Genomic DNA, 249,275 nt, shown 5'->3' with positions numbered 1-249,275 from the left:
CAGCTGTGCTGGGTGAGAGCATGTGGTGCCTGTGCTGGGGCCAGGCTGCCATTTGGCAGCTGATTATTCACCTTCGTAGTAGAGTGTGAGCAAATTAAAAAGGTACATTAAATGTCCACCTGCTGGTGAACCAATTGTTAGCCTGCGATGAGCTGATTGCTGAGCAGGACTGGGAGGAGGGAAATTCTGAGCATTGACATTGGCTTATTTTTTTAATGTATTAATGTAGACTTCTCTAAACATCACACTGCTATTGACTAGTTCACCTGCAAAGTAGTTAGCTGGCTAGATTTCTTTTTCAGGCAGGAAAAAAAAGTGTTCAGGGAGGCTTGTTTTCACAGATCTAGTAAAAGAATGGGAAAATACAGTTGGATGGAGATCAGGTTCCACTCTCTATACACCTCCCCAAAGGCTGGGGGAAAGGTGTTGGGGTATGAGTAGCAACTGTCAGAAGTGCTCATCTGCTGTGCTTTTTGGAGCTGCAGAAAGAAATAAAGAATGTAATCCCTTTAATTGAGGCAGTCAGCAGTATTGTGCCAAGATAAAGTGCTAACAGTTGCTGCTCACTTGTGGTCTGATGCAGAAACATGGCAATGCTTCACTGGGCTTCCTTGGTTCAGTGAGACAGCAAATTTCTGCAGTTTTATCACAGCTGTGTTGGTTTCTTTATTTTTTTTGTTGCTGCCAAGATACTGAGAATAAATACAAAGTGAACAAAATTAATTTTTGAAAAAGTAGGAAGAAAGAAAAGGTAGTTAAAGCTTCAGTGTCTGTTAAAATTAGTTTATAAGTAGTTTATTCTCAGTGCATTCAGGTGGGGAATAGAAGGTGAAAATACACAGTTTGTGGCACTAGAAAGCCATGATAGAGTAGAAGTAAATGCCAAATGTAATAGGAGTTTGCTTCCTAAATACTATATTTGCATTCTGTGCTAAATAATAAGGGAAAAGAGAGCACCAGTGGCTATGCATTTGTTCATGTTTACTCGAAAAGCCTTTAGGAGTTGGTTAAAGTTCTCATGTGAGTGTGACATGACTTTTCCCAAAGCAGTTGTGCTCCTGTTAGAAAGGTGTTGCTGGCTGCAGCACCTGTCTGTGTTTGAAAGAAGACCTCTCTAATTAATGAGGTGAAGCTACCACATAGTTGTCTCTAAGGCCAAGAAAATAGGGCTTAATTAGGTGGTGCTAAAAATATAATCATCTGTATGGTGATTATATGCCAGAGCTTGCAGCTGGGCACTTGCAGCTCTGTGAGCTGATTAATGTCAGTGGCCATGGAACCAGCCGTGCCAGTGTGCTCCACTTCAGTTTGATGAAAGCAGCTCTGTGGGCTGAGATGGAAGTCAGGTGGTGAAACATTGTTATGTATTTACTAATTCATAGTGTTAGAAAGGATGAATATAAACATAGAATTTAGATCGGTACAAAACCAGGTCTTCAGGGTATTTCTGTGTGTAAAGGAGTGGGAGGAGGGACAGTTCCTGCTTTTTATCTCCTGGGACTCCAGTGTGGGCTTTAGCCCAGGTAAGCTGCCTCCCATGCTGACAACATAGGCTTTTCATGCCCAGAGAACAGGAGCACACATTTCTTTCTCTAACAAGTGCTGACTTCCAATATTCCCAAAAACAAGAGGGTTTTGCATTCCAACTGAAATTCAGCTAGCTAGTTGTGATAAGTATTCTTGCTTTCTAGAATATTATCCTGTGTCCTATCACAGTTTCCTCTAGAGAGCTCCCTGCCCTGGAGCACATTTCTGCTTTGTGCATGGAAGTGTAAGGTGGAACAGGGAAGTAAGTCAGGAAACATAATTGAATTTTCTCTCCCTGTGTTCCCTCCTGAAATAAAGATGTATGTCTTTTCACCCAGCTTGGTCCAATTTCACATCTCCAATTTTAGGGATTCCAGAGCAGTCCTATAAAATTTGATTTTGGGCATCTGTTCAGAATGTTTTTAAACACTCTTATTTCTCTGAGAAGGAAAGGCTGTGTACAGTTTGTAAATGGTGTGCCTTCCCCTCATGCTTTTCTTTAATCAGAGATTTGTTTTCCTTTTCACCATCTACCTCTGCATAATGATGTTTGATGGTGAGATTGGCCTGCGCCTGAAATCAATTAGCTCTGATGAGGAATCTGACACAGACCTAAAACACTGCTAATTGAGTGCATTGGAAATGCTGATTTCTGTTTAGCAGGGAGCAGAGGATGTCACCGACTGCTCCACTCTGATCCCCCGTATTTTATCAAAGCAGGAAGAAAAAAGGTAACAGAGACCTTGTTGTTAATGAATAGCAGTTGGTCTATTTTTTCTCTGAGTCAATTGCGATATAACTTTATTCAGTCAATTGCTGTGGGGTTTTCTACTGCATCAAGTGGGCAGCCTTTCCACTGTCTTGCAATGTACTTATGAATGTGCACACACAAAGAATACTAATTACTTTAAAATGAGAAGATGGAAAAGCAGCAGGAGCCTGTATCTTTGAGTTCCCTGTCCATGAGCTCTGCTAATGAGCAGCTAGATTTACTCAAACCATGAAAACTCCAACGAAGTTTTCTTATACAGTGGTCCAGCTGATGAAACATACAGGCATAGTAGTTGAGCAGTGGGACATTTAAGTTATTCGTTTTTCACTCAGTGACTAAGAGTAATGTTGCTGTGCACATTAAAATGTGGTTTTATGGCTGCTTTATTATTGTTACATTGATGCTCATCAAGCTGCTTGCGTAGTTGTCATCTGAGGAGTTGACTCAAACTCAGTAGTTGTGAAGTTCTCTACTGCTAATGACATTCAGAATATGGAAAATGGTGGATCAACAAAGCAATTACAGAGACTTGGAAGAGTGTGTGGTAAGAAGAAATTTAATTTTCACTGCATAAACCAACAGGGAGGCAATCTTGTTCTTCCTGGGACATGAATATTTTGCCACCTAATTTTCAAATGTGAATTTGAAGGCTATGCTTGTTTATTGTCTCAGTAGAGTGCAGAAAATCACTTATGCAAGTGGATGCATTTATGTAGAGGAGCAGCTATAAGAAATAGAATTGAAGTAGATGGCAATTACATGTCACTCCTTTTTTTCCCCTTCCATAGGTACACATTTTAAGAATTAATGAAAACCACATACCTTTCAAATATGGAGGTTTTTAAATTTATTAATTCTTATTGAAAGAAACCAAATGGTTACATGGTTCTTTTTCATCCATGTAGGAATTCAGATTCATTAAGGGAAGATGCTACTCCTGCATAGAAGTGCTGGGGTTCTTTAGATTTACTTGGAGCAAGAGGCTTTCCTAGTTTTGTCATGTTTATTCTGCATCTGTAGACCCCATCAGTCTAGCTTTTCTTTGAGGATGATCAAGGTATGACATCTCAAAAGGTAAAAGGAATTTAAGGTTATTTGGTAATACAACTATCTCTTCACATAAAAAGCAGTGCAAGTAGCTGTCATCAGCAGGCAATTACAAAAAACGAAGCAGAGGAACCAGTGAGTGTCCAGTGGTTTTGAGTAGTGAGTGGGGCTGTGTGCTACTCATGCCATACAAAAATAAATAAATAGGCAAAAAGATTTTATCTCCCAGAAGATGCACTGTGTGGTGCTAAACTGCCTCTTTCAGTGGGGGAGTCCTGCATTTCTGCCCACATCTCTGTTTTTGAAAGCTTGGAATTGGTTTTAGGAAGTATGCTGGTATTGGGTGAAACAAACCTCACCCATACCTGTGGTGTTTTGTAATGTAAAGGGTAAGGAAAGTTTTTAAAGACTATTACTTTCACCTACTTGTATTATAAAGGTTGTTAAAAGTTTGGTTGTTTTGCTGTGGCAAATGAATACCTTTTGCCAATGCTGTACGTTGTGCTAGTACTCTATTACTTACCCAGAAAAAGCTAAATACTAAATTACAGAACAAAGTATAAAATCAAATGGTCAGCAAACACAACCTTGTTGTGATCCAGGGACGTGTGGGTGTCAATACTTGCTCTTGTCCCAAGCTTCCCCGTGGTTTAGGCAGTCCTGCTTCCCAGGGCTCCCTTCCCACCCTGCCTGGAGTGGGGAGGCTGCTCATCCCTCCCACTCTGAGCCGGGGCCTTTGGCCCTCAACATGCCCAGGCAAGAAGTGAGCAGTGCTCCATTCTGATATAAAAAGTACCTTCGTAAGTGTAAACTTGCTATGCCTTTTTTTCGCAGGGCTTTGTACTTGCACCAAGAAATATATTTTATGGTTGCTTCAGTGGCAGAGTTTTTTTAACATAAACTGAAAGCTACAGCTTTCTGACAGTGCAGGATGTGCAATTTGTGAAATTAAATATTTGTGAAATTAACCTAACCAATTTTTTCAGCTCTATGGAAAGGGTTTTGTGAAGTGTTTACATTGAGGAAAAGTGCAATAGATACCTGATTGAGATTGTTAATCTGGAACTATTCCCAGTATCTCTTATAATCAACTGAGAATTCTGTTCAATTTAGGACCTTTTATTCTTTTCTCTCTCTCTCTCTCCCCCCCCCCCCCCCCCCCCCCCCCATTAGAGCACCACTGATTAAAACAAACTTTAACTTTACTGAAGCATTTAGCTATATTATGAGAACTAGGAAAAGGGTGGAGAAATCCACCTTAAATTAGAACAGAGACTCCAGAGGGAAGGACTATTATTGAAATCTCTGCCCCATTAATTAATAATGCTTCACAATAGCTTCAGTGGAACTCAAATTTTGCTCCCAATCTGTGTTGATTATGAGCTTCTCAGTTTACTCCTGGGGCTATAAAATGGAAAAGGATCCAATCATGGTTAAAGTGTAGGTGTGATTTGAATGGAAGGTGATTACTAAAATCTCCCTAAAGTCTTCCACTCTGCTTGTGCTGTGAGCTTTTCCTATTTATAACAGCATAGCAGAGCTATCCAAGCAGAAAATGACACCAGAGAGAAGGAGTTTTCTGATTGTTTCTGATTAGGTTCAGTACTCACCTTGTAAATCTGCCTGTCAGATGGGGCACTGGTAAATCATCCATAAGGCTGATGCTTTACAAAAGATAGAAAGGGTGAGGAAAGTCCTGCGTTTGTGCTGCTTGATACTTTCTTTTTTTTCCCTTGTTTTAAATCCAGAAGGATTTTTGAAAAGATAAATCTAGACTCTTGGAGGAGAGCTACTGAGCTAAAGTTTAGTGTTATATAAATTGCTCATTTAAACTGCTTTGTGTTCATGGATTTGTGTTTATTTATTTATGTGTGTGGATTCATAAGGCCAGCAAAGGTGTGAATCTCTGAGGCTTGTCCTATTTGAAGGCAGTGTAGCATGGACTGGTCTGTGGAAATCAATGCAGGGCTGTGTTTAGGTGAATGAATCAGTGTTACTCCTTCCCCTTTATCATCTTCATATTCTGTTGTCAGCACAGCTGAGCTTTTTCACAGCCAAAGTTTTAACACAGTAATTGCAGATAAAGTCTTACAGTTAGGCTATATGTATTTAAATCCAAAGATAACTAGGGCTGTTACATTTGCATATGCCCTATAAATTGTTTTAGGCAACATAAGACATTATGCCAAAAATAACAGAACTGAAGTAAACTTTATATTCTTCCCCTTGTCTGGTATAAGCCAAAGGCCTAAAAATCCTGTTTGGAGGAGTACTCCAGTGACCTTGTGACAAACCAAATTGATGTCAGTTTAAACTGAAGACAGCTGTTGGATGCAAAAAGCTACAATAAAGTGAATCAAACATGCTGTTTCAGTCCAGGAAAGTAAACAGATTTTTTTCCAGCTTAGGACGTGTTTTCAGTGTTATGGTAAAGTGACAGTGTTTTACTTGAGGTGAAATCGGCGTCCTGAAAAGCTTTGGTACTGTTTTAGTTTAGTGATGGATATACTTTGATATACTGGAAATTGCAGATAATATGTTCTCAAATTCCTTTGAGGCAAAATATATTCTTTAACCTAAGATAAATTCTGAGTGGTTAATAATTGCAAAAGGTCTGTTTTCTTGCATATACCAGGTATCCATGGGGCTGCCACTTATCAAGTATACCTTGTTATGTATTTATTTATGCTAATTACTACTGAGGCAATGCACAGAAAATATTATTTATGCCATAATATTTTGTAACTCTGTATGTCCCCATATGTTTATCTGTCATAGATTTTTTTCTATGTGGAACTGTCATTATCGTTCACGTTCACCTGGAAGTAAATTTGTATTAATTTATGTTAGCTTACATTAACCTATACTTACCAGAACAATCTCATCTGAAAGAGAGGCTCCAAATGCTATTGCAAGACAGCATGGTTTTGTAGAAGCTTTAATAGCTTAGGATGCTGCTGTGCCCCTTGCCCATGTTAAGCAGGTATAAGCTAACTGGCTGAAACATGGGCAAAGCTGCACAGAGGCTCCCCTGGACAGGGGTGTTGGGGCTGCCGAGGGCTGGGGATGGCCATGCGCTTCTGTAACGCTCTGCTTCTGCTGCTGGAGCTGGAATTATGCTGTCCCTGTACTGGTGTTACTGGAAGAACAAAGCAACTTTTGCAAAAATACTCTATGAATACAACATTTTAAAAAAAATAAATTTTTGAGCCATGCTTCTCCTGCCCTGCTGTGTTTGGGATGCAGTGGACTTGGCCAATTCCCCTTCCAAGGCAGCACACAGGCCACGGCTCTCAGCCAGGGTGACTGTCAGTGCAGGTGCCCAGAATGGTCACAGAGCAGTGTATAAAAGCCACGGACTAAGGGAGCAGACAGTGACATAATAAGCAGTTCTGCTGCTGTGATGTGTTGTCCTTGTGGCTGGAAATGTTTTTTCCTATGAAGACTGTGTCAGTTATGGTACTAATATACTACAATCATTGGCTTTAAAATTGAAATAATGCAGCTCAGGAAACTTGTTTTTCTTGTGCTCTTCGTCGTGCAACTTCCTTCATGCTTTGTCCTCACTGAGACAGTCAGTCCTTTCCTAATGCAGCCCTCCACGTTGCCTCCCTGCTCTCTCTTGCATCTCTCCTCCCAGAGTCGTTCTGCAGAGCTGCTTCAGCTAGGTTTGCTGTTTTCTGGAGGTGGTTGAGCTCTTGCCCTCAAGGTAGCCCCTAGGCCACCCAGCAGGGCCGCTCCTCCTGCCTGTCTGTGCCGCGGAGCGCGGAGGCAGCGAGCCCTGCTTGGCCACGTAGTGCAGGCGCGGCAAGCGCAGAGGGACCTGCACTGCCTGTCTGTAGCCTTGGTGCTCAGCCTGTGTTCACTGTTTATTCAAAGTGGAGAGGAGAAAGTTTGGTGGAGCAGGACGGCAAACACAGTGTTGCCAGTAGACACAGCGTATTTTATGTCCTAACTTACATGTAGATTGTAGGTACCTGAAACCGAGTCCCTTGGCTCTGTTGTCTCGCCCTGCGCCAGCACAACTCTCTTCTAAATTCTGTTATTCTCACTTGGTGGTTTTAGTGCTTGCTTTGAACTGAGGCACATGCCTATAAAAACTTCAGGATGAGGACAGTTCCTGAAAAGTAGGCAATACATCCTAGAGGTTTACACACCCTTTTTTGCTGCTCTTGCTTGATTATAGGCTGTCCTTGCTTCCTATTTAAGAGTACATGGTAGCATTTTCCTTAACAAACAAAATTCTATTTCTTCACATACCAATTTATTTTTATTAGTGGCATTTGATTTTTAAAAGAAAATAATTGTTCAGCTCGGCACAGGATTTCTTTTCTCAATTTACAGATACAATTATATAAAACTTCAGTGAAACTTGCAGTTCATAAAATGCTTTATTTTCCTTTTCCTCTCTGTTCTGAAAGTTTATTTTTTACAAGTGGAGTTATCTTTTTGTGTGGGTCCCAGCATCACAGCACTTCACTTGACATGGGAGAAATGTGATGTGTTGGGTCTCTTGTTCTGTCTTCCTACTCCTCTCTCTCCTTTGTCCTTTCCATGGACAGCTTGCTGTCTAATGAGGAAATCTCTGGGACCCACGGATGTCATATTCTGGTTTATGCAGAGGTATATGTGGAGACTCTTCCCAAGTTATAACTGCTGTTGCTTGGCAAGTGCCTCTTCTAGGAAACCATTTTAGAACTTGCTCACAGCTTTTACATGATTTAGGTTTGATAGTCAGTGCTGGAGACCTAGATGCAGGGCACTAACTGTTGAGCAATTCCTGGATGTTCTGTATTACTCCCCAGGTATGACTTACTCCAGCAGCCATTTATGAATTTTAAAGCTATCACTATAACTGTGAGCAAAATCATACAGAGCTTTGATATTTGCAGGTTCAAACCTGTTGTGTAGCTGGTACTTCAGTTGTATACCTAACTGGTTCTTTCTTACAATATTGACCTTTTGGTATGGCCATGCCATGTTTTTCATTGACTGTCACCTCTGAACTTGCATTTTTCATCCTGGACCTGAGTTCTGTTTGTCTATCAACACAAATTAAGCTAATGGACCATTACTAATGCTGGACAAAATAAATCTGTGCACTTTGATAATTTGTTACTACTTTTAAAGGCATTTGGAAAACAAACTGAAACCATTTCAGTCACTTACATGTTCAGATCTCAATGAGAACCCTTTAAAGGCTTCTGTTGGAGACAAATATGCTTGCATTTCAACACTAGCTTATATAAATACGTAACAAACTATATTACAGCTCCTACTGCTTATCTAACAAAGATCATAATCCTTGTCTTAGTAGTAAGCTTTAGTAATTTTACCTACTGGTGACATATTATGTAGAGAATATGTAATGTGGTTTAGTTTTAAATTACATCTACATTGTAATTTAAATTTCAGGTATCAAACATGTACTTTTGGCTTAAATGCACTGTTGAAACTGAGTTTATTGGTTAGCACATTAGAATGAGTTGTGGGAAGAAGACAGAGTACGTACTACTCCTCTTGAAAATGCTGTTTTTCGTCATGATGAGGGGCCCAATACTATGAAAACTTCAGTTTCACAAATATGTACTTTATGAATTGTTAAGATAAATCACTTGTCAATTGTCTGATGTGTTCCAGGCAGCTGCAAATCCCATAGATGATATTGCCTCACCCATTGTGAATTATTGCTTAAAGCAAATGTGTCTTGGCATTATAGCAAGCTGAGAATAAACATGTGGATTGGAGGCAGTGGTGTACATGAAATTTCACAACATGTTTATTTTTCTAAACATAGGCTTCAAAGAAAAAAGTATTTTTGTCATCCGTAATGTATCATTTCCACTAAAATTTCTGCAGCTCCCAAGTTTTTAGTGTCCAGTCCTTGGATGTAAGGCTCCTTTCTTCCTTCTCCCTGTTCCAGAGTGCTTCCCTGTGGGCAATGATGCTTCGCTTCCTTTTGTAGGATCTGGGTTGGAAGGGACCTTTAAAAGGTCATCTACTCCAACCCTCCTGCAACAAGCAGGGACACAGAATCATAGAATAGTTTGGATTGGAAGGGACCCTTAAAGGTTTTCTAATCCAACACTCAGTCATGATTAGATCAGTTTTCTTGCTCTCAAACAATAGCATGATTAGTAAAAGTAAAACCCAGGAAAGGGCAGTGCTGTTTTCTCCAATATTTCCTCATGAGCAATCACCCATCTTCACAGTACATGTTAAGGAACAACAAAATGTTTCTCATTTTGTTTCTGTATTTCATATCTGTCTTGGAAGCCAGCATGTTCATGCAAGTACAATTTTCCAGATGCAATTTTTCCTGTTTTGTTTTTTTTTCTTTTTTTGCAAAGTATGCACTACATTTACCTTTTTTTTTTCCTTACAAAATGCAGCTTTACAGAAATTGTGACACATGAAAAAATAATAGACTGTTTGGTACTATTGAAAAGAAGGACACGGAAAAGAAGAGAATAAAATGATTGATGATCAGAGCTGGAAAGAGAAAACATGGTCAAGGGGTAGTATTAACACGGATAGTTCATATGATTTCAGTTTATTGCTGATGTGTCTGTCCCAGCATTCAAATCAAATGTAATATACTCCTTTGAAGTGACATTTCTTTAGATTTAGCAGAAGATAAAAGTGAAGGCTTGTTCTCAATGGCATTTCCAGCACAGCAATGTCAAAACCATGAACAATTTTAGAACATTTAATTTTAGATGTTCAGGAAATGGATGATTTGTCACAAATGAAGTAACTTTAAGGGTTCACTCTCATTACTCTCCTTAGATCCTAGAAATCCTAAAATGTAACATTTTGGGGTACCATGTTTTTTTTTTTTCCTCCAAGATAGAATGAGCTCTTCCCCAGTGCAAGCATTGCACCAGTGTGACCAAGGATCCTGCAAGGTTTCTGCCTGGTTGTGTGAGAAAGCTTTTCTAATATTGCTATTGCAAGGCTTGAGAACCATTCTTACCCTACAGATTTTGTCTGGCTATCTACTATTGGTGTACTCTTTTGTGGTGCTTAATAGATTAGCCATTTTTCTACTTGTTGACTTAGTAGTTTTAGGATATTCCTGGAGTTTAAGACAAGAAGCAACATCTGGAGCTTAAACCTTAAATTGACTAGAGTAGAGGTCTAGATAGGTTATTACATGTTCTTGTGGACCTCTCATGTTTTAGTAAGTGACTTCACCCTAAACAAGGACAACACTAATCATCCCACACTAGTTACCTCCATTTTACACTTAACAAGTGGGTTTTGGGGGGGAAAGTAAGGGTAGTTGTTTACATTTAGTTAGTCTGGTCATTCCTTTTGGCCTATGGCTGGATGTATTGCCTCCAACATTCACCTGACTCTGAGATACAATTATACAGCAATATCTGTCACTACACACATTTGTCTTGGGTGACTGGTGGACTTTTTTGATCTTGTTTATGTGTATTTACTTACATAAAGCAAACGGCCAATAACTGTTTTGTCAAATACTGACTTGCAAGGTTCAGTTTGTTTTCCTATAGCAACAACATGTTCAAAGTCCCTTTTAAAGGAATCTGTGAACCACTGTATAATTTATTGCACCAATTAACACAAGCCAATACTTTTACAAGTAATTAAGTCAGTTTAAAAATGTTGCACAGCTCACCCATCTGTTTGAAGTAACAGCTAAATTGCAGTATAATACAAATTAAAATGTATACTTCCATAACCTCTACTTCTATGACAGCACCTGCAATGTGTGCATGTATGTTCCCCTATTAAAAATGTAATTTTAATTACCTGCTGTATATATTCTTTATTCTAGCCCATTAGTTTTATCCCCATGTGTAGAAGTGCTGAATCCAAGAAACAAGGCAGTAAATAATACTGCCTTTTAATGACTAATTAAAGCAGCCTATCATCAACCTTTACATCAGCTGAATCACTAATTGAAGGTACAGATATGGTTAGAATAAAATAGTGCTTGGGAAGTAGAGAGTCAGCCTCATCCATACAGGTTACCACTCTCCAGAGGTAGCAATACTTCATTTAATAAAGGGTTCTGCAACCAAAGCTTGTTAAAACTGGAAGCTAAATAAGTGATTCCAAAGTGATGGCAAACATAATACAAAGCCTCAGTGCACCTTGATGGCTTTATCCTGAATGATCTGGACCTTTTTATGGCCTTTGTGAGGGGCATGGTGTTGTATATAAAATTCATTAGCTACATACTTTTAAAAATAGTGTAGGTTTATGACACCTGTTGAGGAACACATTTTGTGCAGGTAGCTTGGTTTGCAAGATGCAGTGAGAGATGCACATTGAGCTCTGGGTGGGAGCCCATAGAGACAAGAGGCTGTGAACTGCCAACCTTCTGCCAGGTGAATGGAGCTGGGAGACACACCTGGAGTGGAGGACACTGGAGGAAGAGTGAGACTTTCCTGCACTTGGAATGTGAGGGTACAAAAGCCCAGCGGTCCCTTTGTTGGGGGTCCCCCTTGGAGGCACCAGCTCAAGCTGTTTCTGTGTTACTGCACAGTGAATAAATGGCTTCATGGAAGAAGAGATCTGAGACACTGTCATGGGAAACCTGTGGTTGAACTGGGAAGGAAATTGGTCTGTGAGTGGAGTGTGCTGAGATTCAAGTGAGGATCTGCTGCGTCTGGGGCCGCCAGCTGTGGAGGGGCTTCGCTCCCAGCAGTGAAAGTCCCTGGTGCTGGGAGTGTGACTGCCAGAGAGTCGTGAATGGTCAGACTGGGAAGTTTCCTGTATAACACCTACCATATCTATGTAGCCCTGTAGACTTGTTGTCTGTTCCAGATACTAGCGGAAGTTCATTTTCTGCTTTAAATGTGATAATATAAAATAAGCAGTCCTGTCTGGTGAAACTAATCCAATAATGCAATTGTTGATACCACAAAAACAGGGACAGAGAAAAGTACTGCTGTGCTCAGCCTTCATGCAAATACTTTTTAATAAGTTCACTGCCAGATGTCTGACTATTAGAAAGATATGAGGAAAGTTGAGGCAACACAGGGAGCAGAAGCAGACAAAAAGGTTAAAACATTGAAATTAAGGGGTAAAGTATACTGGATTAAATGGAAGTTCAAATGAAATATGAAAAAATGCTATTTTGAATTCTGAAGAACTAATCAAGGTTATGTGAGGACAGGTAAAAGGTTCAAGGAAAAAAATTACTTAGGAAGTGTGTGGTAGTGAGATATGTTAGGCCATGCAGTGATCTCTGCAGGCACAGGCAAGATGAAAGATGATAGACCTGGGTTTTTTCCATATACCTGTAACTATACCAGGCAATATGAAAAGGTTCTTGAAGAAACTATTATCAAGTGCTACTTGTCCCCTGAAAGTTGCTGAATTCACTTTACCAGGTATTGGATAATGTAGGACTCTCAACCCTTCACGTAGGGATCATCTCTTCATAAAACCCCAGTGTTCTTATTTTTGTGGCTGGTTTGAATGGACACATTTAGATGGGAGAATGCTGAGCCATGTAAAAAGCACATAAGGAAAATGGAAAGAGTAATGGAAACTACAGGCAAATGTATCAGATTGAAGCAGGTTAAAAGTACAAATGAACAGAGGCAGACTAAAGAGATTTTTGTAAATCAAGCAAAATGCTGGAGTGGGAAGAGAAAAGAAGGAAGATGTGTGGGAAAGACAAGGTGTCTGTCCTGTGTTATGGTAATGAGTTTAAGTTGGGACTGGCAAAACGTGTGCAACTCTCAGTTTTGTAAGAAACTAATAATGGAAAGAAGTAAATGTTCTTGCAAGGAGAAGAAAGAATAGTAGGAAAGCAGACAAGTGAAAGCTTTCCAGGGCATGCTGGCAGATGGAGGAGATACAGAGAAGAGCAATGTGTTGAGGGCTAAGCCACAGCTGCAGGATCTGCTGATGCTTGGAGTTGGCTGTGGTGACGGTGAGGACATGTGAGTGTGGAGAGGGAGCTCTGTGGGTGCTGGAACTGCACTGAATGAAGAGCTAGCTGCACACACAGGAAAGGGAGCAGGGTTAGTGCTGCTTTAAGGTAAGAGACTAGAGCCAAATGGAATCCACGCTGAAAGCTCTGGGGGGAGTGACTGGGCAGATGAATGGAGGAGAAAGAATTGGAGGGACACCAGCAAGTCCTGATGCCAGCTTCAAAAGACCATCTATACTTGTTGCATTGTCAATGGGGAAGAAAATAATCTTAAATTAGATTGTTAGGATTCTTCCAGATGAATGAGTTTTAAGAAAGGCACCACTTTTTTTCTCCAGTGCAATGCCTGCAGAAATAAAAGCTGTGAGGGAAATTAAACAAACGATTGCAAGCTGTAGGCATGGCCTTGTGAGGTGCTTTCTCTCACCAGTGGCATGGGTTTAGTGCTACCAAATAGACAGAGGGAAGAATGTAATGTGTTTGCCAACTGGCAGAGAGCCAGGTGACAGATAACTCAGCACAAAGCCCTGTCCTCTCAAGAGTTAGTGCTATGTGCCTGCTTTCATTGCACAGTTTACAAATGCCTTGGTCTCATGTTCCATCTACTTTATGTTCATGAGGAGCAACTTAATGGAAAATTGGAGGGATTGCTACTTCCTTTGCCTTCCTGCTCATGTTTGGTAAGAGGTGAAGCTTCTGCTGAGTCAAGTTCTGCATGGGAGACAGTGTTCTTTCCCAGAAACCTAGATGATACCCCAGTTGATTTCCCAGTGAGTCAGACTTGAGCTGGACACAGAAAATAAAATTTAGCCCTTTGAAAAAAAGCATGAATCCCATAGAAACTTCTGCCATTTGTGACTTTAATCAAATCTGATTTGCCTCACACAGCTCAATCCAAACAAAGTCCTTAGTACAGCGGATAATGGAGACCTGAGTTACATTGCATTGTCCTTAAACATGTTTGAGCACAAGATGTGACAGATAATGGACAACTGTTAAAACTTCCTGCAATAGAAGATGGTTTTTGAGGAGAGATTCTAATGAAAATGAATAAATAAAACATTTTGAAACCTTATACATTTTATTATCCCTTTCTGCTCTTGCTATACTCTGGCACCAGTTTTCTTTTAAGATGTTCCTAAACAATGTCTGGTGCTAAGAAAGAACCACTGCATGATCTGAGCATGATGCACTTGCAGCCCAGTAGCTCATGTATCAAACTGCATGAGCCCCGGTGCTGGTTGTAGCTTATCTCACTTCTGTGGCTGCTGTCTTCATTGCCAAAAGAGGATGGACGTCCTGCTAAATAATTTTGTATGCTGGGCCTGCTAGCACTTCCATAATGATACTGTAGGGAGTCCTCTGCTTCCCCCTTGCTTTTACTGCTGTACTAAGATGCCTAGACATCCCATTTCTCTTTGAGGAAAGACGTCATGTTAGAAAACAGGCCAGAAAAAGGAACTCCTAAAGGAAAAAGGGATTGTAGGGATTGGAATTTTGTTGATACTTTTCATTTAGCTTCAGATAAGATAGGTATTAGCCAGAACACTTCAACTTTGGGATATTTGCTTCCCCCAAATAAAAGTTGTCTGCATTATGAAACCACTGCATGTAATTCTGCCTGGCTTGATATGTAATGCTGTCTTTGCAGAATAAATGCTCAAGGATAAATCTTGCATGACAAATAAATCGTCTCTTGCTCTCCTTGGCTCTTTCAGGTGAAGCAGAGATATAATGCAGAGTCAGCTAATGTACAGACTTAGCGGAAAAATGGATCTTTTTTCTATGTTAGGCATGTCATGAGAGGAGGTACTTGAAATAAGTCAGACAACAGGCACAGCTGAATCAATAAGGGGAATTTTTTTTTTTCCCCAGATGACTCCTTCCATTTCATAAATTCTTATTTTTAACAAGAGAAAAGGAAGCAGATGTTATTCAGTACAATGTTTCATGTCATATGGATCTCCTTTTTGGCACATTGCTGCTTGACTAGGCCAGCTTCAGCATTTTTAAGAAGGTTTTTTACATACTGTTTTCACTTAGGGCAGTGCAAATTTCTTTGGAAATCTATGACAATCAATTAAGTAAATTAGAAAATAGAATGCTTGTAATTAAGATAATCAAGCTACATGAAATCCACTCTACTAGTGCTAATATCTGTATATCTCCAAGCTGTCTATTAATTAAAAACCATGTAAGTGTTGCAATTAGACTTGGGCTGCTTTCGTGCAAACGAGAGAGAGATGAAAATGATTGGAGGGGTTTTACTGTATATGAAACTCTGAGTTGTTTTAAGACATCTTGTTATGTTTTGTAAGGTTGCTGTGCTGCTGCAGACACTCCTGGGATGCCTGAGGACTCCACTGCAGGCTTGTGCTGCTTCTGCAACAGGTCACCCAAAGCAAATACACTTTGGTTTGCAAAAGCGACCTTTCTTCTCAGGCATAGCTCTTATTTTCTCATCCATTTCATGAATGAGTTTTGGATATTGAGCTCTGAAGCCAGTGGTCAAGAGTTTAGATATGTCATTCTACGTAGGAAACTGCAAAGGGAAGAATGGAAAGAGAGAGAGGAATTTTTATGACTAGTTCTTATAATGAGTTTTTCCTATTTTTTGTGTTATTTTCTTTTGGGTTTTTATTTTGTTCTGAGGAGCTTGAAGTCACCTAGATCTTCCTGCTAGACAAAACAGCATCTTCATATATTTCTTTCAGGAGACAAACAGTACATGAGACTAACTGGGTATATTCACATTGTGATTCTTCATTTATTTTCTGGTGGTTTTGAGGGGTTTGGGGAAGCAAAAGGCTCTGTCAGAGTCAATATGTATCTCTGAGAGACCAGGGGAGAACACTTTCCCTCTGTTTAGGTATCTTCCTGGTGGTCACAAACTTCAAAGGAAGTTTATTGCGGTTTTATGACATGTAGGTTATGGGGCATTCGTGCTTTCTCTTTCTGTGGTGTGTAGCTTTTGATGGCTGCAAGCACCCATGTTAAGATGCCATGGAGGTAGCAGGAGAACCATGTGTAGGGCCAAGGGAGTCAAAGAGCTTCAGCACCTTGGAGCAGCCAAACTTTGGCTCTCATTGGCTGAGGATGCCAAAGCAACTAAACAGGGCAAAGCAGAGGATGAGCTGTCTGCTACTTTGTCAGACACTGCCATGGCTACTTTAATATTATGTCTTTGTCTTGGTATGACTTACTACATCTGATTTATGTGGAAATCAGCTTGATGAAGTTGTTTGACAAATGATGAATAAAAGTAGTATTTTGTTTTGTTTATTTTTCAATTATTATTTTAAAATCTGCTTTTACAGCACAATATTCTTTCTTATGACAAATGAGCATCATTGATACTGTGTTTTCAGATAAGACCATTTACATTTCTAGAAAGAAGCAAAGAAGAAAACTTACAGGACATCTTTAATTTTTCACTTGATTTTGTTTTTTTTGTTTTTGGGGACTTTTTATTATTTGACATTGATACAAAAAATAGTATCTTGATTAGCAGCTTTGCTGGCAATCCCACAAAACTGTAAATAATACATTAATCTAAAAGAATACACTCCTACAGACACTATAGATAAAACAATATGTACAATTTAGACAAATAAATACATAAGTACAGCCAGTCATATATAATGGTACACCTAAATTTCGGTTACTGTTGACAAGCTTTTCTAGTTAATTACACTCTTCATTTATGAGTTGCCATTGCCATCTACATCTTAAAGACAAAAAAATCCCAATAAAGAATCAAAATTGATACTTAACATTATTATTAGGAAAGATGGAAAATGAAACTTGAGACTTCTGTTCAAATACTCTCATGGTTTTAGTAAAAAAAAAAAAAAAGAAACATTTTTGTGGAAAAATTCCTGCTAAAGAGAGGCACTTCCCCCTCAACCTGCTTTGCTCAATGTCCTTTGTTCACATGCATTTTGGAATCAAAATGTGATTATAGTCACACTTTTGATGTGACTAGAAGCTAGCATGTTTAACCAAGCTGTCATTTGTCCCATGCCCAGTGAAACAAATTGACCTTTAAGGTAATGTAAATATTTCTTTGATTAAAAGAAATCTATTGCAAATATTTGTTTGTTAACAGTATTGCATGTGGCACAAATACTACTGAGTGGTAAGGACAACTGTGCCTGTGAGTAGATGTATTGTTCCCTTTAGGTATCCAGGTTGCAATACTGAACTTTCTGAGCAAAGAGAAAATAATAAACCTTAAGTGTAACAAACTAGTGAAGTCTAATATCAAAAAATTAATAGAAAATTAGGCTTTTTTTTTGTGTTGCTTTAAATTCACTTCACAACAAAAGAAAAATATCTAATACATTCAAAAGTTAGGGCACACATGCTTAAGGCTCTTGAAACACTGGACAAATATGCCTCACTCAGCTCCATGCATAACAGAATGCTACATAGCGAGCAGACTTACATATATATACAGCTGAATACAGAAGAAAATCCCTTAGAAATATGTACATCAGTTTCAAGATGAACATTTACATTTCTATTGAAGATCTAGCTATTTATAAATGGCAGGAAATACACTTTTTCAGATACTATTTTCAAGGTGTACCTTGCAATCATTAATGCAGTCTACTTGTACTAGGGGAAATTCAAGGCTACCATGCTACTTGAGCCCTGAGGTATCTGGATTGGGAGCCCTGCTGTCCTCTTGGTTGCTAACCAAAGGCCACAGAAGCATCAGCACAAGTAAGGCCACCAAATCCATTCACTTGTGGATTCAGAAACCCCAAATTACTGCACAGTGCAGAGGGATAGCAGAAGTGATTGCAGCCTGTGGGTTCAAATTATTACAAAGTGTGTTCCTGGGCCTGGCATCTATGCTGTCTGATTTAGCCAAGGGCTGGAGATGAATTCCAGTCTCCTTTCTATTCATAAATAAGCATATTCCAGGGCTTGGGTAAAAAAAGCTGAGCTGCACCCAATCAGTGTGTTATATAGTCACCCAATTAGCTGTACCTTGTTTAGCTGGGTTCTGAGTTTGACAGGAAGCAAGAGCGACTTTAACAAGGACTAGATCAACTAGGGAGGGATAAACCCTAATTATGCTACAGGAGATTAAATATATATCTAAAAAGTAGTTTGGTTTTTTGGTTTGGTTTCTTTTTTTTTTTTTTTTTTTTTTAATTTATGATGGGTACACAAGCTCCTGTTGAGAAGAGTAACTCCTAGGCTGTCTGTTGTGTAGCTTCACATTTAGATTTGAAATAGATATGTTTGAGATGGCTCCTGCTAGTGACTTGAAGGCCAGGCACACTTTACGTTACTTTACAAGTAGTTTCTTTCAAAATGATACTGCTGCATCTGTGAACAAGACTAACAATTTGGCATGAAACTGCAAACCTTTTAGGGCAGCATCTTCATTCCTCTGTTACTGTTGTAAAGTGCTGTGTACACCTATGGCAAAATCAGGTCAGAGTTTTCCTTTAAATTCTTATTAGGTTAATTTCTGACAACTTTATAGACATCCTGAATAACGTACAGACGTAACAGTTTCGCATATGTTGCACATAATGCCAGGTGAAATCAATGAGACTTTTGTGTGTGCAGTGGATGGTGTGAGTGATCTACAGCTAATAGTATATTTGGTGAGTTTTGTATCTTTGTAACTTGTTTGTGACTTCTTCATTCCAAGTTGTTTGCTGAGCAGTATCATATTTTATTTTTATTATAAAATTATGCTGAATAGAGAGAGCTTGAATTTATCAAAGAGTTTCATGACATTTCATAAGCATTCATATTCCAAACACATATAAGCACATTATACAACTTGAATAAAATCTCCTGTGTTTGATTTCTTTTGTGTGCTCAGGGGATCTCCTGAGTGGCACCTCAGTGAGTGTTGGCTCTGTGATGAGTCACCTGAGAGTTTTAACATGATTTTAAAAAAGGCTCGAATTTGGGCTTTTTTGGTTTTGTTCTTTTTTTTTTTTCACTAGGTGCTTCTTAGAAGCTCTCTATTTTGGTGTGTAATTTGTACATAGGTCTTATGTACTCTGCTGTCCAATCAACAGAAAATTGATTACATTCTTTTATTGAACTAAATTCTTCTTTTCTACGCCATTAAAAATCTGTTAAAATGTCATGCCTGTATGTACTGTAGCAAAAAGTAGAGTTTACTCTTAAAATGCTGCTTTTGTGTTACTTTTTCTTTAGGTAAATAAAGCACTGACTGACATTGAAGAAATATGCTGCTTATCGACACTTTAAGCATTCAGTATAGTTAGATTTTGCTGTGCCAGATGTTTAGTGGATAATCCATTGATACCAATGAGAGACACTGCCTTGCTTTTAAATGAAATGTTAAGATATTCATGCTTTTCTGACATATTTGTAAGATAATTTTTCATACATCTTCTCTGTATTATTTCTCCTACAGATTCCACTTCATTTTTACATTGTGTTACATATTTCATGGGCTATTTTAGGAAGTATAAAGAAATGGGGTGTCTTCTGAAATAAATTAAAGAAATAACCATTTGGTGGATGAAAATGTATTTCGGTGTATGGGTTTTTTCCTAAGGCCGATGAGACTTTGATATTCTTGTCTAAATTCTGCTATTACACCATCAGTAAGCTATTTCGGAATTGCTCATATTGTACTATAAAATATACATGTCAAGGTAGGTATGTAACTTCAGTGCAAATGTGTACTATTTATTTTATTAAAAAAGCTCTAAATAGAGATGGCTGTACAGTGTCAAAAAAGAATAAAAGTATGTTTGTAATTCTTCGTTTCTTGGGGCCTGAGCCTTATCTCAGAGGCTGGGCATGAACTGTTAAACAGCTCATAATAATAGCTTATTACTGTCCTTTTACACACAGATGCAGGAGCTGATACGTGCCATAGATGATAATATACAAAATCTGAGATTTGACTCTAGTTCCTTTTGGTTGGTGTAATGTCCTTACTAAAAAGAGTCTGAAGTTTGTAAACCAGTAGTCAAAGCGAGAATGAAAAATCAGTCATAAAAATCCTCTCACAGTTAATATCCCATATTTTAACCTGTAAATCAGCAGATCACTTTGTCAAAAAATAACCAGACTAAACCAGAATTTTTTTAAAAAAGGTATTTACATCTGTAAAAATCTTAACATCTAAGATGTTTCTTGCTAGACATGTCATTCCAAATTCTGTGCATTTCTTCTGGTGTTATCTGGTGCACCGTGATCACCCTGCGGTACCTGCACAAGCTGTAGGCCATTTTCCAGTGATTGAAGCCACTGTTTTGGAAGGGGTGAATGCCCAGCTTCCGAAGGCAAAGTCCAACGTACACATCTTCAAGATGAAGAAGTCTGGTATGAAGGGAGGTTTTGTAAATCAGTTCTGCTACATCAGCTGAAAAAATGTAGCCAGTACCTGAACAGAAGGGCGGGTAATTACTGTCGGGATACAAATCTCTTGGCATGTACCATTTACTGCGAACATCTCTTATTGGTCCTCCATTTATAACATAACCAGTGAAGTACCTTCTCCTTGGCTTGGTGTTAGGTTTGAGCAGCTTATAAATAAGATTGTCCATATTTACAAAAATATCACTGTCTGTCTTCATAACGTACTTTGCTTTTGAACAAAATGTTGCTACCCACCTCATCCCCATCAGTGTTTTCAGAGTGAGGTTATGGTAAGAGTCGATAAAATCCTCCACAATAATGTCATGAAAAATTTGGCTTTCTTGCTCTACCATTTGATTTAACACAGGATCTGTGTTTTTTCCAAGAAGAAACAGTGTGGCGATTTTAATTCCTTTAAAGTTGTTTTCGTCTCCCCACGTTTCGCGAATGGCTTGCCTTGCATCAAACTCTTTGTGAGTTGTGCTGATAAGAATGACCAAGAAAGGAACACTCTTCTCACATTTGTTGGGTTCATTGATAAGAAAGTCAAAGGAATGTGGATTTATGGGTCGAGTTCTTATGTTGCCAAAGGAAACATTTTTTCTGGCTATGGATATGCTACTGACCTGTCTGTGGCCAGTGTAGGAAGAAGTAGGACGAGTTATACTTAAGTACCAAAGAGCACTTGCCCAACAAACTACGGTCAAAATGTATAAGCATGAGACCTTTGAAGCCATTGTTCCTCTAGCTCTTCTATTCCATGTGATGAATAAATAGCCTTTGTACGATGAGCACACCTATGTCCTGGAGAGGCAGCATATTAATGAAACTTGAAAGTTCGATATAGAAAAGTAACTCTGTAATCATTCATGGATCTCAGATAGGAGCTATTAACCCTGATGATAATCACCTTTTCTTCTTTTACTAGCAGTGGCTTCCATTTCTCGGAATTTTCTGTTATTTCTGAAAAATATGAAGAAAAATTTTCCATTGCTAGATCATAAAAGCCTCGGGCAAGGAAAATGAGCTTATATATGGCTGACCATTACTAAGCTAAGTGTCTTAATGCATTTCTCAGATACTCTTTTTTTTTTTCTCATGAGGTACCACAATGCAAGACAGTGTACTTCTAGAACTGAGCAGAGTAACTGAAGTAATGCTTTTATGACTGGTAATTTCTCATAGGTGGTTTGATATAAAAAAGTTAAGCATGCATAGCATGTTGACTATTTAGATATTTTTAAAGGTATACGAAAATAATTTTCTGATTTTTAGGAGTTTCTTGCTTTTTTACATTTTTTTCTGGACAATCTTTCAAAATGTGCTGTGGAACTTTTCAAAATTATTTAAAGAGTGAAAACTAATGTAGTTTATCTTAGGATCAATAATATCTGTGGCAGCTATGCACATGAATACCTACAAATCTAATTTGGTCTTAATGTTGTTAATGTCTGCCCTACTAACAAGAGCATGCTTTGGTGGAAATCAGACAGAATAGGACTGATTGGCACAGGTGCAGGAGAGAGATGCATATGCTGTCTTACCCATGTAAAGATCAGCTCTTGAGCAGACTCCATAAAAGTCTAGAAATAAATTAACACAGTTCAGTTATTTTTGTTGGCTTGTTTCTCCTCTCCCCCCAAACTAGTCTTTTCACAAGCAAACATCATTTGTGTACCATGCAGGATAAATCACAAAGGCAGCCTAGTAATGTCTCTCTGCTGGCTGGTGTGCAGAGCACTTGCCAGCCTGGCCAGGGTTCCTGCAGCCCTTTCCTGCTGATGTTCCAGTCCTGCCTCCAGCACTGGGCAGCTTTGAGGCTTTCCTGGATCCAGGGAGCATGCTAGTCCTGAAGCTTCCTTTGCTCTTAGCAAGTTTGCTGGGAACTAGTTCTTTTTATCATCATTTTCTGGGAATGAGACAAGCTGCCTCAAGCCTGCCAGGTCCGTGTTGGCTTCTCAAGGCACACCAGTAGCTGGAGAGTGCCTGCAGGCTCCACCTTCCTGGGGTTTACCTCTGTGTTACTTCCGAGCTAAAGGAGAGCAGAAGCATGCAACAGGAGAGCTTTTTGCAAGAGTCTTTGAAATATTTATCATTTACTTTGGATAAAACAAGAAATACATGAATTCAGTCCAAAAGATAGAAGTCCTGTCTTAGAAATATCTTTTCTGATTTTATACTGCTTTGACACAGCCCACTCCTCTAGGCAGGCCAGCAGAGGGAAAGGACTGTTACCCTGTGTCACTATTTCACACTGGGGTTTAAGAACAGGAGAGAAACAATCTGAACATTTGCTAAATCTATACAGCCTTCTTATAAGTTCTTATAGCTAGCACTATGCTGTTAGTATTAATTACATGCACTTTTAGTTATTTAATGACCAGAACCCACATACTGCTCTCCCCTTCCACAAAATAAGATAATGTGAGGTTTGTGCCTGTTTCATAGCTTCATCAGTTTCAATTGGGTTTGCCCTATTACTGGGGCAATTTAATGAGATAGAGGTTGACTGTGATCTTCATTACTTGTTACAGGACTGAGGGTCTGCGATTTCTTCCCACCAAGCAGTACCAACAAACACTTGGGAGCAGTGTATTTAAGTGAGACTTTTAATGGTTCCATAGGGCTGCAGAACACAATGATCGTGGCATGACAGGCACGTGTACATCCTTATAAACAAATACAGTAGTGATAAATATATATACTAATGCCGCTGTAACGTTTGGAGAGGGGATCTATCCTGCTGTAACAACCCACTGGGATACAGTTCTGAGAAAGGCAAAACACATCCTTGACCTGGGGGGTTGGTTTTGTTTCTGGGTTCATTTTTGAGCTCTGCAATCATCCCCCACTGGAAATGCCAGCAAGAAAAATCACCAAGCGTGAAATGCCATAATGTAGTGAAGACATTAGAGTGTAAAGTCTAGGAGACTGTTAATAATGGATTGGAGATGTAGAGCGAGAGCTCTGTAGGTCAGTGTGTATAATGGACTCCAGCATTAAGATCACACAAAAAAGCGTAACATTCTGCATATGATATTTTAGGAAACTATACATTGCATTATCTAAATGTGTATGATGTTCTAAATCTTTCTTTCATAAAGGCAGGTGTATTAGTTACCACGAACACTGTGTATATATCTGAGGGAAAGAAAAATTGTAACCACTGCTTCTTACAAACTGTAAAATGACATGTAATAGCTTTTCAGTCCAGCAATGTCATGCCTGTGATATCCAATCTTGTGTGCTCTGAAAGGATTAGAAGCAACAAAAACCTTACTCCATTTTGAAGAAAGATCCCAAGTTGTTGTAGGGAATTTTTTTCTCAGTTATGAAATCCGTAGATAACTTTGTGGGATAAATGTTTCTTATATTGGCCCTTGGATTGCTGTATTTTGAAACAAATTTATCTTTTTCTGTTGTGTATTTGATTGTGGGGGTTTGTTTGTTTGTTTGTTTTGCCTTTTTAAAAGAAAACCAAGAGTTTAGATAGTGTGCCTCAGCTTGGAGTGTTTTGCACCATCCCTGTGGTAATTTTTGAGCAAAGTGTGGATGAAGTGGTTAAGAGTGAACTGGTTGTAGTTTTCCTGATGAGTGAGATTTTAAATTTAATTATTTTTTAGTAAGATTGAGGGGAAATACAAAAAGAAAGCTTCCTATTTTCCTGTGTTGGGGCTCTGCTATTCCCACTCTTGTGAGGTAAAGATGTAAAAATTAAAGTTCATGTTCCTGCTTTACTTGAGCTTTTGCTATGTATGGGGAAGATATTTGAAAGAAAATAGTATGAGCAAAATTGGCAAATAGTGTAAATACAATACCAAATTAGCTGAGTAGTCTTGGTGTGTAATTTAGGTGAGATTACTGTTGCCTCCAGGACTGATCTCTCTCCCTTTTTTGTAGCATCACAGAGGGGTCTGAGTAAGTAACTATGTCAGGTAATTTTGTTGGCCACAAGGCAAATGCTCCCACAAATTATTTCTGGTAACATTGTTCTTACACATTATGTTTAGCCTGCACAAGGAGGAAAATACACAGCTTGATTAGACAGGGAAATATGAATTAAGCAGTGAAATACTTAGTCTGTGATGGTTTAGGCAAGCATTTCAGAGATTGCCAAATTCTATTATTAAAGACAATGCTAATTAATTGAGGACCTAAACAAGTGCTTAACTCAGGCTTACCTTCAACACAGGAATAATTCTAGGAAGCTTACAAAATTATTCACAGTATCTAAGTCTGCTATAGCAAACCTTTCCATTGTCATGCGTTGTGACCTGAAAATAAAATTTTCAGCCATGCAATATGTGGGACTTATATATCAAAGATGTTAATTACAAGGAATGAAATCAGAGAGTAAAATGAATGTACCCAAATCATAGTGAGTTTAAACTTTAGTGTTAATTACTTATTTGGAAAAGAGGAGAAATAATGAATGTGGACAAAGATCACTGTGATCTGAATAACCCCTGGAAGTGCTTCAGTGCCCACATGTTACTGTGGTTGGTTTAGCAGTTTGCCCAAAAGTTGCTCAAAACATTTTTAACCTAGTCAATAGTACATATTTTTCAAGCTGCCTTCAATATTAAAGTGTGTAGTGAATTCATTAATACAGTGTGTTTCAGGCCTGATACCAGACTCGGTATATTGTCATTCTAAGGATGACTGGAGTTTTTTCAGTTTCTTCTTTCAGCCATGATCTTCTTGAATTTGGTATTGAAATTTGAAGATTCTCTAACAGAAGAATATGAGTTGTCACAGGGAGAGTGGAAAGCTTTTATCAGCTTTGGATTTTGTCTGTTGGAATAGGCTGTGTAACATCTGGGGACACACACGGGCAAAGGGAGGTATCACCTCCTTTCTCCTGTGTAGTGAAAGAAAGCTATTTAGTGGGGCAGTAGCAACGTTTCAAGCTCTTGGATCCTGTTTTTTAAACATGTTTTCTTTCAAGTTGACCCTTTTCCCAACCTAGGTGTCATACTGTAAGTAATCAGAGGCTCAACCTTTGCTAGGGTAGATGATTGCAACAAGCAAATGTTTGGCATCATGTTTCCGTGCTGTGACACACAGCGGAGCCCTTAGTTGCGCTATTCACAGCTCATGCTGTGCAAGCCAGAAAAGCCACCCAGTCAGAGCACAGAGAGCTGTACTGTGTAACTTCTGTAAGTAATTGTCTTGATAAGGACTGTGAGGATTTGCAGCAAACCTTTTATGAACTGACTGCACATCAAGTATAATCCTCCAGATAATGAGCACATTTGAGAGACTCTTACAAACTGTTCATGGGCAATTTTCAGGCAGACGTCAAAAGAGTTCAGCAAAAGTTACTTGTCAACTGCAATATTTTGCCAACATTTTCGAACACTGCTGTCTCTGCTGAGAGGCTGTTGATCTTTCTTTTAAGAAAGCCCATCCTATATAAGTGCAGTTGCATTAATGTATCTAGACCATGGTGGATGCACGTGATAGAACCCACAGCTCCTGAATCTGGCTTGTTGCCACAGCTGTAATGCATCCCCTGTCACCGCAGCTGAAGTCGGTGCTAAGTGGCGGCAGTGAGGATGCTGAGCCCTGGGGATGACCCTGGGTGAGAAGTTGAGGGACATCACAGCTGCTCATCCTGACACTCAGGAGTCTGTTAGAGGGAGCACAACTGAGTCTAATTAACACTTTGCATCTCTGCCAAAATGTACCTATTACTTTCCCTGGAAAAAAGAGGGAATGCAGCTGCTAAGTTATTTAGTAAATATAGCAAATTCTTCTCATTTTACCTAAAGAGATGTTTTTGTAAGTTTTCTCTGATCATGGCTTTCATCTGTATACAAACAAAGATGCTGAAATGTCTTCACCATTTATGAAGTCCTTAAATTACCTAAGGAAAAGTCTGTGATTACTACCAAATCTTGTTGAGAAGATAATTATCCTGAACATTAAGAACACATCTCCAAAGAAATCCTGTTATGTTCTTGGCTGTATGTTTTCATAGTAATTTCTTGAGGAAATGCTGGACAGATGGCATAGGTGATTTAACAGGAGATGGCAATCTCCTCTCTGGCAACTTCAGTTGAAGGTTTCTTAAATATTCTAAATGCTTTTGCTGTGCCTGGGAGTAATGACCCTGAAACCAAATCAGTGCTGCAACGATCGACATTCCACTCTAGAATGTGGTGGAAAGGGACTGTAATGGATACAGGAGCCACAGTCTTAGGCTGAAGGGAAGAAAATACAAGCATTCATTTCAAGTCCATGTTTTTCAGAAAAATAAATTCTTCTACTTAGGGAGCTCCTGGCTGTCATATGTTAGAAGGTTTGCTTCCCTTCTTTCCCTTCAAAAGCACTGAGGACAAATATTTTCTGAAAATCAGGCTATGTTTTAAGATATGCTTTTCGTACACAGAGAAACATTCCTTGTTCACAGAAATATTGATAAGCTTTACCCTAGGCAGCAAATGAAGGTGAAACTAAGTATTTGCACTACTGATTCTTTCATCCTAATACTTCTTTATTTGTGAATGCCGATTTGCACAGTCTTGCTGTATTTCATCCTTAAATTGAGGAATTGATCTCTGGAAATAGATTTGGTATCTATAAATTATTTTTCAATATTTACTACCTGCTCCTAATGTGATCAAAATGTAAGAATGGACTATCATTAGCAAATTTTATGAACGCTTCTAAATCCTCTGTAGGGAAAATGAAAATTTTAGAATTTCCAAGCAAATAGGCCCATGTTACTGAAGCTTCCCTAATCTTTAAAGAGCTACTTCAGAATCTCTTAAAAGTTAGCTCTACATGAAAACAAAGCTGCCTGAGTGACTTTTCTGTATTTTCCACTTTATAATTTTTCAATGACTGTAGCTCTATAAAAACAAGATTTTCTGTTCTTTTTCAAGAAGTACTGAGGTAGTCCACATAAAACAATCAAATTGCATTTTCACTGCTTTTTTCTTATGCTTAAGAACAAATTATGCAGCTTTTTTTTTTTTTTCTCAGCAAAGTAATTTACGAGTTAAAAAATGAAGTTTTTAACATGAGTAAGCTGTGAAGTGCAATTTATTGAAGGAAATATTTAGGAATATTTTGATTAACAGAAACATCAGGTTTACCATGACTGAGGGGAGCAGGATGCATTATTGGCTAGTAAATATGAGCTTGACATGAAGGACCATTCCTTGGCTGGCAGTGTTAAGAGAGAGGACCTCAGTGTTGGTTTGAGCAGCTTTTCTGTCTGGCTTGGTTTGTGCATCAGGAGCTTTGTAGCTATAAATTCCCCTTCAAGTTTTGCAGATCAGAAAGTATTTTCTATGCAAAAATATTTCCCTTCTTTCTCTGAGCAGAGACTTGTGAGCTGCGAGGGTGGCCATACACCATTCGGTGGTTTTCACACACACAGAACTCCTCAGGGAGTCAGGCAGTGCCACTTGGCCTCTATGTCTGAGAGGCAGCTGCCTTCTCTCCTGATGACCAGGAGCCCAGCGTGCACCACATCTGGCTACATGGAGCTTCTGTAGCTGTGGGTTTTTCTCTTGTAGGTCTGATTCTGAATGAAACTGGCCTTGGAGAACCCTCTGTGCTGGTGGTGGAGGACAAAGCAGTGAATGATCAAGACTCAAACTTGTGTACACTGGCTACTGTGATTGGGTATTTCATAAAAGCAAAACACTGACAGTTAGTTTGCTAACTAGAAAAAAGATATAATTTTGTAAAATCTGGTATTCATATGACATTGAAAGGGGGTTTTATCCCATTTGGCATAACTCGGCAATACATTTTCAGTAGCTCTTATACTGTTTTAGTCGGTTTTTTACACACAAGTCTCTGTCACAAATGTATGATTATAACCACCTAGTCAACACAGCTGACTCCATGTGGAAGGAGATGAAAGGACAGACCAGACAGACCCTTGGGACTGCCTGTACAAGGGATAAGTATCTAAAGTTTTAGCAAACCATCTGTGCTTGGTCAGATATTCATCTAGAATGGTTATAAGTTAGATCTTATGCAAAATAATATTATAACTTGGAACATGCCAATCAGCAGTTCTGTCTTGCTGTGTCACTGATTACATTTGATTTACCTGAAGACAGCGCACACTGCTGCTGTCTTTAGTAGAGGCATTTTAAGCATGTATTTTTTGCACTAACTAAGAGGGAGAAAAAAAGAAATGGAAGCAATAAAGTGAAAGAGCAGCATATTTTTAAGCAGGAATCTTTTTCATTTTTCTCTTTTAAAGTCACCCATGAGATGGCAAGTGTCAGATCTGTGCATTTTTCCCCATAAATGCTTTTCAGAAACAAACTGAAAAAACACTTTGTGACTTCATGTTGTGATAGGTCATTTGTGATTGCATCAGTCATGTCCTGTTACAGCAGTAACGTGTAAATTGCATCTCAGTATGGTTATAAACTGATGCAAAAAAAGTATTTAACTTTGTGCTACCATTGCCTCAACTGTTATTTTTTTAGCCATTGTGCTATGTTCTAGTGTGAAATCTCTCAGCAAGGTTCCTTAGCTCATGTCACCACCAAACTGGTTACATCTAATGAAAGTTCAGAACAGTCTTTGAGTTCTTAAAAAAAACTCAAGGGGAAAACCTTCAGAACTGCTTTAACAGAATCTTTATTATTTGCAAAACAATTTAACATACTTTATTACCAGTGTCCATACCTTAAATTACTTTCAAGAAATAGTGTTTGAAATCCAGTATACTGCTGTCCTTGTCTTAACCTTCTTAACTTTCACTATTAGGTTTCTTTTGTATTCACAGCAATGCCTGTGAAACTGTAGTCTGGATTGTGACACCAAGAATAGATGACAGTGGCCTTGATTATACAGATGCCTACACTAGTACCACTGGCATCCTCAATTAATCTTTGTCAGAAAAGGAGGAGTAACAATTATATGAGCACTGGAACACCTGAAATCACAGTGTCTGTAGTGATGATAACTCATCAAACTGGATGACAAATCTGCTTCCTATAATTCACATGCTATTGTGGGCATAGAAAGAAAAATACAAATAATTGAAACTTTCGAATTTAGTGGTAAGAGTTCTAAAATAGTTTTGAACCTGCCCGTCAAGGTATCAGTCAGCATGCTTGGGAACTTTGCTTTCAACCTCATCAAAACTGGGGGTGCTTGGGGCTGGAAATAGCTATGTATAAAGACATTGTTATAACCTCAGTGCACAGTTCTTATTAATAGACAGTGACAGGAAGGATTCTGCATTATCTCAGGCATACCTGTAGGATACCTATATATATTGTAATTGTTATGTGTCTTTACGTGAAAATGCTGGTGATATGTATTTTTTTAAGGTCTAAAACCCAGCTAGAATTCATGTTATTGTCTTGTTTCTTCCACAGCAGTGAGGCTAGAAAATTTTGTAAACAGTGAATGTAGTTGATCATTTAATAGCATAGTTCCAACTTTATGTGCTTAAGAAAAAAATTAGGTATTGTCAGATGTCCAAGGAAGCTGTTGGATACTGTGACACTGTGTCTCCATGGGCTTTTTTCTTCCTTTCTTTTCCCTGGAAAAATTCCTCATGTTGGGAAGGTCCCAGAGCCCTGAACTGTCCATGCAGAAACAGGTGGCAGTATGGGGTTTTTTTTATGTTTACACTACAGTAATTATTGTGAAGCCACGTTGTCATGTATTTGTCCCCATGAGCAGTTTAGAACTGAAGCTCCAGGTTGGTAATTCCCTTTGTGAAGTAGTTGTGATACATTTAACACAAACTGTTGCTTTCCAAATTGCACCTCTCTCACAGAACATTTGTTTTCAGCTTGGAAGATAGGGCCCAACCTTCAGCACCTGACATTCTCAGATACGGGAAACACATTTCACAGACGTACACTTTTTTCTTTCTTTTTTTTTCTTCCTTTTTGGTAATTGATTAGGCATAATTGAGATTTGCCTTTTTATAGGGGTTTTCCTGCACAGGGTTTGCTGAAATTGCTTTAAATCTGGCAGAGACCAATAGCTGGAGCTCTCCACCAGTGCCTGCCTCTGTGCCCTCTCCCCTCCCAGAGGTGGGTGTTCCTGGGCGGCTCCCACCCAGTTCTTCCCAGCTACCCCATGGAGCATCCGCAATGCTGGCTGGGCTTCCCAAGCAAGACATCTTGCAGAGGAGGAGAGTCCTGTTGGACACGTGGGATTTGTCTGCTCTGCAATGGAAAGAGCTGGAATGAGGTTTCATTGCCTTGGATGTTTGCCTTAAATACATGGAGTAGAGGTTTCCCGCACAAGAGTTGCTCTGACCATCGGCCGCTGTCCGTGCTCACTGATCCCAGCACAGCTGAGGGCCAGCACTTCTGGCTCTTGGCTCTCTATCATTGCCTTACCACGAAGACTGGAAACATGTTTCTTTTCCCTTTGTCATAACTAAATGATAGATGGGGTTTTGCTTGAACTTAAACTAAAACTTACTTTTATTGAGGATTGAACAAGAAAAATTTCAGCTGCAGAACAGAGGGCAGTTTTTTGCAAAGCTATTAACATTTGAGAGCAAGCTGGCACCAGACTCTTTCAGCTAGCACATATGGAGCATTTCACAGTCATGGTCCCAGACTATTTGTCAGCATTTAGTTTTCTCAAGCTTGCAGTTGAAAGGACTGTTGCACAGTGTTACACTTACGCATTCACTCAACACGAGGGCATATCTCTTGTGGCAAAACTTAGAAATGGGCTCATAGTAACTGGAGTTTTTGGATGAATCAAGTAAAGGATACCATGCTATAGTAAATTGGTAAATACATATCCTGGTGAATCCACAGGAGTAAAACTGTCCTCTTTCTTCTATGCTATTTAAAAAGTGCAGAAAATTGTGTCCTCAGCTGAGACACAAGTTTGAAAAATACTGTTTGGGATCATAAATGGGTTGGTGCCTCCTCAGCTACACTGCAAAACTGTTCTAGGTTGTCAGCTTTACCTACCTAGTCCACCCTCTTTCCACAAAAAATATTTATTTTTCCACTTTATTTCCTTTCTGAAAATTGTGAACCTTATCTGTTAATCCCAATGAAAGAAACCCATGTGTCTCTGGAGAAAGCAACCAGTTAATAGCTCATCCATTTGTGCTCAGATCAGTTTTTAACTTGAGCCCTATGAGAACTGGGTAAAAATTGAGAAAATTTTCTTGCAAACTGTTATTGATGAATATTTTGTGAGAATTTCTCTGTCAATAACTCTTATCTGCCTGCCAGGAAGAATATGGCTGTCAGCCTCAGGTATCTGATACAACTGCAGGGAAAACTGCATTCTGGTAAGGAGTAAATCTGAATTCTGGTTTTGACTCAGTTTTATCACTTATGTCATTAGACATGTCCTTCATGTGTACTTTTACAGCTTTCACTAGAGAGCATAAATTTCAAATCCCGAAGATCTGTGTGAGCAGTCAGAAATACCAACTCTGATTTCTTACATCTTTTGTCTGTGAGCATTCCTAATTAGGGGTATTTGCAGTGACTGGTAACTAGGAAAACATCTAAGCAAACTTCTTCCTAATGTGTTCATGTGTGTTTGTCTGTCTTTCACTAACTGTAACAGGGGCCATTTCTATGCTGCTAGCACATTTTGATTTCTGTTTTTCCTATTGTGACTAGGGAAGCGTAACCATTGCAATTGCAACCTCTCAGAATAATTGAAAACTCTCCAGCTGGCTTCTCCACCTGTAATTGCATTGTCTCTAGTGGGCTGATGTAGGTGTAAATGGGGATTTACTGTCCACGCTGAAGGATTTCTCAAAACAAAGAACTGTTATGTAAAGGATAACCTCAAGTATATTTAGAGTTGAAAAACAGGGAAAACAGTCTTCCTCCTCCTTGACTCTTACACAAAATCTGTGGCACAGCTAAAGCACATGATTACAGTGCCTTCCCAGAGAAGATTATGCAGCAACTTCTATGCAGTGCTGCTCTCTGCTTTCTGTTCATAGAATACAGAGCTGGAAGGGAACTATGAGGATCATTGAGTCCAACTCCTGGCCTTGTGCTGGGTACTCCAAGTATGACACCTGAGAGCACTGTCCAAACACTTCTTGAACTCTGTCAGGCCTGGGGCTCTGACCACTTCCTTAGAGAGCCTGTTCCAGAGCCCAACCACCCTCTGGGTGAAAAACCTTTTCCTGATACCTTCCCTGACTCAGCTTTATGTTGTTTCCTTGGGTTTTGTCATTGGTCACAAGAGTGAAGATATCAGTGCCTGCCCCTCTGCACCCCCCCAGGAGGATGTTGAAGAGCACAGTGAGGCTGCTGTGCTTTGCACCATGAGCATCACTGATGCCAAGGATGGCTGGTTGCTGCCTTGATTCTGATGCAGCTCAACAGACAAAATTATCTTTTATCACTCACTGTTCTTTGGGATATGTTGGCTCCTGCTTGAATAGGAATGTAATGCATTGCTGATAAAAATCAGCTTTGTGAAGCAATAAGCAGTAAAATGTTCTGTCACAGTGCCCAAGGGGAATCATATCATATCTTAATTATCCATGTGTTCAAGGCCAAGTGTTAAAGAGGGTACATGACTATCCAGTGTAAAAGTATAGATTGCTTCCCTTCTCTCTCCATCTGTGGACATTCAAGACCTTTACAAACACAAGCTCACTGAGCATCTGTATATCCCAAGGAGGCAGTTAACACAGTAATAAAATCTGCCAGGCAAGTTAAAGGTCCAAATCTTGATACATACCTCAGGGTCATAAGAATTAAATAGAGTGGTTTCACAGAGAAACATTCTGGGAGACTTTTTCTTATAGAAGCAGCATAAGATCAAACTCCCCTTTTGATCATTTTCCAGACTTCAGGGGTGCTTAGTCTTTGAGTAGAATCAGAAGAGATTGCTGTAAAATAACATGAACTCAGACCTTCTCTGGAGGAAAGTGTTTGGCTCACAGGGTGGCTGGAAACAACAGGGATTCTCCTGAACATGTTTTAACTTTGTGTAGGTCTCCCTCAACATCCTAAACCCTATTCTCACTTTCAGCATTATTTTAATCTGAGAGATGTCTTGAACAAAAGAGATTTTAAAGCAGTCTACGATCTTTGGTTCTATTTATTTTCCAGCTATTCTGATATCAAAGGCAGCATGAAGCAAAAATGAGATGAAATGCAGTAAAGCAGCTGTGGGGCAGCTGGTGTGGGATCTCAGAGGCCACAAGAGGAACACCGGCTCTGTAGTGTGACCAAATGCCTGACATGGGGCCTTGTTGGATGGCACAGCCAGTGTCTGCGCTGTCACTCTGTGTCTAGCAAGGAAGAAGGTGTGCTCTGACTCATTCTCCTCATATAGAAAAAGCTAGGAAACATGAGGGTTGATGTAAACATCAGTAATGCTTCCTCCTGCCGCTTGGGAGAAAAGGACCAATTTCCTGATACTCTGAGGAAAGGAGGGTAAGAGCTGCTGGAGAGGCAGGGGCTGTCTGGCTAAACCCTGCTGGGTATACAGAGGAGGACAGGCAATCCTGCCTGGGGTTTGTGGAGTGAGGTCTCCCCACAGAGTGTGGTTCAAGGTGAGAGGAAGACAAATTATCTAAATGCATAAAATTTCAGTTTATTCTTTAGAAACCTTTTTTGCTTCTGATACAATGAAGAGCAATGCCACAAAGCAAAGGGGATGTAAACAATTTCTTGGTTGTTTCTTTTGGCTTTGTGGTAACAACATAATTAAAAGCTGCCCCAGTACTTTTAATGAGAACTTCACTCTTTTGTTATTCTTTCTTACTCTTCCTTTGTCTTCTTCTTTGAACAAATTAATTACCCTGCTCAGAGTGCACACACTTTGCAAAGATGCTGCCATCTGCTATTTAGTTTCCTTTTTAAGCTGTGATTTTAGACATATATTTCAGGGAAAGGAAGCCAAGTGGTTGAGTTTATTTTCCCTTTGTGTGAACAACAATGGGAATAATTCCAGAGCCAGGCAGTAAGGCTGCCTGAAATGTCAACTGCAAATCACCTTTTCAGTGAGGCATTAATTCATTCTGTGAGAAATATGCCAGGCAAAAGAACTCTATTTCATTTCCTCCTCCTGTTCAGTGGCTGGATCAATTAAATTCCATATAGGAAGTTTTTGAGATTATGTTGAATAATTTTTTACTTTTTTAAACCCTTATTCCATATCATTTCCTTCCCTTCTTAGTCCCTTGCTACACATGTCTCTTGCAGAAGACAGAGGAGAGGTCAAGGCTGTCCTCGGGTCACCCCAGGCAGTCACCTCTGGCAGGGACACAGACCTCCCAGCAATCAGGAACCCCTCAGTGGAGAAGGGGGAATAACAGTCCCTGCCTGCAGACAGAGGAAGAGAGAGGAGGAGGAAGGGGGTTGTCTTGCCCCTCCTCAACTCTTTCTACCTTGTCATTGGAGACAAGTGCTTCAAGAGCTGGAAAAATACTACATGAAATCAGAATGGAAAACATTTCTTTGCATCTGCATCTGGGAAATTAGAGCCACAGTGTGTGTCTCTGTGTGTGTAAGCCAGCACTGCCACAAAAATATCCATACATTCGTTAATACTTTATTTTTAGCCTCATCAGTTCCCCAATCAGATGTGCCCATGGCCACACAAAAGCCTGGATCAACACAGCTAAAGGGCACCCTCAGCCTGCAGCAAGATGGGGCAACACAGGGCAGATCTGTTTTCGTGACCACAGTCCCATCTTCCATGATTATCAGAGAGCTGAGGGCTCCCCTTGTTCCTCTGGGGACTGTAGCAGTAGCCCCAGGATTTCCTTTTAGAAGAATAAGACCAAGCACATAGCTCCTTTATTCCTCTTGCATCATTTGCAAATAAGTAAAAATCCAAAAAGCCTTTGCTTGCCTTTTAAATATTTGGGTTCAAATTTCAGTGATTACTGGAAAGTTTTGGAAAACAATTCAAGGACTTCTTGAGAATTAAAAAAAATAGTCTCCTTTTAAATTTTTTTTCATTTGTTTTTACAGTACCAAATGATCCTTTGTATCCTTTGACTCTCCCAAGAGCCCTCTGAACTTGAAACTTAATTGGTTTTTAACAGGAAACCTGGTCATGCATATAGCAGCTTTGAAGGGCATGAATAGTGTATCATTTGAGAATGTGCTGCTATTTTGAAGATTGATGTGATTTTCTGATTTTGACATAAAATGAAAACATAGAGGCTGTCACAAGCCTGTGAATCAGCCAGATTCTTCTTAGAAGCCAAAGACAGCTCTTGGCTCAGGTAGGCCATTCTCCCACACATGCATTTGCCAAAACAGAGTATGTTGTCGGGGCTTTTTTTGCTGTTGTTTTTTTTCTCCAGATGGTGTAACGAGGGATAGACTGTTGCTTGCCAAAGCTCGTATAATGTTGTGGCAAAATGCAATCCCAAGCTGCAGTTTTGAAGGTAGCATATCAATCACTTACTCATCAGGTTCCTATACTTCTTGCATGTAGGGTCAAACCTTTGTCATCAGGCCAAGCCTATTAACAATTTTCATGCAAATGTTTTGAGAGTGATGAAATTTGGTATGTTTTCTCTCCAAATGTTGATTAAAATGTCCACTGCTAGGAAGGTAAGAGCCAATATGCAGCAGATCCTTTTTAAAAACCTGTACCTCAAACTGAAATCACTAAATCCCTCAGATCAGCTAAAAATAATAATGCTTTGGTTTTGCCTGTGATTTTTCTCTGTAGTACATCTAAAGTAAAATCAAGAAGTATTTGGTGTCAAAAAATACTTATTTTTTATGGTTGTGATTTGAAATAAACTGAGTTTTTGAACTTTAAAAAATAATTCTTGCACTTAAATGAAGTTATAGATAGAGATAAATAGGTTATAAATAGAGAAAAATTATATGGAATAGTTTTCCAACTAAAGGGCGTGTAGTTTTTCACTGGATTGATATATGAGTCTTCTTCCTGTTGTCACGAGTATCCAAAATAAACCTGATACTAACTTCATTCGGTAATACAATTGCACTTTCTGGCTGTCAGGTGTTTGAGAGGAATGAACACAGCCAGGAAAAAAGCAGGCCCTCGAGAGTAGCATGTACACCTTATTTAGTCACTGTCCTGGAGACAGCGTGCACTAGAGAGGTTTAGTGACAAAAACATTGGGTGAAAGTTAATCAGCCCCATCATCTTTCAGCTGTAACTTCTTTATTTTTCATAAACACTTCTTGTTCTAGGGACTGTGTTCACTCAATCTCACAGTAATCCAAGATAGCCACAGTAGTGGTGACTTAAAATTAATGCCCTGACATTTATGATAAAAAAGCAATTTTAATATGGCAATATATTGTCTTTTTAATAAACTTACTACAAATAATCTCTGCCATGTAGCAGGAGAGGGCAGGAGACTTGGTGTTGTATAATTTTTAAATACTTCAGAATGATAGCCAATATGACAAACATGTATAAAAAATTGCTTTGGCATGAGTTATAAAACATAGGAAAAATCCTCAAATAACCAAAGTTAGTTTTTAAAAGTGATTTGACAAGCTAGATAAGAGTAGTCTTGCTAATTTAGGCTGTTTGGAAGAAACATGGATGAGATTTTCAGCATCTCAGTGATATGAAAACAGACAAAATCTACAGTCATTCTTTAGGTTCCCTATACACTCTATTTGGACCACCAAAAGGATTTTCTTCCTCAAGCAATACCAGATTATTCTCCTGGCTGGCAGGAAATAACCTGTAAATTATATCTATATCTAGCACATATGGAAGAAAAGCCATCAGACAGTATCATACATGAAAAATTGGTTGTCTTGGTCAAGTAACTAGAAATTTTGGCATATAATCTTTTAATTTGAGAAATGATGAAACAGCAGTGACAAGAACTACACTGCAAGTTTCCAGAAGTACATATAGTGGACTGAGAGGTAGGTAATTTGTCAGCCACCTCTGCAGATAAAATGAAATGGAAGACAAAAAAGTTTGCTCTGTATCACAAAGCCAGAGACTTCAGCATAAGATTATGTATTCTAAGGCATCTACCTCTCTCTCTGTGCAACTCTAGAGACACTGAAGAAGGTTTTAAATTTCAGCATGCTAAAGCATCTCAGGTTCTGGAGGGAGAGAGATTGCAGGGAGTTGTCTTTATACAGCTGACATGTGTAGCCTCAAATGCCATCCATAAATTAGGCCCCTATCAAATAACAGTGCCCCTAGGCATCTGCTGCTTAAAAGCTGCCCTTCAGAGGCTCTGAGCAATCTTCTGTAGGATGGATTCAGGATTGTACAGTCCTCACAAGAAACCAGTCTGAAAAATAGGTACCAAACCAATTACACAATTTCTGTTGGTGGATCTCCTTTAAGTCTTTAAAAACCTGCAGAGAGAAGTGAAGTTCTTTTTGCAATATTTTTTTAGAAATAGTTTAGCTATAACTTTGCCTGATACATGCAGAAAAGGAATATAGCGGGGCATTTCAATTCTGTCTTTCTCCTTTGTTTGGCAGTTGATCTTGAGTGCCCACAAAGCCTATTAAACTCATTTTGCTATAGCTTTACTATTGACATTTGAGATTAAATGCCAGGGTATGAAAGTTTGTTTTTTAAGGGCTATGACTTTTTATTTCAATACAACGTTGTCAGAGCCACAAGACTGTAACAGCCTGCTGTAGTGTGTTATTTCTTCCTACCTAAGAAAAAGATTTCTGATTAGTACAGCTACTGTCTCTTTGTTACAGGGTTTATACAAAATTCAGCAGTGTTAATGCAATTGAACTTAATGGAGTTGTGAATGCTTGGCACTATCTTTTTCCTGTTTGCAGAGCTCACTTATCTCCTCTCATCCGATAAGCTACAAAACAGGATAACTCCTTTACCAAAGCAGCTGTGGATCTTGGTGTTACAACGACACAGTAAAAGATTTTTTCAGTGCTAAAACGATGCTTTACATATGGTATTTTCACTAACCCAGTTGTTATTCAGTCTGAAAAAGATAGAGACTGGAGACCTAGGATGCTTTAGAGGCTGGGCTGAGAACGCCCACGGGGACTGCTCTCCACACAGCTGGCAGTGGGTGTGCCCAAAAGCCTTGTGTGAGGAGATGTGCTGCAGAGCCAGTGCCTAGAGGTTTTCCTGTTTGTGCTGGGGCAGCATCCCAGCCACCTCTGTGTTAAGGCCTGGGAACTTAGGTCTGTACTTTTCTACCAAAACCCAGGAGAGTCCATGGAAAGTTCATACTGGATTTGGGAGCTATTGGCAAAGTAAAAATGTACCACACAGATCACTATTTTTCAGTATTTTCAGCTGTCAGAAATGTAAAACCCAGTCAGCTCTATTTTAACTCAGTAGACAGAATATTTTGCTCCAGTGCATCCTTGAATTGCTTTGAAATACTTGGTACTTTCTCTGAAATTATGATGGCTAAGAACAGAGCTAAAGTCATTTACAGAAATGATGGATTTAATGAAGACTTCAGAGTGATTTGCATGTTGTGTGCTAGTCTGACAGTAATTAAGACCCTAATTCATTGTGATGAAAGAATTTTCATCAAAACTAGTCCAGAATTAAGAATCACTTAATTTTAAATCTTAAAACTGATGCTGTGTGGTCAAATGCTTTTGCAGACTTAATCAAACAAAACACTTACAGAAAACATATTCTTTCTATCATTATCTCCAGCATTATCGCTTTTCTAATTGGACTTGATTCTTATTCCAGAATAAACTACACCTTTTAATGTGTCGCCTGCTGTGTAATAGACTACTGCAGCTTGCATCTGCTTCCCAGAGTATGTAGGTCTGTCTCATTAGACTGAAGATATCAGAGAACACCATCCATGGTACTGTCTGTTTCAGGTGTTTCATTGCAATTCTTTCCTCCCTGCTTTTTCTTACTGTAACTTGTCCTTTACTTTCAAACCAGTCCCGTACAACTAGTCTGGATTGGTATCTTCAAAGCTCCCTATGAACATGTGCTTGTTCTCAGTGGTGGATGAAGTATTTAAATAACTATGGAAGTGGTTGTAGGACAGTAATTGTACTAAGAAGTCAGTAATGACTTTGGTTGCTACAGGTTTAGCACAGCATGAATGCAGATAACATTTTATTTTTGTGTGCTTCATGAAATAACATTTTCCAATTCTGTGTCTCACTTTTAGAAGTGGTAGGGGACACAGGTGTAAGGAAAAACTTTTTCAGTGTTTTTTCATGGTCTGAAACAACCACAAACTTTCAAGGGCAATGAATGATAGAAGAGGTGGTCATGAGGTATTTATATAATGATGTTGTATGCAACCTAATAATATACTTTCTGCTCTCCTGCTTGATGGAAACTTTTTCTTGATGTCCACTGGATATTAAGCAATTTAATGACTTGATGACTACGAACAAAGTGATTGCAGAAGTACTCTTCACAAGCTAAAAAAGAGCTCTTTTTGCTGCTCTGCATTCTGTTTAAATGGTGCATTTATATAGTCATCATATTTGGGAGGAGTTATTTGGTTTACAGCAGATGCCTGACAATGTCATCTGGAGTTTTTTTCTGCCCTGAACCAATGCATTTTGTATTGAATGTTACGGCAAAGACTTTGCCTGAGGGTTTGCCTGAATAATCTTGTTTGTATCCCACCCAGTGCATAAGAAAAGACCTTCAGGGAGCAAACCTAGGCCAGGCATCTATTGCTGAACTCACCTAAAAGGTCTCACAGCTTGCACAAACTTTGATGAAAGTGCTTTCTCAGTGGCTAACAAAAAGGGGTTTGGCCAAGACTGTGACTGTCTTTGCTCTTGCTTTTGTGGCATTACTGCAGTCTGCCTGGCCCTCCCAGTGTCAATAGCATTTACACAACCAGTGTTGGCAGAGGTTACTTGAGAAGATCTTCCTTTCGACTGCTCATTCTCTCTGCTCCAAGAGCACGTGCAGCTACAGCTTCCAGTTACAGTTTTGACTCCTAAATTTAGAAATAAGTCTTCTTGTTGTGCTACTGCTGTTTCTGTCATCTCTGTTTCATCTTTAGTGCGATGGGTCTTGTGACATTTGCAAGCTTTTTATTGCTTAGTCCCTTCTTGAGGGGCACCCAAAATAGTAGTGAATACTTCTGAAGTGGCTCCACCATACGGTTCTAGTATGTTTTCAGGCCTGTTATTTTTTTAAAAGTATTTGGAATAGAGCCTATATTGGTATGTTAGGTACAGCTTGAAGAAATAGAGCTCTTTACTGTGACCCCTGTGTTGCCTCTGCAGGCTACTGAACTACAGAAATCTGCAGCTTCTCACCAGGGCCAGGTAGCAGCGTCTGACCAGCAGCAACTGCATGGCCACAGACTTCAAACAAGGGAAATCCAGAATGTCTTCTGAGGAAAGGCTCATTTACCAAGGTCATTTGGAAGTCCTGCTGATTTTCTGTCTCCTTTGTCCATAACTGGCCTGGGCAGTGCATGGTTGTTGGCATCACACAATACGCAGTGCTTTATTTCTCTGGTAAAGGTTATGCTCTTTAACTGATTAATTATCCAATGCCAGCAGATTAGATTTAGCAGTGGCAGCTCTTGGATTTTGAGAAGATGCAGCACATTGACTTTGCAAATGTAACATCTGGGTTTTCCTATTTTAACATGGGATAACATTTAAAGAGCTCTGGTCAAGCTTCTGGGTTTTAAATACCAGATGGGAATTTTATATTCCCTGTATACTTTATCATGTCCTGTGCAGGGCCAGGAATTGGACTCGATGATCTTTGTGGGTCCTTTCCAGCTCGGCGTGTTCTGTGATTCTGTGGTCTAGTAAATACTGAAAGTAGTAGTGGCTAACTCAAAGAGGGCCTGTGCCTTTCAAATCACAGAGGATAGTGCATTCTACTGCACAGTGTTACTACTTTTAGAATTCTCATTATCACCTCTGTCCCTTCACCACCCTAAGCCTTGTGCACATCCAGCATGTCTGCTTATCGCTTCTCTAACACCTTTTTTAGGAGCAAGGTGCTGCTTTATCCTTTTGTTGTCACAGGAGCTGAACTTAACAGCAAATGGCAGATAGGAACTGGGCTGTGCCCAGATCAAGTTTTTAATGCTCTCAAGCATTTTAACATAAACACAGCTATTTTCAAAATAAATAAAGCCTGTATTCTTTACTCTGTGCTAGAAAAGCAACAAGATAAAACCCAAGCAGATTACAACGCAAACAAATTTTTTTTAAATGCTGAAGGACTGGTGCTGATATTGTTTTAATTTTTAAAATTAAACATTTAAAAATCTTTGAAATACTTAAATATATCTTATTTTCTGTTTCTTATCATAATTAGAAATGTAAATACCAAATAGCTGGAGAAAGAGTGCCTTTTCACTTGAGATTTACAGCTCACTGTTGCAGGCTCAGAAATTAAGAAGCTCTTCTGAGCTTCAAACTTTTAAATATTTGGTTTTGTCTTCTGATGTATAGCAACTTCTTTGAAAATATCAGGTCACAAAACCTGCATAATTAGCACTGAATTCCCTGCAAGAAGAACAGTAATCCAGAATTTTCAGACTATAATAGCTGTTCCTCATGATAAATCTGCTGCATAGCCATTGAGTTATTATAGGATCATACAGTTAAGCAGTTAAAATAAAAATGAAACTCATTTTATCTGACATTTTCTAACTGTGGTTTTAATGAACAACATGAAAACAGGAACAGTGAAAGAAACGTTGTGTATTCCTTACACTTCACTGACCTTCCTCCCTATTTCTTGCTTTTTTGCTAAATATGAAAAGGTCTAGTGTAATAGAGAATGACAGGGAGCACATCTGACAAAACTCTCTTAAGTCTTGTTGAATAAATCATTCGGGGGAAATGCTTCTTAGCACCAGCAGGTTAGCATTAAAAGTTTTAAAGCAAGCCTAAACACCCCTCTGACAAATGACAGTTACAGATTTTAAAATTAAGATTACAGATGCTGCTGAAGTTCTCAAAGGAAATGTGCCCAGCAGTCGCCCAGTGCACTCGCTCATGACAATACGTTTTGCCTGTAAGCAGATCCCCTACGTCGGGGCTCCAGCGCTGATGACGCTGGCACACATTCTGACAAGTGGAAGTCTTGATCATATCATCAGTCACACAGCCACAGTTCTTGCCCTTCTCTTTTATAAAAAAGTTGCCCTTTCCGATTTCTCTAGCAGTTTGTCTGAGTTCTGAATTAACAATTTGTTTCCATTTACTTGAAAGGTAAATCAGAAAAAAGCAGCCTGTATAAATTATTTTATTCTGCTTATTTGTTTTCAGTAATAACTATGCTAAATACTAAAAATATTTAATGATCTTTTGAAGGATATAATTCCAGACAGAATTCTCAGAACTACAAAGGGTTGGACTTGGATGATCTTTAAGGTGCATTCCAACCCAAACCACTCTATGTTTCTGTGCTGAAGCCTAATTAATATGAGAGGTAATTCCAGGCAATTATCTGGGCCTAGTTTCACATGCTTCCCACACAGGGGTTTTGCAGAGTAGGTTTGAAAAACCATAGACACCATCCATGCTGAAGTTCACTTCTGCTGTGAACTAGTCAGTGTATTTGCACAACTCCTCTAGCATTGTGCAGACTCCCCTAAGCCACACCACCAGGAAGCATCGTCTTCTTCAACCCGTGATGCTACCAGAGGAGTCTGTTCATCAGGGCCAGTTATGAACACAGAATCCTTTTTCTGTGTCTTACATAATATGTTCAACCAGCTTGAATTTCTATTAGTATTTATCCAAAATGAATTGAGGAATACAGATTTTTTTTTTTAGTGTTATATCCAGACATTTAAAATTAAAGACTCCTAATATGGTCTCCTTGCCATTGTCATCACTCATTTTACATTTCTCTTGGAACAGTTACCTTTCTGGGAACCATTTATCCTCCCCTTTTCAAAAAGAAATATCAACTAAATTTGGAGATCTGAATGTGGATTTCAAGGACCTGTGTTTAAAAATGAAAAATCAAGGGATTCATCAGGGATTTCTGACCAAAATTGTCTTTCATTTGGTTTCTTGATAACAGAGGTTGGAGATAAAATAAACGAAACATTGCTTAAGTTAATAGATACAGTTTTAGACTTAAAATTCTTTAAGAAAAAAATGCCTCGTTTTGCTCTTCAAACCTCTGGTTAGCTAATTATCTAAAAGTTGGGCTATTTCTTATTCAAAGTCTGCTCTGGTCTCATTATCCTTATATAGACACAATTTGCATTGGAATTGTCCTGAACTTTGCTTCTGTGACTAGTATGGGTTTGAATGAGATACTGACATTTCCAGGAGGCTCACTGTTACACTTCTTCTTCTTTTCTGTATCTTCCATTCCACTCCTCCTTTACTGTGGCAAACCTATTGACCAGTTTACTTTTGTTCCAAAAATCTCTTCACTATTTTTTTAAGAGATCAAAAATAGAAGGGGAAAAAAAAATCTATGTATCAAAGAAAATGAATATCTATTTCTCAAGAAATACTTTCTTTTTAAAGTTCCTTGAAAAATTTCAATAAACTAAAACCTGAGATACATTTTGGCTGTATTGTGGTGAATGAATATCTGTATTTTGACCCAACCCATTTCAAGAAAGCCCAATAAGAAATGCCACAAGACATTTGATTTTTACACTGGTATAAAACAGCAATCATATTAACTAGATGCTGAGTATATTTAAACTCTAATTTCTCCTGCCAGTAGGTCATATAGTGAAATAATTTTTCCAGAGATCCCTCTCCCTGCCTTCTAACAACTTGCTATCTCTTGTCACTGTTGACATCAGAAAGTTCTTACAGACTAAAATATACTATACAAAGCAGACATTAGTCAAGAAATAATTGCAAAAGCCAGTACAATAAATGTTCCCTATCATGAAGTGGCCCATTGACATAGGATTTGCAGGGTGCAGGAAACTTCACCCAGTGTATCAGATATCCCTGGCAAAACTCTTTGGAGAAAATCAAATAATCCTTTTGCACTGAGTGAATTCATTAAAATGTGTGAGAAGAGGCAAAAGTGTGTAGTTGTAAGAATACAGCTTCATCTCTAACACCATATTTTCACAGCAGACGAACTTGGAAAAGAAATTTCTTAGCCCTCTTGGATACAAATCATGTATTCAATAGATGCTGTTTTTATGGCACACTTCAGTTTTCTGTGTAAGACGCTCAGTGTTCCAAGGAAAATCATTGGTTATCTGTCAAGCTTATCCCACAGGACCTAATCATCTCCCTTCTTGTTAACACCTCCTTCTCCAAAGGTGTTTTTTTTCTTTCACATTTAATAAATTATTGCAATAATTAATTTAAACATGGAGATTTGTTTGCAAGTTGCCCTTAGGCTGAAGTCTGTTGTTTCTTTTTCAGACCTTGCTGGTGTTTCATACCTAAGACCATGTCTGTTCTTTTGTCTGCTATATAATATCATCCCACAAACAGTGCTACCTCTCCCTATGAACTCAGTCTTACTTAGAAACTACATTAATTAGTTTCCATTATCCCTCTACTTTGCATATTTTCCTCTCTACTTACAGCTTTATGTAATTTGCTTTGCTTGGCTTTGGGTTTGTTGTTTTTTTTTTTTTATTTTTCATTAGACTGTGAACTTTTTAAATTCAGGGATTTAACTGGATTTAATAGGATTAGATTTATTAAGATGCTGGCATGTAGTACAGGACACAGATAGTAGAAATAACTGTCCATAAATGCTTATTAATGCAAATATGTCTCCAATACTTTAGAGCATTTTATTATGAATTTTCTATTTTGGACTAGAAGTTCTCTTTGTATTCTTTGTTCTCTTGTTCATTTAGCCTGTGAAGTTAAGCATTGAAAGTTCTGCTGCCAGGGGGTCAAGGGGAGATGTGTCACCAGCTAGAAGTCAAATGGAGTGGTTTTAATTACTGTGTGCTTATAATTTGATGAACCTCCTCACAGGGCAGGTGTAATAGGACCTCTATTCAATTTTCTCTAGATTTCCAATGTCCTTGCCATGCTCAAACAGAGCACTGACATTTCTGTCATCGAGTTTTGGTTTAGAAGCCCAAACTTGAGGTAGCTTGAAACAAATGATTTTTTGAACTTTATGATGATGATTAAAGAGAAAAAAAATTTTTCCCTTTCCAGAACATTAATGACAGACCAGATGATGCGTCTTTCATACCAGAAATAAGATTAAGCACTTTGAAAGCCAAGGCATATCAATAGAAGTGAAATTGAGCTTTTCAGAGCAGACTATCCAATCATCTTACACAGTAAGCAAATCACTCTGCTCAGTGATTTTATACTGTGCAATGTTTCTGGAGTGCTGTTGCAAACTTCATATCAACCTCAAGCATAAGGCACCATACGCTTGCTTATAGGAATGATCTTATTAGGGACAGCTGTACAAGTGACAAATCTGCACACAGATTGCCAAATAAAGCAGTACAAATTCTATGCAGAAGCTGTGCTATTTAAACCTTTCAGTTTTCTGAAATATACTTCACTAATGATGCTCGTGTTGTGATTCCAATAATAGATTACATCCAATCACTTCAGGATTTTAAAGCTAGTCTGGGAAAACCTCAGAAAATATAATTTATCCAGCATTTGCAGTCAGCTGTTGTAAGTGAATTGATATTCATTTCCTCTTCCGTGAAACTTTTTGGATCACTTTTACCATTTGGTCATGAATTTGGGAAGAGTGACGCCAGGCCATTCTGTACTCTTCACACAACCGGCTGCTGTGATGTTTGCTATCTCTGCCCAAGGTGTATAGAACAACATTAACTTTCCCAAAACTGGAGACCTCCTTCATCAAATTGCAACCTGTTTTTGTACCTCAAACCAAGCAGAACTATGTTGGAGCAAAATTCCACAAGCAATCCAAATTTTCTTCCTTAAGCTACTAAGCCACTGGGTACCTTTTCTTTTAAACCTTCTGGAAATGAAATAATGACATTTCAGCACAGAACATTATTTAAAGTCTAGACTTGACATGTAACTTTCCATATTTTTAAAGTGTTCATATTTTTAAAATCTTCTTCACCTTCATGGTCAGGCAATTTTGCAGGATGGAGAGATAGGAGGGTATTGCTACATAGTTGCTGGGTTTTGCTTTCTAACTTACCAGTAAGAAAATGTTGTTGCTTTTCAGAATATAAAACTATACTTGTTTTTTGGTGAAGGCTGCAAAATTGGGGACTTGTGGAAGCTGTGGTGTATGTTTAGTTTTTTTCAGGCAGGGCTGGACTTCTGTTTCCAGTTTGTGGCCAACAACAACCATATGGCTCCAGCACAGATGATGGACAGGGGGAGCTGAAATTTTGCCAGAAAAATACTATTTTGCCTTAACTGGTTGAGGCTGTGTCTGCAAATTGACTTGCCCTTACTGTGACCTGCTTTACTCCTCTCATTCTTCCTGAGGAAAATGGGTCTAAATTCTGCATATATTATCTAAGGCACTTTGAATGTTTGTTTCACATTATCATTGGAGACTTATCAGCTGGTTTTAATCCTTAGCAAATATGGTTTAATAGAAAGCACAAAAGGAAAGAACAAAGTAATCTAAATCTCCACATGGATTTGCATCAGTGATGCAGTATAGGCAAATACATCCCCCAAAGCTGTAGATCCCCAATTAAAGGACTTGCCTTATGCATGCTGGAGTAGCAGGAGCTGTCAAGTCTGCAGTGGTCCTCTGCACTGTTGCTGTTGGCTCACAGGGCTTTGAGCCCCTCCTAAAGTTTGGTTCCCAATGGGATCTTCACCCTGCAGTGACTGAGAAGTGTGGTGGGTGAAACAGCTACTTCTTGCTTCTCCTCACTCGCAGGCTCTGCCCTTGTTGGAAAGCACCAGCAAACAGATGTCTGTATGAGAAAGGAAGAGGAATGTTCCCTTTGAGTGTCATTTTTTCAGATTTCCTATCACTGAAGCCTGACAGGAACTTCATTATAAATAATTGCTGTAATTTTCTGTTGCCAAGTTGTAATGCAAAATGCCTATGCAGGTATTTCTATACATTTACAGTATTGTCTGACAGTTGGGGACTTTGTAAAGAGGGAACTTGTGAATTCTGGGTGATTTTATGAAGTCATTGTAACAGGAATGTTTTGATAGGAATGTCCCCCATGATATGCTGTCAAGGCAGTGTCGAGCCTCTCAGAACAGGAGTGAGGGCTGGCCGAGAAGGTGGTGAAATGGCTGCTGAGCAGCTTTTCAGAACATGTGCAAATTCAACCTCTAAAGATTGCCTGAAGAGCTTGGAGTAGTTCTGTCCTTTCATTGGAGTTGCAGCAAACCCAAATTGTACTCCTTATTTAATATTCTAACATTTGCTTTAAAACACTGTTTTATTGGTTAATTATATAGCATGCCTTTATATGTTCTCTCTCTATAGAAAATATTTCCAAAACAGTTTGTAAGTTTTCCTTTTCCATTACCTGATTTAAATGAAACAGGAGAGCCTTAATGTGCTGTAGCTGCCTTTTAACCTTACAACGCAACACAGCACTATATGTTATTTTTTGTTAACTGGATAGTTTTGTCAGTACCAAATGAAAGTGCTAACAAATGAAAAACACTAAAGCAGCTCTCAGTAACACGTCATATATTATCATTGCTCCTTTGACAAAATTTATCCGTTTGCTCTAATGTAGTAAGATCAGTCTTACCTCTCCCTTCCAAACATTGTCATAGTATTGTAAATAGCACTTACAGTGTTCTGTATATATATTATAATTGCACTTAGGCTGGACTTGGTCTCATGCTTCTTGTTTCACTGAAGTCAATGAGGTTATGTGGTTAAGTGAGAGCAAAATGTACTCCTTTCATTTAGACTAAAATGGCAAATTACAGCTCTGAGAGCTTCTGGGAACATAGTGAAAGTCACAATAAAATTAAATTATAATTTATGCATTGATCTGAAATGGGAAACTTTGAGTGCTCAGGAATTTTACAGAAAATTGAAGTGACTAGTGTTGAATTTTGGGCCTGTTTTTTCATTGCATTTTTACCACCTCATTACACCTGATTACAGAATTTGAGATCTGGTATTGCTTCTCGCAAAAGAGGAAAGTAGTTTTTGTCTAATGACAAAAGCAGAAGTGTTGGACTCCATTTTACCAGAAAGAATTTTAACAAAATAGTTGAAGGGAATAAAATTATTTTTGTAAGATTGTTTCTTTTTGAACACAGATATGGGCTGAAGTTAACAACATTTCATAACACAATACAGGAACAGTGACTTCATCTTTATCACTATATTAATTCTGTATGAAGAAGATTGTAGTTTGCACAAGTCAGTATGTGTTCATCTGCATCAGATTTGCAGCCAAGACTTGCCTTTTTCCTATCTCAGCTTTTTCTGTTCATATTATGGTATTCTCTGTTGTTACATGATGACTAAAATGGAAGATCGTATCCTCAGATTCTAACACCCAATCTAAGTGTGAAAAATCACCTACATGTATGTTTTAATGACCAGTTTGTAGGATATATTCTACCTTTTTAAATCCAGAAGTACTGAGCACTCGCAGCATTTGTGATTTATCTGGCACTCCAAAGAAGAGACTGGTTTCTTAAACCCACTAGACTTGTCTGTCCAGGTCAGAGCTGAATCTTGGACTATTGCTGAATTTTCAGTTTAGTGGGATAGATGCTGCGTGGGGGCAGTGAAGACAGTGTCCTTATGATGAAGTGAGGAAGGCTTAGACAGCCTCTCAGCAGCAGTGCCTGGTATGGTGGCACAGATAAAGCTCTGGGGCACGTGTGAGGTACAGCAACTGAGGGCAGTGGTGCAATGAGGATTTTGGGCAGATCTTGAGGAATCTGGTGTAAGGTACAACTTACAGTAAAAGAAACAGAGATATAAAGATGAATTGGTGGTATACACCACCAAGATATAAAGATGAATTGGTGGTATACACCACCAAGTTACAGGATGAGTGTTGATTCTCAATAGAAAGGCATGATTATCTCCTCTTCCTCATATGTTTAGTTTTATGTAGGAAAAAACATTAGTTTTAAATATCAGTAATATTTCTGCAAAAGTGAATACTGTGCAGAGAAAAAACTGGACAGATCAACTGCACTGACTCACCTCTACATAAGCAACTGCTACTAATACCACACTGTGTGATCTTTCAGTCAGTGGGTGGGTGTGCAGCATTGCCCCAGGTTTTACATGTGCAAAAAGTGGAACAGTGGCACCCTTTGGCTCTGATTGCTTTCTCCTGCACCCTCAGAAGCTGCTTGGGCCTTTCTCACTGCATGCTAGAGAAGTATAGTTTTACATGGGCAACCTAGTTCCTTTCAGAAAGTCACAGACCAAATAAATGCCCCCAGCTATGGCTCTACTTTTCACCTCACAGAGAGCTAATGTAGCTGGTTAAACGGATCAAAGGAAAACGCAGCTTTTTCTTGTGGCCTAGCCACAAGAAAAATAAGTTCTCTAATTGATTGGGTCGAGAGGAGCTCAGGGACACCTGCTTGGATGAAAATGGGATGTCATTTACAGCAGAGACAGGAAATCTGATCTAACACAGCTAAAGCAACTCAGGAGCCTCAGAGATTTGAGTTAAAACTGAATTTAGAGGCAAACGTGAATAGCTTAAGCTGTGAAGGGCCAACCTTTATATGCTCAGAGTCCATGTTCGTTCCCAGGCTGGTAGATAGGCTAAACCACTATAGTTATATTTTCCATGTTCAGCGGCTTTCCTAGGAAACCCTGCTCAATGAAAACAAAATCTCTGTTTCTTTCACTGGTTTTCTTAGCTGACCCCTCCACCCAGCTGCCAAATCTGGCAGGTTTATAGGTCAGATTAGGGTCCTGAACTGATTTGTTTGCCATTGTTAGTTGAAATGAATGTGAATTTGTGATGACACATGAAGCAACAATAATAAAACCAACCACATCTTCCCATACATTGGAAATTGAGGAAATCATGAGTTAAAGTTGCAGTTTGCAGGAAAAGTTCTTACATACTTTCAGATGCATTCTGCAGAGGAAACTGAACAATATATGCTTTATACACCAAGAACAACCCAGAACAGTGTTGATAATATAAACAAAAGTCTAAAATCATCTCATAATACCAAGTCTCTCTTTCCTATGCTAATGTTTGTATCCTTTCCTGCAAGTGCTCAGATTCAAGTCCCCAAAAGGATTCCCCTGGCAGGCAGAAACTGCCTCTTGCAGTTGCTAGTGAACATCTTGTATTGCTCACAGGGCTCCAGCAGGTGAGCAGAGTGGGTTTTTGTATGATGACTTACAGTCTCCATTTAAGGGCTGGTGGGAGTACCACAGCCACAGGGAACACATCAGTGCAAACATCTCTAATGTGTTCAAGAGGTGGGCAGGAAATCAGGGCCTTCCCACGGGTGGTGTTGCTGCAGGGAAGCCCCAGCAATGTCAGTGTCAGCAGCCTCCGGTTCCCTCTAATAGGAGCACAGGGGTAACCTAAGGGAGGGATGGAGTCACCCCAGGTTGTAAGGTGAACAAGTTTAAAGGATTAGCTCATGCATATTAATCACCAACATATATGTGTGGGAGAAGAACATGAGTGACTAAATCTATGTGATATTACTTGTATAACATATTTGTATATCTGTGTACCTGTAGAGAGAACTGTCTATAGTATACAAATACAGGTGGTTTGCTATGGCTGAATGACGTGATCCTTTATTTTGAACATTGAATTTTTTTTTCCTCGCTAGGATTTTAATGAGCCCCCAGGAAATGCTCCCTTTTCAGAAAGTCTGTGATTATTACAACAGTTTTCTCTGAATTAATTGTCTTGACCTCATTTTCCAGACCTTGGACAAAATGAAACTGAAGCAGTTGACAGCTACCTATTAAATGACAACTTTGCATGATAATTTATTAGTTAATTTTGCCTACTTGGAGATTGTTGTCCTTGTACCTGAAGGGTTATTGGTATTTTTCTATCTGCATTTTCCATTTATTTATGCTATTAGTGTTCTCTACACTGCTTTAGTAATATAAAATGTAGACTTTATTTTGGTTTTGTGAAGCTGTTAAATATTTTTCTACACAGGTTTTTAGTACAGGAAGGAATGACTCTGGCTTTGATTTATTTTGAAGTAAGATTCCTGAGGGCTGGATTCAATAATACAATCCTTTTGTCTTAAGTACTGCAAAGGCTCATGGCAAAGCCCTGAAAATCAATTTTTTGAGAGTCAGAGAGAAGATGCGTAACTGTACACAGGTTTTAGCAGTACAGAACTGTGAGGTGGTTTTGGGTTTTCTTTTTTAACCAGTCTGTAAATGATTATAGATTTGCTTGTTTTAATAGGATAATAATTGAGTATTTAAGGCTCAAAATGTAGACACTGTAGGAAGAAAAAGTGAGAAAATGTTTATAAGAGCAAATAAGAATATATTCATGAATTTAAAATAAAATTCCACCAAAGAAGGTTCATTAGAAGTTAAGTTCTCTCTGACAGAACTGGAAATAAAACCAGAACTAGGATGTGATTGCTGCAGTTCTGTGCTGACTAAATATAAAATATGAGTGGCCTGGCTGTTGAAAAGTGAATTTGTAACCAACTGGAGAGATAATTTGGAAGGCTGTTAGCACAGCACACACATAGAGATGGCCGGAGGCATGGGGGGAAGGAGATACATTAGTCTTGATGGCACTGCCTTGAATCCAGGCAGGGCTCCCCAGGATGGAGCTGCTCTCAGGAAAAGCTCAGCTTCTGTCTGTGACAGACCAACTCTGCATCCTTCATGGGGGTCTCCGACCAGCGGTTTTGGTGTGAGCTCTGCCTCTGCCTGTCACCGCTCTGGAGGTCTTGCCAGGCCACTGCCAGGCAGACAGAGCTGCGATGGGAGCTGATGCTGGTGCCTTACGGGAGGCTCAGCCACAGCTGGTGTCTCGTGGGGCGGGGGCTGGGGTAGCCATGGGGGCAAAGGGGCCTCGCCAGCACAGCGAGCCCCATCTCATCACATGGAATCAAATGATAAAGGTTTATAAAATAACTCGCTAGTGATGTTGTTTCCAAACTTGTGATGCAAGTTTAGGAATGAAAATGGGGGCTTGGGGTCCTTTGATTTATTCAGCCCTCTCTACATGCAGAGAAGTTGTTGTCCTATGAATCAGGTTGGGTCTAGATTTGAGTAAGGCCTGACTGTAGTTATCCCAAAAACTAAGCAGTGAAAGTGTTATGGATAATATTATGCAAAACACAATGAAAGAACTGAAGTATATTTTTGATTTGCAATGCAACAGGGAGTATATCAAAAGGTCCTGTTTTGCTTTGCTACAGTGGAACAAAGTCTGGGTTTGCAGTATGTGTATTGGTTAAATTCTACATAAATCCTTAAAACGTTAACATTGGAGTGGATTTGTTTGAACAGAATAGAGATATGTTCAGTTCATTGGAAGACTTCACAATATTCAGTGATAACTAAGCTGAAAAATAATTTAAGTAGACATTTTATTAAACATGAGAGACCTAATCCGTGTTTCAAAAATGTATTTGCATGGTTTGAGGGAATTTCTGTGACTGAAAGATGGTGAAAAAGAGGCTTAAAAGCAAGGAATTATACGGCAGTGAGACTTTAAATAGACACTATGAATTTAATCCTATAAACCCTGTATGAGTTACAGGACAGGACTTTGGCTGATAGAAAGTTTTTGTTGTCCCATTAAAGTAATTCTCCTGTATCTGTGGAGGAGATCTGAGGATTTTTGTTTTCACATTGCATTCCTGTGTAAAAACTCATCTCTGAATGGAAGTCTGTGATCACGGGTTCTCCTAAGTGCAGGTTATATGACACTGCTCTCTCCCTCTTCTTGCCCAGCCTAGTGTAATGCCCAGAGCTGAAGATGGGGCTGTACAGAGCCAGTGCTGAAGGGCAGGTGAGGGGATAGACCACATAGCCATTTTACAGCAGGGGAAAATCAGAGTAGTGAAAAGTAGTGATGCACCACTTTCAAACAATGAATTTACATGCAAGAGAGCATCCTTCCCCGTTTTCACCCCCTTCTCAGCCTGCCAGCCGTGGCACAGTGACTGGTGCTGGGCACGAGGGTGCAGTGGGAGCTGAGCTGGGCTGTCCTGCTGGGAGGCCGCTGGGAGGGAGGGAGGGAGGGAGGGAGGGAAGTGCTCGGCCAGTGTTTGCCCCACGTGTGACAGCCGTCTGTGGGACTCAGTAGGGATGTGTGAGGGTGTGCCCCTCCCAGTGCCTCAAACTGCTGCCACAGCCCGCGGGGAATTGGAAAGTTATTGTTGCTGTGGCCTGGTGTTTGAAATCTATCTCTGTGGCTGCCTTTTTATTTCTTTTGTGACCCTCCTGACTCATATATGACACAATTTAAATGAACTTTTAAGATCAAGAGGAAACCAGTTTATGTACCGACCTGCTGCAGGGACTTCATAACTAAGGGCAGATACTTCTTTTGCTTCCACTTTTTTAAAGTGAGATGGATACCATGTAAATGTTGACATTTAGAAATACATTATTTGCTAAGGTACTAGTGGGTTTGCTCACTGTTATCTTCATAATTTTGGGGTGCTAACTGCTAGCAAAGTCTCTCTTTTTAGTAGTGGTGACTACTTTTAAAGTTACAATTAGTTTTGAGTCATAAAATTACATGGAATTACGTATAACTGCTAAAATCATACATTTTAGTTTGCCTAAAAATTAGTAAAGTGAAATTCCTGGATATGTTTCACCCTAGTTGTGAATAATTTCTATGATTAGTGTGGCCTTTTTTCTCTTTGTGCAATATCAATAATTAGATCATAATTTCTTAACATTGTTTATGATTATTTACCAAAATGTCTTCTGAGCTTTTACCTTAAAGTGCTGCAATCTAAAAAAAATTATACTGTGCTATTTAATTGTGCCTGTTTGGATAAGCAAAACAATGGTTTTATTTTGATCATTGGATAAATTTGGAAGTGTTTCTAGAACAGGTTTGTGTGTCTGAATTTACCACTTTATTTCTATGAATTCTCACACATTCAGTTTTGAATTTTTTCTTCCGTTTGTGCCAACAAGTATCTGAATGTTCTAAAAAGAAAATGCTACGGAGTCTGGAGAAAATCAAGTAGATAATTCAGAATCTAAAATAAACAACTGGTCCATTTTTTTTTTTCTGAAATTGTGGGGGGAAAAGTGGGGTAATACTGGAGACTGGGCATGCATTTAGTCATTCCTAATTAGTATTAAAAGTGGAGAAATTCTGGAAATTATTCAGAAAATGTGGATTGAAAAAAGGATCAATTACTGTAATCCTTACAAATTGAACAGAGTATTGAATGAATTTTTTGCATTGATTACAAATTTTCTCTTGACTCAAGGGTGATTCTACTACTCTTTATCCCTTGACTGTTGATTTTTCTTTTTAGGGGAGGATATTTTTACATTCTTTGCTGATTGTGTGATTTATCAGTTGGGTCTCTGTAACCTCCTTTATAAACTTAAACAACTGCACAATATGGTACCAACAATTTAGCAGCTGCTGAAGTAGAATGAGGTGGGGGGTGGTGGTGGTGTTTATTTATTTATTTATTTTAAAATTTGAAATCTTCAAGTAAATTAGAGATGAAAATTTAAAGAAAGGCTATTATAACCTAGGCCCTGAAATACCTGTTATTACAGATAAAAAGGTGGGCAATTTTCAGAAAAAAAGGTAGGCTTTTTAGCAGAGAAACAACATAGTGGTGGATCTTGCATTGATGCTTGAAACAGCTTGAAATGGGTTTGGATTTGCTGGGACATTTTTGAACTAGAACCATGCTGACTTACGAGTCGACCTACAGGTGTCTCTGCTTGTGGGGTTTTACCCTGTATTTTTAAACCAGCCCATTTTAGAAATTTCTGGTTTCTTGCATAAGTATTTCATTAAATATTTATTTGCTATGCAAAAATTTAAGGCAGTTATCTTTTTTCTCATTATCCCCTTGTGTAGGTTTGCTGCTCTCTATTACCCCTGTCTCACATGGAGTTGTGAGGCACAGTGATCACTGACATCCTGCTTTTTCTCTGGATGTCACCTAAAGGGCATAGTGAGAAGGGCACTTCACGGACAAGATGCCTTTCGTTTCCTCAGGCCCCACTTCAAATGGGAAGATCTAAAGTGTCAGGTGAGTCTGACTGACTGTTACACTATTGGGATATATCAAAATTAGGTAGCCCCAAATAAATGCAACTATTTCCTGAGCAATGAGGCATAAGATTAAAGACTGATGCCCAAGTGTGAGCATCAAATTAGCATGTCACTTAGGTCTGTGGTACAAAACTAAAAGACTGCTATTTAATTTACCTATTCTAACACAGTGTGAGTTCCTGCCAATGTACTTTAGAGTTTACTAAGAGTAGTTAAATATGTACCTGGAATAACAACATATGGTGTTATAAAGAAATGGCAGACGAGAAATAGTGTAGAAATGGAGCTTTCTTCTACTTGTTTTCCACACTGAACAATATACACCAAGGCCATTAGTGCTGCAACTGATTGTGGATACTGACTGCAGTTTTACAGCTTCTGGTAAGTCTGGGGATAAGCCGACTCAGTAGTTACACAATTTACATGAAGAATATGTTGGAGCAGGAGAAACATGTTCTTGAGAAGGTGTTTGCAATATCAGACTTCTGCATTTTGCAGTGGGAACCAGCTCTTCACAGTCCAATGGTGCTTTGGGCACTCCTCTTGTGTTTTTCTTAAACCTAAAGTAAATAAAGGGGAAATTTTTCTCTGTGACATGTGTCTTTAGGAATTGCTTTGAGAGAGACATGGTCATGTTAAAGATTTTGGCAGGGGAAAGACTCGAAGGTTATGGACTAATTTAGATAGAGGTTTATTTCACAGGTAATTTATTTGGATTATTGGGATTTTAGAAGAGAGTCTAGGGAAATACATTAATTTCCTTGAAGTGACTAAAGTATATGGTTTTACAATTGTTCTCACTTTATTGAGTGATGCACCTTTCTGATTTCCTTTTAATGGCTCCCGAGAATGTATTTATAACTTAAAGAATCATGCCTAAGCTCATTATCTGAACATGTGTGTTCACTGCCTGCATGTAATCATAAAAGATAACAGAAGAAGAGTACTGTTGTGTTAGATGCAGGGATTAGGGACCTCCTTTTTGATGACCATGAATAAATACAGCTGATGGAGGATAACTGAATTCCCACATCTATTTATCTTTGTAGAAACATGGGGTAAGGATTATGAGATACATATACATGTAGAGAGGGGAAATTGAGGACATATGCTGGGCTTTCAAACAATGTAAGGAGAATGTGCATTTAAATGTACTTATGCATAGGTCTATAGAGTTGAGCTAAACACCAAAGGAAAAAAACCTCAACCAGATGTGACCCTATATGCCTCATAAACCCTACTGAATAACTGCTTTTATTGCTCTGAACACACTGCTTTACTAAATGTGATTATGGAGTTCTTAAATCCACATTGGTTCAGGGTAATGTGAAAAGAGCTCTGTCTAAAATCAGCAAGTAAATACATCCATGTTAATAGAATCTATGTCATCTAAGCTTGGCCTTGTGATTCTTATTATCATGGTTGCCTTCATCTGAAACTGTATAATTAAAATGTTCCTAATTACCAGCTTATTAGAAGGAGCTTTGAATGAAGCTGTTGAGAAATCTGGATGAGAAAATAGGATAATTTTATGGTTTCGTTGTTCTTTGTTCTTAGTGGTGCTTGCTTCATCCTCCCAAGCTCTCACTGTGTGCGGTCACTGTCCTTTGTTGCCAGGCTCTGTCCTCATCTTGTCATGACATCTGCTCACCGTCTATGTTATGGATTTCACTGCAGCGTCGTTATTCCTGATGCTGTCAAAGTTTTTTATTTTGTTTTTAAATCCAATTCAGAAGGTGCAAACATTAAAGTGAGAGTTAGTGATCATAGTCTTTTATGGGAGTTCTGCTTTGCTAGATTTCCTAGTTTTATACCATGGAACAAAACTTCATTAGAGAGCATGTAGTTGCTGTGACCTCTCCTTACACTATTGTTTGCTGGTTTCTGGTATTGCTGCAAAACTTTACAGTGAATGAGAACCTTCTGGATGTGCTCAGTGTCAGTACTAGTCACCACAGTACTGTTGGCTCTACAAAGCTGGCAGAGACAAAGCTCCATTTCTTTCTCTTCTGTTCCTTTCCTGCTGTAATTGCATTTCCTGAAATTAAGACCACCAAACTTTCTAGGGAATATATAAGATTTCATGCTAAATTTTACACTACTTCCATTTTTCTTGTCATAATTTAGGAAAATATACTCAAGGGATTGAGAAAGTGATTCAGGTAAGTTGTCAGATGGGAATGAAAACAAAAAATTTCAGCTCTGAACTTACAGAGGAGAGTCAACCCTTAGAGATAGACCCTTTTCTATTGCTGGCACTGCTTTTACTGTTCACTTTGGCTTACGAAAAACCATCATACAGAGAATGACCTGATTCTTTTTTAACCCTACCTTTTCTTTCTTTACACCTGATACTTCATGCTTTCAATACGCCCTTGTAGATATTTTTTTCTGCTAACTATTGTCCCAAAAGTAGATTGGGTTTGTGTCTTTGGATATAAGCTGTGTGAATAGTGCTCTATACAGAACATTTCATATACTTCTCTGTAAAAAGAAGATAGATAAAGAAAAAAAGATTGGGGTAAGAGCAGAAAACCATAGGGAACAGACAGGACAGACCTTCTTGATTCAGCCACCCAAAGTGTAAAAGGAAGTGCAATATTTTTTTTCCCAGAGATTCAGTTTGTTATTCCAAAATGCCTAGTGTTGTAATATCTATGGTGGAGTCCATTTTCTTAATTTCCCAAGATTTCTGCTCTTCCTTGAGATGCAGAAAAAAAATCAGTGCATTTTGAAATTTGTATTTTCTCCATTTATTGAATAAATCATCCTGACAGGAGAGGAAATAGTTGTCTCCCTGCTGTGGATATAAAAGATGCACTCATCTTTGTGCTGAACCTCTGGATCTCATGCATGTTATTGTAATAGGCTTTGTTACTGCTGAGACATGGAATAAAGCTTTCACGAAAGGTTTATTTTAAATGCACTGGCTTTTGAAGCCTAAAGTGAGTGCTGAAGTAATGAAATGTTTTATATTCAGCTTTAACACTGGATAGTCATGGCAAAAAGGAAATATTGCTGCATTCAGCCAGGTATTTTGAATTTAATATTATTTATGCTAGGCAGGGAGAATAAGCAGGGCAGAGATAGCATGGAGATAGCTGTGATTTTACTAGAATTTTGCTTTTTGGGGTTGTTTATAGAAGCTAATGTTCTTTTAAGATTTTTTTGTTTTAATGTTGCAAACTGTTATTGTTCTGTTAAATACCAATAGTGAACCTTCAGCTCATTCCAGCTTCATTGTAACTTAAGGCAGACTCCAAGCTCTGCAGAAAGTGCACATCCTTCTGTCAGACCAGACTAGTAGCCTTGAAAACTCCTTGACATGAAGGTAGCTTCTATAAATAGCAACATTAGTAATTTGAAAGGAGGGAAAATGTCTGCTATTCCCTGGAAGTTCACAGTAATTTCTTTCATTTATTGAGATGTTTTACCACTTCTCTGTCCTCTAGAGAGGTGAGCCTCTATTCAGTCTGCTCGACATCTAAAGAATGTGATATGGACAGTTATAAATGAACTTTTGGCTTAAGGGGAGACATTAGGCAGACTGAGAAGGTCAGTCCCGTTGAACCTTCTGCTACATAAAACCAGAGCTGAATTAATGTAGACTTGAGGAGCTGGACTGGTGAAGGCATAATTTATGAAAATTAAAGTGTAAACACTTCATTTTATGGGGCTTTTACAACAGGAAGTGCAGAGAATAATGGGGAATGACAGTGCCTAGAGGGGTGGTACCTAGTGAGGATTGGAAATTCAATGCCTCCATCATTTGTATAACTTAGATTTTATTAAAATCAGCAGGCATTTTACCACTTATATTCACTATGCTGATATCCCCTGCGCTGTAAAAGCACTCAGACAAGTACAGAGCAGTTGTCAGATCTCTCTATAGATTGTACATTTCTGTGAGCTTGTTGCAGCACACAGTTTCTTCAGACTTTCAGTCATCCATAGCAACCCAAAGCATGTTATCAAACGTTCTGTCAAATGAGTATGCAGTGATGCACAAAGCGTGTATTTTAGATTCCAGATTGTTAGGAGATTATGTAGGCTTACATGGACTAATATGAAAGTAAGCTCCTTCACATCTGTCCAGAAACTAATGTTATTTTTAAGTGACACTTTGGTATTCCTGGTGTTTTTTGGTTTTGGTTTTTTTTTTTTTTTTTTTTTTTTTTTTTGCTAGCAGAACCTTTCCTACGTTGCAGATATTTACAATGCACTTTTTAGATGATTGCAGCCACTGATAACTAGAAAATCTGAAAGGAGGTGTGTAAAGAAAATTAAGAATGTTCAGATCTGGTAGAAAAATACACAGGTTAGAATACTAGAAGTATTATGTTAAAGGAAATAGATTTAAAAGTTCATGTGCTACTCCTGAAAATGCTGCACTGTAGATATAAATTTAAAAAAAAATCAGAAGTCCATTAAAAAATTAAAAGAAGAGAGTCCTAAATGTTTAGGTCCTGTGAGAGCCAAGTTGATTTCTGTTACAGAATAGATCAAAATGCTTTTAAAATTCCTTCAAAGTGTCCTTTTTTAAGAACCTGAGAAGTTTCTTCAGTCTCAGCTTTAGTTGCAGTCCCAACTTTGACACACAGGTAGGTTCAGTAAAGGGATGTAGTCAGCTACAAATAAAGAAAATCTCAGTCTGTTGCTCTGCAGTGTGGCACCCCAAAATGCCATCATCTTCAGGCTCGTGCACTGAATTCAGCACTTCACAGTGGTGGTTGTGAGTCTGCCTTAGACTGGTAAAGTAGAAGGCAGTGCAGCAAAGGAAAGCTGCAGATCTGAGCTGTTTTAGTTTTGAGCTTTTTCACATTAAGGTACTCATCTGATTCTTTCTATTCTGAATACAAAAGAAATAAAGTAAAAGTTAGAGTTCTCTGCTCTTAGATGACAGAGCTTTTAGTCTGGAAAACTCCTCCTCATGTTCTTCCAGATCCAGGTGATATTGGGGCCAGGCCTGGATTTAGAGTCATTCCGATGCAGTTCACTTTGGAAAAGCACACTTCTGGACCAAGCATAATTCCCAGGCTGGTGGGCTGGCCCGAGCGGTGGGGCCAGGGCAGTGCACAGATCATGGAGGGCAGGAGGGTAATCCCAGAGAGCTCTGAGCACAGTGCCCTGGTGTGCCATGTGCCCCGCTGCCCTCTTGGTCATGGTACCTGCCTGCGCCCTGAGAAGCCTGTTCTTCACATTGCTGGTTCAGGTGAAAAGCTGTAAGGCTGCATTTCATGATGTAAGGAGTGGTGGAGGTGTGGGAGTAGGAAGAAAAGAAACCAGCTTGTGATTCCCATTAAAGCTGAGCTGTCTGCCAGCTGCATGCTGGATTCCTGGGCTGAGCACTGGAAATGCCACCATAGCCTGCTGTTGTTGGGTATTGAAGATTTTCTCTTAGTGGCTGAACCAGAATGCTGCTCAATGCACACACCCAAGTCATGCTTTCTCATGGCAGACACAGCTTTAGGTTCTGTTCAAGCTCATCTCACAAAGCTCTTTATTAAATAGTAAACTGAACCCTTGGTAACCAGAGTTGCCAGTGTTTGTCAGAAATACTAATCTGAAAAAGGGAGGTAGCTGCTGCTTTAACAAACGTTATCTTTCAATTAAACACTTTCTAAAAAGCTAAAACAGGAGTATATTTTGGAGATATTAACTATGCTGCAAACTTTACTGCTGATTTAGTCTATGGCCTCTGCTCTTCTTTATCTACAGAACTTAGGTGGTCTTCTATCAGTCAGTGGTTCAGTCATGTGTATGTCATTAATCATTCTCAGATGCTCCTCTGTAAAGTTGCACAGTAGGATAAATCTTAAATGTATTACTGTACAGTTTGTCAATAGACAGGGAATTCCAAGCTTTAAAAAAAATAGTATTTCTGTATTAAAATGAAGATGCATCAGAAACACTGATTTTATGATGATGAATGCTGAATGAAGGCTTTAGAAGAGATAGAGATGTATGTAAGTTATGTGTTGTTACCAATTTTCTCTTGATTTTTTTCTCCCTCATAATTTCTTTCTTTGGCAGGCTCCCAGAACAGCAAGTAATCATACTAGGCTGTTGGACATATGCTGTTAAAACTGACTGTCCATAACAGTGTTTAGACAATTTATATATTCCCTAAAACTTATTTTAAAAGGCCTTTTTGTTCACCCTCTATCTTGAAAGTCAGTTCAAACAAACAATTCTGAGAGATTTTGATTTACTGTTGTGAGTGATTGCTTTAAGTGTGCTGGCACTTTCATAGTAAGATGAAAAACTCTTATGTTTTTTCAACCCTACCTGGGATTTCAGATACATAAGGCAGATTGTCCTTTTGCTGTGCAAAGGCTTGTCTGATATTCCCAATGACATTTAGGTATGGTTGAATATTTTGTTGGTTATTTTTTGGGCTAAGCATTACTAAATACAAAGTCTGAGTGTATTGCAAACCACTTGTTCGTTCATTCTTATCTGTAAAAGTATCTGTCATTCCATAATTTCATTCCGTTCAAATAATCAGCAGTTATGTACCTGAATGGGACTATAGAATACTTAGAAGCTATGAATGCTACAGCTTTGTTAGTAATAGGATTACTAAGATTTTGAGGTTTTTGTCCATCTATTGTTCTATAGAAAACAACAGAGTTGACAAATTTGAGGAATGGTGCATCAGTGCTAAAATATTTGCACTGAGAAAACACCAAAGTAAGTTTACAAATATTTTGTATTCATTAAGAAAAAAGGTATGTAGGTATATATTAAGACTGCATATATACGAATACAATACCATTAATCAGTCACCAGGCAATACTGCCTCTCCATCCTTTTATTCAGAAATGAATGTTGTGTGCAGCTACCACAAATGTAATCACTTTTATCTCACTGAAAATTTTCTTTTCGGAATAAATATTTCAGTAAGGAGTTCTCTTTGTTAATGTGTGCAACATGTATTTTTCTTAGAATGATTTGGCTTTGATTTAAAATTTTTTGTACAGAATATTCTGTTCTAAGTTCAAAATTACATCTTACAGTAGAAAATGAGCTTTTTTATTCATTTTAAAATTCAGTCCTCTGCATGAAAATAATAAGTGCTCAAACTAAACATTTGGAATAGCTTGAATTCTGACTTTTTCAAAATAGAAATACACTAGGTTGCATTTTATTTAGGACAAGATTTTCAGTTTCTCAAAATAAACAACAGTTGCCTACCCAGTTCTATTTTATACTGAACTGCTCCCAGCTATACATAACCATTAGTGAAAGAGACTTCTAGAAAATTAAAGTCTGACTTTGGGTCTTATTTTGAGGTGACTAGTATGAAAAATTCAGAACAGCTCAGTTGCATAGTACTGTGGTTGTTGCTATCTTGAGTGGTGCTCCAGGCATCTAAAAAATGAGATCCTCACTTTTGCTTTTAATTACCATCAGTGATCTTTTAAAATGTGGGTTTAATGGTACAATGAGTCCTGCAGTTGCTCCAAGACTGAGATATTACTGGGGACATCTTTATCTGGTTCAGTGAACCCAACAGATGCCCTTTACCTCTACTTTTTCTACAACTTGAACTGAAATATGCCTTTGCTTTAGTTGAAGCCTTAGCCCTTCTTATGCTTCAGTACAAGTGTTGGTTACACAAATATTTGCTTGAGGAAGTTTTACTTTGTGCACAGTTTGATGTGAGCCGTCTTTTCTTTCCACCCCAGTACATATATATCGTTATGTTACATGACAGAACGTCCAATTCCTTTTTAACTGTACAGTGATTGTTTCAGATTAGCCATAGATGTGGTTCTGAGGTTTTAGGTGCTCTTGGATTGGGAAGTAAAAGTCTATTTCCTCACCTTTTACCAGAGTCTTTCTAACTTTGACAAAGCTAGATAGTTATTAGCCTTTGAATGCTATAGTTAGAGACACACAGCTTCATATTTATGTGAACTCTCAGACAACTGTTAACCTGGAACTAATCTAGTATCAAAGCTTTCCACTTATCAGAAGTTTTTCTGAGGTACTCTGAATCTTCTGCAGAGTTGGCAGTTGTGTGATGTTATGGCGATGTCCAGGAAAGTCCGTGGTTATCAGTTTCAGCATAAGCATTTATATAAACACTCAGGGTATCTCTTATCTTGGCATGCATAATTCCTCATGGTACACACTTCAGACCTGTGAAAAAAATCCTCACTGATGGAAAAGCACGATTCTAATCAAGCCAATTTATTCTTTGCATGTTGTTGGAAATATCTTGAATTATTCTCTAAAAAGTAAAATTTTTATGTATATATTTGCAAGGATCTGAGAAATATTAGCCATACGTTGATAGCAGGAGAGAATAGTGAGTTGTGTTGGATTTTTTAATTGTTATTTTTAAATTCCAAGTAAATAGCTGGATTTGTAATAATAGCAAAAACAGTACTGATATCTTAAGAGGGTCATAAAGATCTTTGAAATTCTTAGATTCAATTAAGTGGCTTTATTTAAGTAAAAGCTAAGAAGAGAAACAATAAAGGTAAGTCAGGATCTTACAGTGGACTGTAAAATGCTACAAAACTCCAGAAAGAACACGGCCCAAATTGAAACCAAATGAAGTCAGTAGGAATCTTGTACAGCCTAATGCTCAGCTACTGCAGGTATGAAACCCACACATGAAGAAGAGAGTGTAACAATATTTCATGGGTTTTTTTCTTGTATCCCAGAGTGTCCTAATACACATTTTTATTGTGTTTATAGTGTCTTTTGGCTATGCAGTATTAGCAATTGTCCATAGCCTTTTACTACTCCTTCCTTTCTCATTTATGCTCTATAACTCAAATATGCCACTCATTTCTCTTGACAATCTCAATTTATAGTTGAGCCAGAGTTTGTGAGCTGTAACTAGTCATGGTTCTCAACTACTGCTTGTGTGTGAAACCAAATTGTACTTTTCATGGACTTCTTAAGGATTTTAGAAGAGACATTTGTCTAACTCCATGTAACACGGTGGACCATAATTCAGTCTTGACCAGCTACCCTGTAACTTCACTATGCCTTTGTCATGTTTGCTAAGTCAACTAAGTCTTTTTGAAATACCTTCTGCATTCTTTAACAGTGAACCAAATGTCTTTGTGGTGCACCAGAGCAGATTTTTGGCTAATGAAATTTCTAATCTGTGTGCATTTAGATAAGAGTAGAAAATGCTCAAATTCAAGCCCATTGAGTAACCTAAACATCCAGTCACTTGCATGTTGGTACCTCTTACCTTATTCTTTCATTCTTTTGAATGTTACGATCCCCCTGAAAGACACACAAAACATTGAAGTTCTGTGTGGTTTACATTTTAATAGAATAGATGCATAATGGCTGGTTCTTAGCACCTTGATTGACATAATTCTAACATGCAGTGGGCAAAGTTTGGTCCTTGGAACCATCCATCTGATTTGCACGAGCTACTTACACACTAATATGGAGCTAGAGGTGCAAGAAATGTGCTATGTGATGACATAATAGAGAGCTCCAGGTGGCCTCCTTAGACAGACAGAGCTTTCATATTAGTACCTTGATAATACCTACATATGGAATGAAAAGACTTTTTCTCCAATAATGTGTACAAACACTGTCATGGATATTTTGTTATTTTTAATTGCATACACATGCAGTAAAATGAAAACTAATATTGACATAGCTTTGAAGTAAATGAAAAGATTATTATTATCATTGCAAGTATTGACTAGTGTGCATTTAAGTAACTTGCAGATTACTTTCCTCTGAATTATAATTCTTGTTGGTTTATGTTCCTTTAGATTTACCAAGAAATTTCCCTCATCTCTTTTCCTGTCTGTTTGCAAAACAGAAATATACCTAAATATAAAAACACCTTTTCCTGTAAGCACAACGAAGCATCTGCCAGAAGCTCGCCTGAGGTAGGACATGTGCATTATGGTTAACCACAAAGTTATCAAGCTATTTTTAATCAATACTTTTATTCTGACCCACTGTTCCATTAGTGACTTGTGTGATACTAACCCAACTTTTTGGGTCAAGGAGTCTGTGCAGACCTTAAGGTTTCAAATACATTTCTGAACAATTAACTATCTATGCAAAACAGGAATATTGGCTCTATAGAGACATGAAGTATCATTGTAAATTTAAAGTTACTAGTTAATAGCAAAAAAAAATATTATAACAAGGTACTCAGGCAAATCAAGAAAGATGAAAGATGTTAAATGCTTCCCATTCCTAATCTCCCTGCTCACAAAGGTGTCTCAGCAGTGCCTTCAGCATGTTCAGTCACTGTAGTGGGAAATGCTTTTTTTTTCCTTGCCTATCATGCCCTGATGCAGCTTTAATTCCATAGTTATATTCTGTCCCTTTAAAGCTAGTAAGTCAGATTCTGTTTTCTTCAGCAGTATTAGACGTGGGATATGAGCTTAAGACCTTCCATATATTGGCAAGAAGGGCTCACATGGTCCAATGTTTTAGCTTGGTAGATTCAGTGCTTTGAAGAGATTGAAACAGCATAATTGTCATAGCAAACTGGGAATAAGCAAGGTTTGTGGTCTGAGTGTTACTTAATTATTAATTAAAAGGAGCTTGAAACTGAGGGTATAATTGGTGAATGCTAGTGCCCCTCTTTGGCCACTGATTAGCTTCCTAGTAAGATGATCTAGCACAGGAACTGGGAAAACTGCCTTTACCTGATGCATTTTATGGTCCTTTTGTCAAGATTAAAGAGATAAGATAGGCAAATCCTCAGGCAACTGAACAGGGGGAGTTTTTTAGATTGCCAGTGAAAGATGAAGTGGATAAGTTTGATCCCCCATGAGGTAGTGTCTGTTCTGTAAGCAAACAAAAACCTCTGATCAACAGATGTTTGCTTGGACATTTTCCCCAAAAGTTGTTTTCATATATGAAAATCCAAAAGGTTTGAATGTGTTTTGTAACTCGGCAACCAGAAGATGTGCAGGCACAGTCAGAGAAATGCTGATCCTACATTTCATTAACCTGTATGTCCCCTTTAATGTAGAGGACACAGTTATGCTGTGTTGTATCTTTTATAGGGATATCAGGGTGCTGATTTTTACAACATGGAAAGAAGAAATAGAAGAGTCAGCAGGACAGGAACCTTTCTCTGTTAGTAGACAAAATAATAAAATCCACTTTAGAATTACCACTTTCCAGCACCGGTAATTCCAACAAAGGTATAAAAGTGCTGTTGAGCAGCTCATACATGAATAGAAAGGAATAACAATTGGTTGACATATTCCTAGCATTTTTAAAAATTTCATCTGTTTTCTAAGTGTAGTCTAAATTTGGAACTTTTTGAAAGCTGCTTGTAAGTGGTGTATACACTTATCCTATTACTCATAATAGGATTAATGAGTGTGCCTCCTGTATGAAGCTTTGAAAATATATCCCTTAGGTCCCAAGCTTCTTTTTTTTTCTGAATTGATTGTCAAGATAATCCACATATATGCAAGAAATTATATATCTCATTATGAGCCTGAATTTTGCTCTGTGTTTATCATTAGTAAGTATTGTTTCTATACTTAGGGCTATTCTAGCAAAACAGTGACAGTGAGTAATATGTTCAAATGATGCTTTTAATGATAATCTGTTCTGTTCAGGCAAGACGTTTTGGATGAAAGAATTAAAGCTATCTTTATTAAAAATCATAAATTCATTCATGTGCAATTTCAAAACCAAATAGACAAATTAATGTATTATGAAGATCAAAGTAATTGAAATAGATGTACTAGAGAATTATAAAAGCTGCAAACAGCTTTCTTAGCTCATGGCTGCTGCTTTTTTTTATAAACTGAGCAGACACTGATGTGAAAGACAGACAGGTGGTTCAGTTTAAAGACCCAAAGTTGTCTTGAAGGCAGGTTCAGTTTCAGAAGTATCACTGGTATTCCTATAGAACTAAACTTTTGCAAAGGCAAGGTTTTCTTTCTATTTGAAGTAAAAATGGGCTAGAATTGCTAAGAACAAAGCTTAAGAGCTATTAATGAAAAAGAAACAACAGACTCCTAATAACGTCATATACTTTTCTTGTCAAGGTGTATTTGAAGTCCACTTCAGCATCTTCAGAGGCAAAGTGCTTATGTCTGCCAACAGTTTTCAAGCTGGGATGGAGCTTAAATGGTTGAATTTGAGCTGTTTGTTTTTTTATAATTTATTTCTATACTGACATTGTGCCAGATGTGTTATCTGGTCAGCTTGCCTGGTTTGCCTCTGAAAAAGTAACGTGTATATAATATTATTTTACACCTGCAGGATTATTTGGGGCTTTTTCACTAGCATATTTCACTCTCCAAAGATTTAAATCTGTTTTGTGAGGTGTTTTTTACTCCAGGAGAAAAAATAAATTGACAAAAGCACAAAACATTTGCTACCTCTCTCTTAAAGACTTTTCACTTCAGTATTTTAATCATTCATCAAATGATTTTTCTCTGCAAAATTCTGTTTTAAAAAAAGACAGGCTGGCCATCTGCAAAGATAAATTCCAGAGGTCTTATATTGGTTTAATGAAAATATGAAAAACTATTTTAATTTTGCAATCAATAATACAGTATTGATCTTTCCCTGAGCTTAACTCTTGATGTATTAGCAAAATCTAAGATTATATCTCTAATGTAGTTCTAATAGAAAAATGGGGTTTGATCTATGCAAAATGTTTGTCATTTATTAATACAGCACTTACTGTTAACTGCTTAAGTTCAAGAACAGAATAAATTTATTTTTGTGCCTATTTTTCTGATGTTCCAGAACAGCCTTAGACACAAAATTAGCATGATCTTATGAAAATAGTTAGGGAATCAAGAAACATTTTGCAAAATATCTTATTTCATACAGGTACATATTTCAGAGACAAAAGTACAAAACTCAACTTCATATGAAAGTCAGTGGGAGTTCAGACCTACTTAGGCTTATGCAATCTTAACCATTGTATTTCTGTGTCAAAATATGTAATGCAATTTATTTTTTAATTTGGGTTTGTTCTGCATATGAGATATTATTAAGAGGATTTTTATCTTACATGTGAGTCTAAACCAGTCTTGTTTTATCAGTGCAGTGGATTAGCTTATGTCTTCTAGGACGTGATTTAAAGTAAGAGTTTCTGCTTCTGTGCATGCCTTTTTGGGTTTTTTTGTCCTTTTTGTTGTAACAAGCACAACTAATACTCCTGGCTACAGAAATGGATTTCCATAAACGTGTAAATAAAGACCAGTTAGATGACATCGTCTGTAGGAATGAAATAGAGGCAGAAGTGTAAATGTATTAGACAGATGATACAGTCCAGACCTCTTCCATTCATGGTACCTTTTCTCTGCACAAACTTGCCAAACACAAATATTTTGTGACATTATGGAAGCCTAACCTTTTAGTTCTAGGTCTTAGTAAATGGATTGAGTTTTCTGTCAGTAAGTGAAGAAAAAAGATGTACAAAAAAGACAATAGAGGCATATATAGCTATTTTGCTACTCAATCTAATAACTGAGCATTTTGTGTCCGTTGTGGGCTAGCCCTGGTAGGCAGCTATTGATCCATTTTGAGGAAAGCGGGGAGTCATGGTGCATTAAAAATTACTTGGGAAGACAAACACTGTTACTCAGACCATCCCTCCTCCCTTCTTCTTTCTCCCAGCCTTATTGATGAGCTTGCTGTAATATGGTATAGAATATCTGCTGGTCATTTAGGGTCAGTTCTCCTGGCTATGCCCCCTCCCAACTCCTTGAGCACCCTCAGCCTACTCAGTGGTGGGGCCACGAGAAACAGAGGTGGCCTTGATGCTGTCAACACTGTTCCAGCTACAAGTTCAAAGCACAGCACCATACAAACTGCTGGGAAGAAAACTAGCTCTGTCCCAGCCAAAACCTGTTACAGTGTCTGAAAGGAAGGAACAAAGTCAACAGGCAAAGAGTTAATCCAATAAATAGAAAATGGGCAGCTGTACTAGCTAGACTGGAAGAGGACAAAGTTCTTGTGTGAGCTACTGAGCAGTTGTGCCTGACCTGTAAGTGCTTTGGCACAAAATAATGAAAGTAACAGACTGGCCTTAGCATGGTGTATTTTGTTGTATATCGACTGGTTATCATGGAGGAATATGAAGGCTTGACATTACTGAGGACTGGGCCTATATATATTTCTGTCTCACACACTTCTGCAGTTCTCCTGTAACACATGACAGTATTCAGTGCTCATTTTTGTATGGATGGATGTCAGTGTTGTTTAAACTATAAATGAAACAAGAAAATGGGATTTCTTTCTATGATGCTTGAGTAAAGTGAAATTTCACCTCTTTGCTTTGCAATGGAGACATCACCATTATGTTTAGCTGAAGATCAGTGCCGTTTGTTTTTGTCTGCATGGCAAACTGAAGAGCAATCTCATGCCAGACCTGTGGCTCTCTGCAGAGAGCTAACGATGCTTATGCATACATAATGAACTGTAATTTTAGGATAGCTCTTCACGTTGCCATCATGAAAACTGTATTGGGTTTGTTCTTCAATACACTGATTGCAACAGATTGTTCAGTAGCAGAGGCACAGCTGAGCTATACTGCCATGCTCAGGGCATCAGAACTGCTCATGACTTTATTTGAGAAAGTAAAAAATGTCTTACTGATAATGCTAAACTTGATGATACAGAAGCTGGGAAGGGAGAAAACAAAAATATATATCCCTCCGATGATGGATAAATCCTACTTATTTGCCTGTCTTTCAAGAGGCTATGTAAACACATTGGCAGCATTGTCTATTTTTTCTTTGAATTATTGCAGATAGTTGGTTTCTCACGTTTCTTGCCTTGAGGATTCTCCTCTTTTTCTTTGCCATATTCCTCAAATCATCATTCACACAATTTGCTTTATGTAATCCCTGTACTATTCTTGCTTCCAAGATGCCATTCAGTTGAATTTGAACAGGGAATTTTGCTTTTGGTAAGGTAGGCTAAGATTGTTTCAGTTTGTTTCCTTTTTGACACCCTCCCTCTCCAAAGTTTCTATGTTTTTGAAGTCAGCCTTCTGGAAGACCATGAAACAACACAGACAATCATAACTTTGTGCTAATAAAGGAGTTATTTGTCAGTGAATTAAGATTCTTAAGTAAAGTTTTCAGGTAATTAAATACAAAAAATACTAAAAACTGCAACAGGCTCTGCTATTTTGATGTTAAATTCCATTTATTTGACACTACACCTTCAGCTTTCAGTATTATGCAGATTTTCTGCATTAACAGTAAAATCTGAAAATCAAGAATGAATGAAAAGCATGTTCCAATCAGTTAACTATGGAAAAATAAAATCCTGTAGTTTAGTACCTGTCTACAAACCAAAAGTCACTGAATAAATTTTCAGGCTGTGATCTCATAGTCTTGAGTAGGTGGAAATAAAATAGTTTCTTCTGTAACTATTTAAATGCATTCTTTGTGATCTAACTGCTTTTGCTTTAAATAGTTACCCGTGTTCCTCATGCCCAATACATCCACTCAGACTGCCTTACACAGTTCATTTTGCCCTCACTTTAGCATAGACCAAAGTGATATTGCTGCTGTGCTCTGAATCAGAAGTTCCAACTAAGAATGTGTAATTTACTTAAAACACAGGTGAATGGTATTTAGGTTAGTGTCCAGCTGGTGCGAAATAAGTGTCTGAAGGCACAGACTAGGACTGGTCTAGGCTGCAAGTGCTGCCTCCTGTGCCACTGAGTGTTCCCTGTATTTGTGCAAATACTTTGCATGGCAGGGTATATAGTGCACAGCAAACAGGGAGCATGTGCACTGGGTTGTGTATTCCACCCTATGCTGTGCTTTTTTGCACACTGATACATAGTCAGTTGCTTTGGTTTATTTTTATCACAGAAAATGTGTATGATAAGACTGAAGGGATAGAGAATAGTCCCTTTTAAGGTGAGGGGTGGGACAAAGGGATAAGGCTTAATGGCTGCTACAGACTGGCAAAATGTTGTATGTAAATTAATGCATTTTGCCTTTTTCTGTGGACAGATGGTAGGTTAAGGCAAACCTAAAGGTATTTCCTCCCATTATAATTTAGTAAAGCAGCATAGCAAATTGTCAGTTTGTACACTGTTCTAATGGGACACATTTTTTGACTGCTGGGTTTGCTGCGTGGTGCTAAAACGATGTGAATTACAGCTTGGTGCTGTGTTCTGGACAATCAATGTTTACAAGTGTCTGCAATCACACAGATCGGATTCCTGAGTGACTCTGCCTATGAAGGATAATCATTTCAGGCATCTTAATCTCCCTTCCGTTAGTGCAGATGTCTAAAAATAAAGGCCACAGTTGTGCTTAACTTTGTGAAATCCATCATGCAACTTTTAACTTGTCTGACTTGTGTCTCTGTCCAGCCATCTCCCCCTCCCATTTCCCAAGGAAAATAACTTTCCTGACTCACGTCCATTTCAGTCCTCTAATAATTCTCTCCCACTCTGAATAGCTGAAGTGTCTTCTGTTTTGTCCTTTGACAGTCTCCTTTTGCCAATATATAAAGAGGTTGCTATTTGCTCTAAGAAACAGCTTGATACGCATTTCTGCAGTAAGTCTGGGAAACATTACTGTCCCAAACCAGCAGCTGAGGTACCCTTTGAAACTGAAAAACCTGAACACCCTCCTTGACAGAACTGACTCAGCATATCAATTTGAAATTTCAACCTCACTGCTCAGCCCCATATTGTGTCAGTTTTGGGGTTTAAAATTTAGTCTAGGATCATACTTGTTTCTGAAGTTTTATATTAAAAGAAAATTTATATCAAATTCCTGGAAAGGCATGGATTAGGTAACTAAGCACTCCCTAAGCCTCTCATTTTTTGATTATCAATAAGAAAGCAATATGAGCAGCTGCTGACTTGCTGATCTGTCTTCACTTAAAAGTCAGAGCTCAGGCATTAATTTAGAGGACTGAATACATTTTTTCACTAGAGTCTTTAGAGTTCTGCCATTCACAGTTAATGCTGATACTCTGCAGGGCAGGAAATATTACAAGCAAAAGAATGAATCAACACTGTTCTGCTTTTAATGGGGTTAGTGGAAGTTTAACCATTGCTTGTAAAAGGAGGAAGATTAGACCAAAATGATGTATCTTAGATACGTATTTGTATGATATAGATTTACTCACACCGTTTTGAGTATACTTAAAAAAGACAGCCTGTTATTTCCTAGGGCACTGTCTTGTTTTTAGTATCTCCATAATTAGTTTCTATTTATGGAGCAGATCAAGATAAGTAGCTAGTAGATGTCTAAAAGATACATGTTTTCACATCCAAGAGTTTTCTTCCTTTAGCTTTATGCAAATATTAATGCTTTTTAAAGGACTACAAGAGGCATATAGACTTTCATTTTTCTGTGTGATTAATACCACCCATTTTTTTTGCTTTCATTTGTAAGTGCTTCAAACTTGGCCACAGAAGGGAAAAATGGGCCTTTATGTATTTAAAGATGCATAAAGATTAAGAGAATCGCAATCTTCATTTTTCAGTCATCTACATCACAGTAATGGCTCTGTAATATGAAAGTTCTGTTTTACAAAGTGCTGTAACCACCACTTGTTTCCATTTTTCATCTTGGAAAAACCTTTTATTTTCAACTTAAGTTCTCACTACATATTTTTAAGTTTCCTTTTATTATAGACAGTTCTATATCTCAAGAGGTTAGGTAACTTACTGCTTTTGACTAAATTAAATTCTTTCAGGCAGTTATGCTACTGCAATTTTAGTAAAGTAATGTATTGAATCAAAAAAAAAAAGCGTGATAAGTAGAGTTACTATCAGCCTAATCACAAAGTTGTGTTCTTAATTGCATGTTCCTGTGAACTGTATTCTGCATACTGGTATTCTTGAATATTCTATTCTGTATAAATTCAGTATCAGTTAAAAGACCTTTGTAGCACAAATATAATTTCATTATTCCCTTTTAATGTGATACCAATAATGAAGTGGTAAATGCATATGCCAAAGGCATGTAGGTATTCTAGATATCGTTAGTGTAGAAATTAAAGGCACCATAAACACTGAGATGCTTAAAGAGTGAGCCTTTTTATAGAGCAACAGCAACTTCCCCTTCTCGACCTTCAAATGACCTCACCTCACCGCCCTAAAGATGAACCAATACTGGAAATAGCCTTTGGTTATAACATCTCAGAGAACAAATGGGGTTTAGTAGTGGCTTTTGTATTTGTGCTATGCAAAATTTCATAAGTAATTAATTTCAGCCTTTGTATTGTATCTTCCATTTTGGATTGTAAGGGAGGAGGGCTTGCTTAGATTTCCTTTTCCTGTTAAACACTTACATTTAGTGTAAAGAGTCAAATCCAAATCTTTAACAGGCCAAAGAACTGTTGAAAAATAAAAACAGTCAGTCAACACAGTTTAATAAAAGCTATATAATCCAACTAAATCATGTAATTGTGTGCATTTATACTGTTGTATTAGTTATAAAGATCTAAGCCAGTCTGTAAATCATACAGTCATGTAGGTACTTACCATTTTAAAAGCGGCATCAAGTGGAGTTGGTGGAAAATCCCCAAGGTGCTATCAATAATTGATTAAAACGATGAGCCTTTCAGGGAATATTTTGAAGTACACCATCTGAAATCAGAGGAAATTTACCAACAGTTGTACATTTTGTTGAAAGAAAGATTGGTCAGACATACATTAACCACAAAATCTGCGTCTGTTGCCTTCTACAGAGTAGAAGGAAAGTGCTTTATTTTGAAATGTCTTTCAGCTGGGTAACTAGGTAACTTACACTGTGCTACATGAAAGAGCTTGGATTTCATTTTGCGAGGCTGGATTCCAGTGCAATGAGTGAAGGAAACAGATGGAGTAAGAGGAGGACAGATGGGTATCAAAAAAATTACTGCCACTGTTTTGAGTACCTGTGCATTAACTGCTGTAAATCAATTTATTTTCATTTACTATAACAGCCCCAAAGTATTACAGGTTCCAAACCCACTCTATGCTGAAAGCATCTATTTGTAATCATTAATAAGAGTTCTAGATGAGCTCCATCTGAGAATAAAGTTTTCTGTGGGCAAGAATGTCACCCCAAGTCCAGTAATTTCATTCTGCTGGGGAGATTTAAACATCTCTCCTTCATTAGGGGAAGATTAGTTGGTTAGTAGTTGCTGTGCTGAACAGTTGTAAAGTTTTCTTTGTAGACAAGCTACTGAAGTGATGCAGTGAGTGCTCAGGGGCTGCTCCACCACGAAGGTTTTAAGCAGCCTGGAAAGGAGCTGAATGTGTAGAACTCAAGTAAAGGCTGAGAGTGCAGGAGGCTGCTTTCTCTCTCCTGCAGCAGCTTTGAATTGCAGGTCATGATTGGTGGGTTAGAAAATCAAACCAGTATTGCTATATATACACACCAGTAGTCCTCATTTGTGGCATGGCACAACTGCTCTGTCACATACTTGACCTTGACTTAATTTGATCATCCCTGTGGTTAAATAGGAGGTTCAGCTGTGAGCCAAATAATTTCTAACTAGCCCTCACCCCTCCAGTTACTGCTAGCTTGTTGCTGATACTGTCCATTAGAAATCAGATGGTGTTCATCCAGACAATTTCCACTCATTTTAGAATGTCTTGCAATTAGTGGACTTGCAAAATTGTAGAATGCAAATGGAAATAACCCTTGTTTTTTTAAATATTTGAGATATGAAGAAACACAGGTCAGAATATGTAATTGCTCTCTATCTTTTTGAATTTATATCAGGATGTTTTATGGCTAAAGGTACGGCATGAATTGCCATTGTATTTTGGTGCAGCAAAGGCAAAAGTATGAAAAAGTCTCTGTGACTTGAGTACCTTGGAACTGTTGACATATTTTGCGACAGTTCCTTGTACATTTTCCTACGAATAGTTTGAACTAAAAATTCACAATTTTCTATATTTTTTTCTAAACAATTTTCTAATAAAATCATGTTGTTCTTTGTAAAAAGATCTGTTAGAATTTGTCCCTAAATCTATTAAATGCAGTTTAGAGCTTAAGGTGGCAAATGTTGAAGTTATTCCCTTTGTTGGCTGTTTGTAGATGACCTCCCCAGTACTGTCTCTTCAGGGTGAGCATTGTTATGCTGGCTATTATCAGTGCTGGAGGCTGGGTTACAGTCTTCAGCCATCAGCAAATCTTGTTCAAAATACATCATCTTCTCCTCTCATCTTTAAGCAAATTTCTGTTGGATGGGGATGTAGCCTATGAATCAGGCAAATAATTCAGAATGGGTATGATGGGATAAATAGGAAGCAAAATGGTTTGCCTTGGTTTCATAACTGAAGTAGAAGAGAAATAATTGGTCAGTTTCCTTGAACTAGGAAATATTTGCAATCTGAATCCATTTGCAGAATGGCCCTATTTACGCAGATGCAAATAGTTTTTAATTAGAATTTTTTGAGTTGCAGAAACATAAAGGTAGTTGCAATTATTTTTTTTTTTCACTGGGGCTTCTTAGAAAATTCTGTCTGTCCACAGTAATTGAGATGCTTCTGCTCCCTCACAAATCACTCCTTTTTCAGTCTGAGTTTGGAATAAATGAAATGTGAAATATTTTCTTTAAGCAGGTATGAGATAAACTGTAAACTACACAGCACTCTTAAACGATTGATCTGAAGGAGACAGTTTAAAATCTTGACCCAGGTCAATACAGTGAGAAAATATTTCTGATTTTTATAGTTTAAAAATGAAAAGTAATGATAACTTAATAATTTTAAAAGCATTGGATTGATTTGGAAATTAGACTGGAATTTACTATTGACTGCTATAACTCTTTTGAAAGCAAACAACCTTGCAACACACAAAGTAGTGACTCTTAAATCCCTATTAAAAGTAATGGCCACTAATAAGTCTGCCGTAATAGATATCCCTTTAGCCCATTGAAATCTGGTAGCGTGTAGTGTCCAGGAGCATTCTGAATAATACTGTGGAAGAGCAGGGTGATTATTTTGGTCTATATAAATTAGACTTCAAGAGTCCAGGGAAAGGGAAAAGGCCATGCTGCTGTCAATACTTCTCAGCAGTAAGTTTAAGTGATGTGCAATTTCATTTATATATTTGATTTGTATTCAGCACAGGCTGATTGCCCTTTCTCAAACTGTCTGATCACATTTAATTCCCTGCAGGAATGCTTTTAGAAAAGACAACAATCTTATATGATGCTCTTGCTGATGACTAAATTTGGGGCTTCTTGCCCTGATGTGTAGAGAGAAGGAATGTGTATGCACTACAGAGAAGAGGGCTCTCTGCAAAAGATCTCTGGGCAGTCCCCAGCTATAACATGCTGAAGACTGGCTATCCAAGGACTAAGGCTGATCTAATTTGCAGCAAAGAAACAACCTCTAACGTGGTCAAAGCTGAAGTGCTTTGTTTTGTTTCCAGCCACTACAAAAGCTGGTCTGCTGGTTTAAGTGTTTCCTTGAGCTGCCATCCCCGTGGGTCTGGTTATGCTGTTCTGCTCAGAGAGAGTCCATAGGCGTTAGCTTATTGAGGTAAGAGAAGGGGACTGTGAAACAGCTGTGGGGCACACATGTCAAAAGAAAGGTCACAGTCTTCTTAAAAGTACAAATGGGAATAACTGCCCAGTGCATTTGCTGCTTTTGGAGCATCTGTTACCAAAGAGTTGTTTCTTCCTGTATTTTTGTCAGGCATCCAATCATTTGCAGATGAGTTGGGCTTCATCATCTAATCTGCCAGTTGAAATGAATGTATTTTGTTCTCCATGTATATGTAATATATATAAATTAGTCTAATGGACTAGTTAGAAAGTTCAACCAAACAGCAGATTCCATTCTGTACATAAAAATAGAATCTCACATTTAAGCTGTAGGCATCAAATTTTCAGATAATGAAAAACATTTCAAATAAATTACTTCAGTCTGGTTCTGCTTTGCTGCTTCACTGTTAAGTAGTAGATTAAAAATGAAACTTAAAACTCAATGTATTTAGTGGTTATTAAGACCATTTCTGTTGTATCTTTGGGACTCTTGCTTACTATTCTTACTTACTTATTCCAAAATACTTTAAAAGTAAAAAAGCCCCTGGCAAGCACTTTTTCTCCTGACATTGATTTTTCTTGTTGAAATTATTGGAATTGCAATCGCTTCTTTGTGAGGGGAAAGATGGAGGTATAAAGGCCTGAGGCAAGTTTTAAAATTTTCAAGGCATGGCTAAAACCAGTTTAGATCACTTGGCATGGGCTTGAGTGAATGTAGGGACAAGCTGAGAGGAGGTGGTTTGTTACAGGCAATGCAAAATAAACATAGAAAAACAGGAATATGATGAAGAAAGTGCAAATGAAGGTATAAAGAAACTTAGACTGTAGAGACAACAGTGATTATTATGTATAGCATAGCAAAAAATCCCTGAAAAACAGAGATAGTATAAAAGGGTTGGGTCTAAAATGAGAAGGGTTTTCTGAAGGTAACACTTGTCTGACTTCTTTTGTTCCAGACTCTGATTTGATGATCCTCCAAGTATTTTTTTGTTGTTGTTTTTTTTTTTTTAATTTATCACTAAATAGTCACATAAAAATTGCAGCAATTAATCAGGAAACGTGGAATGTCAAGCTTTCTGGGTGAAGACAGAAATGTAAGCACAATATCTCAAATTATTTCTTCAGGAACATTGTAGAAGAAATAGAACGGGGAGTCTGAAAATACTTTTTTGAATATTTAGCTCTAAGTCAAGTGTTAATAATTTGGACTGGTAGAAACAGCAATCAAAGCACCTTGTTGTCTTTATATGGTTGATATAGGATCACCTGTGAATTAGATAATTTTTAAAGTATCCAGTTCTGAATTTTTGACAATACTTTCTTCTCCCTCTTGACAGCCATATTAGCAGTATAACAGGTTATGTTGTTTTCCTTTGGATACTTTTAAAATTGCTGTATGTAAACTATCCTACAAGTACATAATACTGGTACATACACAAGTAAGTGGGTGTTAAACAGACAAAGTTGTGCAATGAATGTTCTGCAGAATGGCTATCATGATATATCCTCTTACGTAGCAATAGGAGAGGGATGTATAACTAAATAACTCATCAGAATGAGGAAGCTTATGTTCAAGGCACATTCATTTTCCACAGTCCCCCTTTTTCCCCCAGATATCCAGCCTGCTAAAGAATTTATTGCTGCAAAGGGTGATGTCTGCTGTTTGACTTGTTTTATGCCGGCTGTCTTTCACAGATATTTGTGTGACCTCATTCCCTTGATGCCAATCCAAAAGGAAAGGTGCAGGATCACATGCCATTTTGTGACCTTGCATTGGAAAGTAAGTGTTCCAATGCTTGATTTTGCTGTGCATTTAATCAAGTCAGGGTAGTTCAGTAAGCTTCAGCACTAATATTTTTAAGTGAAACAGAAGCCAGTTATGACCACTGTCATAACTGCTGTACTTCAAGATAAGGTCAGGTGAACTGTTGATGAACTAGAAACCGCTGGCCACACTTAAAACTTACGTTTTTTAGAATGAAATGTGTTGTTCTTACTTTCTGCAGCTGTTTCTGTAAACCTAGAATTCAATGTCAAGTTTTAGCTTGTTTCATTTCCATTTGGAGATGTCATGTATTTCAGGAGAAATTTTATTCCTAGAATTGAGGGCCTTTTAAGCAATTTTTTTCCCTGCAAAGCTGAATGGAATTCTAAATACACCCAATTCTAAACTTAAAACATTTTTTGAAATGCTTTTATTAATATATGGACTCAGAGCTGGGAAAAAACCCCAAGATCTTAAGCAAATTCAAACTCATCTAATAGAGTACTGGGTATGCGTTTGCTTGTATATGGCAATGTAAGGCTAATAAATCCATCTATGAATATCAATTTCTTTTGTAATGACTGCTTTAGATTGTAAGTGGGGCATCCGTATGTTGCCTGAGATGAAGTGGTTGCTTTGTCAATAGCAGCAGTGCAATTTCGACTTCTTTCTTAAACAGCTGTTCATTGCAAAGTTCACGCCACCCTCAAACTGAAGCTCTACTGTGTTTAGATTAAATAATGACCAGGGTTTAGTCCTGCAGCCCATAATTATTTGAGTTATTTTTTCTTTGTGCTGAAATCAGCAGAACTTATCACAGGTCAGGGACTCAGAACTGGCTTCTTGTATTTGTTGAGCAATGTAATTCCATGCCAGCTTGACTTCTAATTATGTTCCTGACATCTCTCTAAGTTTCCATCTATTTTATACAGAGTGACAAAGGCCGAGTATATTTTAAACAGAGGCTTATCAAAATATTTTACTGTCTCATTAAAACTTTTGGCCAGTTTGATCTACAATTCATCTTTTTCAAATGCATTTCCATTTTTCCTATTTTGACTACACATGCAGAATTTAGAGGAGATGTTACTTTATAAAGTGTCTGCTTTTGTTACAGTCATTTTATACCTATTTCATCATTATTGCATGAGATTTGTATTGAGTATATAATGGAGTTTGCTGCCTGCTCTATATTCAATCAAAACATGAATTCTCTGCCATAGCACTTCCATAAAAAGAAAAAAAGAAAGCACTTAAACAGGATAAGGGTTTTTTTAGCATGGTGTGCCAATGTGAAACATCATACTTGTGGATGCAGGTTTGAATCCCCTACAGTCTGGCAGTGCCTTACATTTCTTAAATAGCTGAACAGTATTTGGTTGTTTATGTGAAGGGTTTCAGGACTTCTGCTGCAGTCCATAACACAAAAGCTTCTGGCACTGTTAAGACCCTTATTATGCTGGCTGGAAGTTCCAAGGCAGAACAGGCAGGGTGTCAAAATTGCCACAACACATGTGAAATCCTGGCTGCTCTGACTTCAGTTGGAGTTCGGCCACAGATGACAGTGGGCCAAAGCTTTTATCCAGATGTAGTCCTCCCTTGCTGATAATCCTTGTGTATGCCCCAAGGAAGACCTTGCTTCTTTGCTGCCACCCAGACTGTGTCTGGCTGTGCAGAGAAGATGCAAGTCTCTCAGGGTGTCACACTGCTTTTCACAAGCACAGCACTTCTGGGAAGGAAATCAGGACAGAGCAGAAATAAACCCCTAAATGTGGACACATGCCGTTTTGCTGCTCATGTCCTGGGTCATTCCCAGAAAAATGGATGAAGCCGTCGGAACTGAGCAGGATTAGCTTCTTGAGACTGAGTGGAGGGAGCCACCAGTGGCTGCAGTCAGTGCATCTCCCAGCCCCTGCTTCTGCATTTGCAGATTATTCATTTAGTGGCAGATGTTTAGTACGTGAAAGAACAGTATTTTCTTTAATTCAGTCCTACTTACCCCATGCAGACCGAGTTTTCCATGTAAATGAGATCTAGTGAGCAATTCTCCGAGACACTTCATAAATTTGTGTGTTAAATGACAGCAGCAAATGGGAAGTGTTTGATCCTTTTTTTTGTTATGCGGAAGATGTGAGGTGCAGAGCATCAGAATTTGCATTTAGTTGGTGCTGGTTGAAAGAAGAAAGAGCCTCAAGTTGTGTTGGGGGAGGTTTAGGTTGGATATAAAGAAAAATTGCTTCACAGAAAGGGTTATCCAGCCCTGGAACAGGCTGCCCAATGAAGTGGTTGAGTTACCATCCATTGAGGTACTTAAAAGATGTGTAGATATGGCACTTGAGAATAAGGTTCAGTGGTAGACTTGAAAGTGTTAGGTTAATGGTTGGACTCACTGATCTTTAAGTATTTTTCTTTTCCTTTATAATTGTATAAGAAGAAAAACAGGTAAAATTAACTCCTTGTCCTTTAGGAAAATATATTTTATTATTTCTATCAGCTGAAATTGTTACCATTAGAAATATTCTTGAGTTGTCTGTTTTCCAACAAGTTCTTATTGACTTATGCCTCCAATCTAAAACATAATTTTGCTGCTTCGTGAAATTGAATCAAGAGACTTTCAAAATTCAGGATCACTTAGAGTTGTAAATAACACTCATCCTCCTATCAAGTGAAAAGTAATAAATCATTATTGCTTCACAGTGCTGAAAGTAAAAATAGTCTCTGTTACTAGTTGTGCTACTGTCTTAAGTCTTCATTTGAAAAAACTAAAAAGTAATTCAAAACAGTTTGGGGAGTTTTTTAAGAGTTAGTGTTTGCCGCCTGTCTATCTTTATACATCTCAAATGTGTGAAAAGAAATTGCTGTTGCTGCCTCTGCAGTACCAGAAATTAAATTCAAAAGTTGTTTACACAGCTAATAGTTCATTCATTTCACATTGAAGGTGGAAACTCAGTATTTGTAACTGTAATGAACTGAGAAAGCTCGTTAACTTTAAAGCCTTGCTACAGTGTATCCCATATGAAGGAGAGTTTCTGCACAGAGTACAATACACGCATCCACTGCACTCATACAAGCCTCGTGCTCACTTTACTGAAAAACAAAGTAAATAAGTAATGGTGCTACAATTAACTTTCCAGAAAATTCTCAGACTCATTCTGTTACTTCAATCTTCACAGAATCTACTTCCTTTCTACAAAGGTGGTGGCAAACCAATAGCAATTCCTTGTTGGGGAATCATAACTATTACAATGCACTCCCATTTTTGAGTGTGAATGTGAAAGTCTGCTGGATGAGCATTATTTTAGATTTATCTCTCAATCAGTCCCTTCAATTGCTCTTGAATCTTTGAATCCTTACAACATTCAAGCCCCTTCTAGAATTCAAATATTAATGAATAAAATAGCCTTGCATCACTCAGGACAATTTAGAATGTGCAAATATGAAAAATGTATTCTGAGAAATTGTTTTTGGATTCTGATACCTTTATAGTGTATTTTGGGAGCAGAAATTAATTGGTGCTTCTTCTGCACTTCACAAGAAATTCTGTTTGTGTTGTAGCCTTAGTTTATAGAAAAGGTTGGTCTTCAAGAGGACATCCTTTCAGGAAATAATTTCTGCTTAGGATGAGACCTCTTCTTTGGATATGTCTGTGTGTGGCTTTTGCTGTTATGTATTTTCTATTCTTCCCCCTTTTTTTTGTTTTGCCCAACACTTATCTAATTATCACTAATTCCCATCTGAGCATCCTAGATTGTATAATGATACCTTGGGCTTTCTTAGCAAGACACTGGATATTTCTTCAGAATAATTCATTGCATTTTTATGGTGATGACTAGAGGATAAAGCAGTTCCTATTCCACAATAATATAGTTCATTCTAATACCGTCTTCATACCAGTTCTGATTTCACATCTCTACTCCTTAAGCTATCTGCATCAATTTAATTTTTGTATGAAAAAGCTCTATACACATCTATCAATACAAAGCAATAAACTGACATCTTTCAACTGAATCAAATGTATTTCATACCTTTTTTTCTGGTATACTTGCTAATAAACTTCTGTCTCTTTATATCCATCGCCTGTCTGTGTTTCCCATGTCTCTCTTCCCCTTTTCTGTCAATTGGCAGAATTTTCAGCTGCAGATGAAGTGTAATACATCTTTTACATCTCTGCTGATGAGTTCATACAGGCATTGCAGACAATTTTTCTGCTATGGCATATAAAATAAACTGTCTACAGCCATGTACATTTGCTTTCACACATATAAAGTACTGCTTCTTTCAAGCAATATGTCTACATATGGGGGAAGGTTGTGAATCTCACTAAACTCTGTCTCTGCAATGAAGAAGAGGCTAAAAAACCAGAAAACCTCAATGGGCTGAGATCACTGTCAACTCAAAGCTCTCAATGGTCTAACCAGACCACTTTGTACAGAGCAGTATCTAATATATTTTGAGCGTCCATGTTATACTCATGCATGGAAATTGTCTGTTTCTAAGATTCAGATGGACATTCATGCAGACTTTTTTCAAAACACCCACAGCCAGTCCCCTGAACATAACTGGTCTACCGGGGCTGAAGATGTGTCAGCCTGACTGATAACTGCCTGGAGCAAATTGCAGTAATTGCTCTGGGACACTCAGCAGGTTGCTTTTTCTTTGGTCATACTGCATATTACTTTACCTTGTCCTTGTGGCTTCCTTACTATCCCTGCTGTTTAGCCCCCGATTCCTGCTCTTACTCGAGTTCCCACTTGCAGTACAATCCCTCTCTGAGTTTTACTCACTTAGCTACTTTACTGGCAATCCTCATATTTCTCAAGTTCTAGCATTCCATGATTTGTCCAGTTCTTGACTTAGGATCATTTTCACTAGACCTCTCATCTATTAAACAAAACAGGAGGTTGAGCAGAGACTTTGATAACAATTTCTGTATGAGGTTACACTTAACACTTCAGATTATTGCCAAATAGTCTGTTGATTCCTGTTAATGCTGTTTATTTATACAGGGTTTTTATAACTTCACGTATTTTGGCCTTAAAAATAATATTTAAGCCCTGTAAGAGCTAAAAGTGCAATTTTAATTTATAAACAAAAGAGATTAAGACTTCCTTGTAAACAGTTTTAATTGAAGAATGTGAAAACCTAAGCCAAATACCTTGGAAAATATTGTGAGATTTTTAACAGAATCACAAATTATGGTGATAGTACAGTCTGTTACTCAAACAAGTGACAGGACTTATAAATCCAAGTAAAGCGTTCTGGAGAAATAAGGCAAAAGAAGAGATACCTTGTGTGTCAGCAGAAATAGTTGAGGCATTTGTTTGAACTTTATTCTCGTTTAGCAAGATATATAACTAAAGCTGGGTCTCTGAGTTGTTTTAAAAATGTAAAGGTGTCAACATTATAAAGAGATGATGTCATAGGAGAGGATGGAGAAAAAGACAAAAAAATTCTCACGTGAGGTAAATCAACGTGCCCTCAACTGGTAACAATCAGAGCTTTAGGGGTCCTAGACTGCTTCTTGTGTATTCATCCTTTTTTATTTCCTTTTACAGATGTTAGGCAAAATCCTATGGAATTTTATCTTAAAACAATATCACTGATGTGTGCTGTAGCTATCAGCTCTTCAAAGAACCAAACAAATGAGACAGGGCTTTGAACTGCAGTGCTCACTGCTTTTCTGTTTGTAAAATAACAAAATAGTCAATGGATAAGTAAATGAAAGAACAAAATTCTGGGGCAGAAGCTCTAAACGGAGAAATGTCCTAAGTAAACAAGCAGCTCAGTTTAATCTTGTGTTCACTTCTAATGCACAGGAGTATAATCCTGTCAACAAACGGGGTGCATTTAGATAGATGAAAATAGAAAGTCTTTGTGTGCATGGGCTAAATGAAGATTTTCATATTACTGAGAGGTGCTGTGATTTTAGAATTAGAGTTGCAGGTGAAGAAGGGAGCTTCTGGCTGATTAAGTCCATGAACTGAACTAATTGTCCACCTTTTTTTGATCTTCCCACCCTGTGGGAAAAATACTTTTTCACATTATTCCATGTGTGCAGCAGTAATCTTAGTCCTGTTAAAAAGCTTAAATCTGTCTGGAACATACAATTTTGGTATATGGCTTTCATAGCCATGTGTATTTGTCACCTTTTTACACTTCTTTTTGAAACTGCAGCTATGGCAGAAGTGTAGGTCTCTGAAAGAAATGTCTTATACAATCATGTAATTTGTGTTTTTCACTCTTAAACCCATGTTTGAAAAATATCTAACCATTTTTTTTCTACTAAACTCAGCCAAATCTGAAAAAATCATAATTTCCTAAACATCCCACAGACACTTCCTGAAAACCATCGGCATGAGTAGAGGAGAGACCAAAATTACTTTCCCTGCTAAGAGAATGAAAAGAACAACTTAGTGTTGACAGGTTCTGTTTGACAGCAGTTGCTGGGCAGTTTTAATATGCACACTGAGCACCGTAGTGACACAAAGAGAGAGAGCAGGGGCAGTGGGACAGGTACAGATGTTGCTTTTGACAATATTTCTGTGATATTCCTGTGAGGCACAGGAGCATTGCCTGTTATATCAGCATATTCCTGTGAATGTTGGCCTTTCATTTTAGTTCTCTTTACTACAGTGTGGTTCTGCTGCTATTTTACTTAACAAACTACCTTGAAGGTATTGGGAAACAGCTTAAAGCACAATCTTAAATGCAAATACATTTAGCAGGCTCTATTATGCATTATTCATACTTCCCCCCAACTCCCACCCTAGTCCCTATGCAGACAAAATCAACTGGAGGAGCTGGAGAGAGTTCTTTAAAATATGGGAAAATACATGTATGTTAAGTTGAAGGCAAGAAGAACTCAACTGCAATTTCAGTTTTTAATTGCAAATCTTACTATCCCTGTCTTTGATATCAGTTGAATTCATAGCATTCTTCAATTTTACCAAAGGAGGCTATAACATAAAGTATTGCAAAGCCAGGCAGCACACAGTATATTGTATAGTATTAGCATGGATGCAGTGCTCAGGTTTATCCTCAGAAATGGACATCTGAAGGTTCTGATTCTTCATTTATCTGTGATATGAAGGTCTCATGGGCACTTCTACACAGACTTGTAACCTGTAGCACTGGAACCTGAGATCATAATCTAACAAAGAGAAAATACAAAACACCACTGATAAAAGAAGATAAAACCTTAGTTTAGGGCCTTCTTTGCTTTAATACTTGAATGCTTTGGTGACGAATTGTGCATGCGTGAGATCTAGCCTTTATTGGAGGCTTGTTTTGTGTAACAGCATGCTGGATCACTAATTGTTATTCATATTAGGTTTTTCACTTCCTATTTTTCAGAAGCTGTTTCAGTGCCAAATTGTAGCAATCATCATCTGTCAGATAATAGATAGGAATCTGGGATTACAATGAAATGTAGATACAGCACATGCACTTAAATACTAATTGAATGACATTGACTGAGATCTTAATCTGAGTGTTTATACTAAAGTCAATTCATTAACAGATCCTACCCATATAAGACCTTTTTCATTCCTAATTCTTGTCTTGCATAAGAATAGCTAAGAAGCTCTCATTCAAAGAGAATTTCTGTTTCAAAGTTCTTACAACATAAAGCCTTTTGAAAGATTTGATCTTCCACACTTGGAATGCTACTGCAAACTGTTCTTGTGTTAGTCTGCAAAGTGTTTCATTAGTTTTATGAGCATTTTTCTAATAAGTGTATGTTAGATGTGAGACAGGAAACAAGGCTATATTTACACTTCCCAGAACTTCTCATTATCATTATAAGAGTTTTCATTCCATTGCTAGGAGCTTAGCTAAACTTTTAAAATATTTGGGCTGAAATGTGTTTGTATTATGATACAGACTTTAATTATGTGAGAGCACACTATTCTTCTTCAACCCTTTCCCTGCCTGTCTCATTCAGGTCACAAGATGGATAGTACTTCTTTAATAGGCAGTTTGCAAATATGTCATTTAAAAATGTGCTTCATTCAGTTTAGGCCCCCTGGCCCACTGCAGCATTCAAATATTTCTCTGAATATGACACAATTGATTTCCTCATAAGAGCGATGGGCTCCACTGAAACTACAAATGTGAGTGTCTCCATTTTATAATACTCTTGTGAAATGAGTGTTTATTATCATTTCTATTTTAGAATGTGGTACTGTGACACAGTAATGCATCCTCAAAAGCAGTTTGGATGACTAATGAAATAATCGTTACTTCACTTCTCAAAGAACACAATTTTTAATATTTGTCTGAGCTGTATTTTTCAAACAAGTAAGAGAATTCACCTCCCTTGTACATATGAATTCTAACAACTGCAAACCACAGCCTTTGTGAGTCAGACAGTGCTCAGAATCACAGCAGTATTGACTGAAGCGATATGCCTGTGCTCATGCAGCAATCAGTGGCAGAACTAAGAAGGAAATTCAGTTCCCTGCTCTAATTTCTTTAGCATAAGAGCAAGACCTCCTTTCATTTCTGTAGCAAAGGAAAGTGGGATTACAAACATCAAGGCCATTCTCTACACAGCTGGCTTCCATCCTCCGAACTTCATCTTTTCTCTGCACTGCAGGGGCAAGATTTTCTTTTTAAATTAAAAAATGCTGATGCTTGATATTTCACAGATAAGTACAAGTTAGAAAGACACAGGGTTTGTTTGTTTGTTTGTTTATTTATTAAGAAAGTAAGTAATGTGGAAATCTTTCTCACAATCTTTGTTCTTGACTTTAGCTTAAAACTCCCATTGGCATTTTTATTGAAATCACTTGCAAAATGCACATGCTTGGGATCTACATGATGCAGCCCATGCCATGTTTGTTTTAAAATTGTGAATATTTCAGGTCCACATTGAGATACACTGGACTGACCTAATGACACATTTCGGAATTCTTCTCTGGCAATATCTTCAATACAGCTTTACTAAAAAGGTGATTTGATAATAGAAGCTGGAAATTGACTCCTCCACTGCCCCATTATGTGAGCAGACAAGTTTTCAAAATTTAGAGCTTTTCTTACAGGGTGGTGAGGAGGACAAGCCTCTGCTTTGGGGCTGAAAGTCAGGGAATATGGCCTCTCGAGCTGGGGCTGCTTTAACAACCCATGCCCATGTGATCCTGCCCTAATGTAGTAACGCCAGCTCTCCCATCTGTATCGGCTGAAATATGTACCCTACTGTACTGGCATAGGTGTACTAACTTGGAAAACAGTCTTTTCTGGACAGCTATTTTTAACCTGCATCAGTTCATGGCATGGCTTACAGCAGAATTTCACAGGCATTACAGTGCTTCAGAGGAAAGGCAGGAACTTCTTAAGCCAGCTTTTACTGAAGCCCATTGATTGTGGAATTATGAGTTAAGCATTGTAGTATGACATCTGATTAACATCCTAAATCCTGCCTATTTGTGTGGTTAGTTACAAAGACTGTCAGTTCAGGTCAGGATTAACATTCTGTCTTAGCCAAACCCATCTAGATGGAATCTTGTTTATGGCAGCAAAACTGAGTTATCTTGCTCACCTTTCATGTGTAGAATGGTAAAGGATGGAGATCAGACATTAAATAAATTCACAGGCAGAATGCTGCTGCTGTTGGGGTTTTTTCCCAACTGAACAGTGTAGGACATGTACATTAAGGGACATAAAACCAGGCACATAAGACATTACACTAGCCTAAATTAAGCTCCAGGAAAATGAGTGTCAAGAAGAGAATGGAGAATTTTTTATACACTGTCATTGGGATGATATGGATATGTGGCCAGTTGCAATCCAACTGAAAAGAAATCTGATCCATGAGATAAAAGTGAGAAAATTGGGTTTGTGTGTGTTTTGATTTTTGGAAATCTATGTAATGTACATCTAATTCATCTTTGAAGGTGTCCCACAAGAGCCAGGATAAGGCTGCACCCTACACTTTATTATGGATCGTGACACCATAGGGAGGTATGACCATGGTCTTGAATACAACATTCAATACTCTGCAAGTAAACTGAGCCCTATCTCCTTAGAACTTGGCATTTTGATACTGATAGTGGGCACAGTGGAAAGACTTCAAAGTTACCCTTTTTTTTAAGAAAATAAGTAATTCTTTTGCGACATCTGAGTGACAAATTGGTTTTGGTTAATTTGTGTTGTATGGCCTTTGCAATCTTCTAGGCCTGATTCGTACATCTCTAGGGCACTAGGAAAAGGTTGTTCTACACATTAAATATAAGTAGCAAGCAGAGACTGGAAAAACTACATGTATTGGGCAGAATGACCAGTTTCCCCTAATTTTTTAAATGGCAGAATTAGAATATGTATTTTATTACAGCTAAATGGAAAAGAAAATCAGCAAATCAAACCAAACTGCACTCTGAAGCAACTGTTTTACTAACATTGTCTTTCAGTCTATCATTCAAAATATTCCTACATTTTTCAATTTTATGCAACTTTTAGTTTATAAAACTTTGCCTTTTTGTTTCGTATTTATGCTTAGTCATTTTTACATGAATATAACCATACCCTTCATAAATCATAGAATGGTTTGGGTTGAAAGGGACCTTAAATTTCCTCATTTCAACCCCTCCCTATATATGTAGATTAAAAAACTTAAAAGTAAGCATCCTGGCACATTTAGATATACTCATAACTGAAGATGAAAAAGGGAGAACTGTAATTGCTCTTTCTCAGTAACAGCTTTCCTGAGACTGCCTCAAGACTCAAATGAAGAGATTTTGTCTCGCTGAGCAGCTGTCAGTAAGAATGTTTAAAATAAATATTAAACATCTTTCCGTAAATGTTGTCTACACCTGAATAAGTATTTTTATTTTTCTGTACAATATTTTACTAAGAAATATTTGTCTAGAAGTAATCCTTCATCATTAGTGCTTGGAATTATTCAGTAGATTGCTCAAAGGAAAAAGAAATCATTTAGACAGTGTGGTGTTGCAAGGTGATACACAATTACAGACCTGCAGCAGTGTCAGCCAGTTAGATGTTATTAATTTTTGTGAACTTCATGGAAGCTTGCTTTAATATTCAGTAATGAAGAGTGCAAACTGGGTGCAAAATTATTCTGTATTTTGATAACCCAAGGAAAAAATAACCCTGTCTTGCAAGATTAAAGTCACAAATTATCTGAGATTTGTAATAAATAAAATATAATTTTTCTTTCTTCCAGTGAGGCATGCACATGAGTTCTGTGTGTATTGCCAGCAATTAGAAGTACGCCTGGTAGAATTTTCTTTCTGTAATCAGTATCACTTACCTACATCTCTAAGGCAGTGCTACTGAGGCTTTCTAAAAGGTTTTTGAAGAACTGCTGACAAATACAGATTGTCCTAATGAATCTATCCTGGCAACATAGGGAAAAACACACCTCAAGGAGCTTCAATTCACTTGGCCACTAGAATTTATTTCAAAAATAGCAGCTTTCACAGCTAACTCTTATATTTCTAAAGGGATCTGTAAATAGGAACAAAGGAAAAGTATGTATTCCATTTTTTAATACTTATCTCCACTGCCTGATGACAGGAAGTGGCCAGCAAATGTAGCTGAAGAAGTCAAAGCTGGTAAGCCCTCAGGTGCCCAGAGTGTCTAATGTATTTGGAAAGGAGATGCAAGTTCTGACATCTCATGACTGAACAGCCATCCTTGTACTAGAAGTCCATTGTGGTTATTTTTCTTTTAGTATAAAGGGTAATCATATTAAAGTCCATTAAAATTTTTTCTTGATCTTATACAGGCACTCACTAAAACTTTTTCTTGGTTAAATAATGAAAGTGATGTACCTCTTCGTAGCATCTCAGAAGTTCATTGCAGGATTCAATAGCATTCACAGCGTGTTAAAAAATGGGGTATGGACACTAAACTTGATGAATCACAATCTTAATTGAATTTGCTGTGGTCAGTTCTAGCCGTGGTAGCTTGCTATGGCCTGGGACCTAACACCAAGGCTGAGTTAAAAACCCCATGTTAAACAAGAAGCTTCCTTGAGGAGGCTGTAAAACTTTTGCATTTTCAGAAAATGCAGCAAAATGCTTGGACTTGTTTCATAATGTAGCTGGCAGCATGTAGTTTCTAACTGTGGCTGGCCCAGTGACAGGAAATGAAGGACTTGTCCCTGTGGGAATGCTGTGCATGGCATTGTCTGTGGATTCATCCACACCAAGACAACACACAAGAAAGGGAAAATCTCATCTAACCTGGAAGGAAAAAGACCCCCGGTTGCCTACAAACAAAATACCTCTGAAGAGATAATAAGAAATGTAACCAGTGCATAGATGTCCAGCTGGAAAAAAGCATTAACCTTTAGGAGACTTGTGAAGAGTGATGATCCTAGAATAATTATCCCTATTATCGGGGGAGATATAATGGCTAGAGAATATCTAAAATGTAAAATTAATGCAAAAACCTCTCAAAAGCGTTTTTGGCATGAGAAAAAAAGGTCCTAATTATTCCTGAAAGAAACCTGAAAAAATAAGCAAATGTATACCAAGTCTCAAAAATCTGAAAAAAATAAAACCAGAAAAGCAAAGTGAAAAGGCTTTAAGTTCTTGGCATGTGAGAGCAACCTCTACAAACACTTGGAGATGAGTTCTGTGACATTTCTGGGGCTATGGAAGAGGTGTATGATGTGTGCACTTTCATTTTGTATATTATCATTTTCTTCTTCTGCTTCCCACTAAAACCCTAGCAGCACTTTTAGAGTCACACTGCAACGATGTAGCAATTAAATGATTGCCATATCGCTTTAATCAATGCCTTGAATACTTGGAAAAACTGGGTGCAAGAAACGTGTAAAGTAACAGGCATCTGCTTTTGATGCTACAGTGTTCCTTGTTTTTACTTTTAGGAGAAAATGGGATCTTCATGTTCGGTCATCTGAGTAACAGCTCAATAACTGGGATTGTGCTACCTTTTCTTGGTAGGCTTAGTTGGTCCCGAAGAAAAACATCCCCCAGTATTTGTACAAATTTTAAAATTCGCTTGTCTCATGCTGTTTGCTTTTTATGAATGTCCTAGCAAATAAACTTCACAGGAGTGTTCACAGAAGAATACAATTGAAGTTTATAGTGGAGAAGAGGGTATTCTCATAGTGGTTATAAGAATAGCATTCAGACAAACACAGAACAAAGTGTAATACATGGCTTATTTAGTTTCACAGACTAAATTTTGAATAATAAACATTCACAATGGGATCGAGCTACAAAAGAGGAACTTTTGCAGAAATTACTCAGCAAATAGTTGTAATGAATAATAAATATGAGAAAATTGTGATCCATTCATAGGCATTTCATTAGTAAGTAAAAAAGGCAAAAAATCTCAAGTAAATTATGAATGGCAAGTAAATTATTAATAATTTTCACAAATTTACCGTTGTGAGGTCATGTGCTGACTTTGAAATGACTCAGAGTAGGTATGTGATTTCTTCTCACTAGTTTTGTTATTTGAACATGCTAGGTTCTGAGTTCAAAATGCAGATAACCCACAGTAAATTATAAATCCTAAGCATCGTATTGCTCTAGAGGCATGTGAAGTCATTTATCTAATATAAATGAAAGGGTCTATTTGCCTTCAAGCATATAAAAATGCTGGTTGACTGTGCTGGACTATTTATATGTCTGAAAATAAGCACTCCCCCAAGTGCTGCTGGATCCTGGGTTAGACTGCAGATAGGCACCTGGGGCAGAGTGCCTGGCCACAGTTTAGGAATGAGAAGAGCATGGCCCAGGTTCTGTCTGAAGTGTCACACAGCAGGAGGTAGCAATGCTGCCAATAACAGCGGCATTTCTCTGTGCTTTACCAAGGTCTTCCAGCTCCCGTTGGCACAGTCACAATAGGTAGGTTGGAGGGGATCTCTGAAGGTCAGCTGGTCCAACCTACCTGCTCAAGCAGGGCCACCCAGAGCTGTTTGCTCCTGACCATGTCTCTAGGCTGTCTCCAAGGATGGAAGTTCTACTTCAAAGGCAGTAAGACTTTCACGCCATGGGGTGAATGCTGCTGCTGGATTGCCATGCTGGTGAGAGGGATCCTTCATGGATCCCTAACCATTGTGAAGGGTTATGTCCTACCTACATGCTACTGAATAAATACAGTGATATTTAGTGAACACCATTGCAGGGAAAATGGAACTTCTGTGTTATAAGGAAATTTCTTTAAAACTTTTGGCTTTTACTTACTTACCTCTAAATGCAATCAGTACACATCTGTGGAGTAATGATTTCTCATTGTTTATAAAGCTTTTGTGAGAAATCATTCAGGAAATTAGGAAGATGTGTATTATTATTTACTACATGAGACCACACTTTAAAGCAGTGCAGTAGAAGAATTCCATTAGTTGAATTACACACAATGAATGTAGGCTCACTGAGACAGAAATCTCACATACCTGATTATAATTTTTCCAGTATCTTACATAGCATTCTGAACTGAATACCAGATCCAAAATATAAATAAAAATGCTGGGTTTTCCATGACAATGTTTATCAGCAGAAATTATTTCCAAAATGTCTTACTGGAATAAACTATCCAGAAATTGGAGCTTTAAAAAAGTGAATAAATACTAAAATAACATTCTGTGGGAAATTTACAGGACTTATAGTTTGTGCATGAGTCCATAAATTTGTCTGTGATTGTCAATAACTGGCAGACTTTTGTGGGTTTCTCACATTTTTATATCCAATAAAGCCAAAATGCAGTTTTGAGAGGATATTTCTTCCCACATGTCACAAGGACATATGCTGGTTTTATAAATTACTATATTACTTCCAGACCCCAGTTTGTATACCATGGAGATTAAAATGTGTTATTAACCATACATCTATATCACACATTTAGAGAGAATGATAAATGATAGATTACCACATGTCCTTGAGAACTCCTTTTTTCTCAAATTCCAGAAGCACTTATTCCATTCCAGTCCCTGAAAAGGTTTTTTGAAAGGTTTTTTTTCTTGTGGCTTTTATATCTTCCTATTTTTAAGAGACACATACTTCAGCTTTCTACATTAATGTGTTCCATGTCTAGGCTTTGGGTTTCATGTCTCTACAGTGTTTATAAAAGAAATAGCAATATTACTTGAGATGTTACTGTGCTTTCTTACTGCTGTAACTCCAGTGAGTGTTATGTTAGGGCTGGATAAATTTGGTGTTTAATAGGAAGGATACATGTTCCTAATAACGAATTAGAATTCTATCACTGAAAAAGTGTTCAATTATTTTTGATCTCTCACAATGGACTGTGATCAAAATTCCTTTCCTCTAATGGAAAAGCTTGTGCATAAAAACCTAGTACATGTAATGTTCATTACAAGACCAGGTTCTGAAATATACACTGAACGTGTGAACAGGCAATTGTAAACTCTGCTTTCAAACATGTATGGCCATTAAAAAAAAAAAAGGCTTCAATTTAAAGTATTTATTCCTGGAGCCACTGTGGTGTTAGTGAGCACGAGAAGCAGCACTTCTTTGAGCTGCAATCAATTAGACAAAGCCTTTTCAGCTCTGGGTAACAAACTGCTGTCTAGAGTGCCTGGCAAATTTTCTCTTATCTGCTAATTCCCAAATGCTCATCTTTTCACTGTTGAACTGCAATGTTCCTTCACTGAATGGAGAGAAGGGGTATGACATTTACACCTACTTTGCCTCCCTCCCCAAACATCTGGTGGTGGTTTTTTGGAAAATCTTAAGGTAACATCTTGTATTTCCAGTACCGATCTTGGCAGTGAGAGAACTGTTTCACTTTATGCTTTGAGGCAGCCATCCTTGCTTCTGAGTAAACTGAACAGTTTACCCATCTTTGTGGATAATAGTAAGCATTATTTGAGACCAGGAATAACACAGTTGTCAATATGGAAGACCAAAATGCCAAGTTATAGAAATCTATATGATCTCCTTGTTCTGGATATTGATAATTACCTGTTTCTATTATTATGTCTCTGTACATAAGGCCCTAATAGCAGTTATTTGCCAAGTGAAATGGTGATGCCACTCCCAATACTATTCAGCCACTGTACCCAATGAGACTGTAATAATGGATGAGGATTTTAAGTTTGGAAGAGGGTTTCCAGTAGCCTAACTCAAATGTAACCTGTTGGACTATGTGAGAAATCAATTAAGAACTTCCTTCATTTTGGAAATATAGGTTGGGCATTTTTAATTGCAATATTGTGACAAGTTATTTAGTGTTATGCTTGATAAACTGTGTGAAGGGATGGTAAATGGAACCCCTACACATTTTGGACTGGGCTAGTTTCTGTTTTAGCCTTCAAGCACGCTGCTGGCTAAGTGGGTGAATGTGCTGACAGAGAACCAGGGAAACTTCCTTTTGAGAGGCTGGTTCTCTTTGCTTCTACTGGAGATCTGTTTTTGAATTCTCCTGTAGTTTTATTGAAACCATTCAGTTCTCTACATAATAGTTTGATTTTGACAAATAGGCAAATTCTAATTAAAAAAATTACTCCTGGTGCTCTTCCTTCTTTCTTGCTTTGATGCACTTCTACGGGATAGCATGGTTGAGGTGTCTGCAGTGCTGCACCCCACTACCTCTGCTGGAAGCAGGAGTAAATATATAGGTGGTAGTTATTTTCACCAGTGCACACTTGACAAGACATTTTCTTTTTAAACCATTATCAGAAATATATATTCTGACTATATACTAAAAATAAGTAATTGCCAGCCAGCCAAGGTGTCAGTTGCATGAAAAAGATATCAGGATATATTTTAACATGGTTTCAAGGTTCCATTAAAAGGAAAATGCTGTGACTGGACTTCACAGGATATTATATTTACTGTTACAGCTATGTCCTTACATATTAATACAATAATTTAATAACATATCTAAAGGAAGTTCTTGTGAACATTTTTTGTTCTAACCTAATTTCCAGTCTAGCTCTTCATGTTCACGAATGACTGTGTTAGATTCTTGCTGTTCAGACTCTAAGAACAGCCAGAGTAGGAATTGTCTCAATATTTAGCCTTTAATTCCAAAATGTGTACACAGGCTGAGGTTCAGTTATCCTTTGTAAATTGTAAATAGTTCTGCAATGCAGACATGATCTCAAAAGGTTAGTGTTGTAAGTTCTCACTGTTGCATCTCTCTGCTTTAATTTAAGGCATTTCCACTGGGATGCAACACTCAACTTTTCTCATTTGATATTTACTTTATTTCCTCTGTGATTTAAACCTGCCTACATTTCAATTTCCTTACCTCTTTAGAAGATTCAGTGATGGCTTTTCCCCTTCCACTAAAATGCCCTGTTCCTAGGATTTTCATTTTTTTCTTTTGTATAAGTTGGCAAGGTTTTAGTGAACTTCTTGGAAAACTCATTGCTTGTTCAGTCATTAAAAATCTCCTCGAAGTTTAAATGTAGGACTGACTTGTCACAGTTCTTGTGTGCTGAAAGATTAATCAATGCTGAAATGATATTCCCTGTCAACTCCCAGATTTCTTTTTTAATGCATATTTGGAGAATGTTAGATAAATGAGAGACATTATAGTTGAAGTAAATAATACAGTAGCAGCAAAACAACTTAAAATGATGAATAGGCTTCGTTTGTATAGTCAGGACATGCTACAGTATTATCCTTGTAGCTTGCTGTAAGAGACTGAGCTATTCTAAGATTCCTATGAAACAGTTAAAATAATGTTGCTAATCAAAAGGTGTCTTTTGAATACTCTGCTTCCTTAAACAGAGCTACATGCACTGCTTGTGGTTTAAAATGGGCTTTGTTGTTGCCTTCTGGGTTGGTGCATTGCAGTCGCAGAGAGTCACTCAATATCTAAGAGCTGGCTCATTATACATTTTTTGTCTTATTTTGCTTAAGTTGTGTAATTTGCATTCTTTTCAAACTGACATCTTTCCATTTTACTGTTTCAAAAATTTCCAGCTGATAAGGAAGTGCTGACAGAAGTGTAAGTAACTGAACTGCTCAGTTCTGGATGCTTTTGCCTTCTGGCGTCTATATTTATCAGTGCACATGAGTGACTTTTAAGACCTTTTGTCAATTACTCATTGGTTGTTACTGAGAAGGAAAATAGCCCAACAAGTACTGCCATGGCCAGTGGAACTTTGTATTAAATACCAGTTTTGTTTTGTTGCTGCTGTTATGCTCTTCTACTGGCTACATGCGATAATTTCAAATCTGATTTTTATATTTCATTTAGCCATCACAGTATGTATCCCCTCCCATTATGAACATGTTTCAACATGGGATTTGACACATAGCAGATCTGTGTCCTGACTTTGTCAGCCTTCTGGGCTGGACATTGTCTCACTTACACAAACTTAGATCCTCTACATTCAGAGAGTGGGACATGTCGAAAAATTGTTCTGGGCAGGCACAAGTGCTTAACAGATCACTTGGGCTGTGAAGTCACGTTGCTTACCAGAGTATTGTCACCAGTGCTTCAGCCAACAGGCTGCTGATCAAGATCAACAAGTTCATTGTTGTCAGTGGAGGAGATGAGTTACTGGTAATCCTTATCAATGACCCAGCTTGGAAGGAGTTGGGGGATAGGCTGCTATTTCATGACTGTTGATAACATTTTACTGCATAAGTGAAAGTTCCTTTTCATTACGAAAGAATCAAGGAAAGAATTCCTGTTCTATCTTAGCCCTACATGATTTAGTGAAATGCTGACAACTTCCCTTCTCTTACAAAGTGAAGTCTCCAAGGCTGTGGAAATGAGCCTTTCTTCTCTACCTGCCAAATGATGAGCCACAATAAGCATCAGCTTCCTGTGGGGAGGCTGGGAGGGTTTTGGTTTTGTGCTTTTTATTTTTTTTTTTAAATCTCAACACCTAAATCTCCATCAAAACAGCTTTATGCATTAAGATATTTGTGAAAAAATTTCGTATCAGTTCTCTGTGGGCTCCTGGCACTCTCATAGTTTTTACCTCCCCTACAGCTAGGTCCTTGCCTTATTTATTATTGGTTAAATAATTAAGGCTGTCTGTACCAAAATACTTCATTGTTGCAAATTGCTTCATGTCACAGTGATGGATTGGCAAACAAATGTTTTCAATCATATAGTAATAATTTTAAAAATTACAAATGGGCATTAAATGAATAGCTACCAAAGTTAAAGGATTGTACAGTCAAAGGTCAGAATAATTGTGGTGCTGTGAGTACTTCTTGAAAGGTTAACTCATCCATTTTAACTTCAGTGGCATTTTGGTGGCCTTTTAGAGAAGCAAGCAGGTCTGTACTGGTGCAACATTACAATACAACTGACTTGGATTTTAGAATACTTTGGAAGAAAGTATTGGAAGAAGATCATGAAGGAGTTTTTATATTCAGATTTCCCTGTAATTTAACAGCCGTGTCTCTACATATTTCTGAATTTCATTTAACTTTCTCGGCAGACTTTTTGTAGAAAAGGGAGAAATTCTAATTTTCATAATTGCAACTTGAGATTTATTTTCCAGTCAAGGTCAGGCCTTATGTTCTTTGGGAAACAGATTTTGGTCCAACAGACACTAAATCCTGTAAAACTATGAAAAAATCATTAACTGATTGTTCAACCAATCCTTCTGATCCTTAGGAAAGCTATTGAGATTTATTTTTTAAAATAAAGCAACATGAATAACAGTAGGTCATTTTAAGCTGGCTAATTAGAAACAATTGCAGGTGTTTCTGCTTTGGCATCAATTAAATTATAAGCAAATTATCACATTAAACAATCTATGTGTTCTAAGAGATCTTAAAACTGTGCATGTATATCTGCTTATAAAGAACAAATGAAACAACAGGACTGAGAAAGAGTTAGTCCTTTAAATATACATGTTCTCCTTTCCAGCAGAACAAGTGAATTAGGCTTCTACACACACACAAGTCCTAGTCTGCACTGCAGGCAGGTATGAAGAATCTTTATTGTTAAGAATTACAGCAGTTGTGTTGACACTTTCCCTTGATATGGATATTTAGTTAAAATGAAGTACTGCATCCAGCTGCAGAGATTTCAATTAGGCCTGAAGGAGAACAAGACAGTTTTCTGAGGTCACAGAATTTCTGGTAATCTCACTCTTGTCTTGGATGATATTTAGAGGACCTTTCTAAACTCTTTTTCTGAGTTGTTGTTATTACTTGTGTAATTCCACTTGTGGTTGGCACTAAATATTGCTGATATTGCAAGTCTTGGAATGGATTAGCACTGATTACACACTAAATTCAGTATGCAGGTCACAGTATCAGTGGCAAATAAATTTCAGTGCTTGCTGAGACATTTTAATTAGAATTTTGTGTATCATTAAGAACATCTTTGCCTTTGCTCCTCTTTTTCCTATGATATTATCTCTGCCTCATGTCACCAGAGGCCCTTTTTCCTGGGAAAATGTTATACTTAGATTTTTTTAAGCCACTTATTGAAAGACTGTTCATTCCTATTCCTTGGGTGAATGCTCTATCATCTACACTGCATGGCAGGAAAAGGCAACGAGTGCCAGCAGCCTGCACAAATCTGCTGTGTTAGGTGCTCTCTGATCTCATTTGGCCCCTCCCCAGCCTGACAATTACAGACAAATGGGAAGTTGAGAATGATATGAGCTCTTCTGTGTGTCTGATGACCTTCCTTCCTTATCTAGCTAGGATTTCAGGGAGCTGAGTTTGCCATGGAGCCACAGAAGCCTGTGTGCAGCCTCAGCAAACAGAAAAAGGATTGTTTGCTGCTAAACCAACAAGTAAGTGGAAAGCCTGTATGAGCACCAGGGAACAGGTGATGTTGGGAGGAGCCCCTTGGACTGGTACATCTTGGTCTTCTGAGCCAGGTGGGCTCTTTTCCGTCTGAGTAGCTGTAGCTTACCAAGTGCATCACCATGAGATCGTGTTGATGGTGTCCAAATCAGCAAATACTGACTCAGGTCTGTTTATCCTGGGCAGGAACAAACTGTAAGAAATCTGATTCTTGAATTTCCTGTGTTTGCAGTGTTAGCAAGCAAACTCTCATTTGAATGTGAACTTTAATTGCTGTCTTTTCTCTCATAATTCATAATCAATTAGAGTTCCTCTCTTCCCCTCACAATATTGTTCTTTTTGCCTTGCTCTTTTTGCAATTCATTAGACTGCAAGTTAAGTTATCTCTCCTATATTTTTTAACTCTTTGTTACTTAACACCAGAATATACAAGCAACTTTTGCTATTTCAATTAATTAAAAATCATAGAATCATAGAATCGATTGGGTTGGAAAAGGCCTCCAAGATGATGAAGTCCAACCCTTGGTCCAACTCTAGTCCATTTACTAGATCATGGCACTCAGTGCCACATCCAATCTCAGTTTAAAAACCTCCAGGGATGGTGAATCCACCACCTCTCTGGGCATGCCATTCCAATGCCTGATCTCTCTCTCTGGAAAGAATTTTTTTCTGATATCCGACTTAAATTTCCCTCGGCAGAGCTTAAGCCCGTGCCCCCTTGTCCTATTGCTGAGTGCCTGGGAGAAGAGACCAACCCCCACCTGGCTATAACTTCCTTTCAGGTAGTTACAGACAGTGATGAGGTCACCTCTAAGCCAAATGCTTTGTAGTAGTTAGTGTGAACATAGAAATGCAACATTTTGGTGAGAAAGCTGTATTTGTCATGTATATAGCTACTATTTATTTAGAAAATACTTGTAAAAAGGCTGCTGAATAATAGGGGATTTTTTTTCTTCTCCAAATGTACAGTTTTGACACCCTAGATATTATCATAAAATATATTTATATGAAATGTTTTAGATTTTCTTGATCCTGCAGCACCTTAGAATATAAATGCAGAATTTATGTACTAAACTATTAAAATGTCTTCCTGTCAGCTCAAATAAATCATATTTTAGAAGTATCACCACAAAAGAAGACAACATGTCTATGCCTCTTTAAATATTGGCCGAAATTTAGATATTGCTGTGTGCTGTTTGCATTCCATTTGTACATGTACTTTGTAAAGTACTATATGGCAACTGCTAATTATAACCCTCAGAGGTCAATAATTAATAAATTATTATGCTCAGGACAGCATGATTTGCCTCTCGTGAGGTGCAATAAAACCTCATTCTAGTGCAACCGAATCCAATACCATACCAAGAAATGGTGCTGGAGCTGTTTGGATCCAATGCCTTCTCAATGAGTGTAATCTAAGATCCACTCAGTTGCAGTGTAGCTTAGACTAAGCCTCATGTGAGCATGTCTGATTTACACTGTTTCTCTTGTATTTGTGCAAAACCCCCTGGCTTATGGAAGAGCCACAACCTTGAAAGTGTACCTCAATATAGGACAAAAATTGTTTTCAGGTATTGAAATGACTTTTTCAGCCTCTTAAAATAGCCACTCCTGGATCATGGATGAAATGGAGCTGGTTGATGCTCACCTGAAGGGCCTGTGCTCAGCTGACGCAGCAAAGCATGGTCAGAGCAGGGTGTTGCCTAAGCAAGGCAGACTTGCACGCAGCTAGCTTAGAGCAGAAGGAGCCCAAGGCTGCCTGGGGGAGACCCAGTCATCTCTTTCTGTGTGTTACCCTCACTTTAATAACATGCTCAGACCATGACTCTCTCTCTTATCAGATAGGCCTAAGCAGGAGGGAATAAAAGGAAAACAAAGTTTCTTAATCAGTGTTTTGGATGCATGGCCACACTGCACAACTGCACTGCTTCTGTTCACTCAGGCTGGCACAGTTTCTGCAACAGTGCTGTGCATCCTGCGTGGCCTCGCGGCCACTCGGGCACTTGGCATCCGATGGACCTGCTGGCTGCAGGCAGGTACCAGCTGTGACACATCTGGTTAATACCTTGGGAGGGGTCAGGGGTTATCATACTGGAACATAATTTCACTTCATGGTGCAAATTAGTCTGTGATAGAAGTAGTAGTGTCACTGCCCTTCCTCAAATGCCAATTATGAACATTTTCTATGTCATTGTAGTACAAGTCACTTTTTACATTAGCAGTTTCAGCTACCTCACAGAGGTACTTTTGTATTTGATCATTTTTCTCCAGGGGATAATGGAAAGAACGGTTCTGTGGCAATGCCCTTCTTGGCACCCTTTGAAAAGAGGAATGGAAATGCTAATGTTTACTATAGGTGAAAGCATGTCTAAGTCTCAGTCTCTTGATGCAAAAATCAGTCTCTTGTGTTTGCCACAGAATTCTTAGATATAGAATGCTTTGGCAATTGCTTTATTGACAAATCAGCTCTAAAGAAATTATAGAAAACAAAGAATTGGTCAGATTCTTTATGTGATAAACTTATGCAGCACTCTGTGTATTTGAAATGCAGAGGACAAATGGATACACTTTTTCTTTTTTTCCTCTGTGAGCTAAAAAAACCCCAGAGTGAAATATCTGAAAACTAAAGCTATATGAAAAAACAATTTTTCACAGCTCTAGTCAAGGTCTGAAGGAGAGAAAAACTTGTTTTAGAATAAGTGTTTTTATTCCCCAAAAAATAGAAAATAAAAACTTTTGATACAATATTAGTATTAATTAGAGAATTGCAGACATGACAGTGTTTTAAAAATACTTGCAATAAGATTTTAGAAGGGACGAAGCAGGAGAGATCATTTCAACCTCTCTTTTAGCATTTTACTTCTAAATACTTGCACAGTCAGAGAGGGCAGAAGATGGAGGATGACTCTCAGATCTGGGAACTGGAATATGGAGAGGGCATGAAATTAGCCCTTCAAAGTACAATGAGTATTAACAGACAAAAGGAGAGACACAGCTTTAAAACAGCCAGTAGTGCCATGGTGGCCAAGGTAATGGCTGGGAGGGAAAGAGGTGAGTTCATATGAAGGTAGTGGAGAGAACAGAACATTTTTTCCTACAGTCTTTCTGACATCTGATGATTTACTCTGTTCAAAGACATACAAGTGTTTGTTTAGGGGCACTTTGGGCAAGAGGGTTGACAACCATGAAGTTGACATATCAGTAGTTGCATTCTTACTTACCAGAACAATATTATTTTTATGTTACATTCCAGATGTGGACACAGAGACTAGAATGAAATTTCCATTTTGTCTGAAACTTCTACTCAGCTTTCCTGAGGATCACTGAGTAACACATCAGTATTTTTCATAGCTAGTTCCCTCTTCACCTTGATGTGATTTTTTGACATTGTTTTATCAAATACTCAATCATATTCCATGTTTTTCCTTTCTGAATGTGAATAATATTTCCCCATGTTAATAACGTATTTCTGCTTTGACTGTTTCTTGAAAGAGCACTAGCATTAAATCTTATTAGAGCATATTATAAAACTGGAGATTAATGAAGTTAGATGGTGTTTTGCATGTGTTATATCTTTTCAGAAATCCATGGCCTAACAGCATGTGTTGTGCTATTGATTAATTATAGGCATGGAACTGACGCTACAGCTATTGCGGAGACAGTACTTAGTGTTGAAAGGTCATCTGCTTTCATGCACTTAACATTTTTTTGCCTATAAAATGTTACTCTGAAATTTTTAATTTTCTATCTTTGAGCTCAAAAGCAGGGTTCTTTATGGTTTTGGCATTGCTTAAGTCTTCTTTACTACATCTCTTCCTTTCAGCATAGAAATAGCCAAAATTCACTTCTCCTCATTCCACTCACTACAAACACTTCCAGATCAAACAGATTTTACAAAAGAACAAGGGGTTCTTTTACACATCTGAAGAAATCTATTTAGAATAAAAGTTAGAAAATTCAGCATAGCACTCAGAAAGGTAGGTTAGGCCAATTATTAAATTGATAGGCAGCCCTAAGTGACAGAATGGGTTTCTGTGACCATGTGGCTCCATCAAATTGAATGTTTGGAATATAACTTCACATAAATGTGTACCTGCTGCAGGCTGATTTAGAATGTCACATGAAAAGTCATACATCTTGAGCTTAAATACAGGAAATGAGCAAACAGAGATGATCTCTAAAGGCAAATTATTTCTTCAGCTCTCAAATCCCAACTATCTAGTTAGAAAAGCCAAGATACCACTACAGCTGCATCCTGAAAAAGGTTTATTCTTGAGGTATTCTGCAGGGTGAGCCTTTCAGTCTTTTCTCTGGAGGATCCTGAGTGTATAGGAATCCTAAGATAGCTATTTTCCATCAGTACAAGGTCTGTCTTACACTGCTGGAGCTCCTGAAGGAGGCTAAGATGTCATTAACTACTGACTTATTTATGATCCACAAGTAGCTTCTATAGGTGCATTGCTGCATTTCTATGAATTCTTATTTAATTGTCATCATTCCGTCGGGATCTTCCATTTGACTGAGTTTTTGGATTTTTGGGAGTTGCATTTATTATGTGCAGGTAGAGACAACAAATTAATCCTTTTCTAAGGTACAGAAGTGTTCTATAATCACCATTTTTGTCCTGAAGTAGATAGTTTGCATCTCTTGCCTCCCTTCTTAGACAGAGTTAATCAGTCCCACAGAAGTCACAGTTCACTCAGTGGTCCTTTGATTTCCCCCCCCCCCCCCCCATTAAGCACAAGGGACTCTTATAAAGATGCACAGTACTTGTGCTTCATTTGCACAAATTACCCGCAACGATGGGAACTGGACAATGTGGGCATTTAGGAGCTCAGCAGAGCTGCTCCCTCTGGGCTGAAGGATGTACATGCGTGTTGAGAGACTCTCTGAGAGACTCTCTCATTGCATGAAGGTTCAGCTGCTGGGAGGGATGTGATTCACCCTCAGAAGTGGTGGCAGTTTTTGAGGTTAATTGTGTTTAATTGAGTCTGACTCTGCATTTTCAGATAAACCATATAATGTGTTCATTTGAATTAGCTATCAAACTTCTAATTCTTGGTTTAAAAAAGCCAAAGAAATTGCATGAGACAAAGTCCTGCGTTGTAATTACTGCTGGCATTTAAATAGAGTAAGGAAATTCAATTCCTATTTCAAAGATAAAAGTTTTTTTTTAACAGAAACTTGGCTATAATGTATATGTAAATTTAACTCATAGTAGAAATAGAAGACCTTGAAGACATTTTTAGACATAAAAGAAAGCTTATGGAAAACATGAAGACATGATATTAAAATACATCATAAGACTGTAAGAGCAAGAAATTAGACAAAGGACAAAGTTGTTGCCTTGTTTTCAAATACCTTGACTTTGGAAAAAAGGAATGTATTGAGTTATAATATCTGTATGCCCATGTATAAGCATTCATGCAGTCATACATATGAATTACTTCTGCCTTCCACAGTAAATACATTTTTATGAAGTGCTGCCATGGAAGCAAGGGTAAAACTCATAAGTTTTAAAGGCAGTGGGATCATTCCTTAGCTGTACTTTGTCATAAATATTTTTCAACTTCAGGTATTGGTATCAGGGATGTATGTTTATAGTGAATTATTTCTGTATTGTCATAGGCTCAGAACTCTGTTTAGCATTAACTTGAAGCAGTTGATAATTATTATTACTGTTGCTTCATTTGAGCCCTAAGGAACATGTTTTCAAAGGATAAAGACAGTGTGACTCTGAACACTTCCAGCCTGTTCCACCCAAACAGGCCCTCCTGCATGTGAGAAGTAACTGTGTTGCACAGCTGAAGGCTTTGGAAAAGGAGTCACTTGCACCTTCCTCTGTAGGTGAAAAAACACTTACCAGTGTTTATGAAAACAGTGAGCCTGTGGCAAGTCCTGCTGCCGTAGGAAGGGAGACAGGAAACCTATAGGAAAGAGCTATGGAAAGTTGCACTGCAGTACTTGTAAGGGTCTCTTTTACCGTCTAGGAAATAAAGCTACTTAAAGGAAACTGCCATTAAAATTAAGGCTTGAAATGTGTACCCTTTCTATTATTCCAGTTGCTATATACTAGTCTAGTTTTCACAGTCTCTTTCGTTGTATTCTTCACATTACCTTTGCAAAATCTCATACTGTGTTCATTATTTAGGACCAGAAGAGTTGAGAGGGGTCAGAGTTTGTTTTCTTTGAGCACTTAACAGTATTTTGTGTACCTTATGCTTCAGAATTTTTGTATGGTGAATAAAATTTTACTTGTGTTATATAAGACAGATAACTTCAATTAAAAATTTTGAATAGAAAATTGTAAAATTTTGCAGGGGTACCTGTATTTGCAGAAGCTCATTTTTTTTCCTTGTGCAGTATTCTCTCTGAACTCTCTCAGTAGATGTATGTTGCCTTAATACATGCAAAAAAATATTTATGCATGTTACCATGGCACCATCACTACTTGAAAATGTTTGTAGTACTTATGTTTTATCTGTGGCAATCCAAGAAGGTGAGGTTGTAGGAAGAGAGGGTGTATTTTGCTAAAACTAGCTGAAAGGGCTGGGTAAAATAGATGTGCTTTGGGGAAGACAATGTTTTATAGGTTTGTTGATTCTCCCCTCCCACCCCCCCGCTATGTCAGTTGGTCCAATAAAATACATTCTCTCTGCCTAAAAACTTTGCCTTACTTGTAACAGTTATGTCAGTCACAATTCATGTTTGATAAGGGAAGTCCCAGTGGTGTATGTATTAATTTATAACTAAGGGTAGTGGTTTGAGTCTCTGAGCTTGCCCTATGCTACAGTATTAGATTGGTAATAACAGCGATGCATCAAAAGGTGCTGTGCTAGATATCAAGAGGAGACTGCAGGGATTAGAGTTTATGTGAAAGCTGACAAGCTGCCATGGTCATTGTAAGAAGCAAAACCAGATCCATAATGTTCATAAATGTAATTCAACTACAATGAGGAGAAAATGGACATGTTAAAGCTTTTAATCAATAATTAGGTTTTAGCGAACAGAAGAGTATTGTGAGGCTACTCCAAGTATTATAACTGTTTTCTTACTCAGACCTGTAATTTTGTTTTACACTGTGCATGTCAGAACTATGGGAGTTTGTTGAAGTTTTTTGGTACCTGCCTCAAAGGTACCACTCTTTTGCTACAACAAAAATGAATGCAAATTTTACATTAGCAGGTCAGTGCGAGGTAGCCGTGGAATTTTTTTTTATCCATAAAAATTCACCATCCACTTTAAAGATTGGGTTGTTGATGGTTGGATATCAAGGAGGTTCTAGTGCTATCTCCCACTCATGTTAATAGCTAAAGCAATTCATCAACACTGTGCTTACATGCTCTTTCAAAATACACAATCTGTTACATTAATTTTCTTGCAGAACAGAAAAAACGACAGATTGTAGTTTGTATTTGCAAACGATTCCAGAGTTTTGGCGTAGAAAACATTTATGATCACAGTGAAAGAGTAAGTTTTGAAAAAAAAGAATTAAAGCAAATATTGCAGCTGGAGAATTCTGTTACAATTCTGGAATATAATTATTGAACCAGTTTTGGACATCTAGAAGCTTAAATAGAAATCAGAGCTTTAATTGCAAAACATAAAAAATAATACAGAAATTTCCCAGTGTCTTGTATTGAGGCAGAATAAAGTCTTGAATTCTCATTTCAACTGAATACTTGCTCAGTGTGCATTCAAAAATCAAAATATTTTTCTGCCCTTGTTCAATGGCCATAGTAACAACAGCCTAAAAACTGAAGCCCCTGGATGTGTGCATTATTGCTCAAGAAAGGTTGCTGTTATCTGGCAGAGATTCTGATACACAGTGCCAAAATGGGCTTTGGAATATTTCTCTTCCTTCTCTCTTTTCCCTAGACCTACCACAATTAAGAGGCAGGCCTTCATTTAAATGATTTGGTGTTTCCCCCTAATTTTCACTTAGTTAGTGTGTTTCCCTGGCTCCGGTTTTATCTACTCCCACCACAAATGTAAACACTGTGTCATCTTCTGCATTAGGCATGGATACTTTATAGAGATACTACATGAAGAGTCACATGAAATCCGATACAGGCATAAAGTCCTTGCCAGGGGCATCTTCAGTGAAAGCACTGGCTTTTATAACGCATATTTTCAGATGATTTTGTACTGTGCTTATTCCTGTGCAGGCATTTTCTAGTAAAAAACAGCTTTTTATGACTTGGTACCAAAAATAACTATGATTTTCAAAGAAGGATGAAGACCATGGCTCAATGATTGATTTATCCATTCTACGCAGCAGTTTGTAGCATGCCCTGAAGTTGGAGCAGCTGGATTAACTTTTGCCAATATACGTGAAGGCACAGGATGTTCTCTCCACCCACAAATCTGTAAAAGCATGTGGTTTTTATAGAATACAGTGGTTAAAATTTAGCTGCTTTTTTTCTTTTCCTTTGAAAAAAGACTGACAAGATTAAGCATTTAATTTAGCTTGTTGTTTTCCTATTTTTTATGTTGTAACATCACTAAAAAACTGCAATATAGCTATTGCTGGGCAAAATAAACCCATAGGAAAAAACTCCAACATTTCTACCATGAGCATGAAAGTGGATTAGTTTCTCCAGTTTTGGTAGGTAGGATGCAATCCTTTAGTCCTTGTGACTGCCATGGAGGTTTTACCTGCAGCAAACAGCCTGTACTTCAATGCCTGGATATTTGATTTGCAATATGTCTTACCTAAACACCAGACCAGATATGCCATGTTACCATAAAATTCTATTTCATAGTGGGATAAAATTAATTGCTGTAACAACTCAGACTTTTTTTTTCAGTGAAAGCCAAGACTTTTACTGAAGTGTGAAACTCCATAGTTACATGAAAATATGCAAATGATAGTCTTATGTACACCTGACTTAATATAGTTATTTCAGGGGTAGAAGTTAATTGAAATGGTTTGAGCATTGTTTTACACGACCACATGGTGGAACTTGCTGCAAAAATCCTCAAGACAATCCTCAAGTCAGGTGATGCATTCATATATTGTTGTTTGATGCTGCATGGAGGTTCTAGTTCGAATGCTGAAGCCAGCTGCTGATCAGCAGGCTGGTTATTTCAGAACAAGCTTTGGATCTTCCAGTTTTGGAGCCAGATGAGCAGCTAGCTGAGATTTCTTTGCTTATAATCTATAAGGAGTGTGTATGTTTGTTATCCTGGGAAAGAATCTTGAGCTGGTCCCAAAGGTTGTCACTCAGTTCTGCCTGAGGAAGGCAACACTCGTTTTACCCCAGTGGCTTAGTTAGTGGTGTCATTAAAAGTTTTGTTTAATCACACATTTTTGAAAAAAATTGAAGATATTTAATCCTATAAATTCATATTCACAAATTAAACCAGTCTTTTAACTCCGCTTTCTGTAGGCAAAGGCATCAGGTCACCATAAGATGAACAATTTTTCATACTTTGCTACATCTTATTTAATTCACATGGGCAGTATCAGCACGTCAGAAAGCCACTTTCTTTTGGACTGGGTTCTTAGGAGGGGACACTGCTGCATAAATTCTCAGCACTTGAGGCAGCCATGGGTGAAATGGTCTTTCTTAATAAATGTCACAAGAATTAATGTCAAAGTATAATTGGGATGAAAAGATAACGGAGCTAAACTCACCATGTCTTTTTTTGCTAACACTTTATTAATCTACAGTGTTAAAATATTTTTTATAAAGACCCTATTCACTTGAAAACTGTTGCCTCACAAGGTAAAGAAGCCCAAACTGTTTGATTGCAGTGCTCATGAACAACAACTTTGGACTTCCTGCACAGAGAACGTAATTTGTAAGTAAAGTATAGAGCAGAATGGAGCACAATATGGAATTGGGAAACACACAGCTTTAAAGATTTTTTTTTTTTACCAGCAAAACCCTACATATATAGAATCTAAACACCATAAAACAGGTAACAGCTAAGTGATTTTGAACTTCCAGCATTTAAGCCTCATTTGAAAATTTTCTTACAGTTAATTTGACTTGATTAAATTTAACAAATAATTTATTGATATAATGCGTTCATAGAGAGTTACTAACTCTTGCTAACCAATTAACTAACAAATTCACTAATGAAGGCCTTTCTGCCCCAGTAAATAACAAATGTAGAACATTGTTTTACACTGTTATCTTGAAATTTTAGATTTTTCCATTACCTTTGAAGTAAAATAAAGTAGTAGTAGAGAAGCCTTCTGCAGACATCATTACATTTCTGATGGAGTCTTTTTGAAATGTAATTTTTTTATGGCAAGGGTTACATCATAGAATCATTTAAGTTGGAAAAGACCTCTAAGATCATCAAATCCAACTATTAGCCCAATGCTGCCAAGTCAACCAACAAACTGTGGCCCTAAGAGACACATCTACTTGTCTTCTAAATACCTACAGGGATGGTGAGTCAACCACTTCCCTGCACAGCCTGTTCCAATGCCTGACAGCTTTCCAAGAAGAATTTTTTCCCAGTATCTAATCTAAACCTCCTCTGCCACAACTTGAGGCCATTTCTTCTTGCCCTGTCACTTGTTACTTGGGAGCTCCTTCAGCTGCTTCTCATCAGACTCATGCACCAGCTTTGTTGCCCTTCTTTGGACATTCTCCATCATCTCCTTGTCCTTCCTGAACTGAGGGGCCCAGAACTGGACATAGAACTCAAGGGGTGGCCTGACTGGTGCTGAGAACAGAGGGACAAGCACTGCCCTGGTCCTGCTACTTTTGATACAGGCCAGGATGCCATTGGCATTGGCCACCTGGATGCACTGCTGGCTCATGTTCAGCTGGCTACCAGCCAGCACCCCCAGGTCCTTTTGTGCTGTGACACTTCCCAGCTACTCTGCCCCCAGCCTGTAACATTGCATGGAGTTCTTGTGGCCAAAGTGCAGAACTTGGCCTTGTTGAACCTCTTACAATTGGCCCATTGATCCAGCCTGTCCCAGGTCCCTCAGCAGAGCTTCCTATCCCCCAGCAGATCAACACTCCCACCCAACTTAGTGTTGTCTGCAATATGTTTATGTAATTTTTGGTAAGACAATTCATGTGAAAAAGGTGACCAAGTGCATGAATCAATGTTCCAAATGTTGTATCTATTTTGAAATTATATCTTTCCTTAGGGTTTTTTTCTGAAATGTTTTTAACTGTCTTTCCAGCTGTAAGATAATAAAAAGAGTAAAGGAGACTATAATATACACACACATATAAAATATATTATAAGTGTTCAGCTCTACCTTGAAATCTTCTGGGGAAGCAGCCTTTAGTCAGACAGCTTTTGCCACTAAGAATCATTTAGAAAGAAAGTTGAAAAAAAAATTCCCATAGCCCTTTGTTACTGTTTCTCATTTGAAAAAAATGTTGGGAAACAGTTAAAGAACATTTCTCTCATACTTTATATTGTGTACCTTTTGCTTATTTCCAAGTGGAAAACAGCTACTGTATTTGTCATCTTGTAAAGTGATGATGTTTTTTTCGGTCAGGAAGCCCAAAAATTATTTTCCAACACAAATGCTACAACTTCTACAGTAGAAAGTCAGAAATGTTTCTAACCATAAATACTTTCTAATGAAACTACAGTCTCTAACCAAAACACCCAAACTTCTTTCACTGAAAATTTGAGTGCCACTAGGCTGTGATTCATAGGGTTACAAATTCTGCATGCCTTGGGACTCTTTTCTTTAGCGGTGTGAATATATGAACTTTTTTTATAGCCAATAACTTGAAGTACTTAGAAGTACTTAGTACATCTTTTTACATTTTCTGGAAAGTGAAGTATTACATTTTAAGAGTAGTGACTCTAATTTTAGATGAAAAATAAGAAGGTTATCCAAGCAATATATTTTTGTCTTCTTCTTTCTCAAAAAAATAAACAAAGGATGCCCATACTGGTTAATCAAAATAGTAACAGATAGTGGAAATGTTTAGAATTTGATGCAAATGCACTCAGTCTCCAAATATTTTTGCCCATTGAATCATTTCTTCATCAATTATATTCTGCATAATTTATCACATTACCTTAATCTATATTCACACTCTGAGTTTACAAAATGTCTTAGTCATGCAGAATGGCTCAAATAAATTGCAGAGAACTTCAGAATACTGCCCTTTCTAAAATAGTCACGGTGTAAAAATATGGAAAAACAGACCCATCTGATAGTACTTGGAGGAGAGGTTTAGCATGAAGAAATTCTTAGTATTCAAGTTAAAGGACTTCTTTTCTAATTCTTGCTTCCCAGAGGAAGTAATCAAAGACAACCAGCCATTTGATAGCACTTAATTCTATGCTTTTTTAATGCATTATCAGTTCAAATGTTTTCAGGCTCCCAAGAAAGTGGAATGCCAGGCAGAGCAGGTAGAAGAATTCTGCAGCAAGGTCTGTCTTATTCTGTTGAACTGTAGTGCAGCCTCTGAGTGCAGTGGGCTCAGCTCGGCTCTTCACAGGCTGAAGGAACAGGATTCAGCCAACCTTAGTCTGAAGTGACTCATTCGAGGTGGTGATTCTGCGAAAGGTCCACTTTACAGCATTCTGTCCTTCTTGTTGAGCTGCCAGACAGCAGTCCAAAGTTTAGCCATACCCTGCCTAGGGTGCCTATTTCTGCCAGAAGCAGCAGAGGGGAAATGTCCCATGTAAGACACCTGCCCCTATAATGGCAATTGATGTCGTTCACTCTGAAATAATGCAGAGATGCAACTCAGAACTGGAACTCCGCACAGAAGAACCATATGGCAAACTCAGGTACTGATAAATTACTGTGCAGTTCTCCTCCTGGTATCTGCAGTCTAGCATTAGAAAACATAAAGAACTTTGCTTCAAAGAAAGGGAAAATTTAAAAGTCAGCTCTTTTATTCCAGCTGGCTAAAAAATTCCTTAAAAATTTTCAGCATTTATCTATTTTCCTCAAACATATTTTTGTTCTTAGTTGAGAAAAAACTCCAAAGTCCTTTGATTTTCAAGTCTGAGGGTTGCTGTTTGCTTGCTTCTTTTAAAACAGAAATAAGTTCTTGGCCAGCTTGTCTCCTTGTGAATTCAAGAGAAAGAACCCTCATCAAAGTCAAATCACAATGAATTATAGACAAGCTTTAGTGCTTTTGTTGGGGTTTTGTTTTAATCTCAGAACAATATAAATACTTCATAGAAATTCTTTTTACTAAAAAACAAAGGAGAAAGAGCTCAAGGTTCATTTTTCCAATAGGAAGGAAAAATATGGCAAAATATCTCAGCAGTAGCTCTTCTGTGAAATAAGGGAGACAAAGTGAGAGTTGGTCTCAGAATTAAATTACTGCTAATTAATCTCCCTATCTAGCAAGAGAAAAAATTCTTTTATTCTGCTGGGTTCTTATAATTAATAATAATCATACGAATCATAAGATAAAGTCTTCTTGTAGAAATGATTTGTAATTGATATAGACAAATCAGGTGAACTTAACAAAACTGACAAAATCTGACAGAAATTATTTCTTGAAAGTTGCATTCATTCTGTATCGGAAAAAGCATCTGTGACTTCTTTTGTTTGGGATGGTTTGTTTTCTTGTTTGTATAATGACATAGCTGCAGTTGCCTCCAGTATTACAAAGGCTTAAACTGGCCATCATCAGTTTCCAAAATCTAAAGTACCTCTAAGAGGTCATTCTTAATGTTACTTTGGGAACTAGAAATGAGAAGTGGAATTAATCAGCCTTAAAAAGCTTATTAAGATTGCCATTTTGCAAGAATTGTTCCCAGTTTTTCCTCAAAACATCATTGTTTGCTCAGAACTGAAAAAATGTGAAGTATTTCTGCATCTCGAGGCAGCCTGTCAGGAGCCCAGAGACAAGGGTTCCTAAAAATGTGTTTTCTATTCTGTGAAAATTTGTGAAACCCAAAACATTGCAGGAAAATACTTCTGGTTTATGAAAACAGATCTTCTTCAGAAAAACTGTACACTGGAATATTTCCAAACAGTTCTGTTTATCATTGTTTTCAAAATACCTGGGCTTAATTTACTCGATGCACATAGGCATCAACAATATTTCTAGTAAAAATGGTCAGACCACAGCTGTTCTCCTCAGTATGCACATTTAAATACTCGCTATCGAATTAAGTGTGGGCATAGGAAGCCAACACACTCTTTACCTCTGCAGGATGGATGGATGTGAGTGTTACATTCCTGTTACTGACAGTGCTCCAAGGCTGTAAATTGTCTTTCACCAAGACTGTTAGTTCAGGAAATGTAAGCAAAACTCAGATAGAATGAGTGATTTCTTGAATTACTGAATCATTCAGTTATCGTGGTATGTAGAGCAGTGGGTAAGTAGCTTTTCATTGAGAGGTAAGAACATGCTTGCCAGTGATAGTGCAAAGAAATCATTCTGGCCATTGATGGAATCAGTGAACATCAAGTCGAGGGCCACCTGGAATAAAAGTGAGGTCTGCAACTCCCTTTCCAATATGCCAAGGAACTGCTTTGTCCAGTGCTCAGAAAAACTTTTTAAATATTATGTGTGGTTTGAGTCCATGTTCTAGGCTAAAGCCACAAAATTTCATTTCACTCCTCAGGAGGCTGAACAGCAAGTGCACAAAGTAATTAACCATTAGTAAGTGATGTATGTTATAGTGCTGGAGAGGAAACTGCAAAGAGTACAGAACAATTACCTCCTGCTAGGAAAGCTCAGAGAAGCTTTTGTCTGCTTATTAAACATAAGTTACAGAAATAAGAAGGACAAATGGGTGCATGCCTGAAATCCATGCACCTGATAAGCTAACAATGAAGTGAGTACAGAAGCTCTGATACAGATCTCTGTTGAAAACTTTTTAGTGTAATTGTGTAGTTTTTTCTGCCATGAAACTAAAGCAAATATTGATGAACCTTCTATTGAAAATGTTAGCCAAACATTTTGAGTTTCATTTTTTTGTGTGTGTAATGAAGGAGAGAAGTTTTACACTTGTGGTGTAGAGTACAAGAATCGTGCTTCTCCTGAAGTTCAGGAATAAAGCTACAAACTGTAGGCATAAACACAGCAGCAGTAAAATGTTATGGTTTTAATTTCTTCTATTAATCAGATAAATTCTCAAGCACTACAGTCATAATATATACTTACCATTATTAAATAAGCAGGAAATCCCCAAATTCTAAAAATAATAGGTTTTTAAATAGAGGCAAAAGATCATCTTCATGACTCATGTTAAGTATAGTCTTCCAGAGCACCATATAGCGTGTGTGTGAATTTATTGCCACTCCATAGTAATTCAAGTAGTTTTCTGGACAGAGCCACTAGAATACACAACATCCTCTGAAAAGACTGAGTAGCTAGTGCTTTAGTGAGAGCTTCTCTAGCACATATTTTGGCTGAGTTTATAAAACATATTCAGACAACCTCAATTTCATTTGAACAAAAGAATATTTGTGTGGCCTGTTCCTCCTTTCTGCTTATAGCTTATGTTCTGCTTGGCTTCATGGTTCTCAATACTTACAGGTGCTGTTCATAGTAAACAAGAGAAGAACAGACAGTTCTTTAAGCAGCAAACAGCTGGGTCTCAGCTTCTAAATTTTTGCATGCTTGTTCTGATGAGTTTAAAGCTATTGAATACATGCATATTTGAACTGCCTTATAGCCTGAGGCATACTAGAACTGCTGAGAACAAGAAAGGCAAGAAGCTACAAGCGATACCCAAAAAATGACAACTAATGAAACTCTGACATCCCTGGCTCTGCCCAGATGTACTGGCCTTCTCATGCCCCTGGAGTTTGTTTCAAGGCAATGTCTCATTCCCTTATATGTTTGTAAAACACTACACTTTGAAAACAGTAATTGAATTACCAACATGGATTATATGATGTTTCCAGAAATTCCTCAGTCATAAAATAAGTAACCCTTACTTGATAAATTCAGTGTTGGATAAGGGACACTATTGGGGGACTCTTTTTTGGTATTATCAAACCTGGGAGTTACTGAGCAGTGAAAAGGATTTGTCTGCGTAAGACATTAAAATTGTAACTATAGGCACTGCACTGCCTGAATTTGTGTTTCACAATAGAAAGATTAAAGTTTTATTAGATTAGATCAAAGAATAGAACTCAATTGCTTTTTGAACTCCCTTGGCCTTTTCCATTGGATTACTGACATACATCGCTACACTTTGTTCTCCTTAGTCACGATGTTTTACCTCATAATTTTGAATTTAATTCAGTGGTTTTTTCTTTAAATTTTATTTTCCAAATAACACTGGGAGTTGAAAAAAATTACAAGAAAAAAAATTCTAAACCCCCCCTAACTTATGCTTAGGCAAAATTTATCTTGGGAATTGCAAAGCTAGTTATTTTTTGTATTTAGTCCCAACTTACTCTTCACTTGGTTTCACCTGGTCTATACAGCCCCTGCCACAGCAGAACAAATACTAATTAGAGCTGTGAGGTGCTAATGGGGAATAAATAAATAATATCATGAATCTGTAAGAAAAAATATTTCTGAACAGATGGTCTGAAGGCCAGGAGCAAAGTAAATCAGAGAGGTTTTACATATATCTGTATAATCACCCAAACTTCCACATTATGATTTTTCCACTGTAACAAACATATATATTTGGAGGTTTCCCTATCACCAGCAGTAATTTTCTGCTTTTGCAAACCTGCACAAACTAATCAAATAGTAATAACAAAGGTCTTGATCCTGTTCTCATTGTTTTCATTCAGAGTTTGGCATTGATTGGGAAATGATCACAGCTGGATGGTGATGTGCAACTGCAGCAGTTTTGACCTGGAATTTTGTTAGAATTATCATAGTCATTTTTATTGTTGTCTTTTTCCTTAACCTAGTTTGCTATAGTAATTCAGTGCTTCTTGGGACAGGTTCTCATCTTACCTTGTATTACACTAGGATAACTTCCTTGTTTGGAAGAAAACTACAAAATTGAATTAGTAGAATTTTCTTTATTTGGGAAATTAGCTAAATAATTTGTGTAAGAGCAAACTAGAAAAATAACCTAAATTATCAGTAAATTTTAGAAGCATGCTGAAATAAGAGACAAAGCAGAAAAAAACATTTATTTATAGTATTCTCATAGCAATAGTATTGTCTGCATCAAAAAATTGAAGCCAAGGAGAGTCCTAGGCAAAAGCACTTATGCCAGTGAAATCAGTACGTGTCTTGCTAATTAAAAAGCTAACTTTATAAAGCTCTTACTCCACATTGTTTCCTTTTCCATTTTGTTGCCCTTTACTCAATGATCTGTGACTCAGATCTTGACAATAGAGATGTCTGTGTTAGAAATGCACAGGCTTCCTGAGGGGCAGAATTCTATTTTCATGATTTATCCTATAAGCATGCTAAACTTCATAGCCTGCTGGTTTCTCAGTTAACAAACTTTAAAAATTGTTCTATTAAGTTTAATATTGGCACATAAAAGAATTATACCCTTTCCAGTCTCTCACATCAAACTCTACATGCCTTTTTGTCCTAATGCAGATGACTTTTTCAATCAACTTTATCTTAAATAGGCTCTTTCTCTCTCCCTTGTGCCAGTCCTTGATTCCCTTCCTCTTGGTTTTTGTTTGGTTTTTTTTTAACTTCTGACTGCAGGAAGTTTTTTTACTAGTGAAAAGGCCGAACATGAGGATGCTTCTCAACGACTCTCCAAAAATCCACCTTTCCTTTTACTGAAGATTTCCCCTTCTCTCTTTCTGCTGTTCTGGAAATGACGAGATGAGAAGGTCACAGCCTGGCACCTCCAGCCCAGCCAGCTGCAGGCCAGACCATGGCAGTTGGGTGGCTGTGCAATGTGCCAGCCCAGCTGGGCCTCAATGCCAAGGAACAGAAACTTTCCTTGCCTCCCTTAAACATTGCATCTTGCCTATCAAATACTGGGGCAAAACTGATGTAACTGACATTCAAAACCATCTTTACTGATAAAGACAAAGCTCTCTGTACTTCTAAAGAAATGTTGACATGTAATTGAATAATTTTAATGACTATAAAAATTTAAGTCTCCAGATAAACATACATGTAATGAGAGTGATTACCAGACAACAATAAACCATCACTGCTATTATAAAACCATAAACTGTTATTCAATATACTATAAAATTCAAAATCCAATTGAAAGTGCTAGTTTAGCATAATTCCCACAAGCCATCAGTCTTCAATAATGTGAAATGAATGGGGGGTTTGAGGAGCTATTAATTGTTACTGACAAGCAATAACCACTGGAATGAAACTCCAATTATTAGAAGACATTAATCACATTTACGGTTATCTGCGATGTCAAAAAATCAATAATATTCTAAAAAGCAAAAAGGAATTTATATCTCTTATGTTTTAACTCACTTTATAAAAATCAGTGGTCTTTTGGTGGGATAAGCAAGGAGTTACAAAAGGGTATTTTCATTCCTGCTGTCTTGTGTTTTCCAGTTTCAAAAGCCCTCCCACTTTATTGCATTTTGATGGAGACTTAAATACCTTGCAGTTTATTTCTATACAGTTATGTACAATTTATAACATAATTGTTGCTAGCATGACGTTATTGCAGTCATTGGCTTTAAAAATAAGAAATTATAGCAATCATCTGAGCATGCAGTTCACTAGTCTGTTCCAGGAAAGCACTTAAGTTGTTTTTAGGATGCAGCTTGATCAGGAGGTGTTCCTGGAGATTAGGGTGTAAACAAGGGTGGCAGAGCCTCATTCAGAAAATATCCTTCTATACTTCTCACCTTGTTTATTTCTCAGGTTCTGTTGATTACTTCAAATAATTGCTTTCCTTTGAACCTACAAAGTATTTCAAAAACCATACCTGTACATCTTTGGGAATAAAAGGATAGGGAGCTGTTCTGTACTAGTGAGAGGATTGGCCAAATGTGCAGTGTAGGCACAGCAGTAAAACGCCTCACTTGCAAAGTGGGATCTGCTCCCTGAAAATTAAAGACATATCATGGTCTTACTCGGAAATGATATTGAGGTTTCTACTGAACTGCTGAACGTACAGATTATGCTGCGGGATCAGGAGACTTTGCCAGTTGTTTACCTTAAGAGTCTGCCAGCTTTTGCTGGCAGAAAAAGATTTAGAATAATGAAGCATTTTAGAAGCAGAATAAGGAAGAATTCAGAAACTTAAGTCCATAATCTTTCATGGATAACTTCATTTAGAATAAGCACTAAAATCTTAAATATTTTGTTTATTATACCATGTTGTTCACTTACACCTTCATTGACACTTCATAATCTAGCAAAGATGTAAGTATTCTAACATCAATCAGCAGAGCAGGTATAACATCTGTGAATAATGAACTGCAAATATCCAGCAGAGTATCTTTCTAGAAGAAACATATGAGAATTGACAGTTCAATATATATCAGAAGAAGCCCTATAATATACATAAATTGTATTTAGCTAGGTCTTAGGCATCTCTAAAGCTGGAGCAGTTGCTTGTTTTTCAAGTTTTTTAGTAGAGGCGTATTTATAAAATTAATAGTGTCTCTGGAAGTGCTCTCTGGAAGCAAAAGTCAAAGGTTGACCATATCAATAATTTTATTATTCCAGTTTATATAACCAGTTTTCCAAATTTTTACATACTGCATTATCACTAAAACTGGGGTGTGTGTAATCAACAGTATGGTTTTATAGTGAATAAAAATACTTCTGATTTTCCTGCCAGATGGAATTGAATGTTCTACCACTGAAGCATAGCAAATTTTTGGCCTATTTATTTCTTCTTAAACTAATTGAAGACTTTGAAAGTGTACACATCTAAAATAATCAATATTATACTATAATACTGTCTCAATCAATTAATAAAAAAAATTGCCTAAAAGAAGTGAAATACCGGAAAGAACTTGGTCTGCCATGAGAAAGCTTTCGAACACGATTCCTTCCCTAACTTAAATTCCCAAACTCTCTCATTTATCATTTTCTTGATGCTTTTTTGAGTTATTCAGTGTGAAGCTTAAATAGTGTGATAATTTAGTAAAAAATATAGTAGAAATAATTACCATACAATGATAAGATTTTAGTTGGAAAAATTCATATTGACATTCCATTTCCCATATTTAATGAAATATTTCTATCTTTTTGGCAGAAATTACTAAGTATTTAAAAAAAGTTATTTTCCATTACCAATTTAAAACTGCTGCATTGAAAATTCATCATGACCTGATGCATTCATTTATGCTTGTTGCCAAGGTAACAGAGTTTATCAGAATAGCAGAAATCAAAGTATTTAAAATGTAGTCATAAATTTACAATTTATTATGGTAAGGTAAACACTAATTCTGTCAAACAGTAGTTATCTTTCGTTAGTATGGAATTGAATACATTCCTAGAAGAAAAATATACGAATATTACTCTATCTTGTAATAATAAGCAGCTTTCCTTGAAAGAAGATAATAATAGACAAATGTTTGCTAATTTACCAAGTGTATTTACAACATTGAGTCTGTAAGCTTGAGCTGTCAGTTAACTTATAGTCAAGATTCCTGCTGACTTAAAAACGTAGAACACCCTTGAGTACAATAGTGAGAACTGGCTTTCTTTCCCTCCCTTCTTCCCTTATCTCTCACTGAATAATAACCCTCATTTAGTGACATCAGTCATTTTTGCCATCAGCCTGTTTTCTGGCTGGAACAGAAGCATGAGTGGCACACAGACTGCAATGTGTGAAAACTTCAGAGATCTTGCTAACACAGTGGAGAACGTGTTCTGAGTCGGTGTTAACATTAGCTGAGAAACGAGAATGGAAATGGATGCATCATTTGCACAGCAGTTGCAGCTCAGCCCCTCCTGCCGTCACTGTGCAACAAGGATTTACAACTGGAAACCAGTGCAGTGTCACACCTTGGGATGGGTAAACTGCACTGGGTTTGGTAGACAGTGCAAGCTTTACAAGGGCCATACAGCCATGAACCTCCGTTCTCTTTTCTGTGAGGTTCTGTTAGATTTAAATGACCTTGAGTCACTTGAATAACTTACAAAAAAGAAAAAAAAAGAAATTGTCTTCCTAAAAGCTAGTAAAAACTAACAGGAAAGCAAAGTGCATAATCCATGAACAGGAAATATTGAGACTACTAGAATTTATCTTGATTTATTCCTGCTAAAGATCTGGTTAAAGGGATTGATCTACCTTTTGGCTGCTTCATTTATGCACATGAATAGATGATAATTTTGAAGATGTCATCTGAAGTATTGTACAGTTACCATGAATAATTTGAAAACGTTCTGCTCCTGTTACATTAAATGCCTCATCTGATGGACTACGGTATTTAGATCCAAGCTACCCAAAAAACCAGTAGGCATGTATGTTTATACTATTTGATATCACAAAATTTTTCATTTAAAATTTAAGTGATGACTGAATAATAGCTCCCAAAGATGATCTAACCTTGGCTGGATTTTGTTTCAGAGTCAGATGACAGCTGCAAAGATGGGTAGAGAGGGGTGAGGCTTGATTTATTGGCATTGGAAGAATGGCATTTGCAGGCAAATACTGGCATGTGAAATACAAGGTATTTTTTTCATTGAACTGGCTTTCCTCAAATCTTGCTAATGTTTTGGCCATGTTAATAACAATATTCTTGTGAATTCTCATATATTGTAAACAGAAAGACTTTTATATTTGGAGTTTCTGTTTGTTTTGGAATTTCTTAGGCCCTGTCGACAGCTCACTTACCTGATATCAAATGGACACAATTAATTATTATTCTTTAACTGCAATTGTTTTCAGCAAATACCTCCCCCCACTTTATTGTTCCAGTAATTTATTTCATGGTTTTATTATAGCTGTGCATATTGACTCTCATTTGGAGATTGCTGATTAAACATTTTCCCCAGCTTACCCGATGTAAAACTATCTCTGACATAAACCCATACTTTAGGAATGTGTGTAGCACTGAACACAGCATTTGCTGACTTTTGAGTCAACCTGCTTTGAGGTTGTCTGTAGAATTTTACATATGGTGGCTGGCAACTTCTTCTTGTCTAAATCTTCCCAATAGAGTTGATTACTTTTCAGGAGCTGGGAAGTTGCATACCTCACTTTCAACTTGTATTTAGTTCCATCTCCATTTCAGTTACAGACCATACTGATATAATTAAGAACTATGCAATTTGCCCTTATTATTCTACATACCTCGAATGTGTTCTGTTCTTTCACTTTAACATGCTCCCCAAGGTAATACGAATAATAACATGCCATATGGCAAATGGAATCAGCTGGAACATCAACACAGTGTCTTTTATTGTGCAGCTTTTACAATATGACATTCCCAAGTTTGTAACTGATGAATATTGCATGTCCTAGAGAAACTCCAGCTGTATGATGCTGCTTCTCCCATTAGAGGCATCCTCTAGGATGCTCTGCATACAGGCAGTAGCCATCAATCAACAGCATACAAAGAACAGACAGAAGGTCTCAGTGTGTGCCAGTCGTACCAGGCTGCAAGAAGTTAGAGTGGACACAATAATGCATTATCATGAAATGTGCAATGTGTAATTAATATGATGTAACAGTGAGTGTTGAGGATGTTTGTTTGTTTTTAGTGTCTTTAGAGCTCTTGAGGATTCATATAATGTGTTATTTCAGTTGTGAATTTCCACAGATTTGAAGTCAGTCTTCTGACACATGCTGTCTGGAAGCATTAGTTGCTGTTCCATGGAAGTTAAATATAAACATAACATTTTGTAGATGAGTAAAAACACTTCTACAAGGCCAGACTCTTAAAGGACTTCTGTTTTATGGATATACTAAATGGATGGGACAAGGTGATGGTGTTACTCAGGAATGCAAAAACCTGTAAGTAACCATTTCTTAATACTTCATGTGTGTTGCTAGACCAGCATCTTAAGTTAGTGTTAGTTTTGAGTGGAAGGGAGAGATAAGGATTAAGCAGATGGGTATGTAATGTTTAGCTATCATTTTCTTTCTTTCTGTTAGTGGTGGAAATGCAATTTCAGTCTGTTTTGAAAGTAAGTATATCTAAAAAGTTAATAGGATGTTTCTGTTGTGAGCAGCTGCATCAGGTCACATGCAGTTAGCTTAGTTTCCCGGCTTGTTTTAGGCTGTAGAGATGATATAGTCTCCACCACACTTACTGCTCCCACTGTGGCACTAACAGTGGTACAGCAACTTCTCCCCAAAGCAGGAGAGCAGAGGAGGAAAGGATGAATTGTTGTGTCCTGTTCATCCAGATTTGCTCTTCAGTAAATATACTTCTATTCCTCTCTAGTCAGGCTTATGAAATGTAACTGTGCCCAAGCTCTAAATGAACGTTCTACTTATCACCTACAGGAAAGCAGAGGTGGGCCACAACAGATGGTGCTTTTCTGCAGTGCGCTTGTAATGCCCCAGGTGATCAGCTCAAGGACAGGATACTGTAAGGTTTGAGAACTTAGAACTGTTGAGAAAGAAGTAACACACATAACACAGCTCTCTTTTACTCCTCTGTCAAAATATTACTTGTTTGGCTTCCTGTAGGAAATAGTACAATGTTTTATTTAAAGGAAATAAAATGAAATACAGAAAATGGATTTTATTAAAAGAAATGTCAATTAGCAGTATAGTAAATATTTTCACTGACTTGGTAATGGCAATTTTGCTCAAAAAGTAAATTTCAGTGTGGGAATGGGTATAAGTAGGGTATGTGTATGTGTGTGTGTACATATGTCCATAGACACACTTAGCAGTAATTCTCAGAAATACCAGGAAGGGCAGGATAAACATAAATTATTTGATACAATTCTTTGTACCTTTTATACGTTACATAGAATCACCTGAATTCCTTACCTGATCTTTTAGTAACTGCTCTGTCTTTTTGTCCTTGATGTTTCTTTCTTGCTTCTCTGCATCACATGCACTGCTGTTCTCCACTGTTCACTTGCTTCCTTGTCACATATGAAACCGGTGGGGACTCTATATTGATAAACCTGCATTGACAAATACCCATGAGTTACAGATGAGGAAAAGAAAGACTTTTTGTTTTATTACTTTTCTTTCTGTCTTCCACAAAAACAGAAACAGAACAATTAGAGCCTTGGGGTCAAGTACTGAAGCAGCAAGTTTGCAGCTATGAATAATGTTGTATTTTTGTATTTCTAACCACTTAGATCCATGCACAGAATCTACTATATACCTTTTTTTTTGCATAAAATGTGGCAACACAAACACGTAGAAATAATGTGTCTCTTACAATACAAAACATATGGGCTCATGAGAAACAGAATCCACCAATGCTGGGCAAGTTGTCCTTTGTAAGCCCAAGCAACAACCAGTCAGACGTGTCAAAGACTAGTTTAGTTGCAGCACTGATCTTTTTTCCTTTATGCCTGATCTTGAAGTTTACAACAAGGTGCTTACCAGAGAAACCTCTGCAAGGTTCAGTGATGTTCACACAATTCTAATTGGGCTTGGAAAAATTATCCTTATATTGTAAATGGTAATTTTGTATGTTGCAGTTTTAAAGAGAGTTGTCTGTTCCTTTTTTGTTTCATTCTTCTCTGGTGTTCTTTTTTGGTTTGGGTTTTTTTTGTGTGGTTTTTTGTGTTTGTTTTGCTTTATTTGGTTTTTTTTGTTGATTGGTTGGTTGGGGGTTTTGGGGTGCCTTTTAGTTTTAGTTTGGGCTTTTTATCTGTTTGGTTTTTTTGTTTTGGGATGGGTTCCCCCAACTTATATCTTGCCTCTTTCCAGTTCCTAACAATCCCTCTTCCATCTCCTGTGCCTCTTTTCCCCACCTTTGCTTTTGAATAATCATGCCTTTAGGCAAGAATTTGTAAATTAAAATTGTATTGTCCCATGTTATGAACGTAACTATTACCAACATTCTCATTTCTAAGCTTCTGACATCCTTAATTAAGTCCAGGAGAAACACCTGTATGTAGAATATGAAGGTGCTTATTTGAAATGACACATTTTTGTCATACAAGCAGATATGAAAAATAATTAAAATTTTGGAGTGTACAACAGTGCCAAGGAATTTTAATTATATTAACCTGTCAACTGTTGGGACACCTTTTCTAGAATTAAAAGCATATCTCTGAAATAATTTTTACATTCATGGGGAACTTATTTGCTTGAGGAGGACAACAGCTGTATTTGTTGGCCCTTTTCCAGGAGGATTTATGCCAGAATGAACACAAAATGCAGAGAAATACTTAAACCACCTTCCTTTAAACGGTTCTACCCTTTAATGCCAGGGGTCCTTGGGTGTCCAAATCTCAAGGACTGCACAAGCCTCTGCACAAGCATGAGTGACAAGTGAGCCTGGACTGGCAGTTAGAGACACCCAAATATTGTATGGTGGACAGAGTCCTAAATAAAGATGTAATTAGCCCCAAAAGATCAGAATTTCAGTCCACATTTCCCTTTGTCTCACTGCCAAACATCTTCACATATAGTAAACAGAGTCATCAAAATTCACTTTTGACAAGTTAGCTTGTGCATCATTTATTGCAGTTCTGTGATTAGTCTCCTCTTCATACACTTTAACATGTAATAGGTGTTTCCTTAGAGCCTGCCACATTTTATTAAGGTATCCAGCTTTTCACAGGGAGGACATTAAATGAAAAGCGTTCTTATTTACCTGGTAATTTATGCCATACACCAAATACCATTTTATCTCTGATTACTTAGCAGGAACCATCTGTCACATCCCCACCCCCACAGTGCTGAGGAAGGCAGAGACTGAAGGTGAGAAGTGTATTTACTTTTGACAACAAAGCCAGCCGCTGCGTTTTTTTTCAGCTGTAAGGCAAACATGCTGCAAAAGGTGACTATCTGTTGTGGTTCCAGTGCACTGGGACCAACTATGTCTGTTGGTGTCAGCAGACGCTTAAAATCAGGACCAAAATTGCTTTATGGTTTATGTCAGGAGGAAATGTACAAATACAGTTCCAACTGGGACCTGGAACCAAGAAGAAGAAACTTTGGGTTTGCAAAGTATTGGGATGAATTCAAGTAAGAATCTCCCCCTTCTCCTGTCATCCTTTTGCTAGTAAATTGTATCAAAAAGAGATTCTTCTTCTCTAATGATAACACAAGATTCTGAAATTAAGCACAGCAGGTAGAAAGATCCGGCACAGAATTCAAAAAATGTTGCATGTTCATATGCTGAAACCTTTTCCAGTGCTGACAGCTAACTATTCCAAGTGGAAAAGGTACAAACTCTGCTGTTCATTCTGCCAATTTCCCTTCTTAAATCTCTGGCACTGTGTTTTGAGGGCTGTGTACTCTAATCTGTTATTCTTGCCATCATTCATCAAGCTAAAAAAGATATTTACAGAGCCAAATCATTTTGACTTTGAATAGTATTGCAGAAAATAGGTATATTTTCAAATTTATGGGAAAGGAAAAAGGGGGATTTCTTCACTAAACCCACAAAATTCCTGTTACCTTCTTTCATATTCTACAAGGGGAGCTCTGTACTAAGATGTAAATGTACCTAGAGCATATTTCAGACCACAATATAAACATTGGCGGCAAAGGGCACTTTATGCAAATGTGTTTCCTGAGTGATGGCTCTTCCTCCCTGATGATTCTGGCAAGACATAATAATTTGGGAAAATAAGTGGAGTGCCCTGCCCTTCATCTCCTTTCTCCACAGCATGTACATCCCCTTGCAAATAGGATTATGACAAAATAAAAGGTTCATTTAGGTGGAAGCTTCTTTTAAAATATGTTCAATATATCACTACAGAAAATAGTAGAGAGAAAGCAGAGCTATAAATGCTGTCTCTTCTGCTTTCAGACCAACATGCCAAAGTCTATATTGCACTCATTCTCCTTTTGCAGCCCACCTGTCAGTCCTGTTACCATTATCAAGAAAAGAATTTACGGTAAGCCTTTGCTTCAATCAGTTTCCATGGTAACCTGGTTCTGTTTTAAAACCTTTACATAAAAATGGCTTGGTTAAAATGCTAATGAGCTGGTGTGCTTGCCCATACCTGAACTACACCTTTCCCATTGCTCAAACGTAATCAGATAGGGGAGTCGCTCCATCTGGCCTAGGTCTTCAGCTTCCACAACAGTTTCACTAACCAAGCTGGATCAGACTGCCATCTGGAAATCTCAGAGATGTAGAGGGTTCAGGATACTGGCTAGTGTTCTACACATTATATGCTGTGAAGCAGAGTAAGGCATGTTGGTGTCTGGAGTCTTGAGTTCTCTGGGGAAGGATCGCTCTGCATTTTCAGTATCTACAGTGGTGCTGGAAGCTCCAAGAACCATGGCATCCTTTAAGATAAGAACCAGAAGAGGCAGGCTGTCTCCCTTTTCTCAAAGATAGCCCTTCAGGCCAAATCAAGGGCAAAAAATGTTCAGAAAAAAATCAAATGAAAGTTTTAATTGATTCTAAGAGTATTGTGATAATGGCTCACCATTGTAGATTATGTATTTTTATCCAACCTTTAGTTATCCCTTATCCTAGTTTCAAGCTCATCTCTTGCACTCACAATTTCTGATTCTCTTTTTTGTAATTCTGGTTACTTTATACCATCTCAGATCTTATAGAGGAGAAAAATCAACATTCTTTTTTATGTAACTTAAATGTTTCATCAATACCACAAGTTTCAAATACAGGAAAATCTTAAAAGAACTTCTAGGGTGTATCTGTTAGAGCTCTTCACTGATTACTCTGAAAACTTTCTGCATTTCAAAGAAGATGACACTTCATTGTGATATCAGATGTTCTTAAAGTTCTGTACTAGACCTGCTCTTGTTGCATTGGATAGCTTAATGTTTCTGTAGGAATTTTTTGTTCCATTAGAGGCACTGATAGAATCTATGAAAAACAATTTTACATGTCTGTATCTTCCAGGCAGGTATTTAAAAAGCTGCTGAATGTAGGTATACACCAGTTAATTTACATTTGAGTTTGTTCAAAGACTTGGTAAAGATTTCAGGTTTCGGCATGGGACTACATAATATTATTTTCCCACAATAAGTGGTTGCCCAGTTGGTCTGTATTAAGCATCTTAAATAACAGAAACAGGTCCACAGTTTGGATAGTGGGAGATCCCAATGCCTTGTCCTTAGCAATACACAGAAGGCACTGCTCAGTGATGTTTCACACCTCATTTGTGAATGCTGTTGCTCCACAAGGTGTATGCAGCCTTACATGGGTTTACTTTTGTATAGACTTAGCTTGGTCATCGACTGATTCCTCGAGATAATGTAATCTCCCTGAAATCTACTTGCCATTTAAAGAAAGAATCAAACAAAGAAAGAGGTATTATCCTTGTCTAGAACCAAATATTATGGGTGTATTAGAATTTTGATTTAGACCTACATCATTCCTCCCAAAACAACTTGAAAAAAACAAGATTTCAAATGCATTTTTCCAACTCTTATTTTTAACCAACAGTTTAATTTACTCCTTATGTCCTAGCACAGTCCTAGAGTCATTAATTTCTGAGGGAAGGGCATTGTCAAATCAGGGTATCATAAATCTACTGATTTCCTTTCATCAGTCATGGCAGTAACGTCTTCACAGTACTCCTGTGTGTCAGTAAAGTGTGACCTTCTCTGACTGATCTGTGCAGGTTATGCTTAATTGAACTGTGCTTTTCCAGTGAGCATTTTAACTTTCACACAATGATTTTTCAATAGCTGACGTCCAAACAACCAGTCTCTGTTTTCAGGGTGAAAGAATAAATAGCATGTGATGCTTCGTCAATTGAAAAATAGGAGGTGCTTATTTTTAATCCTTTAAACATCTTTTAACTCAATTGAAAAATATGCTTGCAGTTTCCATGGGGTTTTTATTCCTTTTCTAATAGTTTCTGTTAAAAAGAGGACTGATTGTGCACCTCTTTACTCTTACAGAATTATCGATCCCATCCTGATGCTAATCAGTGCTCCAGAAATACTGTAACTTGACGTGAAAACTGGTCACACTAGTTGGCTGCTTGAGATGGGAAATTCCTTTTTAGACATGGCTTTAATACAGTTCTTACTATATTTAATTAATCTGGTAATTAATGTGTAGTGCAATAGGGTATATTTTCTTTTGCCCTGAATATTGTTCACATGTATGGCAGATCAATTGCTTACTGCAAAACTATCTTAAATGTATTATTTAGTATTTCAGCTTCTGATTAAAAGTTACTGTTAAATTAAGAGGGTCTTATTTCTTTAATTTTTAGCTCACTATGCTGACTTACACTTTAAAAAAATTCCTTGCTTGGTTATTTTTTATTTTAAAATGTCTTTTATCATCTCATATTAATTATCAAGTATTTGAGAATACCTCTACTTATTACTAATTCAGTTGCCTATCGGTAGGAATTCCAAATAGTTAATCTCTGTTCCTTAAATAATGATATGATTTTTCCCCTGCTTTATGACTGACCTCATGTGCTGCTCTACACACTTTTTTTTTTCATTTCGCACACAATTAGTAAGATTTTACTTGATACCCATTTCCCCCCTCGCTGTGCTTTCAAAAGATATATATAGTAATTTGAAGCTAGTTATATCGTAATAAAAGTAGAACAAAACTGTTTGGATAAAGCAATTAAGCTAAAGTATTTATGAGTCCATGAACCTTTGGGTTACAAATCTCAGACACCTCTGCTCATGAAGGCTGAATGGGCTCTGTATAAACAAGTATATAAATTGAGAATTAGTATGGTAAGACGCTGACAGTCCCTGTATTTCCAGTTTGCTGCCATCTGTGGTATATGCTTTTGAGCTGAAAGAACTGGGCATTTGCTTTTCTTTCTTCACTACAGAGGTGCTGATACAAGTTCTCTTTTTCAACAACAGACAAGATGCAAACCACTGCTTCATTAAAACACGAAACTGACTGCTCTCCCACACAGCTATGAACAGGGGAAGGGAAGGCAGGAAGGAGAAAAGGAGGAAAGAAAGAGAGAGAAGGAAAGAGAGAAAGAAAAGAAAAAGAAAGATCATGGTTAAATTATGGGGTTTTTTTCCTCTTAGGTTTGCTTTTCATTTCTATGAATATTACATTAGGTAATAACGTTTTAGTCAGGTGTTTTGTGTGTCAGATGTCTAGGTGGTATAGATTAGCTACATTGACTTCACTGATGGAGTATGGATTTGTACCCCCATGGAATGGAGAGCATGGAACACAGCATAGCATGAAAGCTTTCTCATTTAGCAGAGATTGTCTATCTTCATGAGAATTTCCAGGTACTCAGTATCTTGGACTAAGGAATCAACACTTAGTGGGAGCTTTACCACTACCTTCTCTGGAGCTAATGGAGAATATTCACACTACTCAACTTTAGGCTACTAGCTCAGATCAGATGATTACACAGAAATTTAGAAAAGTTGAATTTTTTTTGTGTGGTCTAAGACCTTATTTTACAAAAAAAGAAAGAACATTATTCAGTTAAGCTCTTTTTTGAAATTCAAATTATGTTGATACCTTAGGGAAAAGACTACCTAGAGGCTAACAAGGTTTGCATGAGCTCCAGGTGATTAACCTACTTTATACTGCTCTCACCATGCTGCATTGGTTAATCATTATCTTTTAGCAGTCTTTAACAATTAGAAAAAACACATTTATCTCTTTTCTATATTTAGAGGATGTTACACAAACTAATCTTATTTTTCCTTTGTTTTCCATCATGCTTGGCATATGAATTAATGTATGAAAAAAACCCCAACTCTATCCTTGACTAAATTCAGATGAGTTAATGCTTTACTGTCCCTCCAGGCTCAGTGTCCATTACTCTTGAATGAAATACTATGAGTGTCTAACTAGCCATGAGCAAATTTTAAAATTCAGTCAGGCATTTTCTCACTCAGAATCTTGTTTATCAGCTGATATCTTTCCTGAGGCATTAGACAACACTTGGGAAGTCCAGTAAAAAGAAGACAATTTGGAGTATTCTGTCCAGAATAAAAGTTGTTGTGGTAGTTTTGTGAGACAGTGCTGAGTATGTGTGATGGTTTGATGGCATATTTCAGCTCATAAACCAATTCTGCTAAAGGAAGGAGAGCTATTGGGTTGTCAGGTACCATAGATGGGCTTTCTAATGGTGAATATATATCTTGGAGGTGAGGAAGAACAGTTTTTCAAGTTTGTTTTCGGGCCTAACAGCTGCAACCCTTCAGCCACAGCACTAGAGATATTCCCCTGTTTCAGGGATATAAACTTTGGTCTTCAGCTTTTCAAGACAGTATTTCAGAATGTTTTCAATAACTGTTTTTCCAATGACTTTTTCAAATGACATGGGAATTTGCAATGGCCAGTTTGCTCAATGTGTAATTCACAGAGGAATATGACAAAAAGACTGATATTGTTTCACTAGAAAGTTTTCTTTTTGTATCCTCACATTCTCTTAAAAAACTTTCAGTATTTGTAAGAAAAATACACTGCCTGGTTCTTACAACACTGTGCATGCTTGACTCATAATGTCGCAAGTGCTGGGTTTGTTTTTAACTTTTCTTAAGATGCTAGACAGATGAAGAATTGCAAAAAGGCTATATGTAAGAAAGGAACATAGAGGTGTGCTGATTACTGTGCCTCATCATAGAATTTTTTTTTCTGATAGAAAAATAAATCAGCTTATTATGAAGTAGAAATATTATTGAGTAGACTACATTTAGACATCTCTTAAGAAAATCCTCTGAAGGAAAATAAATTCAATTTATAAAATTGTTATATATAAACCATAAAATTGCAAAGAAGGGTTTTTTTAGAGGGAATGCCATCACAATACCAGGTCAGGTCACTTCCTTTGGGAGAAGGTACTTATCTATGCCCAGTATCAGGGCAGAGTCAGCCTTTATGGCCTCAGATCAAGGAACCAGTGATGATGGAGTACAGAAAATGCAATAGCTGAGAAAGTTTAGACTTATGTACCTTGCTAGATTAGATAGTGGATCTGATTTTCATTCAACTGTGTGCTGAATTCCATAAGAATACCTAATTCTTGTAATTCCTGGGGCTATATCAGGGTAAAGAAAATAATTTTCCCTGGACTTTGGACAATTACCTAATGACATTGTCAAGAGTAATCCCCAGGAAGAGCTGGTCTTTTTTTTCCCCCAATCTTCCTGTACACAATCAAACAGAAATCTCTCTCCCAAGAGAGACTTAGTTTTTAAAAAACTTACATACTAAAAACACAGAAATCCTTGAAAGCTCTTAAGTGATGTCAGAGAAGAGCAAAAGCTCCTGTGTGACATCAACATGTCCCATAAATAGAATAGAAGGAATGAATGTTACCTGGTAAAAGTGCTCAAGTGACTGAGAAGGAGGCTAAACGACATGCATAGGAGGCAAATGCAAATCCAAAGCTCCTGCCTGTGCCATTCTGTGGTACCAACACCTTCACCTGACTCTGGCTGTTGCCTGACCTTGGCTGTGTGCCCATAGTGCTGCAGCTGCAGCCCATCAGGTGCTTCCAAAGCACGAAAAGCACCACTGCACTCACTCAGCTGCCTGTCTCCAGCAGCTGCCTGTGCATCTCAGCCATGAACATGGCCCTATTGTACCCACCTGGCCTTAAATACCTGCTGTGTTCCCACTGCCTCAAGATGGCCAGTGCTAGAAGCAGAAATGTCAACTGAATAACTAAGGGATATATTTGTGATGGCAAAGACTTGCTAATTTTGGAGACCTTTTATTTATGAGAATCCCACCACATTTAAGAAAAGAATTATGTATTGGTAGCATTTATTAAAAAGAAAAAGAATCCCACATGCAGAGTTCATGCATAATCTTCTTTTTTAAACCAGCTTCTTCTAATTCAAGGAATTCAGTGCCACATTTTAACATTTCCCAAGCCCATATGTTTCAGAAACTATGCATTTAAATATCTCTTTCCCATAACTGTAATAATAGAGAATTTTATTGGTAACTTTTAAGAGTTTAAATAATTGCTGCAGAAACTAATATAGTAGAGTGCACAAAGAGAGAATACTTTCCCTTCCTAGCATGTTTTCAGTGTATATTACATGATTTATACGGAGAACAATCACATAAATGAACTGTGTTTTTCTGTTTGAAAAGAAATAAAGCTAGACTTATATCCAAATTAAGAAAGTGTTATCAAAGTAAAATAAAAAATTCTCACCAGCAAAAACCCTACATGAATACTAAGCACATACTGTATATTCTGCAGTTAAGTAATTTGTATTTGAAAAGGTGAAAAGGTAAAAAGGTGGAGTTTTTCAGAGAGAAATTGTGAGGAGCTACTGTAAGTTCTCGAAGGGACAAAAATTATCTTCTAATGTGCTAACCTCTGATTTTATTTTTTCTTTAATTTCTACACAGGCTATGTACTAAGAAAAATTTTCTTTTTAATCCATCAAATCTACTTCATTTTACTTGGATTTCATTTCCCATGCCTGCTAGTCTCATCCATGTAGTACAGACTCAACTCTTCCACCTCCCACACGGTCCCATGTCCCTTGGCCACGCTGGTAGCACGTCATGTACTTGCTGGGCAGCTCCACTCCTGATCCTGGACCACACATGCCTGAGGCAGTGGATCACTAGATGGGCCAGCCACTGCTGCCTGCAGTATATTGTCTGGGATAGAATAGAGGCACCAGCATTGCATTTCCATGGGAAATTTGTTGCCAGCTGTGAAGGGCTTGGTTTGTGCTACCACTCTTAGAGCTGTGAATTCTCTCCCCTCAGAAAGATGTTACTAACTCCACTGGTCAGACTTGCCAAAGAAAGGAGATCACTGTGCTGGATTTGAGTACAGGCTTTTAAGCCATGCCAATAGTGTTTTAAAATTACATACTTACTATTTAACAATGAAAATAATGTAAAACTATCTATGCACTAGCTATTGCATTTTTATCCTGCCCATGACCTCAAGTCCTTGTGTGTACTCCGAATTGCAGTTGAAGTGCAATTACGTTTGACAACTCAAACACTGACTGTGTGTCTGCTGCAGAAAAGAACTTAATGTGGGATAAGAATCTATGTGGGAGCCCTTAATGCAGGTGGTCACCTCACACTGAGCTTGCCTAAGCTCCTGCCTTTGGCTTGGCAAACTGATGCTCTGCTTGGGTATGTTTATGCAAGCTGCAGCCTACTTTTAACCACCTTGTAGACATCACCTCAACAGTAAACTTTTAAAGACAGAATAACAGCTCAAAATTTGAGAATCTGCATGGTAATGTTTCTGTTGTGCTCCAGATGCTACCAGGACACTACCTGACAGACATAAAAAACACTTTCTCAGTGTATGCAGCTTATCAGCTTTTTGTTACTACAAATGTTTAATTGATAGCAAAATATTTTAATGACAACTAGAAAAAAACAAAACAAGAATTTGATTTAAAACATAATTCAGACAAAGTTTATCTGACTCTTTCTGACATGGTTCAGAATTGAGAAAGAAATGTAAACAGACATAATTACTATATAGTACTAAATATTAAAAGAGAGAACATGCTGAAGCATCATTCATAATGTCCTGCATAATGACTAGAAGGAGTAATTGGCACTGGCTGTGACTTCAGTTCATTGCTAGCCTCAGCCACTACTATCCAAAGTTGCATTTTATGCTGAATGCTGACTCTTCTGTCTGTGGAGAAACTTTCTATTCACGCTAATTAAACTGGATAATGCAATTCATGAACTGTTTCTGGATCAGTGCTCTCCTTACTTTAATGGAAATCAATGAAAAATAAGTAGGCTTCTGCAGGAGGAAATAAAAGCACAAACTCAATCTCAGAAAAACAGCCTGTGAAGATTTGTCAAGAGCAGAGCACATTAGTGACCTGCAGCCTTTGCCAGGCTTAATGCACAGTGCTTGCCTTGGAGATGGTAATGGCCACATGGTACTATTTCATGCTACTTCAAAATGAGTTATCAAATCCTGCTGCTAGTAAAGCCAAATACGCCAGAGTTTTGAAAGAAGTTATCAAATCTTGGAATTAGTGCACCACCAACCAAGGGGTTTGCAACAGAGTGCCATGGAATGACCAAAACAAATCTCTGTAAGAGGGAAACCAGAACACTTTTATGACTGCAATTACATCATAAAAGGCTGCAGCTTTCTCAGTGCAACAGATTCACTACCTCTAGAAGCCTCTTCTCCAACATGTTTTGCTAGTTAGGCTTCCCCTGCAAACTAGAAGATAGAATGATTCCTACTAAGAAACAGAAATGCAGCACCAAATGAGAGTCTCCCAGCCCTTCTCCAGTTTGTTTCCCTTTGCCTGTGCAGAGGGACCTTTAAATGATTTTTGTTTCTTCTGTGGCCTAAAGCATTCATTCATTAACGCAGTGAATAACTCCCTATATTAATCTGGAGAGACATCACTTGGGTACTAGTGCGTGATATGCTGCTCTTAGAGAAAACCAAGTGGGATTTTGGACAGTAAAGCAGAAATTGGTTTGCCTTCCTAGTTTTAACAATGTACCTGTTCAGATGTGAGTCTCTTTCTTACTTGTTGGCAGAGGGTGTGTAGGTCTCTTATAACTATTGTCACGTGGTGCAATAAAGGTGGTTTCCAGTTTCCAATGTGAAATAATTTGGAGGAAAACATCAATAGGTTTTGATGTGAGCCAACATTTCCACAAACTTGTATTTGCTATGATGAGACAACTTCGTTGTCTGGGAAGCCAGAAGAGACCAAACTTTATGACACTCTTCCAAATCTGTACTGAAAAAAGATTTCCCAAATCTGTCTAAATTTTAGTTTTAAAATTCTAGTTTTTAAAATTCTGCAAGAATCTTTCATAAATAGGTTCTGACTGTTTCTCTCTGTGACTCATTTAATGTGTGCACTTGATAACTATCTAGGATGTTTAATGATAATACTTAGGTTTATATGGAGACTGGCAGCAAAAGGCTTTCAGTCCTGCAGGGGCAAAAAGGTGGATGACAACAGTTGTGCCAACTGTGCAAGAACGAGGCACATCACTGGGAGGGGCTGGCAGGGAAGATGACCAGGCCTCCATCTTTACCTACAAAGCCCAGGCAGAGGACTTTAAAGAACTACTTATCATCAGGTCTCAAATTCTCTATTTCTCTCCTGTTCACTTTTTGCTGCCTCCTAACACTCAATGAAATCAAAACTTCAAGCCATTAAATGGAAAGGCATAATTTTTTTTCCATGATGTGAAATGAATTCTTCCAAAGAAGGATTGTCAAGAAGGAAAAAAAAAGTCCACATTATCTGTGAAAATGTAAAAAATAGAAAGTTGTCCCTAGTATTTTATATGATAACACATACTTCCTTGGCAGGTTTGAAATTTTCATTTTGTAATAACTGAGATTTCATCTGCTTGAGTTAGCTCGTGTCTCTTCTGTGTAGTAGTAGTATTTGCTGCTATCTAACAACTCCCTTCCAAGAGGAAAGAGCTAGTGTTTAGTGTTGAAAAGTAGGGAATTAAGGAATTAAAAAAAGGTTTTTTTAATTATGATGATAGGATGCAGATGAAACAATGACAAAAGGATTTCTTTTTTGAGGCTAAGACCTGCATGAAGAACTGCATTGGAGTATGCCTAAAATAGCTGTCTATGGTTCTGTGTCTGCCTGAGGTTACCAGCAGTTCACCTGAAGTGAGAGGCTTTCTGTTTTTTCTCTCAACATGCTATTTAACAATTCAGTCAGAGTCTAATCTCAACAGTCATGATCTACCTTAGTTGTGTCACCTCCAAATGATCCTTTAAATATTTCTAACATAAAATGTTTAAACATGAAAAATGCAAGCGAAATCCTGTAAAATTAAAAAAGGCATTAGAGCTAGACTACAGATTCCTTAACAGTGTGTAACTCATTTTCCCCAGATGAAGTGAGGGAGTACTTAGTACACCTCAATATCAGACTGAAAGTTCCCTGAAGTTACTCACCTTTGAGTGAAAAAAAACCCTCAAAATAACAAAAGATATTCTAAAGTGGCTGCTGCTTTTAAGTGGCTTTATTCTATTGCAATAAATTCCCAAAGCCATGCATAATATAAATGCCCGAACCCTTACTCATCTCTGCTCTTGTATTTGGCATTCTCCTACCAGAAATAATTACAGCCATCTCAAATTCTGCATCTTAATATGACTGAATAATTTCCATGTAGATTTTACCTTCCAGGAGTCTGTTTCTGATCTTCAAAGCCATTTCATCTTAAGAGATTCTGGATTTTTGATCATATGGTTTCAAAATATATCCTATCATACCAGTAAAAGGAAATTAACATTTGGAGGACACCTTCAGGTAATTCAGAATCCTAAAACAATAGAATCATAATTACTTGAAGAAATACAGATTGAAACAGGGATCTAGTCCTCTTTTTTTCCCATTAAGGGAAGATTTTGCAAAGAAAAGAGCCCTTTTTGAGATTTCATGTGTATCAATAAACCATGTCATGTCATCTTTCTGTGCCGGCACAGAGATTGCAGATTTGGGAGAATCAAAAAGAAATCAAGGACATTGTTGCAGATAATCTCAACTATGTCTTTTGTCCTACATAGTTGGAATTTTCTTTTTATTCTGCCTGTAAGTCTGAACAAGATTTCTGTGGCTCAGGAAAAATTCAATGAAAAAGTAACAAAAAAGGGGAATATGCTGTATGTCATTCCCATTGTACCCTCTGCCTGTGCCTTTGTCTTTGCTCCCTGGATCCATAATCTGTTGTGGCCCACAAGGAAATTTCCTTCTATGACAAAAGTTTTATGCCAAGAAAGAGACAGGGAATATCTGTGGTGGCAGTTTGCTTTCCTTGGTCATGTATTTCCTCCTCCTACAAAGCACAGATGTGTGTGGGAAGAGGGAGGGAAACGCTCTGTGGGACTGAGCGTGGCCACATCAGTGCACTCTGCAGCAGTAAGGTCACCAAAACATGGGCACCTCCACTGCAACTAATAAAATCACACTACTGCTTCAAAAGCTAGAAGAAAACAGAGTAAAAGGATATCCAGAGTTGCTGCTTTGTCCCTGTATTTCTTATAAAAATTATATTGTCCTTCCCCCTGAAACTCATTAAGGTACAAACTATTCACAAGTTGTGAAGGAAAGTAATTTTATTTAAGATCCTTCACTGACCATTCACACTAGGCTGTTGAAAGGAGTTTTGTTTATGGTCTTTCACAGTTTTTTCAGTCTACCATGTACCAGACAATTCATCATAAAATTGTAATGAACTCATGATTCAGTGGCATTAACAGCTTCACAAACAACACAAACTGTAGATCTTCAGTTTCTAAAATTCAATTTTACTTTCAAGACACAGAATATCTTGAGTTTAGACTGTAAGTCATCCTGAAAAAAGCTATTTCATTTTTGTGCAGTATCTGTAGCTGATTCCTGGGCTTTAACATTAAAAATATGAGATGAGACACTTCTGAAATATTTTCAAACTTGATACCTCAGTGATCTATGCAATTATACAAGAAAGTACTAAAAAAAAGGCTTTGGTTTGCAATGTTGATTCTTGGGGACACTAAAAAAAAAGGCTTTGGTTTGCAATGTTGATTCTTGGGGACACTAAAAAGTTCCATCTCTCTAAACTCATTTAACCAAAGCTGTGCTATCCATATACACATCTAGGTAAGAATGGGAGGAATACTTATTCTCTTTTGTACTGCTGGACAGTACTAAAATTTATTCTATGTTCATGCTAGCAAAGGCAAAAAGACCTTAAGCACTGTTTTGCAATTCAAATTTATTTCTCCCTACCATAACATTTGAATTAGTGTATTTTTATCTCAACTATTCATTTTGTTTCTATGATACACTAAAACCAAAAACCCAAGTTTAACCAGTCCTGAAGTTTTTCTGTGAACTAAAACCAAATGCTACAACTATTTTTACAAAATCAAAGGATAAAAAAGGGCATCACTTCAAAAGGTAGAGAGTAGCACCAGTAAGTGTTTTAGATGAAATTGTAAATTGAAATGACACCTAATAAAATGACTATTTATAGATAAATAATGAGTATTCTTGTAGGATTTAAAAAAACCCAAACATTTCATGCCCTTTAATGAGTCAACAATAATTCTATGAAAATAATGTGATTGGGGTTTTTTTGTCTGAACAATCAGATAGCTTGTTTTTAATGCATAATTTTTGGATAAGGAGTGCTAAGGGTAATACTTTTTGAAGTACTCTATGTGAGTGCCACAGAACCCATCTGAAAGTGCTGCTCCTTATGATTTTACACCTCCAGTAGGATACAGCAATTTCAGCTCTCTTGCTCTGTCAGAAATGCCATTTGTCTCAGAGATTATACAGCAGTACCCTGCTTCTTCTTAAGCTTGTTAGCACCAAGTATCCTTCAACACACTGGGGATGGTATTTAACACCTTCCCTCTTACCATGAATTAAACCCACTTCCTGAAAAGGGAATTACTTTGCCACAGATAATTCATAATAGATCCACATATTTTAATTGAAAAATATGGTAATTTGCAGCACAGACTTACCAGCACCATCAAATATTTCCTGTAAGGATAACTACAATCTTCGAATTAGGAATACATATTTGCTAACAACTCAAAAACTTATATTTAAGTAGTAAAAGAAGATTAATTAGAAGAAACTTTTCTTTTATCATGGTTTAATGAGAGGAATAAGAAATTTCCTTTAATGTAAAAGAAAATCCAATGTGAAAGTACAATGTGAGGTCTGTGCACAAACACTGCTACAAAAATGTTTCTAGATATTTCCAGTAACTCACTTTATCTCCTTTTCCAAACTTGGCAATTAATTGCTTTGATAGACACTCTCTTATAATTTGTTCTTTGTCAAAGACTCACAAAACCTACTTTGAATTTTCTCCTAAAGACGAAACCTACCTCTTTTTCCTGACATAATCAGTACCAAAAAAGTATACTTTACAAATATTTTTAGTTCTAGACTTGGAATTTCTTCAGCATTGTTACTGGACAGTGGATCCTACCATTAGAAGCAAGTGCTGAGCAGAACACAGCTGCATGCTAAAGGAATCCACTTTGAGGAAATGAAAGCACCTCCCTAAAGTAACAAAACTGCCTAAGACTTGTCCATCTCAGCACATGAACTGGTTTTGCACAGATATTCACCAAGAGCTTATTAACAGACCAAAGTTAGTTGATTGGCATCTTTGGAACAGGGTGAGCGAGGTACCCAGCCCAGCCCACCCATCTGCTTCTGTCAGTCACCTTACATGTGGATGAGCCATTTCCTAAGTGACATAGAAAAGGGTGTCTTGGGTTACCATTCCTGTATCTGCAGGAAAATGCTGCAGAAATTGTTTTGGGGACTCCTTTGGACCAACAGATTCTCTATTCAGGATGTTAACTAACAAATTTAAGCACTAATACAGTGTCTATGAAGTGCCTTATGCGCAGTTCTTGGAAATCTCCAGGACAGTTTGAAATTCCCACTTGTAGATCTGCCACAATTAGTCAAATGCTTTGCTGTGGAAACAGTCAGATGTTCAGTCAATTCCCATGCCTTTTGTTGGGCTATTTTCTAGAGACTAGCTGGGAAGTTCCTGGACCAGTGCTGGAATTTGTATTCTAATGCAGGTGTCTGACTGGGACATACTGAATGTTAGGGGTGATAGGGGTTCATGTACACCAGGATTTTGGTAATATAAACTAAGTGCAAGGCTTACAAAAGGCTGTCCCTATAGGAAAGAAAGACAAACTGGGAACTGACAGTTTCTACTGAGAGGATGCTAAGAGACTGGCCACAAATTTGAGTCTGTGTTAGTCACCTCGCTGTGGCTTTCCTTATTCTTGTGGTAGCACAGTTCGACACCCTTCCAAAGCCTTACTTCAGTATTCTCTTTCAATAGTACTCAGTACAATATACAGCTAATCTGATAAGAGTGCTGCTAGCAGAGTCTGCAAGATCACAAAACTGATAAACAATACAGCAATGTGTCCCTAGTTCAGTAGGTGGGACCAGTTTATCACTGTGTGGGGGTGACCAAAAGCAATGTATTCTACACCCTCTATTTGTTTACCAAGAACTGTTAACAATGGACCATTTGCAGCAGCTGTCTAGGGCACACCTGACCCCTCAGGATGTCAGCTGGGTGTGAAAGACACCTGTGAGATAAGAGCTGTGATAACTCAAGAGTCAGATCACCCATTATGTAACTCCCCGCCCTGGGGGAGGTACTGAGTGTTTCCACCTGGACCTGAGGGTACATAATCTTGGGGTGTGAAGACCTTGGGGAACCTCTTGTTGGATCCAAAGAAGGACCAGAGCCTCACCAGGAGGAGACCACCACTCTTGACCAGACTGTGGCCATCATCTGCACCAACAGGTTTTTTTCACTTCTTTTTGCTTTAGACTCAGGGGAGCCACATGTGGCTCAGCACAGGGGCTAACAAACACCACTGTGTTTGTGCCCCAGGGTGCTGGGTTACACTTCTGGGTTTTGTGGCTTAAAACCAATTTATCTTTGTGCCATTGCATTTATTGTAATATTGTTATTAAATTGTAGCTCTGATTTATAATCTCTTTTCTGTTGGGTTTGTTTCTTCTGCTGGTTTACCTTTAAACCAGCACACAAGGGAGGAATTAACTTTTTTCCCCCCAACACATTTAGTAGCTTAAATTCCACAGAACACACATAGACAATATTTTTATTCCCCATCTCATGTTAATAAATGTAGGAAAAAATTAGGAGCTTGATCCAGTATCAGATGAAATCAAGGCTCTCCTTTGCACTCTTCCTTTTTTGTTTACTCTCTATTCTCAAATAGACAAAATGCTTGCAGCTAAAAATCAAATTGGAGCTGTGAAATGTAACTTTTCAGTGAATCATATTAGAAAGTTAAAGGTTATAAACAGGTCATAGTAATCTTGCTATCCAGGCACTTATTTCCTTACTCTTCAGTTCTAAGTATTGGGTGTAGCTACCTGGCCTGCTTTTTTTCAGTTTTCCCTTTTATCTGTTTGACTGCAATACTGAGAATAACAACTGTATTTTGTTCAGAATGTATTTTTGGTGAGGTAATTCTGTTTAGTCTTGGTAGATATGAGTTGTCTTTCTTCATGCTTTGGATGGGCAAATACAATTCTTTTGGATGTTTTTATTAATTCAACACACTTTTCTTGAGAGAAAATGATACCTATCAACAGTAGCTTACCTGCATTGCCCTTTACCCTTCAGGCATATTAGCAGCAGGACATGGTGGGTTCTCATGTGTTTCCCAAATCAGTTTGCTCTTCTACCGCATGGTTACATTGACTTGTGTGTGTATATTGGTTTTTAGCTGTGTCTATGCAATGTTTTTAAGGTATACTACTGCTTTAAGGGTGACCAAAATATAGCTTTCTATAATGCACTGAATCCATTTTCATAAGCCTTAGCAGAGTATTATTTTGCCCAAGACTTCTTACATCTCACTGTGTTTTTCTGTTAGGAAAAACCCCATCACTAGAGCAACAAGATTTCAAATAATAACATTTTAGCAAAGAAGCCTTTTATTATTCTGAGTTCCAACTGTGTTGTATTCTATTTTTATTGGACAGCAAGAATAACTAGTTGTTAATTGCATCCTTCTCTTTTGATCCCTATTGTTTTCGAAAATTTTGGGCAAGTTCAATAGCAAAGAGGAGAAAAAAATATGAGAAAAATTAAAAGGTTGTAGAAGAAAAGAAACAAAAAAAATTAGAAAAGGAAAGAATAAAGAAAAAAACTACAGGAAAATAGAGCTTACTGCTCTTTTCTTGATACTTTTATAAGAAATCTCATAGATAGAGCATGACTGTCTCCCCTTTCATTCCTGTATCACACCTTCTGCAGTGAGGTACCAATACTATATATTTGTAGCACAGGTCCAGTCCAGTCCTAGTACCAGGATCCCACATGCCTGAGCCAGTTTTATTGTGATCTGTCAACCACACAGGGCAAGGCAGAGTCACAAGCATTCTGATTCACAGGACTGAATGCCTGCATCCAGCATGGGTGAAAGTCAACAGATGCCCACTCCTGTGGCAAGAGCCAGCATTGAAATTCAGTGCACTGAAGAAAGCTGAGAATTCAGCTCTTGTGTAAGGTCACAGAATCCCCAAGTAGGGATTATGCCTCACTGCATGTTTGGGGCAGGGCGGTCCTGTGGTGTAAAGGAGAGCACTCTGGACTCCAATTCCCAAGGTTGTGAGTTTGAGTCTCAGTGGGGACCATCCCCTGGCAGTTCAATGCTTCCTTGCCATCCCATCCTGTCAGATCTTGGATGCTCAGCAGGGCCAGCCCCAGTTAGCACCGGGTGCTGTGACAGTCCCGAGGACTTCGCTGTCACTGTCCAAGCTCGCTCAGCCGTGGCAGATGGACCTGAGGAGTTAAATGGTGGTGCCAATTCTGTGCATGCTGTGCCTCACATAAAACATCCACTGTGCAGGCTGGAAGGGCACACCCACGTGGGGACAGCCCTGTCCAAATCTGCATTTGTGAAGTTTGGCCATACATATATATGTTTGCGGCAGGAGTTTCACATGCACTCTTGGCTCCATGTAACTTCCACATGGGATCACCCTTTTACTGCATTCATTTGTAGCAGATACATGATACTGAATGTTTTGGGAGCCTCACCTGAAAACATTTCCCCAGGTTCATTCTACTATCTGAAGTGAAAAGCAGGCAGCAATGCGTGCGTCTGAAGATGCCTGTGCTGGCTGCAGTGCAGAGCGTTTCATCTCCCCGTGATTAGGCTCCGAGTGCATTGAGAAGAACAGCTGGGCAGCCAAGAGAGGCTTTTTTGACTGTTGCTTCTCTTTGCCACATTCCTAGCTGGACAGATAGCAACCATGTTGTCAGTCTCAGCAGATTCAACCAGGACTTCAGTATGCAGGGAAACTGAGCTACCTTCATTTGCCTTAGAATTAATTCCTCCAGCTCGAGATTTTAGGCATGCTGTAAGAGTGTGGGGGTTCCTTCAGTGCATAAACAGCACACTGCTATCAGAGTGCCTTCTAAAGAACATAAAATTCACTAGGGAGAAAAAGAAAACATTGACGTGTTTAGGTTTCCACAGACATGCAGCTCATAATTCCCATGGATTTGGGGGATTTTTAAAATCACAAAATACAGTAATTTTTGCATTCTGCAAATGGCTGGGGGAGACACATTCAAGAGTGCTGGAAACTACAGTTTGCTGAGGTTTTGCTTCTGTAATGAAGTCAAAGCTGTTGGTATATTCCAGTGTTTAGAATCTTTCTACAGATTCTAGGCATAATTTGTTTTCTGCCATTACAATGGTGAGATACTTGGCTCTTGGTTTCCTTTCATTTCTTCAGTTGTACATGTAGCTCAGTGTGCTGCCTCTCTTTTCTTTGCTCTTTCTTATTTATTGTCTCTTTTGTGATTCATGTTGCGCAGTATTCTGGTGGAGATGCGAATTTCCATTTGTTCTGTCATGAGAAGACTGACTGTACTATCTTTCTTTGTTCACTCCTCCTACTGATTCATCCCCAAATTGCTGTTATCTGAATGTATTCACATATCTTCTTGTCTAAAGTTGCAATAAAAATGCATTATATTTAGTTGATAAGGCCAGTCATTAACTCTAGTTTGCACTGCAGCTTAACTACATTTAACACTAAGCTAAAGAGTTTTTGAGGTCCAAAATAGAAAACAAAGCATTCTTCAGTTTCTCCTGGAATGAATCATCCCTTCCAAAATCACTGGGTTTAATCAAAATACTTTTCTATCAATAAAGTCAAAAGTATTTTGACCCTTTTCATGTCATATTAAAAAATTTCATTCAGAAATGCTGTTTCAAAGAATACACAGTGGAGTTTTGATCCTATTTAAAGTGTCTTATTAGGACATATTCCTAGCTGAAAGAGTTAAATCATAAACTCTAATTTCAAGAAGCATCTGTTTTGTTTTATAAACAATACTTTGCAAGTATATATTGTTTGACAAATTTTGATTATTATGGGAATATAATTTCTTAAAAGACTTTTTGACAGAAACCTTTAATCAGCTCTGTTGGGAACCAAAATGGTTAAGATGTTGCTTAACACACTAGTAAGCAAGACCAGCACTCCCAGGCTCAGAGCCTGTATCAAGAGGACAGCAAACATCCTCACTGAGACAAGGACAATTTCTTTAGCATTCTCTTTTACTTTTCTCTAGCATTCAGGCTCTGCAGGTAACTGTGTCAAAAAGAAACATCAGAGGTATTTTTTTTGGACTTACACTGTCAAAGAGATGGCAGACTGTATCACAACCTTCTAACCAGGTCATCTTTACAGCTGCTCACACCAGGCTGCCAGCTGATAAAAGCTGTTTCTCTCATGTTGTCTCCAGGAAACAAAAAATCAGAACAAGATTTTTTCTCTCTCAATTAAAAATAATTTAACAAAAAATTTAAAATGGAGGCTACAGAATTACATGCAAATATATACATAATTTTACACTTATTACTTGATTGTTTTCCTTATATGATTTTTTCAATGTTATACTGTAAATAACATAAAATCTTGTTATCATGATTGACTAAATTAAGTCTTTGGGTAATTTTGGAACAACTTATAAATTGTATAAGGGTTGTGTATACTTTTGATGCTTATTTCAACTACTGAATTGGCAGAAGAGTTGTGTTTCACTATGGGACTTACACTTTCTAGGAGAGCAACCTCACCATCCTCTTAATGCTTGGGTATTCTCATTTTCTTAGTATATTGTAAACTCTGTAAAAAGAATTGAGCACCTCTGTGTCTTTCCAATGCTGTGCCATGGCTTCACCAAGGCAATCCAGTATTGAACTGTATTCTCAGCTACCTCTTCAAAAGGTGCCATTTCCTTCAACAGAGCTCAGTTCAGTTAAGGCTAAAAACAACTCATCCATAGTATATCAGGAAGCTTCTACACAACCATAAGGATGTCAGCAGAGAGAGACTTAATTGCACATGCCTAGGCATTTTCTGTCTTTGTAGCAATAGTTTAAATCTAGTTTGAAGCAAACCATTATAACATACTACTGTGATTAGTGCCTTGAAATTATTTTGATATGAAGACAGAATAAGTCATCTATTAGAATTTACTCTTCCCTAAAAAAATGTGAAGTACTTTCATGTTGGACTGCTTGGCAAGTGAGGACCCATGTTCAGTGAATGGCTGCACCTTCTACAGCCTCCCATTAAAGAATCATTAAAAAAAAATAATAATTGTGTTCAAAGTGTGAGCTCATGGTATTTTGAACATTGCACAGCATGTTTTCAAGTTTTCTCTTTCATCCAGTCTTCCAGGTTTTGATATATTATTTATCAAGAAAATTCTCATTTCAGTAATGTTGGAATTCAGAGTGTGTTTTCTGCCTTGTTCTTGCTGCTGCAGCATCATAATAAAAGATGGACTTCAGCTTTTGAGGAAGTTGAACTGAAATTGTATCGTTAATAAACAAGCTCTGCACAAGCAGCAGTCTCCCATAAACAGCAGGATTATGCTACTGCTTCAGATTTAGTCTTCCAGCTCTGAGTAGTCAGGCTATGGGAAAGCTCATGAGGATGTTGAAGATCACAATGAGGTCTCCCCTCAGTCTCCTCTTCTCTAGGCTGACCAAACTGAGTGATCTCAGCTGTTCCTCACAAGGCTTTCCCTCTAGACCCATCACCATCCTCGTTGCCTTCCACTGAATGCTGATAGCTTACTGTATTTTTTATATTGTGGTGCCCAAAACTGCACACAGTACCCAAGGTGAGGCTGCACCAGTGCAGAGCGCAGTGGGGACAATCACCTCCTTTGACAGGCTGGCAATGCATTATTTACCTTAAAAGTACAAATAATTAAACTTTGAAAATAAAGATATAAACATATAATTTACTTTAAAAATATAATTTAGCATTTTTTAACTGCTCTGAATATTTAGAAGGCCTTTAGAATCATTACTAGGTAAGAGAAACACATGAAAAAAATCCTCTGGTGGATTTAGAATATAGATGCAGAAGGTAGCAAGTCATTGGTTTTAAAAAAATTCTGGCAAAACCCAGTATCTTTGTCTCAATGGCTTCAGTAGTAGTATTTTTAATGTGCTCTATTTGTTCTTTAGCTTTTAGTATTAGCATTATAGTCTATAAGTGACACTAATAATTCACAACAGAGATTAACCTACAACTTACATATTATGGATTTACTTTGGGACTATTCACCTTGTGAAATTTGTCATGTTCATCTGTTGCTGCTTGATTGCATTCCTTTATTTCTCAGTTTGTTGTTTTTTCCACCATCCATTCTGATTTCTGTATTTCTTTTGATGATTTTTTGTGCACTAAAAAGCTCACAGAGATACAGAGTATAAGGATTCCATCATCTGCAGTTTACTAGAAATCCTGACCTGAAATATTGAGTACCTGTTAGACAAGTGCTAGTTCTGCCTAGAGGATACATTAAGAGCTCTGCATGAGTAAAAATGTTTTCAACTGATCCATATACTGCATACTCATTTGGAAGTTATTTATAGATGTGCTGTGCTGTTTCCATTTTCTATCCCTTTATCTCTCTCTCAAGATTAGTATTGCTTTCTGCCTCTTTCTCCATCTGCGTATTTCTATCATTGTAATTCTGCTACTCTGATCCATTATTGTTCTACCTCCTTTATTTAACACAAGTCATTAATCGAACTTCATACATTTGGGCAGAAGGAAGAAAAATGATACAAATAGATTCAGTTGCTGTCACATCAGAAACAGACAGATAGTGTGTTACAGCTCTACCCAGGACAGAAAGAAGTTGAATTCACTGTGCACTCCCAAATGTTTGGGGAAGCCGTGGGACAGCTTTGTGGTGAGTTAATGGCAGATAATCTTATGTTCCCTTTTCTTTGTCAAGACATGATGCTGTAATTCAGTTGTAGCTATAAAGTCACCTTTTTGAGTGCAGCCTCCCACTGGAACCGTGATTCCCATTTCCCCCTTCAGTCATGGCCAGCCCTGCACCACCAGGCTACCACATGCACAGCCAGACAATGAACTGTATCATGGACTAATCTGCCTGAAAATTAACCTAGAGAAAAATAATAAATAAAATAAAAAAATCAGTTGGCTCAGTCAGACTCACTGCAATGACATGCACTTCTGGGAAGAGAAAGTGATCATGCTTTTCAGCAGCTGCCCAAATATATCTTGCCCTAAAGCAGCCTTGGAATTATAGTGACAATTAGGCAGCAGACCTGTGGGGCAGAGGAAAAAATGCTATTGACTGTTTGAGCTGGAGGGTCAAGGCTCCCCTTTTCACAAGTTCACCTGTCTCCATGTTAACCCAGAAAATTGTCAAGAAACAGTGGACTTGCATGAAAGAGTTATTTGCGTTACAGTCATCAAAACACGTTTGCCAACACAATCCTGTGAAGATACCAATTTTTTCTTACTTAAACAAAAAATTATTCAGCATCCCTTACTCAGGACAGCATAATGTAAAAGAAAATCTGTCCCAAAATATTTAATATGTAGGAGAAGGGGTACTAAATTAATCTTAGCTTACAATAACAAACTGTTTCAGCAAAACTACCTGGGGGAAGGAATTTGGCTGAGTTCTTGAAACAGTGGGAGGGGAAATGAGCTGCTGAAGGTTGAAAGGAATTGATTTCTGGGGTTCTGGAGATGTCATGCTAGCCCTGTGAGTAGTACACTGTGCATTGCTTTTCATACTGGATAGTCTGAGAGAGAATAAACTGCTCAATGACTGTATCTACTAATTTTCTTCTGAACAAGAAAAAATCCTTGCTAGATCCCACACTGCCCACAGGACTTGAAAGTGATGGCAATAAGCAGTGCATTAGTAGAACAAAATAATAATAAATAAACATTTTATGCTTTCAAAAAAGCTGTACACAACTCTCAGAAATGAAAAGAAACCCACATAAAGTTGGTCAGTTCAAAATGTATTCTTGGCAATGTAAACTTTGAAAGATGCAGTGCATTTGGCATCATTTGTATCTATTTGCTTTCATTAGTTCTAATATAAGCATTTCAAACAAAGACAGGATATTTTCTTAGCTCTCTTGGACTGTTGACATTGTCATCCATACTAGAGGGATACTTGTCCAAGGATGGCACAATCTCCTCTATAAATCCTTTGGAGAAAGAGCAAAGATAACACTAAATCTGCTGGTAAAATTGTCTACCTTAGGAACAGAAGCACCAGCCTAATTCTGTTCTTTGGAAAACTCAAAAAAAAAAAGGAGAGAGATTAATATCTAGGTAACTAGAAGGGTAAAAGGACCAGGAAAATTAGGAATATTAAGCAATGGTAATGCAATGTCACTCTCTGGGGCAGAATTTCAGAACGAGGTCCTACAGAATATTCTGGCTATCAGTCTAATTAGTGGGAATAGAAACACGAACATTTTTAATCTCGTGATATATTTGAGCATTTTAGTTTATTATTTAGATTTTATAGTATTATTTTCTAGTTACATATATGTCAAGCCTATACAATGAATTTTAATAGCTTTAAATATTTTTATTTTAGTAATATTTTTTAAATTCTTGTATGCATTGCAGTACTTCATTACATTAATGTTAACAGAAGCACAAGTGCCAGATTCTGCTCCAAGTAATGCTGGAATCATGCAGTTCACTGGATGGAGCTATTCCAGTTGCAAGAGGGTCACTAAAAGTAAAATTGTGTCATGCTTTCTTGCATATTCTTTCCATATTCAGTTGAAAATACTTCAAATACTACATAGGCTGTGTGGATTGTTTTTCACCATAACAAAGATTAAGATTTGATACAAGTACTCAGGTTCCAGGGGAGAAAAACATTCAAAATCATGTCAACTTTTCGTTAAGGACAAAATTAAATAAACATTCCCTACCATAAATAACTTCTTTTGCTACTATTTATACATCAGTAACTTATCCATGCTAGAACTTCTACAATAAAAAAATTTCAGGATTTGCTCACAAATGTTTTGAAATTAACTAGTAATTTTATTCCTTTTATTACCTGCTGTCAAAAGTATTTACAGAAACTGCATTAACAGGGACTAGGTATTATGTATTACAATTCACAGGAATGACTGAAGAATTTCTCACACCACGTGTCTTAAACGTAATACTTTATTAGCAAAATATAATAATACACAGAAGGATTTGTAGACATCTGAAAGAAAGTCTCACCTCTGTTCTTGATGTTTTACTTAGCTTGAAATGCCAGGTTAAAATTTCCCCAAAGCAAAACCACAGCTGCTCTGGAAGCAGAGAGAGGCAGGGCTGCTCCACTCCTCTGGTGAGCAGCCTCGTGCCCAAGAAAAAGGGGGAGAAAAGCAACCAAAAGCTCCCACTTCCATAGGAATGGCTTATATTTCTTGCTCTGTGTGCTTTTGCACAGTTGTTTATAGTCAGAAGTGCAAATTTCTCTTCAGGATATGTTTTGAAGCATCTTTAATGATGGTACTTTTGGTTTGGATGCACATCCAGTTTCTGTTATTGGAACAACTTGATAGGATTTGGTTTTCAAATTAACAGCATGTAGCATTATGCATTTCCTAACAACTTGACTAGGAGAATATAGAAATGTAGAGAGCTATTTCCAGTGACAGAAAATAGGCATACTTCTTCAGTTAATTTACAAGACTCCCTTGTTTGCTAATACCTTTATGCACATACTTATTTTTTAAAATTATTACTGTATTTCATTTTGACATAATGAATAATTATAAACACATTGCTCAGGTTAAAACACTGCATCCAAATAATTTTTGCTCTTGTCTTTTTTCAATACTTCAATAGCATGTCTAGAAATGTTCTCACTGTTTTCCTAGAAGTACTGCATTCTAGTCATTTTAGTAATGATTTAAGAGGGGCTTTCAGTAAAAACTTTCAAGAAAGAATGTTTTGAGAGTAGGCAATATTCTTGCTTTCTGTGTGAAGAGCTTTGGGATTCCTTGTCTTATCGTTCATCTTCCAAACCTAAAATATTAGTTTTCATGGGCTAAGACTTCTTGTTTCCTCAGCTTTGTTAATATTATCCTGAGGAAACCTCTCCCTGCCCCCATTTTACCTGTGTTTCGTTCATCAAGGGAAAAAAATGTTTCCTACCTTTATGGAATGACAGGATGATTACAGCCATTTCCAGTTGCTTACATAGTAACAAGATTATCTATAAATGGCACATACCTACATTTCTGTAATAACTGGAAAAATGGAGGAATAGAATTTATCCCTAGGTTTACTTCCTCCAGTATTTTTGCATTTGGTCTGTAAAGCTGATTTTTTGATCTGTTTTCTGCCGCTGCTGCTACTCTTTTGAGATGTCTGCCAAAAAGGGAGTGGAAAGAGAAAAATTGAAGACAGAGATTTAGAATCAAACCTCAATAAATGAATTATCTAACCTTTAGTATAAGGGGGTTTACACACCCAGTCTGCCCTACCTAGAAAAGTTACATTTAGTTACAGTACCTTAATTTGGTTTTGTATTTGTGTTCTGTCTATGCACTTGCATTGAAATTTGAGAACCTTTGCATAACATGCTGCAATAATTTACTGCCTATTAAAAAAACCAAGTTGCCTCTATACATGTTTCCTAAGTAATACTACCTTTCTCAGTCTCTCTATATGTTTACATAAAAAATTCACATAAACTTGTTTAGGAAGAAATCAGTAATGAAATGAAAAATTAACGACTGCCTTAAAAAAAATCATATTGGAGTGACTGTTCACTTAAGAGGTGCCCCTGTGAGTTCATCCTCCTCCTTTTCCTTTTTCTTTTCTTTAAAATCTCATTATTGAAACTGGAAGCAGTGCATTAATTATCTCGAAAGATCAGAGGCAGTAATGAGTTTTCAAAAAAGTATTTTTTCATATACATCATACCTGTAAGCTTTCCTTTGAACAGAGAGACGTAATCTGGGATTACTGTTGTCCACAAAAAAATCCATGTGGCTTTTCATTTAAGCTCTGCCAGGAGTGCCCTTGACCACAGAGTTGATCAGACTTAACATACAATTTGCTTCACAGTAACACACTGCCTTTTAGAGTCACAGAAATACTGCAACTGTAGTTTTAATCTCCTTTCACTTGAAGTTAATTTTTAAAATAAGAAAATATAAATGATGAAATGTACAATGGAGTTAGTAACTTCCTTAGGAAAACTTAATATCATCAATGTTTTCTTAAAGTTGGATCTCAATTATTCATAGACACCTATAAGAAAACAAATGTTTTGGTAATAAATATGGGCTTAGGTACACTTGGCATACTAGAAGATTTTTTTTTTTTAAGTAGGGCTATTACTCTTTATTTTTATGCTTATTTTACTGTCAAGCTTATGCCAACATCATTAAATCTATCCTTGCACCACCCTTCACAAGATATTTGCTGCATCAGGTCTTTGCTATTTAAGGTATCTCTGGCAAAGCAAATAAAATCTGAAAACCATTCAGTTTTTCTTGATACCTGGGTTCCTTCAGAAATAAGAGGACAAACACAGAATGAAGTTTGCAGGTGCACCTGCTTTGCCTTCTGCTAATGGTAAATGAATAGATGCTGTGTTAGCCTTAACTATTTCAGATGATTTTTAGTATCTTGTTTCCCTCTTGAAAATATGTTGCCTCATGCTCCACACTTTTTATCACCATTTACATTACAAAAAGCTATAGTGGTTGCAGGTTTTGCTCTCAATATCATGTCTACCATACAGGACATCTGTCCCTCACCTGAGCAGGCTTGGGGGTCCCAGAACAGCAGCTTAGACACACAGAAGTACCTTCTGGAATTTCTACTTTCCTGTAAAGATATCAGAGTCTGGAAACTAGTAGTTTCCAGGTTTCTCTTACCATCTACATCCTAATGAACTGGGGCAAAGATTCTGGCACCCATTTAAAACATAACATCTCAAAGAACAATTACCATTGGAGTAGGTATCTTTATCTTTATTCCCCCTGTGTGCTACTGAATCCTCCTGTAAGCAAGTATGTGATTAGCAGAGAGCTTATATTCTCTTCAGAGTGTGTCTTCTGGCTGTGTCTGCCAAACTGGAGTCTGCTCTCCAAAATGGACTTTAGGGTCTAAAGTGCCTTTTTGTTAAAAAATGGTTCTCCTGAATTCCTCTCATGTTCTGCTCAAACCTGCTGCTTTTACTGGGTCTCACAGTGTCAGGCAGGAGAAAAAGAGTACACAAAGTGACCCCAAAGCTTTCAATGCCTCTTTAACAGAGCATACTCCCCCATCACATCTGCTAGACAGCTGTATTTAAATGACTGCAGTATCACTGTAGAGTCTCAGGGGAGTAATTTCTTACTTTCAATTTCAATATTCATGATATTTTTTACTTCTTTTGCTATGCCTGGTGCTTGACATACACAACAGGTCTACAGTGCTAATATGGGATACCAAGCTGCTCCTTCCTCCAGAGGTTCTATTGCAAGGCAGAACCTCCATGTTTTTTCTCTGGAGACCTGCTGTTAGGCCCTTATCTGAAGGGATGTTTGGAGATGTGTCTATATTCTGTGTAGTTCTTTTTCTTAATATTGATCTTCAGCATTGAACTTATCAGTGTTTGGATCGGAGTGATGCTCCTGCTGCCTTTTTCCATCATCTTTTCAGTCTTGGGGCCTGGCTGTGTATGTTTGTCTGAGAAAACTTTGTTCAAATGTCTTCATATTGAGCAATGGCACAGTAAAATTTGAGACAACTATTTCTAGACATAGGATTGAGAGAAAAGAAAATTGAGCATCTATATGAAAAAAAGTCTATTCTCCAATCTGAATTAAAAACAAAAATAACTATCTTGGATTGACATGGATCACATCCAAACTGTTCAGCATTACTTGCAGCAGTCAGAGCAGACTAATTGCTTGATTGTATTTCACTTCTGTTACTGCAGGTCATGGTCACTGCACATCAGTGGAGTTGTGGGTTAGATATTACTGGGTTTGATCAAACTGTCTTTGGTGGCAGATGATTTACATAAAATACTGTGACCTTGTATTCATTAAAACAACTAACACTTCATCCCCAGACACATGCATGACCTTGCAGCTAATTTTACTTGGTATTAGATGTGCTCTGAATGTCCCCCCAAAAATGTGTATGTACAAATATCTCAGCTCTTGTACTTCTGGCATTTGCAATTGCTAAATCTTGTTCTGATTCTAGTCAATCAACCAGGAGAATCTCAACTAGCATGTCAGATAAAATGGCATATAGGAAAAAGATGTTTCTGGAGATCGTGCTCCTTGGTATATTGTATTACTAGTTTATATTCTATTTCTTCGCCCTAGAAATTACGCCTTCAGCCAAAAGAGAATATATGCCCATACATCTGTCATGTTTGATTCTCAATTTTGAGCTACAATGATTTGATAGATCAGTTTTGTGCAACCAATGTTTTCATATTTCTTACTGGCATGCTTCAAGCATATATTTTGAATCTGCTATACATCAGTTGTAAACCCTTTCATTTTTTATTTTGCTCTTTTAGCACTCTAGTAATTTTAAGTTTTAGACATAATCTCTGCCAAAGTTTTGCCATATTTGGCACATGCCAAAACGGCAGTCTATGTAAGTTTTGAAGACTTCTTGCCCACACCCAAAGCTATTCTCTTAAGTGGGCAAGAAAATAGTAAGGATTAAGATGAAGAATTATACAGAAGACTGTGAATTTTAAAGCAGCCACCTTCAGTTAATTCCCATCCTCTGGTGCTCTGGCAGAGTGCTGACATTCCTGATAAGCTCTGTACAACATTGCCCTCTTCCCACTTCTTCAGATGAGTCACAGTATTGCAGTGAGAACTTTATGTCCTCTAGCAGGAGCAGCAGATGGAAATGGATGGAGAAGCTTAAGCCTCTTCCCAGCAAAATCCTTCCACCTGTGGGCTCTGCCCTGCCTATGTGAGAGCACAGGAAACCACACAGGCATGCCCATTAGCCTGGGTTAACAAAGCCAATTGTTTACCCTCATGATATATGCCAGAAATTGTTGGGACAGCTGATCCCCATCTTGCTTCTCTCTAAAGCCAACTTTGCCCAATCCAGCAGCATGTAAGGAACCAGCTGTGTAGAAGCATGTAAATATATTCTACTACCAGGCTTCTTTCACAGTCTTCTTCATCAAGGTGCCAGGAGTTTTGAGGGAAACTAGGCCTCATTATATTAAATACTGTGCTAATGTACTTAAATTTGCATTAATAATCTGAAGCTAATGGTATGCTGGGCCAGAAACTTAATTTTACAAGATAAAGACTTGACTATTCCAAAACACTGAAGTCATTCACTGGATACAGAACGAATCTCATTCTCTAAATTAGAATTTACGTGATATTAAATATATTCTGACAGCACAGTGATAAAGAAGATTACAAGAAAATAGTGTGCAGAGCTGTACTGGTTGCATCCATCTTCCTATTACTTTGAGGAAGTTTTTTTTTCCCCACTGAAGCCTTGAATTTAAAGAACCTCTCACAAAATGCAAGTAAAAGGACAGGGGTTGAAATTTAATAGCTCATGTTTGTTACTCTTAAGAAGCTTCTGATGTCCTCAGTCATAACAAATAGGTTGGATCTATTATGCATCATCAGATAAGAATTCAGGCAGACTATATGAAAGAAACAGACTCAATTAGGAGCTGGAATAATATTAATTCACAGACACTGGTTTAATTGGTTTTCTGGACAGTAGATCTCCACACAACATAATCTTCACTCATTAATACAAATAAAATACCATGCTATGACCCCCAAAATGTACAGCAAGTTTAGCCAAGTGGCCTTAGAAACAGCAGAGATGTCAGGTGCCAGTGTAAACAGCCTTGCCAAATCCCTGGGTTTCTTTTATCTTTGGTTGGTTCTTGACCATGGGCTGTTATTGCCAGGCCAAGGACAGATAGCTGTAATTTGCGCTTCTTCACAGCTACCCACAGTTTTGTGAACTGGAAAATTGCTGACTTCCAGCAATGATGGCATCCAGCAGCTGCCCAGGGCTGTGTTAGAATGGGCAGAACCTGGACCAGGTAATCATTATCTGAGCCCCTGCTGCTTGGCAGCTCTCGAACACACTGCTGACCCGCCCAGGGCATGGAAAAGCAGCATTTCTGATGGAGACGCTCAGTGCTGCTCCCTCCCAGACCTGAATGAGCTGGCAGGGCTTATGCCAAGCACTCAGTCATCGGTAAAGGGCACAGTAAAGGATCCTGAATAGAAGTGAATACATGAAGGATCCTGAATAGAAGCGAATACATGAACACAAGAGTTGGTAGGAGTCATTTTTTAGGCCTGATAGTTTTGTTTCTTTGCCCCAGCTTTCTAAAGTCAATATTTTCTTTTAACTCACATCATGCTTTTGAATGCTTATACTGTATATATTGTCAGCTTTTATAAAGGTTACTTTTATGTATTGCTATCCCTTTTGTTCATGTTCCAGCCTACTACAGGGAACACCGAGTTTTCTTCCTAAAGTCTTTGGGCTAGAGAAAGCTGCAGCTGCCTCAAATGTAGTGTCTTCAGCCCTTCTGGTAAATTCCTGTTGTGCTTCTCTCTAGCATCCCAGGTATGAGCACATCAAGGGATTTAGGGCAAGTGAAAAGGCACAGAGAGCTGAAAGTTAGTTTCTCTTGAGGCTGAACCATTGTCACCTCAACTTTTACTGAAGCTTATATTACACCATTAAACATGTACTAGCTTGCACTAGTACTTTCTATTAATTAAATGGATTGCAAAGAGAAAATCTGGAGATTGAGGTACTTTAGACTTGAAGGAATTGTATGTTTACAGCAGGAGTTGTAACTCCTTTTCTTAGGCATAAGATGTGAAAATAACTTTCCACAAAATGAACCATACAAAGGGGAACACATAACTTATTTTTTGCTTGCATGTATTCGTTTTTAAAAGCAGTTGTATTAATAAAGGATCACTGGAGACATTCACTGTCTCTAAATCTCTAGTTTTAGGAAGCTGTTCAGCTGATCTTATAAAACATTAAGCATTACTTGTGATCTTGGATCACAATATTTTAATAAAAAAGCTTAACCCTTCTTTCTTCTCTCCTCTGCTTCCCTGCTCCTGGAAGTGTTTTTCTACTTCACCTTTGCTTCTAGTATTACATTATTTATATAAATAATTTACTTTGACTTGGTTCATGGCATTTGACTTCCCCAGGAAATTACATTCCTATTAAAAAAGAAATTAATTCGGTTCACTCAACAATCTCAACAAGACAGAAAATGTACAAGTGCAGCCAAGGTAGAGATGTCTTCCTGATCTTGTCTCTCCAAGTGAAGTTGTACCTTCCAACTGTGTTGCAGTGTTTGGGTCTCAACACATGGGTTGCTGCCTGCACACAGACCCTCACCGTAAGGACTAAGCTTTGCCTGGAAAACCTGGGCTAATGGAAAACCTGTATGTGTTTGATCATGAAATAAATGCAGGTTCAAACTCAGGTAAAATCTTTACACAATCCTCTAACAAACCTGGATGGATTTAAATCAAATTTGATTAATTCTAAACTGTTTCTGATTCCTGTTCCTGACTGTTCCCCTTCCAAAAAGATTATGCGTGAACAAATCCGGCTGATTTTTTATGTTCTATCCATTCAGAAGTTAGGTTTTATTTTCAAGATTTACATATTGAGCATTACTGGCAATAACATCCAGTTCCTTATAATACTAAAAAATTCTTTCTGCACAAAATTTGCTTTTTAAATGTTTTATTTCAGCTTTTCTACTGTAGTGCGTTATAAGGAAATTTATCTTAAAAATGTCATTTGAGCTGATACTTTTATATCCATACCTTGTAAGAGTAGTATTTTGGCAGTTACATGATTTAAATCCAGTATAACATATGTAAACCCTGTAACATGGATTATTCTATTGGAAGTACTCAGAAACCTGAGTTCAACATACATGAAAAGATGAACACCTCTGTTTTCAAAAATTAACTTACTGTTTCAGAAGTATAACATTACATCACAGTTAAGATGTGAAAAATAATCTTCTTAAAAACATAGTCCACAATTTACAGACATCAATAAATCTCTGTAAAAAAATATACACACTATTCTGACAATAGCATGATGTATTTTCAGAGTCCATTAACACATGAAGACCAGTAAGTAGAAAATTTAATCATATAATTACATAAATGTGGCATAATGACAGAATTTTACTGAAACATTATTACAGCTTTTAATTTTAAATTGCTTATTGAATGGACTAATTTTGACCTTTAGCCAAAGATAAAGTTATCCATAAAAACAAAGGAATAAGAACTTTAGGTAGTGCAATTTGTGATAGCTGCTACAAGGTCAGCCGAGCTTTGAAAGTTTATCACTCCTGTCTACTGAAATTAATTCAAGGCATGTCTTTGGATTCCAGATCCACCAAGAGACCAAGTGTAAATGAAGTAATAACTGCATTAATAATTCTTAATTTTAGTTAAAAGTTTTGGGTTTTTTTTAAATTAGTAATTTTTACTATTTTTCTAAACACTCAAGTTACTTCTGGGTTTTGTATTATAACCACATAATCTGTTGTTCATAAATTGTCTATATGGTAAACCAATTGTAAGATAAAATTTTTGCTGTATTACATTTTGTATGTATCACTTCACTAGAAAGAACACACAGAAAACTGCAGAAATTTTTGCTGTATCATTTTAAGGCATAGACCATTTTATTTCTGGTGGAGTTTTTTTGGCTGGGTTTATTTTGTTGTATCTTTTTTTTTTAAGAAAAGGACTTCGTTTTGTGGGGGCTCAATCTAACTCAGTAAATGCAGTTAGTAAGGTAATAGTGCAATGGAACTATCAATATTATCAGCCATATCAAGTCATGCTGGTGATTCCATCCATTTGACATGCATATTTAACCTTTGGGGTTTACAGCTGAGTCCAAACTTTGCAGTTTAGATTTTATCTCCCAATAATGGTCCTGGTTTGTGCAAATCCAGATGATTTTCCTCAAGGACTGTCCAGACAAAGATTATACATTCCTGCCTTTCATCCTTTACAAGAAACAATTTATTAGATAAATCTAATAAATTTTATTTATTTATATTTTATTTATTCATTTTCATAAACTGAAGATTTGGCTGCATATTCTGTCTATTTGTTTTTCAAGATTCTTGTTCTTTAATCATATCTGTGTTTCTAATGAAGCAAGTTTTAGTACAAAGAATAAAAACCATGTTTCATGTATGGAATTACACAGTTAATTTCATTTTTACATTTTCTACTTAATTGTTATTTTATGTATGGAAAACTTGACAAAACGGCTAGTCGTAAATGGTTAGTTAGGGAGATGATACCTGCTTATAAAGTGCACTTGCCCATGGTGTCTCTATAGTACTATGAAGTCTTTCATCAATATGAAGCAAAATTAATCAGTTTAAAAATGAATAGCAGTGTCACACTGGAGACCATAATGAATTTCACAGCTAAGCACCATTTCTGTATTTCAAAGAAAGGTCAAAAATACTTAGGGTACTCTCAACCAGACTGCAATCTCCTTTATATATAATGAGTCTCAAAAGGTTATGACTTTACATTCATGATGCTGTCATTACAATCTGTATATTCTTCCTCTTGGTCCCAAGACCTATACATTCTCCTAATAGAGTCAGTAGATATATACATTAGTTAGAAAGTAATTTTGATTCCTACTGCATTTAAGACGTAATAAAAGCTATTGGTGTTAACAATTCACTGTCTTTTGCCTCTCAGATACATCTGTCTGTAGTGTACAAGCAGCATGCACACACATGCTGTTCACATTACAGAAAAGCATTCCTAGATTTAGAAACCATGAATAAGAAATTCTGAGATGAGGATGTACCTTTGTGCTGCTATTCATTCATCTCCATCATCTAAATAATATTCAAAGGCAAATTCAGACTTATTTCTAGTTCTAAACAGAACTTCTGTCATAGTTCAGACACAAGCTGCACTTGTGATCTCTTTGCCTTTTGAATTTTCTGCTCCAGGACAATTTACACTCTGCGATCCAGCTGAAATTCATAACTTTTAGGGTACCTTGTCCTTGCTGTACCGTTATGCTAACACAGACACCTGTTACTGCAATCTCCTTTGAGTGCCAAGGTGGGCAGCATGGGAGCAACTTACTGTCATCTGCTCTCCAACAGCCTCCTCTGGCACCCAGGAGCCACCTCATATCAACTGCCCTGGTGATGCATATTCAAATAATGCACAACTGGGGATGACTCTGATACAGGCGCAGGTTACATGGACTGACCCTGTCATGACATTGGAGCCTGAACTGCTACCATTTTTGGTGTGTCCTGTGAGGCATCTCTGAACATGAAAATCCACTGAATTTTGATATTTTAAAGAAACATAAACATCTGGCTTCAGAATTGAGACTGGTGCAATGGCTAAAGTAAGACTTGGTGGAAAAAGTGAAAACTGAATAATTACTCTTGAGAGGTAAAAGTACAGTAATTGTTAGTAAAAAGAAGCAGAGGAAGGCATATAAGGACAGAGAATAACAGGTAGATGGTTTTGGATTTTGGTCTTGTTTTACAGCTAGCAACATGGAGTTTTTCCATATGGGAAATACATTGTAGTGTATTTTTTGGATAAAAGATGTGGAAAGTAGACTAGTAGTAAAGTTGCCAGTAATATTTCTACAGATGAATCTTAAAACTGCAGGCTTTCTACAGTGACATTTGCTCAGGCGTTCTACAGTGACATTTGTTTTTCATTCCACAGACAAAGCAAGGCTGTGCTAAATGAATAAGGTATAATTACATGAAAAATTAAGATGTATCAGGACACTCTGACATACACATGCTATAAAATGTGGATATTATCAGAAAATTATCTCTTCACTAAAGCAAACCATTATGGATTCTGAGCACAAGTTCTTATTTTACTGGCTAAGATTCTTTTAGCATTCTCACTACTTTTAAATCTCATGTTTATTACAAAACATGTAGTTGGCAGGTTAATATAAGGGAGCACAGTAATCAGTTATATATAACTGGCATGTCAGTGTTCTAAGTAGCAGTTTATCATGAATTACTTCTAGAAAATATAATTAAATGAGTAATCTCTTTCTCTTATGTCAGAAAGAAATTCAGACTGATTCCTATTTTGCCTTTCATACTTTTTACAATTATTTTCATGAAGAAAACTTCACACCACTACAACCCAATATGAAAAGACAGCATTTATTGACTAGATAGTCATGTACATTATCTAATACTTGAGAGTTAGCAAAATGTCTAAAAAATTGGTAGAGTTTTGTGTCCTATTTCTCTCTCAAGATGAATGAGGCAGGCAAATATTTCAGACTTGGAACTATTACTGACTTGTCTGCCTGAGGTTATTCTTCATCTGTGGCCTCATTGAACTGTTCTTTTCCAAAACACTCCATCTTATTTCCTAATTTATTGAGTGATATTGTGATGCAGTGATCCCAGTAATGATTTTTTTCAGATGAACAAGGTTTAAATCAGGCATGTGGCCACCACCATGATTTTTGTTTCATTGGCTACCTTGAGATCTGTGTATCCAAGTTCTCATCCTGGTTTTGATTTTTGAAGCAACTAAATTCATGCCACACTGCATAGCTTATCAACAAGCTTCTTTGCTGCAGAACAAGCAGTTCCTCAGAGTTAGCAATGATCCTGTGTGGAGCTGCATGGACAGTGCCTGTGCTTAACTGAGCACAGGCTGTCTCAGTTAAGAAACAGGGGAAAAGTCTTCACAGATGCTACTTCCATTAGTTTTTCTACTGATTTCAAGTAATTCTCTTTAAGTTAATTGGCATTCTTTTATGAATGTGTACCCTTATCTCCTGTTCACTGGTCTATGCATCACTGCCCATTTTGTACAGCACTTGACCAAAGTCACTGCTATGTGTATCGTGAGGTTTCTGTCCCTTTAGCCTGCCAGCCAATTCTAACTCTCCATTGTCAGCCTCAACAGCCTTATGTGCTAGTGTAATGAAAATTAAAGAAAGTGCTACTCATCATCACAGTCTTGAGAAATCTCTGCATAGATAGGAGCCTTTTATTTTTAGGCTCTATTTTAGAATAAATGAATGACACAAAGGTTACTCTAAACAGTGTAAAGGAAACCTAAAACAATCCCCAGGAAGGTCTCTGAAGAGAGAGTTTGGGTCAGGTACAACATTAGACAAGACAGAGGATGGGGGATATTTGGATTCCCAGAATCACTCTCAGACAGAAAAAACAAAATTAAGGGGCCACATTTCTTAAAAGGCCAAACTTAGCAAGGTCTAGAAAGTCTAGGGTAGATGCAAAGGTTACTAAGGTGTTTTTGGAGTCTTAGAGGTATTATAGAGTAGATGTAGCTATTGGATGATGGTCTTTCAATTGTAAGCACAGGAAGCTAGAATTTTTCTGGTAAATGCTTTCTCTCTGGCAAATGCTGATGAATGTCAGCTTGAAGCTTCTGAATTAAGCCACTTTTTCTATGGCTCTCTGCTTTTTAAATGTAACTTTTTCTAAAACTAATTTATTTTAGACTGTCATATCTAATGCAAGAAAATACACCTGCTTTACCTCTTGTCTTCTGATATTATACAATGCTGTAGCATGTGTCATATGCTAGAAGGAAATGTGAATCAATATCTTTTCTTGTTACTGATTCTTTAGTATTTTTGTTGCTTACAGTGGGGAGTAAGAAAAATCGTGCTTTTAATGAAGTATTGTTTGATGCTAAATGCTGTTATATTGTTGCAGTATCACTTATAGTAATATTTTAATAACTGATTAACTAAACTAGGTAAATGAGGAATGTAATTAAAATGCTATTCTTAGCATCTGAAATAATTTAAGAAATTAATTGAGCAATGGATTGGTTCACATATTTTACAGGAAATGTGAACAACACCAGCATTCCTGTCTCTCCTTGCATATCAGTCTGCTGATTTCAATGTGATTTATCTCTCCATAGCTGTTGGAAGTACAACACTGCTTTCTTTTGGGGGACATTGGACCTTAATAGCATCTCTAAAGCAAGCTAAAAAAAGAGGGTTTCAATCAGTACAAATGACATGAACTGAAGCTCTCCACTTTGTGGATACTGAGACCACCTTTTTCAGCTTGAGAGGTCTTGACTCGCCAGTCAAGCAAAGAAATCCACTCTCCTTTGAAATAGGCAAGTGTATAATCACTCTAATGCCCTGACACTGACTTGCCACTTCATTGAGCATTATGACTCTTTGGACTCAATTCTTTGAGACATGATGGGAGTTTTTTTGTTGTTTCCAGGTAGTCAATTAGACTGTAGTGTAGATTAAAACAGTTGAGAGCATATCAAACAACTAGAGGGAGATCAGCTCCTTGAAAGACACCTTCTTTCAGCCTGACTTACAGTTAGTTGGCTAAGAATTCGATTTTGCTGATTAATAGGTAGAGTCATAAAATCCATGGTAAAGAGAATTGTTGCATTTAGTGCCAAACAGAGGACAGAGAAGTGTGATTTTTTCACTTCCCTGTTAATTTACCTGAATAAATAATTCTGCTAATCAGGATCAGGCAATGTTACACCCAATAGCTACACACTATCTTGAAAATGTATGTAGAAAAGTGATTTGCCCCCTCTTTGTTATAAAATAAAAAACATGTCATAGACTTGTTCTTTTAAATTGATGTTATTTTCTTAGTTATTTGTTATCTACGCATTGTCTTAAGACATATACCCAGACACAGGGCAGTAGTCTTAGGCAACAACTCAGCATTCTAAAAGGGCACCAGGTAATACAAGTAGGAATATCTGATATTGAATACATATGTATATATGTACATTATATATATCTCCATACATAATACATCACACAGATGTATGTCATCATGGCTCGGTTTCATGAACGCAGATTTGGGCAGGGCTCTCCCCACGTGGGTGTGCCCTTCCAGCCTGCGCAGTGGATGTTTTAGGTGAGGCACAGCGTGCGCAGAACTGGCCCCACCCTTTAACTCCTCAGGTTCATCTGCCAGGGCCGAGCGAGCTTGGACGGTGACAGGGAAGTACTCGGGACTGGAACCTACAGCCGTTGGTATTCCTAGGAGGGCTCCCATCCAAGTACTAACTGGGGCTGACCCTGCTGAGCTTCCAAGAGCTGACGGGATCAGGAGTCAGGGTGGCATTTAACTGCCTATATGTATGCGTGTGTATATACACACACACACACACACACATATATATTTATATAGATGTATGTATATGCAAATCTTACAAGGAGTGGCTGAGGGAGCTGGGGATGTTTAGCCTGGAAAAGAGAAGGTTCAGGGGAGACCTTTCAACTCTCCAGAGCTATCTGAAAGGAGGTTTTTAGCCTGGTTGGGGGTAGTTTCTTCTCACAAGTAACAAGCGACAGGACAAGAGGAAATGGCCTCTAGTTGCACCAGGGGAAGTTTAGATAGGATATTTGGACAACTTTCTTCATGGAAAAGGTTATCAAGCAATGGAACAGGCTGCTCAGGGTAGTGGCTGAGTCACTATCCCCAGATATTTAAAAGCCATGCAGATTTGGGAATTGGTTTAGTGGTGCACATGGCCATGTTAGATCAATGACTGGACTCAATGACCTTAAAAGTCTTTTCCAGCCTAAATGATTCTATGATTCTATATACACACACATATAGTTTACATATTATGTAATTATTATAATTTATATATGTGCATACCTACATACATGCACAGACACACACACACACGTATATAATGTATTTTTTAAAAATACACTATTTAAAGAGTTTTTTTAATACAAAACTTTTCTACTTCTCAGGGAGGCAAAAAATTCCCTCTCCTACTGCCAGGGAAAGTAGACCAGCATAGGAGGTGACCTGTATGAACAGACAGGAATAGAAGGATAGCCTATACAGCTGGTATCCACATTTCATTGAGAACTCAGGATGTCAGTCACTACCAGCTTGTTACCTCCCCATTTCTTCATGAATCTTCCCATTTCTGTGCTTTGAGAGTTCTCTATTGCTTCCCTTCATTTTCCCAATCCCTTTTTTCCCTCTTTGAACTTTTCTGTCTGCCTTCTCTATTACTTCAGTTTGCCTTAAAGGATTCAAAACAGTAGCAGTGAACTTTCAACCACTGACATTCAAATAGGATCAGAATGATGTCAAAGGAGTTCACACCTCCCTACCAGTATATGTTTATAGAAAATGACTAGACTTCTGGCTTCTTAAAATGTGAATGCTTGTTAGAGAGAGAAATATGTCATAAAAAGGAGATACTAAAGAAAGTAAGAGGCTTTACTCTCTTCCCCACTTACTTCACATGCAGTTCACAGAAGATGCCACATTTCATTTCACTTTAAAATGCTCTCAGGCTTTGCTCTGAAAAGATGTGGAATATCAGATCTGTGTCCTGTTCTCTTTGAGCAATCCAGGAGTGACTGGGGTTTTTGCAGATGTTATCTGTGGAATAACTAAGGCATACTGGGGACTGTATAGTAATTCAGTATTAGTGTCAAAATAAGAAAACAAAATAAAACAAAAAAGGACCTGGAAAAAAACCACATAAAAACTGTGTACATAAGTCATCTTTCTATTAATTTATACAATTGCATTAAGGGATGAAAGAAAAAAAATACCACATTTTTCTGTGCAAAATGATGAGGTTATCCAAATAAGGAAGTTTCAAAAGTCAAAGGATGGACATAATGTGGCTTCTTTCTGACATATACTTCAAGCAATTCCAAGGCACCTGAGCTCCTCATATACTACCCTAAACTGTTGGTCTGTTGATTTAAGATGGCATTATTGTCACTGTTATATTTCAAATCCATTAACAACCTCATTTTCAGGAAACTGTGATATTTTGAAAGAAATGTCAAAAAAAAGATAAAAATCTTTCCTTCTAGTCAGGATGTGAGAATGTTCATTTGCCCTTTCAAAGGTTTTTATTGCCTTTTCCACAACTTGACCTCACATTGCTCTTTTCCTTACAAATTTATTTTCTCACATAGACACTATAAAACACCCATATTGGTAACAGTACCTCAAGGATTAATTTATATTTACTTAATTTGCATGTAACAGAGTATCTATTAATATTCAGGCACACCACTTATTTAACTGAATAATGAGTTACTTATTCATTCACAAACACAACATTGCATGAATCATGTCCGGACCTATTTTTGCAGTGTATGAGCACAGCTGTGCTTTGTTTTTCTGTGTGGGTGTTTTTGGTTTTTTTCCCCTTTGATTGGTTTTTGGGGTTTTTGGCGGGGGAGTGGTGGTGTGGTGTGGTTTGGTTTGGTTTTTTGTTTGGGTGTTTTTGTTTAAGATCATAAGGGACCACTGGAGGTCATCTAGCCCAACCTACCTGCTCAAGTAGGGTCCCCAAGAGCACGTTACTGAGGGCTGTGTCCACATGGCTTTTGGGTATCTCCAGTGAGGGAGACCCCACAACCTCTCTGGGCAACCTGTTCCAGTGCTCAATTACCCTCAGAGTAAAGAAGTTGGTTGTTGTGATTCTTAGGGTGTCCTGTGGAGGGCCAGGAGTTGGGCTCGATGATCCTGATGGCTCCCTTCCAACTCAGCATATTCTGTGATTCTATGACTCTGGTCAGGTGGAACTTCCTGTGCATCCCTTCCTGCCTGTTGCCTCTTGCCCTGCTGGTGCCACTGAGAGCAGCCTGGCTCTATCCTCCTGACACCCTCCCTTCAGGTACTTATGGCCACTGAGGGGGCCCAGCTCTCTCATAAGAGATGTTCCCTAATCATCTTTTTATGGCATAAGTATCACTTGCTCATCATTCAGCCCAAACTATTCAAATAAGGAATATTATTTTTCTACTGCTGACATGAATAGATCTAAAGCATTTTCTGGTAAGATCTTGAGGGATGAAAACAAAGAGAACTCAAATAAAATGAAGGAGCCAAAATAGCAAATGTTCTAGCCTACTGATATGAAGTCCACAAACTGGGCTACTAGGAGATGAGTAAAGAAGGAGTAGTAAAGAAAAATTAGTAGAAATACGACAAATAAGAAACACAGAAGACTGGGGAACCAAGCACTCTAAGTAACTTCCTTGTAAATCACAACTTAAAAGTTCCAAACCGCTGTCAGCACTTTCTGCCTTTTTCTAAGTATCAGATGCTCACGGAAATAACACTGTTTAATTCAGCACAGAATAATAATCACCAATTTGTTCAGCTGATGTCCCTGACATAACACAGAGTTAACTGACTACATATGCCATTGTGCCTTGAGTTTTCTGGTAGGAAATTACAAGAGAAAGAAGAATCTCTTTGCCATGCCCAGTTTGTGAGTGTGCCCTGTGTATGAATTGTAGCATAACCTGAACAATCCACCAGACCTGGAGAATGGCAGGTGCCACCACATTGTTCAGGCTAAACATTTAGAAGATTGATGCTGCTGCTTTCATCTTCTCTTTACCCTCATTTTTGAGAGATTTTACGGCACTGTGTTCATGCCTTTACAAAACTAATTCTGAGCAGTTCATGAACTCCACTAATTATTTATTTTAGCGTCTCAAAATGAGCACAAATGTTGACAATATATTGCATATTACAATTTCTCTAGCATTTCCTTATTTCTATTATTTAAACAGCTGCTTTATAGGTTCTATGTTGTATTCTGATCCTCCTACTGCTAGGAAGACAGCAAGTTTACTTAAATAAGTTTATTCATCATGTCAAGTATTTTTAAATAGATTAATTTCATCTACTCTTCATTAATCTGTATAACTGTTTCCTCCTTGCTTTTCTATGCCCCATGCAATCCATTTATAAGAGCTTTTATTCCTATACTGTGAACTGGGAAAACCTTTAATGAGTTGAAAGCTGTAGTAAGAGACTTCTTGTTTTGTATTATTGCCTACTAGAATGTTCTTTGTTTGATGATGACAAGGACAGATGTAAATAACAGCAACTTGAAGCTCTGGCACTAAACTTACAGGTTTTACAACTGAATTTTACAAAATCCCGTACCACCTCCTAGCCTTGAATAATGCTGCAGCTTTCACTCTGAGAAATAGAGTTGCTACACAGGATTTTAAATTATAAAGATCAGATATATTTTCTCAAAATATTCTTAAGTAGGACACTGTAACTCAGTAACCTTCAAGAGCTATCACTGGATTTCCTGATGGTACTGGTCTCTAATCTAGTCTAGCTCAGAACTGCAGCACCACAAAATTCAGTTGAAGAGAATTTGAGAGGAACAAGCTGCAAAAGAGAATTCAACATTCTTTCTTAAGTCTAATGATTTGTTCTACTTCACCTTTGCCTTTTGTTGCTTAGTTTCTCTTTCACATGCCTTCCCCCATAACCAAGTCTGCTTAATGCTGAAATAACAAACAGCCTAAATCAATCTAGAGTTTAAAAAGTTTTATGAAACAACAGTTTCCTAATGAGGGCATTTCTCTTTGCTTTTTAAATTATGGGAAGTGATTTCTTGTAGCAGAAAAATCTTGATTTTCTAGTAGTTTCTGCTTCTCTGTGGAGTAATTTGACAGCTCAAACTCCAGCAGAGTCAAACCATCCCTGCTCTGATGGCACGTTTTACAACTGAGTTCTTATCAGTCATCCTAAGAGCCATCCTGTAATTATCTTATAAGGAATAAATTACTGATATTAATGAAATAATTAAAATCACTTCTGTTGAACTTGAAGACAGAGGAAATACTTTTGTGGATGGCAAAGAAAATGCCATGGGTCAAGGGGAATCTTGTAAGCCCTATTTTAAATAATATCTTACCAGAGGAAAACAAATCTAACACCAGTCATGCATTACAGATGAGGGTTGGGGTTTTTTTAAACATTTTTTTTTCTTTAACATGAAAAGTGATTATGATCACAAACCTTCTATATACTGTTAGTTTGCACTGAAATCTTCATAGCCTAATGGGAAAAAAATTATGAACTTTTATTCTTTCTTTTATGGAAAAATAAGTTTGTTGAACAATTTTTGCAAGGTATGTGCAACAGTAAGAAATTATATAAATTCTTCAGGATTCTAAATGAAAATTGAAACTGCGATAGGAAAGTAACATTTTGAAAAAAATACCTTTCCCCCCTTCTTTTTGGAGCATTGACTACTCGAAGGAAGAAAAAGGCCATTTTCAGTAATAAAACTAGAATATATATTGTGCCTAATATGACCTACTCTTTGCACAAAAAAAATCAATATTAAGAAGCATCAAAAATCTCAGTATTGATTATTTTATATTTCATTAATAGCTCCATAAAGTGCACAGTGAATTTATTCTTCAAATCATATTCTGCATGATTTAGTCACAGGACCCCCTTTCAGTTTTATCTGAAACACATTGTCAGTATTTCACTTACACTGCAGTAGTTTTAAATAGAGGCAAACAGAGATGCTTAGAGATTGAACCTTGATAATATTAAAATACATTCTTTTTAGTGAAGGATAACAGTTATAATGTTTCTAGAGATATAAGCCTGAAAGTTTCATGCCTGACCTAATTTACTAGTACTCCAGCAAAGGAATCTTAAGAAAGAAAAAAAACAAACCAAAACTGTTTCTCTAAATTTGATGCTCATGTTGGAAATCTCAAGAGTTCTTATTAACAGAAAATTACATTCATGCGATCAAGAAAGCTTTTGTCATCCTGCAGAGGAGGTAACTCTGTGTGGAGTCATGAACTAATTTGAAACAATTTGAAAAAGCAGCTAAAACAAAAAGAAGCTTTCTTCAGATGAGCTTACTAAAAAGAAGAAGAAACATCCCTATGAAAGCTGACCATTCATGTGAAGAGACAGTTTCTATGAAGAAACTGCAGCTAACAAGAAGTCCCAGCCTTGGCCCTGAACGTGTGCACAGGTGCCTGAAGCAGAACCAGTCCCCTGCTGCACAGTGTTCCTCTGACACACAGGCAACTGGTGCTTACAGCAGTCACTCCAAGGCTTCCAGATGTAGCCAAGTCCTCTTACCTGAACACAGATGGAAATCTGCATTTTTTTCTATTATTAAAAGCAGGTCAGCATATCATGAGGTGCAGTGGAGTTCATCTGACTTCCCAAAATGCTCAGAAGTCAACTACTATTAGTAATACATAATATACAAATGTATATAATTGTATATATTTTTGTTTATGTATGTATCTTTGAAATGATGTGGGTTTTAATATATATGTTTTTATTTATTTACAAAAAAACATGAGACAGACTTCTGCATATGGGTCACTCATTCTCCATACATATGGCTACCATATACAGCCATAACTGTGTTTACTTGTTGATCAAGGCCACTGAGAGTGATTAAGGCTGTAAACTGCTGCTACACACTTCTTATTTCTAGTTAAAATAAGTGTAGGGAGAAGATATGGTTTTGTTGCTTGTTGGTTTTAATTTTGTGATATACTAAGAAAGTAAATCCTTACAACTGTATCACAAGCTATCACTTGATGGCAAAAAGTAGTTTTCAATGGTTCATCAAACCTCAAACTGCTATCGCCTTAAGTTGTAATTTTTTATAATGAAGAAATAGCAATCAATTCACTTCCCATCTCCTAATTTGCATAAATAATAGATTGGTTATTGTCTCCCGTATGGGTACTTGCTGGAAAAATACGTCCGGTACATCCTGAATCAGTGGCAGAACTGCTACCTTCCCAGCAGGCTTAATTTATTCTACCATAATTTGTCAAATGTTAAGCATTCCTTCAGTATGTGTATTTTACAGACATTATTAAATCTGTGCTTCTTACTGAAAGCTGCATACTGGCATCAGCCATTGAATTCTTTTACTTTTCCAGATCATTCTGTGCATTTATTCTTCTAAGAGATTCAAGAGAAATCCTATGGTAACTTTTAAAGAAAAACATATATAGTCTTTATTCAATAAGAACTGCAGAATCAAACATCACATTCGATCAATCTTAATGCTTCCAAAACTAGAACCACTCTGGGGTGCCCATATCTAAATTATAAATTTGTAAATATTTCATTATTTCTTGCCATGATTTCATTTTTCCTGTTGTTTTCAAGAACAAAAAATGCTCTGAGGTTCTGGGCGCAATAGTGGCGGTTCAGGAGGTGGTACTCACTGGCTTCATGCTCAGCCAAGCTCTTTGCTCAGCAGGGGACACTGGGTTCTCACCAGTGCATGCTCCTAAATAAAAAAACAATATCCCATCTACTTCACACAAAATATGCAGCTGCTCTAACAGATGGTGACCTCATAAAAAGGTTAGAAGAAAAAAATCCAAAATAATGGTGTTGGTTGCAAAATATACTACTCACATTATGGGAAGGTGGAACTGCCTTGCAAGGGCAGTTCTGAGTTTCTGAGTAACTACTGATAATCAGAAATAGCAGCAGAAATCGAGGAAAATGGCTCTTTAATGTTTCTAAGACAGAAAACTTGGTATCTGTGTATTTAATAAATTTATTAGATAATTGTATCAGGAATTTAAAGTGTTGACATTTTGGTCTGTTTTTGCTCAAGCCATCTGTGAAAGATAGAGCACATTATAAGGATAATAACAACAGAATTAGAGTTGACTTAATATTTGGTGCTATCTACATATTTAGTTTTTTGTAATGTCTTCTATTTCACATGCTGCACTGAAAACAGCTGGCAAAATGTATTATGCCTTACCTCGCAGGCTTTGTTCCACTTGTCACCCAGCACTAACACATTGGCGCAAAGGAGCTGAACCTTTTCTGAGATAAGATTCCAGGTACTCAGATATGCAACAGTTGCCTAATGGTTATTCTTGGTTGTTGCTTCCTGGCACAATTCCTCTTTCTAATTATGTAGCACAAGACTTTTTCCTCTTTGCAGAATGGGACTTTTTTCTTTTTGCACGTTCTGAAGCTTACTTAAATGATGAATGAATGAGCTCCTCCCTTCAGAGGAACTAAATATTTTTGACAATACCCCTGAAGTCACTTACTAAATATTTCTGTAAGTAAAAAGGAATTGTTCATGCACTATGTAAAGCCTCATTTGGTATGGATTATGGGTACCATGAGCAGAAAAAATAAAATTACATAGACTATGCCAGCTCAGGTCCAGTAAGCTGATACCAGGTCTGGGGTCCTGACAGAATGTGGCTTCTGGAGAAGTCAAACAGACAGAACTTGTGTTAATGAACTGAAGCCAGTTTTGGTGTGTCTGCCATGCCCTATCAAACTTCTCGTTCCAAAAGATCTCAGTGGGCCAGGCAGACCCAGCTGCAGCACCTGAACTGGCTCCACGTGTCTGTGTAATGTGCACAGTGAACAGCCCTGGGAGAGGGTCACAGGTGGCACACCAAGCTTCACAATCAGTGGAACTAAATTCTTCCTCAGTCTGGGAAAAAGAGCTTCTTCCAGTCTGTTTTCACTACAGATAATGGAACGTTGACTTGATTTTAATCCTTCAGAGATTTTTTTTCCCCCTTACTAGAAACACTGTAAATAATATATTGTACAATGTTTAGCAAACTTGGATGTGCAAACCCTGCCAGTTCCAAAATGAGATTGTTAGTGCACAATGAACATTAAGAACTTTCCCGAAAAAGTTTCCAGACAATTTAATAATGTAGACATCTGTGACTTGCTTTGAAAAATAGGGTTATCTTTGAAAATTATAGTGTATTACCTATTGTCTCTCTCTGTGCAACTGAGAAGCACTTTAGACAAAGGTTCTCTACTATTCTTCTTTCCTCAGACTGACATGGTCTTTACAGGAACATATATTTTACAAGAGTGATATGAAACTCCAAAATGCCTTATTATTTGCTTATACTGCATTTAAGTTCCTAGTGAATAGTCATGTCTTTAGCTTTTGGAAAACATTTTTTTTCTCACCTGCATTAGAAAGATTTGCTATTTGTATTATGTATGAAAAATACTTGGCTACATCACCTTCACACCTGCATTTTTTAACGACAAAGACTTGAAGTCTCTATGTTTTGTTGTGTTTATTTTGAGAGACAAAAGGGTTGATCTTTAAATGGGGATTGACTGGATAACTGAAAGATCTGTATGGGCACTATGGATAAAATATGTACCACACATTTTCAAAAACCCATCACATTCCATATGTATAGTTTAGATTCATATTCAGCTCTTCCTCTTTTCACTGTCATTCATTCCTCCTGTGTTAAAGATCTGGTGATTTCATTTCTTAGTCTTCCAACTTTTTTCAAAGTAATCTCATAACTTTAGCATCAGTGACAGACATGTATTTGTCTTGTGCACTTACTTGGATTTAGTCTGCATTTTATCTACTTATGTTTTCCTCTTCAGAAAATGCCGTAAAATATATTTAAAAAAGAATGTTCTTTTTCTATATACATGCTCTGTTTCCCGCATGTTCTGTGTAGGTATCATAAAGTAATTAACACGTGGCTACTCTAGCCTGTAACACTTCTTCATGCTATAAAAAGTCCAGGTGCTACAAAAATCAATGGGGAAACTCACATTAATGAGCTGGGATTTCACTGTTAACTTGTTCTGAAAGAAAAATGCCAGTTTAGCAGGTCCCAGATTATGGGCTACTGTGTCCAAAGATCAATATACCAAGCCACTAGAAGAAAAAGTCATTGCAATTCTATGTGGCATGTTGTTGAGACAATGGTTTTTACAGAACAAACAAGTTTTCCCACACTTTCTCTCAAAAGTAAACTCAGTGTTTATGAAGAATGGTTTGTACTGGTTCTAAATGCCTGCAGACTGTCCTGAGCAGCCTTGTCAAGTCCAGACTTGCAGATTTCATGTCTCTTTAGGTCAGAGACATTATGTAAAGCCAAGAAGGAAAGGAAGCTTGACATGAGCCCTCTCACAAATTACCCTGAAACCCCTACAGAAATTGTCAGTAGGCTGCTAAGCCACGGCCTCACCACAGCAGCTCTGCCTTCCTTCTTAGCCATGGCTCAGCGTGTAGGTTTGACTTGATCTCCATACTAAATGGCACTGGTCCTGTGCACTGCCTACCTGAAATGTGAGCAGAGAGAATTAGCATGGTATTAAGAGAATTAAATCTCATTCTTTTAACTTTCTTCAAAACGCTTTCTGCCACAAAGAGCAGTACTGTGTAGCAACATAGTATCTCAATCAATTGTGAGATACTAAGCTATAGTTTTTAAAACATACAAAATAAAAATAGGTTTTTGTATTATTCTGATTTTACATCTTGAGCACAGCCTGTACTGGTAGAAAAAAAAGCAGCTGTCTGAAGTAATTTCTTTATATCTACAATGGCACATATTTTTCTATCTAGTTACAGATAATTATATGCAATTATGATATTTTAGTAATCTCTTTGAAACAGCTAATTTAGTTGTCTTTTTTTTTCTTTTAATTCTCTCCCTCTACTTTCTAAAGAGTAATCTGAAATACAGAAGGGATTTCCCAACAGTTTTTAATAATCTTAAATGTGGACCATCTACATATCCCATTTTTATTGCTACAAGTTTCATCTGGCCTTAGAACACTTTATATTGAGTACAGCTCTCCTGTACCTCATAAAGATTCCAACCAAATGGAGTCAGTGCATGAGCCAGCTAAACTGACTGTTCATTTAAAATTCTGAAGGGCCAAATACTTTCCCCTGAAAATCTTTTTTCCCTCTATAGCTTTTATTTTCACCCAAAGCATAGCGAGTTACAGCTTTGTAGATCCCCTCTAATTTAACTCTTCTTGGGCTGCGCCTTCTGGACTTGCCCTGAAATCTCTGCACATGCTGTGCTGCACCTGAAGAGTCCTGTACCAAAACTGCAGGCTGACTGCAGACTTCCTGTATGTCATGCACTTCAGTCCATGCCCATGTACTAAAATCCTTTTACACTGCAAGTATAGGTGGTCTTTTATCAAGCAGGCATAACAGAGTATAAGAAAGAATCCTTCAGACAAAAAAAGAGCGTAATTTGTTTGAAAATTTTTATAATACCTTAATTAGACTTGCTAATTCATGCTTCTAGACCATGTTAATTCTGCCTTCCTCAATCAGGAGAAATCAGAGAACCCCTAGGTATCTTTGAAAATTTTGACCATTACTCAAACTACTTAAATTCCAATGAGATTTCTTCTTCAAACACACAGCTTTTATTCTTGCTAACAACAGACTTGTAAGTCTCAGGGACAAAAATCTTTAGTAAATTGTCAGTCTTTGCTACAAACAATATGTAAGGAAAACAGCTTTCCATTTGTAGTTTAAGTCACCCATCAAATACAATGGAAAACCAAACTGACCTAGTCTTGCAACAGACCCAACAGGCTTTTTAGGTAGACTCCATACACTTTTACAGGCATGCGGAATGAATGACTATTCATATATAACCAAGCATTTATAACCAAACTTTCTGAAATCCTTTACTAAAAAAATAAAAATATTGTACAAGTTAGCTGTGAAGAAATTCATAAGAAGGTTCTGTGTATGCAAGCATAAAAACACTTTATCTTTCAGACTACCATATGCCATAAATTTAAGTATTCAATACTGTACCAGCCAGGTGTCAGAAATGAACAGTGAACCTGCCAGTAGAGATGTTTTCCATTTCTTAACCATCCATGACAGAACTGATTGGCTTTTCCACATGTACTGCTACTAGCAAAGATATTCTCTCTCTTTAATTATTTTCTTTAGACCAAATTTGTTCACTTTAAGTGAGTTCAGTATGATATTTTGATTTTTAAAAAGATAGATGAAATAATGAAATCCTTAGTACTACTAAGTTCAGGGGGTGTTTGAGAGTACTAGAATAAACTTTTAAGAAGGGGTTTGCTTTAAAATTTAAGCACAATATAAGCACAGTATGCAGCAGATTTTTCTTTTTTCTCAGAGGGACTTGACTTTTATTCACTGAATGATATCTTAATCTATTAGGTACTGTATGCTGTTTCCTATGAAAATTTGAGTTCTGAACCTGACTTGATTGCCTTCCACTGTGGGTAAAAGTGGTAGGAGACTCAAGACTTCCACTGTCAAAACACTGATATAAAAAGAACTCATCAGCGACTGGTCACTCTTTACAAACCTCCTGTACGGTGCAGCATTTCCTATGATCTGTCAATTATGTGATCAGTCTGCATCACAGAAGCATGAAAGAATTACAGAAAAGTGTTGTTACCAAAACTGATTGTTTGCATCCCCTTCTTAACATTCTAATTAACATCATCTATTGGCCAAAGATAAAAAAAAAGGTAGAAGCTTTGAATCACATTCCAATTAATTTTTCTTCGGTTGTGTGTCTCCCTCCTGGCCAGCCCGTGCTGATGCCAGCATGAGACTCATACAAAGGTCAGCATTGCAAGGTGAGTGACCTGCCATTAGGCAAACAAAGACTTAACTGATGAGTCATCTAGGTCAAAGGCAGTCTTTTTTCCATGGTTTTAATTGACCTTAGGTAAGGTTTGTAATTTGGAATAGGTTGCTTCATGATTGTTCTCAGGAATGAACTTGTTAAAATCTTTGGAAGATGAACTTCTCACACCTCCTCTGCCAAGAGTTCAGTTTTTAATTAATTCATTTGGAATGTGTCTGCATAATTTGGTTGTATGTTGACACTGAGTGGTTGTGATTTTCCTCCTGCTCTGCTTTATCACTAAAAGCGTAATATACAAAACTGTTTCACTGATCCGAAGTCATCCATCCTGTGTCCTTTGTAGCCTTACAATGAGTAGGCAATTTTGCTGCTTTCATTGCAAAAAGCCACATTTTGATCAGGAAGCCTTTGGAAATCCTTCTGAACTCCAAGTTCAGAAAATGCACATTTTAAACACTACAAGCTACATTTGAACCAAAGATAACTCAGTGAATAATAGAGGCAAACAATACCACTATTACACTAGTTGCTATGGTTGTGGTTCCTTCTTTCATGACCTCGTGTTCACTTAAGGTACCAGTTGTATATGAATATGAAAGAAGCATTAAAAAAATTAAAATGCCAAGCTACAAGACCCTTTTTCTTTATGTCTTAACAGATATTTTACAATAGCAGACAACTACCACTGATTTTTCTGGATAAAAGGTTTTCCACCACCATTTTTTCATCTTCTATTATGATGCTTTTCACAGTGAGCAGGCAAAATGAAGGTATAATTATGCAAACCTAAGAAACTGTACAGTTCTCCTTAAACAGTAAGTTATCTTCTTCATAACAAAAAGAATTCAAAATCTGATTCTAAAAGCATAGCACTCCTGGGGAAGGTTGTATTTCCCTAATTATTCTCAACAGCTCCATTTCAGCACATAAAATAGTTTACATTTGGGGAATACCTATGAAAAGCCAGCTGCAATTCCACAAATGCTGCTTATTGTCCAATTATACAAATTTAACTCTTTAAGTCCTGATGCCAAATGAAATACATGGGTTCTATGTCTTCAAAATCACAGATGAGGATTTAGTAATACAGTCATTTGTTGCAATTGCACTGTTGTGAGATATTCATACTCTCTAAATTTCAGTAATTTCTTACGGGTTTCATGCAGTCCTGATGCAAATAGTGCAGCCCTGGAATGAGAAGGGAAGGCACAAACGCAGCAGGCCCAGAGCCAGCTCAGGTTTGGCAGCAACTCAGCAGTGGGGCCCAGAGCCAGCTCAGGTTTGGCAGCAACTCAGCAGTGGTGGCAGAGCAGCTGGGGCTGGTGGTGACTAAGAGGCCTGTGCTGCGCTCCTGTCACAGGGAATGCTTTGGGGCCCCAGTGCTCTCTCCAGCACTGCACATGTACAGTGTCCTACATCAGCCTGTGCTCAGCTTCTGAATTATTGAATTGCAGTTATTTATTCTGCTCAACAAAATACTAAATTGTTTTTGTGTTGTAGTGCAAATAAAGCCACTAAAAGGGTTGAGTGGCCATTTCAAATTATTTTTCTGGCAAATGTACTACAGACTTCATCCTTGACAAATATTACTATACTGTTACTAAAGAAACTAAACGTAAAAAGGACAGAATAGCTTGTCAAAGTTTGTATTTGTTTTAGCTAACAAAACTACTATCCAGAAGCATACATCTACCATGAATAGTGTTAGGACCATAAACAGGGATTAACAGTACTATGCAAGTATCAAGCATTTGTATTGTGAAAGCAAACTATATTGCTTACAAGCTTGCAGGATTCACTTTGGCTCAGCTGAAATGCTGATTGTAAAAGAGATATTTAGAAGTTTGAGTTATTGCTTATATTGATACAACAGGAAATTTAAAAGATTTCTGTCAGGTTTCTGGGATCTTTAAGAATGTATATTTCAGTGAGTGATAATGCTAACTCAGCTTGCAAATCTTGACTTTTGTCCTTTTTGAAAATAACCCACTTTTTCAGGCTACATGCCCATTTCTGCTTTATTTCCTCCTTGGTCTCACTCCTATCTACTCATCACAGTTGCACAGCTATTGCCTGTGGAGTAGCAGAGTTTTCTTAGGAAACGCACCCCAGCACCTCCCAGTTTCTTTCTTAACCTCCTTGCTGATTACTCTTAATTCTGTTCTCTAGACACTTGTTTTTCATCACCTTGTAATGATCTCTTGCCAGTTTCTCCTGCTTCATCTCTGTCCTCCCTTCTGAGTTACATGCATGCACACATTACCTGGAGCTGTCACCTGTCTGTATGCCCTTCTATCCTTCATCCCTCTGGTGCCAGTCTCATTTACCAGGATCCTCATTCAATCTCAAACTTGTTTTTATTGCTTTTATTTCGTTGTAATTATGAAGGGAAGATGCTCTGGTTCTCTACTAGGAGTGAAACACTTATTAAGAAGTTAAAAAGTATAGGAATTTAATTTTCTATTTGTACTTCTATTTCCATCTGTTTTGATTTATGTTGTGCAAAATTCAATTGATAATAAGACATAACTCAGAACAAACTCATTTCCAGCTATGTCAATCTATATTTAATAATTCTCTCATTCTTTCTAGTAATCTATTCCCTATTTCAAAAGATTAGAAGGCTGAACATATGCTTTTTTCCAACAAAATTCATCAAAGCCACACAAAAGTCAGTTCAATAACAATGAATAAGGAGAAAGAGAGAGAGCACAACAAACAATGAAAACTGTTTATTTGAATTCACTGTTATAGCAGGTGACATAGATGAAGGTTGAGTGCACTGGAAAATCAGTGAACTTTCCTTGTTTCATGGTGCAATACGTTACATAGTTTTTACAATATGGTATGTAATTTTTTTTGTATGGCTTGATTTCTTCTTTAGTGTCTTCTACTTTTTACTCAGACATTTCATCCACATTCTGCTTAAAAAAGGTACAGCAGGGATGCTTTGACAAAATCCTGGAGTAATGCAGAAATTGAATATGTATTAAAAACGTGTGGTTAGATTAGTGCCCATAAAATGAATGGATATGAAGATATTTTTAAAAGAATGTATAAAATGCATTCTTTTCTTACTCCTATCTCTAAAAACTCTGCTTCATTGTTATCATTTGAAGCATATGGTTAGAGCACCTGGAACCAATCAGTCCACTGAAACTCATTCTTTCACATGTATTATTAATAAGAGAAGAATTCTCACAGTAGATTAAAGGTACAGTAAGAACTTTCACTACCTCCCTTCATTCTCTGCATGCTCGCTGATGCTTTCAGGGAGAAAAAAAAAGATACCCTGAATTAAACTTCTGCCATGCTTCACTCTTCAGAGTATAATTGGAATTAAAAGCTATATAAATGTTTCCTTCACGTAAGTGGCAGGCAATAGATAGGTTTGGTAAGAGTAGAGTAAAAGGAGTGCCACTTTAATGTAATTAATACAGAGAGCTGGGTGGTTATTTACCCAAAGAGGGTATGGCATTTCACAGCAGATCTGGAGTGGATCACCTCAAGTGATACTGGAGAGGGTCCAAACAGGACCACACTGCCTTAGCTAGACAATTCAAAGCTGAAAAGGAGCATCAAAATTTCACATATGTTTTAGAAATTAATGCCAAGAAATACATGAGCTTCTTCCATGCCTCCTCTCAGAAGGATATCCTTGGGGTGTGCATAACACAAGCAGGCATCTTCCTACTCAGTGTAACACAGCCTTTCACCTGGGCTAAGTGACTTTTAGGAAATTTGAGTAGATGTAGACCATGGATCCATGATTCAGGAATAGCATAAAAGTAAACCAAGAATAAATATTGGAGGGTAATATATAAGTCTTTTAGATCTTGATGTAGTAGCCTCCTTGGTAAAATGTATGTGACTACAGTTAAGAATAACATATTTACTTAGCAGAATACCTGGTGAACAAGCTAACAAACTGGCTGCTTTGCTTGGGTATTTAAATGTTTGTTTAGATAATGGAAGCTCCCATTTCCTTCCTTTACCTCCTTTGTCCAGGACACACAGGTGTATAGTTAGTATACAGGCTTTGAGAATAAAAAGGTCATGTTTGTATCAGGAAAAAATGGTAAAGACAAATTGCCCAGGGGTGAAGCAGTAACTTTTTTTAGCTCATGATGACTTGGATAGGAAACATCCTCTGACCTTATCTGCTAACTGCAAGTCATTCCCACTGCAAACAAGGATTTGCCCTGTCAGATTGTCAATACTATCTATCTTATATTTATTACAGACTACCCCTTTGTTCACTGTGTGTGCTGGCTTTGGTCGGGACTTTCTCATCTCACTGTAAGAATGCAGTTGAGTTCTGGGGTGTGGACCCGTGAAGAAAACGACATAATAGGTCTTGACTGTCCTGCTTCCACACATAAATAAAGTCAGGAAAGGTGCTGTGGCAGTCACACATGGTTTCAAGTTCAGCAGGTTCAACATACTATCCAAAGTGGCTGTAAGGAAATGCTAAAACTACGGGCCTCTGACAGACTCCTTCACAGCTGAGCAAGAGGCATAAGAGGAATCTTGTTAGCCAATGGTGTACATGGTAGAAGGGTCCTGATTTTTCTGCTTATTGTTAACATACAAGTTATTCCACATACATGGAAATTACAATGGAATAGAGCAAATGTAGTATCAGGAGAGAGCATGTGCAATACAGCTTTCCTCACTTCTGTGAACCAGTATTATTATTGGGGGAAGAACAAAGTGTCATTATTTTTCTTAAAAGTATTACACTATTTATTTTATCATCCAGATGACAAGGCAAAACAAATTAGTTTCACTTTTCCCATAGGCTGTCAAACTAGAAAACTGTCTATGTTTTTCCTTTTACTGATGTAAGCAAATAATCTTTTAGAAAGCTGAAGAACTAGGGAATGGTTATCCTTGGAAGCCAGCTAAAACCAGACTGCCCCTCGCCTTGGTGTCCTGAACTTACCCAGGTACATCACAGTGTTACACGGTATTGCTTCCAAAGGTCCTGGGACACTATTTGTTGCCAAAAGCAAGTTCATTTGCCCTAACAATTAGCTGCCATCAGTAAAATTCAAAGACTTTCAGTGACAAAACCAGCTTTGAAATGAAAACAGCTGTTTACAGAAAAGCCACATTCTGAAGACAGACTGGTAATTTGCAGGTGTGTGTGTGAGGGCAGGAGTCGCTTCAGCTGGTCTGGAAGGCAGGGCCAGGGACAGTCACTCAGTCACAAGGCTGCATGGACACTTGCTGTGTGCCACCAGCAAGGCAAACCCAAGGAACTGCTGCTTAAGTGGAAAAAATGGCCAGTGATGGATTATCCCTGCACATTGAAGATGGTCTTCTGAGTGGGACCACAAAAAATGTTTTTCCTTATGTTTCTGTATTTCCTGCTAGTGAAAACCCCAATAGCCTGTTCCACACACTGGGCAGAATTTGTAGCACTCATCACCTTGTTAATGCTACTTAGAAATGTTACCTTCAATATATTTTAAGTTATTGAGTAAGATTTTACCAAATTTATCAGTATGTAACATTCTTCTTGATGTTCTGCTGTAAAATAAGAAAATGTAACTGTCAGAAATAATATTAATGTTATTCCAATTTTTTTTATTTAGTGAATGGGCTCAATTTTAACACATAGATCTGAGACTACTTCTGTGTCGTATCTGAGGATGGCTTTTTGGATTTCATCTTCTCTTGGAGATATTTTATATCTCATTTTTGATCAAAAACATCTATGTGGCTTACTTCAAGATGGTGGATGATAATTCCTTCCCATTGTAAATATGCCCCCTAACATTTTACAGTGCTATGAGTACCAGTATTATTCCCATCTAGAAATCTGGGGGTGCAGGCAGTCAAGTTTTACAAAAAAGTCAAAAACCCCAACAAACCTTCCCAAATCCATGCATGTTTTTTATTAGCATAATCATGAACAAAATACACTGCCTATGTTACATTACAATTTTTACAGTAAAAACATGTACTAGTGAATATAAGCTGTCCAACAAATTAATTTGTTAGCATTGCATATAGGTATTTTTCTGTTTTTGTAAACTTCTATTAAATTCCAGATGCATCTTAAGTGTGGTGGTTCATCTCAGAGGTGGGCTGAAACAAGAGGCTCTGAATAGACATTTCCTCAGAGATGTGCACGGGCTTCTCTGCAGAAGAGAATGGGATTAGAAAGTAACAAAATTTAGCAAGTTACACAATTCACTCTGCACACAGAAGACAGAGCAAATAGACAATTAATCATATTGTGTCAATCATGGAAGGCCCCAGAATCTTTTTAAGGATAGTTATACAATAAAATTATTAAGACTCCACTGATTCCATGAAGGGCTGAATGCTTCCATTTGCACAAGCTGTAGGAACCTCTTTGAGGTAGAGAGCTCTAGAGGCCACCGGAAAAGATCAGAAAGAAGGGGAATGCACGAATGATTAATATCTACAAGTTAACCGCAGCCCAACTACTTCAGTAATTTTGAGACCAAAACTGTAACACGAGGCCCCAGATGTCACTGGCCTGAAATAGAGGGGAACACAACAAAGTCCAGGACATTTCACTTTATAAAAACCACAACAACAGGAAAGTTTCTATACAGCTTTGATGAGAAAGGAGGGTGGCAAAGGCATTTGGACAATGTGGAACCTTATGCAGACTTCAGATGCAAAGCAGGCAGACCCTGAGCCTCCATGGCTGGACAGTTCATCCTCCTCTGCCACCTCCTGAATTAGATTGCATCAAAATATTTAAAGGGAAAGATGAAAACACTAATGAAGATTAAGTTGAATTTTAGGAGTTCTTTACAGTTTGATCTTCTAAACTAAACCACAGCTGGGTACTGACTAAGATAGCATTATTAATTGTATTAATGAAACACATTAATGCAGTAAAATTGTATGCAACAGAGTAACTGGGCTTGTGAGGTTTAACTTGGAAACAGGAGCTTCAGAAAGTGAGAGTAAGGTTTTACTATAACTATCCAAAATTCCAAGCATGGTTTTAGCTTCTAAGGACTCATAATAAATCTTTGCATTCTTACTAATTTTAGACAATTTTTTTGTTAACCCAAATGAAAAAGAAAACATTTTAATGCTTATGAAATTTTAAAAAATATTTGTACTTTCTGGTACCACAGTTTTAATAGCTTTTAATTTTAATTTGGTTTTAATTTTTAGTATTTATCTGTATTTTTAAGAAAGGTGAGGGAAAAAGCTGTATTTAAAATATTAATGTTCATAAGAAATGGTTTAGCTGGAGAAGCTTTATTGATTTTTAGGGCTGGGATTTGGGAATTGAATTTTTCTGGAGCATAAAATTTTGTTTACTGGTGGTTGATAAACTGCAGTGTCACCTGCCAGCTGGCTTCAGTTAGAGAAAGCTGATTGATAGCTCAGGACATACATATGAAGAACAAAATTATAACAATGGTAGAAACTTTTTTAACCCTAGAATTAGTCAGGCTAGGTACTCCTTTGGCTTGAACAGGATCATTCTTATTATTTACTACCTGCATTACTCTATCTCTTATAGGTAGCAATCACCATTACAGTTTCTGTATACTAGGCTCTTAACATTCTGTGCAAAAAAATGGTTTGGACACACTGTATACTCTGCAAATGCATATCATCATACAGCATAAGGTAGACACTTATCTGTGAATTAACTATTTCATGTCCTTTGTATGAAAACACCTGTGTTAAAAAAGTACTCGAATATTCAGGAGTTTTTTGGAAGTTTCCAAAGTAATCTAATGACTAATTTCTTCAGCTTTCTCTACATAACAATTAGTTTTATGAATCTTGCCTTAACCTTTTTTGTGCTGGATAACCAGCTGGTCTGCAGGCAACTGCTTTTCACAACTATTAATCTCGCTTCCTGACTTCATGGTTTGAAACAGCTTGGTCCATCAAAGGATCAGAAGCCCAACTCTCCTTACCAACTTTTGCACTTCAGTTAATAAAGGATTGACAGCAAGGCCAGGGAATCCTGTACAAGTACTTCATAACCATCTCTTCTGTCATCAGATGTGTACCAAAGACTATGAAGGGCAGACAATAATCTTAATCTTAACTGGTATTAACAGGGATTTAGAATTTAAATTATAAGTAATTTTCTGGAGGACTACTGGTTTTGGTGAAAAACAGTGCTTAATTAAACTGCTATTATCAGAGAGGAGTGTCTTTATTAGATACACTTTTTTTTTTTTTATAATTCCAGGGGGCTCTGAATCCAAACAGATTCATGAAGACTACAGAATATATATTTAGTACAGTTGTTCTGTTTTGTTTTGACTATCTAGAACATATCAGATTAGACCACAGAAACTCTTTTTAATGTTTGGAGAAAACGACCTGCTAAAAAGGCTACCATCTGCCTGTCAGGAGTGGCCAAAGAGATATATTAAGGCATTACTTTCATGATTATAGGTGGTCTGCAGGCTGTCCACTGGCCAGACATGTGGACACAAAGCATACAGTATGGACAAGCACTTCTGAAAAGTGTGTGGCTGTAGAAGTCTCTCTTTTGACTACAAGCTCTCACCGTTCTGTGTCAATTTGCTGTCCTAGGAAACAATGATCTGTCATTGACCTTCCTGGTTCTCTAATACAGGCATAGAAGAGTTCTCCGCTGCAGGGCTATTGAAAGACCCTTGCTCTGCCTCACATTCCATTTAGAAAACAGGCAAACAAAACCCCTTTGGTATTCATCAAAGTCTCAAAATGATTAATTTGGCATTCCATCTTGACCCCGTATCTTATGATACCAAACACAGCAGCAGGAGAGTAGGAAAATGCAAATGACTGCTGCTTTGTGGATGCCATCAATCTGATGGGTCCCATACTTCAAGAAAAGCAGACAAGGAGCTCTTAGTTGTTTACTTCCTTCATTTATCATCAAGGAAATGCTGATCCCAATTTTCCTCAAGATTAGTTGACAGTTAAAAAACCCAAAACAGTGCCACACAACAGAACCAAGTCTGCACTAAACAAACAACCCACATGGAGCATGGGACACCTTTCCAGCATCTCCACAATCTGCAAGAGTAACAAATGCTGCTTGAGTGGGTCTTCTTACTTGTATTTTTAAAGGAAATGCTAAATTAAAACACGGTAAATGTTACTGATTTAGGTAACTTTATCAGTTTAAAAAAACCCCAGAGTTCTCCACTTCATTTCCAGAGGAATTGAGAATCACAGAGTGGTTGAAGCTGGAAGGGACCATCTAGTCAAACTCCCCTGCTAAAGCAGGTTTTCTTAGAGCAGGTTCCACAGGATCACATCCAAGGAGGTTCTGAGTATCTCCAGAGAAGGAGATACTCAGAAAATAGAGCTGTGAGTGGGACCAAGGGAATTTAACGAGTTTAAACTACTCTTTGAAATCTAGTATTTGCTTGCTGAGTAGCAATAATGGAATCTTTACTAGAAGCAGGATTGTTAGACCTTGCTGTGATTCACTGGAGTTTCTATTTCATCTCACTGCTCCAGATCCTTTTTCTTACAGCTTGAATAACCAGTTTACAGCCATCCCAGAGTTGGGTGGAAATGCTGGGGTAAACACTTTAGTGACAATTAAGGGTGTAATATTAAGGGTGTAATGGCAGACTAAGATGATTCACCACTGTTCAGAACCCCTGGATCACTTCTGCACAACAAGAATCTATATCTAAATCCATATACTACAGAAATGACAATGTAGAGCTTTAGTGCCCTAGGCTGCATCCTCGAGTAGCTACAGTGCTGTCACCTTGAAACAGCCTCCAGCCCTGGCCTGTGATTCCAACACAAAACTGCAGAGAAGAATCCTCCCTGCCCCCACAGCCCATGCCTCTGAGCAGCCCAGAGTTCATGAAGCCTTTTGCAAACAATGTAGCATTAAGATTAAAGGTGCCATAGTCTGACCTTCAAATGGCTTTGAATTATTCTACTTGTCAGAAAATTGATCTCTCTGGACATTTAAGAATTATATATATGTGGTGTAAACCAACCAAACTAATTGAATGCCAACCCTTGCTCAAACACAGCAGTTTAGACAGCTCAGACACAGTATTTAAAGATATAAATTTATAAGTATTAGGGGAGCAGAAGCAGTATACCAGTATTTTCCCTAAGTCAGACCTCAAATTCCTGAACATTTCCCTGAGAGGGCTCAGGATTTGCATTTAGGTGCCTACGCTTTGGGTGACTGCTACTCTGGAAATAGAGATTTCACAGATGTTCATTTTGCCTCCTGCAAATAGCTTTAACAGGTCAGTGCCAAAGCCTACCTAATTTTCTTTCCAACAACATCAACAAGTATCATGAATGCTAAAATTAGAACCCACCACTATTCCTGTGCATTTTTCTCCTGTAGTAGTATTTAAAAATTAAAAATACTGGAAGCACAAAGCCAACTTGCAGACAAGTTGCAAGACGTCACTTATCATGTTGACTTTACAAAATTTTATTTGTGATAAACCCCTAGATTCACAGTTGACCTAAGAGATGAATCAGTGGATTGTCTATAATCCCATCAGATAAGAAGCTAAAGTCTGTAAAAATACAGTTTACTAGGAGATATTTCCTTTATTTTAAAAATGTTTTACAAATTCAGAATACACTATAATTCATATATCTGATATGAACTGAATCATTAACAGCAAGCTCCAAGTCTGTGCGAAGGGTCTGTTGTCCTTTGGTATATTTGCACTACTTCACCCAAAGGCACCAAGTTACATACATGTCAAAATGAACACTATAATAATAACAACATGATATGTAATACTATTATATATAATACTACCAATAATGATAGAGTGGCTCTAAAATGAAATATGATGTAAAATATGTTCCATTTTGAAATGGTATGTGGCTCTCTCAGAAACTATGTCGCTGGAGCAGACTTCAGTGAATACAACTACCAAGAATGCCTCCAGCGGAGTATCAATTAACTGCAATCTGCTATGAATGACCTCGGTGGACAGATACTTAGTTAAAAATCACATCTTCCTTCACAGGCTGTGCTGGTTTGGGCTGGGGTAGAATGTTCTACACAGTGCCTGGTATGGGGCTGTGTTTCAGATTTGTGCTGAAAACAGTGTTGATACTGCAGGGATGTTTTGTTATTGCTGAGCAGAGCTTGCACAGGGTCAAGGCCTTTTCTGATCCTTGTACAGCCACAGGTGAGGGGACTGGACTGGCAGCACCTGGGAAAGTGGGAAAAGGCCCAGCTGGGACAGCTGCCCCACCTGGGCACAGTGACATTATGGACCATATGGTGTCATGCTTAATATATAAAGCTGGAGGAGGAAGAAAGAAGGAGCATCTGGAGTGATGCCATTTGTCTTCCCAAGTCAGCATTACACCTGGTGAAGCCCTGGGCATCCTGAGGATGGCTGAACATGGGGTTTCCCACGCTCACTGGCCAGGTCTGAACAGTTAAGATGGAAGGAAAGAGAGAATAATGTATTTCATATTTTAAGAGAGAGGTGAAAAAGGTTTCCAGATGCTAAGACTCTTGGTTTATAAAATATTCTTCTTTGTATTACTTACAGAAATGTAATTAAGCTATTTCAGAAGTAAAGTAGAATGAAGATGGGATTGTAGATAACTACAGCAATTACAATGTCTAGTCCTTTTTTTTGAATGATTAATTTTACATGCTTCATTCATAAAAGCTCAGCTAAGTGAAAAACTTGTAAATGTATATAACAATAATTAAAACTTATAATCCACAGAGAAATCAATGATATAAAAATATTAAAAGCTACAGAAGGTGAGTTTTGCATTTCAAACTTGCACAGTGACCAGAGCCTTTGGAATGAATTTCAGATATTGCTTCAATACCAAAAGATCTCTTTAGGAAAAAGATGTTGGATCTTTATGAAAAAATTACAGAAGTTAAGCTGGAAGGAGGGTAAAGGAAGAGTAAAAGGTTGATTAGAGAAGAAAAAAAAAGTCTAAAATTTAGAAAAGGTTAGAGAAGTCAGTAATCTGCAAAAGCACGTTATCAAGGCTGTTTTTGGAAAATCTTTAGCTTAGTCATAACTTCATTAACTACAGCTGCATTTTGATAGTATCTGCTCACAGTTTTGTGAAGGCCAAGTCCAGCGGGTTTCAAATTGTTGTTAGCAATAACATCATGTTTTCAGACAGCTTATAGTATAAGACTGCGTATTGAAAGCATCTTTCAAGGTCAGGCGGCTGAGCCATGAAAGCTAAAATTGGTTGAAAAACTATAAATTTATGCCATATAGTATTTCAAGAGACTATAAACCCTTTTGTTGCACTTTAACTGCACAGTATAACTAGTGTCCTACTTGAATTCTAGCATGGCCTAATAATTCTATGAAATACCTTTTGTTTTCATCTCAACAAGACACTACTTGCTGCATATTTTAATTATCTAATTAAAGAGTATTCCCAACATTTTTGATTTTCTAATTCACTTTAAACAAATGCAGTAATTGCTAAGGAAAACACACTTGATCTCTGTGTACAATGTGTGAAAAACTTGCACCAAGGCTCAAAGGAGAAAAGCAATTAACTTCAAGAGAATAGCACTGTATTGATTTGTGAAATTTAAACTACTATATTAAAATGGAAATCGTTAGCAATATTTGGATAATTTTTGGAAATTATTAATGCTATAAGAATAAGAAACCAGTGATATGGTTGTCTAATTTATGTACTGCATTTACAGTTTTAGGAATACCAAACTTAAGGCTGTGTTTTCAACCAAAATAATTCCAATTTTACAGATTCTGAAAAAACCCCACAAAGTTCTATAACCAAGTAATTTTAAAGGTTTCTATAACAGATGTTGACATTTCACAGCTAAGCAGTTTTTCCCAAATGCAGTGGGGTAACTTCTCTTGGGAGCAGGGCCAGTCTGATCCCTCTACAGTTTACCCATCCTCAGTTTGTTAAACAACATACTACAGGCAACACAGACTTCCAGTCAAGTGACTCTGTCTTAAAAAAAGATACATGATCTTAGATTGTCAGGACCTTGTTCATTCCAAAGCATCTGTCAAATACATCAAAACACAGGTTTTACTTCTCATCTGCTCTGTTCTTTCCTCCGCTCCAGCCAATGTAGTGATTTTCTGCTCACCTAATCACAGCCCCACCCAAGAATCGTGTAGGACTGACATGGTGCTGTCATAGCCCACTGACACGTGTGCTGTATCTCGTACACCGCAGTGGCTCTGTCACCTCACATTACTGAGAACATCCATCTCACCTTCTTATTTTGTACAATGAGATGTGCTCTGTGAATGTATTATTCAACCCTAAGCACTCTGAGGTAAATTATCAGCGTTGTACATTGTACATGACTCCCATTATCTCCCACAGATACAGTGTAAGCTGCTCCCTAGCAACTGCAGCAAAAATGTAGCCCTTTAGGCATTTTTTCCAGCTAAAGAAACCAACTTTCTATTTTATGAACTTCATTTATAAAACAATCTTGGCTACTGTCAGCTCAAATTGTTCTGACTAATGGTCCTTAAGATGTGTTTTTAGCCCTTTCCCTAGTTTGGGTTCTGATACTGAAGATTCTCTTGCAAGCCTCTCACCTCAATGATTTTAGCACCAAGGAAAAAAAATATTTTTCCAAACCAAGAATACCTTCCCAATAAAAACTAACCATTTATACAAGAATTATAATCATGAGTAGAAATACATTTTAGATGGAAAATGCAACTTCCATCATGCTGGCAAGAGTGAACAGTTTGGATTTATTTTGTGGACTTCATTCACATACCAAATGGGATTGCAAATATTTTCAAAGGACTATAAGCTTTTAAGTAGACTATTGCTTCTTGTGTTACCACAAATTTATTTAAGTGAACTTAGTATCTGGGGCAAGCCAGAAATTACTCCTTGTTAGAAACACTTGCCTCATGCTCATGTCACCTTGTGAATAAAATGTGGCTGCTCTGAGACTGTTAGTCAAATAACACACCATAAAATATTTAAGGGGAATAACAGAATAATAACAGCTAATTAATATTGCACAAGCGAACAGAACCTTCCATCAAATGGCATCAAAATTTAGGAATTTCACCCACCTCTGCCAGGGAAAAGGGTGTTACAGCAGACTGGTAACTTCCTCCTATAACGTCAGGACTTCAAATTTGATGTTATGAGGCTGGTCAGGTTAGCACATTCAGGCAATGGTGAGTTTGGAATTAGTGCACTGCTGTGTAGGGTGAGACAAAACCATTACAAAAAATTGATGAGGGAATTGTTGAAAAGGGAAAGACTGGAGCAGACAATGCATCTTTGATACCTCCTGGTACCAGTTTGTTTGAAACTGGACACTTCCTTTGTCTTCCCACATAAGAAGTCAAGCTAAGTTTAGGCAACTTTGTATTTCTATGGGTCTAGCTCTAAGGTTGCTTAACTTAGGTCCCATGATTAGATGATCTTTGTTAGACTGTTGTACTTAATGTGGTGGCAGCGACTGCAGTCAAGGATAGCCAGAGCACAACCCTGTGCTGATCTTATATCCAGCAGAGCATATTTCCTAGTGAGTGAATCCCTCAACACCTCAAACCCCAAAGATCTGTGATGGTGAGACAGGCCCTGTGTAAGAGTTTTGTTCTCACCCTCTTTTCTCTGCCCTTCCAGCATGGTGAAAGTGTACTGAGTTATCTTACTGATAACTCATCAATGATAACTACACCTCCGAGGATCAGCAGTGACTAGATTTTGGCATCTGTCTTGGGTCATGTTTAGCTCTTTAAACAGTGTAATAATAACATGACAAGATAAATACATATACGCAAAAATACAATCTATATAGTTTGAGGCAACTTAGTGAGCTTTAAAAAAAAGTTCTATTGCTGCCAAAAAGAATTATATTGAGTCCATGCTACAGTGCTACATACAGAATCTATTAAATTGTATATGTTCCAGGAGTAACCACTACAGAAGCATTTTACATTTGTATATAAGTACACTCTTTTTCAACTGTTAAATAAAAAACTATCATGGAATGAAAAAATGAAATCCCTGGTTAAAGATGGTACTTAAAGAGCTACATATCATCAACTCCCAAGAGGTGGTGGGTTTTTTTAAAGAGTACAGGACTCACAATGTCAGAAAGTGAGTGAATGCGCTACTGATTTTTTCTTGTGCAACTGAGATAAGTGAACTAACTTAATCTGGACATAAAAAGAGCAAACAAACAAAAACAAAAGCAACCAACAAATATCCCAAAAACTCTATCACAATATCTTCTTTTAATGTAGCGTAAGGTAGAAAATATTTCAAAACTAACTTCTGTTTTCTTTATTAGACTACAGCTCCTTTCTCTAATTCTTTTTTCTGAACAACAAATACTTTAGAGAACATTAGAGAAAAACTTTTATTCCAAATAACATTCATTAATGCATTTTCTCTCTTGTTGCCTTTATTTATACAGGCAGTCCTGCTGCCAGAATTGTTGTTTTCTACTCAACATAAAAATTACAAGATCCATAAAAGTCACATGATTGATTCTGGGCTCAGTGAAGAGGTAGACAATTTAGATATTACATATTCTTACACAGTTGTATTTTCTCAATTGAGTCAACTTGCATAGCAAGAGCTTCATGCTGCTGTGATTATATTACTTCTCGTACAGGAGATATTTGGGTATCTTTGTTCTGCAGACAGAGTACAGTTTCAGTGTAGCTGTGCTCATTCAGAGTATTTACTATTTCGTCCACATAAAAAATAAAAGCACTGCTACTGTCACACTCATTGGCAATTTAAAATCAACCCTGAAAAATCTTAAACTAAAGGTGGTAATTATGCAAAAACTAAAGTATGTGTTTAAGTTTTCTGACTGGACATTGATACTAACCTATAAAAGACAAATAAGAAACCACTGGCACAGACAAGATTTAACTCCAGTTGCTCCTATTTGTGCAATGTTTGTTTTGTGGTCAGAGACAAGCTCAACTTTTACAGATGTGAACAATTGTCATCTACTACAATACCAAATTCAACTCAAAAACCCCTACCTTGCTTTCAAATGTACACCTTCTGCAACATTATTTTCTAAAGGGTGCAGAGCCCTCATGCTTCCAAAACTGCTAATCATGCCTAACCAGTTCACCTGTATCCTCTCTATCATGCTGTGAAATATATGTGCTTCAGTTGGAAATGGTCTAAAATAAGTACGTGCATGCATTTTTATCAATTCAAAAGAGAATTCCTACAGAGGCTGAAAAATTTAGGATCTACATCAACTTCCACTGGCACAAAGCCTTGTGGGTGGTCAAAAAGACAGCAGTTCGAGGACAGAAGAGCAAACAGCAACTGTTAGTTAGCCACAGAAAATAGCAATTCAAATAGTAAACAGCAAACCCAGGACAGCCTTATCCTTTCCCTTTAGGAAATTCTATCTATCTGTGCAACTGTTACAGAGCTCTAGAGGGAATAAAATCTGTCCTTTCACTAAAATGGGAAAAGAAAACAAACACCACCTCTGTTGCCTGGTACCTCTCTGATAGAAGCAAAGCATGTGCTGTGTGTGACTACACTTCAAGCATCCTCCTTAGCACCCTTTAGTGGAACACCCTGAAACAAAGAGTAAATGAAATTCACATACAAGGTTATGCCAATTTTGACATGACCCCAGAACAGAGTCCTAGACACCATCTCAATTGGTGAAGCAGACATGCATTTTCCAAGAAGTCACATGTCACTGCCACCTGAAGTCAAACACTAAACAGAAATTGGCATATTTAATAAAATGCCACTGAAATAAATCCCAGTTAGAATGCTGCTAAATGATGTGGCCAATTCCTGAACCAAAGTAATCATCTTCAGTGTCACCAGATAAGTGTATGTGTATGGCCAAACTTTGTGAACGAAGCTTTGGGAATGGCTGTCCCCACCTGGGTGTGCCCTTCCAGCCCGGGCAGTGGATGTTTTAGGTGAGGCACAGCGTGCACAGAACTGGCCCCACCCTTTAAGTCCTAAGGTCTATTTGCCATGGCCAAGCAAGCTTGGACAGTGACAGTGAAGTCCTTGGGACTGTCACAGCACCCAGTACTGACGGGGGCTGACCCTGCTGAGCATCCGAGATCTGACGGGATGGGATGGCAGGGAGGCATTGAACTGCCAGGGGATGGTCCCCACTGAGACTTGAACTCATGACCTTGGGATTTGGAGTCTGGAGTGCTCTTCATTACACCACGGGGCCGTCTCTCACCAGATAACTACCTAGCACCAAAAAGATGGCATTTCTATTAGAGCCATGTGTCTATGACTTTTGTATTGGGTAAACACTGGAGTTCAAACTGCATTTCCATGAGTGAGTTCAACATGGTATAGCTGGCACAGTGTTATGAATTCAACCTTGATGCACAGCTTTATTACTAGCAGCACAGTCTTTAGTTCAGCCAGAGTCTCATTTCACGAACAAACATCCTACTGACATTTCTGTGAGATTTATGTAATTTAGGTCTGCAGGGTCAGGGCTTCTGTATGTATCTTAATGATATAATTAAAAGAAAAACTGCCATACCACTACACAAGATATAATATTACAAGAAGCAGGAGCTGACTGTTTCCCTTTTAAGCTAACAGGCACAACAATTTCTAGGTAACACCTTTCAGTACAGTTCCATATTTTCTCATAACAAGAAATAACTAGGTTATACAAATGCCCCAAATGATGAAAGACTTATTCAGTACAGATACTAAACCCACAGGCTGCAGTTTTGGGGGATAAGGAAGGTATAAATCCTGACAACACTGTTCAAAAAAAGCTGTTAAATACATCGAAGCTACCTAAATCCTGAAAACTGGATTCACTGAAATTCAGGGAATTCCTGGCTTTTCACTGTCATGGAGGTGATCAACTATTGTTACTTTTGAAAAATATTTTATTTCTATCTATATACTTGTATATTAGCCTACCTTTTATGCATTTCTTAACATTTAATATGGTCATTTCATTCTTATGGTTCTGTTTATTGTAAATATTCTTTGCATAAAAACTATTTAAGCAGAATAATGATACTGTTTGAAGAATAACTCCAAGAGCTATAGTTGATATTCTTCTCTAAAGGTGTACAAGGTTATTACAATATTTCATTACCACAAAACAATACATCTTCAGATAGAGGCAGTATTAGCTTGTAATATTTCTTGCTACCATGGTACCAACCTTTCCTTGTAAAGCAATTTAATCACTTCTATATTGCTTATCCATGAAATATTAGTGCTGTGCTTCATGGGTAACATCTCCTGTATGTTCCTTACAATACAACTATAATACTTACAGAGTCAGAAAACCTATTTGTCTTTAAGGATGTCATTGCATATCATTGGAAAAAAGAACTGATTTTCCAGTTTTAAGTCCTCAAATTGATCAGTTTGGGGCTCTATTTTTTAAACGCACAAGTCATCACTATCATTCTTTCAGTTATCTTTCACATTACCTCCTATCAGAACTGTTCAAATACTACAAGTCTTTGCCTTTTGAGACAGAGAACAATCACATAAATTGTAATATACCATGAGATAAGCTGGTACTTATACATTTAATATTAACTATATTCTTATCTAGCTACTCTATACCAAAAGAAATTAAGATTACAACAATCTGTATTGTTTTACATTTGAAAGATGTGGCCATCACCTTCAAAAGCTCAACATGATTTTATTTTTCAACAATGAAAATATATAAAAGTCAAACAAATTTTAGTTTTCTCCATGAAAATAGTCCAGCAGATAACAAAGAAGAGATGCCTTTATTAATGCCTTGCCCTTCTTGGCAAATCAGGCAAAAATGTCATCCAGTGAGTTATGAAATCCTGGCACGTAAGAACAACATGCACAAAATGGAAGCAGTTACAGAATTCTGAGGTTGTGCACAAGACAGCATAACGGACTGGCAATTTCGGCATGCATAAATACATACATACAGCATATTTAGATGGCTTTTGAACTGAGAAATGGTGAAACAAACCTTCTGATCAGCATTTTTATCATCACTGTGCAAATGTTAGGCCAGGGTCTCAGGTTCATGAAGATTCCACTCTGCAGAAGTAAGTAGGCTGTGACAAAGGCAGGTGACAGCTGTGTGAGTCTGTAGTTGTCACCATGAACACAAACCAGGTGCCACTTGGCAAAGGCTCAACCAGGGAACCAAGCTGTAGTACCCCTGAGCTTCACCCACCCAAGCAAGCACAAGTGCCACCAGGTACCTGTGTATGTCCCTGTGTCTGAGAGTACTTTCAGAGCCAGCAGGTCTCATTTGGCTCTCCCTGCCGATCTCTACTGCTTGGGAGCAATTTATTCTGGCTGTGCCATGGCAGGGCCATGATGTGACTTTGAAAGAGATTCACCACATCCAGCCAGGACTGCTGCTCTTGATCATCTCTGGCCCACAAAAATCTGCTCTGGTATTCACAGCAACAGGGACTCCAGGAGCCCAAACTGACAGCATGATTCTGCTGCACTGTGTAGAATCTTCTTAACTTGTTCTACAGATAACCCAGTCTCAAAGACTGCAGAGAAACAAGTACTTTGTACTTTGAACACACATGCTTTGTCTTAAAGAGAATTATAAAACACTTCTAAAAATGTAAAATCAGATAATATATTTAATACAGCTGCTTGAAACCATGTTGTTAAAACAGTGACTAAAAATTACTTTCAAATAACTGCATGTTGTGTAAGTGGAACCTCATTTTATAGGTCATATTGGCCCAATGGCATAAAATGGATAGAGTCTGAAAGATGGGAAAAACATACTTTTAAAATTTTGGGTAGGTCAATAAAAGTTGGAGAACCCACACAGAATCCTTATTGGTATCTTGCTAGAAAGATCATTAACAATAAATCTGGTAGCAGAGGCTCTAAGTTCCAAGATATCAGGTAACATGCAGTCAAAGTCAAAACCACCTGAACCCAAAAGATCTTACACAAAAATTACACCAAGTCTGTCTTAACTTCACTGACCATTGTACAAAGTGCATTGGCATTGCCCAGATGTGACTGACCTGTTTGCTCATGCCACAAGTCTCACTACAGAGCAATCACCAGTAGAGAAATGAAAGCACCATGAACTTGGCTGAGGGACAACACAGAAAGCAGGGACACTTTACAGAAGGCAGTATCGATTAACACTTGTATGTTGCTCACTTTTACTGGGTTATAAAGAAATTTTCCTCTCAAGAGTTTTCAAATTATGAAGGAGCTGATTTCCAGGTGACCTTAGCTGTGACACATTAATACATGACTTCCCCAGACTTTGTGGTTAATATACAAAATGGGTGTGATCTGGCCTACGGTCAAACTCCTGAGCCTTGGTCCGTGCCTCTAAGCAGATCTGGGATCCCACGACAGCCAGCCAGCCCAAATGATCTGCAATAACCCAGCCAACAACAGTCAGATGCCTCAGTCAAAAGCTAGTGATGAAATGTAGCAGCAGGCAGAGGCTCAGGGGAGCTGTCTCTCTCCTCCAGGTGGGCTGTCTCTGTTCTGACAATTCTTTGCAGGGCAAACCAAACCCAGCAGAAGCCTGCTGTGACTGTCTCCTTGTTATACGATCCACCACTTCTGCTGCATCATCCATGCTCATTCACACGTTTTACTATGATTCGATGCATAGCCTGATATCTACTACAAGTGCAACATCTTCAGAGCAAAGCCCATTACTTTTGACTCAGTTATTTTCTGTGAATTTTTATTGAGCTGTTTTGTAGTGTGTAATTTTATGTTTTACTTTTTAAAAATATTTAATGAACTTTGTTTCAGAAAGCTGAGATGACAAAATGTCTGAAAGTGGACAGCTGATGCTATAACATGACTGTCTCCAAAAACCTGCATGTGAGCCTTTTGTTTTTACTGCCAAATTCTCTTGCTACCTACTTTTGTCATGATTGTTCATGAGATTACAGGACTGCCTAATTGTGTCACACGTAAAGAACAGTTTTACAGTGTGAGCTGCAGTACCAAAATCAGTTTGCAGGAGACTTCAGGAGATATCAATACCAAATCTCAAAAGAGAAAGAATTTTCTACAAATGAAAAACAATTCACAGTAAACATCTTATTTTGGAACTTCTCAACAGAGTTGTCTATTTACATTTCAAGGTCGTACCATTAACAAAAGTAATTAATTTCCCTATTATAAATGAATAAACAGTACAGAACTTCTACAAGTTACTTCTTAGTTTAACTACTATTTTGTTTGACGCCTTTATGTACACTTCTTCTGCTCACACCCACACCTATCAAGAATTTTTCTTTTCTCCTGAGAAATACTCAGAAGAAGATACTAAAATACCATCTTATGGGGATGTCCTCCTCACTTGTAACTAGGACATAATGTGTTGAATTCTACTCCCAATGACTTCTAATTTCATAAGCTAGACAGAATATATGGTTAAAGCAACATTTTTCCCAGTAGCAGTATATTTTCCATGTGAAATATTTAATATGATCCAATTTGCGACACCAGTAGCAGACTGGATGCTCAAATTCTATTCCAGACTTTTCCAGTCCGTTTCAAGGCCTGGTTAATCAATGGGAATGTTTGACTTTGAACAGTAATGTGAAAGCTGCACATGAACATTTCCAGCAAGTAGGCCAGTCTCTTTGGGGTTTGCAAAACACTTTTTCACCAGAGCTGCAACACAGCCAAATATTTGTGTAACAGGTATCACAGAGCAGAAGGAGTAACGTGCTCTTTAACATACTGATCAGGTAGAGGTGAATCTCAAGCAAGAAAACCTGAGACATAGGACTCAACACCACCTAGTTGCCACTAACTTGGTGAGAAACTTTCACTTGAAACTTAGTTCATGTGATGAAAACCTCATATATTTGAATCTCTCAGCCCACTTTTAGAAGTGCTCTTTACTTTCTAGCTTATTTTAAGCAAATAAAGTAAGAAACTACATATAGCAGAATCTGGCTTATGATTAATTTGAGATAAAATGCATTTTCTGTGGCATTTTAAGAAACATCTAGCATAATACACAAAAACTTGGCAAAAAGAAAAACTACCAGCTTTACTAAAAAGTCTGAAATCCAAGCAAAATGTATTATTTTTCTACATGGAAAAATCTTGCAAATTCTAAAAGCTTTATATAAACATTAATATAATAGATTTTTACAATATAATGCCATGAACGTACTAATGCCATTCTTACTAGCTGCCAAACAAACCTGATGAATCCCTGAGATTTAAAATATCCTCTTATAAAGCACATAAAGAAGAAATTGAATTCTTTCAAATATTTTGTGGATGGCCACTACAGTGAGGCTTCATTTGCCTATATGAAAGTATTTTTTCTAGGGAAGAACATAGTGAAATTTGGCTGATGGATCTGAAGTACCTTACAGAAATTTCAGACAAATGATTGCATACATCTTAACACAAGAAGGTATTGTCATAATTAAACAATGTAACACAAGTTCCACTTCTTAGGATGACAGTCAGTTTCAGGCTGATAAGCAGCACAAGTGGCACTGCTGCTAAATGTATTCAGCACAAATTCAGCAATTAGCACTACCATGGCCTGTAAGTACTGGGGGGGGGGGCGGAAAAACTATGCAGGCTGTACACTAACAGTGTTTCAGTCCATCACATCCTTGCAGGCTACCATGAACTCACTATTCCACATTCAACTAATCTTGAGCTGCATCAGCCAACAGACAGCTGACCATGATTTGCAGCTGCTATACCCAAGGACACATTTGACATGAAGTAGCACTGTGAGTTTCAGGCATACTATGCAAATGGATACACCAAAATCTTTCCTTGTGGCAAACTGTCTCGTCCTGGTTGCTACAGTTTCCAGCAAACACCACCTATTAGATACATCAGGAATCTGACTTTAAACCAGCCATGACAACATTTAAATAGTAGAAATTCATAGCAAATGTGTTACATACTTGAATAGATGCTAATTTGATAAAGCTATTTTGGTGAACTGTATTGTAGTGCAAAACAAGATAAAAGAATTCTATTGCTGCAACTAACCACAGTTGGCAAGACAGTCTTGTAGACAACCAGATTTACACAGCAGATGACCTCTTCAATGGATAGTAGAACAGCTGGGGCCTTTCTTCAAAGGATATAAAATGTAATTCTTTAAGCTAAATATATAAAATAACAAAGCAATAGACTGACTACTAAAATAGTCCTGTACTTCTGCCAATTACTTGAACAACAGTAAATCAAGAAACAGAACAGCACTTCAGGCTGAAGTTTGACAAGCCCATAAGGCAATTTTTAACTGCTGCTGTTCAACCATCTCAATCTTCTCTTGCATTTACCATTATAGTTCTATGTTGTTCCCCTGCACAGCCTTTGTAAGGTTCTCTGTTAAGCAGATTCAAGCTGGCAGAAAGTGGAGGTTTAGTTTGGTTTTTTTTTTAAACCAGTGGCCAATGGGGCAGTGGTCTTCTGCCAGACTCATGTGCTGAAGTATTCTGCAAAGTGTTAGGAAGGATGGAGTTACTGTGATGGGGGAAAGAGAAAACAGGATGATCACAGACAGGTTGCTGCAGTCACTTACACTGCTGTGAAACCACATTTATTACTAAGTAACACTAAGTAGTGACACAGCACAGTAATAATACATTTTGAATGTTTAAACCTCCCTCTAAATGCTGTTTGCAATGCAGCAGCTCTTCAAAGTCATGCTCTGAGTATCAAATGACTAGCCTGGTTTTGAACAAGGAACATGAAGAGGTCCTTTCTGCATGGCTGGCTTCCAGCCTAACCTCTAATACAGCTGGGAGGGAGGAGGGGAAAAGCTTTGGTTATTATTGAAATGTGGTGCACAAATGGAAGGTGATTAATTAGATGGTATTGGAGTTAAGATTGTTGTGTAGTGAATCCATAGAGAGGCTAGGAAAGCATTGAAGTTATTTGAGTAAATGTCGCTTTGCACTCCAATATTTTTAAAAGCTTCTTTGGTTTTAATTAAGAATAATTTTAACAGCAATCAGTGTGGTCAAATACCATATATCATCATTCTCAATTTCCCAATCAATGTAGCTGGAATAAGTACTATGAATGGTATTTTTCAGAGTTTTCTTTCTGTTTTATCTGGTCTGGATTTTTGGACACAGCACTAACCTATTAGTCTTATGAGCTCCTGTTTACTGAGGTTCAGAAAAACACAAGGAAAATGAAAACCTGTGTTAAGTAATTTTTGAGATTTACACTCTTGACTGATATGCCACAACACTTTTATTCCTCTCAGACATACATGCAAAAAAACCTTCTAAGGAATGATACTGCTGGCAAAATTAAGAAGCCTTCACGGACAGAACTAATGCCATGATGATGGCAAAGAGCTCCAGAAGCATCATGCAGGACTCAGAGTGGGCAAAAAGTTGACAAATAAACTTCAGTGTAGATAAACATAAGCTAATACAGCTAATGAAAAATAATCTCAGTCAGTCATGTACACACCATGCCGACAAATGATTGGAGAAAAGCCTCTAGCAGTCATTACTGGCAGATCCCTAGAATTTACAGTTTTATATAAAACAGCAACAAAATCACTTAGCAAAACACTGGGCATCATGAGGAAAGTCATTGAGAAGACAGAGCATATTTATACAACCTTGGCCCACCCACACCTCAAGTAGCATTTGAAGTTCTGGTCTCTGCATCTCAAGGACAAACTCCAGTCAGAAAAGGGCAAATGAAACATGAAAAGGATGGAGTGCCTGCCTTAGAAAAAGAGACTTAAGGGGATCTTCAGTTAGGAAAGAAGGCTGAAGTAAGATATGATCAATCAAACCATGACTGTAGTGAATAAACTAATGCAAAACTGCTTGCTAAATCCTCCAGTAATAGAACTAAGGGATTTTTAACAAAGCTAGCACATTAGTTTATAAAACATTAAACGGCTTCTTTACAAATCTAGTAGTAAGCTTTCAGAAGCTGCCACTACAGGAGGATGTTACAGTAGTAAGCATCAGCAAGTTTGAAAAAGACAAGTTCTTGGTTTGCATATCCCCAAATGGGCTCTGAAAACACCGAGATATATACAAACCATCCCTAATATGAAAACTAAGTATACAGGAAGAGTAGAAGGAAATAGGCACATTAGATGACCAGGTTTGTGTACAGGCCCTAACAGCATCCTTTAATGTCACTGCTGGAGACCAATGCCTGAGTTTGAAGGCCCAATGGTCTGATGTAGCAGAGCTTTTCTGATGTTCTTTAGTTTTCTCTAGCATCTTCTGCTGAGCTCTGAAAAACCTAGACAAGTTACACCCCTGCTTCTTATCTGCTGTGAAAGACAGAGGTCAGATAGGAATAACAGACCATTAGTATAAATTCTAACATACAATATCCTACATGAAGCAATAAATTAGTACTATATCTTTTAACAAAAATAAGGGTCAGACCCAGAAGGAAATATTTGTATTAGTCCAGCCAGTGTGACCCCAACACAGCCCCAGATGTTGTTCCACAGCAGGATCAGCTATTTGAGTGAAAATGTAGCCACCTGCTGAGGGACAAAAGAAACAAACATCAGCCCCTTAAACAGCTGAGCTGCAGAACTGCTCAAAGGGAAGAAAGGTTAGGCATGTAAGTCACTTGCATTTTTACTAACGCAAGTCTCAGAAGATAGTAAGAGTTAAAGCCTACCGGTATTCAGATGGCAGTCTTACAAAACTGAGTGCAAAAGCCAGTATCTGTAGGGTGTTTTCTGCCCTCTTTTACAGAAGGTGTTTATACATGAAATAGGCATATTATAATTGAAATATTTTGAGGCTACTGATAATACAGAACACCCGCAAAGGGAGAAGGTATGCTGGCAACACTCCACAGAAATGAATAAATATATCTCAATAGAATTCTCACGTCATTTCAGTTATATAGCATTTTATTCATTCACTGCACTCTTAACCATTAGCTTCCTCTCCAGTGTTTGGCAACTTCTTCTTATTCAGACACAAAGAATACACACTTACGTATTTCATAAACATATGTAGAGGTACATTTTGTGATACAATAAATTATACACATACATGTATTAAATTACACATTTTAATGCTTAGTGGAAAAATAAAATACAGTTTTGACCAGTAACTATTGCAAATATCTAGATTACTCCCATTACTTTGAGAGGTTAAATTGAGAACGACAAAAATCAGAATGACAAGGGTTAAATAAAGGTGCCCGCTCCCCGCTGCAGATGCAATTTTACATTTTAGGTAGTGATATGAGAAGAGGGGAAAGGTATGCTCCTAAATAAGTTTTGTAATTAATTATCACACTCTGATTCATCTCTGTATTAATACTACCCACAAGCAGGCCTAAGACTCTTGTTCATCCTTTCCTGCTCCTGGATGTACTCGAGAAAGCTGATCTCGGCCACCAACATATCTGCAGTCTGCACAGCTCTGCCAAAATTATGCCTGCCTACCTATCAGTCAAAGAACACCTTGCCCATCTTCACCTCTGTCCCTGTGTTGAAGAGCTCTGTTCTCAGCATCAGGAGCTGAATTCCTGTTTAAGAATATCTTTTCTAAGTTCTTTGGAAAGCATTCACAGGAGACACAGGAGCTCAAGAGGATCACTCTTTGGTCATTCACACATGCCCAGGCAGTGTTAACCAGCAGCACATACTATTACCATTTGGAAACATACCAGGCTTGTGAATAAACTACAAAGGGAATACATAGATGCTGAGGCATTTTATACTTCTGTTTATCTGGAATTCTGCAGAGGTTCCACACATCAGCATTTAGAGTTGCTGTGTTTGCTAACAGCTACAAGTCAGTATTTTAACTGCAGTTCAGAAACAGCATTAGCTTTTCGAAAAAGATCAGTATACCATTCTTATGAACTAATACAACTGGGAAATACCTCATTCATTCATTTGTTCATCGTTACTACGAGCTCCTGCAACTCTTCAGTGGTTCAACTGAATGTACATACATAGTTATTTCTACAAAGCATGATACTTGTTTTCCCTAGCTGTATTAAAAGAAATAGTTTTCCTAATAGTCATGGCAAATTACATCAATACTATTTTAATATCCATCTTTATCTAAACAACTAAATAGACAGCAGGTTGGAGAATATTACAGCATTGTGCTTCAATTCCAGATTTATTATGTTACATGTAGCAATACTATCTTATAAAAATTACTACTATAAAAGCAGCTTAGGAAAATCCAAGATATTTTTGAGTGTCCTTTTAGTTGCGAAGCATATAGATGGACTCATGTACTTTTATATAGAAGAAAACCACGAAAAGCAAACTAACAATTTCTGAAATTTCTGCATTCTCCTCTTTTAACTAGGGATAAGCATTATATAATGATAATACTTATGAATATTAATAAATTTATAGCTGGTTAATATTTTTAACAAGTAAATAATTACGACACTTATATTCACTCTAGTGGTGGGACAATCACTGCTCCTAAAAAGTTCACTACTTCTTAACAGACAGAAGTGAAATAAACACTGAATCGTACACCCTTCCAAAGTTATACAATTGAAATATTTTGATCTTTTAGAAAAGGTTTTCTTAGAACTGTGCAGGGGAAAAAAGTAGTTAAGACAAAGATTAACTATGCAACAAATACAGTGGCATACATTCTCCTGTATGCATGTCGTCTTGGTAACAATCCAGGTGAAATGAGTGTCACAAAAAAAGACTGCTCATATGCTGAAGGTTCTACAGTTTACCTATTCATAAACTAGAATTTTAGATTAAAAATTGGTGTCACTCACAAGGGGAAAAAAAAACAAAACCACAAAAATTTTGGGTTTTCTTTCCTAAGACTGAACATAAGGAAAACACAAGTGAGGTTACAAGGCAGAGTCGCACAAATGAGTGCATCTCAGTCATTGCATCATGACTATGTGCAACATACCTGGATCAGGACTGCTCACTAAATTAACCTAAAATAATGACACTGAATCAAGTTAACTACATGAGGTTTCTGAAATACTGGTTTGATAATACTGCATTTGATGATTCTATGTAGATCCATCCAGAATCGGTGATGTACAGGAATTGACATTAGCAATTTCTATCCTGTCAAAAATGTTACTTAGTGGGTAAGTATGCAGGGAGGGAGGGAACAATATTAACCTGTATCAGTTATAAATTCCACATCTCAAATATTTTACACTTAATTGTGCCTTCTCCACAGCTGTAAAAACTGGGTTTCAGCTCCCCAAAGTAGTCAGTGCATGTATGTGTAACAATGGTGTTTGCACTGGTTATTCACCCTTGCATCTATCACATGATTTTAAAATATTCTGAAAACATGTTATGAATCACATGATTGAATGCATTCTTATACCAACTAGTGTATCGGAATAATCTATCAAGAGAGAAAAAGATCAGTACAGTCCTAGAAAGTAGAAAAGAAAGCTTAAAGCTACTACAAAAGAATGAAAAAAAACGCAAATCAAACGAAGAGCTCTTTACGTATTCTCTAGACAGTGTTTCTTTATGTTTAAAATGCCCAATCCAACACATGCAAAATAACCCAGAGATCATAGGAACCATTTCCTCTTCAACAGTTAATTGTGGATGTATCCAATTTCCTACTGAAACAATGTCAAAACTCCGTATTTCCATGATTGGAAGATCAGGTACTTCATCACAAAGTCTGGCAAGAGTCCTCCAAGTGTTATATAATCAAGATGCTGAATGTTTATATGGACATCTATACAGACCATCTAAAGTCTCTTTTTATCTAAATTAACAAGATTTGACAATCTTTCAAAGCCTTCCAGTAATACCACTAAAAGTACAGCAGCTTGAAGAACAATGGAAAAGAGTGCATAGGGATAAGCGGGATTTCATCTTTGGAATTCCTCAGTCTCAACAGCCAATGGTCATGTATCAACCGTCACCGTTACACTTACTTTAAAATAACTTTTCCTTGAGCTCACTGTGCTGACAACTTTAAGATACAGTCTGCGGCCACACCACCACCATCAGCACCACCGCCGCCTTCGACTGTGTGAATCGCCCAGCTGGGCGCCCGGGACCACCTCCGAGTGTAAAATCCTCCCGTGCTGGGAAGTTCAAACCGCCGTCCCCAGACAGCCCGCTCGCACTGACCGATCTCAGCGCCGCCGGGCCGGGCCGGGGCACTGCCACCGCCCCACGGGACCCGCCCTGCCCGCCACCACGGCCAGCAGCGCCGGGGACACTGATCGGCGGCCCCGCTCGGGGGCCCTCCCGAGCCGACGGAGCGGAGAGGGCAGCGCCGCAGCCCCTTCGCCAGCCCCGACAGGCGGGCTGATGTCGTCTCGCGCCGCGGTACCCACGGGCACCGCCGGGCAGCGGCAGACCAAGTTCCCACCGCGCCGCCGGTCCCGCCCGGGGACCGAGCCGGCACCGCCGCGCCAAAGGGAACAGCAAGGGGTGGCGAGAGACCGCGCCCGCCCGCGCCCCCCGCCGGCCGCGGCCCAGCATCGCCGTCCGCCCCCGGCATCCCGCCCGCCGCTCCACCCGCGCCGGCCCCGCTGCCCGGCGCTGCCGCCGGCCCCATCAGCACGAGGCGCAAGGGACGCGTTGGGGAGATGGGCATCCGCCTGGCCCCGGCCGGACCTTACCGGCCGTGTTCGCCGCCCTCGCCCGCCTGGGCGTTCGCCGCTGCCGCCGCCGCTCGCCGCCCCGCAGCCGGGGCGCATCCCTGCTCTGCCCGCACCGCCACCCGCACCGCGCGCGCCGCACGGGAGCGCAGCGCGGGCACCGCCGGGGCGCGCCCTCGCCGACTGACGGCCCCCTACAGCCAATCGGCGACCGCGCAGCGCTCGGGGGGCGGGACGGAGTGACAGACAGGGACCAATGGGAGTCGGCTCGGGAGGCAGCGCCGCTTCCGGACGGGGGGAGCCGCGCCGCGGGTGAGGGCGCCGCGGTGTGCGGCACCGGGGCTGGGGTCGGAGCGCACGGCCGGGCCGGGCCGAGCCGAGCCGGGCCGGACCTGGGGCAGCGCCTCAGTGTCTCCGGGAGGCGCTCCAGTCCCGGCGGAGGCTGCGGGCGGCAGTACCGCGCGCGGTTGGGCCGGTCTCGCCCATCCCCATCTGGAAAACGGGAACGGGGCTGAGGGCCGGGCGTGCAGATGGGGAGCGAGTGTCGCCCAACGCCGCCGTGCGCAGGAACACAGAACTTCGCGCGGAGGGGCTTTGTTCAAAAAAAAAAAACATACAAAAAGCCCTCACCCCTCTAAAAAGTCAGGATGTATCTTCTCCGGGGAAATCCCACCGGTCTGAAACCGTGCCCGCCGGCAGCATCACCGCGGCTGCCGCTGACCTTGATGTGGCCGCGGTGGGCACAGGACCCGCTGCCGAGCGGGCGTGCCGAGCCGAGCCGAGCCGAGCCGAGCCGTGGGAGCGGATCCATCGTGCGGCTGTCGGCGCGCCCAGGGGTTTGCGCCGAGTTTGCAAGGCCTCAGAACGTGTCCCGCCGGCCGTGCCGCACCTGCCCGCACCTGTGTTTGGCTCGGGTCAGCGGTTTTGTCAGTGGACCGGGTGTCTGTTTAATTTTTGTCTATGGGATACATCTACAGTTTTGCATTTGCTGTTATTCTGTATAGAATGAGGTGATTTGCGCGCTAACCACAGTAATGTAGAGATACACAGGTTTGGTAAGCCACCAGAGGCCCTGGAGAAGTGAAGACCTAGGAGGAGCCATAGAGGAGTATTGGCATAAGGTGATAAGGAGAGGAGCATGGGCGTCATAGTAGTGATAAACAGCTCACCCATGGTCAACTAACAAAATACAGGCCTGGAGCTGCTTAAAAATGGGTTTGGTGGTAACAGAAAAATGGTATCTAACATATCTAAAAGGTAGTGTATGTATTACATTCAGTTGTAGAACTAGAGCTGCAGACCAGTGAAGAAAGAAAAGGTAGAAAGCTGTATCAGCGAAGATAAAAATGATCTTAAGTGGAACCTAGAGGAGGAAGAGGAATCATAAACCTGAACACTATATCTACCCTGGCCAAGGACTCTAAAGTCACTGTTGTAACCCCATCACACTAACCTGGGATGCAACTGATCAGGAGATCCAGGGGAGCAGCAGAAGGATGAAGGTAACGGCAGGAGAGGAGTACAACCACTTTGTTAATACCACTTTTTCTATAACTAATAATTATTAGACTCTTAAGGTTTCAGTTATACTAACAATAAATGTTTCTTCCCTCTTTTGCAGTCTGTCTAAAAAGCCGGGTGAAATGCAAGCAAACATTTCAGAAATATGTTTTCCTGCTGGATTCTTTTCAGGGTTGGTTGTCTTTATCCACTGTTTTGGGATTTGCTTGTTAGGTAGAGTCCCCTGCCTAGTTTTGTACTTGATTTACTGATTCAAAAGAGTTTGGAGGTTTATTAATTCCAAATGGCTTGCCATCATCTTTCATGCCTTTTAAGAAATTTTCTAAAATGAAAAAACCTCTTAAATTAGTCTTGTCATAGGTAAATGTTTATTAAGTCCTTAGTGAAGGAACTTGTGCTAAGACTAATATTGGATATTATTTATAGACAGAGTTCCTTGTTTATTCATACCAGAAGCAGGTACCCTCATCTTGCCTGAGTTCAGAACTTCTAGTACTGTTGAACAATCTGAAAGTTGTGTCCTTTCCTTTCTTAGCAGCCATTTAATGCAAATTTTATTCTGGTGAGACTGATGCCCTACAGTGATAGGTTTCTTTTCCTCACCCTCTTCAATGGTTTTCTGTTTTTTTTTTTTGCTTCTGTAGTAATGAGGCATTTGAGTTTACTGTGTCCTGTGTGAAGATTCAATACACCTGCTTTTGTTTGGAATGAAATAATGAAAAATGTTTTAAATGCTTATGGATTTCACTGTGCAATAGCTCAGTCAAGATGTCTTTTTTCTAGCAAATGGAATTATTTCAGGAACTACCTCAAGCCATGAGAAAGTAAGGTGTTAAAAATACATATCAGAAAATAACAGATTTTTAAATCTTTTTTAAATCAGGAAGGGGTTTTTTAACCTTTGTTGTTAGCTATGTCGTTATCTTGAAAAAAACCAAAAACTCAACAAATATACTTTATTTACTGTTGACATGTTTACAAATGTTGCTGAACTGACAAAGCATTGAGGAGTTACAACTTGGTAACTCCTGCAAAGGAGGAAATATGAAAAATAATACTTGTAGTAAGTAGAATATAATTGGTTTTAATTTTTTAAACTTATTTAAAAATGTAAAGAGAAATTCAGATGTCCTTTCTGAATTTTATGCTTAGGTCAAAAAATAGCTTTTAAGGTTCAACAGCAGCTTTTTGCAAGCATATAAATAGCTCAGTAAGTAAGTTAACTAAATCATTAAAAAGAAAGACAAACCACCACATAACAGCTGAATGTCCTGTTCATTAGACAAATCAGAGGGAGATGTTGCTATAGACATAGAAGCACCAAAGCAGAGAACATGGGAGGAAAAGAAAAGCAGCACACCTGAAATAGGAGTCTGTTAATGAAAGTGCCTTACAGTACACACAGCATATTCTAAAGTTTAGCAGAGCTCTTAGTACCCTGATAAACTGGGGGACTTTTTTGTGTCCCAGTTAGTGCACAAGACTGTAATTTAGCCTCTGGCCCCATAAGTTAGATGAGTTCAACAGTTCTTTCTGAAAAATGATACTGTACTCTTGAAAAGTGCTAAAGGACATACAGGAGCTGAACTGTTCTTACTCACAGCAAACGTGTAAGAAATGTAATCCCCAAACAGCTCTGTCAGCAGGATTTCTTTCTGTCCTGAATCAACAGGGGTGGCAGAAGTCAGGAATCATACCTGTTAAATCATTGGTTTAGCTGTTAAAACAGCCAACAAGATGTGATCTGTGGGCTAAATGCTGGTACTGGAGACTCTGGCAGACAGTAGGAACTATGCTGAAATTCATCTCCAAACAAAAAGGAAACAGTTCTGTATATTCTTTAGTCTTTAACCTCAGGTTTTAGGAGAGCAATACAGTAGTACTCAGCCATACTTCATCAGCAGATCTTTTACACCAAACTGTAAAATAACCTTTTAGAGAAACATGATTTCACTTCTGGTCGGATTTGATTATTTAACTGATGCATGCATGCAGCACTGTCTTTACAGATCTGGGGGAGGGATATTTGATTATTTGTTTTTAGATGTGTTACAGTTTGCTGGTGTTATTCACCCTCATTTGGTAACTCATTTTGTAATATCATGCAGATGTATGCTGTGAGATGCAAAAGCACAGTTATGTTCTAGATACTATATAGACAAGTAAGGAGACAAAGTTCTTTCCACCAAGAACTTGTCCCCTCATCATCTCTTCTGGAAGTGCATTGTGATCTGGTTTCACGCTGCATGACGAAGTGTTTCCTTTTGTTATTTTATCTCCTATGTATTCTGTCAGCTGGAGGGAGCTCATCTCCCCAAAAACAAAGCAAGGCAACTTCATTTGTGCATAGAGTGAGTCCTTCAGGATGTTTGTTTATCTGCAGTGATCAGTTGCAAGCACAGCTTCCATTTTTATAGTGCCCTTGGTAGCAATGTCACTATGAACATAATGAATATACTTACAAGTATTTAAAACCTCCTAAACTATATATTTCTTTGTGACTGCCTTGAACAGTGGTATAACATAGGCCTTTTGTGTGAAAGAATGGATGGGTGGAGGAGCATTTTTTTAGATCAAAGCAATTCTGCTTTTCATCAGTAATAAGAACTCTTTTTTTCTCCATTGATATGGTCAATTTAGATATTTTTATCTTTGTTTTAAATGTATTAAGGTTTTTATTGTTCCCCACCCCATATTTAATTTTGTGGTGGATTAACTGTTTTGACAAGCATTTACACTAATACCTAAGAAATTAATTAGAAAAAATTAATCCAGCTCTCAGCTGGGTTAACCAAGAGAGAAGAGCCTTCACATCACAGTCAGTGGCTGAATCCAGCTGGCAAAAATCAATGTGGTTCTGTTTAATCATGATTAATGTTTTCACTTATCTTATAATTTTGCATGCAATTTTCTTTTTAAGGCACTTGGAGGATGATTTGGCAACTGCTACTCAAACCAGGGAGCTTGGTTCTGAGTCATGTGATTTGCTTACCAACAAGGGGTTGTGACCAGTAGTGGAATATGACTTAATTTCCATTTTCTCAAAGAATTACAGGTATCAGAATTCAGGATTCATGTCCCTTGGTACTAGGTCTGCAAAGATTGGAATTCTCATCACTGGTACTATTTTATGTTTGACACAGAGGACTATTTCTGTTACCCTTATTTTCAGTGAAGAGCATCTTGAGAGAAATTACTCACGTTTCTGTTTCTGTAGTGGCATCCACAAAGATAAGGATGTCTGCCCAGGAAGTGGCTGATGACATTGGTACCAAAATTTATTCAGAAATCGAAGAACTACATCAGGAATATCTGGCTGTCTGCTGTTGCTTATCATCTGGAAGAAAGAGTTTCCCAAAGTCTCAGTCCCAAAGAGTTTGTTAGGCAAGTAGAGGAGCAATAAAAGGAAAAATGAAGTATATGGATAGAAAGAATGAGGGGGAAAACAGTGAAGCCACCACATTATGAAGCAGTTTAGTGGTACTGAGCTTGTTAATTCTATATGTACATAGCTGCTGTTAAAGTAATTCAGATTGCTTGTGGTTCTACCTATGTATACATGAGCATCAATTTATATACATGCAGACATGATGTTCATGTATTACATTAAAAGAACACTAAGTTGGAAAATGAGAATGCCTGAACTCAAAAGCTATCTGGTATGGTCTTTAATTATGTGATTTGTATTTTTCTTGGAACTATTACCTTATTCAGAGCATAGAAGGAATGAATCTTGCTCCTTGCACAACTATTTAATATTTTGATTTATTCAGTTATTTAAAATATGGCCTCAGGATTTATTGATTACAATCTCCAATGTATCTTCTTGCTACTGCAGCAATTCAGAAAGAAGTCCTAATAAAAATATTCTCCTGGCTATATATCACAAGGACATGATCTGTACCGTAAAAAAATAATGTGACATGTTGCAATGGAAAGCTATATTGCAAATATTGTCAAAACAGAAAAATATCAAAATTGAGGCACTAGATTGATTTAAGTTTATTCAGATGAAAGGTACTTTTTCATGGATAAAATTCTATGTTCTTACTGGCTGTTTTTCCTGGAGATGGACTAAGCCTTTTTGGTAAAACTTTAAAAATAAATCACTCTGTCTGGTCATTCCTGCATGCAGAAAGCTTCTCGCCGAATAGATAACATTAGACAAAATTATTAGCAATCAAATCAGCATTTTTACATGGCAACTATGCAAAACTGTTAGTAGAATGGAATTACCTTTTTTCACAATTAAAATACATACATGCCTGGGTAGCATAGAACAAAATATAGAATTTTAACATCACAGCTTAGCAGGATAACACTACTTCAATAAGAGTGTGTCATTTACAGAAATCACCCCAGACAGTTGTTGGTGGTTTTTTCTGCTCCACCAAAGCATTTAATGTGTGTTAAGGAAGACTCATCCTAGAAAGATTTTGAAAATTTTAGGATTTCTTTTCTATCAATCCATGACTTGAATCAGGGGAGTAATTACTCCTAATATTTTAAAACTTAAAAGTCCAGCAGTCCATAAAGCATGATATTTTGATGCTGGTCTTTAACAGTTTTCAGAACTTTCAAAATGATCCAGATCTTGAATTTCCAGAACTCAAGCACTTTAATAGTATTTGTCACAAATGTAAGTATGTCTTCAGCAAATATATGAAAGGAACATTAAAGTTTCAAATTCAAGCACTCAGATGTTAGCAAATGCTAAAATTAACGTTGTCTATTTGACCTTATTTTATGACCCCATGAATTATGATTAATTTTTAGAAATTATGGTCACATAATAGCGAGTCAATAATATAGTAGGAATTAGTAAATACAGTAATACATGTACATCCATTTGAACAAACTCAGAAAAGGTGCAGGAGGTTCAGAGTTTCATCCATTAGTCATCTTTGCTATGTAGCCATGTCTTCATGTCAAAAGAAGCAATGCTATGTCATTTCTGGCTGTTGTAGGCGATGATGAAATTTGTAGCTGGTTAAAGAAAATGGTTTGTTTTCTGGAGTGCTGCAGTAGTCTTGAAATGTCATCACAGAATATAAACATCTGGATGTCTAATCCTGACCTCTCCTAATTGACGGGAAGCTACACAGAAGTTTGTCTGAGTTTTCTTACACAAGTGCTCACAAATAAGGTAAATTATCCCTATTTGTATTTTGTCCTCAGTTTCCTGTCCTGGTGTCTGTAGTGCACAAATCCTTTCTTTTAAAATAATAAAAGTAAGATATAGAATCACAGAATTGTTAGATTTGGAGGGGACCCCTGGAGATCATCCAGTCCAACCCCCGTGCCAAGGCAGGGTCGCCTAGAGCAGGTGGCACTGGAACATGTCCAGGTGGGTTTTGAATGTCTCCAGAGGGGGAGATTCCATGACTTTCCTGGGCAGCCTGTTCCAGTGCTGTGCCCTCCTCAGCGCAAAGAAGTTCTTCCTCATGTTGAGGTGGAACTTCTTGTGTTTTAGTTTATGGCCATTGCTCCTCGTCCTGTTGCTGGGCACCACTGAAGAGTCTGGCACCATCCTCTTGGGACCCACCTTTGAGATACTGGTGAATTCTACAGTGTGTTAATTTATAACAGTAGTATTTTTAATATAGTTTGTCATACATTATTGAACATACAAATCTTCATATCATCATGCCTCCAGGAACATGTAAAGGTACTCTTGGTTGTTGTCTTTATACTTCACTTTGAAGAAAACAATTTAGACTTCATATTCTGGCCCTAGAAGATATACCTCCATTCCCCCTTAAAGTTTTTAACCATGTCATCTTTTGTACAGAAAATTCTTTTTTTTTTTTTTTATTTGAGAGATGACTTTCTTGATCATGAAATTTTGTATTTAGCGATTTTTTTTTCTCGCTAAGAGTAACTAGAAAAACCACTTTTCAGTTTCTGTGGGGAAAGAATGGCTGCCATAGGTTATCTGTTGTGATAGAATATTATTCCTTGTCAGCATCTGTTACATGTATCATTTCATCAATCTAACAGTAAGTTTAAGTGGATACTGATAGAGATGGTTACAGTGTTGAGAGTCAAAGATAAAATGGGTTGTAACTCTTTGAGGTTTTTCTAGATTTTTTTTTCAATTTAAAGAGATTATGAAATTTTGAAAATCACCTGCTGCAAATGTGTGGTAGATCTTTCATGTCTGTTTTTAATACAATTGTAATGTACTTAGTTAATGAAATCCAGATTCAAAATAAATGTGAAGACTCTCTTCTCTCTTACTTTCTCACACCCTACTCTAAGAGAGAGGAGGTGAGGAAACTATAGGAAATAGGCATATGGTGAGGTAAGACTTTGAATTTTTCACCTCTTTTCCTGAAGCAGTACAGTACAGAGCTGCCTTGTGTTTTTTATTCAAGGACAATACTGAAAAATTCAGATCTTTCATGGTTAAATTTTCATTTACCTTTTTAGAAAGCCCAAAAGTGAGGTCAGTCTGATTATGTTTCCAAGCCCATTTTAACACAGATACACTCTCTAAAACAATTAAAAATGCTTTTCATGTCAAAATTGTCAAGTGTAACCCACATACAAGGGGAAATGCTGTGTGAGAAAGTCAATAAAAGTCACCCGAAGTGTGTAACTCTTAAAGTTACAAAGTGTGTGCCTCTTAAAGGGATGAAAGCGCAAAGACAGACAAAGGTTTTAATCTTTCTCTTTTTTGTCTTTGTATTTTCCTGTTTTGTGAGTGTACTCAGGGTAGTTAATGTTTTTGCAATTATACCTAACAGCTGGAGGTATACTTGACTGAAATGACCCAAATTTTTTCATAGGTAATTCTCATATTTATCCTGCCCTTTGAAAATAAAGCCTGAACTATAATTATTTATCAGAGGGATATTTCAAGACATGTTCTGTGTTAGAATAAGTCAGATCCTTAAATGGTTTTAGTGTCTATCCTGAGCTCTGTGTCATTTGAAATGATGAGTGTAGGTCTACCTGTTGCTATGTAAGAGGGAGATGAATGCTTAAGAGAAGGCATCAAGGCCTGCACACTTTTTGAAGTAATCAAGCATTTGTTTTCAGCAATTCCCTCTCCTATGAGGAGTCCAGCTGCATAGTAAAAGTGTTATTTAGGTCCCTCTATACTTTTGAGGATGCCCCTGACCCTACAAAGACTCCAAAGAGATTAGTCAATATGCTGCATCTATAAAAACAATCTAAGTACCTCTAAGTATTTGTGCCAATTATGTTAATAATGATGCAAAGAGACTGCAAATTTAGAAATCTTTTCAAGTCCAGTGCTGGCCTAGCCATTAAATCAGGCTCTTTAATCTCTCTAATTGGTGCTTTTGAGTATAGAAGAATACATGAATCCTCTGTGTTCTAAAAGCAATAGATCATCTTTGCTAGCCTATAATACCTTGTGAAAATAGACTTCTCAGACGCCAAGTCTCCAGTACTAAATAATGATGTGGAAAAGTTTCATTTCACGGCTGCCTGTCAGTGTAGTTTTGCTGTTGAACTGTGTTTGACTGAACTGTGCTGGAAATGGATCACCTCTGGCCTCCATGGCTGTAAGGTTCCATTCCTGGGTATGGCTAAATACTCTGTCCATGAGATGAAGCCCAGCAGTAGCCAGAGGTTGTTACCCCTCTGAGGGAATAGGGGATTCAGTACCACAATTCCTCTCAGGAGCCATCAAGCCTCTCCTTACAGAATGAGACTTACACAAACCGATAACCAGTTACTTAAACTTGGGTACTAAAACTTAGAAAGCCTAGATGATAACTTCCAGATATTTAAACTTAGAATAACAACTTTCTCTCACAGAAGTATGTTTCTTTTAAAACCATAAAGACAGCCCCTTTGCTGCAGTAAATGTGTACGGTTTCACCAAAGTGCACAAGGCTTTTTGGCAGGTAAGGCGTTACTATTAATTTAGTATTTCATTTAGAGAATATCAGTAAGATTGCTACTTTCTAGCTATAGATTTTATGCCAATCTCATTTCCACATGCATATGCATTCTTTCCACAGTGTGACTTCTGTAGTGGTAATATGTTGCAAACCATGCGCTAGTGGACTGCACACACCAATGTGATGTTCAAGCAAATCCCAAGTTTATTCAAAAACACAGGTATATATGACCTCAAGTGACCCCGCCCCAGGTGCGGTGGTCTGACTCCAATTGGTTGAGGCTGGAAACATGTCCTTTTAAGGTGAAAACGAAACTTGTGAGGTGGTCCTCCAGACCCACCTGAATCAGGGCTGCAACATCTCCCCCTTTTGTTTCAAAGAACAAAGCAAAAATGCAAACAACCTAATACACATAACTCCTTAGCTAACTTATCCAATGGGGAAATTGTTACCATTAGGATACTATCCAGACTCATGCATATTGCAACTTGAACAGAAAGGCTGAAAATTTTGAAAATTGAGAAATAACATTTTGAAAATCTTAAATTTTGCTAATTCAAGACCCAACAGGGTATTTTGCGGGTTACACATCCCTACCTCCCCCTCTCTTTTCAAAATAGACCTTTGGAAGGAGGTACAGTAACCTTTGTAAACTAACACAAACCAATACATGACTAAGATATGTATGTTTGGAATTTGCAAACTTACAACTAGTGCAAAACAAGAAACTTTTCTTTCACACGTGAAATTGTGGTCCTTTCTGTGCAGTCGTCACCGCACAAACCACTGAAACAAACTACAAATTTTATTAAATTTTGTGCAAAGTGTCCAAGAGTGCAGAGTGACTTCACTTAGCAAAGAAGCAAGTTCAGTCCAGCTGAACTAAATCTCCTTATGTTTAAGGTCCATTCTCAGAACTTCTGTGTGGCCATCACAGAGGTTTGAGAATGAAGCTTTGATTTTTAGTCCTTATACACTCTTGGTAAAGCAGTAAACAAATGAATTCACAGAGAAAATTCACAAAAGCTAAAAACATAACTACTTACATTCTGCAGAAAATGTTCAGCAGCTGAGGGGACAGTTGTCTTTATCCCTACAGCCTGCTGGGCAACTTGGCAGTGCAATAAGCTCAAAACTGCACTTTAACTGAAAGTTAACAGAATTTTAAAATACAGGCTAAACAACATGCTCGTGAACTGGACTGTTCTTGCTTGATTGGACAGTTAACGACTAGTCCTAGGCTACCACTGCTTGTGGTTGTGGTTGCCATATGGGGAAGGCAGCGTGGCTCCAGTTTCCATGAGCTATTTGACTGGCTGCGCCCCTTGGCTTGCAGCCCCTCTGGTTTTTTGGAGGCCCAGCTCCCCACCCCATGTTTGTTAGAGGAGTACCATCCTTTTTATATTTAGAATGACAATCCTGGTCTTTGTGACCAAGTCTGTGACAACGGTTACATTCTCCAGTGAACCTTTGAGTTCTGCTATATTTTGGTTGTGCTGGACAAGATTTTGTTGTTAAATTCCAGGGTCTTTTCCCCCTTTTTTGGGTGGATTGTTTGCTAAGAGCTGTGGCTAGAGCAGAGGCATGTAGCTTTGCTTTTTCCTCCTCTTCTACCCAGGGCAATTTGGCACAGGCTTCAATTAACTGTACCAAAGTAGCTGTAGCTGGTAGAGAGGCTATGAGCTGTTTGCATTGAGGATTGGCATTATTAATTACCAGATCTTTCAATAAAGCTGGTTTAATGTGAGGGGTAATATTTGGAGCAGCATCCAAAGCTTCTGTTACTTTATCTACAAATTCCATGAATGTCTGTCCAGGTTTCTGCATTACTTGCATATAAGGTAGAGAAGGTCTTCCCTTCTTAGGCAGATTAGAGAATGCGGTCAAAGCAGCATTCTTTGACTGTTGCAAAATATGAAAATGTAATGCAGCTTGTGTTTGTGGGTCTTCATAAGCTCCTGATCCCATTAGCTGGTCTAAAGATGCTAATTTTAAGGGATGTCCAGTTTCTAAGTGTATATTTTTTGCCTGTTCCTCCGTTAACTGCTCTTTCCATTTCTGTAGAAATATCATATAAGCAGTAGAAGGTAGAATAAACTCCATTAAAACTTTAGTGTCTGCTGGGATTAGGTTGTTGTATTTTATGAAGGCTGTGATTTGGTTTTTTACCAAGGCATTGTCATAGCCGTATTGAAAGACTACACTGTGTATTTTTTGTGCAATTTTCCAATCAATTGGCTCCCATTTTAAGCCTTGTGTAGTGTTAATCACAGGCGCAGAAACCAGGGGTTGCAGGGAAGGTGAAGGTGTACCTACTTCTGCAGCTATGGATACGAACTCTTTGTACCTTTGCTGGGTATTAAATGCGAGGTCGCGAGGTGGCTTTGTGACTCCATCTGCAGAATCTGGTACCTGGGTATTAGAAAGCTTTGAAATTAAGTTAGCAGCATTGCGATTCCCAGCTCCCCCCAGCATGTCCCAAACAGAGGCTTCTTTGTCTGTTGCTCTCCATTCTGGGATACAGTTGGTGGGTGTGGCTGTCGGTGATGGAGGCTGCAGGTACCAGGTTGCCGGCGCAGGGGCAGTCTCTACCGGCGCGGGGGGTTCCAGTGCCGGTGTTGGCAGCTGCGGGCAGCGCGCGGCTATCGGGGAGGGAGTCCCCGCTGGTGCTGCAGCGCTTGGGTCCTGCGCGACCGGCGCTGTGGGAACTCGCTCTCGGGACACTTGCGCTATGGAGGGCGCACAGTGAAGGGGACGCGCTTCGCTGGCTCCGCTCCACTGGGGAGGAGTCTCTCCCCTCTCCATGACGCGGTTGATCCACGGAGGAGGTGGTGGGAGTGGCGCGGGAACTGATCCGCCCCCGGCCTCTGCGGGCTGCGGCGGACCCGTGCCTGGCGCATACGCCGTGATTGGCATGCAGTAGGGAGGGGGGTTGGGCGGTCCTGGCGCCTCGTGGTAAGGGCGCGCCGTTCCTTTGTTTGATTTCACGGGCTTTGCGATCACGTGGTCTCTTTGTTTTCCTGGCCACGCGGTTATGCCAGGCAGCTGTAGCCCTGCTGGAATGTCTGCCTCAACAGCCTCCTGCTGCAACGGAGCGACTCCGGCGTACCCGCGGGGCGGCGGGGAGCGCGGCGGCGGGGCAACCTCAGCCCCGAGGTACCCATAGGGCATTGGCGGCAGCGGCGGTGGAGCCGGCACCGAAGGTGGATGGACAGGGAGAGAGAAACTCCATGGGGTTTGTCCCCCCCTCCACATGTCTCTCTCGGCTGAGGGCATTTCCCATCGCGCCTTCTCGGAGTTAGGATTTAAGTAAAAGTCACTCACGGTTTGGTTTTCTGCGGCGTGTCTCGTGGGGTTCCAAAGTTGCTGCTGAGGTCCGGCCACTTCTACAGCGGCAGCCGGTGGTCTCATTTGCTGTGCATAGGCTGTTTCCTGGTAGTTGTAAGGCGGTGCAAAGACGACTTCTTGGCTTTTCGCGGTGACGAACGGCGTGGAAATGCTTTGATTCCATGGTTGCTGTGGTCTTGCCGGGTTTTCCAGAGCGGGAGCGGGCGGTGCCGCGTATGGGTACCGCGGCGGGTGTCCGATGGACGGCACGGGCGGCAGCGGTGTGGCAGAGGGGTACCACGGCGGCGTTTCCGCGGGCGGCGGTGCCCACGGCGGTGCAGAAGGATGTTCAGAGGAAAAACTGCTCTGTAGAAGCTGACTTTTTTCCCTTCTCTCCAGTAGATCGAGGTTTTTACGGGCTCGTTCTACCTCTAACAGCATTTTCCTGACAGCTGCATATGACGGAATGAGCTGTAAAAATTCGTCGGGTGCAGTTTGCACTAAATTCCACAATCTGCCCCAATTTTATCACGCAATTCTATGGAAAACATGGAATTGGCATCTGTTAGGTGCTCTCGAGTGAAACACCAATCCAAAACTTCCTGTAAGGCTTGTCTTTCAATGTTTGTTTTTGTAACATGAGCTATTTTTTCAAATTTATCAAGCAATAAGTTCGTTTTAGTCGAGTTGGAATTTCCCATGTTTCTTTAACTCACCGGTTCGAAGGTCGTGGTTCCTTCAGTCCACGTTCTTCCAGCAGCTCTCAAGGCCACTACACAAAACTCCCAAGTCTATGGGAGACAGAAGCTCTCAGAGGCTTCTCCACAAAGCACCCAAAAAACTGGGGCATAGCAGCTCTCAGGGGCCACTTCTTAAGGTTCTAGGCAGGTGTGCAGGTGGCTTCCATGTCCTCAAATCACGTCGGGGTCACCAATTGTTTCAAACCATGCACTAGTGGACTGCACACACCAATGTGATGTTCAAGCAAATCCCAAGTTTATTCAAAAACACAGGTATATATGACCTCAAGTGACCCCGCCCCAGGTGCGGTGGTCTGACTCCAATTGGTTGAGGCTGGAAACATGTCCTTTTAAGGTGAAAACGAAACTTGTGAGGTGGTCCTCCAGACCCACCTGAATCAGGGCTGCAACAGTAATATATGTACACATTAGGGAACTCAGGCATACAGCATCACGCATCTCTTTTGCCTTGCTTGGAAAAGGGAGTAAGACTTAATGAGTTCCAGCCTTATCTTGTCTCTGATTGCTTCTGCTCTAAGCTTCTGGCTGAAGTTTGGAAGAGCTTTTCTACTTTGGTTTGGTTTTGTGGTTTTTTTCAGATTATTTTTATTCCTCTGCAATTTTTTTATTGCCCGTGGCTATTGGTTTTCTAGAACAGGTTTACAGAGTGTCATCCTTAATGATTTGTATAAGAACACCAAGACAGTATAATGGGGCTTATGCTTCAAGAAATAATTATATAATTTATTTTTTCCTTAACATTCATCCTCACTACTGGAGGAAGATAAAAGGCCTCCTGCTGAGAGAAGAGAATGCAAAGCTGAGGAATTCACTAGAGGAATTCTGTGTCCATTCCATGCTATGCAGAATTTTGATCATGGAATACCAAAACAGATTCACCCCATCTGGTATGTCACTTCTGTATGTTGACTTTACATAATATTCTCTCTGGGGGAAAAAAAAAACCCTGTAGTCTTGCTTTTTCCCACTATTCCATCAAAGCCTTTATTTCAGTCACCTCTAGCTGGCTGAAAGGAACACACTTTTTCTGTAACTCATTTTTGATTTTGTTTAGGAGAAGCTAAAAGGATATTTTCAGAGGCATTAACTTCTTGGTGTAAATGAGTTTTTATTATTATAACTGATATTTGTCACTCCTCTAAATTGTAGTATACAAGTATTCATCAGAATATGCAGAAGAATGGAAAACAGCACAGGACTGCACTTCCAGTACAAATGTTGCAACCATATTAGCTTTTTGCTTAATTATTAACTTACACTTGATCACACCTACGTATGTGTACAAAAACAAATAACCCACCATTTCACTCTCAGGATCACTTCTCTTTCCTAACTAACACAGTCAAAACCAACTGTATATCTGTTGAGAAATTTTGGGGAATAGGGGAGATTTAAAAGTTTAGTTCATGTAGAGGTCTAAATATTCTAGACAAATTCCATTGAATTTCTTCAGGCATGCATTTTCTGAGATTTTTTTTAGTCTCAGCAGGAATTTTGTTAGTTATTTTTAGTTGTGTTATCTACTCAAAAAAGCAAACAAAGTAGTTTAGCAATATTTACTAATCTCTTGGGTTTTTAAAAATAATTTATCATGGTTATAATCAAACGTGGGTGAGGAATAAGAGAGAAATCTTGCAGAAGTAATTCTAAAATGTTCACATTTGGCTGTAGGCTAATGCTTTTTAATAAAGTTCTCAAATAAAGTGGTATTGGAGTGCCTTGTGTGAAGGCTGTTCTTCTGACAACATTCATTTTAAGGGGTCTTTCTGTATTTCTGCATTTCATGAGAATACTTGGGAATAGTATATTCTTAAAATATTCTTGTGGAAAAAAACCTGTGTATAGCTTTTCTTATGTGTATATGCATTATAGTTGTTTCTGTGTGTGTTTAGGAGAGTGATGTGGACATCCCACTTACCCATAATCTTGTTGCTTTGGGCAATGAGTTGTAGTGCAGCAGATACTTTGTTCTAGAGTTTTGCACAATAATTTCTTAAATGTTTTAGCATCAACCTGTCATTCCTGTAAATTATTCCAAACACCTGTCTCTGCCAGATACTTCAGGAATTATTTTAAAAACTGTATTTTGTTATCCCTCCTTTTCACTCTGACACTTCATTTTAAAATAATTATTTAATGAAGAATTTCATAAACTATTTAGAGAAAATCATATGTATAAATTCATATTAAAAAACTTCACAAAATACTTTTTTGTAAAGTGCTTTTTTATTATGCATTGTCAATAGTTAAATGACATGTTGCTGTTTTGTGCAAGCTGGAATAGTGTTAAGAGAGCAAATGTTAATCCATAAGCATAGGTTTTAAGGAAAAAAGTGCTGGATCTGCAGAAGTTTGTACAGGTTTAAGCATGAAATTGGAGAGTTGCTTTAGTTAATATGACACTGATTTGGTTTCAGAGACAGCCACTAGTTTTAGGATGTTTGTTCTATCCCAGGTTTAAGTTTACACAGTTTTTAGGGTTTTTTTCTGTCAATCTCTATAACCATAGTAGCAGCTCTAGGAATATAGCAAAACATTATTCCTGTTTACCAACCAGCTGCAGTTATTATTCAATAATGAGTCCATTTCAAACTAAGTTCTGCATGATAATGCAAAAACACAAACAAAAAACGCCAAACATCAACACCTCCCCCCCAAACCCAACCCAGATTTTCTACTATGAGCTAACACAACAAAGGTACATGATATATCATTGAGCAACAGCTCAGTTACAATAATAACACATAAGAAAAAACTACGGAAATATTTTTCTTTTGTGCACACCAGGTGCTTCACATTTGAAACTGTTACAAATGATAAACATCAAAATTGATTCTTTCTCCAGGATGGTCATATAGCAACATATTGCTTGCAATGTTCAGAAATGTAGAAAAACAAGGTGTTTTTTAATTATAGACTGAAAATATTCTATCTTATGCACCTTTATTGCCTTAAATATAAACTAACTAGGTAAAATCTGGGTAATTGAAAGTATAATTGTTTTTTTAAAATGAAATCTCTGGATATTAAATTCTTCAAGGAAGACTAAAATAATTGGACTGAAGAAATACCTATTTATGTCGTACTTTATAATGACTGACAAACACAGCTGACCACTTAGCTGATTTATTAATTTTCATCATAACATCTATTTCTTTTAATTTCTTCTTCTACAGGGAGCTGTTTGAACTTGACTTTCCAGTCTTGGAATGATGGAACAGCAGTATGTCTTGAGCTCAGTAAGTCTAAGCTTGCGTTTATGTCATTCTTTGCCAATTTTATTATTTCACTTGCTTGACAAGCATTAATATCATTCAGTTCTGTATCATAATTTCCCTGTTCTTTTGAATATGGACTACAGGAATTTTCTATTAGACCACAGTTTGTTTTCATAGAGTCAAATAAAATAATGTGTAAGTTTTTGTCTTTTTTGTCATATTTTGATTCTTCTCCAATGCATGCTGACTCAGTACCAACAGGCAATGTTATGTTGGTTGCTGCCTTTAAAACTAATATGCTATTAGTATGAGACTTCTGAAAAGTGGCATCATTATTAAATTGAGCTAGACTCTTAGATGTAACAGCATCTTCATCTTTTGAGTTCTGTTCATCCTGTGAAACAGTTACAGTATCACTGGAATAGCTCTCATTAGGTTCATACATCTCAAATATTTCTTCATTTCCAGACTGACTGTCCAGCTTTGCAAAGGCATGCTGTGATTCAGTGCAAATCGCATGGCTTAATGTTGTCTTAGACATAGCTGAGAGAGTTGTTTCATGTCTACAAATGTTTAGATGTGAAAAAGTGAAGTAATTGTTATTGTTGTTGTTATTCAAGCTGCATTCTTTGTGATTCCTTTGTACTGTTACATCATCGATGTTAGTAACCTGTACAACTTCTGAATCATCAATTTCATTAGTTTTTTTCTCTTTCTCCTTCCCAGTACTATCCACAATCACATTATCACTTTTATTAATGTCCTTTCCACTCTCCTCCCTATTCTGTGATGCTTCTGGTTTATTCAGCTTATTTATCACGTTCCCAGCTTCCTCATAATTTCCCTTATTGCCTGCTCCATTTTGCTTTGCTTCATTTTCAGACAGAGAGCTAAAAGATGAGTGTTGATTTTGTTGTGCATTTGCAGTGTTATTTTTATTTTTTTCCATCACGGTGTGTTTTTTCTGAGATTCCTCTTTGCTGCCCAGAGATTTATTTGTATTTAAACTAGAATCTTGAACAAAAGCTTCTGGGGGCCACTTTGACGTGACTTTAGCTACTTCTTCAGTAGAAAATGTTTTCTTAGTTGTTTCATCATCTCTTGAAGGAGGCCATGTCATCTTTAATTTACCTCTTTCTGTGGATTTTTTCAAATTATTATCCAAAATATCAGGATGAGCACTTTCAGCAACTGAGTGCAAGTCTTTATCAACTTCTGTAATTGGTTTAGGATCAACAGGTATGCTGTTAATGGGATTTGTTTCTTCGACATGAGTACTGTCAACTGAACTATGCTGATCTTTAGAACGCCATAAATCTTTATGCTGCTTGTGTCCAAACCCTTCATCATAATTGCCTTTTGATTTGAAAAGTTGCTTAAAATGGGGTTTACAATATATTTTTCCATGGAGAGATGCATAATTTCCCAAGCTGCCGAATGGAAGAAAATTTGGTTTTTACTTTTACATATCATAAACTACCATGAACTTTACATTTTATTTGCTATTTCAGGTACCTCTATATATAACAGTACTTATAAAGAAAGGAATAGCAGAAAGAGAACAAATTCAATGTAGTGGCCAATTCTGACCACACACCTCCCCCTCTTTTACTTGCAAAGTCCCATACAATTTCAAAGTCAAAATGAAGGAGAAAAGTCATGCTTGGTGATTTAAGAAAGAACATAAACTCATTGGCTTGTTGCACAGCATAAGCTTCAAGTAGGAATGTTCCACTGCACTTCAGGGCAGTTTGGACCATTTTCCTTCATCTTTTTAAAGGCCAAATCCTCCATTTTTTTATAAAATAGCTGGAGCAAGTACAGTGCCAATATTTTTAGCCTTTGTGAAAATTATAGAAATTTGTGTGTAATTATATTTGGATTTTGCTCCAAAATGAAGTAAATGAAATGTGTGTAACCTTCAATGTGTTAAAATCAAACCTGTTGGCCTTTGCCATCTGATGGAGCAATAAATCCTGCATTTAGTATAAAGGTTACAGAGTGATTTGCTAATGCAGAGGACCATCATAACTCATTTTACGGATGAGGAAAATTAGGAGAAAGTCTGGTGTGTGTTCAGATGTTTTAATGTTTTTGTGTCTGCTGCTTCCTGGAAGTCTGTAACAGTCAGTAGGAAGTAATGTGCAGAAGAATTTGGAAAGCGCTGGGATGAAGTGTTTCTTTAGAGAATTTAAAGGATTTGTTCCCTGTCACAGGACAGATGTAAGGAGCAGAGAAGAAAAGGGGAATTCAGGACAGCTCCCTGTCAACACAACATCCTACAGGCTGAATAGCACAGTTGAAAATAATTTCCCCATCTGTATTTATATTCAAAAGCAGAGTTCTGTGAGTGAACATGCAGTTACTTCTTACCTTAGTTGACTGCCACAGTGGTGACATCGGAAACAGGATTTATGAAAATTCTGCTTGTCGGCAATGAGACATTCCATTGGGTAAACCTTCTGTTGGCAGAGTTTGCATGTTTCATTTTCCTGAATCTGCAGTTTCTAGAACCACATATTAAAAAGCTACAAGTTAGTTTAAGCCACATGTTTTGATTTGATTTGATTTTAACAAATCAAATATATCAATGCCCATATATTTTGTTAGAATATTATTCATTTGCCATTAACTGGTATCTCAGCTGTTAATTATAGGTCTTCATTTTTTCCCAACTAACAGTAAAGCTTAGGAAATAAGAAACTACTTACCTTTCCATTTGCAGGAATCCATGCATCTGAAGAGACTATTCACTTCACCAGGTACAATATTTTCCGTGTATTTGTACTAACTAATTATTTTGTGAAATGAAATAGGATAATAAAAGGTTTTCTAGTATAAGTGGAATTGAGTATAATGTATGTATAGTCTTTGAATGTACAGTGTGGTTGAAAGATCAATAAACATGAGCAGATGTTTGAAATTCTGATGAGGAAGTTTTGCTTAACTATGCCGAAAGCATATTAGGGATTACCAGTTTTGTGGTAACCTGCAGACTGTGCACTCGTATGGTCCATATATGCTAAGACATAATTATTTGTGATTTTTAAAATTTTAATTTTCAGACCTGATACCTTTTTCAATACTTTTAAATTTTAGTACTGAGATATCTACATTTATATTAGCAACCGTATAAAGTTGTTTCTTCTATGAAGCATAGTTAATTATAAAGAAAACTATCTCTCTGCAAAATAAAAACCATGAATATAAAGTTTATTTCATACAAACAAGGGGCAGAAGGAAATAATGCATAATCTGTTGGGCTTGAAAAAAATGCCTGTTGCTCCTCTGTTTTGATCTCTGAATTGCTGTGAAAATGGTACTAGCAGACAAATACAAATAGAGTGGAGCAAATAATTGCTGTATAAACATATCTCCACTGATGACAATAATGCCCCTGCACATCAGCAGAAAATCTGGCCTCTTTCAATATTCTGTCTGTGTTTGGTTTGCCTGCTGGTATTGATTTTATAGCAATTCACAAATCAAGACAGAAAGCAATGTAGATTTCATAAGTACCGCTGTAGTTGCCACATATCTCTAGTGACCATAATAAGAGCTGTGAAAAATGCTGAAAATTAAGTATCTTCAAGATAATGTAGAACTTGCAAAAATATGAAACCACTAGTAAAAAAAAAATCTCCCAAAGATTAGTTGGTCATGGAATACAAAGTGTCAAATATAGGCTCTACTTAGGCTCCAAAAATGCTGACAGAGAGGCTGGGGAGGCAAGAGTGCAGCGTTCCAGACATGCCTCCCTCCCACTTGGCATAGACTGCTTGAGGATGGCAGTGTGAGCCAAATGCATGGACTCAGCTGAATGTTATTAGGTGCGCAAGTGTTCTGAATGTAAAGAGGGAGGAGAGGAAGGGAATAAGGTGGTTGGGAGGGGGAAAACTATCTCATTGAATGATTATGCTTTGGTGTAGTTGGATAGCTGATAGTGAGTGTTGTGCCTCAGAAGAAGTCAGGAGAAGAGAAAAACAAAGAGGGAATTTAAGGCAAGTTTATCCCAAAACAACTTCCAGGACTGAATAGTGGAGCCACTATTCATCTTCATTAAAATTAATCATGCATTTTATGTTGGTGGCATGGTTTTGGTGGCTGTGGGGCAGCCTCTGTGAGGACAGACAGGGGCTGACCCATGCCAGACCCCAGTTCTAGACAGCTCCAGTGGACCCACCAGAGGGCATGGCTGGCCCCCTTAGTCATGCTCATGGTGCCTCTGGGAAAACATATTTAAGACAGGGCAGAAAGCTGCACATACAGCCAGGACTGAGGGAAAACAGTGTGAAGGAAAATAATGTGAGAAATAGTGTGTGCAAACACCAAGGTCAGAGAAGAACAAGGGGAGGAGGCGTCACAGCAGAGGGTCCCCTGCAGCCTGTGGAGAGGACCACAGCAGAGCAGACATCCACATTGCAGCCTCTGGAGGACATCACACTGGAACAGGTGGGTATTCCCAGAAGGAACTATTGGCCTGTGGAGAGCCCATGCTGGAGCGAGGGAGAAGTATGAGGAGGAAGAAGCAGAAGAGAGGAACTGGTATGGACTAATTTCTGCTTTTAATATCCTTATTTATACTGAGACTGTCTAGAATTCAGTTAATTTTCTTCATAGCAGCCCATGTGGTGCTGTGTTTTGGATTTGTGGCTGAAGTGTTGAGAGGACACCAATGTTTTAGCCATTGCTGAACTGTCCTTGTACAGTATCAAGGTCTTTTCTTCTTTCCACTCTTCTCCACCTCCCTGTCCCAAGCTGTCGGCTGTCAATGTGCAAGAAGTTGAGAGAGGACTTAACCAAGACAGCTGACCCCAGACTGGATGGATATTCCATAGCATATGGCATCATGCTCAGCAGTAAAAGCTGAGGGAAAGGAGGAGGAAGAGGAGACATTCAGAGCTATGGTGTTGGTTTTCCCAAGTCACTGTTGTGCATGGTGAGGCCTTGCTTTCCAGGAAGTGGCTGGACATCTGCCTGCTGATGGGAAGTGGTAAATCAGTTGCATCTTTTGCTTTGCTTGGGCCCCAGCTTTGCTTTATCTATTGAACTGTCTCTACCTCTGCCCACAGGTTTGCTCTTCTCTTTGTCCCATCTCACTGTGGGCGAGTGGGTTAGTGGGTCAGGACTTCACTGTCAGCCAGAGCCAACACATCAGATGAAGTATTTTGTTGGACCACCACCAGGCTGTGCCTCATTTTACAGGCTCACAAGCTGTGTTTGATTGTGCTCCTAGTGTGAACAGAGGTCACACCCTTCTCTTCTTAGCACACAGTGCTGGGAGTCCCAAAGCAAATCTTTCTGTTTAAGAGTTACACTGGTACAGGACCATTTAGCCTTTTATCTGCTGTTTTCTTTACTGTTGAAACATAAGAATTCTGTTCATGTATTTCAAATGGCTAAAGCTATGGAAACATCTGCTCTTCCTGCAGGATCCAATCCATATTCAGTGCCCAAAATAGATGCAAAAAAGGACAGCACTTACATTCATCATGCAATACCATATGTAATATTTTCTAATTTTCAAATGCATAAGTCTGCAATCTAAATACTATTGAATATAATTTTTAAGTAACACATGCACCATGAGAAAGACATGGTTTATTTTCAGTGTTTACTTCATATTCAAATATAAATAAATTCACATTATATAGTTAAAATTTTACTTCAATATAAAACAACAGGCTTCAGCTCTTAGGGACACTGAGTGGCTCTATTTCTTCTTGATGTGAAACCTGGACCCTGATATCAGGTTTTGTTGCCAGAATCCAGACCAGGGCTTCATGAAGTGGTAAAGCCCCCCCAACAGGAGATAGCAGAATTAAAAAAAAAAAAAGTAATGTGTAAGCCATTTCAGTAACTTTACTCAAACAGAAAACCCACTGAAACATAGTTTGCTTTATCCAAAGTCACATCTTGTATTTCAATAAACTAAAATCAGATGTGCCCAAAGCATGACCATTATTTTATCTCTACAGCTATTTTATATAGGCAACATTCTACTTCAGTTTAGAGGATGTTGCCTTAATTTTAAGCATGAGAAGTCAGGTGTGTTCTGTTCACATTTTCAAGCATGTTATTATTTTTCAACATTACAACAGTAATGCTATTTCAATTTTTTTTAAGGATCTTTTTATTGTGCTCTATTTAGTTGTTCAGGATAGATCTTGTAGTGCTAATCCTAATAATGATGGAAGAGATAGCAACTCTACGTTTTCACTAAATTGAGATTTTCACAACAGTTGCTGTGTCTTCAGCTTCTCAACCTCCTGATCTTCATGGAAATCTATCTATATTCCTATGTCATATTTTTGCACTCCTTGTGTATCATTGCTGTCAAATTCAAACTCAGAAACTGTTTTGCTCTGGTGTTACAGGAACTGCTGCATCTTTTGTGGGACCTTGATCTTGCTTGTGTGATTTTTGTAATAGATGTTTCAGCTGGACTTAATTCCTCTGAATCCCGTGTGTGCCAGGGCTGTGTTTCAGCTGACAATTTTACCATGTGTACAGCACCACTCATGTTTTCCTCGACTGAGATTATACACAGGACTTTAATTTCCACCAGGTCTTTGGCCACAGGTAAAGGCTGCATTTATCTAGTGTGCCATTCTGTAATGCCTCTTTTCAGTGTCTTCTCCATGGAAAGCTTTATTCTCCAGTCTTTGACCAAAGCTGTCTCTGGTAACAGACAGTGGCTAAGGTTTGAAATATATTATACTTCTCTTCACTCCTCTGTGAAGAGCTCAGCTTCTCTTTCAGCTCAGACTTCATCTTCAGGAAGTTAAGGACATGCACTGAGTTGAGCTTGTCAAGTTTGTCCAGGTTCTGTGCCTCCAGCATGTGCCTCAGAGTCTTTACAGCACCATTAGAAACTTCTGAGGTGCAAGTTTCAACTGATGCTTATCCCTCAGTGGGGTGATTTTTTTTTTGTATAGTCAGTCCACTAGGTGTATTTCAAACATCCACCTGCCTGCGCTGACACCTCCTCTATGCAATGTGAGAACTTTGTCCATAGTTCTTGCAGAGCCTGGAGCATGTTCATGCAGCACATCAAGAGGCTGGCTCTAAAACATCCAGGTTGTGTATTTAACCTTTCCACCTGCAATGGTGTGGGGAAGAAAGGGTTGAAAATGGAAGATTTGACCAGAAGGTAGTTATTTTTAGTTGTTTTCACTCAAGATAACTTGCAGCTGGGAATGCTAAGAATATTTTTTCAGTGTGGGAATTTTCACATACTGAGTTTTCTTTAGTTTTTTCTGTCTCTTGAAAGAAGTCGGATTCTCTCAAAGAAGGTAACAGAATGTTGTTAAAGACTTAAAAGGACTCTTTTCCACAGGCTTGGGTGGAAGGGACATAAAAGAGCTTAGAATTGTAAAAACACAGCCTGGCCTAGTGGTGACTTTGTGTGTGTGTCAGGCCCTTGATACATAAAGCAAAGCCCAGCCTGGGCTGATGCGTTTTGCCCCTGCTTAAGTTTTGATTTTGTAGTGTGTGTTTCCCTGGAATGATGGAATAAATCTATTCTTCACACTTCAGCTGTCAGTTGTGGCCATCTTGGTTAAGCTGCATGTATCAATTCCCCAAAATGGTTACCTGGTCTACAAAACTTCTGGCTTTATCTGGGTGTGGAGGAATGTCTTTCAGTGGAATGAAAGGCTAGTTCTCAAAGACTCATCTTACAGAGAGGGGCTCCCCTCTGGATTTCATGCCTCTCTAAGCATTGTTTTTCTGGTCTTGTGAACATCTGAATGATGAAGGCAAAGCCATTTCTAGCCTGCTGCACTTCTGAAATCATATTCCATGTTTCAGATTCACCGTATAAAATACTAGAAAATGTTTCTCTAAGTGTTTTCTTAATTGTGAGTGTAAACATTTATATAAATGTCTCATAAATGGGCTTGGGTACAGATCTGTGGAGACAGCAGCCTTTGTTGGAGAGCTGGACTCAGATTTGACTGACATTTCTATTGGAGCTTTCACATAAGTGGTGGAAAATTTTCCTGTTCTTCCATATTCAGGGTATCTGGAGCAAATAATTGCAGAGGTAGAAATTTCATCCTGTATTTCCCTTGGTGTAGAAATTTCCTATAGTCTGTCTGGTAAAGTTGTAGCAGTAGATGAACTAACTGTTGAAGGCAATGTAATTTCCTGGCATATATTTGCCATCTTTAGGGAACAAAAGGGTTGGGGTTTTTGTGGTTTTGGTTTGTTTATTTGTTTTTTTTTCTTCTCTTTCTCTCTTTTTCTCTCTCTTTTATTTATTTCTCTTTTAAGAAGTATAGTACCATATGAAACAATTTTTCTGTTCTTCACAAAAACTAGTTCTCCAAGCATCCAAGCAATAGGATTATAATAAGATCTGGAAAGCCACAATCCATCAGCTCAGAATGCATAAAACCAATCTTTTGAGTTAAGAGCTCTGCTATTTGCACCATAGAATATATGTGAAAGAAATTCAGAATTCATGCAAAATGATGATTGAGCAGTCTTGGTGTTTTTGCTGCAACAAATGCAGACTTTGCATTATAAACTTTAGCTGTATCTTATGCTCATTTTCATTTCTTCTGAAAGTGATATTTTCTATGCTTCTGAGAATCTGTGATGACAAATTATACATATTTACAGATTCTGAACAAGTAAAGAGGAGACTAAGCAGAGGAGGACAGGAGTACAGAACTCTTTCCTTTTAATTGTATTTATCACATACTTTAAGTACTTTGGAGCCTTCTAATGTGCTTCATATTATATTAGGTGCACTTAATTCCTGATCTCTATATATTCTCACCACTTTCATAGATTACATTTTATATCATAATTATTCAAAACAGAAATTCAGACTGCATCACAGACCAGTGTCTTAACTTCTAATTTGCATAAGGAAAGATTTCTTATTAAAAACACAGACCTTTACTTCTTTTGCAGATGTTGTGATCTCTCTGTCAGAGTGAAGAGCTTTTTCATGAGCTGCCTTTTCAATTTGCTCTTTTAAAATCTGTGTTACAGTCTTTGGGAGCTCTTCATTCTGAGCTGAATTAATTGCTGCAATGGGAAGAAAAAAAAAGATTATTTTTCCTCCAGCCTTCACTTTAAGAAATTGACTTTAACAATGAATTATAGAATATTACTACCTAAGAAAAATTGTGCTTAGCCTTGTAGTAGTCTAGAGAGTCACTTGATCAGGAACAGAAATCCATAGAGAAAACAACAGAATAATTGCTGATGGACGTGATATAACCCGCTGTTTTACCATAAGTGATGTGGCAGGGCTGAAGTTTGACTGGGGTCTGTGGTAGAATATAATGCATGAATTCTAGTACAAGGACTAAACTGCAGCAGCAGCAGTGCCTGAACACAGTGGTTGTATTTGCAGGGTTACTCACTTCAGCTACAAACTGAACCTTTCTCATCCACAGCTGTGTCCCTACATGGACCAGGGTTTGCCTGTGTTTTCAGATAGTTCATCAAGTCCCCAGTTCTTTCAAGCAACTAAGACCATATTTAAAACCACATGCTTATGCAAAAGTAATCTCTTAATACTGAATTCTAAAACTCACTTAAGTCCCTTTGAAGTCAAGGAATGTGCTCTGCTGATAATTCTCAGCAATGTGTGTTTTCATGTTTGTTAAGAACAGTACACCTGTGTGAGTAAAGACAAACACAATTGCTCATTTGTGAGCCTTTATTCTTGTGCCACTTCTTACCTGTGTCATGCTGAGTGGACATAGGAGCCATTTTTGTTTCATGAGTAACTTGCTCACTGGGAGAAACCTGCACACAAAACCTCCACTTTAATACAGGATTTACTGCAATACATAAGAATTTTCCATGCTTCTGAAACCACATTGAAGATAATTTTACATCAGTGAAAAATAGGAATGTAAACCTAATTATCCTGTTAAATCAGTAATAAATTAAAAACACACAATGAAACACCTTTAAAAATAATTATGCATTGCCTATTGAGAGAAGCGTCATGTCAGCAGAACATTCAGTCCTTGCTCTACCAAGTGGTAAAGGAGGAAGAAACAAAGCAGATATGTATTGGCATCAGTATAATTGTCCAATGAGACTATTATTATTTGATATAGTTACCTCTTGTGTTTGAGAGGCTTCTGTCTGAATTTCTTTGGAAGTCATTTCATTGCACTCAACTTCCCTCGTGCTTCTTGATACTGTGTGGTGCCTGCTACTCGATGTCTCCTCAAGACAAACAAAAATAATTGCACATTAACAGCTAATAGTAATTTTTTTTTATTTTTTACTTTTTTTTATGTGTAGGGCTGTCCCACATGAATTCTAATGTAAGTGGTCTAACCAGAACAGTCATTTTACATCAGAGTGCCCATTGTTATTATCTTTGATATTTGATGCCATAAACATTGGGACAGGCTGTTTTATAACACAGAAGATGTCTAGTAAGTTTTGTTACTACAGCAGACACTGGACAGCAGATGTGGAAGCTGCATGAATAGATACAGTGTATAATTGGACTGGAAGGGGACAAAGGTGACTAGGAAGACAGGTTCTGGCTTTATGTGCTGTGCTGTCAACTTGTTGCCTGTCAGCAGGCATGAGGCTAATACAACTTTCTAAAAGTAAGTATAGTAATACCACAACATAAGGGGTGATGGTTTCCTGCATGTGCTTTGTACAGCTCTTCCAATGCAAACATTGTGCTGAATTGCAATTATGAAAAACATGACCCAGGGCTAACCAGCAGATCCTATAAAATACCCAGGTTAGCACTGTATCTGCAAGGCTGACAACTGCAGCGTAATTATCAGAGCGTATTGTTGGGAGTTTAAAGCACTGTCCGAGTTCTCTGTGTAACCTGATTTCTGAGGTTATCTGTGTTTACTTTGGCTTCAGATTCTGGCAGTGATTTGTTTTCTTACTTGAAGCCTGACACAGAACCTGTGTTACATGACTTTAGCTTGTCCATGGGGTACTTTGAGGTTTAGTGATTAGAAGAAATGAATCAGAAAGATTGATATTAATAAGGCAGCAGTCCTGTGCTTCCTCTCTCCCATGCACACAGAGTCATCTAACAAATAATTTCACTCATGTCAAATTATATTTTCTTCTTCCTTTGTGAGAGTTTCTACTGATAATAAGCCTTCAAATGAAAGGAGCTTCTGGTCCCTCCAGCAAGAGCTTCCCAAGTGTTCAGTGTAACTTGAATGTGAATGGAGGCAGCACTGTGTTTCTGAGATTGCTGCTATAGTGCAACAGAGAGCTGTAAGCTTCCTGCATCTTAAATCCTGACACCTCCTTGAAATCCAGCTATTTATGGGTCAAGAAATTAGCACTCTCTGTTAATCATCCCATGAAAAAGCATATATTTATGGCATTTATTCCACCTTCAAACTAAGGAATTCTTACACTTGCATCTCTTTTAATATTTCTCCTGAATTAATACAGGAGAGTGCCTGCTGCCTGGCCCGTAATTTCTGCCATACAGTAGGCAACAAGGGCTTTTAGATTCTGTGGCAGAGAAACAATGTGCATCCTTTCATGGGCTTTAGGAATTCTTTTCCACTTCTGTGCTGTCAAATTCTCTGTTTCAAATATAGGATGAATTAAAATCATACAAATAAAAGGTGGAATTAATTTTCTTATTACTGGCCCAGTTAATGATTTAGTGCATTACCTGTATCAAAATCAATCCTATCTGAACTGTCAAAGTGATCTGAGGCTTGAGGAAAGCACATCACAACACGGTTTACTCTTGCAGATTCTCTATGCATGACAGTTCTAGAGGGAGCTGCACAACATATGAGGAGATTTAGAGCTAACCCCATACCAAGCTGAAAAGAAGCAGTTCAAACAAAATGAAGTGCAAATTTTCCCATCTATTCTGTCTTTAATGACTGTGTAGGTGTATGTATAATATGCCTTTTTATTTTATATGGATATGCTTTTTAATATATTTATGCATATATATGCTTTTTTAATTTAAGATATGCTTTGCTGTTCTAATGTTCATGTTTTAGATATGTAAGTCAAGCTCTCATTACTGAAAAACTTCATTCATGAGACACAAAATATGTTCAGAATAGTCATTATGTGTCCTTTGAATGGTGTGGGGTATTAAAAAGAAATATAATTAGCCTTAATGTACTCAGGAAGAAAATCTAATCTGAATGTCACTACTGCTTTATTGCTGTAACTTTGGTACTGCTTATGAAATAGTTGCCATATTGAAAAAGATTATACTCATTTAATGTGATAGCTGTGGCTGTCTAAAATGCAGCCTAAACATTATAAGCCAGACTTTGATAATATAATTACATAGCCTTGCTCTGGGCATGCAGGGAGGAAGAGGGACCTGGAGGATCCCATATTGTGTGTGTCAGTAAAGATGGCTAATTGAAATTCCTGTAACAGAGTGTTAAATGCTACTTGTTTATTATTCAAAACAAGTGGAGTGCTGGAAGACCTGTGGTTTCATCCTTCCTCTGTAATTGCCAGCTGTTGGATATAGGATTACTGTAGGTAGGATTAATTTTGTCTACCTCTATATGGCATGTTTTTCGGATCCCATAGATTTTGGAGTATATTCTAGAGAATTATTTGATGGTCAATTACTTCTTGTTCATCCTATGACATATCATGAGTAAGCTTCAGAAAGCACTGTCAGCTGGGTGGTTGTTGGCATGCTGCTAGGTCAGAAACAGTTTCTTATGGTAAATTTATTTTTATTTCAGACTTTCATCATCCTCCAGTCCTCACGGTTATTTCACATCACTCATTATGTGGGCTGCTGGCCTTCCTGTACATCTCTGTCTGGTATTTAATACAGAAGACTTTGTGCTTCTGAGTAACAAGTCATTCTAACCTTAAACAATACTATTTAAAAAATAAAGATGTATATCTGAGAATAACTGTGTAAGTTTTGTTAGAGGAGACGGTTTTTTATGTAGGCATTCAGATTCTGTTCCTGATGAGAACTGTAATTGCTACCTGCATTTTAAATGTTAGTGGTCCATACATCAATTTTAGTGCCTCTATGTTGCAATAATTTAGATAGAATTCTTATTGCAAAATGTGCCAAGATTTGAATTTTCACTAAGTGTTCTGTGTAATTTAGACTGAGGTTTGCTTTTTTTGTGTTCATGTTGTTATAGTTTCAAAATCTTTCATGGAGTATTTTTTTTCTGTCCCCTACCAAGACCATGGTTTGGGAATTGGAGGCCAGGACAGATGGCTTCTTGAAGCCCAGCCCCTCACTACCTGCTCCCAGGGCCAGCTCACTGTCTAAAGGCTAAACAAGGGGATGGCTGATAGCTTTGCATTCCAATGTGATGGCTGGGGAGAGAACTGGGAGGAGGTGGGTGTGGAGAGAGGTTTCTGGGGTTTTGCCACCTGTCTCTCCTCTGGCTGCTTTGTGTGCCAGCTGCCATTTGCTAGTCTGGTGGAAGTACTTGGCTCGGCACACGACTCTGCGTGCCCCGTGATGTTCTTCTGAGAGAACAGTCGCCGCTGCCTAGATTCACTACAGGCTCCTCAAGGGGCCGACACAATCTGCAGAGGAGTTGCTAACTCACTCCCCCATAATGCTTTCGGGCAAAGGGCACTGAGAGGGGTCTTTAAACTGCCCACTGGAAGATTTCAGCCTGTTCCCCTGTGGCTGCCATTCTCACCTGAGTTTCAGAACCAGGACCCCTCCCAGTCCTCTGTCTTTGCCTCACCGGAGCCCGTGGGGCATCACAGCTGTCTGTGTGTGGGGTGATAACCCTGATAACCTCTTGATGGTTTAAGGGGAACACCTCAGCCCCTGGAGGGAGGCTCTCAGGAACCACTGTCAGGGGACAAAGAGACTCCAGTGTCTCCCTGAAAGTGCTTAAGTCATATTGATGGGATTACCGAAGAATGGAGTGTTATGGAAATGACATGTCCCTTCTTCGTCACACCCTGTGACACTCTGTGATACCCCGTGGAGGCCCAAGTAGCCAGCCCTCAGGCATCTATCATCCCCAAAATATTGATGATAAATTCTCAACCTACCTAAAGAAAAAGGGTATAAAAAGAGATTGATTAGGTATGACCAAAAACTGGGGAGAAAACTTGCACCACCTCTGGGAGGGCAACCTATGAGCTATCCTGTCTCCCCCCCACCCCACTGGACATTGCAGAGGTGAGCAACCAATTCTTACCCTATGCCTTACTAACTATAATTTGCTATAACTCACCAGGTGTATACGTGTTGCTGGGAAGTGGCTATATTCTTCCTGTTGCTTTTGCTTTGGGTTACAGGGTGTATTTAAATGTGGTATTGAGCTTTTGTGTTTCCAGTTAGTAATCCTCTGTTAGCTAAGTTTGTTGTGGGGGGCATACTGCTGGAGTTCCTTGCAGAATGTGTTTTGTGCCAGTTTCTTTTGGGTTTTTTTGTCATCGATTAAATACAATCATGCAGTTAAATGTCATCATTGACTAAGCAACCCATATAGTCATTGTCACATACTTGTATTAATAACAGTTATTTCAGGAGCAGATAAAGTTATTTTTCTTGCTATTGAGTGTGGTCCATAAACTGAGTGTCAAAGACCTTTCCAGGCAGTGTGCTGTCCAGTGTTGTCTCTTTAGGTGAGATGCAGACAGGCTGATCTGGGTTATATAAAGCTTTGATGTTCTGCGATGCTTATAGTTAATGAGTTCTCCCTGGCTAAATTGTGGTCCTCATAGGAAGGTCAGAAATCTTTCCAGCCTGTGTTTTTTCCATGGGTTCATAGGGAGTCCTGGGTTCATAAAGCTTTGATTGCTCTGAGGGCACTTATAACCAATAACTTTATATTAATACAGGATTGGGATAAGAAATCTTTGCATTTCTGCCCCTCCTTTTCATGTGATACTGTGAATACAGCTGCACCGAAGGGGCAGAAATAGGACAATTTGTTTGAAAGTTTGGGTTACAGTGTTGCTGTTTGTTCTGTTCTGGTTTTTAGTTTTGGTTATACATCTATATATTTGTAATAAAGAACTGTTAGCCATTTTCTCTACATTTTCTGATTAAATTCTCTTAATTTCAAAGGTTGTGGTGGTTTTCAGGGAGAGCACCCCCCTTCCTAGTCCAGAAGGATTCCTCACTTTCCTTGACAGACATCTTGGTTTTCTTTAAACTGAGACAGATATTTATACAGTTTCCTTCTGTTCCTTTCAAAAATAGAATTGCTGTTCAGCTCGGATATGTCTGCTGTGGTGTATTGTATATGTACATCAAACATGTATACAGTTTCATATGCATGTATGTATGCATTGTTCAAGGCGATCCAATGGCCCGAAAGTTCATCCAAGCACAAGAAAGCCTTTTGCTAGCTCACATACTGCATTTGGCTGAACTGTACATTATGGTCATCTTATAATTGTCCTGTTATTCAATCTTATCTTCTGCAATTGCTAGAAAATTGGCAATTGCTATACTGACAATCTTAGAAAACTTGTCTGGGATGACCCTCAGCGAAGGAGGGGTAGCTATACCTGTGTCAATCCTGACACACAATACTATATGGCTGAATGAATATCAGATGCTTTACATATATTTTACTCCTCTTTGCTATGCAGGAAGTTCAGCTCACTTGTCAGAAATGGCTTGTTTGCTGGGGTGGCAAAGCACTCCAGGCTGGCATCTGCACAACTGTAACACCAAAGCTCATGGCCTCTTAGCTTGTTGACTGATGGGAAAAGGTGTTTATTATGCCCGTGGTCAAATGAAAGATCAGATATCTAATCAAACTCTGGTTGAGTTTGTGAGCACATGACAAGTCTGTGATAAGTTTTCAATGCTGCTCTCCATTCTGGACAAGAGTTTAGTGCATTCTACTGGTAATATGGCACCTGTCACAAGGAGCCAATGTCCCTTACATTGTAGAGAACTATGAGTGATGGCTGCTGCCTGAGAAAAAACAGAAAGATAAATAGTTGTTATTTGCATATTTGATGACAATATTCTGAATGAAAAGCCATTAACTCCTTAAGGAATGATTGAATATATAGTGAAATATTCAGCTATTTAGATTACTGTTAAAAAAAAAGCTTTCTTATTTTATCTTGGATTAATATTTTAGATTTATCCAGATCTGAAGATTTGTCTTCAAACTACATGTTTTCTCTGTTTTGCCCCAGGATGGATTCAGTGACCTTGAATAATCTTTCAACTACCTAAGTGTATAATCCCATTTTCTATGAAAGTGCAGTTATGTTAGATAGAAATGGGATTTCATGGTCTTGCAGTAAGTTATTTAACCTGAATTTAAAGATGGTTCCATATAGTCCGAGTGATTTTATTTTCTGTGAGTGTGGCTGTTTTTCCTGATGATTTGAGAGAGCCTCCTCAACTAGCCACAGAGGACAAATACATGGGTAAGTACTCTTTGAGGTCACATCTTTGTTGAAGAATTGGAACCATCATAGTGGATTTGTGGAGAGCTGGATATCCAGGGAAAATGCATCTGCACATCACAGAAATGAAATTACTGGGTTCTGAGTAAGAGAAAAAAATATCACATAATTTCTGTACAGGGTTCTGTATTTCTCATCCAGAAAACTGGCAGCTTGGTTGGGCCCTATCCCCAGAAAAGCGTGTGCATAATACTTCCTATCACCATGGGTTATGCACCAGTGGGATAATGTCCCACTATGGACTTTTCTGTTTAGTTAAAAATGCATTAATATTTCTCCAGCAACTTGTGTCTTCTCCCCTACATGCTGGAGTTTTGCTTGTTATCTGTGCAAGTTGCTGATGTAGGTATTAATGTACAAGAAATGAGAGATGACTGGTAGATATGATGATACTGAAGATTAAAATGAACCTATGGCAGAATGTTGATGTGTCTTTTTCTACAATATTGGGAGAACAATATTGCTTAAAAATCTCTCCAAGAAGTGTAGGATGGTAGAGAAATTTATTGTGCCATTACTGTTTTTCAGAGTGCACAGGACAGATTGTACAATGTGTTTTATTGTAGGGAATTTCACATAGTCCAAAGTCATTATCTCCTACAACAATTTTTCATGGTATATGCTAACGAAGTCATAAACTGTAAAGGCCTTTTATCTAAAATAAAACTTAGCTGCTGCTTTGTTCCACTTTTATGTAGCATTCCATGCAATTTTTCATCTGTTTAGGGGAGTTTATTGGATTTAATTCAATGGAAGCAGGAAACTCCTTTTGAAAGAGAATGACTTAATATCACATCAAGCGCAATAAATGCAAAATATCATCATTATACTTGATAATATATAAATTACAGTCTTACAGAAGAAGTCAGTATTAAATATCGCTATGGGTGATTTACTTTACTCAATCCAAGTCTAGTTGAATTTAGTCTACACTGCGTGTTTGTCTACCTAAAAATATCTGACTCCTAAGGGACATCTCGTAGCATTCTATGAATATGAGCATTAGGGAAATGTTGTCTCAGTCATAATGAAAACTCTACAGTAAAGCAAACAATCATATTTCTCCTCCAGTTATCTAGCAGGGCACACCTAGTATTTGTTAGTATTAAAATGCTATTGTTACCTGTACAGATCTGTGCTGGTACTGAGCCAAGGTCCTCTGCGGAGAGATCCTCTGCACTTTCTCAAATTGTTTCCTCACTGCTTCCACTATTGTACCAGGCACAGTAGAGAACTTGGTTTTGTGTGAACTCTAGAGAGATAAAATAAGGCCAGATGTTTTCCACTTGCATTAAGAACATATTTTTATGAGTTGTTTAAAAAAGTAATTAGATAACAAGAGTATACTATAATGCTTATAAATTTCAAAAGAAAAATTTGGAAACCCTTGGTTATGCCTGTAGCCTCTTACAGGCAACTTCTACCAATGTAATCTGTAAACCCTACTTGTTTTAACATTACACATGAATTAACATTGACATTCAATATAGGTGCAGTAATAAGACAATTATTTTTCAGTTGCTGTCATGGAGATACAAAACATATACATACTGTTAACATTAACTATTGAATCTCATTGGTCCATTTTAGGACTTGTCAACCAAAAAGTAGGACCTGCAAATTATGAAGTTCTTTTGCACTCTGAATTTTGCAATTTAGAACTTAGTTAACAGTAACATCTCCTATGTGAAACAGATGCTGCTGGTGTAGCTTCATATTTATCCCTTCCTAAAGTAGTGTCTGAGGACTCAGTGGTCTCCTCTGTAGTTTAAGGGATCGACCATGTACTTTCATCCATTAATACTCTGCAGGAATGACTCACACCATCATAAATACTGGTTTTGGGAAGCTCATAGACCACTGCACAGGAGCCATACATTATCTTTTAGACAACTTAGAGGTTTGCTTGGCCTGAACTTTGAGCACCTAAAAAGAAAAAACATCTGCTTTGGCAGTAGCATTCACGTAGAACAATCCTTCTGTTGTTCCCTCTTCTACTTGTCCCTTCTGAGTTCTGTGACAGATTAGAGTTGCCACCTGGTCTTCTCTGTGTGATGAATAAGTAAACAGATAACAAAAACACAGACTTTTTCCCCCTTGTGATGAAGATGGCATGATTATATCTGTGTATGGATGTGTGAATGTGAAAAGTAATTAGTTTAGTGAAAAAATATTTCAGGCACACCTTACCAGCCCTTTGGAGATATTTAGAGGGAGTAAATGCAGTTATGGATCCTTTAAGGAAATGTATTAATTCCCTTTAATGGAACCAGATATACAGTTCTTTTTCAGGCAACCATCCATTTCAGCAGGAAACTGAGAGGAGTTCCTGAGTGAAAATGAAGTAGTTCCTATATGCCCAACACAATTAGGTTGGGTTAGGCTTCATGCAGTTCTTTTCTTTGTGAGAGAGTACTAATTTAAGCAATATTTCCAATTACAGGACTAGGGAATTGAGACCTTCTCAGCCAGGTGAACCGCAGGAATCAGTTGGGAAAAAAGGAATTCAGCAGGCTGGAATTCGATAGTTGAAAAACACCTGGACTCTGGTGGCTGCTTTCAGTATGTGGTGTCTGGGCTATCCAGTCACCAGAAGGTCCCTGCAGGTGGTGCAGACCACTCTTCCCAAAACCAAAGTGCAAGGGAGACTGGGATCCTTCTACAGCTCTGCTTGCATAAGTACAAAGGTGCTGGCTGGTGAGAGCTGAGTTGTGTTCCTTCTTTTGCCAGATATGGTCTCTGATTTACAGAAATTACTCTGGCCTAGTGAGAAAAAGGTGTTCTTCCCATGTGCCAAAAGTTTAGTCTTGTAAACAAAGACTGTTGTCATTCTCACATTGTAGCAAGCCTACATAATGCCTTTAATTTCCTTATACAAGGGATTTGAGCTACTACTTCTAGGTAGGATTTTAAGATATGGTAAAAATATACTTTCTTACCCTTAGTATTTCTGCAGACCTGAGGCAGATTTTGCAGGCTGAGATCTGAATATCTGATTTTCAGATATTCCTGACTGATAGTTAAATATATGGTAAAGTGGTCTATTTTAATAGATTATAAATTCTCTCATACATTGCGTGATACTTGGTGTCAATATTTTAAACTTTGCTGTAAAATACCTAATCCTTATTCAGAGACACGTAGAGAGATCTATAAAGCAAATAAGTTTTTTTTCTATATTGTCTTATATAATGCCCATTTTTAATAACTTTATTACAAAACAATACTTTTTCATACATCCTGTCTCATAGAGCTATTTTAAAATGCAAAATTTCAAATTTTTTGGTTTGAACAGCAAGAGGTATAAACTTCATGTGTTTTTGAGTATTTTTGTGTTTTTATTATATGTTTTTATTATTTAGTAATATTATTAGTTGTGAGCTGAAATAATAACTGTGTCGCTAATCTGCCACAAGCCTAAGGCCTTAATAAAGGAAGTTTGTGCAACTGTGGAAAAAAAGAACAGTCATTCCAATGAGTTAAAGGGAATTGTCCAAGTGACCAAAGGCTTATCACATGAAAAATCTCATTCAGCAGGCGGAGACTGATGCATCAATATGTTTGCTAAGTAGATTTGATAACTTGAGTTTCAAACTTTTATCCCTGTAACAGTCCATGAATCAGCTTGTGTAAATAAAGCATACAGGGTATGTCACTATGCAAAGCAAACAGAGAGCTAAGAAGGAAAAAACCATTGATATCTTACATGAGCAAAGGACACAGCAGCCTTGTACATCGCCATTCTTTCTTTAAAGGAGACAGTCTCCTGGAAATCCAGCAGCGCGTTATCAGCCCTGGGAGCGCCCTCTTTCGATGTTCTTCTTACAGGTTTGTGAGACCCCCCTGTACGGGCAAACAGACAACGAGTTTCCTAAGAAGGAATTCGTACCTGCTTTTCCAAATCTTGAAAGAAAAGCAGTAGAAAGAAGCAGTACTATCAACTTTTTAGCAACTGTATCTTGTTTTAAATTTAGAACTTAGAGAGTAATAAAGTTTTTGAAACTGGGGGAAATTCCTTAAGGAAAAACAAAAAGCTTTTTTAATAAAAATATGTATTATTTGAACAACAAACATATAATTTTCCTGATAGTGTTATATTTACATTATTTTATACTGTAAAAAGTTATTGTAAGTACTACAAATAACCTATTAGAATTAGATAATTATTTTCTAATTAGCTATATACATTATAGGAGTAATTTGCTTTAACAATCTGTTATGAGTCTATTGTAGATTCCAGTAGTTTACTCATATTGAATTAGGATATGTTTTGGTTGGCTTAGTATGACTAAAACCTTATTGAAAATTATCTCAATTGCTAACTACATTTTAACCTTGTTTCAAGGTGTGAAGAGGTTATAAATTTATCTAGAGGCACCTGCAATTCAGCTGCAGTGAATGTGGAGGCAGCAGCTCGGAGTACTCCTGAAAAAGCGGCACTGAGTTACTAGCACTAGGAGGTTCTTGTTGCTGTTTTCTACATGCATTTGACTGTGTTAGAAGAATTCAGTATACCCAGAAAAGTACCTTAAATTTAGTGTGAAGGTATTTTTCCTTCTCCTTTCAGACAAAGGGAAGGAAGTATATTGTGAGCATCTCTTGTCTGTGATAAGAGGCAGAAAAGATTTCATATAATCGCATAGGCTGGAAGTTCCTCCTGTCCTCCCAGGGTTTTTCTGAAGTGCATGGAAAATTGGATTGAACAACAATGGTTTTCTCTAACCAGGACACTCCTTTATTTTTTAAGAGAAGAGGGAATTGTAGGACTTCAAGAAGATATATTTTTAGTAAAGCCATCACAATTGAATTTTTTAATCCCTGTGCTTGTGCTGCACATATCAGACCACCCCGATCTTCCTTAAATCCTTAATGTTTCTCCTTGTCCTTACATAATAGGACAGAATAGATTTGTTGCAATGTGCACTGCCGTTTTTTAAGCTATTGTATCTTCAGAAATTTCATAACCATCTGAATGAAATTTTCACAAAAAAACCCCACCAAAACCCACTTTGTGTCCCATACCCCCCTGCCACTCCCTACACCCCTCACCCTAGTCTGATATATTTGGGAGTTTCTGAGGAAATTACTTACTCAAGAAAGGAGAGAAAGGGGCAGGAAGAAACTGTGTGGGTATGTCCTCCTGTTCTCTCAATTCAAGCCAGCAGATGACCAAATTAAAACCTTAAAATCCTTTCCAAACAAGAAAGAAAAGTCAAGGAGGAAGCTTCAGATGTGTGCTTTCTTCTAGCCATTGGCACTTTACATGAATTCTTAAGTATTTGGCACCACTGACACCCTGATGATGGTTTGGAGACATGAAACAAATCAACTTGCTTGACATAATTTTGCTGAGAGATTAGTAACTTTTCTTTGAACAGTGTTGGGTGTCTTATAATGTACAATTTTAGGGTCTGAGTGATGTATTTGATAGAGTTAACTCCTTGTTGTGGAAGCCTACCTGTATTACATATTGTTATACATACATACATTGTAAAACCATGTGCCTTGTCAACCACATTTCTGCTTACCTAGGCTGGTTCACTATTGATTATTGTATTGCTTTAATAAGGCAGTGGCTGTGAAAACGAAAGATACAGATAAAAAAATTGCTAATTTTCTTTTGAAATGTCCACTCTTTCCCTTTAACATTGTGAAATGCAGCAAGAAAAGAGAGTTTTCAGAAAGCTGTTCATCTGACACAGAACAAAGTGCCAGGGAAGGGATATCCCACCAAACAGGGAAGATTTCCAAGGCACACCTGGCCTTTCTACTTGTTCCCTGGAAAACTGTTAAGCTGGCATAGGTGTTCAAGATTCAGATACAGCAAGCAAATATAAAAAGCTATTCTAATCTTCAATAAAAATCAGATGTAGACATGCACAGAAGAGTGATCTCAGTGTAAACATACTCAGGTTTTTTTGTATTTTCACTTAACTCTACTCATAACTGACATAAGGATACTTTTATTATTCTTATCCTACGCAGTACATTTGCATATTGAATGTAATCATGATAGAGAAAAGAACTGTACAGTTAAAGAAATAATAATAGCAGCAGTAAAAGAGTCAGTAGAAGTCAGCTGGAAGGAAAAGAAAAAGATTTTCAGAGAAAGTAGAAATCAGAAGAGAGAAAATATTGCTGTTCTTCAAGTAAGAAGTCTGTATATTAAACCAAATCTAGGCAAAACAATGGAAAGTTTGAAAGGGTGTTTTGACAACACAGAGGGATAGTCCAGCACAGCCAAACAGTGTCAGTTCATTTTAAAGGCAGATTGAATTATGTAACAAACTACTACCAGAATGAAATTTCTAAGCCATTGCTTTAATTCTCAAGAGTGTTTAGGAGTTTTAAAACTTTCTTGGTATTGCTCTGATTCAACAAGGGATTCTTGGATTCTGCCTAATCATAACCATGTGAATGGTTTCATTAAGTGCAATGGGAATACTCATGTGCTTTAAGTTAGACATGTGATTTAATTCCTTGCTGATATGGGGCCAATGAATTTAATGGACTGTTTTAAAAAAACATTTTAATAGAGACATATTATTAACCACCTGGGGAGGGAAGGTAATAGAAACTATTCTCTTGTTAGCTTTAAAAGCTTTAAACAGGAAATGTCCTGTCTTTGGGAGCTAGTTGGTTTATAACATAATGTGAAGCTCCTTGTGGTGGTATGAGAGATTATGGGATCTAAACTTTTGTGCATTCATTTTACTCTAAGGTTTGCTCATTCCAGAAAACTTAAAAGTGTAATGTCTTTGATTCTTTCAGAAATAAATGTGTATTTTGAAATGAAAGAGTTGGTAAGAAGAGCCTTAGGTTTTTCAAGATGAGGTATTCCAACCAAATCTGTTTGCCTTTGGCATATGGGACTTGTACAATAGCACCTATTTCAGAGAACCTAATTCTTCTATTAACAATGAGTTACATTAATTCTATAAAGTAAACAGCTTGACAAATCTTTGTGCATAATAGAACTTGAGAATTCTGGCTTTCTGCCATTTTTTCCAACAATATGACTACGTTAACTATCCCTTATGGAGTTCTCCAGGTTTTCATGGTAGGTTGAACAGCAGAACATTGAACATTGCTTTCATTGTTTTTCAATGGTGTTAACAGAAGCTGTTGGTACTCAGTCACAAAGCTTGCAGTATATGTTGCTCGGTACCTCTTCTAGGAAAATAAGATTTGGCATAACTGAAACATTTAGAAAAAAGTTACATAGCACTTTAGTTGTTTGAGGATATTGTTCTCGCTGAAAAATTGAAGCCAGTTGACATATGTTGTTATTGGTTATAGAAAACTCAAATCTCGTGGTGATGGGAGAAATAATCTATGGATCAGCATTATCTTTTTCAAAAGCTGAGTATTTATTCTAGTGCAGAGTTGCAGATGTCAGTGCCTAACTTCAGCTATTAGAAGTTTAAGAGTTTTCACCAGTGGTTTCAAACACTAAAACAAGTCTATAGGGAATTTACTTCTCATAAGACTGTCTGAATGCAAAATGGGATATTATGGCTCTCACAGGAACATAGAAAAACATTATCCCCTATGGGCCTGTCACATTTTTTGAAAAAGCTTCTGTTTTGAAAAAGCTTCTTTAAATTGTTGACTGTGCATTTTTACATAGCTCATATTCTTTGTTATTCCTGGTGGACCAAAAATGCTTCTGAAACATGCAGTGCCAAATTTAGACTCAGAAGCAAAGTGGATGTGAAATGGAGGATTCTGTTCTCTTGTTAGACAGGAAAGACTTTGAACTAGAAGACTCTAAAAGGGAACGATAAAAAACCCAAACCAAAAAATAGTCCTTACAACTGTATTATTAAAAAAATGTATTATTATACATTACAAACTTGAGAAGATGTAGAAAAGAGGCAAAAAGAAAATACTACCACATGGAGAACTGCAGCTGTACTGATTAGTGGAATAGGTGTTTATGGAGTTATACAGTCACAATGTATCATCATCCTTCCAAGAAGTGAGCAGGTGTTACAGGTCTCTTTTATTTGGTAGTAAAAAAAAAGATAACCAATGGCTGAAAGTTAAACCTCATGAAAGATCAGGTCTTTAGTTTGAACAATGAATGTAAAAAACAAAGCAGCATTAGCTAGAAAAGTTCTTGTACACTGAAATTTCCCTTTGATCTTCTAGAGTCTGAAATAGATAAACATGCAGGCTAAACATTTTCTGATCAAAAAAAGAATGGGATGAATAATTGGTTGATTCTGTGTAGAGGGTTTATTAATTTTATTGACAGAGTGGACAAGTCTTTCCATGCTATTTATTTGGGTAATCTGTTGTTTTACATAAGGTCAAGCCCTAGACACTCAGAAGTCAATAAGTGATTTTCAGTGAGAAAATTTGATTATCCACATTCTTGCTCTGTTAAAACAAACCAAAACACTTTCATATTGCCAAGCAGTGGTCTCCAAAGTGAAATGTATGCACACCAGGGACTGTGCAAGATAGTCCATTGGGGTGCAGGAAGCTAATATTTTTTTTGAATAAACCCTTTTTAAAGATTTTTTTTATTTCATCTATCCTTCTCTAACTTCTATTTTTGTGCATTTTGTCTAAGGTACATAATGTATTAATAGAGTGGTACATGTATATGATTTGTAAATAAATAGATATACAAACATTGAGAGTGCATGCTTAAAAAAATAATTTAATGAGAGATCATCAAAAAGGTTTGAAGACCATTGCCTTAAAGCAAGATATCAGATCAAGGTGGTATTGCTAACCTTCAAAGCTGTTGCCATGGCCATTTTCTGATGACATCTTTTCAAAGATTGCTCTCCCTCTCTTCACACAGGACTCCTCCATGGAAGTGACGGAATGGCTCCCAGGATGACTCCTCAATGTGGATGAAAGGGAACTTTTCTCACTTACTGTTTCCTGTTGGAAGATACCAGAGGATGTGAGTTAAAAGCTATTGGTGGGAGAGAGGTGTGGGTTTTGGGATAGAGTGTGTGGAGTGGCAGCAGATTAGAAGGGGATGTTCTTTGGGGGCAGATGTCCTCTAGAATGCCACAGGGTAAATTTCTATAGCACTGCAAGCTGCAGATTCCTGTGGGCTGCCCAGTTTATTGTTCCACAGGTAGTGATACTGAGCAGTTTTCTTTTCCATTTCTTGTCCATGGTTTCTTCCACAAAGAAGAGTGATGATAAAAGACACCTGTTGTTCTTTTAAACACCATTTGTACATAGAAAAGTGAACAGAGGGAATGTTATTAATTTCATTTATTGGTATGTAAGAATATGTAAAATCAAGAAATGATGACTTGGAAACCAGATGTACATGGGCATTTGTATTTTAGAAATTTGAATTTCAATTCTCCTGTGACCTGTCAACTGAATTTAGCTTATCACAATAATGGCTTTATGTTCCATATGGATAGTTTACACAGTATCACTAGTATCTCATCATCACACTGGACCTCAGCCCTCTGAGGCTAAATAAGTAAATTATTGCTAACCAAGATTTTAATGTATTGAAGCTGATGTTTTGGGGTGCTTCTCCTCCCTTCCATGCAATACTGTACTCAGTATGGAGTTGCACACAATGGCTGTAAAATCTCAACTAAAGCTCTTATATAAAGTGAATAACTGAAACTGCTGCAGTAACAAAAAAAGCCTGTATTTTTGGCAAGGGAGTGACTCGAAAGGTGCACTGCATGTCCCTGGAAAAGAGGTGGTGATATCAAAAAAGAGAGTGGCTAGGTGGTTGGTCTGGTGACTGCATACATCTCTCCAGCAAGAGTTTGCATAAACTGTTTGCAGAAATTATTAGATCTTATTTAAGAGCCCTTAATTTCCTAAATGGCATAGTTTTCAAAATGTACTGCTTTCATTAGACTACTTCCTTTTTATTGTTTGCCAGCAGCTTTAGTATTGTATACCAATTTAATGCTAGCCTTGTATGTGATCTCACTGAAGTAAGTCCTAACTGCATTTTAATTTAGATATGCATGGCGTGTAAGAAGCAGAATAATTTGACCCCTGAATTGATTGTTCTAGATTTGAGAGTATCTTCCAGTAACTACTGAGAAAGAAAAAAGAAAAAGAAATAATGCAATGCAACTTAATGAATCCTCAGCTAGAACCCTTACCAAGAAAACAATATAAAATACATTGTGAAAGCCATTTTTGCAGTAACATGTAAGTAATTATTATGTTCACTTTAGATTTTATGAAACTAACAGGGAACAAGCAGTGGAAAGATACTTTTAAAATGAGTGCATCACGGGCAATCAAGAACAATTGCGCTTCATTCATGTTTAATAAATTTATGCTTTTCTCATAGCTGCTAATAGCTTCTATCTTAAATCTGAGTTGTACCTAATTTCCTGACCTGTAGTCGTTCCTTGCAGAAATATGCCTTCCAGTACACATACAATAGGTTACATCTTGTGGAAATTCATAATTTTATAACAATCTGCCTACTTCTGTGATTTACAGTAGCTCTTGCATTGAAAAAGTGTCTTATTATACCACAGAGGCTAAAGACATTTTATTACCAGAAGTATTGTGAACTCCTTTCTTTCAGAAAAAATGCCTGTGGTATCACCAGTCCTCCCTTATCTTGTTGCAACAGGCCACCCCTTCCTTCCCACCCACTCACCCCCAAATCCACTGCTGCTCCTGAACTGAACTTGAAAGGTAGTCTTGAATATCATGGGTAGTTTTAGCAGATAGTCCAGGAGGTACAATCAACACACTGGAAAACCTAAATAAATGAAGCTAGATATGAAGGGGATCTTAACCAATACTGTGGGGTTTGTTGCCTTTTATTTATCAGTTTTACAGGACATAATTGGTTTAAAACTAATTCTAATTATTCTCTAATTGCTTTTACAGTTAGAAGCACATTTTCCTTGACTATTATAGAAAGTATTTTTAGAGGCTAATAGGAAGAGAAAGATTTCTGGTACAAAGAAAGTGGCTGTCTTCTGCCCTGTGACTGTTTTTGCACCTTCCTCACTAGTCTGTTGATCCTTTCAGGTACATCCCTCTCAGAAATGACACAGTGGCACAGTGCCAGC

General features: G+C 37.9%; 1 protein-coding gene across 5 annotated transcripts; it reads right to left on the bottom strand.

The window, feature by feature from the left end:
• Nucleotides 1–16,528: 16,528 nt before the first annotated feature.
• B3GALT1 (beta-1,3-galactosyltransferase 1) lies at nucleotides 16,529–205,287 on the bottom strand. 5 transcript variants are annotated; one of them, XM_071562598.1, is made up of 7 exons: nucleotides 205,144–205,287; nucleotides 123,313–123,452; nucleotides 74,108–74,212; nucleotides 73,915–73,959; nucleotides 47,158–47,373; nucleotides 22,184–22,222; nucleotides 16,529–21,602 (listed from the first exon to the last, which is right to left on the bottom strand). In XM_071562598.1, the coding sequence occupies exon 7, from the start codon at nucleotides 21,374–21,376 to the stop codon at nucleotides 20,396–20,398; it is 981 nt and encodes a 326-aa protein (XP_071418699.1). In that variant the 5' UTR covers nucleotides 21,377–21,602; nucleotides 22,184–22,222; nucleotides 47,158–47,373; nucleotides 73,915–73,959; nucleotides 74,108–74,212; nucleotides 123,313–123,452; nucleotides 205,144–205,287; the 3' UTR covers nucleotides 16,529–20,395. The 5 variants fall into 5 exon arrangements, with proteins under 5 accessions (XP_071418699.1, XP_071418701.1, XP_071418702.1 ...); XM_071562600.1 differs by lacking the exon at nucleotides 22,184–22,222; XM_071562601.1 differs by lacking the exon at nucleotides 47,158–47,373.
• Nucleotides 205,288–249,275: the final 43,988 nt, after the last annotated feature.

Source organism: Pithys albifrons, chromosome 8 (assembly GCF_047495875.1).
Source record: "Pithys albifrons albifrons isolate INPA30051 chromosome 8, PitAlb_v1, whole genome shotgun sequence".
NCBI classification, from domain to species: domain Eukaryota; kingdom Metazoa; phylum Chordata; class Aves; order Passeriformes; family Thamnophilidae; genus Pithys; species Pithys albifrons.
The sequence above is the reverse complement of the archived record's forward strand: the minus strand, read 5'-3'. Positions and strand labels throughout refer to the sequence as shown.

What these genes read in the sequence shown, in the direction of transcription:
- B3GALT1 (XM_071562598.1), bottom strand. Translation starts at nt 21,376, where the DNA reads ATGGCTTCAAAGGTCTCATGCTTATACATTTTGACCGTAGTTTGTTGG.